The 288,358-nt window shown below is 32.7% G+C and overlaps 5 protein-coding genes, 1 long non-coding RNA gene and 1 pseudogene across 12 annotated transcripts; 3 read left to right on the top strand and 4 right to left on the bottom strand.

The window, feature by feature from the left end:
• The first annotated feature begins 31,513 nt into the window (after positions 1-31,513).
• On the top strand, positions 31,514-33,088 carry LOC126738362 (uncharacterized). The gene has a single exon (XM_050443663.1). It carries the CDS (start codon positions 32,063-32,065, stop codon positions 33,077-33,079), a length of 1,017 nt encoding a protein of 338 aa, XP_050299620.1. The 5' UTR covers positions 31,514-32,062; the 3' UTR covers positions 33,080-33,088.
• Positions 33,089-74,029: 40,941 nt separating this feature from the next.
• On the bottom strand, positions 74,030-185,399 carry LOC126738794 (uncharacterized). The gene is made up of 14 exons (XM_050444233.1): positions 185,376-185,399; positions 180,549-181,165; positions 164,148-164,177; positions 163,883-164,091; positions 150,296-150,505; positions 149,991-150,242; positions 149,772-149,934; positions 116,330-116,444; positions 105,524-106,140; positions 86,948-86,977; positions 74,940-75,148; positions 74,670-74,879; positions 74,362-74,613; positions 74,030-74,305 (listed from the first exon to the last, which is right to left on the bottom strand). Exons 1-14 carry the CDS (start codon positions 185,382-185,384, stop codon positions 74,142-74,144), a joined length of 3,087 nt encoding a protein of 1,028 aa, XP_050300190.1. The 5' UTR covers positions 185,385-185,399; the 3' UTR covers positions 74,030-74,141.
• On the bottom strand, positions 83,755-84,994 carry LOC126738365 (uncharacterized; annotated as a pseudogene).
• On the top strand, positions 171,248-173,793 carry LOC126738367 (uncharacterized). Its single transcript, XR_007661309.1, has 2 exons — positions 171,248-171,361; positions 171,700-173,793. It is a non-coding gene; the product is annotated as an uncharacterized LOC126738367 (long non-coding RNA).
• A 5,143-nt stretch (positions 185,400-190,542) lies between the features above and the next one.
• Positions 190,543-191,980, top strand: LOC126738364 (uncharacterized). The gene is made up of 2 exons (XM_050443667.1): positions 190,543-191,086; positions 191,141-191,980. The coding sequence occupies exons 1-2, from the start codon at positions 190,877-190,879 to the stop codon at positions 191,618-191,620; spliced, it is 690 nt and encodes a 229-aa protein (XP_050299624.1). The 5' UTR covers positions 190,543-190,876; the 3' UTR covers positions 191,621-191,980.
• A 27,769-nt stretch (positions 191,981-219,749) lies between these two features.
• On the bottom strand, positions 219,750-287,489 carry LOC126738361 (cytochrome P450 6j1-like). Of its 5 annotated transcripts, none has more exons than XM_050443661.1 (7): positions 287,482-287,489; positions 235,176-235,792; positions 231,849-231,878; positions 231,585-231,793; positions 220,477-220,686; positions 220,173-220,424; positions 219,750-220,116 (listed from the first exon to the last, which is right to left on the bottom strand). In XM_050443661.1, exons 2-7 carry the CDS (start codon positions 235,790-235,792, stop codon positions 219,953-219,955), a joined length of 1,482 nt encoding a protein of 493 aa, XP_050299618.1. In that variant the 5' UTR covers positions 287,482-287,489; the 3' UTR covers positions 219,750-219,952. The 5 variants fall into 5 exon arrangements, with proteins under 5 accessions (XP_050299618.1, XP_050299616.1, XP_050299617.1 ...); XM_050443659.1 differs by lacking the exon at positions 287,482-287,489 and adding an exon at positions 252,036-252,181; XM_050443660.1 differs by lacking the exon at positions 287,482-287,489 and adding an exon at positions 251,935-252,042.
• On the bottom strand, positions 256,340-259,370 carry LOC126738363 (uncharacterized). 3 transcript variants are annotated; one of them, XM_050443664.1, is made up of 4 exons: positions 259,156-259,370; positions 258,576-258,892; positions 258,384-258,515; positions 256,340-258,301 (listed from the first exon to the last, which is right to left on the bottom strand). In XM_050443664.1, the coding sequence occupies exon 4, from the start codon at positions 257,823-257,825 to the stop codon at positions 256,866-256,868; it is 960 nt and encodes a 319-aa protein (XP_050299621.1). In that variant the 5' UTR covers positions 257,826-258,301; positions 258,384-258,515; positions 258,576-258,892; positions 259,156-259,370; the 3' UTR covers positions 256,340-256,865. The 3 variants fall into 2 exon arrangements, with proteins under 3 accessions (XP_050299621.1, XP_050299623.1, XP_050299622.1); XM_050443665.1 differs by lacking the exon at positions 259,156-259,370 and having other exon boundaries at positions 258,576-258,895.
• Positions 287,490-288,358: the final 869 nt, after the last annotated feature.

The raw sequence follows: 288,358 nt of genomic DNA, 5'->3' as shown, positions 1-288,358 counted from the left end.
ATTAACTTCTTTTAATTAACTTACATGAATTATCTAAATCTGCCTCTGCACTATTGATTGCCATTTCTACTAACATCCTTCCACGGCTTGTCATTTTGTCTGCTAAATCACTGCCCCAAATGTAATTGTGTTTTTTTTTTAATGTCTCTGGTCTAAACAAAAGGCTTTTGTTAAATGCCATTTAAAATCAAAATAAGTAGACTTCAACCAATTAATTTACAACAATAGTCAAAAAAGCTAACTATTTACAAATTAATTTTATTGTTTTTTAATTGATTTACTAGAATACCGTCACAACTCAAACTAATACCATGTTTATTTATTATGCTTTACGACAATAACGGGATATCTCAAAATAATGCATTCTTTTACAAAAATAATTAAAAATATTATACTTACGTTGTTCAAGAATAATGGCACTATACGAATTAACACACTCTTCTAGAAAACTAACATTTTAAGTAAAATATATATTTTGTTCAACAGTGACACATTTCAAAATAATACTCTATTGCAGAAAAAAATTAACATCAAAACAGTCTTATGTCGAAATGTGACGTTCTCGCTGAAAAAATGCAGCTTATGTCTTAGCCTGCCACAACGCAACTAAAGATGAGTCAATATTATAGAAAATCGATTTTCCAAATGTCAAAAATAGAAGAACGTCACTAGCGCGATCTCGCGGCAACCATTGATAGTTTATTTGTGACACTCTACCACATAAAAAGTACATTGAATTTAAGAATAAGGTTACAAATATCTCAAAAAGTGGGATTTTTGACTTGTGTCACTCTTCTCGAAAACCGACGCGATAAATTCGATGCTTCGTTCATTAAATAAGAGTAATTTTTAAAAAAAGGGTTATGATTTATTAACGGATAAATTTGATAAGGCGCTTAACTGAGTCTCAGAGGATGGAGCATAATTTAATTATGCTTGGATGTGATGAGAAAACTAGAACACACAACGCAATTTGAATAATCTTCAAAAAAAAAATATCCAAATAGAAAATCTATAAGTCAGTCTACAAGGAGTATACATATACGTATGTATTAGTCTACATGAGTATATACGTATATACAGATCGTGTTATCGTGAGCTACGTATTACCCAAAATAATGACAACACCGCTTGGTTGCGGCTTGCAGGCGGCGGAATTTTTCGTTTTTTTTTTTTGAACCGGGAGTCAGCAGACCTCTCTTTGCTGTGTAACTGCACGTTGCATTAATAATTTTTGTGCGTTATTTTCGTGTTTTTTTCACTATGACTTTTTATACCCCTTCCGAAAGAGTTCAACTAATTAAATGGTTTTATGGAGGCAATTCGGCAGTACAATGTAAAGATTTTTTTTCAGTGACATTTGAGAATAAACCGATTCCTTGTGCAAAAACGGTTTTAAATGTGGTTATAAATTTTGAGACATTTTCTTGTCTCCAAGATTGTTGCAAAAATGCTACACAAAACGTCAAGAACCACCTGTTGAAGTGGTCCAGGATATAGAATGGCGGGAAGAAATGGTTTGCAGTACCCTAGAACTTGATTCGACACGGTCCACTAGAAGTGTTGGAGAGGAACTGGGAATGAGCAATAAAACTGTTGCTCATATCTGGAAAAAATATGGGTACAAATGTTTCAAGTATTCAAAAACTCAGGAAATATTTCCTGAAGACTAGTGGCAAAGAATGGAATTTTGTGAAACCATGATGAAAAAGGCAAATGAAAACGAATATTTCTTAAAAAATATTTTGTTTTGTGATGAATTTTCTTTTCCATTATATGACAAACACAATCCTTCCATTGTTCGTTATTGGTCTCAGGAAAACGAGCACAGAAGTTTTCAGTTTCGTACCCAGTATCCTCAGAAATTGAATGTTTGGGCAGGTATTTTGGGCGACAATGCTATAGGGCCATTTTTTATTGATGGCACTTTAAACGCCCTATTTACTAACGTGATATTTTATTTTTTATTAGAATAACGCTTTAATTTTCATTATGCAAAACACAGCATATTAAACATTTTAAGATTACAATTCTATGCGGGTTTTACACATTGTCATGTCTGTAAAACCCGCATTAGAATAAATATTTTAAAAATGCATGGATTTTCGCGTAATATTTTGGGACATTTTGTCGCCAAACGACGTAACTCCTACGAAAGTCAGATGTTTACTAATCCCGTCCTCGGGCCGGCCGGGGCGGTGCTCTGTCGCAGGCACTCGTACACGCGCGACGTTGCAAAATTTCGCCTCTATGCGGTTTCCTATAAGTACGAAAACACGATCTGTATAGGGGGTACAAACTGTTAATGATCTTAACAAGACAGGAAGGACTGGCATTCCTAATGATAAAAAATTGGATTTTCTGGTTTCATTACACGAAAATCAGAATTTGGCAAGTACTCATCTCGCTTTAGATAGCACGCTTCATAGAGCGACTGTAACTTATTAGAAGGGGAAAAGTGGCACCTTGATAGAACTTAATTACTTCAAGAGCTACTAGAAGATGATCCAGATCACAGAAACGAGTTTTGCCTGAAAGAACTGATAATAACCCTAGACTAGTGAAAGAGATATGCTTTTTGAAATAAAATTTAAAAAAATATGATTTTAAATGCAGGAAAGTACTAATATATTTCACCAATATTACAATGATGATACTATAATTATAGTGATGGCGGACTATTAGCTGAAAAGAGAAATTAAAACAATTAACATTGTTGAAGAATAAAACTTGGCTGATTCCTACCGTTATTAGTTTTAAAAATCGCACAACACAAGCTTGTTAATTCTATAGAAAGCCCTTCTCAGCAGAACCTTCTTTATTACATTAGAATAGCTTGGTAACGCCAAGGTTAATTTACATGTTTGGGCAGGTTGTAAAAGAGTGGAGAGTAATAGTTTAAGGACAAACAAATTCTCAGCAATCTCAAGCGGCCACCTCTAATATCACCACGTCCAGTGGTGTAGTTATGGTAATGATAATTTGCAGTTTATCGACCAACATTCAGACAAAGAGCAGACATTTGAATAAATACCTTGACGGCACTTTTATCACCTGAAGCTCAGCAAAACTGTTCCTAGCGTCCTTAAAGGGAAAACACGAGTCGACTAGCTGGAATGCTCCCATGCAAAAATGCCATCATACATTCATCACTCATTCTATCTACTGATAGAATGACCTGAAGCAAAGCAGAAAAAGGAAGAACCTCAACCAGGCCATGTAAAAGAAAACATTAACAGGGCAAATGCATAAAAGGAAAATTTAACGTGTAAAATAAAAAAAAACATTAATGTAAATAAAAATTAGGCCAGGCCCCAAAACTGACCTCTGAAAAACTCCACGTTCCACACCAACAATATATGATGGTTGTGTTGAGACCATTGTTGTCAAAATACCTGTATTGTTGATTTTTCATTATGTGCTCATAGATCTTCGCAAGAGTCTGAATTAATGAGATGAGCGCATAATTGCCCGGATCAAACCTTGAACCTTTCTTAAACAAAAATAGGCACAACTTTGGAAACGTTTAGACAAGATGCAAAGTGTTCTGTCGAGATAATTTTATTAATAAGTTTTGTCACAGGATGAATAGGCTGATTTTTTAGCTTTTTAGTTAAATTGATATCGTATACGTCTCTGCTGAGTTACATTTTTACAGTATCCACAAGTATCCGAAAAGTTAACGATAATACATAAAGGGATAATGGAAAGCTCACAAGCACGCAGAAAAACATAAACTGAGCTTAGTAAAAATTCGATCGATCTTTTACTAAGATCAGTTTACGTTTTTTTGGATGCCTATGTGTTACTCCATCAGCCTCTTCAGTATTATCGTTGACTTTCCGGACACCTTATATAGCATCCCTCACCTGTGTCCAACTTATTCATAAAAAACCTAAATTTAAGACCATCTGGAATATTCTGCCCCAGAAACTTCCTATGATTTAAATCTGGCGAACCACCTGGATATTCAGTTGACTAGCATTAACAGTTTCATTGCGATCTAGTTCGAATTTATGTCTCGAAAAAAATTTATAACCTTCCAGGAGAAATAAACCGGGTTATTTAAGTTTTAAATAAATTAAGTAAAAATTGCTTGCCTAGAAGTTTGTCGTTTTAATTTTTTAATTTGTAGTATTTTAACGCTGTCCATAGGACTTCAATTGAGCTCTTATTATAAAGTTTGTGCAGAAAGCGTCGGCTCTCTCTTATATTTTTGCACTTTTCACCAAACCACTTGACTCAAGCCGAATGTCCATTTAAATGCTTCTTATGATAGTTGGTGTGTTTGGTTATAATAATAAAATACAATTTTTAACGAAAATATATTTATTATATTTATTTCAGTGCATTATATAAAAATTAGCAAAAAAACTAATAAATTAGCATTTGGTATACGATTATTTTTTTTTATTTAGTATTTAACTGTATCTATTAAACTTTGTTTCAATATCTGATATTATTTTCTAGAAAAGTAGATAAAACCATTTTCTATAATTTTTAAGTCGTTGTCATCTAAAAACGAATTAAGTGTACATATACGTTTATATAGCCTTTTTTCTTAGAAAAAAAAAACAAATTTTTCTATAACCTATTAAATTTAAATTTAATAAATCTACAATGTCCTGCTACAAAACGTGCTACCTAGACCCTCTATACGCAAATCACAGCATGAAGCTGAAAATTCTCGAGAACAAAAAACGAATGAAAAAACTCACAACAAACTAGTTCTTATTTTAAGTCATTATATTATTAAAGCGATTGCTAATTACAAACTCACTATATATCTGTAATTATATTTAAATAATCAAAAAAATACACTAATTTTGAGAGTTACTGAGTTATCTTTTATTGTTTATTATTAGGATCTGCAAACAAGTAGGGTAAACTACCCAATGATTGGCACTTTAAGGTAGTGTTATTAATAAATGCGTTCCTAAAATTATAAATTTAATTTTAAGCCAATAATAGTTATTTTTATTAAATATCTAATAATTTAATACCTGTAATTTATTCATTTTGTTAATCGTTTTATATTCCTTGATCCAAATTTTATTTAATTCGTTCCAATTGAGAAAATTTCCGATTATTGGCACCCAGATGCCATTTATTGGCATCCCATATCTTCCAATTATTGGCAACAAATATTTTTAGCAAAATAGCAAGGTACCTAGGTATTACTCAATAAATATTCCCAACAAAAAGATCATTTTAGGTATAGTAACAATTATATTTCTTTTGTTTTGATTCAATAAAGCAAAAATGTTGAAACTTAGTCCAATACATAAAAAAAAATTCTAGTCATCATTGGGATTTTGTTTGCTTACCTATCCAGGTTTTACAAATAAAACTTTCTGTATAAATTTTATTTTTAGTTAAGCAACTAACATGATAAGTTCTGGTGCAGTTCTTGCATCTTATTCCTATGTTAGTCCTATATATATTATTTGTGCAAATAAAACATATTCCGCGGGGAACAACAATGTTGTTTTCTGGTAAAAATGAAATTGACGAACGATCGGGACTTTCAGGGAAAAGATCTTTTATGTGAGAAAGATTGGTTTTTAAACTTATAGCAAAAGTTTCTGGTTCTGGAGATTTATGAAAATACTGTCCGGTTGAGTATGGCAAGTCATAACCATTATTATTAATTATGGTACCAAAGCTTCTACTAGGGGTCGACCCATAATTGGATTTAAAATTAGACTTTGCTTGAGCTGTGTCAGATTTGTTAAAAAAATTGGCAACTTTTTTGCCTTTTTATTTGTTCTTCGCGTTTTTTATAGGTTGCTTCTTTTGAGTCTTTTCTTTTAAATTCTGTTTTTGTTTTTGCTTATTCTCCTCTCTCGTCTTTTCTTTTTCTTCTTTAACTTTTTCCTTTTCTTCCATTTGCTTTTTATTTATAATTAATTGATGTAAGCACAAATGATGATCTCTCAGTTTGTCTTTTACCTGTCCTTTCGGGAGTTTTTGGGAAAATTAAAAAATCTTTAATGGATGAGTCTTTCTTGTAACTGTTATTAATTGTAATAATTTGTGTATTGCCAACCTTTTCCTCTATTTTCTTAGCGTCGCTCTGGATAATATACTCTGCACTGTTTGGATCGCTGACAACTAGATCCTCACTGTCTCATACACTGTTTTGATATTTTATTTCCTGGTGAAAATTTAAAAATGTTTCAGGTTCGTCGGGTAGTTTAGGCTTGTCGGGTGTAAAAGAAGCTTGTGCTTGTGTAAGAACTTTATTTTCTAATATGACAATTTTGTTTCTACCAACGTTGTCATTATTTAAGGGTTCGTCACAAAACACAATAGGTATATTTTCTATATTATTTTTGTCCAAAAATATTTCGTCATTGTTATGAACCAGGCTGTCATTTGGGTCTTCTATCTGTATATCTATCACATGGTTATCTTCATTAATTTCAGGTTCAGATTTAAAATACGCTTTCAGTTTTTGTAGTAATAAAAAAATTTTCACAGCTTTCTTCACATCCAGTAAATGAACCACCAGAATCATCAAGTTCTAATAATTTAGTGGCCCCAATAAGCTCAATAAACTTTTGATATGTTAGGAACTTATTATTATCATCAGTCTTATTTATGTCAGTCTTTTCATTATTGGAACTTGTCATTTTGTGATACTGCTTACCTAAACATTTGCTATAGTCGATTGAATCTGGATTCCAGGGATATAAGCCACAAGCTTTAAATCCGCTACGGGCAACTTTAGGTTTTAAAAAAAGTACAGCTTCTTTCAGGATTTTCACAAAGTGATCCTTGCCAAACTTACAAAAAGGACTTCTTCGACGCCAATCTAAAAGCGACTTCTCCCACATTGCCTTAAGTGGTCTAAAGTTGGAGACATCTGCTGGCTGTAATATTCTTGTCGAGTTTGGGTAAAGGGCTATTAGAACAATGCCAAGTTCGGTATAAAGCGTACTAAGCTAATAGCTAAGGTGAATTGCATGTGCGTCGAAGAATAAAATAACTGGGAATTCTATGTTTTTGGTTTTTAAATATGGATGGAGTATCTATAAAAAGTTCGGTCTTCATCCAGCCGTTATCGCTTAATTCAATTCCCCATGAGTCTGGAACACTATTAACGACTGCTTTTGATAAACGTTTATTGGGGTAGATTATTAAGGGTGGAGTGGTATCGCCTTGTGCCGAAAGGTAGACATAACTGTTAGATTCTTCTTGGCCTCCCCTTGATCAACCTCATACACATTACGGGAACCTTTTGGTGCTAGTACTTTTCCCATTTTGGGACAGAACTGAAAACAAGTTTCATCCCCGTTATATATCCTGCTTGGGTCACTTAAAACGGAAAAAAGGTCTTTTTCTTTAAGGTAAGTTTCTATTTCAGAAAACCAGCCTCGTATGTTTTGCTCAGATACATTTGCTGAAGCCGCAGCTACTTCTTCGGGTGTTCGCTCTGTCAGAATTGGATGCCTCTTTAAAAATAGATTATACCAATGGTCACCAGGAATATTATTTTTAAATGGGGTGGTTCTGTTATCTGCATCCAAGAAGTTCTTTACAGATGCCTGAACATCTACTTTTTTTCGTGGAAAACCTTTTCTATGGCTATCTAGAATCTATTAAAACAGTTTATTTTCTTCGTCTTTTGTTAGATATGTATTTCGTCCAAGTTCTGGTTTTGAAAATTTGGGGTCTAAATGATATTGTAGCGTTTGCCTTGGTATGCCGTATTTTACAGCAACGGTTTTTTTGCTACACCATCCCTTACTTCTGCCAATGCCTTCTGAAGCATTTCTTCGGTGTATGATTTTGAATAATTTGTGTGTTTCTTTACTTTTGGCATCTGCAAGTAGAAATAAAAAGCAAGTTACATTAAACAGAATATAATTTTGAAGATACTTAAAAATATACAGAGATTATAATATACTTCTGATAATAAATTTTAAATATGTGAATATTTAATTACCCCTTAGTGCAAAAGGATCATATTGATTTAAATTTGTCTTTTATTTACTTAAATATAAAATAGTACAATTTAAAAACGTATACCTACCTACCTAACTTATTTATTAAGCAAAAAGTCTTAAAAATACCCTTAGGTGGGGATTATTTTTAACGGGTGCCAATATTAGGAACATTAAACTTCCGCCAAATCTATATTTTGGCACCCATGCCAATTATTAGATTTTGTCAAGTTATGGTTTCCAAATGTTGGCACCCTATAAACCGGTGTAAAATAATAGTTTTTATAGCTGAAAACATGGTAACAACAAACGTACGGGGTCTATAAAAGTGTATAACAATTTTTACAATATATATGAAGAGCCAAAATAGCTTACAGAGGATTTTAAAAAAGTAATTTTCTTACGAAAAAGCTAAAAGCCTACCTTGTTTAGTAACAGCGTCACTTCTAACACACAAAACATCCGCCATACTAGTTTTAAGATGCACGCGCAGTTGTCTAGTAGTAAGAGAAATGTTGCCAAATGTAAAAAGAAAAACGAGAATTTAGATATTTTGCATCGATTTCTTATTATTACACCTTTAATTTTAGAGTGCCAATCGATGGTCTGGTGCCAACATTTGGGTGGTTTACCCTATCTTATAATGCTAAACTCTAAAAAACTCACAATACTACACAAACTAGTCGATCCAAAATACTATAAATCACAAAACGATAAGAAAAATTATTCTTTTATATTTTGACGTCAATGGCCACATTCTTATGCGGTATTGTCAGATCAAGAACAGACGTGTCATGTCATGAACTCTCCTTTTTCATTAACTATACGAAAAACGAAAAAAAAAACTAATGGTATTTGATTTATTTAAAAGTGTATATATATTGGCAACGTTGATTTAGTTACAGTGGCTCCATATTTATTTACCTTCTATAATACTAAAAAAGGATGTTGGTATAAGAAAAAAGTTTTGTCGCTGGCTCAGTCACAATATTCCAAGGCCGGAAAGAGGTTTGTCATGCCAGACCTTATGACTGGATAGTGCAAAAGATATTTAGTTGACCTCCCTACTTTTCATATCAAAACCCGAATGTGAATGGCAGAATGGTTCGACAAGTATCAGAAACATTTCTTGTGTATTCAACTTTCCTATAAAAGTTTAAGAAAACAGTATCTATACAATTTATTACATTTGTTTTAGCAAATATACGTCTCTCTAGGTTATAGACTCTAAGCAAATTTGTGAAGACAAAAGAATGGTTAAATCTCCGTTTAAAATTAGGTACATAATAAGTTTTTTTTTGCTAAAAACTTCTATCTGCTTCAAATACACTTTTTTATTTTTTCTACATTTTTGAAAACAGAATAATTAAATGATATATTTTTTTTTTCAATGCTGAAAGTCGGCTAGGACTAGGTTTATATCTGTGAATCTATCAAAATCATAACGTGTTTAATGTTCTTGTAGCTGTTTGTGACACCTTACTACTATGTGTCTCTACAAAAGAGCTTATTTGTGTAACCCTGGAAGATTTACATGGGTCATGTGACACTGGCTGAGACAAAATTATTAATTGTCACACCTATTATAGGCCAAAGTGTTAAATTAATAATTTTGTTCTTGGAGTCCAGTCACCCCCAGCTTAAATCAACTCCAACGAAATATCCGAGGACTCCATATCTTTTCTCTGGTCTTTATTTTTTTGTATTGTAAGTCGTAATTTTGCAATTTAAGACAGTTAAGGATATTTTTATTTCCTATCGCACATGAAAATAATAGGATCATATTAGATAATTAGGATAATAATAGGTAATAATATTATAGGAAATCTCAATATATTGCATGAGCAAGGATCAATTCCCTAGGAAGGCGGAATTTCTGTAAAAACCCTTAATAGGGGTGTCTCGTCCTCACATATTTCCGAACTTCAGTTTTTTTTGCTTCAATGGACAAATAAATAAATAGGCATAAATTTAGGTACTAAGCACCTGAAAATTTAAACTGGTTTAGGAAAAGAAATTACTGAAATATAGAATTATTAAAAAGTGAATGCATGGGTAGAAATTATTACAGAACAATTGGATCATACCTCTTAAAATGAACAAACTTCTTTGACGAGACAGCGATATCATGAGGCTTTAGAAGTCGACTTGATTCACAAATATAAACATCACTCAGATATGCCAAACCAAGCGTTATGGCTTCAAGCGAATGAGACATCTTCTCACTTTGCTGCGCTTATTAAAAGATTCCTAGATAGATGTTTTTCCAGTGGATAGGCAGACATGAATGGGAGTGGCCACCTAGGTCACCCGATTTTAATCCATTGGACTATTTTCTTTGGTATTATGTAAAAAATTAAGTATACAAAGATAATCCATATCTGCTTAATATCGTCAAAGATTGCATTCGTTATGTAATTAGGTATATTTCTTCAGACACAGCTAAAAATGTACAGCAAGAATTTATCGATTGTCTGGGGTAGTGCAGAGCTTTTAATTGCAAACACTTTTAGCATTTGTTAAAATGAATACAAAAAAATCAGTATTGCTGCCTCTTCCTGTCCTACAACTACCCTGCAACGTCTTTGCTTACTTATAATCAGATGTTATAAATACCCTTCATAAATACCACTTCATTCTTCTGTAAGCGATTCAGAAAGCTGTACCAGGATTTCTGAAAGATTTAATGTGCTTCTAATAGTCCTTCCGAGTGCATCCCACATATGTTCTATTGGATTGGGGTCTGGCGACCTATAGCTACCCAATCCATTACATATCCGTATCTTGGTTTACTATGCGGGCTGTGTGTGGTCGACCATTATCATGCATGAATTTGAAGAAATTGTTACAAACAAATGAGGCAAAAAGGATAAGAATTCCTGCAAATTTTCTATAATATACTTTTTAGACCTTAAAGTATCTTGTTGAAAGATATGAAGATCAGGACGAGCACTTAAGTTTATTCCTCCCCAAACGATAACACCCCCTTCACCAAAAGCATCTAACTGACGGATATTGGTTTGTTGAAATCGATTTTCAGGTTTTCTATATACCCTTACTCGATCATGGATCGAGAGAGTAAATCTTGACTCGTCAGAGAATAGCACAGTCTTCCTGTTTAACGGTCCAGTTGTTACGTTCTCTGATGATTGCTAATCTTGCATTTACCAGAGAACGTAACAACGTAACGGACGGTATTGTCACTTCTTAGTCTTAAAATATTTTCTCTTAGTCTGTTACTTACTGTCGGATGACTAGTCCTTACCTGATGAGCTCGTGACAGCTAATTTTGTAACTTTCTAGCCGTCGTTGTACGATTTCCTTAAAGTTTGCAAATAAAAAAATCAAACCTGTGCTGCTGTTGTTGCTATTGAATAGCCTTGACTTGATACGATATCGATTTTTAAGGAGATTCGTAGTTAACAATTTTTTTTAAAACATACATACCTCATAGTAAAAAGTCCAAAGTTTCATAAGGACTTTTTTTTTTCCAAAAGTACTGATAAGTGTATTTACAGTAGTATTACCGCTTAATTTTCGTCTCAGAGATTGTTTTACTCTTTTTTATTTACTTGAAATGTATAAATGTATCCCCTTTTATTATGTTGGAATATTTAAAAAACAAGTGTCACCCATGACCACACACCCATTTAGTGGTCCGATTAATGACAATGTCAGAGTGGAAAAAAGGTGCGGGTGCAATTCAAATCGATTATAACAAATAACCATGATACGTACCATGGTAAACCATCAAACCGTCTTGAATGGACGGAACTAATGCGTCACGTCACGGATGGTTATACGCGATTTAAATACAATTCGAGCTGTCAACCGGTGGTAATTTGTGCGCCTTGTGTCGCCGCCGCACAACACCCCCTCTACGTTTAGTGTTCAACGGGTTATTAACGCAAGAGGCATATAGATAAATGGGTTTATTTATACTTACAGGATGTATTGGTAACTAGAATGTCGGTATTTTATTTAGGTACGTTAAATTGTATACCTTTTTTTATGGATACAACTGATATTTTAGAGGCGGCTATTGATATAGAATAGATGAATTTAAAAATAAAAATAGTATAAAAAATTAAGTAGTCCAAATTTTGCATTTTACTGTTTGTTGTGCTCCAATAAGATGCAAACCCTTATAAAAAGATTAATATTTCATCAAAGTGCTTGAGAGCACAGCAAACAGTAGAATGCAAAATTTGAGTATTTTATTTATTGAAAACCTTAATGTAAAGAGGCAAATCATTACGTCTACAAGAGAAACATCTCCCACATCTTGGTTGTCTTTGACTTTCGAACTAGAAAAATGTAACTGAACCTCATTCAATTAAAATTAATAATAAATCTAACTGAGATAATTTACGAACTTTGAAGATTTCCCTCTTAGACATTTAACATAGCTTCTTAATTTTTTGTTTAATACATAGATATACCAAATCATATCTGGTTTCACGGGCCACTTCCAATTACTCCCACACTTGAAATTAAAACTGCATGATCTGTTATTTCTTTTACTACACCTGGAAAGAGCTGATATTCGTACATAACTACTACATAGGCATTAGTACTAATTTCATTTTTCTGCACAATTATGCCAGGTATTTCAATTGCTACCATACCTATATCAGATTGCTCGCTCAATTGAGGTGAACAGGGACTTTTATCTCGTTCTGCATAAGAAACATGTCCTGTACTATCATTTTCGATATTGAGAAAGATTAGATAGCTGATGAATCTGTCCTGACGAAGTTAAAGAAGGTCGATGCAAGCTCAGCAGTTAAAAGCTGTAATACTTTTTCCAAGAGGAACGTTAAATTTTCTTCTATTTTTTATTTGTTCTTGTAAGTGTAATCATTTGCCTTTTTAAATTAAGGTTTTCAATAAAGTTTTCACCAATCAGTGCTTTTACCACAGGTAAGGCTTCAATAATACATATGCCTCAAAGGCTACTCACCTGGGGTAGCGGTTGGGGGCGGAGTAATAAAGGAAATGTTATTTTCATTGCAAAGAACTATCACTTTCACATTTATGTAAGAACTTTAGCCCGATAAGAACTTCTTTTTTGCAGTTTTTTCTAAATTGGGAATATTAGGCTTAAAAAGCATTGAAAGCCAAATCAACTTGACTTTAAGGCTGTTTGTGGTCCAACTTTCCCACATTTTTTCTGCTTTATAAACAACAAGAAATCTATTCAAAAAAATAGTCCATTTTTCTCAAAGAGACCTCTTGATAATAAAAATTCAGAGATTAGAGGGACACAAAGTCAATGGTCTCAAAAGATGTTTATTTTTAAAAAAATGATTACACGTGTTTCGCCCTAAGGCATCGTCAGATCGGTAAAGCTATAGGATTAACACCACAAACATTCAAGTTAAAACAAAAATAAATACATACAAAATAAAAATAATGTTGACGTTCACATTAATTTCGGTGTCTAAAAATAAACATCTTTTGAGACCAGTGACTTTGTGTCCCTCTAATCTCTGAATTTTTACAAGAAATCTATAACTGAATAAACTAATGACGTATGCGATGATAACTGATTCTTAGTGACTTAGAGACTTCTTTAGAGAAAACAGTCTGCCTTGTTGCCCAAGTCTGCCTGATTGAATTGGTGTCATTTCACAAATGTTTGTATGACAGTTTGGATAAGAAATAAAAGGTGTCCCAATAGGCACGCACGTTTTGAATTGCGCAGCATTCTTTTTTTATCGCAGTATGTCAAAAAAAAACTAAAAAGAATAATGTAAACAGTTTGCGATTAGTAACCATGGAACGATATACGGTCGAACAACGAATTATTATTGTTAAAACACACTACAAATATGGAGAATGTTTTGCCGAAACAGTTCGTAAATTGCGGGACATTTTTGGTCGACACGATGCACCAAATGATATGACCGTCCAAAGACTAATTGATAAATTTGAACAAAATGGTTCTATCGTGGATGTAAAAACAGCAGTGCGTCACCGTACTAGCCGTTCTGTTGAAAGTATTGCCGCAGTGCGTGAAAGTATTGGCGAGAATCCGGGAACATCTATCCGTCATCGTGCACAGCAGTTGCACATTTCGAAGAGCACTACCCACCGAATTCTAACAAAAGATCTTCATTTACATGCCTATAAGATTCAATTGACCCAAGAATTAAAGCCAGTGGACCATGCGACGCGCCGTACATTTTCTTCTTGGGTATTGCAAAAACAACAAATGGATATCGATATTTCGAAAAAAAATTTGTTTACCGATGAGGCACACTTTCACCTTAATGGCTTTGTTAATAAACAAAATTGCCGAATTTGGGGCGAAGAAAATCCTAGTAGTCATTCATGAGAAGAAAATGCATCCATTAAGAGTCACTGTTTGGTGCGGACTTTGGACAGGTGGAGTAATTGGACCGTATTTCTTCGAGAACGAGGCTGAAAATGCAGTTACCGTGAACAGCGAACGCTATCGTAATATGCTCACTGAGTTTTTATGGCCTCAATTGGATGGTATGGATACGGGCGGTATGTGGTATCAACAGGATGGTGCGACATGTCACACTACACGTGAAGCAATTCAGTTGTTGTAAAGAAAGTTTCCCGGTCGTGTCATTTCACGGAATGGAGACCAGAACTGGCCCGCAAGATCATGCGATTTAACGCCTTGTGACTTTTTTCTTTGGGGTTTTTTAAAATACCTCGTATACGCTAATAACCCAACCACAATTCCACAGTTGAAAAACGAAATTAGACGTATTATTAGCGAAATTGGGCCGCAATTATGTGAAAATGTAATTGAAAATTTCTCAAAACGAATAAGAGTCTGTCACGAAAATCGAGGCGGCCATTTGCCAGATATTATTTTTCACGTTTAATTGCAGTGTATTAGCTTTACATTAAAATATAAATAATACTGAGTTTAAAATAAATTATGACTTTTATTTACCAATTAAAACGTGCGCTCTTATTGGGACACCTTTTATAAAGATAATGTTGCCAAAGATAATGTGTGGCAAGAAATAGCATCTCGCATTGAGGGTAAAACAGGTATGTATTATAGACTTTTTTTTGCTAATAATAAAGCAGATTGAAATTTATTATATAGTGCATTATAATAAGTGAAGTAGAGGATTAATTCATTTAAAACTAAAGTATTTGTTTTTTCGAAAAAGGCTCGCACACGTCGATTCTTATTTTTAGTTTCGCATTTTTTTGATAAAATTTTTTTCATACAGGGTGTTTCAAATAAAAGATACAACCTCACTTTCAATATTTTAAAATAGGACACCCTATATATTTGTCTTTTAAATTATCGAGTTGAAGTTCAAAGAAACAAAATAAATTGTAACATTAAGTTCTTAAAACTTGATTATCCTGCCAAGGTATTCTTCCTTCGGTCATAAAAAAAATCTTTAAATTTGTCCCTTACGGTAAATCCTTCGGCATTGGCAAATCCACCACCTCTTATTAAAGGTACCATATTTCTTCTTTCTTGTCCGTCAGCTATATCTAGTGGCCCAAGCTCTACAATACGTTTTCTGGTGTCATTAAAATCTTCTCTCAGTAAATTATGGAGGCACACTGTTGCCATTATCAACAAATCTGCAGTGCTTGGCTTAACTGCAAGTGGCGTAAAAAAAACTCTGAACGTTTGGCATAACAATCCAAAAGCGTTTTCTGACACTCTTCTAGCTCTACTGAGCCTGTAATTAAAAACAGATTTATCATGACTTTCTCGGGCTTGAATTCTATTGTAGGGTTTTATTATATTTGGATGAAGTCAAAAGGCTTCATCTCCGACAATGACGTAAGGCAAATTAGTCTGTGTGCCCGGCACAACATTTTCCGGAGGAAAACAAAATCTATTGCTATATATCTGTTTGCCTATGGTAGATTTGGCTAATATTCCACTGTCACCCTCTTTGCCATAAGATCCAATGTCCACCGCTAAAAATTTATATCGAGCGTCAACCACAGTCAAGAGTACAATTGAAAAGAAGTTCTTATAGTTGAAATATAAAGATACACTATTTGCTGGACACGCTATATGAACATGCTTTCCGTCACAGTAGGAAAATTGCCATCTTTCCCAAAATTCTCTCGCCTTCTGCTTGCATACATTTTCGTTAAGGGAAGGTAATAAAACAGATACTAATCTTTTACATATCGACAAAAGAACAGCATTAACAATTCTGGAAATGTGGCAGTGTGAAATCCGGAACCCAAAAGCGGGGGACCTAAAGGATTCATCAGTAGCCAGGAATCTGAAATAAGTGAACAAAAAGTGGCCTCTGTTCGATTATCTTTCTTTTTTTGAAACGGTTTCAGAGGAAAGAAGGTAACAGTTACTGTTTTCTTTAAATAAAAATAATTTAAAGTTTCGATAAAAAACTTATTTTTTTTCAGTACGATATCCAACATAGATGAAGAGATACAGGAGAGCAATGATGAGGCATTTTTCGATTTAGACCATAATTTAGTAGAAGAGATATAAAGTACAACTGACTTAGAACATTCTTCTATTGCCTCGCCATCAACTTCTAGTGCGCCAAGTACCTACACCCCTTTAAGACTACCTAAGAGAAAAATGACTGATAACATTACAAAAATACTTGAAGAAAACAAAAAGGCCAGAGAGAAAATCGTCAAAACATTTGTGAATAAAACCAATGTTGCCCAAGAAGACGATGTAGATATGTTCTACAGAAGTATTGCTTTAAGTGTATAACAGCTTCCCCCGCATTTAATTGCAAAAGCAAAACTTCAACATTTACAAATTGTTAATGATTTATAATCGCTAGCATTTCAACAAAAGGATTTGCCTCAACAGCAAGAGAGATCTTCACTTAATCTTTCTACAGATTCGAGATATAATGTGAATAAGAATCAGCCAATACATTTACCTCAACAGCAAGACAGATGCTCATTAAGTATGGATAAAGATTTAATATGGCAAGGATCTGATAATGATCACCATGATCAAAACGATCAGTTACGCTATTATTTAAATTTATAAGTTAAATTGTATATATTATTTGTCATAATAATAAATATTTTTTGTTTACACGTAACACCTAGTTTTTCTTCAGCTGTTATCGGTCGTTGAATTATGTTGATGGGCGCTTTTTCAATGTCTGATTTAATGGCAGATAAAACAAAGTGAAACTATTCTTTCGTTAGTCTAAAGAACTGCTGAAACTTTTGTTCGTCGTTCACTAGGTATTTGCATATTAAATTTTTATACGTTCCTTCCGTAGTTCTTTACTGAAACATCATGTATTGTTGTCTTCTCTGAACATTGCTGATAGTTATACGCACAATAGCATCGTCTTCTTCTTCGTCTAACAAATAAAGAGCTGAGAATGCACCACGATTTATTATTTCAGCATGAAGGCTTTCAAAAGGAGCTGACTAGACTGGCTCGAGTCTGTTCTCAAGTTTTTAAAAACGCTTGCGTCTTGCGCTTCCACTGCTCAAGGTAAACCACTCCCTACTAAGCAGCCAAACACAGCAGCGGCTGCAAGCAGTACTTAGCAAGCATAACTTTACACTCTTCTAAAAATATTTGATTTTTAATTTGTTACCAAGTTCATTTCAGCGAATACTATATTTCATAGCAGCCCCACGAACAGATTTTTTTTTCTCTAATTTTAATCAAAATCTGTTTTAGTGTCTCTGGACGATAGTTTTCGTAATGCATTGTTTCTTGTTTTTTTATCGTATATTCCAACGTTGCCTAACTAATTTAGGGTGAAAATGTGCCACTGATTGGCGTTATCTAACTCCACAAATTTATGTTTTAATCTCAAAATTGTTACAATTCATAAACATAAAAAAGCATCCTATAGTTATCTTAGCATTATTAAGATAAATAAATAGGTCATCTAAATTACTAACCCGAATGACTCAAGTTCGACTACAAACTTATCCACAGAAAATAGATAGACTTTTCGGAAAACGAAAAAACATGCGTCATTAATCAACAAATACTGTGACACGTACTTCGGAATTGCGCCGTAAGATGACCAAACTAATATAGTCATTATTCTTAAGGCGGTTTTACATGTTAAGAGAATGAATACAATGATTATAAAGCCTTTCCAGCATTAATCAAGTGTTTTTTATTGGTGCAACCTATAAGTGTTATGTAAAAATACTGGAAATTCTATACATTATTATTCCATGATGAAGAAATTTCGGAAATTTATACAATAAGAAAGAAACACATCTAGAATCTCTAATTTCTTGAACTCAATAACATTTGTTTGTCTACTACTTTTGCAGATTTCTTTGGTAGCTTGTTCAACAACTCCACTCCATTGTACAGGGTGTTTCAGAACTATGAGATCAAACTTCTAGGGGTTATTCAGTGCAATAGTAGAATCCATTTGAGTATAGGAACCCATGTCAGGAAATGTGTCACTACGCCACTACGGCCCTAAGACGCGTTTAAATTTAGAAAAATATTAATTACCTAAATAGGATCTGATGCCTTTATTTTTACCTTTTGTATATGATACCATTACAACAATTGTTCAAAATGTCTTCCCCCAACCTCAATACATCGATTTAAACGCCGCACATGATTTCGGCGGACTACACTAAAAATTTGATCCTCGTTTTTAATGATTTCAAATGCTGCTATTATTCGTCCAAATAAGTATAGCTCTGATTCTGTGATGATGGTGTTTCATAGACTAAAGACTTTACATGTCCCAACAAGAACAAATCGAGCGACGTTAAATCGGGTGACCTAGGAGGCCAAGAAACTGCTCCACCTCTGGCAATCCAACGGTGCCCAAACCGCTGAGCCAAATACTCGCGTACTCGCGTACAGCAAAGTAAGCCGGCGCTCCATCATGCTGAAACCAGACTGAGTTCTGGGAGCACTTCCTCCAAGAAACGCAGATAAATAGGTCCTGTTAACCGTTCCGGTACAAGGTATTGCCCAATTAAATAATCATCAACAATGCCTGCCCATACGTATGACAGACCAACGATTCTGATATTTTCTTGGAAAAATTGCATAAGGATTTTCTTCGTCCCAAACATGGCTATTCCTACTATTAAAAATACCGTCTCTTGTGAAAGAGGCTTCATCGGTCAACAAAACATATCGTTAAAAATTTGGTTGTACAATGATATGATGCAGAAGCCGTCGACAAAATTGAACTGTAGGATGATAATCGGCTGCAGTCATACCTTGAACTTTCTGGAAGTGGTAAGGATGGAGTTGTTGCTCGTGTAGTACCCGACAGACAGAAGCGTTACTCGTATTCATATTCATAGCGACGTCACGTGTGCTATTTGATGGTTCATCGGCAACTCGCTGAAGCACCTCTTCTTCAAATTCGACTGTTCTTACGGTTCGAGCAACACCAGTATCATGCATCTTGGTCTTAAACATGCCTGTCTCAGCGAGCCGTTCATGATTACGTTCATGATACAACCGCGATGCTGCTCGTGCATTGCAGTTTGTTGCTCCGTATGCCAAATACATATCCGCCAATTCTTGATTGATAAAGTTTTCCATTAGCAATAAATATTTAAAATTTGTAAGCTATAAAATTTTTAAACATGACATTGAGAATTGACATTGATAAGCGTTGATTTTTAACAATTGTTGTTATGGGATCATGTACAAAATGTAAAAATAAATGCAGCAGATCCTATTTAGGGAATTAATGTGTTTTATAAATTTTAACGCGTCTTAGGGCCGTAGTGGCGTAGTGACGCATTTCCGGGCATGGGTTCCTATACTCAAATGGATTCTTCTGTTGCACTGAACAACCCCAAGAAGTTTGATCCTATAGTTCTAAAACACCCTGTATTATTCTCCAGATGCATTATCAATCTTAAAAAAACTAAAAAATAAGGACATGCAAAATTTGCCACTATTCCTTATTTTCTTCTTCGTGAGTGTGCTTCTGCTTTCACTGAATCTATATGTATACTTTTTAATTTGCTACTACTGTACAAAAATTTTTATCAACGTCTGGAAACATGCAAAACTTCTCCCTGTCTTTATGTCAAAGGAAGAAATATGGTGGAGAAATATCACCTCAACTTATTTTGCCCAACTTTTTTAATAACTTTCAGATCTGCATTTGTAACCTGTTTGACCAAATTAAAAATCCTATTTTTCCTAATCAGAATGGTTTTTTGTAGTATCGGTTAATAGTCACTAATTTAACATTATTTCTAAGCATATGAGGCTATAAATTACAAATATCAATTTGATCTAATTTACAAGGATTTCGCTAAGGCCTTTGATAGCTTGAACTTTATAAAATGGGCTTTCATCTAGTAGAAATTTTCATCTCTTACTTATTAGATACACCGCAATTTGTGAGATTAAATGGGTTCAGATTACCTACCTATATTTCTTCAAGTCCCACTTAACCTTTAGAAATGTAAAAATATGTCAGTTTATTTGCTCAAAGATAAAGTTGACTTTGGCTATATAATAAATGATACCACACTTTCAAATTATGACTCTGTTGGTGACCTGAAGCTCTGTGTTAATATAAGAAGCTTATTTAAATGCTTATATTGATACCATCATAAGATCTTCTTTAAAGACCCTAGACGTAAAGTCACTCCTACTGTGTGTATCTTTATTATGGTTTTTTGGTAATGCAGCGTATAATAATAGGCTCGAATCAGTTCAATGAAAATTCTGCAAATATGTTATTTTAGGATGGATGTCATATACCCTAAGAGGGTATAATATCAGGAAGCAGTTATTTCTTTCACGGCATAATGCAGCGTCTCTTTATCTATGTATTACAATGTGTTTAAATATCTATTACAATAAGGGAAACATACTCTTTTAAATTATGCCGAAAAATATGAAACCACTCCTTTATGACATTTGGAAATCTAATTTTCTTCTTACGCCTTGCCGTTATATTATTGATTATTCGTTTGACGTTGGCAATTTATATTTGAGATTTTAAAGAACATTTCCCGGATTTGTTTTACTGACTATTACGTCTGAATCTGGACAGTGTATATTTGGATACCTAGATTAAGTCCTAAAAGTGAACCATACTGTGTTTGGTGATAAGTGTGCTTATATAGCGATTGAACTTCCATTGCCTCTGCATTATCTATAGGTAAAACAAAATAATATTCTAGTTTGGAGAATGGTGTTCATGTTCTGGGATGTATTTTTTTATAGGTATTTGCCAGCAAACACAGTAGAAAATAAAGGTCTTATTTCACCAGACATTCCTTTATTATGACGACCGGTTTCGCGATTATAATGTCATCGCATCATCAGGTCGAGGACTAAAAGTAAAGACACAATTTATATAGATACTACGCTTATCAAAAATTGGTAAAATACTGAATAAAAACGAATTTTAAAGCGTACTTACAATGTTAAAAACGAGATTTGTCAGAACAAAACAAAAGCACATATAGAACGGTACAGTTAAAATTAAGCGAGTATATCTTATCATAAGATAACAAATAATACACTTAGGTTCAAAACAATAACATCTAAAAAGCACCGTTATAACACAATAGACAAAACGATCTAAAAACTATGATAACCGCCATTCAAACTAATCTGACTAACAGAGTCATCTATATCTAATTTTCATATTTAAGAAAGAACGTTACAAAGAAATCTATATTTTATATCATATAACCGAATGGGTACTAGATAGCGGTACCCACAGTAACCTTAAAATATTTTTAAAAAAACTGTTAAACAGATGTCTCTACGAGTTTATATTAAGAAAAGAACGGGGTTTTATTAAAATAAATTAACCGGGAAGGGAGGGAAGAGTTATTCAAATAAAATATTAATTAAATTAGTTTCAGGAATGTTAATCTGAATATTAAGAGATTTATTATATTCTTTTTTTTTTTTTGAGAGATCTTTTTATCTCGAGTAATTCAAGATTATTTAGATGTATGTTGTCCTGAACTCTATGTAAGATCTTATAATTATTTAGTAGATTCGATGGGTGAATTTATCTCGGTGAATTTACCTCCCTTCCCGGTTAATTTATTTTAATAAAACCCCGTTGTTTTCTTAATATAAACTCGTAGAGACATCTGTTTAACAGTTTTTTTAAAAATATTTTAAGGTTACTGTGGGTACCGCTATCTAGTACCCATTCGGTTATATGATATAAAATATAGATTTCTTTGTAACGTTCTTTCTTAAATATGAAAACTAGATATAGATGACTCTGTTAGTCAGATTAGTTTGAATGGCGGTTATCATAGTTTTTAGATCGTTTTGTCTATTGTGTTGTAACGGTGCTTTTTAGATGTTATTGTTTTGAACCTAAGTGTATTATTTGTTATCTTATGATAAGATTTACTCGCTTAATTTTAACTGTACCGTTCTATATGTGCTTTTGTTTTGTTCTGACAAATCTCGTTCTTAACAATGTAAGTACGCTTTAAAATTCGTTTTTATTCAGTATTTTACCAATTTTTGATAAGCGTAGTATCTATGTAAATTGTGTCTTTACTTTTAGTCCTCGACCTGAGGATGCGATGATATTGTAATCGCGAAACCGGTCGTCATAATAAAAGGAATTTCTGGTGAAATAAGACCTTTATTTTCTACTGTGTTTGCTAGCAAATACCTATAAAAATAATATTCCTATAATATATATCCCTATAATACCAAATATCAAGCAAAACATTACCGAAAGGCTGAAGAAACTATTTATTCAAAATGTCTTAAATATTCATACACTGCTGTAAGTAGTTTTGTTTATTTAAACAAGATTTTTTAGTAGTTTTTCGCAGTAAGTAGTGATAGTAGTACTAATATCTAAAATGATATATTACATACCCCAGTAGTAGCAGTATTAGTGGGTTTTATGGGGATTGTCTTGGAAATAATACTGATGTAAGTAAAACTAGTGATATTGATAATAGTAGCTTAAATCTTGATTTGACTTAGGTTTTGGGTATGGGACAGCAGGAGGCTGATTACAGGATTCAATACAATCAAGCTTTAATAGAAACTACATTATATAAACCTTGAGCAAGTTGGGCTGACAGAGTCAGAAGGCAGTTATTCCGTTCACGGTTAAATGCACTGTCTCTTTATAAATTTGTTTTTTTGCGAAACTTAACGGTTTTATTAAAAATATGCAACAATTAAGTCGATGCATCGGATCTCTTATTAGCTTTGAATTTTGCTAAGAACATATTTGGACTCTTTTTTACAAAACATGTACCTGGTTCAATGATGTTTACTTACGATTTAATGTCGAACGGTTTAGCATGACTTATATTAATATCAAATCTATTCTTTTAGATAAAATTAGATTGTTAGTTACTTAAGCACTTATTATACTACCTACTATTAGTTTTATATTATACCGATTAGTAAGTTTGATTTTTTTATTTGTTACATTACTGAATTTTTTATACGATCTGTTAGTAATATTTAATTTTTAGGACTGTTGGACAATAAAACTTTTAATAATTGAAAGTGCCATCACCTTGAAAATATTTTGGCTAAGTTACATACATATACTTTAGAACACTATCAAATTCTCGCATTTTTTCCACTAATCATAGTTTTTCCACAAATAATGAATGCAGTTCTGGGAGACTTACTATAATGAGTCTAGCTATATTTTGATTTTTGACGTGCAAGAAAAAACAAAAAAATCAATCAAATATACGTTGAAATGCCCTCCTTTATTGTGTGGTCAGTTAGGCAAATATCGATGACGATAAAAGAACATTTGACGTCGTTTAGGGCTTATTAGGACGGCCGCCACGGGAGACCTGTCCTGCATACAAAAAGGGAATAAAAAAGTTTCCCTTGAAAACCCGAACGGTGGCCGTGGGTATAATCATCCCATCCCTCATCCCCTATTTTACTTTTGAATTTGTTCTGGTGGATTTCTTTTCGGATGTGTGGGTTTTGATCGATATCTGGGGTAGTTCTGCTTTTTTACCGACTATACTTGGGAAACATATATTTTAATTTAATATCATTTACTGAAAACTAAATTTCCATTTATAAAAAAAATAAACAAAATATAACAACTTGACGTGATATTTACTAATTATGGCATTTAATAAAGGTCAAATAAACCAGTGCAGATTTATTATAATATTCCTTAAATTACCACAATAGCTGTAATTAATTAGGAAAAAATTATAAATCATCTTGTTTACCTGGCAATTTAGTTATTTACACCATTTTAACAGGCAACTGCATCGGTAATTAGGGAATGAAGTATTAGAAGTTGTAGACCCGCAACCATAATAAAAATGTAAAAGTACATTTACACTACATTTATTTTTGCCTCGCTACAACTTTGTAAGCTTCAATTTAGAAATGAGATAGGTAGATCGAAAAAGTCCTAAATATCTTATCTATCTGAAGAGTATGAATATGAACAACTAAAAATTCTTAGTCCTTTGACTAAATGACACCATTGGGGCGATTGTACACACACCGATAATTATTATCGGCTATTTCGATATTATAACACTCGACAAAAATTATCTCCAATATTTTGAATTATCGGATGGTCTGCTACGTCGGACTGACAAATTTTGCTAAGCTTGCACTTGAATACTTGTTTCATTATTTACATGAATTTATATGTGTTTATATTTTAAATGATTTTCAATAGTTGTAGCTTGTAGTTTTAAATTAGGTTTGGTACCTATAACTGAGAAAAAGTAATTATTTTACTATAATACTGTAACATTAATTAAAGTTGTGGAAAACAGAGACTATTTATAGGATAAATTTAGTGATTTGATGATGGTGGCAACAAAAATGAAGAAACGGTGATGATGTCTAAGAATACCCAATAAAACGTTTATTAATATTGTACATGGTGGAATTGTTAACTGGAGTAAATTCAAATATACTTTTTTTTTGTAAAATTGTTATTGCAACATATATATATATGTTAAATCACTATCACTGAATTTACTTTTTTAAAAAAAAACTTTAATTACATTATAAAATAATAAAAGTATACAATTATAACTTTTGAATTTTAAAACAATTAAGAGTTAAACAAAAGATATGATTATTACTACAATACAACAACAATAATAATAATAATAATGGAGACATGGTCAAGCTTAAATAGTTTCTGTGGTGCTGATGCTGCATTTTAGGTCACGTAGAGTCCTGGTGGCGTTGTGGATAAATAAATGGAATTATCGTCAACAAGCTTCTTGGGTTTCGTGGGAAACTACGCCTTATTTACTGTTTACTAGTTCTTCTACGATTGAAGTAATTAAAGATGTTTATGATTTAGAACAATAGTCCTTTGTTCTAGAAGTAATCTAATATCTGTGCGACTTGTTGATGTTTTGAAGATCTATTGCGTTGTAGGGATAACTTAGGTTATCCTATTAGACCACTGATATAACATATATATATAAATATATATATATATATATATATGTATGTATATATATAGGTTTTAGTTAGAGTGTTTGTTTCCAGTGCGATTTCTGTGCTTTTCTCACACAAGAGGGAGTTAAAAAGATTTTTTTTGCAAATGGAAAGTCTTATTTTCTTTGTGATATTTAAAATTTCCGTAGAATTTAAAATAATTTTCATATATCTCGTTTTCTATCTTTAATTGTTCCTATAAGATATTGGTAGTCAAAAAAGTTTGCACTGTTATATCTTAGTTTTTTTAAAACCACCTACCAATACAAAATTTTAAGTACTATAAATTGTCAATGATTTTTTGATAAATTTTGATGACAAAAATTTATATCGAAGCATTGCTTCATAGATTTCTTTGGCTGTTTTATAAATTAGATGCAAATTTTCGCATTTCAAATGTCAATAACAAGGAATATTTTAAGAAAAGCTCTTACCCAAATAACACAGGATCGTACTTTTTACAATATTGCGATACGCGAATTATGTTGTTTAATTGAATTATTTTATTTTTGTTGTTAGTGCAACAGAACTAAATTACGAGTAGAAAAAAGAAAGACGTTGGCAATTTGCATTTAAGATTGTAAACAACATTTTCAGGCTTTGTTTTACTGACTATTACTTCTGGATTTATTATTTAGCTATGGATAATGTGTATCTTGATACTTGCGTATCTAGATTAACTCTTAAAAGTGAATTATACCGTGTTAAGTGAAAAGTGTTCCCATATAGTGATTGAACTTCCATTGCCTCTGCATTACCTATAGATAAAACAAAATAATAGTTACTTATATAGCCAAAAATCTAAGGAAACTAACTCTAAAGAAACTATTAATTGAAAATATCCTAAACATTCGTATTAGTGGGCTTGATGGGAATAGGCTTGGAAATATTAGTGATGAATGTAAAACTAGTGATATTGATAATGAAGAAGAACAGCTAATATTCGCGGCATTACCAATATTGTTGCAATACGTTTATGTTGATTCAAATAGTTTTCTCTATATTTATGCTCTAAGCAAATTACGAGAAAGTGCAAATACTTCATCTTCTTTTGCTGGTATCTGCAACTCTTTATTTTAAAGTAGCTTATAAAAAACGTTTCTTTAAAAAAGCAAGAATCGCAGTCTTTGTCATAGGTTCCAGTATCAACATTAATAAATTTGTAATTTGCATCAACTACTACCATTAGAATTATTGACAGAAATGTTTATAATTAAGAATCATTGAACCATTTGTGGGAAATTTTTTTACACGAATCTGCTCGCAGTCCACAGCTCCAATATTAATTAGGAATAAAGCATGCTTTTCGAATCATATTTTTCTAAGTAATAATCTCTGAATATGTCCTATAGTTTGCAACAAATCGGTTTTACAATGTTATTTATAGGTTTTATACATAACCGAAAATAATATAACCCAAATGTGGAGCAAGACAAAGAAAGTTTATTACAATTATTATAATCAGTTACATTATAATTGTCATTACATTATTATAATTATATTTTATTATAAAATACATTATAATAAATTACAACAATTATAATACCAAAACATTTACTAACAACTACTTAAACAAAATAATAATAGATTACTCATTAAATTAAAATTAATCTATTCAAAAGATCTTTAAATCGGTTAAAATTGTTACACTCTTTGGCATTTGCAAATTGGTAAATTCTATCAAGCCTCTGTTAAGTATTATACTGAGTCTGACCCTGCACATTATTGCATGATTTTTTGTATATCACGATGATTTGGTACGGCCGTCTATTATATTTTTTAAGTAATTAATTTTTTTAAAATTTTTTTTTTCAAAAAGGAATAACTGTTAAAGGTTGATAGGAGCAAATATTTTTGAGATATTTGGATTTAAAAAAAATACGACGGATCAGATTTTATTATATTAAAAACAAACAGAACAAGGAAAATGAATAACTGAAGAATATGTATTTTAATTTTCCACAAAATTATTATTCTTTAATTATGTTTAACAAAATACAAGCTCGACTTTAAAATTTTTAAGAATTATTATTCTCGTATTACTCTCTGCATAGATTCGGGCGAACTTTTTAAGGTTTGTGCTGGATTTGTTTTCCAATTCAGTAATCCTTCTCTTGTATTAACTTTAGTGCAAAACGGACTCCAAAGGTAATAATTCAAAGGATTAAGGTATGGCGATCTAGATCTGATCACCCTGACCAATCCATGGGTTTGGATAGTTTAATTAAAAAAATCTCTTACATGTGAACTGTTGTGTGCAGGGGATTCCATCACGCTGCAAACAAATATTTCATATTATATTAAGGAGACATTTTCTAATAGATATCCTAAGTGATTTTCAACAAAATAAATATTTTTCCATAAAAGACTGCCGTCGATTTTAACTTAACTACTTAAATCCACAATACATATTAATGCTAAATTTCTGGTAATAATAATGTATTTTTTTAAAGCTTTTGAGGGTTTTGATAAGAGCACCGGTGTTCGTTGTAAATATTATTTATAGCACCATGCGTGAAACGTGCTTCATCAGTGAAGAAAACATACCTTATACAACCTTCGAATTTCATTAACTCAGTTACATAATCTAGTATTCTCAACTTAAAATCACCCTCCTCCAAATAACGAACCTATTGTAAATGAAATGTGTATAAACAATAGATGTTAAGATTTTTCTAAACAGATGATTGCGTATTTTGACAAGTATCTGCAATCCGTCTAGTACTTATGCTTGAATCATTTTCACTCGCACAGAGAATAGCCTCTTCTCATTCTTCTCTTTCAGATACAGATCTGACATGAAAACATCGAAGATTTTCTAGTAGTAACGAAAACTTAAAAAAAAATTCTTCTATCCAGAAAACGACGCTAGTACTCCCCAACTGTTTGAATTAAGACCCTATTGCAGAAGACATTAGTATCGAAGTGTTATCTGCATATGACCGATGTGAGAATTATGCATGCATAAAAACGTACTTAGATCTAAGGTTTATTAAATGATAAGATAATAAAAGTTAAGAACGGAATTTTACAGCAACAAAATTTGATCTTATTTATTACAACTCATTTATTTGTTACAAGTATCAACAGCTACAAGACCACTTACAGATACTAACTTAATATACCATAAACAGTACTCTAATAAATAATAAAACAAAATACAAAAATGAACAAATACGCAATGCCCATAATAACGCAGAAATTACCCACACTAATAAAATACGATAACAAATACCCAACACATCACTGATCAATTCAGTTTATTTAGTAATATTTTCATAAACTGATTCAGACTATTAAATCAATGTCAATATCAGAAGCATATTAGTTAAAATAGCACAAAGTTTATAAATAGGAAAATTTTTATAAATGTTGGGTCGTGGATAAGCCAGATAAAATCAACAGAATCTGACTGACTAAGAATCTCAGGACAATCTATTTTGTTATTCAGTATTTTAAAAAGAGTGCACAAAAATATTTTAGTTCTTCTTTTAATCAAAGACTTTAGTCTATCAAAAACCTTGATGCAACAAATGATCATTATTACAGCCTCTCTAGGGTATATACCAATTACAAGCAAAATTGAGGGGACCAAGAAAGACCCAGAAATTTTTTGGGCATTTTCTACTTTAGATAAGATGTGCTTAGAAAATGAAAAAGTCAGGTCAAAAACCACTCCTAAATCCCTCTTCGAAGTTGTCCACCAATAAAAGAGTAATTAGAAATTATGCAATTACTATTTAGCGTAAATAATATCAAAGCACACTTACTGAGATTTTATCTAAGGCTATTTAATTTGCACCAGCTTGCATCATCGCAAAATTCATCTTGCAAAGCCTGACAATCATTCGCAGGCTGAATCGGAATGAATCACTTGAAATCGTTGGCAAATAATAATTTCCGTGCATTTTTAATAGTGCAAGTCAGACCGTTGACAACAGCCAAAAATAAGAGTGGTCCAAGATTGGAGCCTTGTGGAACACCAGAAGTACTTTTAAAGATGCACGAGTTGGAACCCGTAATTTTCACATATTAAAACCTGCAACTAAGGTATGACTGAATTAGGCAAATAATAGAAAGAGACACATCTAGGTCAGATACAGATTTCAGTATTGTACAGTGTCTCACTCTATCAAATGCTTTCTTCATATCCGTATAGATAACATCAACCTGGGATTTTTCGTTAATAGCTTCATGGACGTATTGACGAAATGAGACAAGATTAGTGAAAGTTGATTTTTTAGACAAGAACCCAAGCTGACATCAAATAATGGGACTAGCTATTTTACTAAATAGGCGCTCAAAGATAGTTCAGTTCAAAGACTTTAGAAATAGAGCTCTTGAGCTCATTGGGCGATAGTTCTTAATTTCATCTCTCGACCCAGATTTGTATATAGGAATTATTTTAGTAATTTTCCACCTATCTGGATAAATTAAAGTTTGAAGAATAATATTAAAAAGCTATCCTAGCGGCTTTAATGAATAATCACGACATCCCTTTAATACAAAAGCTGGAATGCCATCTGGACCAATAGCCTTGTTTTATTTTGTTGATGGCCTTTATAATCTCATCTTCCGAGACCAATGGACCACAAAAAAAGGATATGGGCTTAAAAGGCAAGCATATTAAATTGTTATCATTAATATACACGGACTTAAAAAAAATCGCGAACTTATCTGCCACCTCTTGAGAACCTGAATAAATCCTGTTCCCAAATGTAAATTCCTCCATGATATTCGCCGAATCTCTCAAGGATTTGACAAAGGACCAAAATATTCTGGGATTAGTTCGTAACGCAGATTCCACGTGGTGAAGAGAGCTTTAATTTTAGATTTAACAGGAGCCCTAGTAGAATGGTATCTGGATTTCCAGTAAAAAGATCTGGAAGATTTTTTTGATTTAAGATAAAGTTTATACTTAAGCTTAATAAGTTTGATAATCTGAATAGTAAACCACAATGAGTATTTTCTATTTTTTTAACGTGACTTGGGTACTGATTTGTCAAGTGTAGAATAAAAAGCCTTAGTGACAATATTAACATCAGTAGATAACTCAAGATGTTCCCAATTCTGAGAGGCAAAGATATTATATATCAGTAAAAAGTTAGCCTTTCTAAAGTTGAATCTGGTAGTTGAGGTAACCTTGGAATGTCTAGACCGTTCTCTACCTTAAAGGAAAACACCTAAACACGTATGGTGAGAACCAACGGGAACCAAAGAATTCTCAACGCCATCATCAAAAGATGCATTAACAAGATCGTACACCATTACTGTGTCTGATGTACTGTGGTTTACATCATGTTGCTATGGCTAAGTAACAAGACGAAAAATAGTAACGCCAACCAATAGTTGTTCTAGCAGGCAAGGCACAATTTTTTTTTTATAATACAGGCATAGGCTAATAAATAGTTGCCAATTCATTGTATATCCCATGAGTTTAACCAGTTAAGAAATATTTACGATCTCACTATCTACATCAATTTATATATAAATTATCGGATAAACATTTTTTGCGAATAAATACGTAAGTAACTAATAACTTAGTTTAATTTAATTAGTTACCCAAAAAACTTGTCTACGGAATTCCCTCATAAGTCTAAAAAATAAGAAATGGTCACGGTGGCCAAAATTGCATATACATCGAACAGCCATGTGCGCACAAACTCCTCTATTCCTCTAACTTGTCATCGGGGTTAAAATTTTAACTTCTGAGGCTTTCCAGCAGTGGTCCAACATATGGTCGTCACCAGGTGATTATTCGGATCTTGAAAATTAAAAAAGTTATTAAAAGTTCCCTCTTTTCTGTGTCACCCGGTATATATATGTATATACAGGGTGTTTCGGGAGGAAAGGGTAATATTTTGAGTAACATATTCAGGTCAAAATAAGATAAATTTACCCATTTGTTTTAATCCGATTCTTAACCGTTTCTGAAATAATCGGCTCTTAATTTTTTTTGTACATTTTTAGAATAATTACGTTCTCTGTATTTCTAACTCACGTTGCAGGTAATTCATTATTGTTTGTTAATACTTATTCTAATTAACTGGTAGTTTTAATAAACATAGTTGTCAGTTTGATTGATTCTGAGCGTTTCAGTTTGAAAAGACAAAAGTTTCCATTACATAATGCCTCACACATTCACCCATATGGAGTATGCTGACATTATATTCGTGTATGGTTTCTGTAATAGCAGCGCATTACGTGCTGATGATAACAAAAGAATTTCGATGAGCATCACATGTGGACGTTTGGAAGACCCTTAGGAAAAACGGTTTTAAGCCTTTCCATATTCAACCGGTTCAACATCTTCAAGAGGGTGATTAAGGCCTAAGGGTTCAATTTTGCGAATGAATCCACAAAATCGAGGCCTACTTAAATACATTTTATTTAGCGATGAAGCTCATTTTACCCGCAATGGAATTAATAACCGACACAATGAACATATTCGGTGGTAAGATGAAAATCTTCGAATGAAAATTTGAACGAAACTTTTAACATCGATTCAGTGTTAACGTGTGGTGTGGAATGCTGAACGACCAGTTGTTTGGTCCTTTATTAGATGAGCGTCTTACTGGAGAAGGATATTTACGCTTTTTAGAAGACCATTTAATACACCAGTACGCGCTTAACTGCGGTAGAATACAGTCGACAAGGTCGTTCCGTGATTCTCGAGTGCGAACCGCAAAAAAAAAAAGTGCCAAGTATGCGATTAATCCGTGAGAACACTATTGTAGCGGATTTTAAAAACGTTCGAAAAAAGCCGTTTCAAATAGAAATTCATAAATGGATTAAAGAAACATTTAACTTTTCTGTTGACCAAGTGTGTGGCATACAATGTAACACTTTGTCAAAAAAAGTGTACATTAAACTTATATCCAACCTGTTAGTGAAAAATACACTAAAAAAGTTTGAAACCGAATCTCCGAAATTTATCGATAATGAAGGTATAAGGCATGAAATTCCTTTGGAAGAGGAGGGACAAGACGTTGTTTTAAGAATCTATGATCTACCATTAGAATTAAAAGACTGTAAAATTAAGGAATATTTGTCAATATATGGCAGTGTCAAAAGTGTAAGAAGGGAAAAATGCTCCGGCTCGGAATACTATGAAGTGGAGAATGGAATTCGATCGGTCCTTATAACCATGAAAAAGCCAATACCGTCTTATATTTCAATAGAAAGTTATACATCCCTGGTGGTGTATAAAAACCAAATAAGGACCTGCGTGTTATGCAACAAACCTGGGCATGAAAGGCGTGACTGCCCTGATCGTATCGTAGCTCGTATTCAGGAAATTCGTAGGCCACAGGCACCTGTGCCTACTGAAGAGGATCAACAAATAAGGAAGCTATACTCCGAGATAATAATCAAAAATAAATACAATAATGACAATGGCCACAACTCAGAACAACCCCTATCGGAATCGGAATCCAATAGTACACAAACTCAAGACGAAATCATCAGTATTAAAGAGGCACAGCCTCCTTCTCCCGATATAATTGAAGCGACACCACAGGACCAAATCCATCATATGGAAGGCAATGGAGGATCAAAGCGATGTAGAGATGCTCTTACATCCAGCGAAGAAGAAGGATTTAAACCCCTTAAGACTAAATTTCGAAAGGATAAAAAAACCGGTCAATATGTCTTAGGTGAACAGTCTAGTGAGGTTGACAATGAAGAATGTGAAGTGGAGAAAACAAGTGATAATGAAAATTAAATTAAAAAAAAGGATATCTACTGTAAGTTAAAATATCTTGTTAATTTTTAGGATTAAGTTAATAATTTCTGTGGGGTATTTTTTTTCTCTATATCGCTATTAATGGCTCAATTAACAACAATATGTTCCATAAATATAAATGGTATTAGAAATAATATAAACCAGTCACTCTTATCAGATTTTATTAAAAAGTATGATATAGATATTTGCTTTCTACAAGAAGTTAATACCGATTGTATAAAAACCTTAAAAGGATATGATTTTTATACAAATCTAGGGCCAGATAATAGGGGAACAGGCTTTGTATATAGAACAGGTATTTCTGTACAAGATATTTTATGCTCACCAGATGGTAGGATTATCTCAGGGACATTTAATAGCATACGGTATGTTAATATATATGCACCTTCTGGTTCAAACAAGAATAAAGAAAGAAATCTGTTTTTTCAAAATAATATGTCAATTCATTTAAACTTCGATGGGCCAGTAACTCTTTTAGGCGATTTTAATTGTATAATTAAAAAGAAAGACTCAAAAAATCCGACAACAATAAATAAAATACTAGAAAAAATTGTACAAAATTTAAAACTTATTGACATATGGGAACTTAAGTACAAAAATAGGGTAAACTTTACATTTTTCAGATCTCAAGCTGCCTCTCGCATAGATAGGGCTTATATAAGCAAGGAACATAAATATTTGGTACATAAATGTGATACATATGCTGTCCCTTTCTCAGACCATCATGCTTTAATTTTCTTATTAAAAAATGACCATACAGTTAAAACAATTAAGTATGGATATGGATATTGGACGCTAAAAAAATCTACTTTGCTCGAAAATATAGACAACTTTAAACCAGAAATAGCTCAAATTAAAAGACATCCCCTGTATGAAAAAAATTTTTTAGATTGGTGGTTTAGAATTTTCAAAAAAAGAACATTAAATTTTTTCAAAAATATTGATATTAATATCGCAGTAGATAGACGAGACACTTTAAATTTTTATTATTCGGCCTTACATCAAGCGAAAGAAAAATTAAATCTTGGAGAAAATTATTTTAAAGAATATACCGAAATTAAAAATACCATATTCTACATAAGAAAAATACGTCATGCAAAACTTTAATAATAAAAGTCAGGACCTAGTAAATGATAAATTTAGCCTTTATGATATTATGAGAAAAAGAAAACAATCCAATTCCGCGATAACAAATTTAAAAACAGAACAGGGACAAGACCTAACTACCACAAATAGCATTCTCAAGTACTCTAAAAATTATTTTAAAGACAAGTTTAAAAATCGAGAGACCATAGACAAAGATACAAAATGCTTACTTGCGCATATTAAGAAAAAAATTTCAGATATAGATAATCATTACATAACACAAAAAATAACAAAACAAGAAATCTTAGGAGTCCTAAATTTATCTCAAAATAAAAAAATGCCTGGCCTTGATGGACTTAGCTATGAATTTTATAAAACTTTCTTTTCTGAGATAGGTGATGAATTGGAAAAGTTGTATAATAGTTTCCTAATTGATCTAGTTAGACCACCAGAAAATTTCTGTGATGGAGTAATTATATTAATTCCAAAGGAAGAAAATGCAAATTTTTTAAGTGCATTTCGGCCTATAACGCTTCTTAATTGTGACTATAAAATCTTTACAAAAATTTTGACCAATCGTCTTAAAATCTACTCAGAAAAAATAATAAGCAAAGAACAATCATGTGGGGCAAACTACTCAATATTTAACAACTTACTGCTAATAAGAGACTTAGTAATCCATTCGGAAAATAACTCTCAAATATCGGGAGGGATATTAAGCTTAGATTTTCATCAGGCTTTTGATAGAGTTAATCATAATTATCTCTGGCAAGTTATGCAGAAATTTGGATTTGATATGAAAATAATAAATGTAATTAAAAACCTATACAATAACTCATTCTCAAAAATTTTAATAAATGGCTGCATCTCGGATTCATTTCAGATTCTTAGCTCTGTAAGACAAGGTTGTCCCTTATCTATGCTTCTTTTTGCTTTAAGCCTAGAACCCTTTTTGTACCTGGTCAAATTTGTGATAGAGGGAATTAATATTAATAATCAAAATTTTAAAATTGCAGCCTTTGCTGATGATGTAAATATATTTTTAAAAAACAAAAATGACTTAGATCAAATTCAAAACATAATTAATATATTTACCAAGGGAACCAACGCAAAAATAAATTACAATAAATCTGAAATTTTATTATTAGGTAATTGGAAGTCTGATCGTTCTCACCTAAATAATTTTATTGTAAAAAAAAATATAAAAATTCTAGGAATGCAAGTATACAACAATTTTAAAGAAATGGTTAATGAAAATTGGATTAATATTATAAAAAATATACAAAACTTTTTAATAAAAAATCAGCTGCGAAATTTGGATATAATAAGAAGAAATTGGGTAATTAATATTTATGCTTTAGCAAAATTATGGTACATTGCACAGATAATTCCTATGACTCACCAAATCAGTCAAAAAATTGTTTGCATTACAGGAAAATATATCTGGGCAGGAAGACTATATAGAGTTAAAAGACAACAATTAGAACTGCCGATCCAAAATGGCGGTTTAAATTTAATAAATATTGAAACAAAGACCCTTGCACTTCTTTTAAAAACTCAATTTTATTCATGGACAAATCAACCCTCAAAAATTTGGTATAAATCATATTGTAACAGTGTTTTTGACCCCCAGAATAATAACTTAAATAATAAATTTTGTAAAGATATTAGGTCTAAAATAGAAAAATTTCAACTTATTTTTGACCCAGATAGATTAATTCATACAAAAGATATATACATCTCAATAATGTTAAAACAAAATATAAAACCCGAATTTGAATTAAAAAATCCCCAGACAAACTGGAAAATCATTTGGTCAATAATACGGAACAGAAATATACCGACTAAATGGCGGAGTTCTGTATACCTAGCTATAAACAATGCAGTTCCAATATTGGAGAAAATTTTTAAACATGGGATGTCCAATAGTCCAGATTGTCAAAATTGTTTCACAATCGAAACATTATGGCACAAAATTAAAAACTGTATTAAATCCATCACGGTCTGGAATTGGGTCAGCAACCTTGTATTAATAAAATTTGGAAAAAATATTAATAGTCATAGCACAATACTAAAATTATTAGAAACAAAAATTAATAACGTAAAGGACAGAAATGTCTGGCAGTTTTTCATATGTGCTTTAATATTTTATAATTTAGAAAAGCAAGATGGAAACCTTGAAAATTTTGTTCAAATATTGAGAATAGAAAGATTTAAAAAGGTTAAAACAGGGACCATACAATATATGTCAAAAAAAATATTTAGTTTTTAGGTTTTAAGTTGAATTTAGTATATAACATATTAATATACAAATTGCGGATAAGAATCACAATACACTTATTTTGTAATATTTATTTATCTTTTGTTTTTGTTTTGTTTGTATATATGTATATATATACATTTCTTTTTCTCTCATGCTATTAATACTTAGATAAAGTATTTAGGCTCGTATTTAGGTATGCTCCTTTTATTTTTATAGAATAACTGTTAATTTTGTGATAACTAGTTATAATTTTAAATTGTAACAATATTTTGATAATAAAGGTTTTATAAAAAAAAAAATACACATGTTGGATGATGTTCCGGTAAGTGTTCGACACCCAATGTATTTTTAACACGATGGAGCTCGGCCTCATTTTAGTCGCCAAGTGCGTAATTTCTTAGATCGTTGGATTGACAGAGGATGACCTTAAGTTTGGCCACCGAGATCACCAGACTTAAGTCCACTGGATTATTGCCTCTGGGGGTGGATGAAAGCTGTAGTGTACGAAACACCACCAGTAGAAACCGTAGGACTCCAGAACCAAACTTTAAATGCTTCAAATATTCTTAAAAACAATTCCCAAGCAATTAAATGTGCAACACGAGCGCTTAACAAACATGCTGCAGCTTGCCTTGAAGTTGGTGAGGGTATTTTCGAAAACATTTTAATTAGTGGAATTTTGTTTTTTTACTAGTATTTGTTTGTGTTACTTTTAAAATAAAAAATCCTACAAAAAAACTTTAGAACAGATTATTTCAGAAACGGTTGAGAGTCGGATTAAAAAATATGGGTTAATTTATCCTATTTTGACCTTCTGAACATGTTCCCAAAATATTTCCCTTTCTTCCCAAAACACCCTGTATATATATGTTTATATATATAATCTTTAAAAGTAAATTTTATTGTAGATTATTGAAAATGAGTAGGTCTATTATTAAAGACGTTTTTTCACTCTAGTGGAAATTCTTCCGGATTGACCGAAATACACGGCTGAGCACTCACATGCACAATTCAGGGAGTATAAAAAAAAATGTATATAGTGACAGGGTGAACAATCTATATAACGCGGTGTTAAAAAAAGCAAACTTCTGTTTATGTGACTAGCTCGAAGAAAATTGTATGATATTATTAGTGGTGGATGATTGGAAATATTAAATTCGATCTCGTTGTTAACTCTCTTTAACAAATAGATGTAGAACAATGTAGATGATATACTAGGAAAAACAGATTCTTAACATCTAAAGAAATTTGAATATTGTGTGAATGTTACCTGGTGATATTATTACTGTGATTTTAAGTTGTTAGCGAATTTTTGGTAGATAAATAGCTCATAAAAGCCCGTGACCTCTTTCAAAACTCCATTCAACCATGAGGAAAGCTTATAGCAAGAGAAATCCACAAAGGACGCCACCGGTCTGATTGGTCGTCCTTCTTTATGAACCTTTGGAAACCCAGGGAGTAGAAAAGTCCTAGGGTTCAGAGGGTAAAGAAATTTTTAATTTTTTTTAAATTAGGATTCCTGATAGAGGTGATGAATTTAATGTGAAAGAGAAGGGGTAGAGAAGGCGTGACCGTAAACTTTGTTTACACATTACCTTGTTACCTAAAATCCAGTTTTTGTACTGTTGAATACAATAAAGCCATCTGTATGGTCGTAGCAATCATATTAGCTAAGATATGGTCTTCCTGGAGTAAAGCGGCATTTTTTCGAATTCTCAAAGTAAGCCTATTTCACATATCCTATAGCTAATATCCCATTAAAGCTTTAGAGTCGTCCTCATAGAAACTCTCTGTATGATCTGCTAATTGGTACATTTGCATGCACAATTTTTAAAGAATGTTTCTTGTTGATCTAAATAATTATGTATCTGAGTCGTGAGCTGATGTTGTGAGTTTTGAATTCCACAATATGTCCTTTAAGTGTTTTATTACTTATGAAAGCAGTATCTCATGTCCGAAACAAGAATCTACTTTGTATCTTATTTAATATTTTTATTACTTCAGCGATGTAATTTTTTTTGGTATTTGAAATAAAAAATGTTCTTCAGCAATAAAAATGCTTATCAAAGATTTCTGTAATTTTTTTGTTTAAATTTAGTTAAAAAATAAGGAATTGTTCATTTGTAAATTTCACTAATACTTTTATTTAGATATAAGCAATAATTTCGGCGATTATAGCAGCGAATTGCGTGTTTACATGCCTAGCGAAGCAACAAATTTATTATTAAATATAAGGAACGTTATCTAGGTTCACGATAAAACCTATAATTATATATTGACTTATTAATGTATTTTTTCTTGCCTTAAAAAAAAACACTTTAATTATCTAAGAAAAATGCCATTTTCCTTTAAATAATTTATACCGATCCAACTTAAAGTTAGTATTTGAATAATGCAAAATTATCGTGTCCGTTCATACGCTTTCCTAACTTTTTCTGCAATTATTAATCATAAAAGTTTTAAGTTGCCGCGACACGGGCTGTCGATGATATATATTTTTACTTTTAGAGTCATAAACTTTCCGGTGGCAGAGTTTACAAGTGAAAATATAGCCGCGGGGGACATGCAACTTTAAATTCAAATGCACCATCTACTTTGTTGTTTGATAGTACTTGGTGTATTTAAAGAATTAGAGCGTGGTTTTTGGTTGTTTGATACAGATCCTTTCTTGAGGTAGAATATAAAGTAAATATCCCTCTACTACCCACAAATGTTAGGTAAATAGGGTTAACTCCTAATTGTTGGCACCTTAAGGAGGAGGCTATATGTTTTTTTCCGTAAGAAGAAAAATATCTAAAATTTTGGTCAATTTGTGACGAACAAAAATCTCTGTAAACAATACAAAAAAAAACATGTGGTATTTATCAAAAATCAGTTAAAACTGCAAGAATTCTCAAATTTTGCAAATTTCCAATAGTTGGTACCCTATTTCCACCTGAAATATTAAAAGCACAACAAGTTTTAAAAGAAACATTTATTGACAACTATAGGTATAAATTGAATAAAAATTAATAAGCGATATGGTAAATTTAGGCTAATTAAATTATTAGTCATCGAGTTTATAAATATAGTACAGAACAAAATTAATAATAGTAAAAAATGAATTTAAACTTAAATAGAGCAATAACAATAACATGCAGTAAACTTATAAAGTTTTATTTTTAAATCCACAGCTTTTACAAGTAAAGTTATCATGATTTATCTCACGTTGCATTAAACATTTATAATGATAATTTCTCAAACAAGTTAAACATTTTACATCAAAATTAATTATACTAATATTGTACGTACGTATAAAGCATAATCTATTTTTTTGTTATGGTATTTTGACTCAAATCGACTCGTTTAATGTTACAGTTTCTTCTTGTTCCTTGTGGCCCACTCACGAGCGAGCATGTTTGTTAACATGCTCGTCAACGTGGTTGGTAACAACAAATTTGTTGGTGTATGGCTAAGTTGCGCAACATGCTGCCAAGTTGCCGGTTTTTGGGAAATATCGAAAGGCCGCAACGAGAGCCGAGCATGTTGCAACGTGTGTGCCGCTGTGTCAGGTTGCCGACGTCAGCGTGGTTAGTCGTACCCAGTATTGCGAAGAGGACACATTAAAAAAATGTCTTTCAGCGACAAAAAAGAGTTCTGGAAAGAGTTTATAGAACTTTATGAATCCCTGCCTTGCTTGTGAACTATAAAAGACAAGCAATATTCAAACAAACATCTGAAAGAGGAGGGAATGCAGACAATGGTAGAAAAATGCAAGTCTATTTTTCCTGATGCGGATAAAGAATTCTCAAATAAAAAAATAAAATGTTTACGGGCCTCGTTTCGAAGAGAAGTCAGAAAAGTAATCAAGTCAAAAGAAACGGGGACCTCACCTGATGATGTATATGAACCTTCTCTTTGGTATTAAGAGCTTCTTTTATTTACGGCTGATTGTGAAACTGTAAGAAAAGGAAAGTAAGAATTCACAGATAAGGAAGATATAATATATATTTTCACAAAGTAGATGTATTTTAAGTCACAAAGCAGATGTATTTTATAGATAAGATCATAGGTACTTACACTAAAAAAAATAGTTAAAAAAACACCTCTAAAGAACATTACAAGATTTAATTGTTACCCGCTGCTTAATTCAATGACGATTAATCATTCTTTCTTGGAAAGGTATACTTCCATAATGACTAATGTAATAATCCTTCATACAAATCCCTTATTTTGCTTTCTCTCAATTTTGTTGGCTGTCTCCCTCTTACTTGTTCTAGACCAATAAGCTGATTTACTTTTTCACGCCAATCTGCCTTTGTAATTTCACCAGTGTCAGCGTTTTCAACATCTACAGAGGCTTGCAAATAATTCTTGCTGTGGCGTGTTAAAAAATTGTGCAGGGCACAACAAGCAAGTATAACTGCATCTACATTTTCTAATTTAATAGCAAAACTTCTTTGAAAAACCCCAAAACGTGAACTTAAAATGCCAAAGGCGTTTTCAACAACTCTGCTTCCTCTGCTAAGCCTATAATTAAAAATTTATTCGTCATGTGTAATATTTTTTTGTACATAAGGCTTCATTATGTTTTCTTCTAAAGGAAATGCTGAGTCTCCAACAAAAACATATGACAATGCAACATTTCTTCCCGGCAGTTCTCTGGGCAATGGTAGATTTAATGTGTTGTTACGTACACCATCATAGAAGTCAGTTTCTTGCAAAATCCCCCCATCTGAAGTTCTGCCATTGCTTCCAGTGTAAACATAGAGAAATTTGTATTTGGCATTTATTACCGCTAAAAGGACTACACTAAAAAATCCTTTATAATTGTAATAATATGATCCACTGTTGCAAGGTTTTTTAATTGCCACATGTTTACCATCAATACTTCCGAGACAATGTTCTATTTGCCACATGGTCTTGAAATCTTGAGCAATTGCAGTCCATTCACACGATGTTGACGGCATCTGAAAGAAAAAACATCTAGATTATTAGGCAACTGATTTCCCTGTTCATTTGCTTATTTTATTTCATTTATTTAAGGTCGAAAATTTGCTGTCTCCGGCAACCCCGTTAACCGAATCTACAACATCGCGCAGTTCAGCTACACCACGCAAGCCTAAAGTACGTAAGACATCTTCAGAGAAAAAGAAACTGGAATTTCTAGATGTAGCTACAACTTTTTTGAAAGGTGATGATTCCCAGAGAAGAGAACTGAGTATTTATTGGCAAAGTATCGACTTACAACTAAGGGATATGGATGCAAAGCAAAGAATAATAGCCGAAAAACTAATTGCAGATGTAATTTTTCATGGCAAACTAGGAAATCTCACAGAACAATCTGCTGTGGCAGCAAAGCCTTTGCAACAAATGCATTACCCCTAACCTATAGGATCAGGGGTTTCATATGCCGGGCAATATTCTCCGCAGTATTTGCACAATAATTATCAATATCCTTCCGTACATCAATACCCCAATTATTCGACAACCCAATAACACTCATACTGAATCTGCCACCTTCAATTTTGACCAGCAACCGTTGTCGCAAATACAACGCAGTGGTTATTGCGGGTACTCCAATTCAGCTTCAAACTCTGTCTCAGCCTTTCATTCGCTAATGCCAGACACACAAGTGCAATCTGAGAACTACGGGCCCGAGACAGAACTAGGCGAATTTCTTACTCTACACAGCAACAAAGGCAATTCGAGCTAAACGTGAAGTTGCCAGTTTATAATTTATAATTTGTTTTAGTTACAGATGTTATAAATAAAAATAATGCAAATAAATACCTACATACCTTTAAGTAGTTTTTCCTTAGCACGTCGTAGATCTGTTGACAAGTTTCTGGAATGAGCTGTCCCAACAGTTGTGGTGAAATTATAGTACTAAACTTCAGGTCTTCATAACTCCTTCCCGTAGCCAAAAAACGTAATGTAGCTACCAATCTCTCTTTTGCGCTAACTGATTCTCTCATTACAGTGTTTTTTTTTCTATGTTGGGTCTCACAAGATTTAGCAGTATTGTAAATGCAGTCTCATCCATTCTTAAGTAGTTTCGAAAATCTGTTGGTTCCGATGATTTAAGTTCTTGCAACAAATTCATGTGCGAGTACTTTGTCCGGTTTAAAAGCCACCTTTTGGTCCATACTCTTCTCTTATTTTTCTTTTTCTCAGATATTATTGTGAGCCCTATTGCAATTGCCAGCTTCTATCGCTTCGATAACAATTCCATGCTATCCGAACATGCTCGCTCGATGCTCGCTCGTGAGTGGGCCGCTTTACTTTCACTCTCATACATTTTTGATAAAGAGTTTCTTTTTTTTTTGCAACCTGCATATTATTTATTTGAGAGTAACTAAAAATGTTTAAGCTTTTACACCTTCGTCCTCTTCTTTTGTTATATTATTTTTTGCTTGTAGTTCTTTCTCTCTTTTTTGTTGGTTTTCCTCATTTTTAATTTATTTTCTTTTTTTTCTCCTTTTCAATTTTTATTTCTTCTTTTTCTTGAAAACTTTTTTGTAGTCAGAAGAAATTAAAACAAATAATAACCAATACTCTTTATATTTTTACTCTCGACACGTGTTTCGCTAACGATGTAAGCATCTTCGGGAGAAGACTAAAACTAAACAAAAACTACTTAAAAATCTCCTTATATACCAATGATGTAACCAATAGAGAGGAAAAAGCAATGAAGCATAGCCAAACAAATCTTAAGCACTAACTAAACTATATATTTGACTATAAGGGATTGGACCGTTATCCCTGTTAAGAAGGTTTTTTTGATTTTTGAATATTTACAAACTTTCGTATATATCTTATTTTCTGTTGTTATTAACTGTTTTAAGTCATTTTAGGTTGTGTATTCCTACGAAGTGACCAGTAGTTAAAACATGTTCAGCCACACTTGACTTTTCAACTCTTCCATATTTCACATGAGCTACATGTTCTTTAAATCTGACATTAATTGATCTTCTGGTTTGTCCTATGTACTTTTTGTTACAATCGTTGCAATTAATCTTATAGATCCTAGACTTTACATTGATCTTTATTTTATCTTTTGGGTTTCCTAAAAGATTTCGTAACTTGACTGAACTTTGATAGACCATTCTTAGACTTAGTCTTTGAAAATCCTATCAAAACCTTTCATCAAGATAGGACCGTAGAGTATTGCAACAAACGTTTGCTTATTTGCATCTTTTTGAAATGTGGCAGATTTTTTAAGAATAACTTTAAACCTATATCTTTTAATCAGCTTATCAATAATCTTATCGTCATAATCATTGACTCCAGCAATTGTTTTAATTGTTGGTTTTGCTTTATCAAAGCTGCTCTTACTTGGAGAAAATGAGACCAAACGATGTACGAAGAAATGCATGCTAGCCATTTTATGTTGGAAACAATGGTTAGAGTCACTAGTTGTATCCAAAAGCATTTCTTTTTTTTCTATGAATATGAAATTCTAACTTATTATTATTTTAGATGACAAGAGTATCTAAGAATGGAATTTGGTTATTGGTTTCTTGTTTGAAGTATATTTAATAGATGGAAAACAGTTATTGTGTAAGCAAATGCAATATTGATAATTGTGTAGGTGTTCTACAAAATTATCAATATTGCATTTGCTTTTGTCGAACACGGAAAACACATCATCAGCATATCTTAACCAAACTCGTGGAAAGTATTGGAATGGATTTTTTGCATTTAACTCAAAACGGTTCATAAAGAGTTCTGCTAGGAAGAGAGTAAAGCAATTACCCATGGCTGTACCTTCTAGTTGTTCGTAGTATAAGTTGTTATATTGAAAATATTTTGTGACATACAAAGTTTTGTTAACTTCATTATTTCTTGGATATTATCAAAACCATTACTTTCCAGAAGTTTAATCAGATATTCTAAAGTTTCTGGTATAGGAATGCTTGAAAACAAAGAAGATACATCGAAAGAAACAAGAATTTAATTTTTACTTAGAATTAAATTAGTGAATTTTGAAATAAACTATTTGACTAAAGAATATTCATAAGGAAAATTTTTATGTCTTAAACTGCTTTATTTATGGATGTCTTTTGTCCAGTTCTATATTTAATTCGTAAGGCGCAGAGTCGACATTATTGTCACTTTTATGTGCCTCAAGCACGCAGGCACTTGCACTTTTTAATATGATATTTTGAGGTATGCAATTTGATTTCTTCTTATCAGATGTGTAAGTGAAAGAAACATCTTCATGATTTCAGATTCTGATTTTTTAAGATTTTTGGTTTCAATATATTCCAAAGCAGAATTTTTTGTCGATTGTCCACATTGATGTTCTAATATTTTATCACTCTCAGGAAATTCATTAGTATTATTCATCTGAGCAGTTTCATAAACCACGCGTATGCTTAGTATTTTCTACTACAGAAGATATAGATATTTGAAGCGCTGGATGGTTTAAGCCTAAAGTAAATATTTTTTAAATATCAAAATGTTTACAATATTTATGATTTTCTACAGCTTTTTCGGTTTGAAGCTCTTGAACAGATCTGTATTTAGCTTTTGTGCAAAATAAATCATTGTCGATTTTTTATCGGTTTAAATTTCTTCTAGATGATCAATTTTTTTTTTTTCTTACGGAGGCATTTAGAATAATTAATACCCTCTGGATTCCACGAAAACAAACCAGAACTTTTAAAACCGTTGAATATATAGCCTCGCGCTTTAAATTTTGTAGTATTATATTCAATATGGGAGTAAAGTGATGCTTTCCTATTTGGCAATATGTATTTTTTTTAAATAAGATCTCATAAAAATATATTGTTTCCTTAACTTTTTAAGATCTATTTAACATTTGTTGTCACTTGCTTTTTTTCCTAAATTTGTCAAAAAATTTGATAGGTTTGATGGACAAAAATTTACGCTATTAAATAAACCATAAAAAATTAAGATAAGAACGATAAATAGATACATTTTATCATGTCAATCTTAATATTTTATATTTATGAGATCTCATTAAAAAAAAATGATATTACTCGAAATATAAAAGTAATATGCTATATATAATACTGGAAATAACATCCCTTACCACCCTTTTAATATACATTATATTCTGGTACATACGTTGATATAAATTTGTAAAGGAATAAGAAAAAGATTTTTTATTATCTTATTTTTAAAGGGATTTTGACGAATATTTTGACAAAATCTTACTTTCACTTTTACTGATATTTGTTAATCATTTTTTTCTAATCTAAGCGAGAGAATCTAGGCTACGAGGAGCTTTTCCTCGTTTTCAGTCAGGTAAGTATTTGGACCAGGTCTAGCTTTTTAAAATAAAGCTCCCAATCGAAATTGTAGTGTAGATCTAGGGATTTTGTACTTCTTGGGTAGTTCTTTTAGCTTCTTTTAGGAAAAAAAATTGGGAAAGTTTTTTTCTAAAGCTAAAGCTAAAGAAATACTTCTTTAAGAAGTATTTCTTTAGCTTTTTTTATAGTATTTCTTAAGCTTTAGCTTTTTTGCACTTCTTTTAGCTTCTACTAGGAAAAAAAATTGGGAAAGTTAATAGAGAAAAACACAAAGTCGGAGTTACAGTACATATAATATTCGAGTGCAGTATTAAATGGTAGAAATGTTTTGCCCTGGATAGGCAAAACATTTTCTATCATCATCATCTAATATGTTGATGCCTTAAAAAGAGTGAAAAATGTGTAATTACTTATATTACTTATATAAGTACCTAGCGTAATTTACTTAAAATATCTAATAATTTTCCTATCTTGAAAAATAATTAATTGTCGTGCCCAATAATTGACATTTTATTAGGTTAGAATGGGTAAAACCAGTTTTTAGCTTTAATTGCTGCTTTGTCCAACAAATCAAATATCAACTACAGTCAATTCCTCTGTTCGAAGTACCAAAATATAACATAATTGTTAAACAGATTACCTTTACGCCCATTTTTAACAGAATTCAGAACATCGAACTACTTCTACCGGCTAAAGCCATAAACAGACTGACAATCACAAAACACAAATGTATAGAGAAATGGTGGTTGCATACAAACTAATTCTTCTGGCAAATCTGCTAGCATCCTTTCGCTTGGCAAGGGAAACTATTGTAACTAATTTGACAGTTTAACGTACCTAATTGGACTAATCAGAATGGTAGAGAGGCGTGGCCAAATTAAGGCGCGAAAATTAAAATTTCATTTAATAAGAAATCTAATAGTTTTATTATTTAATCGCAATATCCAAAACAAACACACCTATTCAAAAAGGTTAGTTTTTGATTAGGTGAAAAGTAAAGTAAAAGTTAGGTATTTTAGATATCTAAATGACTTAATGTACTGCAATAATCAGTTAACAATAGTGCACAATGGAAATAAAACAATGTTTTTCTTTAATGCATTTATTAGTTAATTTTCCGGAAAAATAATGACCTAAACTTGTATACATAATATACAAAAAGTTAGTTTAACAGATATTATTCAAATTACAATTAATCTAAAAATGTTGAAAAGAATTTTGTTAGCACTGCACTATATCAACCCAATCAGATTCGAAATTATTGTGACGATTTTTGTATTATTTTCTTATCATGCATGTTAAGACATTACCATTATGTTAATAATATCCCTATTTTATTAACAAGAACAGATTCTATAGAGGATAATAATATATTAACAATAAATGTTTTAATTTACAAAAATATAATACATAAAATATTTATAACTGAAATATAAAACTATATACAAGGTGGTCCATTGAACTTGAGACATCGCAATATCTCGTAAATTAAACATGTATCCAGAAAATGTTTCATGTGAAGTTTGAATGGTTTACAGAGGGCTATAAGATGACGTCATTGGTTTGACCTTGAGTGGACGTCTTCAAGGTCAAATGAAGGTCAACTTCACTTTTTTGCCAATAAACCTCTATTTTTTAATAGTATCTGATTTAGCGTTAAAAAATAAGTAACTTTCATCTGACACTTTTTTACATGCAACTTCTCCTTTTCAAGATATTAATTCTTAATTCTTTTACGAATTTTTCCCTTGACAATGACATTAGCAATAGGAATAGCTTTGGTTCAGCAATTCTTCAATATTGTTGTGACAAGGCATTGTTGATCAATGATCAATGCAAGTTGTTATGATGCGAAATTTTTCTATAGTGAACAGATCTCATGTGTTTATCCCAGGTATTTCAGGCGATTGTAAACAAATACTGATGAATAAAGTAAATGAGAGATTATTTTGGTTTACAGTATTCGTTCAGTTATCAAGTATTTGACTATTTAGTTGAGTGACTATGGAATGCCTAACAATAAATAAAAAAGTTGAAATGGTCCTTATTTATGGTGAATCTGAACGGAATATTAATAGAGCCATTTAACTGTATACCATGCCGCATCCTCAACGGCCACTTCCTTCGCGAGCATCATTTTATCGTGTAGTGAACCACTTAATAGAAGTTTAATCACTTTATAGACGATGGAAGTGTGAGGACAATAAATCGATCACGAAAGAGAAGCATTACCAGCCAAAATAATGAAATTGCCATCTTAGCTGCAGCTGCCCATAATTCTGGAGTCAGCTGACGATCAATTTCTTCTGCTTCTGGAATCTCCAGAACAAGTGTCCTGAAAATTTTGAAACGCCAAGTTTCATCCGTATCACTTGTCGTTACATCAAGAGCTTCACGGGAATGATTTCCAAAATCGAGTGTTGTTTTGTGAATGGGCCCAAAATCAGTTGCATGAAAATAACAATTTCTTTCTGCGCGTTTTATTCACCGATGAAGCTTCATTTACAAACTATGGTGTAGTTAATCGTCATAACATGCATTATTGGGCAGTTGAAAATTTCAGGTGGTTTCGAGCGATAGAACATCAGCGGCCATGGTCTGTGAATGTCTGGTGTGGCATCATCATGGAAGTCATAGGACCTTATTTTATTGATGGTGTCCTTATAGGCCAAAAATACCGTAATTTTTTGCTGGAGATTCTAACAGTATTTTTGGAAGATGTGTGTTTTGAAGTGAGACTAAATATGTGGTACCAGCATGATGGTTGTCCTGCACATTATTCACACGTTGCGCGCCAAGTGTTAGATCGTGACTTCAATGGACGTTGGATAGGTCTCGGTGAAGCAGTCCACTGGCCGCCACGGTCACCTGATTTGACGCCCTTAGATTTTTTTCTATGGGGTTATTTGAAGGAGATCGTATATCGCGATCCACCAAGGACGTTTGCGGGCAGATAACCCCACAGATACTGCACTCTGTTCATCGATCGTTTAGAAAGCGAGTCGAGAAATGTATAGAAAGGTCAACACTTTGAATTGATTATTGAAATAATTTTCTGTCTTTGTTTGTTTTATTTTCTTTTATTTGAACTTTGTACATTTTATTTTCAGGTATTCGATTCTGTTGATAATAAAATTCTATCATAATATACTTTCACTCCTTTTGATAGATCATCAGATACTACCTACCAGATACTACCAGAAGGGCAAATGTCATTTTCAAGGAAAAAATTCGTAAAAGAATCAAGAATTAATATCTTGAAAAGGAGAGCTCGCATGTAAAAAAGTGTTAGATAAAAGTTACTTATTTTTTAACGCTAAATCAGATACTATTCAAAAAATAGAGGTTTCTATGCAAAAAAGTGAAATTGACCTTCATTTGACCTTGAAGGACCACTCAAGGTCAAACCAATGACGTCATTTTATGGCCCCCTGGAAACCATATAAACTTCACATAAAACATTTTCTGGATACATGTTTAGTTTTCGAGGTATTGCGATGTCTCAAGTTAAATGGACCACCCTGTATATGCAAATAAAAGGCTGACAAATTCGAAGTTCTGCAGTCCAGATTCTAGTCTTCAACATTCTATATTCTAATTAAGCTAATGTTTTCGGATGATACTTAAGACTAACGGCATAAGTACTAACATCCATGCACTAAACCTACACAAGTTAAAAGAATACATAATCTATATTACTAAAAATCATTTAAAAACGAAACATGCCTGACCCAGAAATAAAGAGCAAATAAAATACCTACATAAAATATAACTACACCTAAGTTTAATATTCTATATAAATTTATAATAATTTTTTTTGTAAAAAAATCTAATTTTCACTGATAAATGAATTCTTTTTTTTTAATATATAATTCTTTTTGGTTCCTAAAGAAAAATTTAAGATATTTCAAAAACGCAATGTAATTTGGAACTATATTGAAATATATAAAAAAAAACTTAATTGAAATACAAATGCCTACAGAAAATAAAAATAAACTTACAAGTTATAACAAAAACACTCACTCTAATCCATTTTAGGTGCTCAGATGTGGAAACTAGTTTGTATTAATAGGTTAAATTGAGTTCAATATTTATAACAACATATTTTGTGAAAATTGTATAGTAAATGAACCTCTCCATTTAGTGAACCATAACCAACAATAATACACTATATAAGTTTCTTATGTAAATTTAAAAAAAAATTATTTTCGCATATCCATTATTTTTTAGCAGTGTGTTTCCCATCAAAAAAATATCCACATTTCTACGGATTTAAATCCACTTAAAAGGTTTTTGATTTAGAACCTGAGATTTAAAGAAACTTACATTATTGTTTTTGTTTCTTTTTATTATGACGTCCTCTATAAACAAGACTTATTTTGATTTGTTGTCAGCATAACGGTTTATTTTATACAAGAGAAGCAGCTTTTACACTACAGCAACTATGCTACTAAAGATAATAAATTAATATTTATCACCCAAACAAAATATTCACAAAAAAATTAAATTATCTTTTGAAGTACACCTGTCGAAAACATTAGTAGATATCAGCTCAAAGCAATGATGCAAAGCAGACAGATAGTGACTGTCAGCTCGCGACTTTGGCACAATTCAGGTTCACCTAGACCGGTGCGACGGTGTCGCCATGTTATTGTGGGGTACATAAGGGACATTTTCGTCCATAAGGTTGCGCATCTTTCCAAATATTCAATCAACGTCTTTACCGTTAATTTTCTCGAAAACCTTCGCTCTTTGCGATGTGCATCAGTAGTTCCTTTTTTGTAAAAAAAAGTATAACATAGACACCTTATATAATGTTCTCTCCAAAATCAGCAAGTGTGATTTCAAAACCTTGCAAAATATGGGAAAAGACGACAGAGACTTAATTTTTAATGGCAGATGATTGTATATTTTTTTACATTGTACATTATAAAGTTTTTAACTAACTCCGACCGTGGTGTTTGAATGTAAAGATCATGCTTCATGCATCCCCGTTTCTAAATGGGTTTTAGAAATATTAAGACACAGAAGTGAATAAGGTACCCCACATTCTATCGACTTACAAAGAAGACGTAGTCTGATCAACTCATACAAGCGGACATCTGTTATTTATGAATATGACCTTAACCATTCGAGAGGTGTTCCTTTGAACCCGTAGTACTGCTGCAACTTAATAATTAGAATATACAGTCAAAAGTTTTAGAGAAATCGAAGGAAATTGTTGCCGTCGAGTGGTCCTTTGTTTAAAGAGAAGAATACTCTACTAAAAAGCGAAAGCATATCATCGTTGGTGCATTTATTATTCAAGAATCGTAAGTGATGGGAAGTAAATATTATTTAACCACTCTTTCGTAAATTAATAATTACATTATTTTTTTTTAAATAGATTTTTAGTTGAGTATTAAGAGAAAAAAAATTTAGACAAAAGGTCAAAATTAAGATAAATAAATGATCTCAAAGAACCGAAACGTTGAAACTAAAAACAGATGCCACATTTTTTCTAAAAAATAAGCCAGGGAACGAAAAAAAACAATTTTCACTTCTTCTTGTATATCTTTAGTTTTTACACCATCACTGAATCAGTTTACTTGAATTTCTGAGCGTATTCAAAGTTTAATACTATCCTGAAGATGAATGATTACCGAAACACCCATAGAATTTTAAATAAAAAGTTTTATTGAAGTAGCACAACTTTTTTTATTTTATGCCGCTTTTTATAATATGCGTATATTACTATACGTAGCGGCCTCTAGCCAACAACAACTGAAGCGAGCGTCGCGTTGAAGCTCGCATAAGAAAATTGATCGACTCGAATTGCAGTTTACTGTTGTATAAATTCTTATGAAACCGAAGGTTTCTGTAAGGTAAAAAAATAAATTTGCAATAAGGCCTGGAATTTATGTATACACAGGGTGGTCGAAACTAAATAGACTCATTAGGTATACAGGTAAAACTATAAGAGATAGAAAATTGGTTAAATGGGAAAGTTGTAGGGAATTTAATTGTTAATCCAATGCCATTTTGAGAACCATAATAAGGAGCTAGACGGTTGAAGTGAATGACTGGAATTTTATCCTTCAGCGGCTTGTGTATTTTGAATTATATTATTGATAGCTTCCAGCACGTTATAGAGCCCATCACAGGATGTTTGAAGTTTCGGTGACAGACCCATAGAGCCTAACCAATAGTCACCGTTGTTGTTCCTCTGGTCTTTGACATTGACATCATATGTGTCTTTTATCCGATCGCTGGCATTTTGAATGGAAGGGCACACTTGATTATGATTGAGATCCACTCTCCTACGCAGTTCACTGACGTAGTTTGCCCTTTCTTTGGTGGCTAGAGATTATTTTGGTCAAATAACGATTTATGGTCTTAAAAATCTAGACAAGAAACAACAACTCGGTTATTTATTTATGTACTGTGAAGTGTGTGGATGGCTTTTAAAGGCCTGATAATGGTCTGACCAGAGCGAAACACGTGTAGCCTGTGATTATATGTTGTGAGACCATAACTTTATGAAAGAAAGAAAGAAAGAAAGAAAATGTGCTATATTACGTAAGAATAATCTTGTGTACAAGCATCCTACAAGCTAAAAAAACAAAACAAAAATACAATTTCAAAAATTGACAAAACAATGAACAAATTTAAACACAAAAAGACAAAACTTTTTGAACATACTTGAATTAAAGATAACTAAATAAAACAATCAATTACTAAATAAAGGTAAACTTGTTGACAAAACTAGAGAAGAAAAAAGGAAAAAAAAAACTTTCCAACATGTCCAAGGTTAAAACCTATCATTAAAAAAGTCATCCAGGTTATAATATGCCTTGGCCAATAAAAGCGACTTTAATTCTCTTTTAAATTTCTTAACATCCGATATATGTCTAACACATAGAGGAACGTGATTGTAAATTTTTAACTTATGTAAATTAATGAGTTTTTGGTAAGGGAAGACGTAGGAATAGGTAGGGGAACATCATTTACACGACGAGTCAAATGGCCAGTGTCAGAGGGTAGTTTGGAAATTTTGTGAATAAGACCAGCTGTTTCTAAAATAAAGAGTGAAAAAAAGAGTTAGGATTTTTTCAGAAATGAAGAGGGGTTTGCAAGAATCTCTTAACTTAGCAGAACACAGGTATCTAACTGCTTTGTTTTGAATAACAAAGACAATGTTAAGTAGCTCCTTATTGGTTAAACCCCAAAAAGGCAAGCCATACCGAATATAAGATTCAATAAGTGAAAAGTACACTGAACGTGTAACCACCTCTCCCAGCTCTTGTTTTGCCATTCTTACTGCAAAACATCCAGAAGATAATTTCCCAGCTAAATGTAAAATATGATCTTCACATCGAAGGCGACCATCAATGGTAATTCCTAGGAACTTGCAGCACTCTTTATTCTGCAAGAGGGAATTTTCGTCAAACATCAGACCCTGAACATTGCACTTAAACCCCATAATAGACGTCTTTCTTAAATTAAACACGAGCCTGTTGGAAGCACACCACCCTGATAAAATCTGAAGGTCTTCAAGGAAGTCTTAATATAATCAGAATTTTTATGGCTCCATAGTATGGTGGTATCATCAGCAAACTGAACCACCTTGCCCCGCAGTATCAATGAACTAAAGTCATCCACATACAGTAAAAATAACAGTGGTCCCAACACTGAACCCTGGGGAACGCCGCATTTTAGGGATCTAGAAGCAGAAAAACGTCCAGACACTGTAACCTTCTGAGTACGATTTGATAGATAGGACTCAAGCCATCGCAACGCTACGCCCCTAAAACCATATTTATCGAGCTTAGATAACAGTATTCCATGATCCACACAGTCAAATGCTTTGGAGAGATCACAAAACACTACCGTCGATGACTCTCCAGAATTCAAGGACACATAGACGCTCTCCAAAATGCTAAAAACAGCATCATGAGTCCCTTTACCGGCTTGAAATCCAAACTGATTTGCAGACAAAATGCCATTATGATGTAAAAAGGACAAAATTCTGCTTTTTGCAAGTTTCTCAACTATCTTAGAGAGGGTAGACAAAATAGAAATGGGACGAAAATTACAAGGCTGATCCAAATCTCCACCCTAATGAAGAGGGATAACCACCGCCTCTTTTAAACATGAAGGAAAAATGCCAATATGTAAAGAATTGTTTGAAAAGAGTTACAACCTCGAAGATATCCCATCAGTTCCAGATGATTTATGGTTTTCTAGGCATTTGATTTCATTTTTTACTTCGGTAAGATCGACAGGATGAAAGAAAAATGAATGCTCAACCGACACTTGTTGAAGATAGTGTTAGGGATCAATGTTACTACGAATGCCCTTGACTAAGATATTAGGTATATCACAATAATAGCCGTTTAAAATGTCAGATACTTTTCTATGGCAATGTAAAATCATTAATAATCGAATAACACTCTCTTTGCCTATCTGATGACATATTTAAGCGATCCCTATAATAATTAGATTTTGCTGCTTTAATTGTCTTTCTGTACAGACTACGGTATTTCTGATAATATACAAGGATATTTTAATTTGTGGTATATTTGCACAATTTAGTCAAAAAACGGAGGTTTTTAGCTGAAATTCTAAGGCCTCTTGTAACCCATGGTTTTCGTTTATTAGTTTTAAGCCTCATTTTAGAAAAGCACTGATTGATCTTATCACAAAGAACTTGAAAAAATATAGTAAGTAAGTCAGAAGCCGTTTCAAGTGCATTCCAATCTACGAAGCTGTAGCAACAGAAAAAGCATTGAAATTTCTCCTGTTGAAAATTCTTTCCATATAACGAGATGAAGATGATACAGTATTATAGGGCATTTTAGCAAGAATAGCTTCATGGTCGGAAATACCAGATGGGAGTACTATGCATAAAACGTCATCAAAATTTGTACAGAAATAGTCAATTGTAGTTGCAGATGAAGAAGTTATTCGCGTGGGAGAAAGAACGTGCATTTTCAAGTCGTAAGAATTTAAAACACTTAAAAGAGAAGTACGTGGCAAGGTTTCATCAGTGTAGTTGATATTAAAGTCACCAGCCAATATAACCTTAGAGTGTAGGGACAACAGGGATAAAAGAGAATCAAGTTTGTCTAAAAACATAGCAATATCTTCTGTAGGTGGCCTATAAACACAAAGAATATATAAATCAAAACGCTTACAAAAAGAAAGAGAGAATTCAAAAACATTCTCTAACAGAAGATTATTATACTTATCAATATTACAAAAAATCGTTTCAATTGTTTGCCTAGCCCAGATCATGGTTCCTTCATGTATAGATTGTTGACGACAAAAATTTGATATAGGAACATAATTAGATATTAAAAAAACATTCACTAGGCCTCAACCAGTGCTGTCAGAAGTACAATATCAGGAAAATTACATGTGTCCAGCAAAAGATGAAGCTCATCCATCTTGTTTCTTAGGGATTGTATATTAAGAATAAAGATACTTAAGCTTTTCGCAGAGCTAATTTCAATCTTACTAGTAGAATATGAACATGAATGAGATTCAACCTTCGTGGACATGTCTATAAAAAAGAAGAATTCAATTCACGATTAGTAATCAGTTCAGACTCATTAATTTGATGATTCAAAGACAATTTATTCGATGAAATATTAATTTTAAAATATTTGAAAATATATGCATTTAATAATGATGCCAAGTCTGAACCAAAGTTACTGGCGTGATTCGACTCTAAAATCCCATACAGATTAATATTATTTGCATGAAAAGTACGATAAAGGGCCTTATTACTATTATAGATAACATTATGGTTTAAATAAGTATAAGGGCTTATCATCACTAAAGTGTTTGTATCGACATGATTTTGAGTTAAATTTTTTAAAACATCAGATGAAGAACAAATTACATTTAACATTACTATTAAAAAATCGTCTTTCGTAAAGACCTTAACTAAATTTGATGCTGTCCTAATTACTTCACTGCTTGAACTGCCCGGCTTCAGGAAACACTGGACCTTGTAGTAAGCTTTAAACGTAAATGTTTTAGGAACACTCTGCTACAATTTCCACCAACAAAGAGAAGCCGAGGTCGACTATCGTCAGGTGTATTTGGCCTAGTTGGTAGCTGTGTTGGAGAATTAATAACAACAGATTTAGATATCTGTAACTGTTCCTTCAATGCACAAATGTGGGAATAAAAGGTATCTTTTTCAACCTCCAACACCTTTACGGAGTCTAACATCTTCTTATTTAAGTTAGTTAAGTCGTTTACGTCTTTTTGTAGCAAGTTTATTTCAGCCTTATAGGTTGAAGACTCATTTTCTAATGTTTTTATCGTTATTAGTAAATTTTTATTTAGGATATTTGGCTCGCTAATTTGTGAATTGAACTTAAGACTTGCCATTTCACTCACTTTCAATAATGCCAACAATTCACCTTCTTTAATTTTTAAGTTTTTCAATTCAACTTTAAGTTCTTCATTCCGTTTATGCAGATTTTCCAGGGATGAGGAAAACTTCTTTTTGGCCTCCGACGCTTCATCTTTAAAAACCATGTTTTTTCTTCTCATTCTCTCTATATGTCTATCCTTCTCTTTCAATTCTGTCAACAAATCATAAATCTTTTGCTCATTAATTTTTCCTTCCTGATCTCTTTCATTAAAATCATCTTGACATCTTTGTGAGCATAAAATCCTGTAGCCTCCCAGTTTTATGGCATCAGAATTTCTTTCCAGACAACTTGGGTGGATCATTAAAATACAAGAGATGCAGCAATAATTTAGAAAATCCCTCTTTTGACAACATTTGAAACTGCGGTTCATTTTAGATTATAAGGAAATATTATTAAATTGAAATAAATATTAATGGTAAAAACAGGAACTGCAAGTAAACAGTAACTTGAACTTAAACCCAACGCAGGAAACAAACGTACAACAAAACACACAATTACACGTCCTACGGTTAATGTTCAATTATTTCAAGTTAAGGTCAATGGTAGCGAGATAATTTTAAATTTAGTCAAAACAGGAACTGTTTATAAAACAAATTTACTGATGCAGGAACTTAATTAGTTTTTTAGGAAACACTTGTATCGCGAAAATATAGCACGTTAATGTAAACACGCAACACTAGATCAAAACAATTTAAATTAAATCAAAACGAATCAAAACAAGACAAAACTGAGCACCGGGTCTCCTACGAGTATAGACGTCTACTCTGTACGACTGCTAAACCGATACTGAATATGTTATTCTTTATGATATGTTTTTCTTTGTTTTCGTCAATTTTGTATGTTGGTCTTTTGGAGAATAATGGATGAGATTTTTATATTAAGTTCCATTAGTTAGCTTCTGGAATAATGTTATATCTAGATTTTCCTCTTTATTAAAGACTATTGGCATTTTAGATATACCGGGTGATGCGTCGCCGAGCGGAACATAGGACATCCCATGTAAATTTTAAGGGGGTCAATTATTGGCTTCCCTGTAGATTTTACAGAAAAAACGTATGATAACTTTTTGAAGAGACCAATCTAGCAAACCCTCGTGCAAAGTTTCAAAAAATTTTAATAAGCGAATCTTGAATTATTCAATTAAATGTAATTGCAAAATTACCAAATTTTCGGTTCAGGTAAAACCAGACACCAGCCATCAGCAAACAATTTGATATAAGGCTTGTCAAATCTGACGTACAGCCAAATACAAAAAAATTTTTTTTTTTCGTTTTATCAATCTCACAACCATACATTCAAAGTATGACACGTTAACATTTCTTTTTTATCTAAACTTTTATTTAATAGAACGATGAAGTTAAACCAATAACAATTATTATTATTAAAAAAATAATTTTATCATACTTTTTAGAATTTAATTAAACCAATAGCAGTATTTGAAATATTTTCAATTTATTTTCCCATCAAGCCTATCTGGTCCATTTCAACCATTAAACCTATTGTTAGTAAATTCGAGTCCAAAGACATTGCAATAAATTGTAATGTTTAACTCAGAAGATCGAAAATAGATCCGAAAAAAGAGAGAACAGAACTCTTAATATTTTACTAAGTGTGAAAAAATAAAATAGAATAAAATATAATACATTAACTTTTTTTAAAATAATACAGAATTACATAAAAACATCAATTAATCAAATGTTCAAACCACCCCCCATTAACAGCTAAACAATATCCTAACCGATCATAAAATTCATTTCTAACGTTACTAAGTTGATATTGAGAAATTGTATTACATTCTAACGAAATATCGTTTTGTACCTGGTTTAGATTCTCAAATTTTACACTTTTTAAATGACCCCACAAAAAGAAGTCATTTGGTGAATGATCAGGTGACCTGGCTGGCCAAAGTATCCGGTACCGTGGACCGTTATATTGCCGTTAGAAGCATTTTCCAAGCACTCTCTAACCATATGGTTATTATGGGCCGGGCAACCATCCATTTGGTACCAGATTATTTAATCTTCCTAAACAACTTCTTCCAAGGCGGCTCCAATTTGATTTTGAAATATGTCCAAATAGGTTTCAGCTATTAGGTTATAGTCCATAAAAAAGGGTTCAATGATATGGTGTCCTATAATTCCCACGAATACATTTGTTTTTTGGGGATATTGTGTCCGAGTATGAACAAGGCCATGTTCATTTTCTTGGCTCGGAAATGGACGGAAATGGACGGAATGGGCTTGGTGGAGAAATAAACTGAAAAGATTTCAGATACTGCTCTAAAACTGTTTCCCACATAATGCCACTTAATTATGGCTATTTTATCGTCGATTGAATAATTCATACTTGTTTTCAAATATCGACTGTCACTGATTTATTGACACTTTTCCTCACGTCAGAGACAATATTCATTTTACTGGTGCCCGTTTGGTTTTACCTGAACCGAAAATTTGCTAATTTTGCAATTACATTTAATTGAATAATTCAAGATTCGCTTATTAAAATTTTTTGAAATTTTGCACAAGGGTTTGCCAGATTGGTTTCTTCAAAAAGTTATCTTACATTTTTTCTATAAAATGTACAGGGAAGCCAATAATTGATCCCCTTAAAATTTACATGGGTTTTCCTATGTTCCGCTCGGCGACGCACCACCCGGTATGTGACCTGTTGACCAAATCAACGACCTGTTGTACCGGATTCAGTGACGTCTGATGACAAAGATAAAAATTGTAAACATCGTCCAGCTAGCGCTTATTATAGCTCAGGTAGCCCTGGAGATGTTGAGTGATCAGGATGATCAAACTTAATTATTCTCATAGTTTTTGTCTGTTTAGGGTTCTACTTCGTTTTTTATTTTTATCCATGTAAGACGTGAATTTATTTTACTTATTATATTTTATCTGATTTTTGTCGATCATCAAAAATTAATAGAAAAAGGCAACGATAACCGATAGGAATATTAAGGGCTGACATGTAAAGATAAGGACGATCTGTGAGAATCTTTAAGTTTTATGATTTTAAGAGGTTTTTCGGAGATAACAAAAAAAACAGAAATAGCACTTACTAGTACTTATGCGGGTAAAAAGGTCATTTCGGAGAAACTTATAATGTATGGGAATATTGGTATTTACAAGTTCTTAAAAACATAGGCGATGATAGATGTTTACCAGGAATCAGAATTCTTTTAAGGGATATTTCTAATATGATCCTTTTTAGAATTCAGTTCAACGGTAAGTTCAGTCTGTTTTCGAGTAAAATAAGAGACAAGTGCCCACTTGTTCTCCCGTAACTTTTCTCTAGTGTTGTGGTTAGTGCCTTTATTGAACTATCAAACCTGTCAAATAAAGGTAATAGTTTTCACTGAGCAATGTTTTACCTTATGTTTTTCTTATTATTTTAATCATTATCAGTATAAAGAAAGTAATATTTAAATGCGCATCCTTCCGTACTAAATGTAGTGAACTAAAATAAACTTTGGTACGTAAAGCAACGCTAGCTAGTGTAAGTAGGTGCTTGGCACTAGTGCAACCCAGAGTGTTTTGGCACCTGGGATTATTTTGTAGACTGTGTATTTGGCCATTACATCAGTGTGTTGTTTTGTGGAGTGCTTGCCTAGCACTATCCCATCAACTCGATTTCTAATGCTGGACAGCAGGTTTTGTTCTGCCTAGATTGGAGAACAACTCTTTAAGAAGGTCTACTGATGTCTATAATTTAAAGGATGTTAGTCTTATTGATCGTTTTATGGTATTGTGTACAGGTGCTATAAACCTGAAATGGCCTTGTGTAAACGTATTTTACTTTATTTAACAATCACAATAACTAGGGTAAAATATTTGCTCACAGGTACCTTTTACTTTTTAGGTATGTAGTATCGTATCATTTCATATCAATGATCTCGAATCCTGACGTAAGCAATACATCTATCATTCTGTCTTCTTACACGTTCCAAATATACCCACAAGTTACTGTACGTACATTTATCGTTTCGCTACTGTTTAAAAGTTTACTGTTTACAAGTTTATTGTTGTGATACATCCTGATAAGATGTTGTACATATATTAAAATCAAATAAAAATAACTGGTATTATATTTAAGTATTATGTTTAAGTATTATGTTTAAGTATTATATTACGCCCTCTCAAGAATTTAGGCCCTGACATCTATAGTATCTAGATTTTAAGCAGTTCATCTTGTTTAAGGGACTCAATTTAGATTTTAATATTGTAAATCCCTGTATTTTATATTTTCTAGAATTTGTATGCTTGCTTTCTTTGACGAAATTGTTCCATGGATTTTTAAAAGGGACCGCATTTTGTGATCATTTTAATTACGAGTAGTTTTATTGCTTACCTTCGAAACAGTTTAACGACAACCAATGCTAGTCAGGGTAGAGTTTTTTTTATGTTGGCAATAAAGGCGTGTTCTTGAGATAAAATAATATTGCTAGAGTAAATGTGTTCCAGAAGGAGTACGTTTCTGAATTTCATTACAAAATTATATAGCGATGTTTAAGTATGATTTTATGTGGAGATTAGTTCAAGAGTAATATAGATGAAACAAAATAAAAAGCCTTTAATAAGTCTAAGAGTGTAGCATATAGCGTTTTAAGGTTCACGTTTTCATAAACCATACAATTTAAAATCGCTCCAGGTATTTTTCCTTAATAAAAAGAAGTATAAGCACTACAATGGCTACTTTGATAATTTTTAAAGAATGTGTAAATTTTTAATATCAAATTAAAATGCTTTAAAAATTTCTTAGTAATGCAAAGTTTGTGGCCATGCATAACAAGTTTGTAGTATAATTCTTATACAAAACTTGTAAGTGACAAATAGTACAAAATAATAATAGAATTTGGTACAAATTAAAAAATTATACTTTAAAACGCGTGGCCTGAGGCCTCACAGCACCAGGCAAGTTATCACAATTTTTCCATTCATCTTTCCGTCTTTTAGTTTAGACTTCAAAAAATTCTTAGTGATGCGAGTTCTTCAACCACGCATAGGATACAAAACTCGGTAATAAATATTACGACATAGTAGTCAAATTTTGCATAATTTAATAATTTTTAATAAAAGGCTTCCACCTATTTAAATATTATAGTTCAGTTTAGACATTTCTTAGTATCTATTATATCTTAGTATTTATTATATTACCTGCATAAGGAAAATTCAATATGATTTCTACCGATATACTGGCATATTTCTTTAGTGTACGCCATAGCTGAACGTGTAGACATTATTTTCATTTATGGATCCCAGGATAAATATTTCTTAAGGATAGCTTAACGTTTGAACGAAAGGCATCCAGGTCAAAATGCAAGCTTCGAGTATGTTGACCAACTAGTAGCCAAATTTAAAGAAACGAATAAAAAGAGAAATCAATCGAGTTTAATCCACGAAACAGCTTAAATTGAAATTCTGGGTCACTGCAAATGAATTCAAACTTTATCAGCTTTCATAAATTTATTCTTTATAAACTGCAAATACTGCAAGAACTTGGTGACGATGACCCGAACAGTTTTGTGAAATAATGAAAGATTGAATTACGGCAGAACCTCGACTAGTGAAAAACATTTACTTCAGTGATGAGTGTACCTTTTATTTGAATGGGCATGTTAATAAGCAAAACTGTCGTTTCTGAAATTATGAGAACCCCACGTATTTAGATAAAGTCATTCCCAGTACCCCCAGAAAATTAATGTTTGGACTAGTATAGATGATATTATCGGCCCAATATTTATACCAGGAGATTTAAATGGCGACATGAATGCTGAAACGCTACAGAGGTCTATCGAACCACTAATAATGCGAGAATTAGAAAATCCTAAATAAATACATGGACATTTATTTTTAGAAGAACGCTTACTACCATTTCAATGGGATGGAGCACCTCTTCATTATGTAGTTCCCGTTGTGCAGTGACCGAATAATCATTGTCTTAACCAGTAGATTCAAAGAAGGCGTCTTATTGAATAACCAGCCCGACAAACAGCTCTTGACTTCTTTTTGTGCGGTCACCTAAAATCTAAAGTTTTGAAAACGTAACCTGAGTCACCAGAGCAACTTCAACATAAAATAATTCAGGAATGCCGCCCTATATCTAGAGAAACATTTTTAAATGTACGTAAAGATTTTGAAAGTAGGCCTTATTATTGTCTTTAAAATAGCGAAACAAATTTTAACTCAATTTCAACTAAATAAGAACAAAATGTTTAAATAGTGTTTTTATTTGTTGTTCTTCTTGATAAATAGAGAACATTTCCTGAAATGTGGTTTCCTATGGTATCATTTGAACGCATTTTTTAAGAGCCTTAAGATGATGTATATCACTCGACCTACCTTCCTATTTAAGATTTTATATGTTTGTCTCAACCCTGTCCAAAGGGTTGCAAATAAGAGTGGGATTTTTCGTTTTATAGAAACCATTCTTAGGGTTTTTTTAATTCAGTTTTTCGTTCCTAATATATGGCTATTTCATATTTTTAAATTGTCACCCTGTATATAAGTAGATGCGAAAAAATTCAGGGGCTGATTCTTGTGTAAATTTTAAGAAAAAAACTTTATTTGAACGTATGTCCTAAAAGTCCTAACTTTGGAGATACCGGGTGGTGAAGATTGAAGAAAAATATATGTTTTTTACAATATCTGTGAAACCCCTGTAGATATTTTAGTAATATTTGGTATGCTTTTTTTGAGTCTCACTATTTTTTTTTATTTGTATCAGTGACGTTCGTGCAAGGTTTAAAGTAAATATATAGACTACGAGAAACTGGAACTTTTCAACCACGAAAGCATGATTGTGGTCGCCAACGCGATATTAGAAGACCGGAATTGGAAGAAGCGGTACTTAATTTAATTGATGAACAACCTAACACCAGTATTAGAAAGTCTGCAGCTACATGTTAATCATATAATGGTATGGACTATTTTAAAGGATCAATTATTATACCTATATCACGTGGAACGAGTCCAGGCTCTATTACCACGAGATTTTCCTAGGCGTCTTGAATTTTCGTGTTGGATGTTAGAAGTCATGGAGCAACACCCTCAGTTTTTAAGGCAGATTCTGATTAACGTCGAAGCAAATTTTTCCAGAGAGGCAATCACTAACTACCATTATAACCACATTTGGACAGATGGAAATCCCCACGTCATAGTTAAAGCTTATTACCAACAACAATTTTTTTTAAATGCATGAGTTGGAATCATTGGAGACCACCTTATTGGCCAATATTTTCTAGTACAGAGATTGAATGAGGAAACATACACTCGTTTTCTCCAAGACATACTTCCAAAACTTCTAGGTGTTAGAAGAGTAATAAGGTTTATGCACGATGGGCAACTGCTCATTTTAGTTTATTAGAACGTCGTTATTTAAACAAAACATAACATATCCAAATCGATAGACCGAGGCAGTCCTCAGTTTTGTCCACCTCGGTCACCAGATATAAATCTACAAGATTATACCACATGGGGTCATTTAAAAATTTTGGTGTACAGGATTCCGGTACTGGGTATTGATGACTTGTGTCGTAATTTAAAATTCTCCTGCAATTTTTTTTCGAATTCGTCGACAAATGTGGCGACGTATAATAGACTCTTGCATAATGGCAGAGGGTGGTAATTTTCAACATTTTTAATAATTATTTAATTTCTTTTTCTTTCATTTGGTTTAAAACAAAAATTAGAATCACATCTAGACTTTAATAATAAACGTAATACATTTAGCAAGATAAATTTTATTTTTTTAATCGAATACGCAACCTCGGACAAAAGAATGTTAAGAGATCAAATTTGCTCAGAAATAAATAAAAATTACAAAAAACAGGGGTGTACCATAAAAAAATTCAAATTCATGAAAAAATTCAAGTTGTTATTTAGTTTTTTCTAACGGGCAACATTTTGAATACTTATTAAAATAAAAACTGATATTTTCATGTTTTTGTTTTCAATCTGAACAAATTAAGATAAACACAGATTTTTATAATTTTCTCGAAAACGAGTCGACCGATTTCAAAAAATCAAAGGTCAAAATAAAAGATTTTGAAAGATCTTTTAAACAAGCTATTACTCGATACCCCTTGCCATTTAAAATTTTTAAGGGGATGACCCTGGGGGGCAGAGGGTGAAAGGGGGTGAAGTAATTTTAGATTAGAAATTGGTCCCCCTTGACAAACCTTTTGACGTATTTCGGCGTTTTTTTAAAACAGTGGTTTTTCGATAAATCCGTGGTGGGAAGTTTTCAAATGAACACCCTGTATATATAATCGTTCGTAATTAGAAAATTCAAGTTAGTTGTATAATAATTGTTTTTTTTATTAACCCTCCTGAACACAGGCGTCTTTAAGTGAAACCAATTTAACTCTGACCTTTATGAAACTAATCTTATAAATAATTGGAGCATCCTAGGCATGAACCACTTTAGAAAGGATAATTAAATTTAGTCAAATAGACGTCGCATCAATTTTAATCATACAAATCACTGGGCCCAAATGGAAGCTACACAATAATTCACAAGAAGTTCAAGCAACCCTAGACCATACCTATGTCAAACTGCCTTACTAGATAGCAAAGAGCATTTTTGGTGTACCTGCCAAACATATGGAAATTTCATAAGATTCCTAAACTCGGAAAAAAAATCGCTGATAGATGTATACAGTCATAACACAATACCTACATAGTGAGTGCCAATATGTAATCATGGAGAAAAATCTGCAGAAGCCACTGATACTATTCTTACACATAGAAGGAGCATACTGAAATTTGTCATTCCTTAATGCAGTTATTGGAAAGAAAATTCTGGCCACTCTCTGCAACTAATAAATAAGAGTAGCATAAAAAAAATGATAATCGGTTTAACCTCAAGCGGTGTTCTATCGCTATGGTCAGTTACTGTAGAAGATTTACTACATTGACTAAGTTTCCCGGACAACTAAGTCATACTAGTCAAAGCTAAACCAAAAACAAATACTGTTCTCGAAAGAAGAAATTTTTAGACCTAAACATATTCTGGAGATCACACATTTAATTTGATTACAAAACCAGTATGTTATTTTTATAGTTTAATTTTAGCATTTTTTGAAACTTTTTCCAGTACAACATTCGAATACATGCCTCAAATACATATATTAGAATTAATCAAATTAATTTTTTTTGGGAAGTTTTTAAATGAGCATCAAATATTATGGATGTACAGGGTGACCCAATAAGACTGTTCCTCGGCCATATCTCGGGAACTGTTCATAAAAAAAATTAAAATAAAAAAAATTATTAGGTAAATCGGTCATGAAAAATCGTTGGAAAATATTTTCAAGTTTTAAAAATTACCATCAGAGGGCGTAATTGCCATCTTAAATTTTAAAATTGCATTTTTCTTTAAATTTCGCATAACAACCAATTTTTTTTTTTACATTTTTAAAGAGAACCAGGTTATCTATGATTTTCGTGAAATAAAAAAATCAGCCATTTCAAAAACAAAGATGGTGGAGCGCGTTCAGTTGTTTTTGCAATAACTTGCTTTAACTTCTTAACGGTTTGACCGATTTTAACAAATTTGGTATCGTTGAAAAGAGCATTCCTTGGGCAATAAGAATCAACCAAAATATAGTTGATTTAGTTGAATCCTTTTCCGCCTGGGGGCTAGCTTTGACACCATCACCCAAAATCCTAAAAAAATCAAAAAATTCAAATGGAATGATATAACTTTTTCTTTATGAAAAAGTAGCCAAATAACATCCAAAGAGGCCACTGAAAACCGTTTGTCAAAATGTCTTTCCTAACCGCAAATATTGGGAAAATAAGGAATAAAAAAACGCATCCCGAACGTAATAAGTCACTTTAATATTATAGGTAGGCCTTGGAAAATGAAACAAATGAAACATGATGCATTATAAAATAATAACAGCTGTCATTTGCTGTGTTGTTGTCATTGTTATTGTCATTATTCTGCTGTGTTACATTCAGAAAGTGTAGTTATTTGAATTTTGAATCTTTTCTGCAATGCCGATTTCTAACCAAGAAGCATTTAATATGCTGGCGATATATTTTGAGTGTTTGCAAAATGCGACCATCGCTGCCCGCGCCTTCTATTTGCGCTATCCGAATCGACCACGATACCATCGCCGCGTGTTTGTGCGTTTGGCCCAGCGCCTGTTAACAACAGGTAGCATCCATTTACCTGCCATGATTAGAAATAGGCAAAATAACGAACAAAATGTAATTAATGTCCTGGCATCTGTAGAAATCAATCCCCAAATTAGTACTAGAGAGATTTCTCAATACTTGGGTATTCCTCAAAGTACGGTTCACCGCATTCTTCGAACCCATAGGTATGTAACCTGCTAAATATCATATCTTAGGGTTTTTTTTTTACATTTCTTGCTATTTTAGGCTACATCCCTACCATATCAACTTACACCAAGCCCTTTCTCCTCCGGATTTCGACCAAAGGCTAGATTTTTGCCACTGGCTATTAAGCATGATAGCAGAAAATCCTCAATTTTTTTCAACTGTGTTGTGGACTAACGAAGCCACCTTCAATAGCAATGGGCACTTAAACTTACATAATATGCACTTTTGGGCCCGAAATAATCCGCGCTGGCTTGGACAAGTTCAGCATCAAGGGAGATATAGTGTAAATGTTTGGTGTGGGATAATTGGAGGGCGGGTTGTTGGTCCATATATTTTGGACGGCGCATTAAATGGTCTAACATACCTACATTTCTTAGAAAATGTTCTTCCAATTTTAATGGAAGATATTGCGCTGAACGTCCGCCAAAAAATGTTTTTCCAGCATGATGGTTGCCCCGCCCATTATGCCCTTGCTGTTCGCCAGTATTTAGATGCCACCTTCCCTGACCGTTGGATCGGAAGAGGAAGCCTATTCCCTTGGGCGCCAAGGCAAGTATTTAACACAAGAATCTTTAGACGTTGCCTATTTGGAATGATTCTGTTTATAATTGCACACGTATTAAAACTTAATGAATATTTCTAGGTCTCCCGATTTAACCTGCCTTGATTTTTATCTCTGGGGAAGGATTAAGGATATAGTCTATGCAATAAGGCCAACTTCCCGCGAGGATATGATTGCAAGAATTAGGAATGCCATCTTAAATATCCCAATAGCTGAAATTGAAACTGCTGTTTCTTCAACTCATCAGCGTCTTCAGATGTGCGTCCAAAATGACGGAGGCCATTTTGAACACCTGGGTCGCCATTAGATCACTTTCTTGTTCCTTTCATGTTTCATTTGTTTCATTTTCCAAGGCCTACCTATAATATTAAAGTGACTTATTACGTTCGGGATGCGTTTTTTTTTCCTTATTTTCCCAATATTTGCGGTTAGGAAAGACATTTTGACAAACGGTTTTCAGTGGCCTCTTTGGATGTTATTTGGCTACTTTTTCATAAAGAAAAAGTCATATCATTCCATTTGGTGTCAAAGCTAGCCCCCAGGCGGAAAAGGATTCAACTAAATCAACTATATTTTGGTTGATTCTTATTGCCCAAGGAATGCTCTTTTCAACGATACCAAATTTGTTAAAATCGGTCAAACCGTTAAGAAGTTAAAGCGAGTTATTGCAAAAACAACTGAACGCGCTCCACCATCTTTGTTTTTGAAATGGCTGATTTTTTTATTTTACGAAAATCATAGATAACCTGGTTCTCTTTAAAAATGTAAAAAAAAAAAATTTGGTTGTTATGCGAAATTTAAAGAAAAATGCAATTTTAAAGTTTAAGATGGCAATTACGCCCTCTGGTGGTAATTTTTAGAACTTGAAAATATTTTCCAACGATTTTTCATGACCGATTTACCTAATAATTTTTTTTTTTTAATTTTTTTTACGAACAGTTCCCGAGATATGGCCGAGGAACAGTCTTATTGGGTCACCCTATACAACAAAATGTGGTAACTATTTTAACTAACATGGCAACTTTTATATTTCTGTATATCAAATAAATTTATCGGTGAACAAACTTAAGGCATCATTATATTTTTAATCTGCCAACAAAAGCAGGCACCAAGAAATACACAAAGCTTACAAAAAATTTAAATGAGCTTCTAATTTTCAAAACCAGTTTACCAAAATACCAACTAAACTTCAAAAACTCTAAATTAGCATCTAATTTTCAAATTCATTTCAACTAAAATATTAGATAATCATCAATTTTTTTTCTTAAAAGTTTTTATTTTGCATTCGGCAACAGCTTTTGTTAATGAATTACAAAAAAATCCAGCAACGTGCGTTTATACTGGAGCGTCAGTTAACTGCGTTTGGGATTCCCATATACGTTTATTGGTTATGGTGTATATATTATTTCAATAGTATAAACAGTTGTTTTATGCACCGTTTTATTCGTTTTAAACATTAAATAATCATCGAACTCGATACTGTTTTACCCGGGAATAGTTCTGATGACAATATTCAAATGGAGAATGAAATAGAAATTCCTTCATATCGTTCGGACACTGATTCGGAGATTGAAGAATTAGAAACAGAAAAAAGCGTGGCGAGAGTAAGTAGTGGCTCTTTGTAAGAAAATTTGCATGTGTTAAAGAAGCGGAGGAAGTTGTTCGAAAAGAAAATACTTGGTCTATTTTAATAACACATATGACCGAAGAAGGAAAAAAAAGGTTTTATCGCTGTAACAAAGTAAAACGTCATGACCCTCAGTGTGCGGCACAAATTTATTTACTATTTGAAGCTACATCAAATGCTGTTTTGCTCTATCGTGTAGAGGCTGCCCATAACCACGAGTCGATTGGAATTCGTTCTAATTACGGAATAAGTCAGAAAGTTAAGACAGAAATAAACAAACTATTTGATTTACATTTAAAGCCTAAAGCTATTTTAAAAAGTCTTAGTAAGATGGAGGGAGTAAAATTACCATCAATGAAACAATTGAACAATTATCTATCAAGTCGTAGACGTGTTAAATACGGTTTCTCAACTATAAGCCTAGGAGAACTGAAGCGATGGATATTAAATCATACAGCAGTTCCCGAGGACATACACCAAGTGTTTGTACTTTCTTATTATATATTCGAGGATAAACCAATGTCCTTTCGCTTTGCATTGTCTACAAAACATTTACTGGCGTTAGCAGAACGTCATGCAAATATTATCCATGCTGATGCGACATACAAGTTGATTTGGCAAGGGTTCCTGGTATTAGTTGTAGGAACTACAGATAAACATAGAAAATTTCATTCGATATATCTAGGAGTTTCGACAAACGAGCGTCAGGAAGATTTTACCATGTTATTTAATAGATTAAAAGAACAGGTTTTGTTTGTATACGGACATTCTCTACAACCGTCGGTATTAGTTTGTGATGCCGCAAAGAGCATCCAAAATGCTTACAGAAGTCTTTGGTCCTGAACCCATTGTGAGAATGTGTTGGGCACATGCAAAAACAAAAATGCAAACCAGGGTTGAACAAACTTGCTCAGACAAAAACGCCCGAAAGAAAATATTACAAGACATTTATGCTTACAGTCCGTTACTTCTCCTGAACATTTTACTAGCGCATCACAGCTTTTTATGAGGAAATGGAAAACCCAAACTAATTTTATTAAATACTTCAAAGAAGAGTGGTTAACTCAAAATCGCAATTGGTACCTAGGTGCTGCCCCAGGATCAACAGCCACAAACAACGCACTGGAATCGTTTAATAGAACCATAAAAGATAAACATTATACGAAAGATTTCCTTTGTCTCGTTTTCTGGTTATCGCATCGGAGATGGTTAACGAATGGTCCTTTTCAATTACTCCGCTTATTAAACTTCCTGATTGGACAAAAGCATATCAATGGGCAAAATTAGACAAAAAAATAAAGGTGTTAGATGCTGACACGAAGAACAATGTCTATATAGTACTAGGAGGTCAAGTATTGGATGTTCAGGCTGAAAAACCTTGGGAAACTTTTGATGAATACAAAGAATTTTTTTTCCACTTAGAGAGTAACAATTCCCAAAGAAAAAGATGATTGGATGAATGGTACCTGCAATTGTCCACAGTTTTTTTAAATGTATATGTGCAAACATCTTCTAGGCCTAGCAATTAGATTAAAATATACAGTTCCGCCTGTAGAGGCAAAAAATATCCATATTGGACAAAAAAGAAAGCGTGGACGTCCATCAAAATCCAAACCTGCCTTTGTAATTCAGTGATGTTTTTAATTTATTGAAGTCTTATTAATAATTTGTTTAATGTTCACTCTTTTTTGTTTTGTGATTCAAATACTGTTTTAAAAATGGCATTTTTTGTTCTTTTTGTTTTATAAATAGAAGATAATAAAGTAAATTTGTGATGCCTATTTTTGTTTTATTTTATGCTCACTAGATTTTGTCATATTATAAAGTATGAAGTTCAAACAGTTTTTAGAAGCTTTATTATTTAAATAGCTATTCAGATTAGTATAAAACAGTTGATAATATTAACTTTATTAGATGCTAAAGATTAGATGCTCAATAAGTATTTTTGTTGCTCCACCCAGTTTTTAAATGTGCTAAAAAGTATAAAAACTGATGTTTTTTTTTACCACTTTACCAGTCTGCAGTGTAAAATGTAGGACATATGGTCGTAGGTACTTTTTTGCTTGATTTCGCCCAAGGAACATGCCCCTAAATTTTGTCACAATATTAAAAACTGATGATAGTATTTGTTAGTGCCTATTTCATTACTTTATACTTTGTGCCTCAGTATTGGCTTTACTTTCTTGAAACTGAAAATTTGTTTTTCACTTTTATTTAATATAACATCATCGTTATTAAATAAAAGTTTAGATAAAATAGTCATGTTAACGTGTTTTACTTTAAATGTATGGTTGTGAGATTGATAAAACGAAAAATAAAACATTTCCTGTATTCGGCTGTACGTCAGATTTGACAAAGCCTTATAACAAATTGTTTGCTGGTGGCTGGTGTCTGGTTTTACCTGAACCGAAAATTTGGTAATTTTGCAATTACATTTAATTGAATAATTCAAGATTCGGTTATTAACACGTTCACTGCCGTATAAACTTCAAAAAACTTTTTGAAAGGCCAGTATATTTTTTTTCAAAATCAATGAAGAAAAGGTGTTTTTTGGCTTCTCTTATCTATTATATTTGTTTTTTGGATGTCTTAAGGGTTAAAACTACCCTGACTCAAGGGTGGAGTCATCGGCCTTTCAGATACGTTTCTACGACTAAAGGCCGCGTGACTCGACGTTCGAGTCATGTAATAAATTCAACAAATTTTTTTTAAATAAAAAAATTACAACAAACAAATAAATAAAAGTAATAAAAACCACGGCAATGTAAGAATTGGAACTTTGTATTTTGAAAAGAGAACAAAAAAAAAATCAAACAAAAAAATACCTAAGTTGTAGAAATTAATAACTAAACTAAATGCAAATTAAATCTAAAAAAAAACAAATACTAAGTATAAACTGAGTAAAAATCCATTTAAAATATAAACATAAACAAACAAAACTTTATTTCTCAACAAAAACATAATATTACACAAACTTAAAAGTAAAAAAGTAAGTTCGCACTTACTTGTAAGTATGATATATTTGAAAACAGTTTTCAAGACACAACCCCGGCTTATCTAAGCAAGCTGGACAAAAAAACGGAGTATTTTTGCGCAATTTATTCTGATAACACACTCTACATCTTTTTCTCATTTGTCGCCCTGCAGCATCTAACTGGTATTTATCAGGAAAATGGCTAGATTTTTCTTTGGGAACTTTCTTTTCTTGGAATGGATCGACTTCAGGTTTTTCTTCTTTTTCAGCCAATAGGCTTTCTATAATGTTATGCCGAAAGTCATAATAGTTTAATTTCTTCTTGGTTGAATATTGGTTATACAGATGATAGCTGTTGAGAAGCATTATTGATATTATATGTATTATATACCCATCTTTTTGTACCACCTAATTGTTTTCCATTCACTTGCATAATACGCAAGCATTTGGTCTTGCCTATCTATTCCGGACATGTACTTATTGTACATAATAATCGCTTTCGGTTTTTGTTTTTCTTCTCCTCGTCTATTTTGCACCTGTACTATTTCATTATCAAATTTGGTAGAAATGAATAGAACTTCTCTCTTATCTCACCACTTTCCAACTGTAACTCTGAATATTTGATAAGACTCTCACCTTTAGCCAATTTCTTAGAAGTAATTTCTTCTGGGTTACCCTTCCTGCTCGCTCTTAGTGTTCCAGTCACGTAAGTTCTTTTCAAAAGTAGTTCGTTAGCTAAACGACTACTATTGTAATAATTATCTATATACAATGAGTGCCCTCTTTCAAGATAATTTTTTACTAGATAAAATACAACATTTGCAGAATGCCCCAACTCTCCTTGCATGTCCTCTTCATCTCCAGTATATATCCTCATCTTCAACACGAGGCCATTAGGTTCCGATAAAACATATAATTTTACGCCAAATTTATGCTTTTTATTTTGAATATATTGCCGGAAAAGCAATCTACCCCTCCACAAGACCATCGGCTCATCTAAAGATAATTATTGTTTATTTGGGTAATAAATCTCATCTATTTTTTCGTTAAAAAAATCTTGTAGCCATCTAATCCTCGACAAACGATCATCGTATCCTGGCTCTCCTCGTTCCGGAATTTTGGCAAAATGTAAGCATCTTAGGATCGTCAAAAAACGATTCCTGCTCATATGGATTCTAAAACATTGGATATTGTACAACGTGTGAGTTTTCCAATAATCCTGCAGCCGATTTATTTGTATATTGCCCATATGAAGCCATAACCCTATAAAAACTTTTAGAGTTGGAACTGTCAAAGGCTTCCAGTTCGTTATTCTTGAATTTTCTCTTGTTTTTTCACTTAAGAACAATTGCTCGGCGTATCTGTTTGTCTCAACTACGATATTTTAAAAAAATTTATCCGTAAGAAACAAAATGAAAAAGTTTAATGTCAGATACTAAATTTACTTTTAGTCCAGGGTTGCCGGAAAATGGAAAATCTTTTATATTTGAGTTGTCAGTCCACATTAGAGCCTCAGGCTGTTCGTCGTTGCCGTATTGGGTGGTTTCAGCGGAATCAATAGGGTCTTCTACGCCAGACATACCTTGCCCTCGAATTTCTCGTCTTCGCTTGAACTCGTAGAATCAGGCTCATACTCGCTGCCACTGTCTATAAAAGGATCTTCGTCACTTTCGGAACAGTTTAATATTGCATCTAACTCCGAATCACTCAAAAAAGTCCCTTTTTTATAATCCGCAAGCTTTCTTTTCAGTCTAGATGGCCCTGCCATTCATTGTACTAAAAACAAAAACTTAACCTCACAACCAATCACGCAAAAACACGTGTTTATATAGTTCGGTAAAAGGCCGGCGTAATATCGTATTACCCGTCCAAAGGCCAAAGCTGTACTGACTGGTAAAACAACGCATTGCGCTTGACTCAACTGTCGAGTCATCGGCCTCTTTCGGGAAGTCGCCGTGACTCAATAGTTGGGTCATCGGCAGTGAACGTGTTAAAATTTTTTGAAACTTTGCACGAGAGTTTGCCAGATTGGTCTGTTCAAAAATTTATTTTACATTTTTTCTGTAAAATGTACAGGGAAGCCAATAATTGACCCCCTTAAAATTTACATGGGATTTCCTATGTTCCGCTCGGTGACGCACCACCCGGTATAATATCTGTATATGACGAAGTACGCTAAATAGCTTCAATAACCAATTTTAGTTTTTTTTTGTGTTTTAAAACATTAATTTTTAATTTTAAAGCTTAGACCACTTGCCCAAGCGTTGGTCTTATAACCCTACAAAATCAAAGCATTTAACACTTTTGAACTATAGTTTTAACATTTTCATCTAATATCTGGTGGAAAACTACCATTTAAAAAAAAATCAAAATATTTTTAGAATATTTAATTAGTTGGAATATTTAAAATTACAAAAAATCACTTGTTTTACAGTCATCATTGTTTTACAGTCAACACGTTGATACATAACATTCATAAGATTATTACAAATATTTGAATGTAATTGGAATACCTACAGTCGACTGCAGCACAAAACTTTCGGGAGCGTACACTATAGGTTCTGGAGTCTGATCGCTCTTCACCAATTCGTATTTAGATAAGATCGCAGCTATTGCAGTTTTTACGCCAATTAGACCAAATCTGTTCCCTGTAAAATAATTTAAAGGGCATATATTGCAATAGAAAGCACAACAATTGATTTACCAATACATATCCTTGGTCCTTCACCAAAAGGCATATAGTAGAGCATATTATCAGCGTTAATCAATGATTTATCTGCAAATCTTTCTGGATCAAACTTATAAGGGTCAGGGAATAGCTCCTTATTATAATGCATTGCTAAAAGAGGAACAAAGATCTTCGTTCCTTTTTCAATTGTGATTTTATCTGATATTTTATAATCAGCGTTGCATACCCTATCAAGAAAGGGTAAAGTAGGATATTTCCTTAAACCCTCTAAAAAATAATTATATTATTAGGTTTTTCAATAGGTTGCAAAGTAGATTACGAACCTGATACACACATGTCTAAATATTTCATGTTATTAAGGGACTCATAAGTTAATCCATCCTCATCAGTATGCTCCAGAATTTCTTTTCTTAACCGTCGCTGTATATCTGGATGGATGGCCAGTTCGTACAACATAAAACTTAACACGTTACTAACTGTTTCAAATCCAGCGACAAAAAATTGAAGAGCTGAGCCTACCATTATATTCTCAGCTAAAAATGTTAATATTTTTGTTTCACTGTACTGTAACTTAAAAAAGATGTACTACTTACTCATTTCCATGCCTTTTTTCTTGGATTCTAACATAACATCTATTAAATCACTCGGCATATTCTCGTTGGTGTTCATTCTTGTATGTAAGACTTCTTTAAAAATTTCTGTCAATCTTCTTATATGTTTTTCTTCGAGGATTGTAATCTTAAATAGCTTTACTAACGTCGGCGAGAACCAGCATAGGGATTGTCTAATAGCAGTTGATATTCTAAAAAGAAATAAAAAAAAGCCGCATATATATATATTATAATAATTCCATATATAGAGTTCATAAATTAAGTGCCGATAATACAGTGTGCGAAACCTCTAGTCATTTTGAGGAGAAAAGTTTATCATAACATATGTCTTAAATCTCTTAGTTTTTGCGCTACAGGATCTTAAAATTTTAACAAAGTTAGTTTTTATCATAATTATTAGTAGTAGTAATTATGATTTATTATTATTAATAAAAGTATTACTCCTTTCTAATAATAAGGAGCACTTTTGATTTAAAAGATTTTTGAAAATTCGCCACTGAGTTTTATAAAAATTAAAATTATTTTAAAAATCGCTTTATATTTTAGAGCAAATTTGGTCTCTACACTTTTTTTACGAAATATTTTATTTAAAATTAAAACCGACAAAATATTCTTCTTCAGTTTATTGCGACTGTTTTTGGTATTTTGTTAAAATTTAGTAGACACCCACTACGACTAAAAATACATTTCTTTTTAAGACAAAAATATTTGTTAATTTTTACCAGTGATGTTCACGTGGGCCTAATATTGAATGTTTTTATTAAAAAATCAGCTTTTGATTTTTTGTCGCAATTGAATAGTGATTTATTTAGTAAAATAATTAATTTAAGATCTTAAATTAACAATAATAATAATAATTAATAAAAGTTAATCATAATAATACTTATTTTAGAATTATTTTGATACATAAATTAAAATAGTGTGATATAAAAAGAACATCATAAAGATACACAGTGCGAGTCTGTAACGTCAGAATGAATTCAGTACTTCATATACTAGTTCACCTACTTCATATACTTAAATACAGTATTTTTAGGTGCGCTGTATTTTGTTGAAAACAAAGTTATACAGTGTGTCTCAAAAATAAGATACATATGACGTCATCGTTAATTTTTCTTAACAGCAATCCTAATTTTTAATTATTGCGTTCAAATCAAAATATAAGTAGCTGCAAAATGTCAAATTTATGTGATTAACCATTTTTAAAATACCGTAAAACGGGGTTACTTTGCACTGAGCAGAAAAACTTTGCACCGAACATGAAATATTATATTTTCTGTAATCCTCCTCATAATTTTATTCAGATATTTCTGCTACCTCTAGAACACATAGGCAACATCGCAATACGTCACCAACACGCGCGCGAATATCCTCCTGGTCGCTAGTTGTTTATCAGCAACCGTCCGAATATTAACCTAGAAATTCTATGATTTGCTGGCTACATCAAACTAACAAATCATACTGTGCAGAAAGTCCCAGAGTACAAAAATTAGTAAATACACGTCTAAAGGCTTATACTATAACCGATTACGATTTGTAGTTGTTAAAATAACGGGTTTAAACAAGGATAGCAATAAAAAAAAAACATTGTTTACATGTGCACTTATCACGTGGAATTGGGTATACTTTGCCCCGCTCAAGTGGTGCAAAGTATCCCCAACTTGCAAGTGGTGCAAAGTATCCCCTACTTGTCACGTCCAAACGATTTTCATTCGCAAGAGTAAAAGTTAAATAGGTAAATGGTTTTCAGAAAATGCCCAGACGTTTATAAAAGGAAACTGGGATCTCGCAGATATGCAGACTACTCAGAAGAAGATTTGAAGGCATGTTTGTCAGCAATACAAGATGGCATGAGCACAAGAGTTGCCGCTGAATCCTTTAACATTCCTAGGGGAACTATTTTTTACAAATTAAAAGAAACACACGCTAGAAAACCTGGATACCCATCAATATTCTCTTATGAAGAGGAAACATGTTTCGTATTATGCATTCATAGCCTTAGTGATTCTGGTTTTCCTGTTACTGGAATGAAATTGCGACAAATAATCAAGAGCTATTTAAATCGCAAAGGAAAAAAAATAACTCGTTTTAGAGATAATACTCCAGGTATCGATTGGGTCAAATCATTTTTAACTCGTCATAAGGACCTTACTGCAAGGATAGCCTCTAACATAAAAGGAAGTAGAGCAGCACTCAATGCAAACCAAATGACTGAATACATAGAAAATCTAAAACAAACATTAACTGATGTAGAGCCGCATGCTATTTTTAATTATGATGAGACAAACTTAACCGATGACCCCGGTCAAAAAAATATATTAACTAAACGTGGTGTTAAGTATCCCGAACGAATTTGTAATTCCTCAAAGAGTAGCATTTCTCTTATGATTTGTGGAAATGCAGCTGGTGAGCTTCTACCTCCTTATGTGGTGTGTAAATCCAAGCATTTGTGGGACACACGGACTGAGAATGGTCCCCCTGGTACGCGTTATGCAAATACTGCATCTGGTTGGTTCGAATCACAGACCTTTGCAAATTGGTTGAGCACTCTCCTATTGACCAGGCTTAAAAAAATTCAGGGAAAGAAGGTCGTTTTAGGAGACAATTTGTCTTCTCATATTATTGATGAAGTCCTCGATTTATGTCGAAGACACGACATTGATTTTGTATGTTTGCCTTCGAACAGCACCCACGTTACAGAACCGCTATTTGCCCCCATGAAAAGAGCCTGTAGAGACATTTTATCTTAATATAAGGAAACTCATGTAGGGAGTAGATCAAATGTACTTGAGAAACAGTATTTTCCAATGCTTTTGCGATTATTAATGGAAAAAAATTCAAAAGAATAGCGCAGAGTTAATATCTCTAGTCGGGATTTAGGAAATGCGGTATCGTCCCTTGGGATGTAACAACAACTAAGCAATCTAATATAACAACTGCTAACGATACAAATAAATCAAGTTTGTCGGATATCGAAAACACTTTCATTAAGTATTTAGAAGATAAAAGACAGTAGTGGAGTAAAAACAAGAAAAGAAGTTTCTTCCTTGATTATAATTTTTTTTAAGATATAACCACATGAAACCTTTACAGGATTATTAGTTAGGTCCTTGTGCATGTAAAATAACTAGTTACGACATATTTTGAGGAGTCAGACATTTTTTATCCCGAAAAATGTCAATAAATTGTCAAATTGTTATATTTTTTTTTTACACATACCACGCGATAACTTCGAAACTAAAAAACATATACACATGAGGTTTTTTTTAATCAATTGAAAATATATATAGACGGTCATAATAGTGCTAATTCAAGTCCCCTGATTAGCGCATTTTTTTCTTGGAGAATGGAGTAAACCCGAAATTTTACTTTTATTGCTGCATGAATTTCGGTAAGTGAGAAACTTTTTTGTTTCCAGGAATTTTACCATAGTATCTGCGTATGAATTAAAGAAGAGATACTAGAAAAGTTTTTTTAAAATAAAAACCAACCGTCTGAGACACACAGTTTTCAAGATATCGGCATTTAAAATTGTAATTATTCGCGCGCCCGTGTAGTGCACTTTTTGGCCGTTACGTATGCGTTGCTAATATAAGTGGGTTACGTGGAATACTGTTGTTTTGCGTGTAATAGAATGATTCTATGATACTATTGATTCTTTCTATGATTTTTCTGTTGGTTCATGCGTTCAGTTCATTACGCGCCTCAAGTTCTTTACATTGTGTTTAATTTATTGAATATTTGAATAATTGTACATTGTTTAATTTGTGGAGAAACTGTAAGCGACAGTGACAAACTGGTAGTTCAAAATCCTACAATCCAGGGCTTAAAAACATTAATAAGTGCTGCAGAAAAAAGACAAGACAATTGTGCAAAGAATATATTGGGCGAAAAGGATGATATTTTAACAAAGAAAAAACTTGTTAAATATCATCTACTTTGTAGAAAATCTTACACTAGCCTACAAAATCTTGAGCATGCGTCTCAAATTGTCGAAAATGAAGGCAACGAAGCTAATAATTTGGGAGAAGAAGTTTGTAAAAAATTATTAAGTATTCATTGTTAAACTGGATGTGATACTACTTGTGCACTATTTAAAATAGGTAAAAAATCAGCATTCGACATTTTATACAAAAACATCAATAATTTAAAGGGACTCGAAAATCTGCCATTTTTGCTTGAAGATGAAGCAATAAATTTGGGCCAAATGTATTTATTGTATCTATATAAAAATAAAAACACATCTATTAAAACTCTTAATGAACTAAGGGTGCATTTGACAAAAGAGTCAAATCGATCAGCCTCAGAATTGCCTCCTACAAATGATGCGTTTAAGCAACATTTAAGAAGGTACTAAACGATAGAATGAATTACATATGTTAGATATTAATGATCCATTTTTTTAGATGTATATACCAGTTAAAAATATGGTATAATTCTCATGTCAAAGAAATAATTTTGGAAGATCTTCGTAAATACGGTTGGAAAAATGATGAAACTTACTGGAGACCAATATCAGCAATACAAGATCCGATCCCCAATGAAATAAGAAAAGCATTGTCAATTTGGTGTTCCGACAAAAATTGCAACAATAATAGGTGCACGTGTTTAGCTCAAGGATTAAAATGTTGTGACGAATGTAAATATGCAATATGTAGTAACAGACCACAAGATGAAGAACTAAACTCGTCAGATTCAGAGTCTGAAGAAATCTAAATCTTTTCAATTTATGTTCTTTTTTTGTTTTTGCAATTTCTGTTTTAACTTAATTAATATTAAAAATATAAGTGTAATCCCAGTGCAGTCTGCGTTCCTAATAGAAAAAATTATCGAATCGCCAAATTAGTCAGGAGATTACGCAAACGGGCCTTCAAAACACATCGAGAGCGCGGTACCGTGCAACATTTTGTGGGCATCTCCAAGTAAGTATATTGCGCATCGCCGCGCGTCCCTGTGTTAATATTTTAAGTGACGATAGCTCTAAAAGTATTTGTCACAGAAGGTTGGTTTTTACTTTAAAAACTTTTTCAATATCTCTTATTTAATTTATATGTAGATACTATGGTAAAATTCCTTAAAACAAAAAAGTTTCCCGCTTACCGAAAATCATGCAGCAACAAAAGTAAAATTTTGAGTTTACTCTATTATCCAAGAAAAAATAAGCTCACCAGGGGACACGAATTAGTACTGTTGGAACCGTCTGTATGTTTCCAATCGATTAAAAAAAATATCATGTTTATAAGCTAATTAGTTTCGAAGTTATCGCGTGGTATGTGTAAAAAAACATAAATAGAACATTTTGACAATTTATTGACATTTTTCGGGATAAAAAAATTCTGACCCCACAAAATATGTCGTAATTGGTTATTTCTTATGCACAGTGCCCCAGTCAATGATTCTATATAGGTTTCATGTGGTTATACCTTTAAAAAAAAATTTTTACATTTTTCCACCGTTTTTACTCCACTACAGGAAGTCACACAGTTTAAGCCACGTAGGAAGAAGAAAATAACGGTTTCAGAAGGATACAGTATTGCCCATTCTGAAATTAGTTTAACAGATCTAACTGGAGCATCTACATCCACACTTCTTCAAGCTGTTGAACCAGAAATCGTAGAAGATTCAGAGGAGGACATTGTTTTGGACGACCACTTTCCACTAGGCAGGGATTTATCAGATGATGAAATAAATGAGATGCAAGAAATGGAAGAAGAAAAAGAATTTAATGAAAAACTCGTCTCTGGTTCTCTTGGAACAAATATTGTCGAGAAAGCCAAAAATCTGGATTAGATGATGTTAAAAAAGTTGTTTTGGTGAGTACATTTTATTTTCCTATAAAGATCATGTTTATCCTGGAGTGATAACAGCAATAGAAAACGATGGAGCAATGATCAATGCTATGGCCAGATCGATAACGTTTTGGAAATGGCCAGAAAGACGTGACGAAATATGGTATTCGTGGGACAACGTAATTGGCGCCATTAGCCCTCCCAAGAAAATGTCCAAACGAGGATTGTACATTGTCCCAGAATGCGACAAATTGTGGTGGGATTAGTTTCAAACGTTGTATTTTTACTATTATAATGTTATAATAAAGTTTGTTCATTTAAATTGTAGCAATTTTCTTTACTTTTATGCTTTTTTCATAAATCTATGTAGGTAGGTAGATTTAAATTCACAAAACTTGGCTCTGAACATTTTTTTGCATTTAATTGATGCAAAGTTTGAAATAATAAGGGTTTTCTATGCACCAGTAAGCATTTATTAGCCAAATATTAATAAAATATTGAGTAGTGCAAAGTATGACTTTTTTGGGGTATACTTTGCACCACTAATAAAACTAGGTTGTTCTCTTGATTAGGCAATATACGTAACAAATAATTATATTCAGAGTTATATTACAACCTGCTCAATTGATATTTATAATAAAAAGTTCAGATCTTCTTTCGAGTGACGTTACATCCTAACTAATGAAATAAAACTAAAAAAATGGTGAAAGTAACCTCGTTTTACGGTAACTAAAATAAAATTTTCTTATGTAATATAAATTATAAAATCTGTCTTATTCAAGAAGTTCTTCAACAAATGGTAAAAATGTAGTTCATTTGCTACTTATTATTATCCTAAACGTACTTGAAAATCATTTCATATATTTTTAGCGATTTATGTAAAAATTTATATACAAATTGAAAAACATATTATAATTTTATCGATGATTTATGTAAAAATGTCTTTTATTGATTGCAAATCGACTTGTATTACAAACTTTCAATTTTGCGACTTATAGTTTCCAAGATATATAATTTATTACTTTTTACTTAAAAATTTTAAACCACTTAGTTTTACTAAATAATACTGAAGAATACATGTGAATAGGTTGTAGACTCATATAATTTTAAGAGTATTGTTTTTTTGTAATTATTTTTTTTACCACAAAAATTGCTGTATAAATTTTTTTAGAGCTGTCGTATCCGCTCGCCTTCATCTAAAATTTCTTTACAAGTAGGATTTGTTTATATGCTACCTTTTCCTTTACACCTCTTGAGCGTCTACTTTCTGTAGTTTCTTTTAATGTTTAAAAAACAAAAACTGTATTATTATAAATTTGTATTCAGAAAAGTACTTATATTGGCCAGGTTAATAGTTTTTATTTTACCAGTTAAATGTTTTTTATTTATTATTCATTTTTTTAAAAAGGGCCTTGCCACACAGGCTTGCACCTGTGCTAGCGGTTCCATAATCGAAGCATGGTCCTCTTTATCATTAAGGGTTATTAATTAGGTTTGTGCCTTTAATGATAAATAAATTTAATTTTGAATTTGAATGTAAATGAAGCAAGATATTTGCAGTTTTTACAAAAAGTACTAATTCCATTTCTAGCTCCTCTGTTTTCTGAACAAATAGAAGTTATCAACTTCTATTTGCCAAATAGGAATATCTGGTTACAACAATCCTTCATATTTTGCACGTCCTGCTAGAAACTATCTGGATACTATATTTCCAGATAAATAGATTGGTAGAAGAGGACCTTTTGAATAGCCACCAAGTTTATGTGTGCAAGGCCGTAAATATTAAGAAATTGTAAAAGTCATGAGTATAAGATAATTTCTCCAGAAGTTATAAAAACGTTTAAAATGAATTTCAAGTACGTCTAGGGCATTTCCAAATCGTAAGTAGGCTACTTTTTGAACACTTATTATAAATTGGAAATTAGTTTAGCTTAGAATATTGAAGAATTAAGGCTAGAATTAGTAAACAACAACTTTGTTTGAGTTTGACAGGTGCACAGGGGCAAGGGGGATCATTTGTTTATAATCATCGATTCTCTGTTTTGTCAAATTTACATGCATTTTGAAAAACAGGAAATTTTCAGCTTTATATTACAACAAAAATAAAAAGTAAAAATAGATTTATGTTATTCTGAGCGAAAAAATAACATCTTCAAAGCAAAGAACAGATTATTAAAATTCTTATTTCTAAAACTGCTTCTAAAAAATTTGAAATGGCAACACCTCAAGCAAAAACTGATGTCATTTTGCGAAATGTCAAACGGCTTTATGTTTACATTCGGCAATCGTAAAATTCTGTGTTTTTTCTTTAGTTTTTGGTTAAAAAAGGAAAAAGGTTGAGACATTTCAGTGTTTTTGTGAACTGTTACGATAATAAAAACTTGTGCTGCTTGTGCCACACCATAAGAAAAAGGCGATTTAAGCCAATCTTTTCACAAATAAATACCGATATTGTCTATGTCATATCAAGGGACAACCGTCGTCATAAACGTAGAATAATAAAAACTTATTAATAAATCTATAATAATAATTATAAAATATTTATTTTTCATAAAAATGCTTTTTTTTGGAATTACCATTACTCTAGTGAAGTACGTTAGAAAAACGGATAAAGAGTTCATAAACGGTAATATTGTTTATAATTTAAAGCCTAATCTATTATAATAATGAATATTTATCATTTAAATATTTTTTGACGACGTTACTGTAAAGCGGAGAAAACACATACGCGATCGCGATGGCGATAGCGATAGCGATCCGATTTAACAAACGTAAACGGATACATCAGCACATACATGCTGCGACCTGTTCGCGTTTGTGCAGCGACCGATCGCAGTGTCCAACGCGATACAAGAACATTTGCGATCAAAACAGGTTACGTTAATCGTAGGTCGCACTGAGTTGAGGTTAGATAAAATGACTGATTTTACGGAATAATTGATTGAAAATGTAAAAACGTATCATGTTTTATTTGATTTATCTTATCCAGATTACAAAAATTATGCGTATAAAGAACAAAATATAAGACGAAATCGCAAAGAATATGGGATTAAAACACACAGGTAAGCATTTTGTTTATTATATAATTATTTAAGTAATGAAAAGTTTGATCAAATTATTATAAAGTACTAAAATAAGTAACAAATTTCTTACGTATGTCAAAAGCCAAATTTACTGCTCTTCTTCCATCAACCGGCAAGCTGGCCTCAATACTCTCTTGTAAGTATACAAACTGTTGATCAACATTTTTAACTCGTAGAAGGTTGTGCAATACGCAAGCTACTTTGACCAGTTTTTAATCTGTATCTACTCTTACTTCTAATGGCCTAAAAAATAGTCTCCATTTGTGTGCCAATATGCCAAATGCATTTTCGACAACCTGACGTGCTCTACACAAGCGATAATTAAATGTTTCTTTATTTCGATCAAATCGGGATTGTCTGTATGGAAATGGTCTCATTAAATAAGTACTTAATGTAAAAGCTTCATCGCCTATAAAACACACGGAATTTCATCATGATCTTCATCTGATATAGATCTGTTCAGTGGTACAATGAAAGTGCCATTTGCAAATTTTCTAGCCATAGCCGATACTTGAAATATACCTCCGTCACTGTTTTTACCATATCCACCTACATCTATGGTAATAAATTTGTACTCAGGATCAACAATCGCCATTAGAACAATTGAAAACTTTTTCAAATAAGAAAAGTAATTGGATCCACTGTTTAGTGGACACTTAATAGTTATATGCTTCCCGTCTATACAACGCAAACAATTAGGAAATTGCCATAAATTTTTATAGCTCAAAATTGATTTTTCCCATATTTCTACTGTAGGCTCTGGCATATAAATTGGTTGCAATCTCTTCCAAATTGCTACACAAACTTCTTTAAGAATTGAAGCAACTGTTGAGAATCCCATCCGAAAACTATGACCAATTGTTTTATATGAATCGCCTGTCACCAAAAATCTAAAATTAAAATATTTTAAAATAATGAATATAAAAAATAGCATGTTCTATAATAAAGTTTCTTTTGCTAAGAAATAAATGTCGCCAGTAGAAAACAAATGTAATTCTCTTGTATTTTTCTCCTGAAAATGGACATTGAGGACCACCAAAGTGTCACATATTACCATCAACGATTTCGCAGTAATCATAAACTATTCACCGTTTTCTGCAACTTTTTTTTCTGTAGGTATTATTAAAACATATTTTTTTATTTAGGTAACGATCTAAAAAAACGCTGGGAAAACCTAAGAGATTGTTACTCAAAATATTTCCGCACTGAAAAGACAAAACCTGGACAAGCTGCTAAATCTATCTGCCGCTACAAAACCTGGCCTTAGGCGCAATAGATGGAAGTTTTCAGACCTTTTTTACAATTTGCTCAGATTGATACTGATGTAACTGACGAAACAGAAATTCATGAGTTTGCAAGCGAAGAATGCGAAGAACGTAGTGATACAAACGAAGATTTACAAAGTGAAAGTATACTAAGAAGTGAAGCTTATCATCAAAAAATATCAAAAAAATCATTTAAACGAAATCAAGAAAAAAAGAGAAAATCAATGGAAGACTCGACATCCAACCCACAAGCTTCATCTGTTGATAAAGTTATCAAATTCCTAGATGAGAGAAACATTGCAAATCAGAAAACTAACATTACAGATGAAATTGATATAACATTTCAAGAGTACGCAGCAAGTGTAAAAAAGTTGTTGACAGAAGGACAGATAATGGTCAAATACAAAGTTGCCAAAATAATAATGGAACAAGAATTAAGTGAAATCCTGATGCAAAGACAAAACCAAAGAAGCAATAGTTCCTCTTTTAATTCCATGGAAGTATGAAACATGCCAAACTCCCCCCCACAACGTTCATATTTGACAAACAGTTGTACTGCTCAGGAAGTCTCTGAAGAAAGTTCTACAACAACCTGGTATGAGGAATTCTGTACGAAAAATATTGACTAATTAATTGTTTAGTATTTTTTATTACTATGTAATCTTGCTGTTGTAAAACACTTTAATAAAAAATAAGAATAAAATATAAATGCTCATTCAATTACCATAATGTAACTGCTAGCCGTTCTGTTGGTCCAAGAGGTTCCCTAAATGTAGTTTGATCTTTAGTAATATCTATTCTAATAAAATCTAGTATTTCATCAAAATTATTAAAATTCATTCTGAAATACCTATTGAACCGATTTTCATCCTTACGGAGTTCAGGATATAGGTTATGAAATTCTCCTTCTTCGTTCCGCTTTTTATTTATATCATGTACCCAAATATCCCTTCTCTTTTTTCTATAATTTAAATTATATTATTTAGCGTGTGACGTCTATTTTAAACGGTTATAAAATATGCACTACTTCAAAAAAAAAACAAATAAAAGATAAGGCTATGTACTGACTTTCTTGTTTCATTAGTACAATTTTCTTCCTCTAATAATATAGCAAGAATAAGTGCCTCTTTCTCTAAACACTTTTCACTTTTGGTATAAACTAGATCGCAATCGCAATATGTCTGTTCACTTATACCAGTGATCATGATTTGCATCGCTATCGCCATCGCGATCGTAGTCGCGATCGCCTATGTGTGTTCTCCGCTTTATAGATTACCTGTGTCATGTCGGTAGAATCAACAATGCAATCGAGCGGCGTTGCGATGTTGTTGCCTTTTTCTCTAATATACGCTATCTACATTCATTTATCTTTGAATGTTGACTTCTTCATAAAGTATCTTATCATAATTTATCAAAAAAAAAAAATCTTCATACTTCATTAAAGAGGAATAGTATTGTTTTGCGCCTGTCGAAACAAGTATAACTGTTAAATTTTTATGATTCTAGATTAACATTTACTTAATAATGTAACATTTATTGCCTATGTAAAAGAAATGTCAAAAATTATGATGTTTCTTTATTATCCAGTCTTATAATTATTTTTATTTCATTGGCTGGAAGCACTTAATGTGCTTATCGTTTCTTTTTCCAAATATTTAATATCATGTTTACCTAAACATCATGTTCATTGGAGTAAGAGTAAAAAATTTAGTTTTTATACCACAAAAAGTGTTACTTATGTTAATAAAAACTTTTCCTCTCAAAAATCAGCCAAGGATTCACACTGTATTACCTACTCTATTGCTACTAATGAAAGGTAATATAAAATTGATAAAAGTTTAAAACGCACTTACCTTACATCAAATATCATCTCTCCAATTTTCCTAAAAAAAAAAACAGTATATTATTATTAAATATATATGTAAAAGAAACGTTATGTAAATGATCTCAACACTTCATTTCAATTTTATTGACTATAAAGATAATGAAGCAAGCCTTTACGGCGTTGGAGCGTAATCTTTAGTCTTATTTGTTTTTTTTATTAATATGAAACTTGAAAGACGAAACGCATTGAAAAGTTGAGTAAATAAAAGAGTGTGCAATTCCAAGCCGTCGATTCGTTTCCACGTTCTATTAAAAATCTGTGTACGAAGTTATTGTCCGATCAAAACCGAACCAAATTAAATGGCTTAAACTGCCATATAGGTTAAAAAAAACTATTCTTATGGATGCCAAATGTATACAGGGCGTGGATTTTATCTGGCATACATTAGTTAAAAAATAAATCGACATGCGTTTAAAAAAACGCTCAAATCCGTTAATTGGTTATCAACTTTTATGAATATTATCAATTGGCCTACAGTTTTCACTAGCCAGGCTCTTGCTGCTTTCAATATTTAAACTTTTATATGTTTTAATTATTTTATTAATTTTTAATGACGAATTTCATAAAAAATACGGGGAAGGTAAAAAAATATCCCGTTTTTCCTTTTAAATAGATTACCGTGTATTATTATTATAGTATCAATTAATCAAACTACTTGAATCATATTAATTAATAGTAGTTAAGCCTAATTTTAATTATCGTAGTTAACCTTTACTAACGTTCAATATAATAACCCCACTCTACTTTTTTAGATTTATTATGTAACTTTATAATTAAATAATTGGATTTTAATCATTTCATCCTGTATTTACTCGCCTTGGGAATATAGGATATAATATTTGCACAGCATATAATTTATTTTATACGTATGTAAATGTCATCTTTAATTTGTGTTATATCCTCAATTAAAAATCACATATTTATGTGCTGTATATAATACATTCAAATTATAAAATCAAATCGATTTTTTTTTTTAATTTTTATTGGTTTACCAAAGGAGAACAAGAAATTAATGGAGCTGCTATTAAAGAAGTTCAGCGAGCAGCGAATAGAACAAGAAAAATAAGACAAAAGACATTAAGACCTGATTAAAACTTTGATACACGACCTGTAGAAAGAAAGTAAAGAGCGAGATAGAAAACAAGGAAACCTAATGAAGGTTATAAAAGAAGATTTGCTAAATGTCAAATTAGATCTTAAAAATGAGTCAGAAGAATATAATAAGAAAAACAGAAAAGACAAGAGGAACGGGACCGACAATATGAAAAACGAGATACACAACTTCAAGAAGACCTTAAAATGAAATAAAAAGTATTATAGAGCCCCGAAGTAACAGTTGAAGAATTTGGAGAACATAAAAAAATACGAGAATAAGAAATAGAAATAAAACGTGCCCCTGTTTAGTTCGGTCTTGGAATATAAATTAATAAAGTTAAGCCATTACGCAAAAAAGTATGAAGTACCTACTTGAAATAAAATAATATAAATTATGTGTTTAATAATTGAAGGGGTTTGAGATTCAGATACTAACCATGCTCTAAAAGTGGCTCACCTTAAAAGAATTTCGGAAGCTTTGGTCCATGAACTGAAGTATGAAGCAGCTTTTCAAGAAACTAGAAGGCAGACGTGGATAAGTAAAGTATAAGAGGTCATTTAAAATCCAAGCTGATGACATTCATTATTTTTGTTGCTTACACACCAGTAGTTTGATATCCTCAAAAACAAATTAACGAAATAAAATCATCAAAAAAACACAGCTATGTTCCATTTTTCACAGTCTAACAAAAAGCTTTGATTTTTTGCTGATTAACACCTGAAACAAGAGAAAACGTGTGGTGAATTGCAATGTCTTATTGAAGAAAATCAGAATGCATTTCCCTTGCACAATAATGAAAGTACTAGTTTGCATGATGCACTGACGTGCATCAAAGAATTAACACTGCAGAAAATGCGCCGATAAAATAAGTACCTCAAAGGATTCTGGTAGCTAAAAAAGGTAAAATTTGCTCAATGCTTCAAAAAATGAGAACACAAGGAGTGATAGACCACCTCAGAGTCCATGGAGCTTTCCAGTTGTACTGTAAAGAAAAAAGACGGATCTACCAGATTCGTCTGGTGGAGACTATCTGCGACTGAATGACATTACCAAGAAAGACAGTTATCCCCTAGCAAGAATTGATGACACCCTAGATACGTTATTAGCATTACAGTGGTTTTCGATGCTCAATCTGGAGAGTACATACTGGCAGATAAAAATGCACCCATAAAAAAAGGGAAAGACCGCATTCTAGACTGAGGCAAGATTTGGTAGTTTACAGTCATTCTCTTTGGACTCAGTTATCCTTTAGTCACCTTTGAAAGGTTCATGGAAACTGTGTTACGTGGAATGACTTGGGAATCATATTTAATTTATCTCGATGTCATCTTACTGGGATAAAACATTTAAAAAATATTTAAAGATTATTCATTATAACCGAATATTAAGTCCTAAAAAATGTTGCTTATTGCAAAAAGAAGTTTGAGACCTTGCTCATGTAATATTGGAAATTGGTGTCAAAACTGATCCAGATGAAGTAGAAGCAATCAAAAATTGGCCACGACACACACCAGTTAAGAAGCTTTCTAGGCCTTTGTACTTATTACAGAAGATATGTAAGAAATATCTTAAGCATACGGAGGACTAATTAATATCTAGTTACTCAGCAGACTGTGAAGAAGCATTTTAAGTGCTAAAAAGAGCACTGTGCACATTTTAAAATATTCAATTCCTGAATAAACTTCTATTTTGGATACAGACGCAAGCAATATTGAAATTGGAGCCGTCGTTTGACAAAAATATGAAGATGGCAAGCAAGTGATAGCTTATTTCAGTAAAACGCTATCAAAGCCAGGAATATACTATTGAATGACTAGATGAGAGCTATTAGCATTAGTTCAACACTTCATCCTTCAGACTGACCATGCTTCTCTGACATGGCTGTTTCAGTTTAAAAACTCTGACGGCCAAATAGCAAGGTGGCTTCAATGATTAAAAAAGTATCAGTTTACCATAAAACATAGGAAAGACGAATATCACTAAAACGTTGATGCTTTATCCAGAAGATCCTGCATTGAAACAAGTCAACAGTGTCTTGAAAAGGAATCGAAACAACATCCAGAGTTATTTGCTTGTCATCGTATTGGCTTTAACAGTGCTGAAAAATGAGACGCATCTAGTTTAATCCAGGATCAGTGTGATGACCCAGTATTAGGCCTTATTAATAGAGAAGTCTCGAGAAATTTGAAAGACAAATTGGAAAGATATTTTTGGTTTATCTCCAAAACTAAAAGCCTCCGGAAATCGAACTGCTTTTTTTGCTATTGATTACTTTACTGTGTAACCCGAGGTTAATCATATTCCAAACCAAGACACAACCATAATAGCTAAAGCGCTGTTCCAAAACTTAATATGGCAATTTCGTGTCCCCAGAGAGATACATTCTGTCGAAGGAAGAAACTTTGAGCCATGAAGATTCTAACGAGTATATATATATATATATATATATATATATCTGCTAGTTGCTGGGAATCAATATGGTTGGCACAACCTCCTTACACCTTCAGACTGATGAAATGGTTGCAAGATTTAATCGCAGATTTTAAACCTATTTAAGAATTGTGGGAAACTCTAACCAAATCAACTGGGGTGGATATATGCAACCATTTCTATTGGCACATTATTTTTTAATCAAGAAGTTTTCAACAAGTTTTCTGGTAAAAGAAAAGTTGTCTTCGGTGATGAACTTCGTTAACTTTTTTATTAGTACTGGAAGATCCAACAATCCTAGAATCCCTGAGGAGTACGTCGACCATCTACATTCACCTTGAAAGTAACAGAATGAAATCACGTTATGACTTAAAGCCAAATTCTAGTTTTAATCCTGGGGACTGAGTCTGGTTATACAATTCACGGAGGATAAACGGCAAGTCACCAAAGCAACAGAAGGATTGGGAAGGTCCATTTCATGTGGTCATCAGATCAACAACGTGGTGTACTGGATCCAGCGACGATGAAAATTGTAAACATAGTCTGGCTACCGCCTTATCATGAATCCATCTTTGACTTTGGAAGTGATGTTTGGACGGGACGATCAAACTACAGAGGATAGGAGTATTATGAACATGTAAATACGTTAATTTTTTCATAGTTTTTTTACTGTTCTGCTCATATTTTGTAGTTTAACTGAATTAGTTAAGGTTATTTAGAGTTTTACTTATATTAAAATTTGGTTTATTATTTTCACCTATAGTGTCTAGTTTTTAAGTAGTTCATCTTATTTGAGGGCTTCAATTTAGGTTATATTATTGTAAATCCCTCTATTTTAAATTTTCTAGAATTTGTAAATTTGTCTTTCAGTATTCTCTTAAAATTTTTGGTGTTCATCGGCGAAAAAAATGCAGAAAATTCTAAACATTTCAAAATTATTTCATAGGTCTTTAAAAGCGACCGCGCTTCATAACATTTTAATCAGTTTTGTTGTTTACCTTCTTAACAATTAAACGATAGTCAACGCGCAGTCAGGTTAGAGTTTCTGATGTTGTCAATAAAAGCCTGTTCCTGACATGAAAGAATATTCTTGGAGTAAGTGTATTTCAGGAAGGAGTACGTTCCTGAATGTCGTTACAATATTATTATTGAGTTTGGTTAAATGGTTTATTTTTGAATGAGATTATAAATTAATTATGTCGGTGATAGTAGTAGATCTTGTAATAAAGAAACTATTTTTGTCAATAAATGTAGTTATACTGGAATTATTAAAATAAATAAATTGTATCTCATATATAAGGTGACATGGTAAAAAATGAATACTTAAAGGCTTTTTTGTACTTTTCAAGATAAACAAGTAAAATTAAGTATATCGGTAGAATGGTTATAAGAGTATCTTTTGACATATTTAGTTATTTTGATAATAACGTTCTTAATTTAAATGGGACGCTTGGTCTATTACTACACATTTCGATAAGAAATAAAATTCTGAGAATAATGATACATCAGTGATAATGATAAAAAAAAAATCTATTTTAAATTTTTTTTTAAATGGTGTGCCATCAATGTTATTACGGAAAAATAGTCTTTATTATATTTTATTACTTAAATCGATTCCACGGCTATTTAAAATGTCTAAAGAAGTATTTTTTACTTTAACTTAACCCAGATACCCCTACCATCCGTTATAGCAATCACCTAATAGTTCGCTGCAGATTTGAAACTCGGTCACTCCGCGTTAGATGGCGTTGGGCTATTCGTTGTTAGAAACGCGTGTCTTAGCGAAATTTTGTTTTCTAACCTCTTAAAGGGAGAGTTCTGTATGCGAGAAAGTATTTGGAATAACAGGTGCTTAGTTTCTTGTAAACAATGGATAATTATAGGTAAATGTACTGATAAACTATTCATATTATTTTTCCATCTTGTGAATAAGTAATTTTGGAAAACATCAATCTTTATACTTGTAAACAAATAAGTTAAAAATTTTCAACTCACCGGCAAAAATATAACCTCAAATATCGATGTCCGTTTTAACGGACAGTAGGAAAATCCGGTATTATTCGATTTTTGTTCCTTATATTTGCAGTTATTGGAAGCGGCCCTTGAAACTTCATGAACTCATGGCAGAAATTGAAAACCTTGATGACGATGAGTTGATTCCTGATGGTATTGCCACAGCATAAAGAAACTTTATGCTGTGCTATTTCTATGCTGTGCTGTTTCTTTATGCTATTGCCGTTCTACCGCCAGTTAACGCAAATGAATATAACACTTATGAAGATTCCGGCGACGAAAATGAAGTGGATATAAACAACCTCCCTGGGAGTCAGCTGATGATTGAAGTTGAGGTAATATTTGAAAACAAACGATCTAACCAAACTACAGTTGAGAGTGATTTTGATAGCGACGATGACATACCTTTGTCTACTTTTCTTACGAAAAAACGACCAAAATTATCGACCTCAAAACCAAATTACTCTTGGAAAAAAGGTGACATCAACCAAGATTTTCCAGGATGGGTAAACGCAAGTGGTCCAAAAAATTCTTTATCTCCTTTAGAACTATTTTTTCAGTTTATAGATGATGAAATGATTGACTTGGTTGTAAAATATTATAATTTGTATGCTATTCAGCATAATCGCCAAGGTGATATACATTCCAGTGAAATAAAATGTTTCGTTGGTGTTTTACTGCTCTCTGGATACAACTCATTTCCTCGACGGTCAATGTATTGGGAAAATAACAGTGACGCAGGAAATAAGTTAGTCTATTCGGCGATTTCTCGAGATCGCTTTAGTTTTATAGTGCAGCATTTTGCACCTGAATGATAAGAACAATCTTGAAAATACCGATAAGTTTTCGAAACTGAGGCCTTTGCTTTCTTCTCTGAATGAGAAATTTCAGTCATTTGCACCCCTTGAAGAGTGCCATAGCGTAGACGAGTCGATGGTACCCTATTACGGCGGTCATGGATCAAAACAGTTCATCCGAGGAAAACCCATTCGTTGGGGTTATAAGGTATGGGTGGGAACAACTAAAGGGGTACATTGAATGGTTTGAGCCGTATCAAGGGTCCACAACTATTATTTCTGAAACATATCGTCCTCTTGGCTTAGGGGCTAGTGTTCTACTTCAGTTTGCTGATATTATTTAGTCTCAATGTGAAAAAGCTCCTTTCCATATCTTTTGTGACAATTTTTTTACGTCATTACGTCTGTTGGCTGAGCTGACCTCCAGGGAGCTCAAATGTACAGGCACTCTGCGAGAAAACAGATTGCCCTCTTGAAAAATCCAGTATGTTCAAGAAAAAATCCCGTGGTAGTTTTGGTTACCTTTTAGAGGAGAACCAAAGAATATTGTATGTAAATGGAATGACAATAGTGTTGTTACAATCGCCTCAAATGTAACACCTCCTTTTCCGACACAGCAAGTCAAACGGTTCTCTCAGAAAGAAAAGAAAATGATACATGTTGAGCAGCCATGTTTGATCAAAAAATACAACGGAAACATGGGCGGTGTTGATAGGGCTGACCAAAATATAAGCCTTTACCGCGTAGGAATCAGAGGAAAGAAGTTGTATTTTTGCTTGTTTTCACATGCTTTGGATATGGCAGAACAAAACGCATGGCAACATCATAAACATTCTGGCGGGAAAATGGACCATTAGCAGTTTAGGAGGTGTATTGCTGCGGGATTATTAGAAACATATAAGAAAGAAACAACACGGGGGCCATCTAAACCAGGCAAATACCTGCATTATGAGTCCAGATATGATCGGATGGATCATCTTGTGAATTATCAGGAAAAGCAAATCCGCTGCGCATTTTGCCACAAACAAGCAGCATTCAGATGCCAGAAGTGTGATGTTGCACTTCATCCAAAAATGTGTTTTTTAAGTTACCATACTAAAAACTAATCGATTATTATTGGTTAAAAAAAAATCTCGTTTCTAAATAAAGTTTTATGAGTTTATAAGAATAATTGAGTTTTAGTACCTTATATTGCTACCGTATGTTTAAACCGACGGCTTTTACAGAAAAACCTAAAAGCGGAACTAAAAAATTTTACTAGAAAAATATGTTTATTTTAACCCAATAAGTAGATTTACAAAAGTATATAACAAAAAACAAACGTTAAAAGTTTCAGGGGTATCTGGGTTAATTAACGAGTACATTATTGAGAACAACTATTTTAAAAATGCAGTTTTTTCCCGTTAATTTGATATAATGATTTTTTAAGTCGGTGAATAAAAAAGCCTAAAAGGAGAAAAAACTAAGTAACATCAATAATAACAATTTAATAATTTAATAATAAACTAAAGCTAATAAAAAAACATTAAAGGCTTTGATTTATAATGATACGAATGTTTTTTTTGCAAATAATATAACATATCATACTACTGTCAAACATGTCAAATGACATGCTACTATTAGAGAATGGAACATTTTTTTTAAATATTTTTAACAACATTTAATTTATTTATTCTAAAATAAAAAAACATTCTTTTAACATTTACCTTGCCTGACGTCTGTACACACAAACACAAACCGTTACCAAACAGGAAAAAAAAATTCTTCATGACAATTTGCTCGCGGTCTTTACCTAAAGAATGCTTAGTGCTTCAAAACTACACCTATTTAATTAATATAAGATTTAAAATATAGTTTACAATCCCTCACAATAAAACAACGTTGCTTAAAAAATCATTAATCACCAATTACCATGCCATATATTTAAACAATGACTTCCTGACCATTCAAAATCAAAATGTAGAATTATATTCAGGATCTATATATAGGGTAAAACACCCAATCGTTGGCACCCCGTCTAATTTTTTGCAGAAATTAAAATGAATCTGACAATATTATCATCAACTTATTATTTAAGGCAATTTTGGGAACATCGCCGAGACTAGTGAACCGCCAACGTGGTATTTTTCCTTAAGTTTAAGTAAAATTGCGAATCGAATTTGACGTGTCGTGCGTAAAACTGAAACAAGTTAGGAATTTATGATTTTGTTAAGGGTTTGGTACTCATAACTAACGTGAAAACTTTATGACTTTTTAATTAAATAGTTATTTTTCTTGTTAGTGATATTGTTATCTATCTTTGAAATAATTTTTCGTTTAAAAAAATACATATTTTTCAATGTGAATTAAAATTTGTAGGGTGGCAATGATAGGCAGAGAAAAATGTTATATCCTTCTGGGACCTAGCGTCCATTTAAATGGACATGCCAGTTTTATGTTTCCAGTTTCGTTAATTTATTATTTAAGCAGCTTAGACCTCGCATCCACTACGTTGGACACTTCGGTGCTGCCGTCCAGTCCGATTCGGTCGACTTTAATTGTGCACATGTGCTGGGAATCAGTTGTTTGTTTTCTGTTGTGATGGCGACTGCACGTGGTTCTCGTTATGATGATATGTAGCCTATTTTTTAACGTTTTGTAATGATTTTTGTGAAAGTTTTTATTTGCGAATGTTTAATAGACAAATTTAAATAACATTACAATAATAAAAAAATTAAATAAGTTTTGTATTACCCTAAGTTATTCGCGTCCATTTAAATGGACATTGGGTCTATCTCATGCACATTTTAAATTAACTCATAAAATTTATTTTAGGAATTTTTGGCAATCAAAGAGTGCTTCGGCCAGGAGAAGATGACGAAAAATTGGAGCAAATACTAAAAATCATTGGAAATGATGACTGACATTGAAATGTCTGATGATGAAGAAGAAATTCAAACTATGGATAATTTCATGGGGAGAGAAGAAGAAATAATTATTGAAGAACTAGTAAGCAGCAGTAAGGAGGAAGAAAAAGAAGATAGAATTCCTCTTAGTGTCCTGAGAGAAAACTTAAAAATGGCCAAGCAATATGTGGATCCTTTAAAGCGAAAGTCTTGAAGAAGAGATGATACTTTTGCACCTCCAAATTTTGAAGGCCCCTCTAGTGAATGCAGCGCAGAGCTCCGGTATGATTGGATTGCAAAATCGTATTTAGCCATGTACTTTGAAGATGAGTTATTCCAAAAAGTGTGTGATCGCACAAATGCAAGGTACGTTGAACTTAAAGGAGTATCTCTTAAATTGACTCTTAATGAGATTAAACATTTTTTTGATATAGTTTGTTTGATGTCCTGTCTAAAATATCCCAAAATCAGAATGTACTAGGCAAAAACCACTAAAGTTTCAGCTATTGCAGATACAATTACTCGAGATAGATTTTTTGCTATAAGAAGTAACCTTAAAATCGTCATTGATGGCAGCATCGCTGAAGAGGTACGCAGGTCTGACAAGCAGATAGGTAGAGGCAGCTCGGAACAAATTGTAAGACAAGATGGCGAAATAGTAGTTGTACAATGGTATGATCTAAAATCTGTACTTTTGGCATCTACTGCTCTAGGAATTGAACCTAGCGATGAGTGTAAAAGGTGGTCTAAGAAAGACTCTAAATACATTCAGGTTAAAAGACCTTACGTTGTTGATAAAGACTACGATTGTATGGGAGGAATAGACTTGATAGACCGAATGACTAGCTATTATAGAATTCGAGCCAGATCAAACAAATGGACTGTAAGGGTCATTTTCCATTTCTTTGATCTAGCAATGGCTAACTCATGGTTTTTTTATCGAAGAGATAAAAAAATATTTAAAATCCCTCCACGCAAAATACAACAATAATTAGATTTAAAATCGAAATTGCCACTTAACTTTTGACAAATACACCCAACCCCCAAAGTGAATCCCAAGAAAACATCCGAGGTGTAGGTACTAGAAGAAATCCTGAGAGAAATATCTTTATCGATTCACCGTCAAAATTCGGTTAGATGTAAAAATGACTCTTGTGCCGAAAAAAACAAGTTTTTTTGTAATACATGCAACACATTTTTGTGCATTACTAGCAACAGAAACTGTTTTATGGAGTTCCATAGCAAATAAATTTAAGTTTACATTTATTTTCTACGTTTTTATAGGTTTAGACTGAAATGTTATTGAAAAAAAATTATATATTAGGAATTTTTGTTTAGATTAAGACCCAATGTCCATTTTAATGGACGTCATGTATCTTTCAAAGTAAGAAAAAAAATAAAAAAAAGTTATGAGTAAACAATGTTTATTTATGTATTTTTTTATTATATTTAAAAGCCTCACAACCCTAACTTAACAAAAACATGTTCGGGTCCCAGGAGGATATTGCCAGTGGTTGGCACCTATGCCAATTATTGGATTATTGCTGCTAATAATATTCTCCCAATCATTGGCACCCTATTCTATTTTTTTATTTGCTCATCTTAAGCAATGAGTTTTGTCTTAACACTTTACATTTTATTTTATTAAATTCACCAGGTATCATTTTTAAAATTTTTTAAATATTATTTTTTAAATTTAAGGCTTACCATATACCATTCTTTTCTTTGAAGTCCCCCCCCCCATTTATTTTTTGAACGGGTCAAAAAAAATTTTTTAAACGTGACATAAGTAAATTGGTCTATAGATACTATTTTTCACTGTAAACTAGGTAGTTGTAAATTCCAAGATGGCGACTGGGCGACATCTTGAAAAAAAATTTTAAATAGAAAGGGAGGTCGTGTGGTACCTCATTTTAAAGGTCTCAATGACTACTTTATAACCCTGAAATATTAGACCCATATCTTAACTCGTTTCAAAATGGCGGCCTAATAAAAAAGTATTTTTTTTTATTTTAACGTTTTACATTTTTATGATTTTTGAATAGGTAAAAATCAGTGTACGAAAATAAATGCGTCACTATTTTATTTTGACATAAAAACGACAGTTCTAAATGTCAAAATAACACATAAGCGCCATCTTGAATAAATGCATTAAATAGAAATCTTGTGTTACCTCATTTAAAAGGTTTTATTGAGTACTTTTAATATTTATTACATGGACTCGGTGGACTCCGTTTTGACCTGTCTAAAAGTAAGAGCCAAAAAAATACACTGTTGCGATTTTATTAACGTTTTTAATAATAATATACAAATAATTTATAATTTTTGAATTTTGGACTTAAAGATTAACTTTTTGGTTTCTAAAGACTTACTGAACCGCCCTCGTATGTCACATTTCACGTTAAAGGTTATTGAACATTATTTAGACATTCCAAAAACCAAATAGCTATTAAAAAAACTCGAAAAAAAATTTTAAGATATTTTTCCTTAACCGGTAAATTATTCTTTTATCGGTCATTGTTAGATATTGTTTAGTGTGTTTGGCGGTTTAAATTTATTGTTTGTTTCAAAATGGTTAATTCTCGTCCATTGGAGGAAAAAGTAGAAGCAATTTTTATTTATGGAGCAACGCGTAATTTTCATGAGACTGAAAGGGTTTTCAACGAACGTTTTCCTGATCGTCCTATTTGCCGTAAATATTTAAGGGAACTTGTAAATAAATTTACAACTACTGGTACTGTCCAAGATAAAAAACGCCCAGGCCATATGTCTATTTCAGAAGAAAAGCAGGTCCAAATAATTGGCGAAATAATAGAAAATCCCCAACATTCTACTCCAACTGTTGTTGATATCTGTGAAGTTTCAACTTCGACGGCATGGAGAGTTTAAAAAAAAAATAAGTTTCACCCATACAAGATCCAAATGGTCCATCAACTGACTGAAGATGATCCTGACCGAAGAGTGCAATTCTGTGAAATTATGGCGGAGAGAGTAGAATGGCAACCTACGTACGTGCGCAACATTTGTTTTAGCGACGAATGTACTTTTTTTTTAAATGGTAATGTCCACAGACAAAATTGTCGATATTGGAGTGATACCAATCCACACATTTTTCGTGAAACCCGATCTCAGTATCCGCAAAAAATTAATGTATGGGCAGGAATATTAGGGAATCATATCGTAGGGCCGCTGTTTTTAGAAGAAAATTTAACAGGTGAATTGTACTTAAATATGCTGGAAAATGCTATCGATCCTCTCATAACAGAAATTGTTAAGGCTAATGTACATGAATTTGACATGGAAATTACATTTCAACAAGATGGTGCTCCTTTGCATTTTGCCAGGAATGTGAGAAATTATTTAAATGATAATTATTTTGGTCGTTGGATAGGTCGTCGGGGTCCTATTGAATGGCCAGCTCGGTCACCAGATTTAACGCCGCTAGACTTTTTTTTGTGGGGATACCTAAAGCAAAAGATATACGAAACAGAACCTGCCTCAATTTTTGAGCTACGACAAAGAATCACTAACATTTGTCAAAATATTGAGGCAAATGTATTCGAAAATGTTCGACGTGAATTTTCAGATAGGTTATTTATGTGTCAAGAGGTACAAGGAAATCATTTCCAGCATCTTTTAAATTAAATATTGTTTTTCTTTTGATAAATTGTTTATTTGCTAATTGTAAATTAGTATTTCATTGTATTCTATTAAAAACGTTAATAAAATCGCAACAGTGTATTTTTTTGGCTGTTACTTTTAGACAGGTCATTAAGACCTTTAAAATGAGGTACCACACGACCCCCCTTTCTATTTAAATTTTTTTCTCAAGATGTCGCCCAGCCGCCATCTTGGAATTTACAACTACCTAGTTTACAGTGAAAAATAGTATCTATAGACCAATTTACTTATGCCAAGTTTCAAAAATTTTTTTTGACCCGTTCAAAAAATAAATGGGGGGGGGACTTCAAAGAAAAGCACTGTATGTATGTTCCTATTTTTTTTATTCCTTTCCTTTTATTCTCAAAATCAAACACTCCCTGTATTATAGGCTCTCAATTATTAAACACCCTGTATATTTTTTAAACAGATAACAAGGGAACTCGTTTCATGTTACATCTGCGGTGTTTATAATTAAAAAAATATAGCATATAAAATATAGGGTGCTTCATCAAGAGAAAACTTACATACCTAAGTATAGAGGTTTTATAGATTCCTTTCTTTTTTAAGATGGCTCCAAAACGAAAACAGAATCGCTCCATTGGCTCCACCAGATATAGCGAGAAAATTGTTCAAAAAGCTCTTGAAGAAATTCGATCAGGAGAATCAAAAAAGGCAACATCTCGAAAGTATGGGATTCCAAGGGCAACCATACAGTTCAGACTTAGTAAAATATTCACAAAAATAAAAAAAAGGTCCGTCTACATACTTGATAGAGGTGGAGGAGATTCTTTTAAAAGAATGGATCATTGATAGTCAGTGCAAAAGTTTCCTAAGGCGTAAAATTGACATTCAAAAATCTGTTTAAACATTTTTAAAACAAAGTGATAGAAAAACACCATTCAAAAATAATTGACCAGGCGATAAATGGTTCAACCATTTTTTAAAGCGGCATCCTGAATTAGCAAATCGAACTGCAGAGGCGGTTACTTCAACTTCAGCAAATGTAGCGAAAAGCGATATTAGATATTAAAAAGTGGTTCACAAATATCGAATTTTATTTAAAAAAGAAGGACCTATTTGACGTCATGAAGGATCCCAGCAGAGTTTTTAATGGCGATGAAATAAACTTTTATTATGTGCCAAAACTTGGACAAGTCGTTACTCTAAAAGGCTCCAAGAACATTTACGAAGTAGATATGGGAGATGCGAAACAGAATCTCACTGTTATGTTCACCTTCTCAGCATCGGGTACAATAACACCGCCGATGATCATCTTCCCAAACAAGAGACTTCCATAATTGATAAAGGACAGTGTTCCAGAAGGATGGACATATGCGTAAACTGATAATGGCTGGATTAAATCCAAAACTTTTTTATTTTACCTTGAATTTGTCTTGCATCCCAGCCTTATCAAATCTGGAGTTATGTTTCTAGTAATAGTATTTGTTGATGAACACAAAACACATGTCACATACCAAGTAAGTACTTTATGCTCTAGGCTGGAGATAGTCCTAATAGCCCTATATCCCAACTCCACTCGAATTCTTCAACCTGCCGATGTGGCGAGTTTCAGACCCTTAAAAAATATTTGGCGTTAAGGGGTTTTGCACTGGAGAAGAAATCATCCATTTATGAAAGAAAGATTTTGCTCCTATTTTGTAAGCGGCAATGGAAAAACTTAGTGCAACAACTATATGAAACGGCTTTAAAGCATGTAGATTATTTGCTTGGGACTCCAATGCAATAGACTATACCAAGTGTCTAGGAAAAAATACCCATATTATTGATAGTGTAGGAGAACCAGAAGCAAATATTAGTAAAGGCCAATCAGAAAAACAACTAAGTTTGACTTTGTTCAAAAAGCTAATAGGTGAAAATTTATGGAACTGGGACAAGCGGGACTGACATCGGACGATGAGAATTTTGTAGCCTTAAAAAGATTATTTAACTACCTTAATGAAATAAGTGAAGAAGATCTTTTTTCAACATCCTTTAGGCAAATGGCAGAAGGCGATTTTGAAACAAATTATACAGAAGAGGAAATAGCAAATATGTCTATTGTTTTAGAAGGGGAAAATTATAATATCCTAAGACTTTCAGACCTAAATAAAGAACAGTTCACCATTGAATCCACAGTTATTGAGGTAATCGACACAAATAAAGAAGAAAAGCAGAAGAATAACGCCAATGAAAAGATGAATACTGATAGCGAAATTCTGACACCAGTTGATAATTTGTTGTCCATAGAATTATTTTTATCCAAACCACAAACACCTGAGAGGACGGGCAAAAGAACAGTAACCAAAATGCCTTATGTTATTTCGTCGTCGGCTTTCAAAAAGATTGTTGAGGAAAAAGAACAGCTTCAGAGGGAAGAGGAAGAGCAGAAGAATCAAAGAAAATAAGAGAGACTCAAGCAACAGGCTGCAAAAAAGACAGAAAAGAAAAGAAAGGGGAGACTCTAACTGAAAGGAAGGATGATCATCAAACCAATGTTTTTTAGTTCTCCGCCAAAAAAGCGTCTTTCCGTCTGCACATCTTTGACGGCATCCACTTCATCAATGGAGAATTTGTTACAAAATAAAGTTTGCTATGTTCGCGTGAAAAATATAAACAGGTCGAAACCAGGACTTAGGTGTAAAAATTGTATGAGAACATATCATGTAAAATGTTTGGAAAAGAAAGGTCTATATAAAAAATAATTTCTTTGTGCCTCTTGTTTGTCTAAAATCTAAGTCTTAGGCTGCTTTTTGTAAATATTTTTATTAGACATTATATTATTAATCCTACTTTTAAGTTTAACTATTCGTTTTGTAAGCCTTTGAATATTAGCTCGTTTTATTTATAAACAATATTATTTTCATATTGCTTTTAGTGCTATTACATATTATAATTAAGATCAATTGTTGTTTTTTTAGCAAACCGATATTATATTAATAATATCATAAAATTTTTAGTCATTAATATTTGAGGTGCGTAGTGGTCAATGTGCCAATAACTGGTGAGACAACTACTGGGGGGTGCCAATAAATGGGATAATTTCGGGTACTAATGACTGGGAAAGCATGCCAACAATTAAGCTTTAAACTTTTTTCTACTTTTTATTATTTTGCTATTATAATTTCAAAAAAAAAATCTTTTTTTTTATTTGAGAATAAATTAGAATCATCCAAGAACATAAATTAGTCACAAGCTGACTATAATATCAATTTTCTGAAAACTAATGGTTATGTGAAACCTGAGAAGTCCTTAAGTTGCCAATAACTGGGTGGTGTACCCTATGTACAATCTATATCATTATGCAATTATGATCAATATACAACTTTTGTCAACTCAAGGTTTGAGTGCGCAAATCAATTCACTGACTTGCAAAGAAAAAGAAGGATAGAAAGACATGTTAAATTTATTATTAAGGACGTAAGTAATATTTTATGCCTAGCTCATGTCCATGTTCAAAGAGTAACATTTATTTAAAATAGTTTCTCTGTTGCACCTATAAAATGTGACTTACATGTTGTTACTTTGTATTAATCAAGAAAGACCTGCAAACCATTAACAGAATCGACCAACAATATTATATTCGAAATATATCTTAATATACAGGTCTGGTACACTCAAAACTTGAGTGCGCAAATCAGTGTATTGACTAGAAGGAGAACGATTCACTAAATTTATTACTTGGGCCTAGGTAATATTTTATATCTGGTTAATGTTCATGTTTACTGTTATTTTTTCTTAATATATCCTGTGTCGCACCTTTAAAATATTATTAAACACTTTAATACGATAATTACATATGTATTTATTAATCAATTAATATACAAACATAAACATTAAAAAAACGTTGCGAAGAAAGCAGTCTAAGCAAAAACTTACTTATTTCCATACGAAAAAACCTCTAACTCTGCATCTCACATAAATTATTACAAGTATTATTACCCTTATTACCCGACAATAATAACTTAGATCTTTAAAAAAACTTCTAATGAAAGAAAAAATCTGCATAATAAAAACAAAAAATAAACGGACAATTTCTACAACCAGAAACATCCATGCAATACTAAAACCGGACCAATTTACTAAAACTTAAAAAAACTATACATACCTTTTATAGACAACACGAAATTTAACATTATAATTAGAGGACTGGATAATTTTTTTAGTTTAGGAGATATTCATGAAGACCTAAGAACTAAAGGTTTTGATCCGCATAAAAAAACGTTACACTCTATAAATGTGTTATAACGTCGGTAGCAAACTATAGCAAATATGAAAAAATCCCAACTTCAAATAAAAAACAAATATGTCAAAAATACCACCTGCAAACATAAACCAAACCAAAACCTATGCTTCGCAAATAACCTTCTCTTAACTCACTCCGCCATTTTTAGTTTCATAAGAAGTAGGGAATAAGTACATTATGGTATTTTATGATCGTGATAGACTACTTCAGCAAATCGGTTGAGGCATACCCTCTACCAAACCAGTAAGCCTCTAATATTGTCGACGTCTTAATAAGAGAATTGATCTACCGATTTGGTGTATGTTTGGAGCTACATTCAAATCACGGTCAAATTTTTAAATCTAGCTTGTTCCAGAACATCTATAAGACGCTTGAAATCGAGAAAACAAAAACTATTTATCAGTAAATAAACTATTAATCGTTAAACTACATTTATCAGTATTGTGTCATTCCGAAATGACACAAGTAGTACATGACACGACGTCTCGAAGTTAGCGGGAATTTTCCGAAATAGCGTTCTGTCGAGTATATAAGGAGCCGCAACGCCGATAGTTGTCAGTTCAGTGAAGTAAAGCTCGGAATATTGGCGCGAAATTTAAATAGTTGTAAATAAATACAGTAAAAATAAATTTCTCTAGTAATCGTGAGTTATTGTGTTTTTGTAGTCAAGTGTGTAAATAAGTTAGTTGACTTTTTTCGATTGTTTTAATTCACACCTACAGAACGGGAAAAACGATACACCCTATTTTAAACCTTTTTTGTAAAAAAAAAAATTAAAAGATGAGGAATCGATCTTCAAAGTATAAAAATGTGAACGAATTAAAATTATCATAAAATTACTATATCTCAAAAACCTAAACCTGTATTTCTGCACCCGCATTCGTAAGAAAACGATCATAAAATTCTATCCAGAAGACAAATCAGAATATAGTCCGAAACTAACCAGCCAGCCGGCATTTCACAGCTCAATAAGCCCTCACTGTTCTAGATTTCGCATTTTCACTCCAATTTTTGAAAGTACGTATGCTCGAGAAACGTTCAGAGTAGCAAAAGACGGTTTTGATTAAACCGAAAGTGACGGAAAACAACTAAATATATTAAAAGATGCTCTTATAACCATTCTAATGGTATAGCAAATTTCATCTGTTATACCATTTGTTTGTCTTAAAAAGTAAAAAGATATTTTGTATTCTTTTTTTTCCTGGGTCGCTATATTTAATATACACGGTATATTTAAAGTTTATTTAAATAAAAACATTCCTATTTTACATGTTCTTCTTACAATACTTAAGATAAATATAATTGGCATAATTTAAATGGTTATTATACTCATTTTTTATTTCTTATACCTGATAAAATATTTTTTGCTTTAAATAAATAATTAAAATGGCAATTAAATATTCGTTTTTTATCTTACCTAAATTCTGCATCTTCCCTTTCAAACGAATTCGCCTCAACGGCAAACGCACACCTGGCTATAACGTTAGTAGCATATCTAGCACATATTTCTTTGGCCTCAATGTTAGGTAGGTTTGCAAATTTCTTGATATAATTGGTCATCAGTTCGGATTCTTTTAAAATCAGTAAAAACATGTTTTTTAGCCTGCCAGAGGTAAAAACTGGTGTTGACTTGGAACGTACGTATTTCCAAGAGGGACCTTTTGCCAGAAACATAAAATTTTCCATAATCGGATGACCCTCAGCGCCCAATACAATCCTATCGGTAAAACTATTAAAATCTTTAACCAGGATTTTTTTAAGCAGCTTCGGTGACGTTACTATTAGAAAAGGCGTGTTAAATGCAAAGAATCCGAAGACATCAGTCTTGAGTGTTTCGCACAGTTCCAGAAGGAAAAATCCGATATTTTTCTTTAAAGCTAATACAGGACCCAGATTACCAACAAATGGAAGGGGTTTGACATATTTTATGTTTCGTTTCTTCCAATAGTTCAAGTTTCTGGTTCCATATAAGTATATTAGTATCAGCAATAGTCCAAAGAACAATAACTTTAGTGTAAGCGAGCTGAGATCCATCTAAAATAAAAATTTTAATGGAAAAGTTATATTGTACCTTATACTATATGGTATTTAAAGGAAAAAAGAAATAGTTTAATTATACAGGGTGATAAAAAATGAAAATGTGCATTTAAAAGTGCATAGCATCAAAGATACAAGGTGTTTACCTAAAAAATACATAATTTTCTTTGTAATTTTTACGCCTTATTGGTGATTTTTTTAAAATGTATTAATGGAATTGAGGGTTAATTAAATTATTAAATCCTGTGGCCATTAGGAGATACTTTATATTCTGAAAAGGTGTACGTTTAGATGTTTTTACAGTTTTTATTTTTTTGTGCCTTCAATAGCCATTAAATGTTAATCTAGTACGAAATGTCTAAAAGAAATACTAATATATCTTTAGCAACATTCTTGAAGGCCGCAAAATAAAAAGAAAAGGTTATATACACGTAGACGACATAGGTCTAAGGAAATCACGAGTATTGTTGTAAAGCTGAAGGTCATTTCTGAAAAAAAAATTTTCAGGGTCGAAATTGACCCAATAAGTCAGGATTTTAAGATATATTATGTTATTTATTTAATACAAAAATAATTCGTTAGAGTTGGCTTTTAAGGCTAATGTGGATTAGCCTAAATGTTTATTTTCACAAGCACCTGATCAAAGAGTTAAAAATAAAGGCATTTTTATTTTAACAATTACCTACTAATTCGACAGACGATGATCTAACATATCTACTTCATCTAACTAAAAATATTTCCATAAAATAATATTTCTAACTTAAAAAAAAATGATGAAAAAATAATACAAAAAAAATTAGTACAAGTTATAAGTTTTAACCGCATTATAGCTCAAGGATTTTGTAAATCGAGCAGTATGTGTATAGATGGTGGGAGCACAAGTTCTTAAAAAGATATGTGGGAGTTTTTGTTAATAAAGTTTTGTCAGTAAGAGTAGAGCAATGTCTTTCTTTCAAATATAATCATTTAACACGTTAACTGCCAGTCCCAATTAGAAAAAAAAATTACCGGGTCCTACGGGCCACGTAATTTTTTTATTAAAAACAGTGTCTGTGTGCATCAAAACGAACGCATGTGTAAAAATTTATGTAATTTTTGCTTTTTTTAGTTTAAAAAAGCTGTGTTCAAATATGGTACACATGGCACCTGATTGTACAGGTTTTATTTTTTGATGTCGTGTGTCATGTGTACCTTATCTGGACACGTACAAGGTCAATGTTGATTCGCCTGTAGAGATGGCAGCAGTTGTACGGTTTTCACTAGAAGCGCAAATACCACGTGCATTTTATGTTTGTTACCTTCTCCAGTCATTCTTTCTATAAAAATCGGTGTAAAAACGTGTTGTTTTGTGGGCTATAATTTGGAGGAACAATGGCGGCAAAGAAAAGAATTATTTCTGATACTGAGATGCAACAAGCAGTGGAGGCTGCAGCAGAAGAAATAGAGATTTATAGAGACCTCGACATGAGTGACGAGTTTTCAAATATCTCAGATTCTGATTTGGATCCGACATATTTGGCCGGCGAGATATCTTCAAGCAGTTCTGAAGAAGGCCGCCCTAAAAAGAAAAAGATGAAGTATGTACGTCAGTTAGGTACGTAGAAGGTTTGGCAGTTTTTTATATATAGTTTATTTTCTAAAATGTTATTAGAAAAAAACAGTGTTGCAAAAAGTTTCAATATACTAACTCGCGTACGAAACTAAGTGGAATAAGTGGAATAGATAATATCAAATTTAACGTCTAAAATTCATATTTTCTCTTCCTAGTAATGATTATCTTCTTAAACACTACCCTCCATTTTTTTACATACTTCCGAGCCTTCAACATCTGCTCAGTTAGATATAGACATAGATTCTTTAGGCAATGATGAAAGACCGGAGTGGAGACAAGTTTCAGGAAATTTTTCAACATTCACTTTACCAACGAATATTGGAATTTCACTAGCCTTGCAGACCCAAATGCGCGATAAGGATGAACTTCATTTTTTTGAATTACTTGTATCCGACGATGTTATTAATAAGATCGTTGTCGAAACAAATAGATACGCGGAACAGCAAATTATTCTTGCCATAACGAATGAAAATATTGGCCAATATTCTCGCCTAAATACATGGGTGGATACTAATTATAACGAAATACGAACATTTATTGCTATTTTAATTTGGAGGGGATTGGATAAAAAACCATCACTAAAAGATTATTGGCGCAAACATCCATTATATAAAAACGAAACATCAAAATATTTGCCGCGGAATAAATTTAAGCTGCTTTTACGTCTGTTTCATTTGGCAAATAATGAAGATTGTCCTCCCAATGACCGGCTTCATAAAATTCAATGTCTTGTTGATATGCTGAACAAGAATGCTTCTTTTTGCATTATTCCAGAAAAGTCTCTTTGCATCGATGAAACCATGATACCTTTCCGAGGTAAATTATCCTTTCGACAGTATATAAAAGGAAAACGACATAAGTTCGGCATTAAAGTTTATAAAGTATGTCTAGATGGAGGATTTACTTACAGCCTGAAAGTATATTGTGGTAAAGAGAAAATAAATGGACAATCGGTTGCGGAATCTATTGTTATGGAAATGTTGCAACCATTGCTTGATAGTGGCCGGACCCTTTTTGCAGACAATTGGTACACCTCTATTCCTCTTGCGGAAAACTTGCAAAATAGATCAACTCATCTAGTTGGAACGATTCGTAAAAACAGAAGAAAACTACCAAAGTCTGTAGACTGAAAAGTCCTAGGCTCAAACCTTCTGCAATAATCGACTATAATAAGGCCAAATCATTTGTTGATATGTCAGATCAAATGTCAGCTTATTCAAATTCTCTTAGAAAGTCAATTAAATGGTACAGAAAATTGGCCTTTGAATTTATCACAGGTACCTCAGTTGTAAATGCCTTAAATCTGTACAATAAAATTAACGAGAAAAAAATTCCAATAACGACTTTCAAAGAAAATCTTGCCATGCAACTTTTGGAAACGGCAGTACCGCCAATCCCAATGAATCCCTCAACAGAGCACAAAGTTTCCGAAAAGACAGATAACGAGAAAAAGCTAAAAAGAGGCAGGTGCAGATGTTGCTACGAAAAAAACTCACAAGAACAGGGGCGTAATTATGCTGTAAAAAATACCAAAAGAGTTTCCTACGTATGTCTAGGTTGTGACGAAAATATTTTTATTTGTATAGACTGTTTTTTCCAAAAACATGTTTTTAAAAATATAAAATAATCTTTTCATTTTGAAGTATTTTGTTTTTAAAATTAGTTTGTTTATTTTATAATTATAAATAACAATTTTACATGTTAAATTACTGCCCATTGAAAAAATAAACGTATCATTTAAAAACGTCAATATTTTGTGTCATATTATTTCGAAAAACAAAAATATTCCCGAGCCATTCTCAAACAAACTATTTACTACGCTAGACCAATCCATATATACATTTCAATCAACGCTTAATGTGGCCGCCCCATGTACACATGGCTTGGAAGGTAAGAAGTTCTGTGTCCACTGGTGGTACACATGGCGCTGAATAAAAATTGACTGTGTCCATATATGGTACACATGGCAGTTAACGTGTTAAGGGCTATGAATAAAGGTATTACATAATTAAATTTTCTACCATTGTAGCAAGACCAAAATTGTGAAACCTTTGCAAACTGAGTTGTTGCCTTTGATTAGACTTTTATGTAACTGAAACAAAAAATAAATAATGGTAATTCATAGACACGAAAAAAATAATTGCTATCGATAAGCTGAATTTTGGGGAGCCCCGCTGTGTGGTGAATCCCACCTAACACCCGTGACTTAAATAATATATAAAAAATCAAACATCAAAATGACAATGACCTCTCGAACCAATAAAATTCAAGCATTTTATGTGACATACAGTCCAAAGCTTTTGCGAGATCAAGAAACATTAATTAAATTTATTTGGCATAAGGAAAATTGCATCCTTTATTTTATTTTATTAACTACTTATTCTCAATTCTTGTCAAATTACAAGGAATTTGTGGAAGGGAAGTAGGCACCATCAATACTGACATATTTAATACGTTCCACAGCATGAATCATAAAATTCTGTTTGAAAAGTTGGGGATTGCGGTATTGGGCGTTGGTTTATGAAATGGCACCTATCTATCGGTATTGATAGTTAGACTCGATAAAACATCTGCTCAAAAGGCAGAGGGGATATTTTGTTGATAGATTTAATATTCCAGCCAAATAGCCAATAGTAGTTGCCAGCGATAATTCAATTTTAACAGAAGAAAATAGTGATATAATAAATTATTATAATTGGTAGAAACTGAATTACACTTTTTATATAAAGCAAAAGAAAGAGTGAAATTCGCATAATAACCAAAACTATTTTGTACTATATATTTATACTAATCACTAATAATTATTAATATTTTTAATTGGGATTCTTTAAATCGCCAACTTTCAACACAGAATGGCAACGCTGATAAATTTCGTCCAAAAATATTCTTTCCATAAAGGTATTTGTCAACTGCGCTCATTGCTTACGTTTGGATGGTGTACCTTTCGTATTATAGTATAAGTGTTCAAATTACATATCGTCGGTCCCAAGGCAAAACCATGAATGTGCAAAATTGGCAATTTTTACCTATCTACATTTTCAAGCACCTCTAAACCAGTTCTTGACAATGCCAAACCAACGAATCTACAAGCATCATAATTTTGCTGGGGGGTAGCTGTACTGCCTTTGACGTATCTTAGGCCGCCGTCCCACCAAAGATACGCGACGGCGACGCGAAGGCGATACGATTTCGCCTGGACACATTCAGACGACATGCAGTTGCTCCACCAAAGATACGCGTTTCGTGTTTCCTACGTTTAGTTGTTCAGTTTAGTTCAAAATGTCATCGAGTGAAGACGAGGATGTGGTTGCAATGTATTGGTATTTGCGGAATAGAAAAAAAAATAAAAAGGCAAAAAAAAGAAAATAGTGGGTGCATACTTTTATTGAGAAAAATTAAAAAAAAAAATGTTTGTTGCTGCTAAGAAGCTGCACAGACATCCATTAAAATCCAGTTCAGCATTTCGTTGTGCCATAATAAACAAAAAAAAAACTTCGATAAATGAAAAAAAAACGCCAACACACAGCTTGAATGTTGCTTCGCAACTGACACGTCCAGTCTCCCGGCAACACGAAGGCGACACGCATTTGGATGTGTCTTCGGCGCAGCGTTGGTGGGAACAAAATGATTTTAAAACATGGGTTCGACACGAAAGATACACGCTGGCGACATCGCGGAGATGTGGCGTCGCTGTCGTGTATCTTTGGTGGGACCACATGGATGAAACTTGTATGGTGAAAATCGGAATCGTATATCGGCCATCTTGCTTGGCAAAATTGACAGGGAGCTGACAGACAGTTGTTGACATTGACTGATAGAACATCATTTGTCATTGTCATACCATTTGAGTTTGTTTTTCATTTCAATGAATGCCAGCGTAGGTTGAGTTTGCTGTTTGTTTTAAGGATGTTATTTTAAATTCATGACTTTTTTTCTAAAAAGTTCTCTTTCAATATTGGGAGTAGTGTTTTAATTAATTTGCGGCAAGTAATTCCAGGTTTCTGGTAAGAAAATCTGATTTTATTTATTAATATTATGTTTTTGTATTGTCAATCTTTAGTCTTTAATAAAATCAAATTCAGTTGATTTCAATGAAGAAGTTTCACTTTTCAAGTATTTAATTTTTAACTTGATTATTATAAATACATATTACAAAATCTCTGGCCTCTCATTTTCTATTCAACAATTAAAAATTGATTGAAATTTTCCTGACCTTGATATAAGAGTATGTATATTTTAAATGTTTCTGAGAAACAGTAATAAAAGATTTTTTAATTTCCTTCAGTTCATATTACAAGAAAAACATGGAGAGGGATATGCAATGTAAATATTATTAAGACTTTGAGCTATAGAATTTCTTCTGATCAGTTCTCCACAAATTTTAATAATGCTGATACCCCTGGCTTTACACTACAATACATATTTATTTAAACATTTATTTTGTCTTTTTTTACATGAATCATTTAGTAAATTGATTTGTAAGGTTTGCACTGTCTATTTTTTTATTTTATTTCCTGCTTGTACCATACTACTTCCTGTGTTCACTGAGACAAGACATAGGTATAGCGGCTAAGAGACCTGAGCACCCGGAATGGATCAGAATTAATGTTTTTCTTACAACATGTTTTTTTAAGAGTTTCTTTTTATTTTCTGTAAACATCTGTCCTTAAATTAAGTTTTTAGTAATATTATAGTTCCAAGATATGTTGTTAGTATTATAAGAGACCAACAAATATATTCTATGTAAGTGATATATGTTTATACTAAAAAGTTGTTTTCATTTTGAAAGAGTTTATTTTGTTTTGTCGATGGATATATTGTTTCTTTCGATAATACTGTGTTATAGAATTAATTTTAAAAATTAATATGTATATTATAATTTAAATAATTTTAAAATCTGTTTAATTTTTCTTTAGGAAACAGACACAAGTACATATTAAATAAGAATAATTCATCCTCTATTGACTCTGTGTTAATATAATGAGGATATTATTAACCTAATGGGAATGCCTTTAGATGTATTATGAGAAAATAGCACAAAAATGTTGACCTTTTCTAATCTGTATAAAATTAGGGTAGTTCAGCGCTAACAAAATAATTTTAAACATTTTTAGATTAATTCTAATTTATATAATGTCTGTTATAATGAATTATTGAATATTATGTATATCATTTTAAGTATTTTTTTTTCCAGGAAAATTAAATAATAAATGTATTAAAGCAAAAAAACATTGTTTTATTTCCATTTGTCCAATTGGTGATGTGTCGTACACTATTATTAGTACACTTTTGTAGATTATTGCAGTAAATTAACCTATTTAAATATGTAAAATAAAGCTGAAAAGTTTTATTTTTGTTCAGATCAATATCTGATGCTAACACCTAAACAAAAAGGCTCTTTTCTCTATGAGTAACCTTTTTGATTAGGCGTTTGCTTTAGATATTACGATTAAATGATAAGATTGTCAGATTAAATAGAATGTGATTTCCCGCCTTAATTTGGCCACGCCTTTCTACCATTTCGATTGGTCCAATTAGACACGTCAAACTGTCAAGTTAGTTACAACAGTTTCCGCTGCCAAGCGAGAGGCCGCTAGCTGATTTGTCAGAAGAATTTCTTTCAGTTTGTATGCAACCACCACTTCTCTATATATTTGTGTTCTGTGGGTGGGACGACGGCCTTAGTTTGTATTCGACTGTCGCAACGCGCGTATCGTGAATGTGACACTTTCGTGGTTTTGGCCTTGCATTAAAAGTTTCAAGTCAGTGAATGTGGTACATTCGTTGTTTTGACATTGTAAGTGTATGGTATACTTTGTAACATTCGTGTATAGATTTTAAGTAGTAAAAAATCAATTATAAAATGAGAAACGTGACATCTAAAACACAAAAAATAATGGATAGCGTTAGGTCTAAACATGAAAGAGATAAGCAATGTATGGACCAAAATGGAACTAAGGTATAACGTGGGTTTTTTCAAGCCAAAGAAGGGCCAGTGCAAGATATGTTTGGCACAGAAAAATATGACTGGAGAAGAAAAAGAAGCGCAAGAACAAACGTTCCAGCAACACTTGAGAAGAAAGGAATTGGCACGCAAGGCTCGCAGTGCTGATAAACTGGAAGCAATAAATAATTCTACTATATCAGCATTCAATTTTGACCTTGAAGCTATATTTACAACTCCAAAAGGATCTGCAGGACAGATATTTTACTTGCGCAAGTTAGCTGTTTATAACTTGACAGTTTATAATATTGGAAATCAAGATGGCATTTGCTATCTATGGAATGAAACCCAGGGTAAAAGGGATTCAAATGAAATCGCTTCTTATATCTATGAATACGTATTATCTAATCCAGAAGTAACAGAAGTTAGCCAGCAAAAGAATTCAAATTTTGCTGCTATGTATATGCAGCTCATTTTTGGTCATCCTAGCTTGAAAATCATAGATCATAAGTTTTTCGAAAGCGGACATACTGAAACGGAATGCGATTCCATACATTCCAAAATTGAGCAGAAAGCTAATCATGTTCCTGTATACAATCCTGAAGGTTGGGCGCTAGTAATACGAGATGCTCGTATGATACCACGCCCATTTGAAGTGAGGAGCAAAAGCTTTGATGATGTTTATGGTTTTAAAGAATTTGCAGAGCAAAAATTTGAGATGAACAAAATACCATGGCGTAAGGTTTGCTGGATTCGTTATCTTAAATCGGACATGACGAAGGTGTTTTACAAAATGGATTTTGAACAAGAATTTCATGACATAAACTGCATGAAAAAATTTCGAAGTCGACCAAAAACAGCGGAGTTAAAAAAATCATATGAATGTGAGTTACCCATTGCGAAGCCAAAATATCAGGATTTACAAAAAATGTGTTCTGATTTAACAATCCCAAAAGTTCATCACAGTTTTTACAAGTCGCTAAAAATTAATAATAATATTAGGGATAGATTACCAGAACCAGATGACAGTAAAAATACTAACTCAGATGAAAATTAAACCATTTCACTTTTTACTCAAGCTCATTTAAGCATATAAATTTAGTTCCTTTTGTATTTTCAGTATTTTTTGAGAAAACCTTTTTCGTTTTTATAGTTTATTTTGCCAATGATTAAGAAGTTTAAGTAGTTTTGTTTTCTTAGATTTATAGATCCCGAGTTTATCCTAGTTTCCCAATGAAAATACACATGTTTATTGATATTTCAAATCAATAAAAATATTGAAAATCATTGTATCTTTAGGTTTTCTTACTGTACTGTAAGTGATTTGAAAGAAAATTTTGCCATGCCAAATCCACGAATGTGACGTTTTGGAAGGTGGGAGCTAATAAACAAAAAAAATAATAAGCAAGTCATAAACTATCAAAGTAGATCCTATGTCTCCCAAGAAATGAAATTATTCCGACAAAAATCTGAATTTTCACAGAGTATCAAAACCTTCAAACCCAAATATCTCCAAATCACGATTTTTCACATTCATGGTTTTGGCATTGGGCCGACGATATTATAAAAGACGACATATTTGTAAAGTATCCATTGAGTATTGGATATCAAAATTAGGCTTTTTCCCTTCAATAAAAATCACAATCTAAAATAATGATGATGGTATTGTCTAGAAAATATTATCTTTTATCACTCCATACTAAACTCAGTATATTACACGAACTGGTAATACTTCTCATATATCTTGCCTATTCCCTAACCCTTGGAAATTGGATGACGTGATTGCTATTCCTGTCGTTAATGATCTTACTGAGTCTTGCCATTACTGATCATTAGGTACTCAGATTTTTGAAAGAATTATATCTGATCAAATAAAATGGTATACTGAGTACATTGGTTTAATACTACTTAACTACTTAACGTAGGCAACTAGGTTTCTAAACTGGTTATAGCATCACCATTGTGACATTTTTGGAGTGAAAAAAAATTAGGCGTTTGAAAATCATGAGTTAGTTAGACAAAAGTCGCTAAAAAACAATAACATGTCAATAAAGTGATTCCAATTTTTTTTTAATTACAACTTTTGAAAAACGACTTCTGGAACTAAAATCAAACTTTGTCATTGTCTTAGTTGAATAAAACTATCTAAAAAGGAGCATTATGTCAATGAGATTATTAAAATATTTATTAAAATGGGAACACGACTATTGGAAACACGACTATTGGAAATAGAAATCTAACGTTATCATTCAGTTGGGTTGGGTTGATAGGTTTTATCAGAAAACGTACCTAAAAATGAGTACTACATAAAAATTAACAAATATTCCGCGAATATCTTACAATATTTGAACCTTCCAGGTACATTAAAAAAATTATATCCTCCGACAACTTAAATATTCCTATTTTGAAACAGCTATTTTTAAAGCTGCGCATGTAATTATCTGGATCAGCATATTCGTTTTGGAAATTGAAAAATATTCCAGCGGTAACCAAAGATGTTTACTGATTTCTTGGAAAAAGCAGATGGGTGCAAGCATTTTATAGCTATTTCTTCAAAGCCTTCTACCGCATGGCGATGCACAAACAATGCACGACAGGAAGGACTGAAATGGTATGGATTTTTTTCTCACAATATAGCGTTCCTTCTGGGGTACGTGAGTGAAACTTTCATCTCTACTTTCTCGGAGGGTATCAGCAATTTCCCAGACAAAATCTTCTAGGGTTTTCCTATCAGAAACATAAGTGCTGTAATATTTTATTGAATTCAAGTTCATGTACCATTTCTCTTACACCATCCCTTCTATCTGAATAGGCTTGACTGCAAAAATTCGGCAGCATTTCAGATTACCTGCACAAATCAAAGCATAGAAATTGGGCAAAATAAAGGTTATTAAGAAAGAGATTAAATTATTCTAGCTGCTAAATAATGATGCGAAATCAATTTTCCAATTTTTCATACAATGTATATTTTTCTTAGTTCACTGAATATTGGTTTAATGAGTTGTATTTTGTAACATGTAAGAAATATCATATTTAAAATTAGTTTTAATTTGCTAATTAATAATATACACTTTGAGACTAATCAATAAATATTTCAGGATAAAACAATATTCCTAACAAAAAAGTTAATTAAAAAAAAAGCAATTGGGTAACGTAGAATATTTTTACAATGCAATTATAAAAATCAAATTCGATGTATGTTGTCACTTTGTGTTTTTTTTTCTATGAATTTTTGCATATGTGTGAAGTTAGTGACCGATCGATATCCAGCATTTTATATATTCAGACATTTATTATATGTTATAGAAGAATGTTAGAGCCTTTTACATTTTTTTAACATTATTTGTGACTTTTTAATTTTTACAAAAAACCTTGGTTTGTAAAGGTTTGTAACCACCATAAATCGATTTATTTATTCAATGTTAATATCTGGATAAAAACTTATTAAAATTTCTTGGGAATTCTAATTAAATAATAATTGGGATTAAATAACAGTGGACGCGGACTATAAAGGGGTTTCTTCCAAACCACATCTTATTTATGGAGAACATATGCTGCGTTCTCGATTTGCTTGCGACATATTTTTGACAAACATGCACCAATTAAGACTAAAACTATTAAAAATAAACCTGGAAATTTACTCCCTGGATAACGAACAATATTAAATTGCTTATGAAGGTCCGAGATAAAGCAGTGCGAAAATATAAAAAAAATAAAACTGAGTTAAATTTAATTTATTATAAGCAATTGCGAAACTATACAAAACATGCTATTCAGCGGGAAAATATATCGTATTTTAACACACTTTCTACAAAAGAAAATCCCGATTTTTGGATAAATACTAATAAACTATATCTAACTAAATCAAAGAATACCGATTTTCCTTGTAATTTTAGTAATCCAGAAGCCCTAAATAATTATTTTACTCAATGCGTTAACCAAATTAACAATAATATATATCACAAACCAAATTATATTTTTACAATTAAAATAAATGGAATAATAGTATTCAAGAATTAAATTTAAGTCTTCTTGATGAAGAAAGGGTTAACAGTATAATTAAGACCATAAAATCAAATGCTATAGGAGCTGACGGACTTTGTATAAATGGTATCAAGCTTTGCCTACCTTTTTGTAAAAAACCACTTCTAAACATTTTAAATACTTGCATTCTTACAAATGTATATCCTGATATCTGGAAAAAAGCACTTATAAGACCCATTTCAAAAATCTCTAATCCAAAAGAACTAAAAGACATAAGGCCTATAAGTATTTTATTAGTGGTTTCTAAAATTGTAGAAAAGCATATTCACCAACAACTTTACAATGTTGTTAACTCATTTGGTATACTTCCAGATACGCAATCGGGATTTAGGAGGAATTATAGTACAACTACTAGTCTGGTGGGAATGTTAAATAATATATGACTTAACGAAGAACATAAACAAAGTACTTGCATGGCGGTGCTTGATTCTAGCAAAGCATTTGATACTATAAATCACTCAATGCTCCTTGCAAAGTTGGGATATTATGGTTGTTCCGAATCTACAGTTTCTTTTTTTGATTCCTAGCTTAAAAATAGATCACATTCGGTGTTGTTAAAAACCAACAATGGAAGTTTGGAGCACTCAAGGTATCTTGACTTAGAAGTTGGTGTTCCTCAGGGCTCCATATTGGGACCTCTTTTATTTTCGATTTATATTGCGGATATGCATAACTGTATTGAACATTGTAAGATACAACAATATGCTGATGATTCTCAGATATACATGCCATTAAATTTTTTAAATTTTAATATTTCTGAGCAAAAAATTAAATCGGATATACTAAACATAGTTAATTATTCCAATGATTAAAAATGAACCCTGCTAAATCTAAGATCATTTTATATGGCTGTAAGTCAGAAATTCTGAGACACTTATATGAAAGTATAAATATTGAGATTAATGGAGAAAAAATGCCAGTTGTCAATGAAGTGAAAATATTAGGATTGACTTTAGATTCTAACCTTTGTTTTGAGACACACATTAAGAACAAATTAAATATAGGCTATATGCGTCTTAGAAATCTGTATAGATTTAAAAATGTCTTAAAGAGTAAAACCAAATATTATCTCTGCAATAGCCTTATTCTCTCCTTACTCGACTACGGTGATATCGTATATTCTAATTCTATAACATCTGAGCTGTCTAGATCTATACAAAAATTGCAAAATAGCTGTATAAGATTTTCTTATAGCCTGTCGGGAGCATATCACACCTTATTTAAACATAAATTCTATTTTAAATATGTAAAGGAGAAGAAAATTACACATATATGCCTTTATATGTAAAATAATAAAGTCGGGTCAACCCCCTTATTTAAATAAGTTATTTACTACTCTCTCGTATTTACACAATACTCATTATGTTGGAAATTTTAGGATACCTCAACATAGAACAAGTAACTTCCTCAAGTCATTTTCGGTTGTCAAAGTTGCAATATGGAATAACTTGCCAAATAATATTAAAGATTTGTCACTTAATAAATTTTACACCAAGGTTAAGCAAATTCTTCTCGACTCCCAACGAGATGCCTAGTAGTATGACTAGTAGTAGTTACCCAGTAGTATAAACTGCAAAATCAACTAAGACCAAAGATAAGCTGGCCTGTTCAATCTTTCTTTTGTGGTTCTCTTTTGTCTATTCTTGTTGCCTTCCGTCGCATGTCAGCCAAATTGCTTTGCCATTTTTTGTTTCTGCCCTTTTTAGTTTAGTTTTGTTCTTTTTTAGGTTAATTAGGAATTTTTTTTTTGTATTTATTTATAATGTTTTCAAGGCCTGTTTCACGCAAATTGCGCTATCGGTTTTATATAATCGCTAAGCAGTTCCTTTTACCAAAAGTTGTCAATTTTTTTTTCTCATGTACCTAATTATATCTATAACTATTTTTTTGGTAATAAAATTTTTTGACTTTGACTTTGACATATCGAACGAACACTAGCTTAATTTTTGCAGAACTTATATTTTTGGATTGAGTTAGGTTGGATTGGGTTCCAATAAGCGACAAATTTACCAAATTATGACAATATACTCAATTACATAATTTATGATAATATTTTCCTAAAATATTATTATTGGTTAATAAGATATCGATGTTTTAGTCACCACAAAGAGAATTAATAACAGCAACTCAATTTTTAATCAAAATAAGAGTAAGTAAAAGAACTTACCATTAGTCCTTAAAGCAAACAGAAAAAAACAAAAGAGCACAAATTGTTGCCTCTCACACACATATATTTATGAGACCAGCATGAGTAATAAAATTTAACATTAAAGTAAATATTTAAAATAAAAATTCCATAAAATATTTATGAAATGTATTATATGTATTTATTATATAGAAATTATTATAACTAAATAAACACACTTCACTTAAATAACGCAGACCCAACTACTTAGTTACTACATACTAAAAATATTAGAATTTTTTAACTGGTTTATAGACTGGTTTTCATTGGCGTGTTTATGGAAAAAGCCATAATAACTCGTATTTTTGTTTTGTATGTATAGTTAATAGGATGCTATTATTATAATTAAATATACCTTTATGATGAGCGTATGTTTTGTTTAAACGTCAATTATTAGTGTATAATTCAAAAAAAATATTAAATATTTATCTTAATTAAGACCATTTTTAGCTTATCCATTTTTAGCGAATAAGATACAATTAATATCAGTTATATTATTATTATTATTGATAAATATAAATGTTTATACTAAAAATTATGGCTAATGGCTATAAAAATACGCATAAATTTAAATAATGGGTTTTTTAACATTTGGACATTATTATATATTTTTGACTTGAGATATTAAAAAGAGATAAGGACGAATAGAAGTAATAGGAACACCATGGAAATGGACCATAATGGAAACACCATGTTTTTCTTTTCCTTTTATTACTAATAATAATGGATGTTTCCGAACACCTCTGATAATTTTTCCCTATCTGTGCTGTCGTAAATTAATTCTCCTATAGTTCCTATAATTGTCCAATAATTAATATTTTAGTGCCTTGACATCCTTTTTCTGCCTTAGCCCCTTTTTTCCTCTAGTTTACCTTCTATTAATAGTTAAAGCAAATGAAACCTTTCAATGCGTAACATATGTCCCAAGTATGCTATTATTTTCGTATCATCCTAAAAATTTACTCTTTATTTTTTTTTGTTGTTCATGGGACTTCAAAATTTATAGATTTTTCAAATGCTTACAGCCTATAGATTGTGCTAACCTTTAATGAAGCTGCTCACTTAAACAATAACTCAACATCTTTTACAACGAAGAACAACAAGGCTTTAGGCAGGACAAATTATGGAGAAGTATATAGAATAGAACAAACCTATATTCCTGTGATTGGTGGTAAAGGACCGTATCATAAAGCAGGTTAAGAATGCAGGACAAGGTTACAGAATGGGACAAAGCGATTCCAAACATTATGATATGCAGACGATGCGGTTCTTCTAGGAGAAAATGAAGATAACCTGCAGCGAATGATATTTTAGCTGAACCAGGCCGTAAAGAAATATAATGTGAGCATCTCGATCCTGAAAATCAAATCTTTGAGCATAAGCAAGGAACCAATAGAGTGCAAGTTGGAACTAAACGATCAACCAATTGATAAAGTGAGCTTTAAGTACCTGGGATAATGGCTTCAGCAGCCGAAACACATAATTTGTCTTTTACGGTGCATGGAGGTTAAATAGACCAGTTATGTTATTATTTACAAAATACATTATCAGATATAAATGCATAAGATGTCAGTCAATAGTAAAAAGATCTTGTAAGAATTCTCGAAAATTATTTATTTATTTATTTATTTATTTTACAATACAAGCCTTACAGGTAAATAAATACCCATCTACAAGGCAGAAAAGACCTTCAAATACATAAATATAACTTATGCTAACTAAGAAAAATGTATATATAACTTGTTACAAAAATCTTCTAAACTAACTAAAACTAACTAAAAAATTGCATAAAAAGTAATAAGAGGCATAGAAAATAAGTAACAAAAACGATCAAAACCTAATGTGCTGACTATAAACCTCAATTTTTATTAACGGAAATGGCTATATTATTTACAAAAAATAGCTTAATACAAACTCAGGTTACTTGTGGCTTAGTGTTCAAGTGAGCGACATAAGGCTTCCTTTGTAATATTGAAAATGTCAAAATGAGCATCATTATTGTAAATACTACACATGGTATAAATTGGTGAAAATTTAAGTAGATTTGTTCTAGGAGTAGGGAGATGAAACGTGGTATGATGTCTATTATTGAGACGAGGCACAAAAAAATATAATTTTGACACTAATGGCGGACTATCGATTAGATAATTAAGTAATTTATGCAATGTCATAAGAGCAGAATAGGTTCGTCGAGTTTCTAGGGAACAAATATTAAAACGTTGAAGCAGATCATCATGTGGAAAACCCTGAGGTAAGTATACATTATCACACTTAAAACATAATACGTATTTTAAAAAGCGCCTTTGCACTTGCTCTAGATTGTTAATGTGTACTTTATAAGCCGGCGACCATATCACCGAAGCATATTCCAATCGCGATGGTACATATGCAAAATATAATGTTTTTATGGCATCTGGATTTCTGAAATCCTTAGTGCTTCTATAAATAAATCCATATGATTTTGACGCTTCTGAGACTACTGTGTCAATATGGTATGAGAAAGACAGTTTGGTATCAAAGTACACTCCCAAGTCTTTAAAAGAATTTGTGCGTATTAATGTAGTCGTATTTAAAGCATAGTTAAATAATAACGGTTTTAATTTGTTGCTATATGTCATAACATTACATTTAGAAACATTCAACTTTAGACCATTTTCTACACACCAAGCATTTACCAAGTCAAGATTATACTGCAATCTATGACAATCTGCGAGATTTCTTATTTTATTATATAACTTGATATCGTCTGCATAAAGTAAAAAATCGCAATCCAATTTATCACCAATATCGTTAATAAAATAGTTAAACAGTAGCGGTCCAAGCACAGATCCCTGCGGGACACCAGAAACTACATCATAGGAGCTTGACCTTTCGCCGTATAACTCCACGTACTGACTTCTACCACATAGATATGAGCGAAACAATTGAAGAGAGACAGCTGAAAATCCAAAATTACTAAGCTTATCAACAATTAAACTATGATTCAATTGATCGAAAGCCTTGCTAAAATCCAGGTATATAACATCCATCTGTTCCCCATTATCAACTGCCTCAGCAATATTCTGAGTTATAAGCAAAAGCAATTATAATTTAAATAATCTCTTTGTTCAATATGAGATGGATTGTTTAGCCTTAGAAAATTCCAGTTCAGTTACAACCAAAACGTATATATTTAAACTAAAAATAAAATTAAATAAAAAAAAAGTAAAGTCAGATGTAATGATAATGTCAATTAAACAAGTAGATGCATGTGTGATCCTTGTAGATCGCTTTACTAGTCGATAAAATTGCATTATTGGGTTAATTAAAGTCACCACCAAGAAAATTAATAACAGCAACTTAATTTTTAATCAAAATAAAAGGAAGTGAAAGAACTTACCATTGGTCCTTAAAAACAGAAAAAAAACAAAAGAGCACAAATTGTTGCCCCTCACACACTTATATTTGTGAGACCAGCATGAGTAATAAAATTTAACATTAAAGGTATTATATGTATTTGTTATATAGATATTATTGTAACTAAATAAACACACTATGAATAAAATATTTATATAGTTGAATTATTACAGATTCACTTAAATAAAATGAACGCAGGCCCAACATGTAGTAACTAGATATATCAGAATTTTTAACTGATTGTTAGGCTGGTTTTCATTGGCGTATTTATCGAAAAATCCCTAAGTAGTATAAATGATAGGATGCTATTAATATAATTATATATAAGTTTATGAGGAGTACGTGTTTTGTTTAAACGTATGTAATTAGTGTATAATTCAAAATATTTACCAAATATTTATCTTAATTAATACAATTTTTAGCTTATCCTAAAGTTTCGGTCACCATAAAAATTGTTTTTTTGAAATATCAGTTATAATAATAATATTGATAAGTATTATTATTGATATTAAAAAGTATGGCTAATTACGTCATTGTTATAACCTTTATAGTTAAAAATAATTAATTTCTTTTTTAATAATTCCAATGGCTATTTCTCCTATAGTTCCTATAGCTGTCCAATATTTGATATTTTGAAGCCACAACATCCTTTTTCTTCCTAAACCCCTTCTTCCTTCTATTTTACCTTTTAATAATAGTTGGAGCAAATCATACATACCTTTCATTGCGTAACATATATCCCAAGTACGCTGTTTTTTTGCTATCGTTCTCAAAAATTCCTCGTTAATTTTTCTTGTTGTTCATGGGACTTTCAAGATTTATCGATATTTTAAATGCTTACAGCCTATAGATTGCGCTAACCTTTAATGTCGAGCCTTCCATACCATACATTGTAATGTATCTGACTAAGTAGGATGGAAACACCATAAGAAGGAGATATGCTGATTAATATTATTGTCAGGAAGTGTTTTGTTTTAATTAACGCGAATCACCAGGAGAGTCACTCTGTGTCGATAGTCTTAATACTAGTATGTTTTGTTGAATTATAACTTTACTTTGAAATTTTGTGTAGAGTTTTAAGGACCAGTTAAGTCTTAGTCAAAACCTAATTGTATCTAGTTAGCTATTCTATGTGTGTATATAATAAATAAATAAATAAAATAACTAAATAAATAATGGCTTTATTTGTACTTTTCAATAGTGTACATAGGCGAAGTCTAGCCAAAGGCTAATCTACTTAACCTATTTAAAAAAAGTAAGCAAAATTATTTTAGATAGCACAACAGAAAGAAAAAAATTAACATTTGTAATGGTAACACTAAAAAAAAATTAATATAAAAATAAACAGATAACACCCATTGGTCCATAAAAATTAAAAAAATATAAAATAAGAAATACCTACTGACAATTTAGCTATTCTGTTTTGTTAAAAAATGCAGCTTTAGTTTTTTCTTGAAACCCGCTACTGATATTTCTTTTATAGGATTCGGAACAAGGTCATTGTAAATTGCCACAGCATTATACAGAAAACTACGACGAAAGAAGGCTGTTCAATATCTAGGAATTGACAACTTATTTATAAATCTCAGATTTGCATCATGTAAATTTTTCCGAAAAGTAAGTTTTTTGTGAAGGTAGGGAGGAGTAGACGACGCTAGCAGTCTATGCACAAAAACCGCCAATTGCAAAGAGAATAGATTTTCCACGCGCAGCCAACTAAGTTCACATAGCCTTGCAGAGACTCTATCATACTTTCTCAGTCCATAAATAAATCTGCAGCATTGATTTTGCAGCTTTTGCAAACGGTACGCAGTGATTTTGTCTAAACATGGAAAATAAAGAATATTGCAGTAATTCATAATAGGTAATACTAAAAACTCGCACAGTTTTTTCCTTACCTTAAAATTAATTATATTTCTGTTTGCATACAATGGCTTTAAAGAATAGTAATACTTTTTAATAACATTATAAATGTGTAACTTAAAGCGCAATTCATCATCCAAAAGCAATCCAAGATTTTTTGCACATTTAACCATACTTAGCTGATTACCTCCCATAAAAAGCTTTAAACCGTCCAATGCTATCCTTTTTTTGTTCTTAGAAGTAAAGCACATAACACAACGCTTTGAAGGATTGAGTTTTAAATTATTTTGCAAGGAAAAGAAGGAAATTCTAGAAAGATCGTCGTTTATTTTATTTGATGCCTCCAATACAGATTCAGCTTTAAAAGAATGATAAATTTGCATATCATCCGCGAACCCCTGGATCTGGCAGTATTTTACAACTTTAAACAAATCCGAAACATACATCAGAAATAAGAAAGGTCCCAAAACAGATCCCTGAGGTACTCCAGATGTTATATATTTGATATTTGAAAAAGTTTGATCTTCCAAGACCACCATTTGCCTTCTGTTAGATAAGTAGGATTTAAAAAACATTTGAGAAACATTATCAAAGCCATAATAAGCCAATTTTGTCAAAAGCAAATGATGATCCAAGGTGTCAAATGCTTTGGAAAAATCAAGCATTATAAGTGCTGTGGAGTCACCTTTATCCATTGCAAAAATTATCTCTTGGGTAACGTTTAGTAAGACAGATGTCGTGCTATGTTGTTTTCTAAACCCAGATTGCTTATGCGAAATAATATTATTGGAGGTGAGAAAGTCGTAAATTTGCGGCTGTATAAACTTTTCCAAAACTTTAGCGATGACCGGGATAATTGAAATTGGTCTAAGGTCGCTGAAATTAATTTTAGCCAAAGGTGTTAAGAGAGAAATTTTCCACATACCCGGGAAATACCCAGCTTCTAGGCAACAGTTTATAATATGCGTAATATGTGGAGATAGCTTTGGAATACAGTGTTGCAACATTAACACTGATATTGAATCACAACCGTGTGCATTTGATTTTAGGCTTAAGACTATTTTAGAAATTTCCTCAACTTTGGCTAATCGAAATGAAAAATTTAGATCATGTTTAAACTGTTTGTTCTGAAAATTAGCAACTTCTTTGGAGCAACTGCCTAACGGGCTATAAATTGAAGCAAAATAGTCATTAATTTTGTTTGGATCTCGGAGATTTAAAGGAATAGAATGATTAGAGACATTTTTTAGACTTAGATTATTAATAGCTCTCTATAACTGTTTACTAGCTCTGTTCTGATGAAATTGCAGATAATTTCTTTTTTCTCGCCTAATCATTCCCACCACAAGATTACGCATCTGTCTATAATATGCCCAATCAGTCAAATTTTTAGATTTTTTAAAACTTGACAATGCCTTATTTTTTTCTTTTATAAAAAGCTGCACATTTGCAGATATCCACGGGGTATAAGGCTTAGAAATTTTTTGATGTCGTAAAGGGTGCATGTCTATCAAATAATGAGCAAATATTACTAGTAAGATACTGAATTTTTTCGTATAGATTATTGATATGGTACACATTATCCTACACAATTTTATTCAGGTCCTTATAAAAATCATTTTTATTAAAATGTTTAAAATTACGATAGAGATTCGTTTTTATCTCCCTACTCCGTGCCGCAATTTCGATACTGCAGAATATAGCTTGATGGTCACTAGTTAGATCAGCGTTAAGTACTGCTGTACTTGTAACATTTGAGGGTTTAGTAAAATAGATAACATCAATGAATGTTTGTGCCGTATAAGTAAAATATTATTTGTAAAATGATTAACATTAACATCACCCAGGATGATAATATTCTCATACTGTAGACATGCATGTGATAATATATCATCAAAACATTCAACACAACGCCCTAAATCTGACCTTGGTGGTCTATAGACTGCTCCAACAAGAAAAATTGTTTTGCCTATATTTACTTTAATAAACAAACACTCTAAATCATCAGAAAAGTCAATGTCAGCAAAAACTAAAGAGCTTTCAAAAATCTGTCGTACATAGACAGCCACGCCCCCACCTCTACCACATTTATTCTTTACAAATAATTTGTAGTTCGGGATCAGAAAATTATCAGCCTCAGAATCGCTCAGCCAGCTTTCAAAAATACACATAATGTCAGTATTGGTTAACGTAATTAAATTTACAAAATGATCAAAGCCTGTAAACAGTGATCGGACATTTAGATGCCCACAATTAACATTTTTAACCGTATTAGCTTCCATATCAGGTTACCAAAAATACACAGCAGACCAACAAATTATAACAAAATAAAAGAAAAACAAATCAAATTAAAAAAAAGGAAAAAAAACTTCTAAATTAGGTTAAATGGGCACAAGTATGAAATCTAAGAAAAAATAAACAAAAAGAAGTTTATCATAGGTATAATATGAATGAAAAGACGTTATAACATTAAAGCTCAGATTACCATTGCTGTGCACTACTTTAAAACCATTATGTCCAAAAGCATTTTTGAATTACGGACTAAGAAGCTAAAAAAAACAAGAAGAAGAAGAAAAAGAGGAAGAAGAAGGTGAAGAAGAAAAAGAAGAGAATTAAGAAGACGAGGAAAAAGAAAATAAAAGTACGCACTTGAAACTTTTAATTTGAAAATTTATTTTGCTTAAAGAGACTCACTCCAGACCGAGATGTATCCTGACTAAATGGGTTAGATGGCTTGATTTAGTTTATTAGTAAGGAGTTTTTTTAACTTTTTTTTAAATTAACGTGGAGCTTTATCATGTTGCTCGTTTCAATTTTACCATTTTCTGTTAAGTCATAACTTGCTTCTGAATAATGCAACCACAAGAAGAAGAAAAAGGAGAAAAAGGAAAAAGTAATCCCTTGAAAGTAAGTTTTTGCCTTCCTGCACCAACAACTCTCCTTGCTCGTTTTTTCAATGTAAAAATTCCTTCTACTTGTAAAACATGCCCCGAAACCACCAGATTGCACCATGACTAAATGAAATGAAACATTATCAAATTAACTTTATTTTTATTTTAAGGATTTCGTTGAAATGTTCTTTAGCGTTTATTGGAAAATAAAGATTCTATGATTTTGAATTTTTTAAAACCATTTCCAAGAGAAAAGATAGTTTCAGGTAACTAATGTCATGAAATGTATATTTATGTATGGAGCATAATGTTTCTTCTTCTTCTCCTAGGAATACCAATATGTTACTGTCTACGAGTGTCTATCTAAAATATATAACATAATGCAAATTGTAATACCTTCAAAAGCTGTAATATTTTAGACTCCTGATGATGACCACATCGAGACCCAAACATCGACACAATATTAAGAAATGGCTGTCTGAGAAGGTTTTATAATTTTTCCTTTGGCTTAAATCCAAATCCAATTGGAGGTGCAGATAAAATATTAGGTCATACGAAAACTACTGAGATATTTCACTATGAATTCATATAAGGTACCTGCAGGTAATTAGGCCTGTCGGGTAATAAGGCCTATATTCAAAAAAACCGCTTTAAATTATTCGCAAATCGATTGCGTTGGCTCCGCATCTCCTATTGGTCCATTTACAAACGACATTCGAACGGGCTACCCGCGTTCCAGTGTTGCCAACACAGTAGATTTTCCACTAGATCTAGTGGTTTTGATAGTCATTTAGTGGAATGGCGTTATCAAAATCCACCATGATCGAAATTTTAGTGGAAATGAAATTTTTTAGCGGAATTTTTAGTGAAAATAAGATATTTTGCAAAATGATGGTACTTTTGTTATTTTCAAATTTTTTAGTAAAGCGCATCAGTTGGCAACATCATTTTAGGCAACCCGCTCGTCACTTGAGAAAGCGCCAATACGATCGCGTTCATCAGAATAAAGCGCTTACTAAAGCGATGCAATTTTTTCTGCTGAACTTCAAGGAAGCTTCTGCGCTTCGAGCGCTTCTGCATCGCTTTGTTCTGATGAACGCAGCCTAGATCAATTACTAATGTCAACGTCAACGCGTATTATATTGACCAATTCCAAGCGATCTATCGGCTTTAACCGCAGTTAAGCCCTTGGTTGAACTTGAACAGTCCCTTTATAACATAACCAATCGTGTCCGCTTAGACGTGTTTGGTTGAAGAAACAGCTGTCGCTGTCATCATTTTGTTTGTTTGTAAGTAATACCCCAGATGCCAGTAATGTTATAGGTAATTAGTTCTTAAACATAAATATCAAAAAAGAAAACTTATTAGCCATAATAAATTTTGTGTCATTTTTAAAAAGGAAATAATTTGTTGTTTGTTTTTATTTTTCCCGCACTTATTTCAATATCTGACATTTGACGTTTAGAAAATAGCCCCGGACGTGGGTAATTACTGTTCCAAATTGATGACGTATAAAGGGCTAATTGGTGAGGTCACGTATCTCAAGCGGTTATAGTTATAATTATAACCGCTTGGACGTATTTGGTTAATACCATTTAGGAACGGTAATTACCGATAGACCGCTTGGAATCGGTTTATATATTTTCCTGTAGATTTCTGCTGTACCTTAACATATGACATATGTACCTATATAAATACATTCGCCGACAGATGGGGCTGATTTTTAAAAATCGCAGAAAAGATGATAAATCATATTATCCTAATAATTAAATGATATTTTTCTCAAAAAAAAAATATGTATATATAGTGGTTTCACAGTGGTACATTCTAGTTCAATTTAATTATTTTTCAGCTGAATTCTAGTGGAATTTAATTTTTTCATTTAGTGGATTTCTAGTGAGATTTAATATAGTTTCTGGTGGAACGTATTGTAACAAAGTTGGCAACACTGCCGCGTTCCTCGCTTTCGGGCGGCAGTAAGTTCCAACAACTTGTGTCGACGGGTCGCCGCGTGTGATATTATAAGGATACAAAGAACAAAAACGTAAGTATTTTTAGTATTTATAATTGTATTTTTAATTTATAACTGCAGATATTTTGGTTAGACTTTATATTTTGTGATTTCAATAGTTTATTAGATTAAATTTAGCCAACATATTTTAAATAAATTTACATAATATTTCGTCATGGATAGGTAATAAGGCCTATAAAAATAAGCTATAGGCCTTATTACCCTCCATGTAGGCCTTATTATCCTCATGACAAATTAATGTTTTTATTAACATATTATTAAATTTCTAAACTATTCTCGTTTTATTTTCAGTGATTTTTAACATCATGCCTCCTAAAAGGGCACCTTGGTGCGAGGAGGATTTAATATCAGCAGTTCGATCTGTTCAACGCGGTACTCTGAGTACATATGGGGCTGCGGCAAGGTTTAATATTCCCAGAAGAACCATTCGAAATCATGTTCAGAATGGAATCCTAATAAAAAGACTAGGTCGTAAATCTATTTTAAAAGAAGAACATAAAGCTGATCTCGTTAAAAGAATAATAAGATTTAGTGAAATAGGTCTACCTGTGACTCCACGGATCCTTCGTCGATTGGTACTCAGATTCTGCGAAGATAATAAAATTGCTCATCAATTTAATACAACTTCAAAACTTGCTGGTAAAGACTGGCTAAAGGCTTTTATGAAGAGAAATCCTGTAATTTCTAAAAGAAAAGCACAGTTTATGAATCCAGCTAGGGCTCAAAAACTTAATATATTTATAGTTGATGATCATTTTTCAAAAATAGGGAAAATGTATGATGATCTTGATATAATTAATCACCCTGAAAGACTTATAATACTATATTATGGATGAAAAAGGATGCCGCTTGACTATTCACCACCAGCCAACCGTTTTAGCTAAGAAAGGGGTAAAACTTGTTCACTTTCAATCGTCAGAACATGCAGAGAGTGTGACAATTGCAGGATGTGTCAATGCCCTTGGAATACCAATACCTCCTATGATTATTTTTAAAGGAAAGAGGCTAAAACCAGAATTACATGATAATTTGCCACCAGAAACTCTAGTGGAAAAATTAAGTAAAGGCTACATGACTAACGAACTTTTTAAAGAATTCCTTAAGCACTTAGCCCGATACAAAAGTCCAGGAAGGTGCCTCTTAGTTTTTGATGGTGCAGCTTGTCATCTTGATTTGTCAATTGTTGATGTAGGAGACTCATTTGATATAGATCTCTACTGTTTGCCATCGAATACAACACATGAGCTTCAACCCCTCGACAAATCTGTATATCGTTCATTTGAGCATCATTGGGATAATGAGGTATTATTATTCTTGGATTAGAATCTTAACAAAAAGCTGACCAAATTACGTTTTAACATCATACTTTCAAATGTTTGGTCTAAATGCATGACACATAGTAACATTATAAACGGTTTTTAGGCTACTGGACTGTTTCCATTAAATCCCGAGGCAATTCCACAAACAGCATTTACTTCTTCAATTCTCTCAGACGTATTGGCACCGGATGATACCAACAAAGAAAATAGGCGTCCATCTGAATCTCCTTAACCTGGTCCGTCTGGAATTGCATCCAACAAGTCTGGCAAATTTTCCTATTCCAATGTTTACTCTTCTGACTCGGATTCGACTGATTAACATATCCCTCTTGCTGAATTAAAGAGACGAACAACAAAAGTCACTTCTTTTAATGAGCTTTTGCCCACACTAGTAAAAACTAATGAAAAACCTAAAAAAAATCGAAAAAAAGCTCTAACCTACAAAGGAACTCCAGTCACTAGAGATCTTTTTACCGAGGAGAACAAAAGTCGTGCCAAATTGAATAAAGATATTGGAAGCTCCAGGGAAAAGTTAAGTACCGAATGGTATTGCTATGGATGTGAGGAAGACAGGCAGGCCGATATGAGGCAGTGCAGCAAATGTCTTAAATGGTACCATGAGGAATTTGATGGCTTAACAGTCAATGACATGGATGATTTTGAGTGTCCCGATGGCTGCTAAACTTCGCTCAATTAACGAGTTATGCCATTTTTATGCATAGGCTTTATTAAACCTCCATCGGATAATAAGGCCGATTTGCGTTATTTTTCTTAATATTTATTCTTTGTTTTCTAGTTTTTTTAGAGATTATTTTTGAGATTATTTTAGAGATTATTTTAGAGATTAAGTTTGTTAAAATTAATATAACCTTATAAGCACTTTGGTGTATTAAACTAAATATTAACATTACAGTCTTTCACTTTATTCAATTTTTTTCTTAGCTAGGCCTTATTCCCCTCAATGTGTTTATTGAGATGTGTTTAATTTTTATTTTACAACTTTTTTTTATTTAGGTATTTAGCTTTACTTTTTAATAAAAAATAAAAAATCTGTCTATTAGATTTTTTTCACCTACATTTTGATCAAACCCAAACAGATTTAAATCTAAATGAAACTTGGCAATCTGACAATAATAATGATTTTTTTTTTATTTCGCTGATTTTAATAAATAATCTTTAATAGCTAAAACTTAATTAAATTTAGTTTATTTCATAATTATCTCACAGCCTTAAGGTATACCGTTTTTAGTGTTTATTCGTAAATAATAAATAGCAGAACTCATTTGAGTGATAGCAGGGAACCACCAATAAATTATTGGTGTACTCTAATTAGTTTGCATTAAACCATCTAATCCCTGTTATTTCTAAGTAATAATGTCGTCCGCAAAAAATACCACCTACACTCTATAGACTAAATAAAATAATGAGTTCATAATCTTATTTATTCTTATTTATGATAAAAGTCTACAGAGAACATTAAATTTAAATGACAACAACCAACATGTGGGCCGATAGTCCATACTAATATTTAACCTATTATTAGAAACCGTGATAAAGAGTCACTAAACAGGCATAAAAGCAGTTGTCAGGGTCAGACATATTTATATTAAAAATATACGTATATAATAATTTTAGCAAATTTTCCAAATAGCCAGTAAATAAATTTAAATCCGACAAGGATGGCGGATAAAGGTTACCAATTAAAATTTTTTATCATTATACGTAAATTTAATTAAAATTGTTTTAATTAAAATATCAGTGATGTTCTTAATGTATTTGATAATGTACAGTATCAAAAACTCATGAAGACGTTGACAGAGCCTAAAGTAGACGACCAAGATATCTGCGTAATAAGAAATATGTATGCAAATCACAAATTTGCTGTAAAGAGAAGAATCTAATTTCACTTCTATTATTCAACCCATATTCAAAAAAGTTATTATCATACGGTGTCTATCAATGACAAAATAATGAATAATTCCAGATATGAAAACAACACTGTGTTGGCTAACTACATTCGATATTCATTGTCGAAAAATAGTCAGAAGTGCTATACTTTTCAAAAATGTTTATCTAGCTGGCAATGATCTAATTTATTGGTCAATCTGTTCGTAAGAATGTTTGTATATAGTAATAGCTTGCATTAATTATGATATCTAAAGGTAATTCTCTGAATTTGTTTTATTTCTTTTTCTGTATAATAATATTACAATAGCATTGTTCAAGTTTTTGAGTATCTTTTTTTGTTCTATAAATGTATTGAACAGTATACCGCTACCCTAGATAAAGACGTTCGTATTATTTCTTGTTTCAAGTTTAAAATTACCAAGTATGAAACCTAATTGTAAAAAAAACTCATATTTTCGTAGTAAACAAAACAATGAATTCACGAATAGCGTTTTATACCAACAATATCAGATTACAACAAAAGGAGAAGTTTATACAGGATGTTTCATAAGAAAACGTTGATACTTCAGATGTGTATTCAGAGCCCAGAAATAAACATAAAAGTTTCTATGAATATGGGTCAGCAGGGATTTCGTTTCAGAAATACAGGGTGTTAAAGTATTTATTTATTTTTTCTATTTTTCAAATAAAAGCTATGAATGTAAATATTGTAGTAAAAATTTAATAATTATAATCTAATCTTAGTAGTAGTAGTAGTAGCTGCTACCCAAAGGACGTGTCCTATTACTATTTTGAACGATCACAACTTCTTGGTACGGCCCTGTATTAAATTTTTAAGTAAAATCACAGTATAAAGAACAAGAGTCTAGTTTATGTTCGGTGGTAAAATCAAGTTCAGAGATCTATTAGAATCTTTGATGTGTCGCAGATGCCGCACTAACTACTCCGTGCGCCTATGTCATATTTATTGTTGCATGATATATATGTTTAAATGGCAAAATTTTATATTGTCTATCTTTGAAATCATTTTAAATATACGTAAAACCCCATGTTTTATATTATTTTTTATTTTTCTTTCAAAAATGTCAATTTTTAGAAAGAAAATAATATCACAAGAAAATAATATCAAAAAATTGACCGCGGACAAAATATTTTAAACACTTCCAACACTCACAGACTTGTCACCTCTTTTTAGCCAGTCTATTAAGCAAAGATAAAATACCTGCGTTCTGACAATTCCTACTTTAGGCTGTGCAAGTGATTGTGTATCTCTCTCTATCCCACTGATTTTAAGAATTACGGGGCCGTACCCAAATAAATTTTTGGGCAGTTTTTATATTACTTTCGACGTGTTTTTAAAGAGATCTTTAAGGATGGGTCAATCTCCTTTAATAGTTGGGAGGGGGGCCATGTGAGGTTATTATTTGATGTATTTTGCCGTTTTTTGCGCGTATCTTTCGTCTAAATTTTTTGCAGTTTTTACTGTGAGGAAGTGTGTCTTTTTATTTGTGTTTGTAGATTTGTTTTGGTATACCTAAAGACCTTAAAATGTTTCGACCCTGGGAAAATAGGCAGGAAATTTGGCAAATGAAGAGGAAAGTGTTTGTGCGGGCTTATGGAGACCGTGGGTGTACAAGAAAGACAATAACATTTGTGATAAAAACAATAAGAGTGATCTGGACAGTGATTTAGACTTACATAGTTCTAATAGTTCATTTTCTAGTATTGAGGAAGCAAGGGAAGTAGAAGCTACAGACGAAATCAAGCAGTTTTAAAAAAACAAATTTATCTAAATATCTATAACAATCTAAGGAATGATCTTCAGTTCACAAATGATTGTAGTGCTTTGCAAAAAATAGTGTTTTTAACAGGGGTTCCCTATAGTACAATATGCCTGTAAAAAAAAGGATTAAAGACAGAATTAAAAGGAAAGATGCAGGACAATCAAAGGGACTTGACATGGATATTGCCAAATTGCTAAGGAAAGGTGTGTATTCTAAATACAAAAACAATGAGGTTCTGACCATAGAGACACCTTATTGGCAAGGGATAAACATTTCTCAGTCTCAACCTTGCGGAGATACCTGATAAAACTTGGATTTAAGCTTAAGATGGTTAACAAAAGAGCTGCTGTAATGGAATTGTCAGGTGGTGTCTAGAATATTTGACGAAAATTTAAAAAATTTGGGTTGAAGAATGATCCATATATTATTTAGCCGAAACATGATATGATACATTTATGATTGATGTATTATTTCCATTCTCTGGGAAAAAAGTCCCTTTTTTGCCATAGTAAGAAAACCATATTTTTATTAATAACACAAGTTTAAAATTCTGTTTTTTACAGCTTACTGCCCCTGTTTGTCCTTCAGTGACACAATAAAGACTGCTTCTTCCATCATTCTCTGGAAAATCTCTTTTTTGATATGGTAAAAACACTGTTTTTATTAAGAAACAAGTCTAAAATTTTGTGTTTTTACAGCTTACTGCCCCTGTTGTCCTTCAGTGATACAATAAAGACTGCTTCTTGCACCATTCTCTGAGAAAAACCCCTTTTTGCTATGGTAAGAAAAACACTGTTTTTAATAAGAAAACAAGTCTAAAATTTTGTTTTTTTACAGCTTACTACCCCTGTTGTCCTTCAGCGACACAATGAAGACTGCTTTTTCCTCCATTCTCTGGAAAAAAGTCCCTTTTTGGCCATAGTAAGAAAATCCTATTTTTATTAATTAAACAAGTTTAAAGTTTTGTTTTTTCAGCTTACTGCCCCTGTTTATCCTTCAGCAACACAATAAAGTATATATAATGTAATGCTTTAGTATCCATATGCTGATGTGCGAAATGAAGTTGGAATCCATGGCGGTAACAGAGAAACTGTTTCCTTCCTTAATGGAAGAAACTGCTAAACAACAATGGCAAAAAAACAGAATTTACAAAATTTGTATTAACTTTTTGGGCCAGATTCAAAAGAGTGGTTAAATTTATAAAAGTATTTAGTATCCTCACTGTAGTTTTAGGATCCAGTATACTTAAAATGTAGTGTTTTGTATAAGATTTTTAGTTTTTAGTATAAGCATTTATTTTTGTTAATTTTTATCTAATCTCTCTTAATATGCATAATAACTAAATACGAGGCAAACAAATTAATAAATATTACATTCAGGATGTAAAGTGTGTTTTTTTTATAAGTAAAACTTGTGTCTTTTAAAGGCATAAAGTATAGACAGCTAGATGATTTTTAATGTAAAAGTTTATTTTAAAAAATATACTTCCAATTTTCTGACTACATAATTACTTTTTATCAAAAGAAGTTGGTACTAAAAATAGAGATGGGGGGTTTTCATGAGTATATTATTATAATAATATATCATAATATGTATTAATTAAAAAAAAAAACTATAATAAAGGACATTGAATATGGCAGCCACAATCCCCATTAATAATCACCACCATGTAAAAATAAATCTCAATTCCCGAAAAAAGGAAATATATAAAATTTGAAGACAAACCAAAACATTTTACACTTTTGTGTCAAAAAGTAACTATTTAATACCTTAATCCACAGAATAAATGGGCCTAAGTAATTTGGCGCCTATTCTCTCATTAAACTCAAAAACGCTTTAGTGTCAATATAAACATAGAAGTTGTAGACAAAGCCAATAGACTGTACATTAAAGGAATAAAAACGAGAAACTAATTTAAAATAAAATAAAATTATATAAAACTTTGAAAAATACTTAAATGCTAATCATTAAAAATTCATCATAGTTTAGGTACGACATAGTTTAGTACGCTTTACTAGCAAGAAATATTTTCGTCCTTGTACGTAGGCTTTTTTCAGTCTTAAGTTGTCTTATTTCTAGTGGAAGTTTATTAAACAGCTTTCTACCTCCATATATGATAGAGCTACGGACAAGTTTAAAATGAGGAATGGGTAGCCTCAACAAATAGTTTTGTCACGTATTATAGTGGCTTCCTAAGTGGAGTTCCTGTTTATATTTTCTAAAAACTAAGAAAACTGTTTCCAAAATAAAAATACAACACAGGGTTAAAATATTATGACTTACAAAAAGCGGGCAACATGAATCACGAGGCTTGGCCCCACATAGATATCTAATGGCCCCTTTCTGGAGTACAAACACTGAACTAAAAAGTAAATTTGAATATGAACCCCAAAAGCAAATTCCATATCGAAGGTGCGACTCGATAATCGCGAAGTATGCAGATCTGGCGATGGAGAAATTAAGTCTGGTGGCAATAACCCTTAGGGCGTAGCAGCCTGATGAGACTTTTCTACATACATTCACAATATGGTCTTCAAATTTAAGGAACTTGTCTATAGAAAGACCCAAAAACTTACTGAATGGTGGCATGTTGATGGCTTAATTATTTAAACATATATCATTTGTATTACATTTAAAATTAAGGATATTTGTTTTGAAAACATTAAATGTCAAAAAATGTGCATCACATCGTCACTTTAACGAGCCGTTCCACTATCTTGGCTAAAGTAGGCAATAACGCTATAGGTCTAAAGTTAGAACGACAGTCGCGATCGCCACCCTTGTAAAGAGGAACAATCATTGCTCTTTTTAAGCACTCTGGGAAAACTCAGACATAAATGAAAAGTTAATTGACTCGGCCAAGACTTGCAAAGCAACAAGAGGTCAAACAGAAAATATTTTAAGAGAAAGCCCATCCCAACCTGATAAACTCTTATTCCTAATATTAACCATTAACTGTTTAAGCTCTTCTACACTTGTGGGGGCAAAAAAGAAAGATTCGGCTACTACCACATTGCTGAAATAGCTCCTGGGATCTATTTTTTGTGAGAGATTGGCTGCAAGGTTCCTAGCAATATCACAGTAGAAGGAATTGAGGACATTGGAATCTAAGGTACTTGGAATAACCAAGACATTATTTTTACCTCTAAGCTCATTTAAAATCTTCCAAGACTCTTTTGCTCTGTTGGAGGAATTATTTATCCTCCTTTGAAAGGATGTCCACTTAGCCATTCTGATTGAGCTTCTGTAAATCTTGCGGTATCTGTTATAATAATTTAAAAATGATGCATCATTTATAGCGTATTTCCTAATGTAAAAAAGGGAGCGCATATTTTTCCCAGATACTCGTAAACCCTTAGTATATCAAGGTTTTCTATTTCGTTTCTTACTATTGACAACAGGAAAAGCAGTGTTAAAATTGTTTAATACTATTTGATGAAAGCTATAAAGTGGGTTAACAGTAGTCAATACAATATTCCAACTTGACATATTGCAAAGCAAAGAGACTTGACTTGTTATAAGGGACTGATGGCGCTAAAAACTAAACTTATGAAATTAACATTTTTGGTTAAACTCATTTAACGTACTTAAATCTTATATTTAAATTAAATATTATTTTGCTATCAACTATCCTGAATTTCTAACTTAATAAAACTAAACCCAAAAATCCCGAATAATAAAGTTTTAAATACAAATAAATTTTAAGGCCGGACCTGTGCAACTTTTCACACTTGAGTGGATGTGACTAAGGTCAGGCGTTTAACAAAATAGTACGTGGGCACATGCAGTCACATTTTACGAATCAAATGTATAAATTCTTAAAAAAATGCTTAAAACATTTATTTATTTAATTAAATGATTAAATATCGCTTAGAATAATACTTTATGACTCTTTCCACATAAAATTTTGCGATTTAAACATGCATGTCATGTGACAATACAAGCAACACCGGCACACGGACTATTTGCGGTACATCAAAGATTCTAATAGATCTCTGAACTGAACTATACATTAGTTTTTTTCTTATCATTTTTATGTCAAAACCAAATACCTGTGAAAAGTTAATATGAACAACTGTTTTCGACGTATTTGGATTTAATAAAATTACGACGCATCTGATATTATTTGTAGCAAAATTTAAATAAAAAATTAAATGTGTAACTAAACAATATCTATTGTAATTTTTAATCATATTATTGTTTTTAAATTATGTTTAACAAAACATAAGCTAGGTTTTATAAAATTCAGAAATTCCGCCATTTACTTTTAAACACATGTCGCTGTGGTAAATAGTTCGGGTTGCTCTATGGATAGATTCGGGCGAGTTTGTGCTGCGTTTGTTATCCGGTCGAGTAAACATCATGTATGTAGTGGACTATACCAGTGATTTGAACGACCGCAAAGGCAATAATACAAAATATTATGGTCTGGCGATCTAGGTAATCAATTATACGGACTACCCAACAAAATCCATCGGTTTTAAAGTTTTCGTTTAAAAAATCTCTTACACGTAAACTGTAGTGCGCAGCGGCTCCATATGCTGTAAATAAAAGTTTTGTCTTACATCTGTTATAATTGTATTATCAGCATGTGTTATGTTAGCAGGGATATCGCTGACGCTTTTTCTCCGAATTTTTCTCGTATTGTTCAATCAGATCCCTCTGCGGCTACACCCTGGATTTTACTCCGGCGGTTCCTCTGACAAATGCGACTTTGTTTGTAAAGGGTATTATTGTCGAAGATATTAGGGTCGCCGTAAAAAAATTAAAACCTAAAAAATCGGTCGGGCCAGATAAGATACCACCCTATATCTTTAAAGCATGTATTGATTTTCTAATTGAGCCCTTATTAATAATATTTAACCTAATATTGGAAAAAAAATGTATCCAGATTTATGGAAAATAGCTCCTATACTTAAAAGTGGCGACAAGACTGATATTTCAAATTATAGACTTGTAGCATTAATTTGTTGTTCAAGCAAAATTTTTCAATCAAAATTATATAATAAAATTTATAATCATATATTCGGTGTTATTACTGAAAAACAGCACGGTTTTATGAATAAGAGGTCAACAGTCACAAATTTAACCACATTTTTGTAGAAGCTGAATGACGTGGTTGACTCTAACGGACAGGTAGATGTTATATACACAGATTTTTCTAAAGCGTTCGGTAGAGTCAACCCCGACATTTTGTTAAGAAAGCTAGATTGGTTTGGCTTATCGCACGTCGATCTTCTGCAGTTGCTTGCTTCATTCTTGCAATCAAGGATACAGTATGTAGTATATAGAGGGTGTACATCTCGAAGTTTTGTCGCTTCGTCAGGGGTGCTTCAGGGGTCTAACCTGCGACCATTGCTTTTTTTATGTCGTATCAACGATTTACCATTGTGCTTAAAATATTGTAATGGTGAAATATTTGCCAATGATTTTAAATTTTATAGAGCAATTAATAGTATTAAGGTTTTCGAACTCCTTCAGCATGACCTGAATAGAGTAATATACTTTGGGCAAAACAAAACAAATCATCTTTCAATGTTGAAAAGTGTATTACAGTAAATTTTACTAGAAAAAAAGTGTTAATTAATTACAATTATAAAATGGGTACTAATGTCTTAAAATGTAAAACAGAAATAAAAGATTTGGGAGCAGTTTTCGACAATAAGTTGCATTTCGATGCTCATATTAACCCAGTTGTTAATAAGGCATTTAAGATTTTAGGATTTATCTCATTGATTGTTATTTCATGTTATGAACAAACGTTAGCAAAGGGGGATTTTTACGACCGTATTGTATACAATTCATAACATTTGCATATCTAGGTATATTTTATTTGATAAAAATAAATATGTTGCCTTAACTCAGTGTTTTTAGTTTCTTTTGGTATAAACTTGTCCATCAAGAAAAGCATATCTTTGAAAGCGAACCAGCTAGATTTAAAAATGGTGTCGGTTTCTGAGCCAGTTTCAAAAGAGTTATCTTGTTTTTGTCTCTTACGTCGGAATGACGTCAATAAAGATTCCATTTTCTTTTTAAACTCCCCTGAATCACATTTCATAATTTTTCTGGATGTCGTCCGAGGCATCAGATTTTTTTACTTTATCTTTGTAATCTTGATGCACTGAATTCCATGAGACTTCCCGTTCTCAATATAAACCAATAAGTATTAAAGAAGATGAATTAGTCCATTCCATTATTACAAAAAAGAAACAAAAACAAAATAGCGACGACTCTCGACACTAACTGAGAAGTTTCTAGACTAGCGACCTCTCGCGAAAGCAAAAACATGCGTTTGCTACCATTTGTGGAGGCCTACACATTTACCGAAGGCGTTCGGTCGAAAGGCTTCGGCCACATGCATTCGCCAGATGTGTATGCGCCTTAAGACTACCGTCAATTATAAAAGGCCCAATTAAATGATCATTTAAGATTCCACACCACACTTTAATGCTAAATTTATTTTATTATGTTTTACCATTGCGTGGGAGCTTTCATAAGACCGCCGTTGTTCAATATGAAGATTATTTATAACATCACGCTTGAACTGGGCTTAACAGTGAACAAAACATACCTGCTAATTTATTTATTTTATCGAAATCTTTATAATCTATTTTATTGATCGAATTAGAGGATCGTATGCTAAACTCAAAATCACACTCCTGTAAGTGATGAACCCGTTGTAAATTAAATGAATATAAATACTTTAAAGCAGACGATTACATAACTTGATAAGAATCTATAGCCGACTAGTGCTTATGCTTGGTTTATTTTCGATGGCACTGAAAATAGCCTCTTCTAATTCAACGTCAGGTCCCGCTTCTCTTTCAGACATAATTTTCACACTTGGAATCCCAGCTTCTGCAGCAGTAGCGAAAACTTATTGAAAGGCTCTTCTATCTGGTACTTTTCTATCTGGAAAACGACGCGGGTACTCCGCGACTGCTTGAATTGATTGAATTGTGACCTTATTGCAGAAGCCATACCATGATGTAAGGATTTCGCAGGCATAACAACGTACTTAAATCTAATGTTTCTTAAAGAGAGTAACACCAACCAGCAATTATTCTGGCAGGTAAAGCACACTTCTAGTTCTTATATACATAAGCACTTGATATACGTTAGCCATATATGTAAAACGGAACACTATATATTTTAAACATTTTGATTCCCCGTATCATTTTGAGTCTTTTTTAGTCATACTATAGCTATTTTTCGATAAAAAAAATAATTTGCGTGTTTCTCGTAAAAATCTAGGAGATAACTAACTGTTTATTTCTTAGCCATTTTAAATCGTAAAAAGCATTAATTTTAATGTCACTTTAAGAGACCACTTTAGAGTTAACTTTTCATAGTTCCCACTAATTTAATCAGCATTATAAAGGGTCGTCGAAAATTAAAAATAGAGCCCCTTATATTTTATTTTTTATTCTAATAAACAGTTAAAATTCCTTTAGTTTATCTTAACATGTTTTTACACCTAAGTAGCCGCCTTTTAGAAATAAATAGTATTTTCTTGAAATTTGATAATTTTAAGTATTTTTGTTTAATGACCACCATTATTCTCTAAAGATTTATAAGATTGTTTTCTGGTAGATATATTCGTTGCTCTTCTATTTTCGCTTTCATCTACCTCTTTAAAACAGGTAATAACTCGCTGATGTAGTGATATCGCATACATCCTTTCCTATATATTACCCAACAAACAAAAATCAAAGTGTTTTAGATCTGGCGATTTTGTTGGCTAATGCCATAGCCCTATACGCTTAAACCATCTAACATCAAACATGTACAGTTCTCTTGTTACACTGTCTCCACAGTGAGGTGGGGCTCCGTCAAGTTAAAACCAATAAGTACGAATATCTTGCAATGGGAGATTTTCCAAAAAATTACTTCCAACGCTTCTTAAAATTTATTTTTTTTTGCAGAATTTAGTAGTTTATCACAATTTATAAATATACAGTGACCGCCTAAAGTTTCGCATAAATTCAATAAAAATTAAAAACATGATTTTTTGAGAAACCGCTCGGACCCGTCGATTTTTGTTTTAAGTTGCGCATTTTTATTCAGTTTTACATAAATTTTTGTATACAGGGTGGATCAAAAGAAAGATATGACGTCATCGGTTATTTTTTTAAATGGAATACTATATTTTTTATTGCATTTATGAAATATAGGCAAAATTCCAAGCAAGTTTCGTATAACACACCTTATCTCAAAACTCAAGTGTTTCAGAAATATTTACATTTAACCAACAAAAAAGCAAGTAAGCACCTCTATTTACAAATTAAGATAACATGGAGGATAAAATGTTATAAACTGTGAAAACTCTTATTAATGTATCAAGTGTTCGAACTGATCCCTATTTACTTCTTGGCAAAAAGCAAGACGGTTTATAAACTCATGTAAAACACTATCAATAATTCGGGTGATATACGTTTAATTTCATATCTAATTCTATTTTTCAAATCTTCTACGTTGTTTGGATTCTCCATATAAACTTTACTTTTCAGGTACCCCCATAGAAAATAGTCGCAGTGATTTAGGTCTGGTGACCTGGCCGGCCACTCTATTAGCCCTCTTCGTCCTATCCATCTTCCTGAGAATACTGTATCCGAGTAATTACGGACATCTCGAAAGAAATGTGGTGGTGCGCCGTCTTGCTGAAACCACAAATTATCTGTCGAGACAGCAGGGTGTTGTTCGTCTGGGTATAGGGCAGCCAAAGCAGGGATAAGATCTTCTTGAAGGAAATTTATTATCGTTGTCCTGTTAAGTTTTCTTCGAAAAAGTATGGCCCTATTAATTTATTTTTCACGATACCAGCCCAAACACTAATAGATTTACGGTACTGTGTATGAGCCTCAGTTGCCCAGTGTGGATTTGACACTGACCAGTACCGACAATTTTGCCGATTTACGACACCGTTTAAACAAAAAGTTGCTTCATCCGAAAACAAAACTCGTAACACAAACTGACGGTTATTAATACAAATGTTCATCATTTGCTCGCAAAATTGGTTTCTTCGATCAGGATGGTCCTCATTTAATTCGTGTATTAATCTAATTTTATAAGGGTGGTATTCATTCGCTTTTAAGATGCGTCTTACTGACGTTCCGGCTATATTATTATCAACTGAAATTCGTGAAGTTGTATTGTTGTTACATTGAAATTTCTTCGACGGAGAGCAGAACGTTTAATTTTATTTCTTCAGAAATTTTTGAACGACCTGATCTTGGCAAATCCCTAACATGACTTGAAGTTATGAATTTGTGCTCTATTCTACTAACTGTTGACTGAGAAATAGGATGGTTTGGGTATTTGGCATTAAACAGTTCACTTACTTCTTTTTGCGTGCGCACTCGATCCCCGTACCCTAGCATCATCAAAATTTCAATTCGTTGGGTTTCCGTTAAATTAGCCATAATTTATTCTGATAAAAACTATTAATTTTCGGACTGACAGTGACATTCGAAAATGGAGATTCGTTACAAGTGCAAGCATGGAAATAGAAACAATTGGTAGTGTTTATAACATTATTTTTATCCTCGATTTGACCTTAATTTGTAAATAGACGTACTTATTTGTTTTCTTGTTATTTAAATGTAAATATTTTGGAAATAAGGTGTGTTTTACGAAAGTTGCTTGGAATTTCGCCTGTAAACCTATATTTCATAAATGCAATAAAAATATAGCATTCTATTTAAAAAAATCACCGATGACGTCATATCATTTTAATTAATTTTCATTTACTTAATAATCTTTTAAAAGGCAAAATACATGCGTGGATTTAAATCGACCCAAAAATTATTTCTTCTATTAAAAATTCGCTCTCTGGAAAATTCTTAGAAAGTCAGCGTCTTCATCAATGTAGATCAGAATGTTTTCACCAAATTCTACTCTTCTGTGATAGTCTTGTGGCTTTAAAGCCTGAAATTTGGTGGAATTGTATGAATGCATTTTATGATTGGCTAATATTTTTTTAATTGACTAATGAGATTAATAAAAAAAGAAACCTAACTCATCCTTAGCGCTTCTAATTAAAGCTTGTCGATATGCAGTAAAATATATGCCAATACATTCACGATATTATCTTCTTCATTGGTAACTGACTTTAATTGATTTTATCAGATAATTTAGAGCCATAATTAACAAAATTATTTTGTAGCCTTACATGCTTTCGCCGATTCATTGATACATTCCTTTAAATTTTCTAGAATGCCATTATTTGATCACATTGTCCATGGAAAATAAATAACCCCATCAAAACCCCATTTGAGTTGTTAATACCTTCCATTTTAAACTTTTTAATTAAGTTCACATCATAAAACATAATGTGAATATTTTAACTTAATATGATATAAACTGTCATTTATTTAACTATTGTGACATTCTCATCGCTAACTAAGTAATTTACAAAATAAAAATGATTAAGATTATCAACTTTTATGAAACTAACAATTTATCTCTAAAACACGACTACTTAGGTACACAAATGTGTTATATAAAATTAAAGATATTTTAACTATTTTATATTTTAAAAAAAATTTCGCCATTTTAGTAAAAAAAAGATATTAATTTAATTTTCGACGACCCTGTATAATGCTGATTAAATCAGACTATAGGAATCAAGAGAGTCTCTTAAAGTGATGTTTAGAATTTGAGCATTTTAGGAACCTAAATAGCTGAGAAATAAACAATTAGTTATCCCTTGGCTTTTAACAAGAAACACACAAAACTATTTTGTTTCAAAAACAGCTAAAGATAGGTATAGATATAAGTATAAATATATAGATAATAAAAGTATAAATAAATAAGTCTCAAAATAAACCGGGGAATCAAAATATCTAAAAATATATAGCGTGTTCCATTTAAAAAATAAAAGTTGCTGCCATTTTTTTTACATAAGCGGTAACACCAGTGGCGAAGCGTACGAGTAGGCACTGTCTACCCAAAATTATCCAGTTATTTATCATTAATTTATTACGTAATTATTTCATGTAATTGTTGAATTAAAATTTAAAAAAAATAACACAGAACGTAGTGGCTCTCCTTACTATTTTTATATAGTATCTAAACGGCTATAATATCTATCTATCTATAATATCAATAAAATAAATTTCGAAGAAATTCGGGTTGAGAAAGAAAAATATTATGCTGAAACTATTGATTTACATAGAAAAAAAATCCAAAAGAACTGTGGAAAAATCTTAAGACTGTACTACCAGGAAAAAAGCAATTACTGCTACATAATATAAGATTTGTAGCCGAAATAATTACTGAAGAGGCAGATATAGCGGACAGATTTAATAAGTATTTTGTTAATAGTATTGAACATAATAATCCTAAATATACGACAGCCGTCAACATACCGCCCTTTAACAATGGAACCACAGTGACTAATAAGACACTATCCAAATTTGAAAAAATATTAATGAGTCGAATGAAAGAATTTCTTAAAAGTTTAAAAAATGTTGGAGGTCGGGACAGTGGTATTTCTAAACAGATTCTTTGTGACGTTACTTCTGCCATTGGAGATCGACTATTGGATATAATCAATTCGTCACTTGGATCAGGTGTATTCTCAGAGACGTGGAAATTGTCGACCGTAATTCCTGTTCCCAAAGTCCATAATACTAATCTTCACAATGAATTTAGACCAATAAATACAGTGCCGGTTTATGAAAAGCTATTAGAAATTTGTGGAAAAGAACAGCTACTTGAGTTCTGCGTTAGTAATAATGTCATTGTCCCAAATCAATCCGGTTTTCGCGAAGGGCACTCCTGCGAGTCTGTTGTTGGTACCTGTGATAGTTTCCTCAGAGCCGTTGACAATGGTAATTTTGTACTAGCCGTATTTTTAGATTTCAAACGAGCATTTGAAACAATTGATAGGACTATTTTATTGGAATAACTTTATAGTCTTGGAGTTAGAGGTAGTGTGTTGGACTGGTTTAGGTCATATTTATCTAATAATGTACAACGAGTTTTATTTAAGAATAGTATGTCTGAATTCATTAATGTTAAATATGGTGTGCCACAAGGAACAGTTTTGGGGCCATTATTGTTTCTACTATATATAAATGATATAGTTAGATTAGCTACCAAATGTAATATTGAGTTGTTTGCTGTTGATAATAATGCTTTATATTAAGGGAAATAACTTACAACAAATGCAAAATGAAATTAATAGTGATCTTAAAAACTTATTTAATTGGCTCTGTGTAAATAAATTATGTTTAAACATAAACAAATGTAAATTTTGTGTTTTCACAAAAAAAACTAAAATGGCACAGTTGGACATTCAGGGTTTGCATATTATGGTAAATGGGGAAAAAATCTTATACGATAAAGAAATAAAGTATTTGGGTACAATATTGGATTGTATTCTAAGTTTTTATGGGCATTTTGATTACATATTAAGAAAATTTGCTAAAAAAGTTGGATTTATTAGCCGAATAGGCAAAGAATTATCCATAAACACAAAATTGTCCCTGTATAATGCAATAGTACTACCCCATTTGCAGTTCTGCTCGACTTTATTGTCCAATTTGCCGAAATTTAAAATAAAACAATTGGAAGTAATACAAAACAGAGCTTTAAGAGTAATTTTGCGTTGTAATCATTATACCCCTATAGAAGCCATATTGACTATCCTAAATGTGTTGTCAGTTAAACAAAGAATCGCGTATAATGTTCATGTATTTGTATTTAAATCGAAACATAACATGCACCCAAAATATATCTGTGATAAAGTTAAAGTTTTGTTATATGTGATGTCCACACATATAACACCAGAAATCGTAATGATTTTATATTACTCGACAGATGCCAGACAGCCCAAATGTATAATTCGGTGTTACATAAGGGTATTATTGAATTTAACAAGTTACCAGTAAATATTAAAAACTGTGATAACATAAACCAATTCAAACGGCTCTGAATTGGTGCATGAATATTAAACACATCAGTCACATTTTGCTGAAAAAAAGGAAACCATTTCATCCACATCAGACAGATTAAAGATATCTTGCCAATTTATACTTAAAATGTCATTAAGAAAGTCCACAAAAACGAAATTGGAATAATCTCGATAGGTATGAAAGGATACGGGAGGGCGTGTTTTTTGCAACTTTAATTCGGTGTAAACCAAACAGTGATCATAAATGTCGTCCATATTGATTACTTGGACATCAGCCGACAGATCTGGATCTGAGGTAACAATAACTTCAATCAATTTAAGTGCAGTGGCAGAAAAACGAGTAAGAGTTATATGTATTTAATATTAAAATATTTCGGAGCGCCACGTTATATTTAGTTTTAAGAATTTGTAGCCACTTTTTATTATAGTCATTTTATTCTCACTTAAATGACGATAAAAACGATGAAAGTGTGCCGACGAAAAGGCCGATAGACCGGGACCAGTTCTAATCCTACTTTTTTACCCAGAATTATCTTGACATCGCGGTACACCGGCAGCATACTATGCCGCGGCGGATTTGCAAAGAGAGACCGGCCGATGCTAGTGTGCGTCGGCATCGGTCCTCAATAGCAGATCAATGCCCATGCGGCTGTAAAAAAATTATAATATTTTAATATTTAGATTATTTTAAAACAGTGGCGTAGGATTAGGTTATATCATGAATTAAATAGACATAATAATATAATATATTTAAATGAAACGTGGTTTTACGGATAACGTAAATAAATACCGTTGGCTTGGGTTGGATTATTATGATGATTAGCTATTATGAATTATATATTGAGACGTATTCAAAACACAATACCACTTACAGAAGGATTTCTTAAAAATGCGTTACTTTCGTCTGCTAAAAATATTTCTCAATCTTCAGCTGAAAGATATGGCTGCGGCACTATTTGAAAAATGGTCCTCTAATCAGCTATTACTAAACGTTTCTGCAAATTCAGTAATTGTTGTAAATAATGCATCTAACCATTCAAGAATTCTAAGTAAAATACCAAATACTACTTTTAAAAAACCAAATATCATAACTAATATAACTAATCCTATTAAAAAAGGGGTTGTTAAAGATAATTAAAGGTTATAACTTAAAAAATAAATTTGGTATTGAGCATATTGTCAAAAGTAATGGACATACTATTTTAAGATTGCCTCTATATTATTGTGTCTTTAATCCAACTAAATGATTTTTTTTTTTGAAAAACCTCAACACTTCAGCAACATTAAGTCTAATCAATGTGTCCAAAAAAATTAACAAAGAAAAAATATCAAAATTTTAAATGAATTTGTTCCTTTTATCGTGTATGTACTGTATAATTTAGTGTGTTGCAGTTCAATGTTTGAGTGCTTGGTCAACATCATGGGGAGGATTACATCCAACTTTTATCAGTTTTTCAACAGTTATTAATACGAAAAATAAAGAGCCATTAACATTTTTATGAATAATTATATATTTATCTATAAGGTGCTATCATAAAAATTAAATATTCATGAAGATAATTCACGTCCATTTAAAAAAAAAATGGCGTTATCATTTTTCTAATAATTTAAGGATATATTCCGTTCTTTTGTATATTTAAGTAGACTTATTTTATCTACATTAGTATTAATTGCAGATGAATATACAAATTTAGGTTTAGAAAAAAACGCCGTATTTTGTAGTAAAACTACTACAAATGTTTGAAGGTAATTGGAATTCCTATTTTTGACTGTAGCAAAACGCCTTCAGGAGCAAAGTCAATGAGTTCCGGAGTCCTATCGCTTTTAACGAGTTCGAATTTAGACAAAATTGCAACTATGGCGGTTTTTACTCCCATTAGACCAAATCTGTTCCCTGTAAAATAAATAAAAGCGTATAAATTGCAATATAAGTCAAAACAGTTAACTTACCAATACATATCCTTGGTCCTTCACCAAAAGGCATATAGTAGAGCATATTATCAGCATTAATCAATGATTTATCTGCAAATCTTTCGGGATCATACTTATAAGGGTCAGGGAATAATTCTTTATGATAATGCAGTCCGAAAAGAGGAACAAATATCTTAGTTCCTTTTTCAATTGTGATCTCATCGGTTAGCTTATAATCTGCATTGCATACCCTATCAATAAAGGGTAAAGTAGGATATTTCCTTAAAGCCTCTAAAAAAATATTAATAAGACTTTTCAAAATACTATTAAAATATATTACTAACCTGATAGACACATATCTAAATATTTCATATCATTAAGGGACTCATAAGTTAATCCGTTTTCATCAATATGTTTTAGAATTTCTTTTCTTAAGCGTCGCTGTATATCTGGATTAACAGTAAGTTCATATAACGTAAAACTTAATACGCTACTAACTGTTTCGAATCCAGCAGCGAAGAATTGAAAGGCTGACCCTACCATTACATCTTCAGCTAAAAATTTAGATATTTATACTTCCCAACAATAATCCCTTGGACAAAAAAAATAATTGTATAGAAATGGTCATAAAATGTTTAAGTAGTCTTTAGTGAGGACCAAAAAATGGAATATGTTGAGTACGAGTATGCCATTTGGATCTACTTCAATAAATTTTTTCATTTAATAATAAATCACAAATAATGTTTACTGTTTGTCGAAATGCTTTCCCTACTTTTTCATATCGCAATTACTGATATACGGCCGAGGTAAGAGATTAATCCACAATAACATAGCTTTTAATTAAAGGTACATTTCATATATACTCGTATATACACTATAAAAATTGGCTTTGTATTTTTTACTACAGTATTGCATCGCCCTTTTCTTTACAAATTGTAGTAAATTTTGTCTTATTTGTAGCAAGTAATCCTATGAGCATATGAAAGCAAATCCGACAGTATGATAAACTCGTTAAGTAGTAATTAATCCAATACTGAGACGTATATTTTGCTACAATGAAATTAGAAAATGTGTCAGTGATAGAGCTATTACTTTTCATATATTCAGTCTACTCTTAGTACTTGTTAAAAGTTAATTAATTATTTATAGAAAAATCTTCAAAAATAGTAATATTTTATGTTTAATCCTACAATTTTTACGAAACAGGTTGCGGGTGTAATTTAAAGTGTGTTAAAAACACATGATTTAAATTGGTCACCTATCCTTAAACCAACTTTCCACTCGCAAAATAATACCATCCATAAACTATTTACGATTTGCTTTGTTTGACTTTTTTTTTTGTTTCAAACAATCAATTTGTTTCAATCAAAATCTACAAACTGCTTAGCCAAAGCGCATTTCAACCCACGAGCAAAATCAAATGTACTAATTTATGGCGATTCTAGTGCTAGAGGTTTCTCTTCTCTTCTCTCAGGTATTCTGAGCTCGTCATACAACACCTGTGTTTATGTGTTTAGTAATGTAACAGCCCAGACCTTATGTAATTATGCATTTCCGCTAATTGTTAACTATACGAAGAATGATGTTGTTGTTGTTTTTCTTGATTTTTCTTGTACATTGCCATCTTTTTCCCAAATAAAATCCTTGCTATTAATGGGCAGGATAACTAATGTAATTGTTTGTATTAAATGCGATTTTAATAAGTGCTTAAAAAGCAGATGTTACAATACAATTCATTTTATGAATTCTTTCATCTGTAACCGTAACTTTTCTGTGAGAATAATTACTGATGTCAGACAAAATTTTAGGTACCGTCACTCTCCCAAATCTATGTGCAAACTTTTATCTTTATATGTTAAAAATACTTTTCTGTCATCCAAATTAGTATTAGCATCTTTAAGTATTAGCAATAGTGGGATAATCAGCGATACACCCTTGATCGAAGGTAGGTCTTCGGTGACGCCTCAACTAGGCCAACCTATAGACACCCTTGCTATTGGATCTTCTTTTTGAATAGAAACTCCCACCATAATCAAATTTTCCTAGCATTTCTTAATGTTCAATCTGTGCGTTCAGCAGTTAGCGAATTGGAACTATTTTTAGAATCGGTTAAGTTTCCTAGTGTTTTAATTCTTGTTGAACACTGGTTGAGGTCTGACGAGCCTATTGATATCCCTGGTTATGTACTAATTTCCAAATTTTCACGCAAGCAATATACACATGGTGGTACTCTTAATATGATAGAGAAAGCTTTTTTAACTAAATTTGTGTTTATTACTATTGACAGATTTGATCATCTATTGATTGAAAAGGTGTGCGAGTTTTCTATTTTATTTAGCAGTAAGTTAAATTTGTATATTTTACGATTGTATTGATCTCCATCTGGTAATTTAGATTTGTTTTTAGAAAAGTTGGAGATCCTCTTAAGTGAAATTTCGGTTAATGCGATGTTGATTCTGACTGGCGATCTTAATGTAAATGTTTTAGACAAATCTAATGGATCAAATCGAATGCTTTTTAATCTGTTAAACTCATTTAATTTTAAGATGCACGTAGATCAGCCAACCCGGATTTCAGCATTTTCTTCCTCACTGATAGATTACTTCTGTACGAATTTTAACCAATACGAAAATCAGTGTACAACAATCAATGCCGGTTTGTCTGACCATGAGGCAATAGTGGGATTAGTAAGGCTTAATAGTGCAGCTAATGAGAATAAGTTTGCATGCGATAGACTTTATACTAGAGCTAATTTCCGCAAATTCTACTTGCTTTGCAATATGTCAAGTTGGAATAATGTATTGACTACTGTTAACCCACTGCATAGCTTTCATCAAATAGTATTAAACAATTTTAACACTGCTTTTCCTGTTGTCAATATTAAGAAATGAAATAGAAAACCTTGGTATACTAAGGGTTTACGAGTATCTGGGAAAAATATGCGCTCTCTTTTTTACATTAGAAAATACGCTATGAACAATGCAAAATTTTTAAATTATTATAACAGATACCGCTAGATTTACAGAAACTCAATCAAAATGGCTAAGTGGACCTACTTTCAAAGGAGGATAAATAATTCCTCCAATAGAGCAAAAGAGTCTTGGAAGATTTTAAATAAGCTAAGGGGCAAAAATAATGTCTTGGTTACTCCAAGTACCTTAGATTCCAATGTCCTCAATTCCTTCTACTGTGATATTGCTAGTAACCTTGCAGCCAATCTCTCACAAAAAAATAGATCCCAGGAGCTATCTCAGCAATGTGGTAGTAGTCGAATCTTTCTTTTTTGCCCCCACAAGTGTAGAAGAGCTTAAACAGTTAATGGTTAATATTAAGAATAAGAGTTCATCAGGTTGCGATGGGCTTTCTCTTAAAATATTTTCTGCTTTACCTCTTGTTGCTTTGCAAGTCTTGGCCGAGTCAATTAACTTTTCATTTATGTATGGAGTTTTCCCAGAGTGCTTAAAAAGAGCAATGATTATTCCTCTTTACAAGGGTGGCGATCGCGACTGTCCTTCTAACTTTAGACCTATAGCGTTATTGCCTACTTTAGCCAAGATAAGGAAACGGCTCGTTAAGGTGAGGATGGTTTCATTTTTAAATAGGTTTGGCCTATTGAGTCTTCAGCAGTTTGGCTTTCGTGAGTCTGTGAGCACAAATGATACTATCTTTAGCTTTCTAGAGCACCTGTACAACCGACTGAAGGTTGACGAAGTTGTAGCAGCGGTATTCTATGACTTGTCCAAGGCATTTGACTGCGTGAGTCACAGAGTGCTGCTGATGAAACTGGAGCTCTATGGTTTCAGAGGAACTGCCCTTGAGTGGTTTCATTCCTACCTATCAAATCGTATCCAGGCTGTCAAATTTAATGGTGGTTTCTCTAAGGAACTTAATATAAATGTGGGTGTTCCGCAAGGATCAGTACTTGGTCCTTTACTTTTTCTGATTTATGTGAACGATCTGCCACAACTGCAGGTAACTGGCAAATTTACATTGTTTGCCGATGATACCACCATCCTCTGGCAGGACTCTGATGTTTCTCAAATGGAGGTCAATATACGTGCAGATTTGTTAAAAATAAAAGATTGGTGTGATGCAAATTTTTTGACATTTAATGTTTCCAAAACAAACATCCTTAATTTTAAATGTAATACAAATGATATATGTTTAAATAATGAAGCCATCACCATGCCACCGTTCAGTAAGTTTTTGGGTCTTTCCATAGACAAGTTCCTTAAATTTGAAGACCATATTGTGAATGTATGTAGAAAAGTCTCATCAGGCTGCTACGCCCTAAGGGTTATTGCCACCAGTCTTAATTTCTCCATCGCCAGATCTGCATACTTCGCGATTATCGAGTCGCACCTTCGATATGGAATTTGCTTTTGGGTTTCATGTTCAAATTCACTTTTTAGTTCAGTGTTTGTACTCCAGAAAAGGGCCATTAGCTATCTATGTGGGGCCAAGCCTCGTGACTCATGTCATCCGCTTTTTGTAAGTCATAATATTTTAACCCTGTGTTGTATCTTTATTATGGAAACAGTTTGCTTAGTTTTTAGAAAATATAAACAGCAACTCCACTTAGGAAGCCACTATAATACGCGACAAAATTATTTGTTGAGGCTACCCATTCCTCATTTTGAACTTGTCCGTAGCTCTATCATATATGGAGGTAGAAAGCTGTTTAATAAACTTCCACTAGAAATAAGACAACTTAGGACTGAAAAAAGCCTACGTACAAGGACGAAAATATTTCTTGCTAATAAAGCATACTATAGTTTAAGTGAATTTTTAATGATTAGCATTTAAGTATTTTTCAAAGTTTTATATAATTTTATTTTATTTTAAATTAGTTTCTTGTTTTTATTCCTTTAATGTACAGTCTATTGGCTTTATCTACAACTTTTTTAAAAATCTTATAGTAATAATCAATGCGTTACATTTAAGATAAGTTTTTTACTATAGCAAACAAGCGGAAAAAACTAAATATTTCTCTATTTGTACATATTATTCGATACATACATCCGATCATTCCATGATCCTATTCCATTTTAATACGGCAATGTAGCACCTCATACCACCGTCTATAGATTACAACAATTACAGTAATCTATAGACGGTGCTCATACCTTATCACGTGTCATCAAATGTGTATACATTTTCTTTACAATTTTGAATTATTTAATCACAATATCTGAAAACTTCTATAATAAAAAATTTTACTTGGAAAACTTATTTTTTATCAGAAACCTTTTTAATTGGTAGTTTTCTTTAGATGTTAATTAAATTATCGATTAAATAAGACTGATGAGATTTCTTTTCTATTCGAATCATTATTTATGAACTATTACGTAGGTATCATCATGCAAAAAAAATATAATTGTAATGTCTTTATATTCGATAATAAATATTTATTGTTTCCTCTAGCATTTGTATAAGAAAAAACTGAAAGTTATAAATACCAGTAGTGTTTCTTAATTTTTTTTATTAACGCTGAATTACAATAAAAGAAATTAGGTTATAAGAATAAAATTTAAAGGATTGAAACAAAAAAAAAATAAACAGAAACCATAAGGCCACGTTAACAAAAACCGAAAAATTAAAGAAGAAAAAATATAATAAATAGATTAGGATCCCTTATTCAAATACTTGTATTGCTTATTAAATTTCCTATTCTTATGATTGTCTATCAGCCTTTACACTTCCAGCAGCTGAACATAATTTATCTTATAGTAATTTGCATTGTTATTGATATACACAGGTTATTTTTGAAAATGAGGTTGATAAAGAAAGTCTGGAAAATATTAACATGGAATTCTTGAAAGAATTCAACATTTGGTGAATATTGGTCCTAGGGTGAAGATTTAGACATCATGCGTCAGTATGCTTTGTAATATTATTGATTTATCAGTCAGCAAAAATAATGTAGTAAGTAAGTGCAGTATTGTAGTATAAGTGTTTTAAGACTCATGCATAACACTCTGTTAGGGATAAGTAAGAAAAGATGTTTATATAGGAATCTCCAATTTTAGACCTTGAGCAATAGTTATGTTAGTCATATTAATGGAATTGTGAAAGGTAGAGACTAAAAGACTTACTCAAAGTTCTAATTCAAAAACTCGAAGTAAGTAAATAAGAAATATAATATTTTTTTATCAGGACCATATAATCCTTGACTAATTCAACTGAAAAAAAATTGATCAATGGCACAAAACTGAAATCTGGAAAATGATCTGGCAAGGAAAAGGAGTTCCTTCGAAACAAATTAGTGCAATTAGCATTCAGAAAATCATGATATTTTTTAACATGACAGTCCAGAGATTTTTTTATAGCAAATAAACAATCTCTGAATTGTGATTCTGTTAATAAATCTAGGAAGTTTTATAGCACGTACCTATTATCAGTTTGATTCATTTCGCCAGTTTATAAAAAAATAGTTGAATTTCAAGCAATTTGTAAGTTTTATATGCATTAAAATATTTTTTCTACACAGTGATGACTATGATGAGAGTGAATTTGTCTTGTGGCTCTCGAATAATAAACTGGAATAATAATGATGAATGAGAAAAATAATATCTTAAAAATAGTAAACTTTCCTCTCATAAAATGTGGCATCAAACTTTGCAATATTATTTGAAATTTTTCTACTTCAGTTCTTTTCAACAGTATCTCGTACTTTTAATATATCCGATTTCCCGATACATTGTATAAAATTTGTTACCAAATTGTAACACTTTAAATCACTATTTTAAGCATATTTAAATTATAATTTTATAGAAATTGCTTTAATAATTTATTACCGTCCCTATTTGTACTTTTTTTTATGAGGAAAATTCCTCCAACTATAGCATTTATTCTTACACTTTTTTAAGTATTCAGTTTCTATATAATATATTGTAAGCGGATTTCTTAAAAAAACATCTCCAGATCGCCAGAGAGCTGATCCAGCAAAATTGCCGAACACGGCAAGAGGCGGGAAATGCGACGCGGTACTTGTCAGTCCCCGGCCTGACGTGCTCGCGAGAATAAAATAAGTTGAATTGTCAAGTTGGCAAATTAAAAGTTGGTTTTGTGAATTTAATGACTTTTATTTAAGGGTATCAACCCCAAAATATTACTACTGTTTACATCAGAAGTGGGATAAAAGAACGGATTAATTACTGTGTACAGTTTAGTGTTAAATAAATTAAATACATTATAAAAGACAATAAAAACTAAGGTGTGGCGCGAAGTATAAAATGGCGGAAGGCAGCGAATCTGCGTCCTTTCGGCAAAATGAATGTGATAGTTCTGAGGAGGAGTCATCTGCAGGTCCTTCTGCACCCCCAAGAAAACGTATGAAGGTACAATGGCAAGAGACCTTAATTAGTTTAATGGCTGCCCAACAGCAACAACTTGCCGAGTTGGCACGTCAATCCAAGTTGGCAACGTCGACACAGCCAACGCCCAGTGTTTCGGACAGACGCACCAACACGCACGCTCCTGCCGTCATATATATATCGTCATTTCGGGTTTCAAACTTTGACTCAGATAAAAGTGCCTACCCGATTAAAGAATGGTTGGACGAGTGTACGAAGTTAAAAGAAGAACTGCATATAAGTGATTTATTAATGATCACGAAAGCCGGAGATGCCTTGCGTCATCATGGGTATCGCTATTATTGCGATTGGCGACCATTTTGCAGAACATGGCAAAAATTTAGTGAAGCACGTGCTGCTATTCGCATTCAAAAACCAAATTGCGAACGTGAGGTTCTACAGCTGTTTGGAGAGTTTGATGCACGTCGTGAAAAACGACCAAATAACGCAGGCCCTTCTAGTTCTCACAAAATTGAACGTTATGCAAGAGAACCACCTGTACGCGAAGTCAAAAATCGACACTCTCAGACAGCAGAAGAATTTAAGGGCAAGTGTTTTCAATGTGGACAACATGGACATCAACAAAACAACTGTACCGGCTTTAAGCAGAATGAACGAGCTGCAGCATCCAAATTTAAAACTGTTTCCGTACTAACGTGTGACCACTGCAAGAAAATGGGCAACACCGAAGCCAATTGCTGGTACAAAAATGGAAAACCTCAGAAGGCATTAGGAATCAAAAAATGACGCCAGCTTGTTACAACACCCTTAGCCACCACCTTGTGCAAGAATCAAGCTCCAGAATTCACGTATTGTATTGACAGCGGCGCCGATGTATCCATCATAAAGCATTCAATAGTCTAAACATTAGGCGCAGTGATCATGCCGAACGATAAAAGTCGTGTCTTTGTCGGATTCGGTAACCAAGTTGTTTACGCTATTGGTGTTTGTGATATTATTACAGTCTTGCCGACGTTAACATACGACATTAATTTTGTTGTTATCAATCGAGTTTTTCCCAGTGGCATCAATATTTTAATTGGTTTGGATATTATCCTTCAACCCTTTGTATCTGTTAAAAAGGGTGGTACTGGAATTGAGTCATACTATCAGCCACCAGACATTTCGAAAGTAATAACTCTACAGCATTCTAATCATGTTAAAATTAATCAACCAGACCTACCAGAAAATTTAAAATTGCAAATTGAATCATTGTTATCAAAATATAAGAGCAAAACACCTGATCGCATCACCACCGGCAGGATGACTATTAGACTAAAAGACAATGTACCCGTAGTGTATCACCCTTGTCGTTTAGCTTATGAAGAGCGTGTCCAAGTTGCTGACATAATAATTGAATTATTAAGGGACGGTATTATTCGCGAGAGTCAGTTCTAGTATGCCAGCCCTATAGTTTTAGTAAGAAAGAAAAATGGCCAACTAAGGATGTGTGTGGACTACCGTGATGTAAATAAAAAAGTGGTATGCGAAAGGTATGCATTACCTGTCATCCAAGACCAAGTTGATACATTATGTAATGCTAAGTTCTTCATCAAACTTGATATGAAATCTGGATTTTACTAAATGGAAATAGAAGAGGACTGTAGGCACATTACTGCTTTTGTAACACTAGATGGGCATTATGAGTTCAACCGGATGCCGTTTGGATATACTAACGCTCCTGCAATTTATCAGCGTGCAATTAATAAAGCCCTTAATTCTCTTAAAAACAAAAAAGCATTGGTGTACATTTATGATGTTTTAGTGCCCTGTGTATCGATTGAGGAAGGCTTAAAAAACTGGGAAGAAGTTTTAAGTGCTTTATCTGTGGCTGGATTTTCGTTAAATTGCAAAAAGTATGTGTTTTTTGCCAAACAAACTGAATACTTGGGTGTTATATTAAGTGAAGGAACAATACGTCCTAGTGAGAAGAAAGTGCGCCTATGTTAAAGAAAAATTGTATGTTTGAATGGTCTGATCAATGTGAAGCAACTAGACAATTAATTATAAGTAAATTAACTGATTCTCCTGTTTTGCGGATTTATAATCCAAACTTACCCTGTGAAGTGCATACTAAAAAAGAACCTTCATCTTCGTATAGTGCGATGGTGGGTTAAACTACAGGATTACGATTTTTCGATTGAGTACCGACCGAGTAGCAAAATGATACACGTGGACTATTTAAGCCGAAACCCCATTACCAGTGACAACCGTGAATTAAAAGTGTGTGCCCTAAAAAAAATTAACCCAAATAAACTGTATGATAAACAAACATTACGGGAATTCCAAAACAACGACGCGTTTTGCCAAGAAGTGCTTAGTAACCCAAATACCGATCCAGTCTATAAAGTTGTTGACAATATGATTGTAACCAAAACAAATCCTCCTAAGTGCTTCGTGCCCGTGGCCGCGCGTTTGCTTACGATGCGTTTATACCATGACCCATCCTCTCATATTGGTTGGGACAAGTGTTTAAAGAAAATACGAGAACATTTGTTTTGGCCTAGGATGGGCAAGTGTTTAAAAAAATATATTAGGAATTGTAGAGCATGCGTACTGGGGAAATCACACACTGGCCTCTGACATAGACTTTGGCAGCATACGGAAAAACCAAATGATATACTAGAATCATAGCATATTGATCATGCTGGCGTTAATTCAAATGGTTGCATACAAATCCTAGTCTTAATAGATGCATTTTCAAAGTTATGTCGATTACAACCAATTCCTAAGAAAACATCAGAGTATTCAATACGTACCTTACTGCCAGTTTTTGAAGAATTAGGAAAACCTCAACGCATTATTGCTGACAGAGCTGCTTTTACCTCAACAATTTTCAAACATTTCTTAAATGACCAAAAAATTGAACTTCACCACATTGCAACCGGCGTACCTAGAGGAAATGGCCAAGTAGAGCGTGTTATGAGAACAGTGTTTAATTTATTAAGAGCCAGTCTTACCAATAAAAATGATAACGCTTGGACTACTGCAATAGCAGCAATAGAGGATAATTTAAATGCAACAGTCCATACAGTGACAGGCTACGCTCCTTGCGTTCTTCATTTTGGTTAAAATCCTCGATTAATGTCAACACAGCAACTTTTAAAAGATATTCCCATGTGATGATTTTGTCGACGCAGACAAGGCTGTTTCCGAGACCAGGCTTCGGATGCGAGAAAATGTACGTAAACAAGCCCTGCATTTTAATGCGTCTCGATACTCTGCCAGATTATTTACTGTGGGAGATGTTGTGGCTATTGAAGATTCACAGCTGGCTGGCGGAGGAAAGTTAAAACCGAAATTTAAGGGTCCTTTTGCAGTCAAAAAGGTACCACCCATTGAAAGATATGTCCTGCGGAGAAATGGCCAGCAGACCACTATAGCTGCGCAAGATCAATTGAGACCATAGCCTTCAGAGAATTAAAATTAAAATGTGAGTATTTTAGAAAAATTATATTTTAAAATGTTTCAATAACTAAATTGTTTTTGTGGATCTACAAAAAAAAAAAGAGAGAATCTGGAGGTAGTGGCAACTCCACTATGCTCGAAAGATCGCAACTCCGCCTGTGGTAAAAACAAAATTGAGGTAGTGACAACTCCACTATGCTCGAAAGGTGGCAACTCCATCTGTGGTAAAAACAAAATTGAGGTAGTGGCAACTCCACTATGCTCGAAAGGTGGCAACTCCACTATGCTCGAAAGGTGGCAACTCCGCCTGTGGTAAAAACAAAATTGAGGTAGTGGCAACTCCACTAGGCTTGAGACGTGGCAACTCCGCCTGTGGTAAAAGAAAAAAAAATGGTGCTTAGGTTCTAGTGCAGCTCAAATATAGGCTTCATTTGGAGATCGACAGGCTCTATATTAGAGGCGCTTGTTTTCAATGCATTTATAAATAGTATTCCAGAATAGCCTAATGCCTCTTAATGCTGCTAAATGTAAAGTTGTTACTTATTCTTTAAAGAAAAACCTAATAATTTTTAACTGTACTATAGAAAATAAGACTATAACGAGAGCAACGGAATTCATAGATTTTGAGGTGTCATTCGACAGCGTCCTTTCTTTAAGCCTGGAATTTTTTCTGTGGAGTAGGGTAAATTAAATAGAATAATAGTGAAGAAATAGTCCATACTTGCAGTGGGGTCGTCGGTTAAGGTAAAATGAAAATCCTTTAGTCTCCCTCCACTTATTTATTAAACATTTAGTTAGCTTAAAATTCCCTACATGTTTCGGACACAGTGGTGTCCATCATCAGGGGGTACTAAAAGAAAATAGTTCCGAACAAGAAACAGACACAGAAAAAACTTAAAAAATTAATATAAGGTACACTTACAAAGGTTTAAAATTGATAACAAGCACACGCCCCAGGGTTTTATTACATATCTATGGGAAAGTGCCATGGTACCTGATGGTGTGTTACTACAATTTTTTAAATTTATTTATTTTTTTTTTGGTAAAAGCAAGAGGAAAACAGAAGATTCATAGAGGACATATTAGATGGCGCAGTTAACATAATGATTCGGACGCTGTTGAGAAGGACAGCAATATATAAAAGAGAGTATAACGCATAAGTACTATATAAAAGAAATTGTAAAGGGTAAGAATGATGTATTAAGAGACTGAAGAGTTAAGAGACAGTGAGTTGAAAAAGTGAGTACAAGAATGATGTACTTGATCATTAACACAGTAATGAGGGTTGTTTTATGTAGCTGTATTTATTTGGAGTATTTCCAACAGATCAAGTTTGTTGTTTTTCCGGCAGAAATGTAAAAACTTTAAGTCAGTAGCTGGATTAAAACTGTGGTTGTTAGTATAAATATGTCTTGCAAAGTTAGATTTGATGCTTGTAGGGCAAATATTTCGGTTCTTACTCTTCTCAATCTCCCTACAATGTTTATTGATACGTGTATAAAACCTTCTACTGCTCTGTCCAATGTAAAATGCATTGCAATTCTCACTCCAGCACCCTATCCGATAGACTCCTGATTTTTGTCCTGGCGGGATTTTGTCCTTACAGTTGATAACAAAGGATCTTAATGAATGTTTAGTTTGAAAGCTAGTATTGATATTATGTGAATTAAATATATTTTTGATTTGCTATGAAACCGTACCCCAAAAGGGGATTGGATAATATTTTTGATCGTCTGATTGTTTGATTATCAGATTTTTATTTAAATGTTTGAAATTAATTTTATTGATTAATTTTAAGGAAAAATGGTTGTTGGGAGCTATTAGTTTTATAACATTTAACTCTATGTTGAAGTCAGCTTTATCTAGAAGAATTGAGAAAAGTCTAGAAAAGTAGGAATGGAAAGCTGCGGCTATTAGGGTGATTTGAGTTTTAAGGGATGGTACTGTCAGTGGATGTAGGCTTACGGAATATTGAAAAGTTGATCTTATTGTTTATACCTGTTAGCTTAATATTTAAAAATGTTAAAGATTCGTTGGTTTTAATTTCAAAAGTAAAATTAATGCATGAGTGTAAAAAGTTTAAGAACGTAATAAAATGTTGAAGGTTAGAGGGGCTATCCTTAAAAATGGCAAAAATATCATCCACATATCGTTTGATAAAGAAAATGAGTTGAACAAACAAAATTTGTTGTAAAAGTAAGTCAACCAGAACACAATGTTTGTCAATATGGACTTTCTCAAGATCAGTATTTTTTTTAAGTAAGTCTGCAACTAAAGATAAACAATCCTTAGGAGGAATGCTAGGGAAGAGATTAGAAACATCAAAAGATACTAGAAAGGATGACTCGGGTATAATGCTATCTTTTAACTCTTGAGCTAATTGAGTGGAATTTCTTATAGAAAATGAACTTAGTGGGATAAAGTAAGGTGTCGTTGAGCCAAGAACCTCAGTTTGTCACATGGAGAGCCACAATAAGAAACAACTGGACGAATAGGCATATCATGCTTGTGGATCTTGGTCAAGTCGTACAACAAAGGGATGGACGAATTGAAAGGTATGAGTTTAAATTTATTTGTGTTAAAATATTCTAAAGTTGTATTTACTTGTTTTAATGTATTTTTTAATTTAGCCAAAAATTTGTCAGAAGGACAGAGGTTGACAACAAAAAACTTGTAGGGAATTTTAAACTAAATGCTTAATAAATAAGTGGAGGGAGACTCAAGGATTTTCATTTTACCTTAAATAGAATTAAATAAACAAAACTAAGAAAAAATGGGCCGGCTATGTAGCTAAAATGACTGATGGACACTGGACGAGAAAAAAAATAGAGTAAAGACCACAAGCTGACAAAAAGGGGTAGAGGCAGAGTAACTACATGGATAGAGAATGTTTATGAATGATAGATGAATGACAAGAGGCTCAGAGTCGAAACAATTGAATTAATTTAGAGGAGACATATGCTCAGTTTTACTCTACTAATATTTGTTTCTAATTTTTGATTAATCATTGCTAAAGAATATATAAGTACTTTCTAAAGAATATATTAAATAAAATTGGTGCAGTATCATGTTCTTAGGAAATTCTTGGTAATTAATTTAAATTAAATATTTTTTGCTCCGATTTGCTTCCCGAACTCTAAAATCGACGAAATGTAATGTACTACTTACATAATTCCGTTCCTTTTTTCTTGGACTCTAATAGTACATCTATTAAATCACTCGACATGTTTTCGTTGGAATTCATTCTTGTATGTAAGACTTCTTTAAAAATTTCCGATAACCTTGTAATACATTTATCTTCGAAAAATGAAATACCAAATGTATTAACTAGCATTGGCGAGAACCAGCATAGTGTTTGTCTTATGGCTGTTGAAAGTCTACAAAAAATAGCCTGGAAATAAATATAATAATAAATGTTTTGAAAAGCGCTTACCTCGTATCAAACATTAGACGTCCAATTTTTCTAAAAAATTATAAAAGTTTATTGAGCATTTTTTGGGTAAAAAAGAGAATGCTTGAATGCAATAATTTTTTTTTCTAATATTTCTAAGTTTATTTTTTCCTATATTTCTAAGTTTCTTGCTAGGTCACGTTTTTAGTTTAAATATTACCGATGTTTCGGCCTATATTAATACCATCTGTAGAGCGGTAAAAAATGGTCATTATGGTTCTTAAATATTAATTAAATCACTTGTTGGTCAACTTATGTTTAGGAACTTGAATAACTGATAATTAAACACTGTAGTTGTGCCAACCGAGATACCCAATCCATCCGATTTCGTTCTTAGGAAGAGTTGATTGTAGATGCTAACTTAAGCCAGCCTATCAGCCTACCTCAGCACAAATGATAGAATCGCTTTTAGAACCAACACACATATCTCAAGAAATCAGCAAAAATAACAGAATAATAGCAAATTCAAAATATTCTATTAGATATATACATATTATTGGAAATCTAATACACGGAAATTTAAATGACACATACCGAACATATCTTAAATAAATTAGACTAATACATTAGTAATCCTAAAGTTAAACCGGAGGAGTTTAACAACAAATTAGAAGCTTTATTAAACACCATATCTCGACAAAATAAATCCTAGCCGAAGACTTTAACACTAGGATTGGCAATAGATTGGCAATAAGGTCATCGACGGAATTTGCAGTCAATTAGAACTACGTGTACGAATAAATAACACACTCTATTCTTAAAAGATTCAACACAAGATAACATAGAAGAGCTATAAAGATCAACAGTCTAACTACACCATAAATGATAGAAACATCCACACAACGCAGATCCTGGATGTACGATTGCTTGCCTCTCCAGATATAGAAAGTGGACACAGACTGCTATGTAATATACGGCCCTTGATCCAAAATTAAAATTAATATCATATTAGCGGCAGACGAAACGAAAAGAAAGATGAACGAAAAATCCAACAAACAAACCATGGTTCACTGCAGAAATAAAAGTCGCTGCTGCAGCGAAATGCAGCCTACATCAAGTACCTCAGTAACAAAACAATTGAGCAATAAGGACAATGAAGAATATGGAATCTCATTAAATCGCGGAAGAAACCAATTAGCCAATAAATCGCAGTCAATATAAGTCAATACTGAGACTACCACCTCGGGAGTCTCTACAATACCAAGAACCGCTGGATTAAGTACAGTAGGCATCACCAAAGATTAAGAAAGCTTTTTAGATAGATCAACAATCCACACCTTTATACCGCGACAATTATCGAGAAGTCCATAAAATTTAACAAACCTATGTTCCTTCCCTTTAATGGCATAACTTAAGCATTTGATAAATTGCAGCTGAAGGATATGATATAGATCCTGCAAAAACGAGGAGCCAACAACAATAAAATTTAGTAATAAAACAAGGCAATAGCGTTACAAAAATACAAACATGTATAGGGTGCCCCATTTTGGGTACTTTTGCGGGATATCTCCGTTATCTTTAGAAATAAAGAGTTGCGGTTTTCGCGACACTGTGCTACTTTTTCGTAAAATTAAAGATGCTGTTAACAAAATTTTTATAGCTCATTTATTTTTTGAAATATAGGGTATTTTTGAATTTTTTGTATTTTGGGACCCCCCTCGGATCTCTGTTATTTTTAAAATTTTTGTAAAAGTAAAAACTCATTCTTATACATTTTTTTCCGTTGAATCTAATGGTATAGATAAATTTTTTTTGATTAATAGTTTTTGAGTTATAACCCAAACTTACGTTTTTTTAAACGGAACACCCTATATATTTATAGTTCATAAAATTGGCCTTTTTTTACCTTTTCAAAAGTATATAACAGTATGGACTCGTTTTCAAAAATAAGCAAATAACTAACAATTTTCTAACTTAAATGCATAATTTAATAGTAGACCATGAATAACAATAATAGACAAATAAAAAGTTAGAAATTAGTAATGACGAATGGAGAATTGCATCATTCTTATTGTTTTTTTGTAATAAAAGAACATAAAAAACAAATATATAGATTTAGTAAATACTATAAGAAAACAACCATATAACAAAACAACATTTTTACAAGAGATGTTCAAAATTACCACCATATTCTTTAATTCAAAATTGGGACATCTTTATAATTTGTAATCTAATAATTTGTCTTCTTCTCAGATTTTGAAATGCTAAATAAATTGCGTCTTAAAATTCTATTAGATTTTTGTATTGTCTTTTATACAATTGGTCTTTTATATACCTCCATAAAACAAAAAATCTAAAATCAAGAGATCGGGGGACCATATCTTTGAGCAAAGTTATTTTCAAGAAATGCCCTCACTAGCCCAGAGTTATGACTTGGGCCACCATCTTGTTGCAGGTAGACAGTGTTAAATTGGGCTTGAGGGATATTTTCCACAACTTCTGGAATAACTTTCTCAAGTATGTCTAGGTACCTACGTGCTGTAAGACATCCTTCAAAGATTCGGTATTCTATTTGTTTTCCCAAAATAAACCAAGACATTCCCACTCCAAAGCGTCCTTGTTGTGCCCTTTCAATTATTAAATGTCTATTTTCTGCATGCCAGTTTCGAGTATTATGTCGGTTAGAAATGCCCGCACTTGAAAAAAAGCATTCATCAGACAACGAGTTTGCCAAATAAGTTGTTGGCATTAATTTGCTGCAAATACTATTGGCAAGATAGCGTCCGGAATCTATAAAACGTCATAAAACATCTATTTCTTTTTCTTCCCTATTTTCTTTATTGTATGCATTAGGACGTGGCTGACCCAAAGATCTGTACACAAGTAAATTGTCCTTTAAACGAGCAAATATACCAAAAATCGGTTGCCTTCTCTCTGGATATCTAACAAACATAAAATTACAACATTAGAAATTGGTAGGTAGTCATATAACGGCTTCTAACTTATCTATCGAAATATAGTTTCGCAGCTTCTTCAATATTTTCATTGCTTTCTATAAAGCATACAAGCATATCATATTTTAAATAATTTTCAAATGCTTGTATTTTTTGGCAAAATTCACAAATAAAGAAAATAAATGGGTTTTTGGAGCATAAACTCAATCAAAAACAGAGAAATGTCAATCAAAACCCGAAGGTAGTTGAAATTTATTTATTTATTTGTCATATTTTTGTTTTTTGCTGTAAATAGCCATGGCCTCCCATTAAATTATGAATTTGGTCATTTAAATTTAGAAAATTGTGATTCATTTGCTTACTTTTGAAAATAAGTTCATACTATTATATGTTTTTAAAAAGGTCAAAAATGCCAATATTATAAACTATAAATATACAGGATATTCCGTATAAAAAAACATAAGTTTGGGACGCCGTCTCAATGCGGGGCCCTATGATGAGAGCCCTGCGTATGGTGGACATATGGTGCCTCTCGAAGGGTCTCAGGATTAACCCCAAAAAAGCAGAGCTCCTACTATTCACGAGGAGACGTAACTTTTGCACGCCCCCTGTTATATCTCTAGGTGGCGTGCAGCTGCATTACTTCAGGACAGTTCGATTTCTAGAAATCAAGTTAGATCCCAAACTCTCCTGGTACGGTCATGCACCAGAATGAAGAAGGCTACCTGCGCGCTATGGGCCTGCAGGCGGGCTTACGGCAATACCTGGGGTCTGTCTCCTAAGATCCTCCACTGGATCTACTCGCGCATTGTGAGACCCCTTTTCACATACGGGGCTATCGTTTGGTGGCCATGTATGGAGAAAGCGAAAATTCGTGCTCAAATGGACAGAGTCCAACGTCTTGCATGTCTCAGCATAACGGGTTCCATGCGAACGGCGCCAAATAGAGCGCTTGAGACTCTGCTGAGCCTTCCGCCTCCGGACCTCGTTGTGCAATTCGAGGCAATGAGGACTGCGTACAGGCTATACGTCCTCGACGAACTACGTGCTGGCGAGGCCGGTCACGCAAAAATTTGGTCACGGCCATTCAGGAATGCCCTCTTCTTCTGATGAGCAGTGACTGCATTGCTCCAGTGACTGTGGACTGCGAGGGATTCGTGATGCACATTGCAGGCAGAAAGGAGTGGCAGCATTCCAACAGATCTGCATTGCTAAATAGGGGGACCATCTGGAGCACAGATGGCTCCAGAATAAATAACAGAGCAGAATCAGGGCTTTGTGGTGAGATCCCTCATACCAGTAGGGCATAATCGCTGGGGGAGCATGCCACTGTCTTTCAGGCCGAAGTATTCGCTGTATTAAAATGCGGACAGAAAATCCTGAGCTGCGGACACCGCAATACAGTCGTTTCAATATGCTCGGACAGCAGAGCTGCCATTAAGGCTATTACGGCCGCAAAGGTAAGCTCCAAGCTTGTCCTAGAGTGCATAAAAGTCCTGAAAAAACTGGTGCAGGTTGGCTGCAGGGTCTAGCTCGTCTGGATACCTGGCCACGCAGGCCTTGCAGATAATGAGGAAGCGGACTCTCTTGCCAGACTGGGATCCGCGAACGTGCCGATGTGGCTGGAACCCATAATTAATATCGCCAAATGCGTAGCGGTCGCGTCAATGAAGGGTCTGCTGGACAAGTGGATCCACCGAAGATGGACTGAGTCACCTGGTATGAGACAGGCCAAAGCGCACATTGGTGGGCCCTCTGCCTGTCTCACCAAAAATCTACTACGCCTAAAAAGACGCGAAATTCGGCTAGTGACAGGTCTTTTAACCGGTCACTGGCACTTAAGAAGCCATCTCCATACCATCGGTATTGCGGACAACCCGGAATGCCGATGGTGTTGCGAGGAGGATGAAACCGCTGACCATGTAGTCGGAGAGTGCCCAGCACTCACGCGCGCCAGGTTCAAATACTTAGGTAACACTTTCAGTGTACCGAGTGAATTTAAGTCCTTCAGACCAGAGAGCCTTATCGGTTTCTCTAAGGCCGTTGGGCTGTGGTAACCTCCCGGTGGGGCATGACCGGTCCATCAGGAGACCTATATGCACAACTGCCTTGGCAGCCCACTGTTTCGATAATTTCAATTTCAATTTCAAGGACAACGTTCAGCAAATAATATTTGAGCTAAATCAGATAGCAAAAAAATATGACATAAGCATCTCAATACCGCGTAACATAATCTTTAACCGCAAGCAAGAAACCGATATGATGCAAGTTGGCACTAAATCACCAACCAATCGAACAAGTGATGAGCTTTGAATACGTGGGGATAATAGCTTCAATTAGATGAAATATACAGGGTGTTACAGAATAAAATGCTGATACTTAAGGATGTTAATCCTCAAGTAGTTTTTAGAAAAAAAGATCAAATAAAGGTATGTCTTGAACCCCCTAACTTTTAAGCTACAAACTATTGAAATTTGTCACCCTTAGGACCATATTTAGGAGACCCTGTATGAATTTTTTTTCAATTATTTTTTAATAATTTTAATATTTAATTACCGCTAAACTTCTAGAATTAAAGCTAATATACTACAATGGTAAGATATATTTATGATTTTACATGTTTATGTCAGTAAAAAAAAATTATTAATAATAAATTGACTATGCATAAACATGTTTTTATTTTTTGGTCTTCAGCATCTTATTCTGTAATACCCTATATATGACGAGGTCCAAATACAAGTACATAAAGCAGCAAGAGTATCTGGCTATCTACATAATATTATTTGAAAAAGCAAACACATGTCGATAACCAGCAAGACTAGGATCTATAGAATCATAGTGAGGTCCATCCTGACCTATGCACCGGAAACTGACACCAACCGGATGAAGAGAGCACTAGGATTAGAACAACCGAAATGATGACCCTATGAGCGATTGCAGCGATGACATGGAGATAGCGAAGCCATGAGATTCCGAGGTGATGCGATATGTTGCCAGATGTTGTTAGATCGAATAAAAAGTTGGAAAAATTTCTTTTATAAAAAGAAAGAAAAAGAAGTTGCAGCAATATTATGTAACTTCTCTTAAACTTTCGATTAAATAAATACTGCAAATAAGGACCTATAGTTTTCGAAGTTTTAGGAAATTAGGTTTTCATACACTAAAATTCAAGTTTAGAAATCATTGGTTCTAATAATAGAACCAATGATGTCGTCGGAAAATAAATTTATTATTTATAAAAAAATTAAGTTATATGCTTTTATGTTGAAATGAACCAAGTAAAATATCGTAACTAAAAAAAAATGCAAAAACTGCAGAATAAAAATATTTGCATAATTTAAATATATAGATAATTATTTTTAAATTTTTTTTATTATTAAATATTTTTCAACAACATAATTTTTTGCAAATTCCAAGAAATAGTCCATCTTTTCTCAAAGAGTTTGGCTTACATTAAATAGTAATGAAATAAATAATAATGTATATTTATTTAGCAAAAATGTACTACATATATAAGTAAAATATGATATTGTCCAAAAATACATTATATAATTAAATTGTTATTTATTGCGTTCCATTTCATTTTCGAAATATCAACAATCGATGTTACTGTTGATATTGCATCACAAGGTCGGCTCGTACTTATTTTCGAGCATGTGTTTTCTAGGTTGACCCATGCTAAACAGGGCATCTTGGTTTCCTGGCAGACATCAGATATCGTTCCGGTGATCCATGAACAATCACCGCCTCCGGTTTTCCGAAACACCCCGCCAAGTAATCAGGTTCAAAGGAAGAGCAATTCGAATAACAATAAATGACAATAATTATAATACCCCACATAAAATTAAGAAATAATATCACACAAAACCTTAAAAAACTTACTACACTTATTAATTAGATAAAAACTTTCTCAAGAGTCCTTTAAACGGATTGAAATTGTCACAGTTTTTATTATTTGTAGGCAAATTATTATATTCAATCAAGCCTCTATTAAAAATTGAGTTGAGCATTTGAACTGTATTACATCTGTTGACCAGGATAAAGTCTGTACGATTTCTTGTATAATAATTATGTAGGGGAGACTGGGGTCAATTGTAACACGGGTCAATTGAAACAGTAATCAAAACTTTCCGCTACAAGATAAAAACAAATTGCGCGCGTAATATAAACCATAATATCGGCAACCATTTTCTGGCAGTACGCCGCGGGTACAGAAAACAGACCAAGGATCCTCTTTGCGTTCTGTGGCGGCGGGCCACAAAGTTTACCTAGTGCGAGATTTTATGTTTTCACGTATCCAAAGTAAGTATTTGCTATATTTCTTATGCATGTGTAAATGAGTCTGTATGAGTATTTGGTTAGTTTGTCGGTTTTCATTAGTTAGGCCATTAACTTAGCTTTATTTTACTTTGGTTTAAATTAGACATTCATTTTGTTTGTAGTAAATATGGTGTCATTTATTTAAAAAAGTCGTTTGGGGTCAGTTGTAACAGCGACGTTTGTAACGTTTCAACTGACCCCGCCGTTCATTTCTAAAATGAAATAAATTGTAATTGAGTCTGTAGTGTGTTTAGTTTGTTTATCAGCTTTCATTAGTTAGAACATTAATCTAGTAAATTAATTAGTTTATTTCATTTCAGATGCCCCGTAAAAGAGTCCCAAAAACTGATTGTTCAAGTCGAGATATATCTTTATATAAATCTGCATATGCAGAGCTCAAAAATTGAAGTTCTCTACGCTTAGCTGCCGACCAATTTGGAATCTCTCATGTGTCTTTGTTGAGATACAAGCGAAAGAAAGTAGCTGCGGGGAATACTGAAGGTCAACCACCTGTTACAATGGGCTATAAACCTGCAAATAAAGTTTTTAATGAACTTCAAGAAACCGAAATGGTAAAGTACATAAAAAAAGCTGCAGACATTTATCAAGGTCTGTCAACTAAAGATATTCGGAGACTTGCGTTAGAATTAACCATTAAATATGATATAGATAAACCGGATATAGACACTTGGATTAAAAACGGCATGGCTGGAGAAGACTGGTTTTCCGGTCTTATGTCAAGACACCGTGACTTATCAATAAGAGCACCATAAGCAACCAGCTTAGCCAGAGCAACCAGCTTGCAAACAATTGTGCAAATGTTTCTGTATTTGTTAATAATCTTGCCAAAGTTTTGGATCGAGACACATTTGAAGCAAAGGATATTTACAACGTAGACGAAACTGGTGTGACAACAGTCCAGAAACCAAATCGAATTGTAGCAAAAAGAGGCATGGAACAAGTGGGTGCAATTACCTCACAAGAACGTGGTACACTCGTCAACAGTTACGGTGGCAATAAACGCACTAGGCAATTCGATTCCGCCCATGTTTATTTTTCCTCAACTGCGGTTTCAGGATCATTTTATTTGTGATGGTCCACCAGGGTGTATTGGGGCTGGAAACGGGTCAGGATGGATGCAAGAAAAAGAGTTCGTCTTGTTCTTAAAACACTTTCAAAAGCACACAAATTCTTCACAAGCTCATAAGGTTCTACTCACACTGGATAGCCACTCATCCCATATTAGTATAGAAGCTGTAGACTATTGTAAAACTCATGGAATAGTAATGCTTTCTTTCTCACCCCACTGCTCACATAAATGTCAGCCCCTCGATAGAACAGTTTTTGGTCCTCCTAAGAAAGCAATAAACTCCGCTTGTGATGGTTGGATTCGTAGTCACCCTGGTAAACCGATGTCTATATATGATTTACCCGGAATTGTCGCAACATCATTGCCCTTAGCTCTTACACAAAGCAATATCCAAGCCGGATTTAAGTGTACAGGGATATATCCTTTTAACAGAGATATTTTTACGGAAACAGATTTCTCGCCTCCAATCGAACCTTCAGTTTCACCTGCTTTAGATCCAGGCAACAATCTGAATCTGACAGATCCTACTTTGGAAGATACATTTGATAATCCTACCTCATCTACATCTGTTACCAATAGGTTGCCTTCAACCGAACCTCCAAATGATAATCCTAGTTCAAATCCAGGAAACAATCTGACTGTATCAACCTTAGAAGATGAGTTTCAAAACCCAACGCCATCAACTTCTCGGGGCCTAAAAAATTGTGAAATTTCATGAAACGAAAATTCGAAAACACCCAAAATAACACGTTTTCACCAGAAGTTGCTAGGCCTTTCGGAAAAGCTTCACCAAGAAAAATAAACGGAAGAGGAAAGACAAAGAGGAAGTCAACCGTGTACACCGATACACCGGAAAAGGAGGAAATAGAGAGAGAAGCTAATAAGAAAACACAAAAGGTCAAACGGAATCTGGAAACCGAAAAGAAAATCCAAAAAAAAGCACCCGTGAGAACAAGAAAGAAGTTATCTGAAAATTTTACCGACGACGAAAGTGAATGTGATTGGTGTGTGTTGAACCATTTAATAAAAGTAAGCCAGGTAAACAGTGGATCTGATGTACTAACTGCAAAATGTGGTCGCACGAAGCATGCACACCACAAGAGCTCACATATAATGTTTGCCATAATTGCCAAAGGGACTGACCAAAAATTGAAAGTTAAGTGTTACACATCTATATTATAAGAACTACCAGTTGTTGTTTTTTGTTTTTAAACTTTTTTCTAAGTTTTATTTTATGTTCCTACGTTTCTGTTTAATGTTAATTTTTTACAGTTTCTATATGATTTTGAGTCTTTTTTGAATAATAAAAGAAAATAAAAAGAAATGTGTTTTTTATTAAATCTATATTGCTTTTGTTACAACTATCCCCATAATGTGTTTCAATTGACCCTTGATCGGGGTCGTTTGAAATATGTTAAAAAAATTATGCTCCACCACTTATTTTTATTTGCATATTTTTTTTCGCTTATCTATAGTCAAATTTAACTACTAGGTCAAGTATGTCAAGTTCCCAGCTATATGTTACCTATTTTTTGATTATATTATACTGTTTATCTAGCCAGAAAAAAAATATTTGTACAAAATGGTTCAATTGACCCTAGTCTCCCCTACAGCTAAAAAAGTTTTCAAATCTTTACATACGTATTCCGGTACCTTTTGATGTTTCAATTTAAAAATAAACAGATAGACATTATACTTGATTTCTTAGCTTACAGACTAATTTTAATATGTAGTAACTAGTCTCTTTCCGAATTTACCAATTTGAACCTAATTTCTATACTTGACTTGTATCATGTAGTGGATCTGATGGGCAAAACACGTGTAATTCTCTGACCCTAATTTAATAAATTTGAGACCTGTGACTGAGTTTAATTCATTACTATTTAATAAATTTTTGCATTTGGACTCCAAAGTGTTAACAATGGTGCCGTGTTTAATTTTTTAGACAAGTGGCAATGTTCTATGACTTTTTAAAGCATTTGACATTGAAACTGAATGACAATGAAGTGCAAATGAAGACCTCTACTTTACAAAAACCATTAAGGTAATTATAACTACGGTAAATAAAAATCAATTGAGAAAAGTCTTCCACCACTGCATATCTTAACCCTAAAAAAAATTGTTTTCAAGTCACTAGTATCAACTATTTGAAGAGCTTGTTACTCCTTCTTCAATAATCGAAAATATTTACTTTTATGCCGATGATACTTAAATTCTTTGGTTGGGAAATGGTTGAGACAGTTTATTGATAGTAGTTTGGCTGGCATTTGTATATTGCAAAGGTAACAAAATAGTTGCCTAATAATACTTTAATTGAATATTAGATTAGAGTACATATAGTAAGTCACTTGCTGGTTACAGTCAATTAACGTTGTAGATATACAGAGTGGCCCTTTGAAAACGTACCGCAAGGCATTACAGGGTGGAAAAAAACTTTTCGGCAAGTTCCAAAAATACGTAAGTATGTTTCTCAGGGGGACAACTTTTGACATAAAAACCATTTTAAAAAACTCAACTCCCTAAGCGGGGGTGACATCCCCTAATTTTTTTCAAATAAGACGGGGGAGTCATGTGATACCTCCTTAAAAAGGTCTTTCCCTATACAACGCTGCTTAGTTTTTAAAAATCAAGTCACTCCTTCAACAAATAATGGGCCTTAAAGGTTGAACAATAATATGTTACGATATCATTAAAATTTATTAAGAGAGTGAACATAGAACATATATATAAGTCGAAACACTAATTTAATCATTTCAAGTGAACAAACAATAAAATTGCAAGAAACTATTTTTTGTCTTTTGAATGAACATGTCATTTTTGCGGCAAATTCTTTAGGCACATTAGACAGGTTAAGTTCATAACAAAAAGAGAAAATAAAATATTGAAAACGCAGGGTTTCATGAAGCTATGGAAATTGCAGTATTAAGGGAAGTTGCAATGAATAGTACGCTAAGTACAAGACAATTGGCCATTGCAATGAGTGTGTCTCGAATAAGTGTCCAAAGGGTATTAAAGAAATACCCTTTAAGTTCCATCCCTATAAAATGCTTAGTGCAAGAATTGAATGAAGACGACTTTGATCGTCGCTTTCAATTTTGCAAGTTATGAGTGAGCGAGCGTTAAACTATAATAACTTCATATTTAATGTGTGTTTTTCGGATGAGTTTCTTTCTTCCTAAATGGTTTAGTTAATCGCCACAATTGCCGTTATTGGGCTGACAGCTATTCAAGGACTTTCCACGAAACACACACAACACTCCCAGAAGTTAAATGTGTGGGCTGGTATTTTTGGGAATTCCATTGTGGGCTCTTTTTTTTCCCGGAAATTTAACAGACGATATCGCCCCCTCAATGTTAAAACTAGATGACTTGATTTTGGGCTATTTTGAGTTATCTATAATTTCCCATTAAATATTTTGTCTTCTTTTCAATGCTACAATTAGATATCTCCTAGAATGACTAAAAGGTATTTAAATAAAGTTGCCAAAAGTAGTTAACTTCGACATTCCTATCTTTTTTCGTTCTATAGTGGGATATTTCAAATTGCCTAGTTGTTGCATTAAAATAATAAAATCATTTAACAAGGCCAATAGAGATAACTTAAGTTATCTAGTTCTTGCGTTATTTTTTAAATCTACTTGGATGTCCTCTTCTCTGGTTAGTTGAGATATCCAGTTACCAGTTGTCAGCTGTAACTCGTGGCGATTAGTGATGAGAGTATGTTTTCTTGTTTTTTTCTTGTGAAACGAGTTTATTTAAATATAAAATATGACTTCTAGAGGTAAAAAAATTCTGGAGGCATTAAAGCATATTAAAGGTAAGTAATCTTATAAGCTCTGCACCCTAATTCTTTTTTCTAGAAGCTGAAGTAAATGAATCAACGGAGTTATTTCCATTTAGACAGCAGCCCTAATCACCCTTAACGAATACCGGAAGTAAGTTGCTTTTATAGTTTAAGGGCCTATTTTACAAGTGCCGTTTAACCTCAAACCGAAGTTAAACCTACACATGATTGCATTGCAATTTGCAGTTTAAACTTCGGTTTAAAGTATAAACGACACTTGTAAAATAGAACAATATTTAACAACTAATTATGATTTTTATCGCAGCCGATAATGTGTTACCAAGAGCAAAAGACATTTCTTATTTCGCAACGATAGAATGCCGGCCTGCACCCAGTACTACATCCATTATTAGTGATGCCCAAGGTATAAAAATAATTTACTAAAAGCTGTTCCTAAATTAAAACGGTTGTTATTTTTTCTAGATGGTAACAATGGTTTCGCAGAAAGGGTACATATGGCTATTATGCAACCTGGACCAAGGGGTTTTTGCATTGAATCAGATGTTGAGCCCTTTTCGCCGAAACATTCTGATTTTATTCTATCAAGCTCTTTAAGCGATTCGGACATGGAATTAAAAACAATTTCAAAGAAAGCTCCTCCTAGGAAAAAGAAAACTACGTATAAGAAATCCGCAACATTTAAGCGAGGACAATTATTGAAGAAGTAGATTTTGCCGAACCTCAAAAAGAATTAGAAGGTATGGAGGAATTTCCAACTAGAACTAGCAAGCCTAGGAAAAGAAAAAAGAATAATAACAATTGGAACCGAAATGTATAAAAAAAAGAAGACTGCACGGAGAGGCCTATGTTTCATCAAAAGGAAAATTTGTACCTGGAAAATCTTTAAAAGATCCTTGTCTACCAACTTGTAGACGTAAGTGCAGCAATAAGGTTTCCTATGAAGAAAGGCTTAAAGTATTTCAGAATTACTACAAGTTGGATTCTTATGAAAAGCAAAGGGACTTTATTAATAGCAACACGAAAAAAATCAAGAAAAAATGGACCACTACACAAAATTCAAGACGGGATAGCACAATTTTATTTTTTTTACCTCGAACTGATAACAAATTTCAAGTTTGGAAAAAAATGTTTATTAATACTCTTGGCGTACACAAAGGTGTCGTGGGCATAGCTTTAAATAAAAGAATTGACGGCAATTTAAGTACAAGTGACAACAGAGGAAAACACGTAAAAAAATCAACATCTCCTGAAATAATTCGAGCAATTAGAAGTCACATTGCGAAATTTCTAGTAATGGCTTTCCATTATTGCCGTGAAAAGATGCAAAGAAAATACCTATATCCAGACTTAAACATAACAATAATGTACGGTATGTATAAAAAAGATTGTGAAGAGTGAAATATTGAATTTGGAACTGCAGCTATTTACAGAAAGGTATTTTGCAATGACTACAATTTGGGCTTTTTTCGTGCACGAAAAGATCAGTGTAGAATATGCATGACCTATAATACCCCTGGAAGTGATCAGAGTGGTTTAGAGTCTAAATATCAAGCACACATAAGTGCCAAAAATAGAGCCCGTGAGAAGAAAAAATCTGACAAAGAAAAGCAGCCGAGTCTGAGGGAAATGTTGTTTGCTGCAACTTTGATTTGCAGCAAGTTCTTTTGGTTCCGAGTAATAAAACTAATAATGCACTATTTTATAAGCAAATACTTAAAACCTACAATTTTACAATCTATGACACCGTTTCTCATCAAGGTGATTGTTTTATGTGGAGCGAAATTGAAGGAAAAAGAGGCAGCTGCGAAATTGCTAGTTGGCTCTATTCTTAATTTAGATGTTTGCCAGAAGCAGTTAACCATATCGTTTGCTACAGCAACAGATGTGGAGGTCAAAACTTAAATAAGTATGTAGCAGGTATGTGCTTGAAAGCAGCTCAAGAAATTCTTCACTTGCAAACTATAGATTTGAAGTTCTTGGTAAAAGGCCACAGCGAAATGAAATACGACTCAATGCATGCTGCCATACCTGCCGAATTTAAAAGAGTCGGCAAGGTAAATATTCCTTCTAACTGGAGAACAATCACGAGATGTGCTCGGAGAAAGGGGGGGAGGGACAAACCATACATAATTCATAACGTCACACACAAAGATATTTTTGACTGGAAGAAGTATTTTGAGCGGGCTTATATTTTTCGAAAAGAAGACAGCAATAGAAAACCCGTAGGTTGGCAAAAAATATCGAAGATGAATTTTTCTAAATAATTTACCTGATACGTTACGTTTTAAAGAAGATTTTGATGACGAATTTAGATACTATAATTGCCAAAGGAAGACACGCACTACATCCATTGTCCTGGAACCACTATATATGGGACAGCTAGGTTTCAAAAAAGAGAAATATAATGATCTTAACTCTTTATTTACGATTAAACCTCTGGGTCTTCCTGAAGAATTTCGGTCGTTTTATCAAAAACTGCCTTGTCAGGATCGTTTAGCTAATAGAGGAGTTGAAGCTTCTTCTGATACTGAAGAACAATTTTAATACCCTTTTTTCAACAAAAACAAACACTAGAATAATTTAATTTAGTTTATACATTTCAACCCGATAACTTTTGTTTTTTATTAAAAAATGTATGCTATAAATAGATATATTGCAAATTTGTGCTAAAAGTAGACATCTCGTTTCAAACTTTTGTTAATAGTAATTTGTATAATCTTTTTCAATGGCAATGCTTAAAACTTCCAAAAAGGCTAGTTTCTTAGAATAAAATTTAAGTTTCTAGAAATATTTGTTGTTTTTTTTTTGGTTCTCAAACTTGAAATCAACTTTCTGCAAAACGGATTTTTTAAAGTTATCTAGTTTTAGCATTAAAGGTACTTAGATTTGTTACAAAATGCCATCGACCCAGCTCTAACAAATATCATAGAAGAGGACCGCGCATACAATGAATAGGAAAGGATTTTCCAACAAGACGGAGCTCCTCCACATTTTTCACTAAATTTACGCAACTATTTAAATGACAGATTTCCAGGACACTGGATAGGATGCAGGGGCGCAATTGAGTGGCCACCTCGGTCACCCGACTTAAGTCCTTTACATTTTTTCTTGTGGGGACCCATAAAATCCGTAGTTTACAAAACTCCACCTGCTACATTAGAAGAGTTGCGAAGAAGAATTATTAACGTATATCGCGAAGTGACACCACAAATGCTTCTAAACGTTCGGCAACAGTTTAAAGATAATTTGTATCACTGTATGAACGTTGGCGGGTAGCACTTCGAGCATTTACTTGAATAACATGCCAAGCATTAAATCGCTTTTTGCATTTTTTGTCACTCATTATTGTTTAACTATTAAGCGCGTCCAGATCTGTACCACGTCGCGTACCACGATGCGAGCAGAAAAGTCACGTTCACGTACGCCGCACCGAACAACGCTTCGCACCTCGCATTGCAACCGTTTGTGCGATCCATTTTACTGATATTTTAATTTTTGTCAGTAGTTAATTTAGCGTTCAGAATGGATGTTGCTGCTGCTGCGTATATTTATATTCATTACGCTTTATCCATAAACATTCATGATGCCTATAGAACGCAATTAAAAGAGATATACGCTCGTCAGTCCACTTCATGACAGCTGCCGATAGCCAAAATAATACTAAAATAAAGAAACAAATCGTGTCGTACGGTCTCGTCGTTCGCTTCCCGCCCAGACTTGATTGGCGTCGTCGCGTACCAATCCTTTGATGTTCTCAAAAAACCGACTCGCCCTGGATCGCGACGAGTGCCGAGCTGCAACACTTTTTAAGTTCGCGACGGCGTTCGTTTCGACGTCCAAATTGGTTCGCGACGTGGTACAGATCTGGACGCGGCTGAGCCTATATTTCTTGAACGAGTGAATCGATTTTTAGAAACTAAGCAGCATTATATAGGAAATGACAAGGCCTTTTTAAAGAGATACAACTTGACCCACCGTCCCATTTGAAAAAATTAGGGGATCTCATCCCCGCTTAGGGAGTCGAGTTATTTGAAATGGTCATTTGTCACATGTCAAAAGTTGTCCCTTTGACAAACATACTTGACGTTTTTTGGGATTTTGCCGAAAAGATTGCCTTGCAGTACGTTTTCGATGGGCCACCCTGTATTTTTACACAAGTACGTAAAAAGTAGTTTGACGTTTACTTGACATATTATTTATAATTAGTTGAAGAAAATCCCATTCATAAAAAAGTTCATTTTACATACCTGCATAAATATATATTTTCATCTTACCTAAATTCCGCATCTTCACTTTTAAACGAATTTGCTTCCACTGCAAATGCACATCTGGCTATAACGTTAGTAGAATATTTAGCACATATCTCTTTGGCCTCAACGTTAGGTAGATCGGCAAAGTTCTCAATGTAGTCTGTGAGTAGTTTACATTCTTTTAAGATCAGTAGAAACATGCCCTTTAGTTTGCCAGAGGTAAATGCTGGAGTTGATTTGGAGCGAACGTGTTTCCAAGATGGACCTTTTGCCAAAAACATTGCATTTTGCAAAATTGGATGATTTTTAGGAGTCGATATTATTCTATCGTTAAAAATGGAAAAATCCTTTACTAGTATGTTTTTAAGTAATTTCGGTGACGTTACTACCAAAAAAGGCGTGTCAAAAGCAAAGAATCCGAAGACATCACTTTTAAGTGTTTCACACATATCCAAAAGGAAAAATCCGATATTTGTCTTTAAAGCTATTACAGGACCTAAATTACCAATAAATGGAACAGGTTCTACATATTTTATGTTTCGTTTCTTCCAATAGTTGAAGTTTCTGGTCGCGTATAAGTATAGTAATATCAGGAATATTCCAAAAATTGATAACTTTAGAATGAGCGAAACGAGATCCATCTAAAAAAAAATGTAATTATTAATTTAATAATTATATTTATATTATAATTGTACGTTAAAAATAGTAATGATGGCTATTTAAATTTTAAATATTACAAGTTACTTATAACAATAATAATTTCAATTTAATACTGAATTTTATATACCAAAAAAAATTTTTTTTTAAATGCTTTAGAAAATCAGAAATGGGTGTGAATTTGTAATATTAGAAGTAGCAATATAAATATTTAATAAAAGCTTTTATCTAAAAAACATAGATCTCTTGAAACATTAAATCCAAAACATTCAATTGAGGTTAGACACTCTCCTGAATTCATCATGGTATAATAAAAATTATTTTAAAGATATGTAAAAATAGGCAAAAAAAGATATTATAAAAGTTTCAAAACAAGTAGAATAAAAAAATTAAGAGAACTGAATGTAGAAATTAAAAAATAAAAAGGAAAGAATGCAGTATATCTATCACGAAACTGACGGAAAACCAAAAATTAAAACAAAAAAATTGAAATAGATTTAACCAATTTTGGTTTGGATGTGCACAAAAGTATTATGCCGAATTTACCTAAATCCTTAAATAAGAATCCTTCAGAATGCCCTATATAATACAATGATATATATATTTTACTCCTCTAATGCGAAAAGAAGTTTGTGACTTGAAACATGCTTTTTCCTCATACAGTTCTTTCATTTCAAAACGATCCACCCTTAATAACTTTCTTTAAAAAAAAAAAAAAAAAACACGTCAAATTAGATATATAGGGGGACGTTTAATTATGCATTTACTGAAGTTCTGTCAATCACCTCCTCACCTCCAGCTAACCTCACTTTAATATGTCAAATGGGAGGCCCCATCGTGTGATACATCATAGTAAGCAGCGTAAAATTCTCTATTCAACGGTATGAAAAAAAATGAAATCAGTAAATGTCTAAGCAAATAGTTAGCGAAAATGTCTAGAAATAATAAATATTTTATTTACGCCAAACTTTGGTATTTTAAATGAATACTTTTAGTGTGGTACCTACATCATTTTAAAACTCTTACATGTTTTATAATAGATCATCAAAAAAAAAAAAAAAAAATACAAGCAATTTAGAAGTTAAAATGTGTGGTAACAAACAGTACATTTAGTTCAAGCAAATTATTTATTTTTTTAAGTAAAGAATGTGTACCGTTATTTGCGAGAAAAAAGAGTGTCTTCAAATTTTTTGCAAAAATCTTTGCAGTCTTATAACTTTGTATGTGTATTTATTTCACTTATATTTTTTGCGAAACCTACCTAATAGGTACAAAAAAGCACTGCAATACCTTAGATTTTGAAGGCGTTTAAAAAGCAGGCGATTTATTATTGTTAAAACTGTCAGTTTGATGCGTGCAATTTTTCAATTTTAGTTAAAACAGTGAATTAATAAAATGGTGTATACGCTAGCCGAAAAAATAGAAATAATTTTCCTTTATGGAGCTCAAGATCGGTATGCTCGCAGAACCGTGAGAGCATTTAATGAAAGGTATCAAGATAAAAACGTGAGCCATAAATACGTATTAGAATTGATACGAAAATTTGAAGAGACGGGATCGATTTGCAATAATAAAAATATGAAAATAGAGTTGTCGATGAAGCATGCCAAGTTGAAGTACTAGGACAATTTGTTATGAATTCAACTTTGTCTATACCAAAGGCCGCAAAACTGACAAATATTTCCACTGGTTTCGTACATAAAATTAAAAAAAAAATAAATTCTTTCCTTATAAAATTCATATTCTTCATGAACTCGGATGATTTTGATAGGAGAATTCAATTTTGTGAAGTGATGTGCCAGCGAATTGACGACGATCCCCATTTACTGAAGAACATTTGCTTCAGTGACGCATCAACTTTTTTTTAAATGGCCTGGTGAACAGACATAACTGTAGATACTGGGATAATGCAAATCCGCATGTTTTTCGGGAAGGCCATACCCAATATCCCCAAAAAATTAATGTTCGGGCAGGAATTTATGGGAATTAAATAATCGGGCCATTTTTTTTGGAAGAAAATTTGACTAGCGAAATTTATTTAAACCTTTTAGAAAATGCAATATACTCTTCCATCATCCAATCTATGGAAAATCAAGTAGATCAACATCAACATGGTGCTATATTATTGAATGTAAATAATATACATTTTCAGCAGGATGGAGCTCGCGCGCACTACACTTTGGTAGTTCGAGAGTGGCTTGATGAAAATTTTCGAGAAAAGTGGATTGGCAGACGTAGTGCAATCGAATGGCCTGCGCGGTCTCCGGACCTAACCCCACTAGACTTTTTTCTTTGGGGCTACTTAAAAAGCAAAGTTTATAAAGTTTATAAAAAATAGAATATTTCAAGAATGCAGGGAAATTAGCGGGCAGACCCTTGCCAATGTTCGTAAGGAGTTTGAAAATAGGCTTTTTTATTATCTTGCTAATAACGGCGCGCATTTTGAACATTTATTAAAATAAATTTGTTAAACTAATTAAATTTGTTTTTCTACCCTACCGATTTACACTTTAATTGCTTCTTGGTCAATCAATTTTATTTTATTTTTACAACCATTGGTAGCATAATGAATGCCCTTTAAAATAATGTATCACACCATGGGGTAGCCATTTGACATACCAAAGTTTGGCGTAAATAAAATATTCATTATTTCTAGACATTTTCGCTAACTATTTGCTTACACATTTACCGATTTCATTTTTTTTTGGTACCGTTGAATAGAGAATTTTACGCTCCTTACTATGATGTATCACACGATGGGGGTTCCCATTTGACATATTAAAGTGAGGTTAGCTGGAGGTGATTGACAGAACTTCAGTAAATGCATAATTTAACGCCCCCCTGTATATCTAATTTGACGTGTTTTTTTTTTTTTTTTTTTTAAGAAATTTATTAAGCGTGGATCGTTTTGAAATGAAAGCACATGTATAATGCTGGGGCTTGGTTCTAAAAGGGCCAAAGTCATAAATCGCAATTTTTGACAAATTGACTTTAAAGGTAATGAGGTCGCATTGGTTTGGTTTTTACAACATAGATAGGTTTCTATATTTTTCTTAAGCTTGATTTGGGTATAGAGGATATTGGTTTAAAAAAAAAATCTTAAAAATGTATAAAATAAATTTATTTTTCAAAAAAAATTGACATTGGCCTTTTTTAAATAAATAATAAATTAAACTAATAACACTTTGGCCCAACTTAAAAAAATCACAATGAAACTAAAAACACAAGAAAAAACTTCGCAAAAGTCGTTGCACATACATTTTGATAAAAATATAGACACCTAAAGCGAATCTTCATCATCTTCACATTCACCAAGATTATCAATTGCAGTCTCAGAAGAAGTTAGTCCATTAAGAAACTGCAGATAGTATGGCTGACTATTTTTATCAATAAATGGTAATAAGTCCTTCAAATGTTGTACTTTATTTTTTGGAATGCCTAACGTTTTTTTATTAATAGGGAAAAGTTTTATTGCATTTTTGGAATTACGGGTTGATTTTCTTAATAAATTTAAAGTTTAATATGGCTCGTCTTCAGCAAAATTGGTTTTGTATTTCAGCAGACCAGGATTTTCGGTAGAATAGTGAATGACTCTTATTTTAGCCCAAACAACAGGGTTTCCCAAAGTATTAACTTTTTTGTGCTGAAACTTTCTCGAAAAGAGTGACTTAAAATTTAAGAATTCTTCCTGAGCCATCTCATGCACAAAAATTGGGGGTTTCCTAGGCACTAAACGAATTAAATTGGCCCAGTCTCTAGGAATTTCTATTTTTAAATTCCCGCCTATACGTGAACGTGAGGGCGCCTCAAAAGAGGTGACATGCATTTTGCAAAATAGCATAATCTTTGATATGGTCGTCTAAATTACTAGTTTGAATCTCCTTATTTGATAATACTTTCACAGATTTTGGTAATTCAGATAATCCAGTAAAGACTTAGTCACTCAGTAAACTTAATAATAAAAAAAAACGTATGACTAATTTTTATACGACAAAATTATTAGCTATAAAAATAGTCTCATTAGCTTTCAACTTGCATACGTGAATATAAAAAGTATTTTAATTATTTATTTTAGTTACTATTAATACTATTTCTATTTTAAAAACATTATAATAACTCACTTATTGATATTGAATTTTAATATGTACCCAAGGCAATTTTGGAATGAAAATTATGATATATTTAAGTCTTTACCTGAATCATTGTAACCAGTTTTAGAACTTGAACACAAATTTACCAACTTTTGGCCACGGGATAATATTATAAATAAGAGTAAAATTAAACAAAAAAACTAGTATTTCTCCTTTCTAATGCATAAAATAACAAATCAACACTTATTTCCCACCAACACGTTGTTATTCAGAGCAACAGTCAAAACAAACTGAGAAGCAGAAAGAAAAACAAATGCCTAATTCAGGGCCATTGTCGCAACAGATCAAAACCATTTATAGTTGAATAGAAGTCCATATTTTGTAGGAGAATGCGTATATAAAGATAACAAATAGGGGAAGTCTTTATCTCCAAGAAAAATGCATGTGGGACACTTAGGTAAATGTATTATGCATTTCGGCTGTGTAAACAGCCATCATCAGATACTACATTAAAATAAAATACAGGTAATTCAGGACAATTTTAAAAAAGAGCTTATTCGCTATAACAATATAGATTTAGAACTTACTAGAACATTACAAAAAACATATACGTTCACCAAATAAACCAAAAAATTACCCGTTATCGGGAAAAAACAACAATAAATAAAAGAATTAAAATTAAAAACATAGTACAATAAGGACATCTACGATTTAAAATATAAAATTTATACTAAGGACGATACAGATTTCTACATATTAAAAGAAGGTACTATAAGGAACTATTGTATATTAGCGTTGCGTTAAAGAAAATATTTTAAATTTTGACTAATACAAATATTATAAGATAAGATGAAAGAGTAAGAAAAATGCAAGTGTCCCACATGCATTTTTCTTGGAGATAAAGACTTCCCCTATTTGTTATCTTTAAAACCATTTATTTCTAAAAAGGCCAATGTCGATATTGGCCTTATAAAAAGTTATATAATATTGGATTTCTGAGGCCTATGTTCACATTGGCCCTTTTATTGAAAAAGGAGTATAAAATTGAAATGCTGACATTGGCCTTTAGCGGATTTGTAATTTTTTTCCTGTGAAAGATAGACTTTGGCCCTTATTACACATAATGATCTGGTCTGTGCCGATTTTAAAAATGCACTTAAGCCCAAATCTAAAAAAAATGACTTTGGCCTTTTTAGAACCAAGGCCCAGAATGAATAATTAATAGTATCAGACACGGCATTTTTTTCTAACATTTTAAAAATGTCACTTATTTAACTCTTATGTAAAAAAGTGACCCCGTCTTTTTGATTCTTATAGGGTCATAAGTTTTCTACCAGCTTTTGCTAGAATATTTGAACTTGGTATATGTAAACGGATGAATAAGAATCAAAGTAACTTTTTCAATAAAAATCAAAATGCCTATTTAAAAGTTAATTCTACAATTACGGTTTTGTAGGGTTTTATTACAACAGCACTCTAATACTTTGAAAATGATGAAACAGTACTTCATATTATACTAGACCTATGTATAACCTAAGACTATCTGCAGAGATAGTTTTTAATCAAAAAATCGAATAGATACAGTATCAGGGAAAATGCACTTCAATAGTTGTTTTCGTATTTGAGCAACAGAGCACTGATGGTAAGTGTAATAAAAAAGGTGGTATATAATAGTAGGCACAAAAATATTGATAAACTAAAAGAAGAAAGTAATGATCTTTCACAAAGAGTATAGAGATTTATAAAAATTCATCTGGTGCTAAAAGAAAATTATTGTGTTGTTCGAGACGAGGCAATTTTTTAATTGGCCTCCTTCGGATAGTACGTATGTAAGTATATGAATAAACAAACAATAATAATTATATTCAGTACTATATCCTGTGGCAGAGACAGCATGATTGAAAATGCTTTTGTAACGCAAAAGCGTTTAATTCAAGTGATTTAAAAAAATGTGACACATCACGCAGCGTTGCTGGAACTGGGTACGTAACGAATCATATACGAATATAAACTTGCGTGCATAGAAATCGGCCCACTGTAAACTTTTGATTTTAAATATATTTTTAAAAAAAATTATACATCAGGTCAAAAAAAGAAATGTGCTGTTTAAAAGACAATTTAATATCCTTTAATGTGAGTAGAAATTTGAGAAGGCTTATCGTTTATATGCGTAGCAACCGGTAAACAAATGAACCGTGTTGATGTGGTGATTGTAACAAATATAACAAATTTGTCAAATAATAAAATTGTTGCGTTTGCAACTGAAATTTGCATATTATTCATTTTTCATAACCTCAATAGTGTTCAAGTGTGTTAATTTAATGCATACTACACCACAAAAAGCCGCCCAAGTTATTGCTTTAATCGAAAATGGACCTGGAGTCAGCTATCAATTATTGGATATGACTCGCGCAGCGGTTCGAAGAGTGTGCCAACGTTATGAGGAGAATGGATCCTTTCATAGGCGGCCTGGAACAGGTAGAAAGCGATTTACAACCGCTCGTGATGCTTTATTGTGTCAACAATATTAAGAAATCGTCACCTTAATGCCGTTCAAGTGCAACGACAGCTCCGTGAGGTGCGAGGAGTGCCTATTAGTCAGTGGACAGTGAGACGATGACTGCAGGAAAATAACCTGAGTCCTAAAACACCTGCGATTGGTCCAAAACTTACTCCAGCTCATCGGCAAGCACGCCTGCGTTTTGCAAGGGATCATCTGAATTGGACGTTGGAATAATGGGGATCTGTTCTGTTCTCAGATGAGTCCAGAATATGCCTCCATGGTAGCGACCGAAGAAGGAAAGTGTACCGTAGACCAAGAGAGCGATTTGCGGATTGCTGCTTTAAAGAGCGAAGTGCTTATGGAGGTGTAACCAACCTTATTTATGTTAATAATAAAAAAACCTAATTTTCTTAATGCATTAATTTCACTATGTTAAAGATAGGATGTTCAAATAAGTTTTTATAAATTTATACTCATATTAAAGGATATTAAATTATCTTTTAAACGGCATATTTCTTTTTTTGATCTGATGTATAATTTTTTAAAAAATATATTTAAAGTCAAAACTTTACAGTGAGCCAATTTCTATGCACGCAAGTGTACTTTGTTATTGAATATACGTTGCATGTGTATAAAGTTATTTAAAAACCTTGGAATAGTATATAATTAAATTTGGGTTAGATATTTAATGATAGATTAGTAAAAAGGTAGATATTTAATGATATTATAATATTTCGAAAATTTTGTTAGTGGTTGTCTGTTTCAACTTTTTTTGTTATTTTTTGGAACAATATATATTTGCTTTATTACTATTATTATTAATATTATTATTATTATTATTATTAATATTATTATTATTATTATTATTTAAGTAAAAAAAGTAGAAAAATTTATTTATTTTGCCTTTTATAATTTTATATTTTTTTTCAGTTTTTAATAAGTGATTGTACTTTTTAATTTATTATTTCTGAAATATTTATTACTAAGGTTCTGTTCATTATGTTAATAAGAAAGGTATATTCTGCATACTATTCAAAGCTCTTTACCTTTAAAGTTATACTGCAATATTAACACAGTTAGTAGCATAATTTAAATGGCTCTGATTCTCCGTTTTTTTTTCTACGAAATAATTCTTATTAATTTTAGCCTAACATTGAAAAATCCATTTTTAAGACCTTTTAATATCTTGGAAAACTATAAAACAATAACAACAAAGAACAATTTTTGCATCACGTAGCATTTACAAATACAAGTACAATTCAAATTTTATTTGCAAAAGAAAAAATAAGGAATCTTATAAATAGCCTACATAAAAGGTGATACATACATACATGACATACACAAAAAAACACTTATATGTAGCCTGGATAAGAATCAAATCCAAGATTGCTAGTAGGTTTTAAGCTTTAGCCATCTACTTTTTTAATTTATAAAATATATTTTATTAAAAGGGTTAGGTTTTAATTGTTTTCGTTTATCTTAAGCTAATTGAAGCTGGATAGACTTGAACTGAAGGCAATAAAGAATACTTTCTTTTTTAATTTACAGGTAGTTTTTTAAACAAAAATATGCATGGTGATTTCTAAGTTAATAATTATTTTTTAACTGTATATAGAACTCATTAAAAACAAATTTTTGAAAAAAAATGCAAAATAAAATTTCAAAAAAGTCACACGGACTTTTTTGAAAACGAAAACGAACGGGTATGGCAACCTTGGTAGCGATGGTAGTACATGGCTTGCTTGCTTTGAGCGATCCACCTATTTCGGAAAATAATATCTAAAAACTTGCATGCATTTGCCGACTAAAATGGGCTGGTATCCAAAACAGACTAGGCAAGTCTTAATACACAAGTCCAGAACTACTTTTTTCATTCAGTATCTAGCTTAATTCTCAGCTTTCTAAAAATAGTTATTTAAAAGCTGTTCATTTTAACGAATTCTATACACTGTTAAAATAAAAATTTCAACTTTCAAATAAATAAATTACCTTGTTGTTAAATCATCAATGTAACTACATATAGCGTTTTCCAAGAAACGTATAATTAATTTATGCACGATATAAAACCTGTAACAAAACCACACTCACTAAAAATTGTTAACTGGGAAATAAGCAAAATATGCGTCTTATTTTATAATATATCGTACCGCAAAAATGTTTCTACATAGTGGACGGGTTTAATTAATCAATAGTCATTATCAACGACAGAATAAAATAGTTTATGATATTATTATAATTTTTTTTAGATAATATTTAGTGATATATACAGGGACAGTGGTTATTATAATATTGTAAAAAATTTAAAAAATAACTTTTTTTTTTAATGAAGCTGCCCAATTATTAATATTAATAATAATTATAATTAATAAAAATACAGTTTATTTACGAATCCACAGGAAATAAATAAACATCAAACATCAAGTATTTAAAAATAAAGATAAATGAAAATAAACTAAACAATGGTCACAGTAGCAACAGGATACTGCCTATACGTGATGATTTCAGAACATAAAACCACACACAAGTTTGTAGACCATATCATAAAATATAGTCTACAAACTTGTTTGTCTTTTCTATTGTCCACAATTCTCTTCTCAAAAGGCCAAAATCATCTGGTATCGCTTTAGATAGCCTATTATGTCTTTGAGATTTAATACTCGAATTATGTTCAACCTGTAGATTTTCTTATTTTCCTTTCATAGATCGTGTAGCATAAGTTCATATGCTCTACCTAAATCATAATAAGCTGAAGCAATATAACTGCCTTCAAGTGAAGAACCTTAAAAAGTTGATTTGTTGAGTATAATTAATTTTTGACAAGAATCATTTTTTAGATTGACTTTTGCAAAACTTCTAGAGATGTAAGACGACAGTCCTTAACTCCTCTTCAAACCCCAATTCAGTATACATAATGGTGTAAGTTTGTGGTCACGGGCCATACAGGAATATCCTCTTCTTCTGATGGGCAGTGACTGCATGGCTCCAGTGACTCTGGACTACGAGGGATTCGTGACGCACATTGCAGGTAGAGAGGAGTGGCAGCATTGCAACAGACCTGCATTGCAAAATGGGGGACCGTCCAGTACACAGATGGCTCCAGAATGAATAACAGAGCTGGATCAGGGCTTTGTGGTGGGATCCCACATACCAGTAGGGCATACTCGCTGGGGGAGCACGCCACTGTCTTCCAGGCCGAAGTATGCGCTGTATTAAAATGCGGACAGAAAATCCTAAGCTGCGGACACCACAATACAGTCGTATCAATATGCTCGGAGAGCAGAGCTGCAATTAAAGTTATCACGGCCGCAAAGGTAAGCTCCAAGCTTGTACTAGAGTGCATAAACGTCCTGAAAAAACTGGTGCAGGTTGGCTGCAGGGTCCAGCTCGTCTGGATATCTGGCCACGCAGGCCATGCAGGTAATGAGGAAGCGGACTCTCTTGCCAGACTGGGATCCGCGAAGGGTCTGCTGGACAAGTGGACCCACCGAAGATGGACTGAGTCCCCTGGTATGAGACAGGCCAAAGCGCACAAAGGTGGGCCCTCTGCCTGTCTCACCAAAAATCTACTACGCCTAAAAAGACGCGAAATTCGGCTAGTGACAGGTCTTTTAACTTATCACTGGCACTTAAGAAGCCATCTCCATACTATCGGTATTGCGGACAACCCGGAATGCCGATGGTGCTGTAAGGAGGATGAAACCGTTGACCATGTAGTCGGGGAGTGCCCAGCACTCACGCGCGCCAGGTTCAAATACTTGGCAAACACTTTCAATGTACCGAGCGACTTTAAGCCCTTCATACCAGAGAGCCTTATCGGTTTCTCTAAGGCCGTTGGGCTCTGGTAACCCCCGGTGGGGCATGACGCAATTAGTTGATGACGAAACTAAGTTCTTCCAGTATTTTAGAAGGTCAAAAGAGCGATTCGAAATGTTGCTTTCAATAATTGGTGGTAACCTTAAGAAACAGGATATTAAATTTCGGGCGGCAATCTTACCAAGAAAGAAACTAGTAGTTTGTTTAAGGTAAGTAGATATATTTTTCAATTTTTTTAATAAAAAAAAATAGGTTTTAATATTTAAAGCAGAAATATTTTGTAAATTCAATACTTGGCCATTTTCAATTTAAACCTTCCATTATTTAAATGAAAAATAAGCATGACCGTATTTTCAGTAGAAAATGTCCTTTATTTTTAATATTTTAACAAAAGCCTGTTCCAGTTGTTGTATTTTGTACCTGAATACTATGAGAGCCATGCTTAGGTAAAGAGTGCCGAGATTGTGGCATTGGCATCAAATAATTGGCCTCCATCTGCGATACTGCATTTGGCCCCTTATTTGATGCTGATCTATAAGAGAGAAGGTTTTCACAGTTTTCAATTTAAAAAAGAGATCCAAGGAATCCTTTTGTGGCGTTTTGTCCGCACTTTCTTTTTATTCAATTAAATATTTCATTACGGTTGAGGAAGCTGTCTCTTGTGGGTTTTTAGATCTAATAAATCTTGGTTTAGATTGTCTGTGGTCCAAAGATTGCTTGAAAGATCCAGGTATTGGTTGAGATTCCATACTTTAAGCTGATTGTTTTACCAGTTCTCCCTTTTGAGTACTGTCTGTCTCTTCTTCATCAACGTTTTTCTCTTGTTCCTCCAAATCTACTGATGTTAATCGCTCTTTGTCCTTCATGTAGGGCTCTAAAATATCTAAATCATCTTCAAATTTCCATTTTCGATACTTCACAGCTGCTTGGCCACTTACAGTATCTCTGCTTGCATTCATCGGCTAAAAAAAAGAGTTCAATAGAGATTAAAATGCCGAATACGGCTGTAAAACTTTTGAATTTTTAATGTTTTAAGCTCTTTAAATATTACACGGGTTACTTAGAAAAATAAAATATGTTTTTATTTCCAGGTTTTTGGCCAGTGGTGATTCATTCAGTACAATAGCGTTCAGTTATCGCCTGGGAACTTCTACAGTACAACAAATAGTTCATGAAGTTTGCGATGTTATTATAAAAATGATGATGAAGGAGGTTACGTCAATACCAACCAAACAAGAATGGGAAAAAATTGCCCAAGAATTTTGGCAACAATGGCAGTTTCCCAATTGTATAGGAGCTTTGGATGGCAAACATGTTATCGAAGCTCCCCACAATTCGGGTTCCCTTTACTTCAATTATAAGAAGTTCTTTTCAATAGTTTTATTGGCACTTGTTGATGCGAATTATAGATTTATCGTTGTCGAGGTCGGATCTTATGGACGAAGTAGTTATGGAGGGATCTTCGCAAATTCAAATCTCGGAAACCGCTTAAAAAGAAATACACTTGATATTCCGGATGATGCAAACCTACCAGGGACTCAGCAACTTGCCCCATACGTTATCGTTGGAGATCCGGCTTTTCCCTTAAAAAAGTTTTTAATGAGACCTTTTCCTGGAACTCATATTAAAAATCAAATTGAAAAATGTATTTTTTACTACCAATTATCTCGCGCCCGCAGGGTAGTTAAAAATACATTTGGAATTCTCACCCAAAAATACAGATTTTATGGCAGAAGATTGAAATTAGCGCCTAAATATGCCGAAAAAATGATTTTAACAACGTGTGTACACAACTTCATTCGTCATGGAACGGTTTCGACCATTTCAAACACTGATGAAGTTATAGAAAATAACTTAAGACATTTATCTAGACAGGAAGGAAACTCAGCAGCCATAGTTTTTCAAACAAGAAAAATATTTACAAGATTTTTTATCTCAGAGGAAGGCGAAACGTAACATCTAACTTAATATCTTAAAATTGTTTATACATTTATTTTTAGATTAATAAAATAAATATTTAGTATTTACCTGTTCTGTTTAATGCCTTCCCTATTTCTGACCATATATTTTTTTTGTGGACATTATCACTGTATAATTTGTTCGATTGATCATAAAGCTCGGGTTTATTACGAATAATTTCTATTAATTTCTCGTCCACGTTGTCCATTTTTGGTAAAAACACTAGCGATCAAGTCTTGACACGATAAAATCCAACGCTCAAAATATCCTCGGCAAAAGATCGCGACGCTCTAATGAATGCGCGTGAGCTTGGTGTCAGTGGTAATGTGAACATGCCTATTTGATTTCATTATATCAATTTTGAGCGTACCTGGAGCACCGTATGAGTGGAGCGTGAGTGTCCCCTTGGTGCGAAACATCCTTAAGGATTTAGAGCAGAAAAATGGCTAAGAAATACTGTAATAAATTTTATTTGAGTTATTATTTCTGAGTCTCCTTTCTGTTCTTTGTACTATGGGGATGCAGCAAATCGTCTACCAGTTCACAGTTCATTCGTCAGTGCTGAGCTCATTCGAAAATGTTAAAAATTGAGGTTTATCATTATTGCTGTATGTATCATTATTTGCTAATGATGCATGCATTCTATGCTACATCAAGACACAATGAACAACTGGTCGTAAACCTGCAAACTCACCTTGATAGGTCACTATTATTATAAACTCAAAAATGTATAATAAAATTAAACAGCGATAAAAATGAAGCCATAATAGTCGCCAAAAAAGGAATTTGCACAATCTGCCGTTAAAAAGGACAACAAGATCTTGGTACCTATTTCTATAGCAGAAATAATTTTTCATTTTATGCAACATGTTAAGCAATGTAACGGGTTATTGGCATAAAATGGCGGGTAGTGGCACTATATTTTTAAAATTAGGTGACTTATTTGTCCAATATAAAAGTTGCATAAAAGTGAGTTACTTTACAGTAAGTCAAATGCCGTTTTTACTAAAAATATTCAAAATACGACTGTTTACAAAATCTTCTGTTTGTTAGTCCTGTGATTGGTTAGTCCTGATGTCCACCTATTAAATCCAAGAATTTTCAATGCGCTCTTCAAGTTCTTCCGGAGTATTTACTGCTCCATCATGATACACTAATTCTTTCAAATAGTCCTACCAAAAAAATCGCAAGGCGTTAAAGTGGGGAGATAAGAAATGAGTCCGTCGATCTTTTTGGATACTCATTTTTAGATTTCACTAGATTTGCACAATCTGGTCATTAACAATAACGTAATCTTAAGAAAGAACGAAGAACTTGGCACCTATTTTTATAGCAGCAATTATTTTTCATTTCATGCAACAAATTAGGCAATGTAACGGGCTAATGGCATGTAATGGCACTATATCTGTATTAACGGTATATTCAAATTTAAGTGACTTATCTGTCCTATATACATGTTGCATAAAAGTGAGTTACTTTACATTAAGTCAAATGCCGTTTTTACAAAAAATATTCAAAATTGTTCCCATTTGTTCAATTATCACAGAATCTCCTCGGCGAATCCACGACTGTTTAAAAAATCCTCTGTTTTTTAGTCCTGTGATTGGTTAGTCCTGATGTCCATCTATTAAATCACAAGAATTTTCAATGCGCTTTTAAAGTTGTTCCGAAGTATTTACTGCTCCATCATGATACACCAATTCTTTCAAACAGTTCCACAGAAAAAATCGATCTTTTTGGATACTCATTACTTAGATGTTCATGATCTTCTTATCTAAAAGGGAGTGGAGCCCTATCACGTAGGAAACACTTATTCTACCCTATATATAGAAGAACATCTTCTGATAATTGTGGCAGATTGTGTCAAAGAAAATCTAAATAAATTTCACGAAAAAGAAAGGCATTTACGATGCCAGCCCAAATATTTAATAAAAATCTATGTTGAACATTTAATCTTTCTAGAGTATTCTGACGTTCCACAGCTTAAACAGGATATTTTGGTATTCAACTTTGGATATTTGGCACTCTATCTCGCGTAAATCTACCTCGTGTGTACAAAAATGAATTTCTTCAAATCTTCATTTCTGCCGAATTGTTCTAAAAGGCACTGGCAAAATTCAACTCTTCTAGAATAATCTTCTGGTTGTGACAAGCGTTACCAATCAGAAGATTGAAGAAGAACTGTTAGTACTTATTCTAGTACTCATTGTTGGATCGTCTTCGACTATTTCTAAAATGTCTTCCCCTAATTTGTAACATTTCAGCATTGGTTGAGCAGCTCATCCAGCGTGATCTTGTTATTTTTTTAAATATCCTATGTGGTGAAGTCTAATAACTAAATTTACAAACATTCGTGGGGTCGGATGAGTTCTTAAAGGAAACCTTTGCGCATATAACCTACATGCACTGGCCGCATTTTGTTAGAACTCTGCATTGATAATGTATAGTTGAAATGTTGAATTTGAAAAGTTTTATGTATAATTGAAATAAAATTCAAGATGTTCACTATTCTAATTTAACGAGTAATGGGTAATAGGACCTTATAAATATCTATTTTAGCTAAACCAAACAAAAACTTAAAATAAGGTTTGCAGTAAGACCTTTTTCTAAATAATAACTTATTTCTTCAATCTTCTGGTTGTAACGCTTGTTACAAGCAAAAGATTATCCTAGAAGAGTTTAATTTTGCCAGTGTCTTTTAGAACAGTTCAGCAGAAATGAATATTTTAAGGAATTCATTTTTTGTACACACGAGGTACATTTACGCGAGATGGAGTGCCAAATATCCACAGCAATCATGTTTGAGCCGTGGAAAGTCAGCATATTCTAAAAAGATCTATGTTCAACATACATTTTTATGAAATATTTGGGATGTCTTTCTTATTCATGAAATTAATTTAGATTTTCTTGGACACAATCTGCCACAATTATGTTGTTCTTCTAAATGTGGGATAGAATAAGTGGTTCCTACGTGATAAAACTCCACTACATTTTAGACACGAAGATCATGAACATCTAAATAATGAGTATCCAAGAAGATCGATTTTTTTTAAGGGACTATTTGAAAGAATTGGTGTATAATGATGGAGCAGTAAATACTTCGGAGCAACTTGAAGTGCGCATTGAAAATTCTTGTGAAAAAACAGAGGATTTTGTAAACAGTCGTCGCCGAGGAGATTCTGTGATAATTGAAGAAATGAGAACAATTTTAAATATTTTTTATAAAAACGGCATTTGACTTACTATAAAGTAACTCACTTTTATGCAACTTTTATATAGGACAAATAAGTCACTTAACTTAATGAATATACCGTAAATATAGATATGGTGCCATTACCCGCCATTTTATGCCATTAACCCGTTACATTGCTTAATTTATTGCATAAAATGAAAAATAATTTCTGCTTTAAAAATAGATACCAAGTTCTTCGTTATTCCTTAAGATAACGTTATTGTTAATAACCAGATTGTGCAAATATCTGTTCCTTTTTTAGCCACTATTATGGCATTGTTTTTATCGCTGCTTAATTTAAGTTTACATTTTTGAGTTCATAATAATAGCGAGCTATCAACTTGAGTTTACGACGTTAGTTGTCTTGATGTGGCAAAAATGCATATATTATCCTTGCTAACTGACGTTGTATCAAGAGGCCTCTTCTGAATCCACATTATTTTTCTAAAAGTAATTTTTTATCATTTAGTTAGTTGTGATATTATCTATAGAAGACGAGTTTTTCAAAAATTTTACCTGCATTAGTAGTAGAATAATTGGTTATGGGTTTTTTGGAGGTTTTTTTCCTATTTGTGGGATTAATAAAATCAATATTTTTTTTTATATTTCGGGATAATAACAGTAAACTGACAATAATTAAGTATAGTTTTAGGCATTTTATTAACAATAATAACTTTTTTCAATTTGGTATATATAGTTTCTTATTTCTTCTATTGTATTTGGGTCATCCGGAAATTGGTTTAGGTCAAAAAATTGTTTTTTTCTACCTTTTCCCTATCTGAGTATACTAAACTGTTTTTATCCTTATACCTGCCGTACATAGGTAGGAACACTATTTTAGTTTTTGCTCTCAATACTTTTGAGATGTGCTAAAACTTCTATTATTTTCATCCTTATTATCGATTTAATGTGAAAAATTCTTCTGTTGTTTATTTCTGGATGCAAAAATTTTATCTAGGCTGGTTTTTATTGTTTTCACATTGCGATCTAGAGACCCAGATATAAAAACTAGAGTAACTATATAAGTATAACAAAACAACCAGTTAAGACTTGATAAATAAATAATAAGCAAGAAAAAACATATTGATAACTATAGACATAAAACCATTAATACTTTATACATAATTTTATCAGCTTGTTTGTTATCCAAAAATAAACTGTTACACACTGTAAGTAAAACAATTAAATTTAATATGTTATTATTTTTGTTGTTAAATTTTAGGCAATCAGTCAAATTATAGTGTAAGATATGCTATTTCTATACATCAACATACATACCAATTTTTTCTTTTAACTTGCATGCATGCTAGTCGTATGTTTTAAAATTATTTATAGTCAGACGTAATATGTTGAAGTAATTAGTAACCATATATATTTACATTTTCGACTTGCCTTTATTTTAAGATAACACTTTAGTTCATTGTCTTTTAATCTAATTATTAACTTAATATAATATTAATTTTTTTCGCGTATTTATATATATGTAAATGGTCTCTCTCTGAATTCGCATCAAAAGCAAAATCTCTGTGCATTAATCGACTTCATTGGCAAATTTAACCAAAAAAAAAATGGTTTATGAGTAGATTCAAATGACCCTTAATATATTGTATGATTGAGGATAGGAGGAACAGGAGGACCAGAGAGACCTCACATTAAGGGAGATGGATCCTGGAAAATGAGTGCATAGCACAGTTTCCTAAATATCCTACTTATTAGTGGTAAAGCCGTTAGTTGGAAGAAGTAACAATTAGTAACAGTTATTAAGTTATGAGAAAATATAAAAACATCTATAAAATTTGATTATCAATTCCAATGATAATATATTAATACATCATCGTCTTAAGAATCAATAGAAATACAATGTTATTAAACTGATATATAAGCGAACGCGAGATAATATGTTTTCATGTTTAGATAATTTAATTGCATATGTTATGTTATTTGTATAGCTGCAAACATCAAATCTTTATACATATAACAGAGGCATCTCATGCATTCTGTTAATCGATATGTTTAATAATCACTTTTGAGCATTTTCGCATTTTTGAAACCATTCGACTTTGATTCGCATATGAAATTAGAGGATTTCGCACGAAAAATCGATATTCGTAGTTTTGACCGCTTTGTATGTGAACTTTTTCGCATGCGGTGTCTCGAATGGGTATATACCATTTAAATTTCAAAGTTCGTGTGCGATTTTCAATTTGATTCTGCCACTTATCTTGTTTTGATTTTAAACTAGCTTTTTTTTTTTATTTGTGTGAGTTGGTTAAGTATTTTCGTAGTGTTTTTTTTGTTGTTTATTGAAAAAAAAATACAATTATCAAATGGCAAGATTAAACAGTCTTGCGCAAAGAAACGTCATCGATGCATTGGAAGAGACTGAAACTCTGGCAGGTAGAAGGAATATGATGTTCTTCATTTCTTGACCCATTTGAAATGTATTTAGATGCTCAATTTATTAAATTATATAGTTTAAGCAAGCCTATTACGATCAAGTTAATGTGCTCTTTATGTGCTCCAGAGACTGCGTAATCTGTCCGCTACTTTTATCCACAAGGCTTGTGCAATTTTAGCTGAAAAATCTTGGGTGAATTTGATCGACTTTAAATCCGGGTGCTCTTCCCTAAATGAAATTAGTTTTTTCTTTTGCTCACTCGACACAATACCGCAATATTTTTTAAATCCATCTTAAAAAAAGGTAAATTCCAAAAACCCCAGAAACGCCATGAAAAAAAACCTCAAAATTTTCCAATGTCAATCTTTGGCCTCTTCATCCCGTTTGACATGGCCTCTAATAGCACTTGACTTTGCTACGTTGCCACTACATTTAATGTTCGTAAGCGAATCAAATTTCGAATGCTGTTTAAAAAATGCCTTTTTTAATTCGTGTGCGAATTTTGCCGCTCGACTTTGTTCTCATTCGAAGATTCTCTCATGGTTTCGAAAATACGGCCACTGATCACATTTATATAAAGTAAAGGCGCATCTGCCATGCTGTATTCAGATTTATTTAATTTGCACCAGTTTTTCCTTAGTAAGTCGAAGCTCGGTGGAAAATTGGAAAAGCATGGCACCTCACTCTTTTGTGTCATTCTTGATAACAAGCTTCGTTGATGCTTTATTCATCTTTTATTACTAGCGCCATATTGGTTGGTGGTATTTTGGATCGAAGGCAGTTGTGGTTAGAGTCTTCGAAGTCGAGTAGACAAGGCATAGGGCTAATGAGCGTGGAATAGAAGCTTTAATAATAATAATAATAATAATAATAAAGGAGTCTTTTGCAGCCCTTGTCTAAGGACTGCAAAAATACTCAAGATCCGGCTATATATCGGCCAATAATATGCTTACCAATACTCTATAAACTCATTACATCTTGCATTACAGAACGTATTTATAGACATTACCACAATAGACATGACCAAAATAGTATCATAGCGACTCAACAAACAGGATGTACCAGAGGTGCCATGGGGTGTAAAGAATAGCTATTAATCGACTGCGTAGTTTGTAATTAGGCATTTAACAACAAGAGAAACCTTTTCGCAGCATACATTGACTACCGAAAAGCTTTTGATGTAGTTCCACATAAATGGCTTATTAATGTACTTAAATTGTACAGAATAGATAACCATATAATTTCCTTTTTAGAATTTGCCATGGCATCTTGGCGAACATCAATGAAACTTCAGGTGCCTAATGGTAACTGCATTGGAACTAATATGATTCCTATTTATAGGAGTATATTCCAGGATGATTCCCTAAGTCCACTGTAACGAAGTTACTAAATTTTCTACTCGGTGCTTTTTCCAACTTATAATAATAATAATTTTCAAGATTTATATTGACAACTAAGATTTGCCCAGTAAAGTTAGGAAAGTTTCTATTTTGTTAATAAACGCACGACCGCGTTAATTTTTAATTTATCACCGCGTTTACCAAGTACCGCGCATGTCCGTGCTCTATATAACGCGATGCACTGACCGGCAGCAGGCAGTCCGCTGAGTCCGCTGTCCGTTGAGTGGCAGTCCGACCGAGAAGACCGACCGAGGTAAGCCCCACAGTACCGTACATCGCTCCGCCGCTGTTGTCAGCATGTAAGTATAATAGGTAAGAAGGTAGGCAAATTCCTTTTTCCTATTCCTAGTGTCTACAGGATACACGGGGTTGCGTGCCGGACCGTTACGGGGTAACACTGTGTATTCCTTAAAAAGTGCTAGGGGGCTACGTGTCGAACCGTTACGAGGTAGCACGCTGCATTGGACATTATCCCATTATTCCTAGTGTCCGCAGGATACACGGGGTTGCGTGCCGGACCATTATGGGGTAACACTGTGTATTCCTTAAAAAAGTGCTAGAGGGCTCTGTGTCGGACCGTTACGAGGTATCACCCTACATTGGATATTATCCCATTATTCCCAACCTGACAACCTTGCCATCTTCTACCTACATAATTAAGACCGCGCCTACCGACATTTTAAACAGAGTTGGCCAAGTTTACGAGCGACTGCATTTATATTAGACCCCTTAATTATCCTGTGGGTGACTTACCGCTTACCATTCCGATTAATACCGACCGTTTTATACTTTATTTTCTCTGGGCTGTATCTGATCCGTTCATTCACTGCCATAAATTACCGTACCGCTTTTACATTTTGCTTACCGACATGGGTTCTCTTCATCGGACTCCTCCTCTTCCCGCACCATACTGTATTGAATTTGGCCGTATGTAAGGCTTATTGAGAAGTGTTAGCAAAGAGATGACATGTTAGGTTTTGGGGATGAATAAATGTGATTTTGTTATAATGTTGCCTATTGTTTTACTCACACAGAAGACCCGGATTACTTTCTCCACTGTCAAAAGGCTACCCGATAGGCCGTGGTCCCTCATCCACATTAAACCTGAGGGTGGCGCCCGAGATAATGGTTGGATAACCAACTACAAACTTTATAAATAACCCAGAAGATCGAGAGGGGATAGAAAAAAATTAGTAAGCGCCAGTAAACAGCATTACACCACTTTGGTTCTGCCTTGCCATGAACCCGCTATCTAGCCAACTCAATTCAACTAGGTACGGATTTCGGCTAAAAAAGAGAGATCTAACAAGAATCTACTTTATATGGATGACCTAAAAATTCTTGCAGCAATACGAAATCAACTATCAGATGCTTATAAAGCCGGCGTAAAGATTAGACCTTAGAACTATAAAGAATGAGCTGACTACTAAGTTCACTACAAGAATGCGACGACTTCTTAAAATGAGTCTTAATAGCAGAAACTTATTTAAAGCTATTAATACATATGGAGTCAGTTCATTAACCTACTCTTTTGGTATTATAGGATGGAGTAAAACCGACATCGAAAATTTGTAAAGAAAGGCTAGAACACTCCTAACGAAAGCCAATAAGCATCATCCGCGAAGTGCCGTAGAACAAACTACACTTCCTCGACATATGGGAGGAAGAGGAATGACCGACATAGAGAAGCAGCTAACTCAGAAAAAATAGTAACTTGCGTTCCTTTTTCTTAAGAAAGGCTGAAAAATCACATATTCATCGTGCCGTATGTGAAGCAGACGACTCAACACCACCTAAACTACAGGAGCTTGAGCTACCCATACACCGTCGCACTGAGCAAGAAAAAATACAAGATTGGATGGGAAAATCACTACATGGAAGGCAAAGACAGCTTTACCCCGAAACTGAAGGGTTTCTTGTGGCTATCCAAGATCAAGTAATACCAACAAGAAATTATTTAAAGTTTGTCGTAGGTGACCCGACGGTACAAAGACAGATGTAGGTATGGATGTGAGACAACGGAGTCTATTCAGCATAGCATGTCACTGGTGGATGTCAAACTTTTGCACCAACGGAATATAAAGAACGGCATGATCTAGTTGCAAGGATACTGCATCAAGAGCTCGCAAAAAAAACTAAACCTAAACCTCTTATCGGCAGCCAAGGTACCATATTATAATTATAAGCCGGAACCAATTCTTAAAAATGACCAACACAAATTATATTGGGACCGCACTATACTCACAGACCAACGAGTAAGTAACAATAGGCCTGACCTAAATCCTAATCGATAAAATTTCAAGAAAGACAAACCTTATTGATGTAGCTATTCCCAATAATGACAACTTAAGAGCAAAACATAATGAAAAGATTGTTAAGTACAGGGATCTAGAACACCAGATACGAAGACAATGGGAAATGAGAGAAGTGCGGACAGTTCCAATTATTGTGTCAACAACAGGAGTAAGACCAAAGAGCCTGATCGAAAACATGAAAGTGCTCAACCTTAAGAAAAGCATCTATAAGCTGATGCAGAAGTCGACGCTATTATCCACATCTTGAATCGTCAGAAAGTTCATTGGAAGTGCAGATAACATCAACTAGTTTAAAAAACTTGAAATGATGCACTTTTAGTCTAAGTTTATTTTTTGTAAATAAAGTTAAAAAAACTGAGTCCCATAACATGGAAAGGACTCCACCAGAGCTTCATCCTTCTGATATCTGAGACATCTGGGATAAGTGAACGATCGTCCCTTTCCCAGGGGGGAGTGCGGTGTACAGTGCTTCGCATTCATAATCAACCAGTTTACCCGTTTAGGAATGAGTGCAGTGGTAATAATATTAACTAAAGTTTAAAACCTTGGTGGCAGCGATGATAATATTCGGGGAGAACTAGATCGACCCAGCGAGTTCCATAAGGACCCAAAACAGAACGTATCTACACATATTGTGACCAGAATAACATCATAGCGGCTCAATAGATAGGATATACCAGAGGTGCCATGGGGTGTAAAAGACATCTAATTATTGACTCCGTAGTTTGCAATCAGGCATTTCCCAACAAAAAAATTTTTTTGCAGCGCACATTGACTACCGAAAAGCTTTTGATGCAGTTCCACATAAATGTCTTATTAATGTACTTAAATTGTACAAGATAGATAAGCACATAATTTCCTATTTTAGAATTCACTGTGGCATCTTGGCGAATATCAATAAAACTTCAACAAACTGTATAGATACCATTCATAACGGCAACATGGCGAGCGAGATTGAATGTTCGCTAAGTAAAAAAGTGCAGATGATTTGTTTTTACTGTGACAAGAAAGTAGTTTCTAGTGTAAAGTGCAAAAAGTGTGTGAAGTTGTGACATCCAGCATGTTTGCAACAATCCCGCCGTGCTAATAAGGCTATTTGCACCATATTCCATGTGATGAACCTGCTAACAGTACTTACCTTAAAGGTCAAGATGTTAAAGATCTTTTAGAAATCCAAAAGGTGTTGTTTAGAAGGGTGCCATTGATTAGAAAAAGGGTTCTAATCAATCGAGGCCCTATAGACTGTAAAATTTATAGGTTGCGATGGTTCATGTACCTTTGGACGGTTTTATACCACAGCCTGCTGACTTAGCACGAAAAATATAAAAGTGATTGAATTAAATTAACAGTAAAAAGACTTACCTAGGGGTCAGTCAGGATCAGGATAACACAAGAGGTTTTTGCGGAAGGCCGCGCGAATACTGGCCGTAAAATGGTTATTAACAGTAAGACGATCTAGTACCGAGTGTTTTCACCTCGATTCCCCGCGTTAGTCTTTTCGGTACTTGCGTGTGACGTATTATTTGGGTATGTACCAGGTTTATAGTAAAAGTAAAGAATAGCAAGTAAGGAAATATTATAGGGAGAGGCGAGGAAACAAGGCAAATCTCGACATTCATTATGTAAAACAAAAAAAATATTAGCGGCAAGAAGCGATACTTTGAATGCACTTAAGAATATAACTTATAGAACTAAACTAAATCAAACTAAGTATAAAACTAATCAATAAAGTGAAATTGAGATGACTACAAGAACAGAACAGGTGTATTAGGAACTGTCTGAAAAATATGTGTTTTTGGAATCCAATTACCGATCGATGAGGGAGAAGCTTGAAAAAAATAAAAAAGCCTTGAAAGGACATAATACATATAAAGTGCGCTCATTCCAATAACTATCCAGGCTTCAAGGATTTCTACAAGGAAATCTGTACACGTTAAAGATCACGTACGTCGGAGGCTGATTCAGTGATCGCTAATGTCGAACCCACATGCCAGTTCCGTAACGGAATCGACGAAAACGCACAAATTTAACGGAAAATACCATCCTGTCCGCGGCGTACGTCAACGAGTACTTCTGATATACTGTCGGATCTGTCAGAAGTGGCTAAGAGAGCTGGATTAGAGGAGAAGGGAAAGGAAAACCAAAACAAAGAGGGTAAGGAGGCTGTTTCTGTAAATTATCTGGAACATCCAGCTCCAATGCATGCCAGTGGCGGTCAGCCTGTGCTCATTAAAACAAAAACAGTCAAACGATTCTTCATTAAAAACTACTTCCAACTCTGATATTTTATTTTCAATGCTTTGAATGTTTGCATGTAATATTGACAAGAAGTTGTTTGACTTAACCTCACTCACCTCCTTCAAGTGCCTCCTTCGGGGGAAGAGATAGAGGAAAAAAAATAATTCTGCTCTTTTTTACTCAGCGAACATTCATACTCGCTCGCCATGTTGCCGTTATAAATGGTATCTATACAGTTTGTTGGAGTTTTATTGATGTTCGCCAAAATGTCACAATGACTTCTAAAATAGGAAATTATGTGCTTATCGATATACAATTACAATTTAAGTACATTAATAAGCCATTTATGTGGAACTGCATCAAAAGCTTTTCGGTAGTCAATATATGCTGCAAAAATGTTTCTTTTGTTGGTAAATGCCTGATTGCAAACTACGGAGTCGATAATTAGATGTCTCATACACCCCATGGCACCTCTGGTACATCCTGTCTATTGAGCCGCTATGATGCTATTCTGATCACAATGTCTGTAAATACGTTCTGTTATGCCAGATGTAATTAGTTTATATATTGTTATGCATGTTATTGGCCGATATTTAGCCAGATCTTGAATGTTTTGGCAGTCCTTGGGCAAGAGGTAAATGGTATCTGTTAAAAAATTGAGCATATTCTAAGGATTCGAAAATATGTGGTTTCAAAAGTCGGTCAGTAGTTGGTGTGTTGACCATAATAAATGTGACTTCAAAGCGCATTATGTCACCTAAATCCAGTTTCTTAATAATGAGCAAAAACGATTTACAGCTAAATTAAAATGGTTTAGAGTAAAATAATGTGTAAAATCGAGAGTTACACATCCGAAAATATAAAAAATTACGTTGTTTAAATGAAAAATAGCAGATATTTTTTTAAAAAAGGAATAAAATTCTAGAACAAAATGCGTTTTGATTCATCATATAGGACAAAATGCCTTTTGATAAGTCACTCCTCTAAATATGGAATTTGAAATAATAACCTATTTTTTAGTTTTTTAGTAAGAATTTATTATTTTACGTTTTTTTTTTCATTAGTATTTTAACAACAAATAAAAATATAAAACCTATTTAGGGGTTTTTAATAAAATTCAATGCAGGAGAAAGATTTATTTATTAAAAAAAACAAAAGGTTTTATTCTTATATTTTAGATATGCTTTAGTTGTAAGAAAGTAGACTCGTCTCAGGTTTAGAATTGACTATATTGATCAGATAGAAAATACATATACATTTCGTTAACAATAATATTAATTGGTCTTGATCTATTAACCTACATCAGTGTTGCGACCTAGATTTGACATTGGGTTATATTTGTTGATACTAAATAGTTTACATAAAGGTAGCACCACATCTTTCCCCTTTTAAAAGAATGGCTTTTATTTTGGGCAAAGATAAAAGACATTCGTTTTAAATAAAATATTTGCCCGTATTTTGAGAAAGCTGTGTTGCTTTGTGAAATACCGTTTCCCTTTTCACTTTTCCTTTTTCACTTTTCACTGTTCAATTTACCCCACTTGTACTTATAACTACAAAAGGGCCGTTAAACCAAGGATCAAACTTCGTCCGATTTTCTTTTTTAATGACTACAAAGTCACCTGGGTGCAGACTAAGGCTTTGAGAAGTTCTATCGTACTCTAACTTGCGCTTATCTTTCGCTCTGATTACAAAATCTCTCGCTCGCTGTAAAGAAATTTGAAGTTTATGACGAACTTCTTGATAAAAGGCATCAATATTGTAAATTGGGTCAATATTGTTTGTCAAGTCAGAAGTAAACTCAGGATTTCTTCCAAAAACTAGCTCAAAAGGCGTATAATCATGCAAAACTCCTGGGGTTGTATTAAAGCAAAATGAATAATATTTAATATACTTGTCCCAATCTGTCCAAGAATCATTAATGTACGACCTTAAATAGTCATTTAAAATTCTATGATTTCGCTCACAACCTCCGATGCTTTGGTGGTGGTAGGCTGTCGAAAATTTGTGATTTATTTGTAGTAGATTGGTCACTTTTTCTAAAACCTCATTCTTAAATTCAGTCCCTAGGTCAGTACGAATCTCTTTCATCGGTCCATATACCAAAATAAAGTTATCTACTATTGCCTTGGCTACTGTTAATGCTTCTTTATTTTGTATAGGCGCGATGATAAGATATTTCGTTAATTCGCATTGCATGGTTACGGCATAAACATTATTGTTATCGCTTTTTGTAAACGGGCCAATAGTGTCTATGCATACAATATCGAAAGCTCGTTGCGGTGTTGGCCTAATGACCATGGGTTCCTGATGATTAATTTTGCTTTTGTTTACCTGGTATTTTTTACAAGTTTTTACATAGTTTGCAACATCACGTGACATCTTTTTCCAACGAAATTTGGTTCTTAGTTTTTTCAAAAGTCTCTTTTGACCGCAGTGACCGCCGCAAATTGGGTCATCATGATACTTCTGAATAAGTTTTTGTTTTTCATCCTTGTCTATTATAAGTTTTGGGTCGTGGTATAAAAATATTTTTAAATTGTGTAAATAGTCTTGTCCTAGTAATTTAAAATCTTCAAACGTGCACGTACTAAATATTTCATCATTTAATCTTAATTTTAATTTTTGCAAATTGTTTTCACTAGCCATTATTCGAAGCTGAGACAATATTTTCCTAATTATTCTAGATAACGCGTCAGCTACGACGTTATCCTTACCTTTTATGTATTCGATTTCAAAATCATATTCCTCTAAATCTAATCTCATGCGCATTAGCTTTGAAGAAGGATTTTTCATTGCAAAGAGATAAACTAGGGGTCTATGATCTGATTTAACTAAAAAATGTGTGCCATATAAATAAGGTCTAAAGTGATTAATGCCCCAATGTATGGCTGCTAATTCCTTTTCTATGACAGATTTATTAGTTTCTCCTTTTGTGAAACTTCTTGACGCATATGCTATAGGCAGATCTTGACCATTTGATTTTTGAGATAGAACTGCACCGCAAGCCTCTTTTGACGCGTCGGTTGTCAAGATAAAAGGCTTTGAAAAATCTGGGTGTTGTAATATTTGCGGATCAATAAGCATATGCTTCAGCCTGTTAAACGAATCTTGGCATTCTTTGGTCCATACAAATGGTGCATTTTTTTTTGTTAGCTTAGTTAGTGGTTTAGCAATTTCTGCGAAATTTCGTATAAACCTTCTATAATAATTACAGAAACTAGTAAACCGCCTAACATCATCGCCGTTTGTTGGAATTGGATATTTACGAATTGCCTCATATTTCGATTCGTCAGGTAAAATACCATCCGCGCGTATTTGATGACCAACGTAACAACAATTGTTTTGGAAAAATGCACATTTGTTTGGGTTTAATTTTAGATTAAATTTACGACAGGTACTAAACACACTTTTTAGATTTTCAAGGTGGTGACCTACTGAGCATCCAATAACAATTAGGTCATCCATATATAAAAATGCCTTTTCGGGGGTTATTCCCGCAAAAGCGATACTCATCATTCGCTGAAAACTATTTGGACTAACTTTCAAACCGAATGGCAGCCTAGTAAATCTATAAGAACCTTGATTTGTGCTAAAAGTTGTTATATCCCTGGAATTTTCTTTCAAGGGTATTTAATGAAATCCCGATTTAAGATCTAATGTAGAAAAATATTTGGCTCTTCCCAATTGATCTAAAATTTCAGAAATTGACTTAATCGGAAATTTATCAGCACAAAGTTTTCTGTTAATCTGGCGAAAATCGACTACCAGACGCCATTTTTTCTCACCGTCTTTGGATTTTTTAGGAACCAATAATATTGGGCTATTATATTCAGCATACGATGGGTCAATAATATTGTCTTTAAGCATTTTATTTACCTGCGCATTAACTTCGTCTGTCTGTGAGTACGGTGTCCTGTAATTTTTTATGTAAACTGGGGAGTCATCAGTAAGTCTTAGTTTTTGTTCGTAAAAATTATTAGTTGTCAGTAAATCTGATTCTAGTGCAAAAATATCACAGTACTCTTGGCATAAATTAATCACATCATTTTGTAAATATTCCGCTATACCTTGTGTATTTAATTCTCTTAATAATAGATCGTTTCTGTTTTGCTGAGTTGTAATATTTTTGTTTTGAACACAAAGAATGTTGTAGTTGGTTAAATCTGAATGACTTATTTTGGGGTTTTTTAAGGTTACACTATCAAAATTTGTATTTAAAATCCTTATAAATGGGCTCTGACTAGACACTATAGATCCGGCGACAAAAACTCCTGAAGTGATCTCTTTATTTACAATGACTGCGTCGGTTTTAAGATTTTTTAGCGAGTTTAGTTTTCTTACCACTTCGCACCTAGGTGGTATTATTAAAACATCTTCCTCCGGACTATTTAAAATTGGTATGAAAATATCGCGTCTTCTGCTTTTTACCATCATGGTCCAATTACTATAGTCCAGTAGACATTGGTATTTTGTGATAAAATCTCGCCCTAAAATTCCGTCGGCTGGAATTGGAAAATCGTGGCTTACAATATGAAACATTCTCTATTTTCGTTCTTTTGAAAATAGAAACGTCCGCTCCAGTATCAGCCAGCAAGGTAACTGTTTGATATCCTGTCATTGCTGTTTGGACTGCTACAAAATTTGATAGTGCTAGGTCCATACTATAAATTTTTAGGAGTGCCCCAAAGGACCTTGTTGGGGTTCCTGTGAGTTTTCCTGATGGTCACTCCCCGTATCCATCGCTCTAATATACCTATTTGGCCGTCTAAAGTAGCTGGGTCGACTATTGTAGCCGCTATTACCCCTTCGTTGGTTGTAATGTCTCTCATACTGACTGTGTTGGTATGTATTGGGGTCGTTTCGCATGGTATTCGGCCTGTGTGGGGGTCTTTGATCGTAGTGGCCTCTTCTAGGAAAATTATTCCTTGATCTACCCCTAAAGTTTTGTCTGTTTGTGTAAAATATGATGCGCCGGGGGATGCCGGGTTATCAGCGCTGCAATTCACAAATTTCGCCAGAGCTTCTTGCGTGGTTTGGAAGTTTCCGGCTTCCATGATAATTTTTACTTTTTCCGACGCTGCATTGGTGCTTAGAGCTTTGACCGTTGTATTGGTTGTATAAGTCTCTGCGACTTGCTCCGGAACTCCTTCGCCTATATACGCCCTTTTAAGCTTTTGAGCCAGTCCCTCTATTTCAGAGAGGTATTTCTCATCGTTATGGCGTTGCTTTAACCCTAAAAGTTTTGATGACACGGACTGCGAACTTTCCAGTTTTATAGAATTTTTTATTTTCGCATGAATTAGATCCAATGTGTCGCTGTCCCCTACCAAATCTCTTGCCTTACCAATCAGTTTGGTTTTGACATAAGCCACAGCATTTACCTCATGCGTTTCAACATTTGCTTTAAGCAGTGTTAACGCATCAAGAAATGAGGTTAGCTTATCTCCCGAACCGTCAAATTCGCCAGGCAAGATTTTGCTAGCGAGATTAAAAAACTCCATCGTGTTCATAGGCATTTTAGTGATCAAATTTTGTGTCTTGTTCGTCACTGTATCTGTTTGTTGATTGTTAATGTCAGTAATTTCGTCTGTTAGATCTATTTCAACTAGCTCGTCCTTTATTTGGGGGTCTATTACCTTTACTATCGATATAGGGACCTTGTAATCAACAGCGACAACTTGGTACGATCTAACAACTCTATCTCGGGAAGTGTTAAAAATAGGTTTAATAGAGTTATATTGATTTTCGTTTAAATTTGGATAGATTCCTGCTACTGTTTATTATTTACAAATTATATTTACAAATTCGTTATATAATGTTAATAAACTATCCCTGACCTGGTTTCTGACATTTTCTGATTTGGGCACCTGTGACTTTAATACTCTTTTTGATTCCTTTATAATATCATCTTTCAAGTTTGATAGCTTGGCATAAACGTCCTCAAAACTTAATTTTACGGTTGACATAGACATAATTTAATCTTAAATAATTCTGCTCTGTCTTATATTAAAAATTCATTCATTCGAATTAACCCATATGTTTAATTTAAATTAAATAAAAAACTATATTGTTTCGTTAACATTAGCCTAAAATATGTTAATTTAATTAGTTACTCTATACGAAAATAAATAGCTACCTATTATTTACCATATCACTAACACTACTCGGTAGTAATAAGATCCTATCCCATAAAATAAATAGTATATTATCTCTTTGATGTTAATTAAAAAAAATGCATATAAAATATGATCGTTTGACGCCTGTAACGAAATACTACTCTAATCTAATATGTGCCTGTCTAAGAAAAAAAAAACTGACCTCTGCTAAACTAAATAGTATACTTTAAAATGTTTTGCAATGTCATTTAAGTGAATGTCCTCATAGAATCTAACGTTTACACCTTTTTTGAAACTATTAAATTGTCCTTGTGTCAGCGACTTGGTAAAATACTACCGTTTATTATTCCTCGGAAGTAAATGGGAAACTGCGTGGAAACTGCCATAACAGTTTGTGCCCAGAAACCGAGATCCAAAAGGTTGACAAAACAAATATTGGTACATACCAGATATCGCCTGCTTATATATTTTTAAATTCTCGTTCTTACACATCTGGCTGTAAGCTTTAGGCGTCCTCCGTAGACGTCCTTTGTCCCTGTGGTGCCCTCAGATATATGCTTCTGCCTATATCTCGTTTCAGACTCCTTCGGTACATTTTTCGCACATTGAGGACAGTCAGTATTATTACGCACACGGCTATGATGTACAGTACGATGCGGATGTCGTTAGGGACGCTCATTTTATCTTCCTCAACGATAAAGTTCGAGTTAACCACTCCCGTACTTGTAACGTCACTTTCCTTCGAAACGGATTTTCCCATATTTACGAAGTTTAAAAAATAGGGATTCTCACTTTTCTACCGAAATAGCGCGTTACTTTTAGGTAAAGAAAAAAAATTAAATTTTTTTTCATTTTACGGGACTGGCAGGATCGCCATGTAAGAAAGTAGACTCGTCTCAGGTTTAGAATTGACTATATTGATCAGATAGAAAATACATATACATTTCGTTAACAATAATATTAATTGGTCTTGATCTATTAACCTACATCAGTGTTGCGACCTAGATTTGACGTTGGGTTATATTTGTTGATACTAAATAGTTTACATAAAGGTAGCACCACATAGTTCCTTTTTTTCCTAAAGACAAAGACACTCTTCTTCCGGATCGTCAGCATCGTCTAATACCTCCAAATTTTCTTGAAACACCTTATTGTAAAAACGGGAGGTGGATAGTGGAATAATTTCTTCCCAAATCAATCCAAATCTTTTTTCTAAAAGCAAACATATATCATTCTTCTTTTCCGGTTTTATATTATTAGTCAGGGGTCGAACGGAACGCACTTTTAAGTCTTTATTGAAGCTATAACCTCTCTGGCAAATTGATAAAAATTGTTTTGAGGTGTCGTCTTACCGACATGCTGGCTCAAGTTTAATTTAAATTTCTATCCCTTTATTAGTTCTTAATCTTTGGAGAAAGATCCTTTTCATTTCACTTACTCCTTCAACTTTTTTAAGAATTTTAGTTAAATCTTTATAATATTTTATATGCCAATCGGTTCCTAAAGTTTTGATATCTGCAACCTCTTTATAAATTCTGTGGTATCCACTAGGGTCAAGAATTTCTTCAACTCTTCGCATTTTCTTTTCAACTTGGCCAAAGACTCGATCCGGTGGTAAGTATGAGTGGCCGCGAACTGGAAAAAAAAACTATATTTTCTACGTATTGCGGAGACTCTTTAAGCAACCAATAGGCAAGAGCGTGCATGACATGTTGGTTCTTATGTTGACCACCACAACTATCTGCAAAGAGCCGAATGGTGTTAATAGTATCATCCAACTGAATATTCTCCATGAAGTTGGTTAAGGCTGAGCTTATTTCCTCAGATCCCCGACTAGCCTGTGTTTCGTCCCATATGATTTTTCATTTCGACATCTGTTACGCAAAAACAATTAAAAGATACCTGGCGTGCATTATTATAAACACTCTCCAATAGTAAGTTTGAGTAAAGGCTGGACTTGCTGTAAGTCAAACACATACGTGACACTGCCGTATGGTTTAGCCTTCGTCAGTTGCCTTATGAAAAGCCTTAGCCTTTACCTTGTGAATAGCCAAACAGGTAATTAAATGTTGCTTTTCTTGTCCATCTGCACAGGATTGTATCACAGATCTAGTTCTTAAACAGTAGCTACAAGTATCACAAGCCTGTGAATCGAAACCGAAGTTAAATTTTGTTGAGAAGATTTTTGAAAAAAATATCTTTTTAACCCTAAGGTGTTCCTCCACGCTATCATTGTATATTTTAAATAACTTATTAACACTAAGGGTAGAAGGCAAATAAAGTCTCTTACTTTTATTCCTAACATAATGGCTTTCACATGCTTTTAACTTAAAACGTAATAAGAACGAAATAAATTCCTTCACTTTTAATGACTTTTCAGAAAACATAATACTTTTGCGATCTCCCTCTCTCTTGTTTATCACACCTGTTCTAGTTCTTATACCTTGTGCAATCGTGCTTAATCTTTTTTGACCAATATTAAACAATTTTTGGAAAAACTTTGAACAAACAGTTTTTCATTTTCTGCAGATAATAAAAAGTACTTTACCGCAATAGTGTGACGCTGTTTTTTTCTTACTGGACCTCGAGGACGACTACGCAGAGGTATTTTCACATCCATCAAAAATGATAGTCTCTTGTCTTGCTCTCTTCTATCTAGTTTAAAAAATACAGTCCTTTTTGCTCTGGCCAGAACATTTCGCGGAATCCCAAGATACCCAAATCGGCCCTCCCTGTGTTGGCAAGGAGAATGAACATTTTATAGTAGTCGATCTTTGTCTTTATATCTGCAAAGAAAAAATTAAAAAAATTGGTTAAAAAAGTGTTAATGAAATGATAGGTCAATAACACAACTACTGTTTGTACACATCAGTAACATCCTTTTTTGTAATCCTATTAGCATAGAATATTGTAAAAACTAACTTTAATACACTTATACACCATCACACACATACAGATACACACTATACATATTCTTACTTACCTATTTTCATATTCTTGTTTTCTTTTATGTTTTCGTTTTAACCTTTTGCGTGAACGCTCACTATGCTCACCTACCGACACACCTTGATCAAGATTCATGTTTTATTTTGGTAATAAACAACAAAACAAACAACAACTATTATTATAGATTGACAATAATAATGCCAGCTGGTGGCGCTGCCAAGCAGTAAATAGACATAATGCGAAATGAAGCAGGTTTGATCCGTATGACAGATTTTGCCTTTAAATTATTATGGGACAAAATTGGATTTGCTACATTCTCTATATGGGTATGCCTGCATCGGGCCTTTATGAGTTCAGAACCACTTCAAACTCATTTTTGTCCTAGATTGGACAAAATGCGTTTTGATAAGTCACTCCTCATTATTACTTAATCTGGAAATTTTGGACGTCATCTTGTCTTGGAGATTTCCAGTCATGTTGCTTTCTTATGACGTTTTTTTTTATGGTAAACACAAGCACAAGAGGAAAGTCCTATGTCACTCTTGGAGTGGTGCTTGCTCGAAGATATTTGTGGGCATTTATCTTGAATCACTGTAGGTTGTATGCGTCGGGAAATATGTGAGGTGGAAGCCCGTTCCACAAAGAAGATGTTCTCTAGATGAATGAGTCCCGATACAGCGACGTCCTTGGGGTAGGGAGGTGACCTCGATGTTGATGAGCCGCAACTGCTTGACGCGTCCTTCTTGGCGGAACAGCCCTGGGTGGAATCAGGCCTGCCAGCTCACAGGAGCACTTACCGTGATAATAACGGTAGCATAAACAGAGATCAGCCACCTTTCTCCTGTGCTCCAGACTATCCAGACTCTTTGTCAGTTCTGGTTTGTCAATAAGACGAATAGGTCTCTTCTGTATAAAATCCAGCAGGTTTAAACTATGCTTGGGTGCAGAGCTCCAGACATGCGAGCAATACCCGAGGGAAGGGCATATTTGAGCCATATAAAGAGTCAGCAGCTGTTCTGGTGTATACACTTTTTTCGTTTTGAAAAGCACTACAAGTTTTTTGGAAGTCGCCCTGGCGACCTCGGCAACGTGGTCGTGCCAGGACACACTGTTGGTGACCTCGACTCCTAGAAGATGTAAAGATGATTTCATTGGCAATGTTTTCCCTGCCATAACCAGCTCCGAGCCAGCAAGGTTAGTCTTCATCGTAAATACTGCAGCCTGCGTTTTTTTAGCGTTAAAATTGACCAAATTGTTATCGCCCCACTCCAAGATTGCTCTAATATCGTTGTTGATTGAAGCTACTTGTTGCTGCCTAAGATTCTGAGAACTTGCGGCTGTCGTTGGTTTGGCGGACTTAAATGTGGAAATAAGTGTGCTATCGTCCGCAAAGCTGTAGATTGGATTGACAGTGGTTCTTAGCAAATCGTTGATATATACCAAGAAAAGGGTGGGGGATAGAATGCATCCTTGAGGGACTCCAGCGTTAATGTTGAATTTGTCGGAGAGGTATCCATCGACGGCTACTTGGATTGTTCGTTGTTCAAGAAAACTTTTGATCCAATTTAATAATGAGTTTTGTATGCCGATTGAGGAGAGCTTGGTTAGTAGTCCCTCATGCCACACTCAAACACACAGTCAAATGCCTTGGAAATGTCAAGAGCGACTGAGCGGGACTTGCCGTGCTTCTCCATGGCCTCCGTCCACAAGTGTGTGACGTAGACACGCTCGTTCTTCATCGAGCCATTCAGTATCCAGGTTGCATTTACTAAACTAAGTGTTGTTAATTAATTGTCATTAAAAACAGTATAAAGATTTTTATTATTTTTTTTTCAGTATAAACAAATTTTATTTTATTTTAACTATATTTGATTTGTTGACGTGTATACACATTTTTTATGTATTGATACCAACATATATTCCATTCGATCCGATTCGATTCGATTCGATCCGATCCGATCCGATCCGATCCAATCCAATCCAATCCGATCCGATCCGATCCGATCCGATCCGATCCGATCCGATTCGATTCGATTCGCCTCAATTTGATTCAATTTGATTTAATTTGATGTTTTGGAACTAATAAATTAATGATATAATGATATGATTAAAAAATTCTTGCGGCAACACGTGCAATCAACAGATGCTTAAGATAGTGAAAAAAGGATACGGATGAGTGCCAAACTGTAAACATGCATTAAATGACACGCGCAGTGACCTTTGCACGTCTTAAAATACTGCATGACTCTATAATAAAAACCTCTGATTTAGAAAATTCTTTCAAACAAATCTCCAATTCTCTTCAAAGATATAATTTACTCCTACTAATTGTAACTTTCACTATTGCCCAATATATCGACATAATCGGACTAGAAGTTTATCAGTCCAATACAAAAATAGTCTTTGTGTTAAAAATACCATTTGTTGAGCCCTCTCCCTATATCCTGTACCGCCTATACCCAATACCTATACCATACAATTTCAACAGTATATAAATACATTGCGCGCAATGATGATTCATTGTTTTTCATAACCTTCTAAGATAAAACTATTATAAAGTTATCGACAAGAAGACCAAAATTTAGTCCTATGGTTGGAAGCTTTGGTAGTGTGACGCTCAAATTACGAGACAGTTTTACCACTAACCAAAACTCTTCGATTTTACTCTCGACACGTGTTTCGCTAACGATGTTTGCATCTTCGGTAGAAGATTAAAACTCTTTTCAATCATCTTTAAAATTTTAATCTTCTCCCGAAGATGCTAGCATCATTAGCGAAAAACCTGTAGAGAGCAAAAATAAAGGGTTTTTGTTGTGGTAAAACTGTCTCGTAATTTAGACCCAAATTTACTACAATATACTCGGTACCCCATTAATAGCAACGCCATTTCTGTGGCGCAGCTCCTTAGCAACAAACAAAGCTACTTAAAACCTGTACAACTTTGATTTTCTACGCCGAAGGCTACCGTTCTTACAAAGACCTAAAATAAAATCCGTTCGACAGAAAATCTGCATTATCTTCAACAAAAGAACAGAAAATCCTAGAACCTTTTTATCTTTGTCCAGTCAGCAGTGATAGTCTATAGTTTGTGTATAAAAAGGTCTTTAATTTTACTATTAATATAGTATTAAGCCAGTAGTAAATAAGCACGTTACTATATTAGTTTTAATTTGTAATAAACAAAAAATGTTTTTAAAAAAGGATTTCATATATCCAGAAAGTAACATACAAGGTAGTACAAAATTTGGTACAAATATTTTATTTAAGAGCGTATTTTTAAAGTCAAAATAAGACCCAAGATGCCCTTCCTGAGAACTACACCCCTCGCAAATTTCTTGAAGAAAATTGATTAACTGGAACAGTGACTACAGTTATGCGTCAAATCTTTTGAAAACTTGTAAGTTCCCATGGTTTTGGGTGCTTTTCACATTTTCTGTCCCAAAAATGGTGTATATTCAATTTTAAGGAAAGATTCAGGAAGATTTACCCTTATCAAGGCGTATATGCTAATATCTTATGTTTCCAATAAAGAAATTTGAAAATCTAGAATACCATGTTAGCCATGAAAAAATCTAAAATTATCGTTTCTTCTCGATACGATTAATTTAATCTGTCAAAAATTAAAGCAGTCACGACCCACTTCGTTTTTTCTAATTTAATAGTTTAATAATAGTCCCGTTTACCAGCGATTTTCTCGAAAACGATTAATTGTATCGAAAAAGGGCAAAAGCAAAAAATTTTGATATTATTGTGGCTAATTTGCTAATTAGGTAGTTTTGCTAGATTTTTAAATGTCTTATTGTAAATATTAGTTAGGGACCATCAGAAGGATAAGTCTCTCTGAATTATCTCCTAAAATTAGACTTACACCATTTTCGGAATTGAAATAAAGACAACACCCAAAAAAGCTGAGATATATGAATTTTCAGGAGATTTGACGCATAACTGTAGTCACAGTTCCAAATAATCAATTTTCTATAAGCAATTTGCACGAGCTTTAGCTCTGAGAAAGGGCATTTTAGGATACATGTTTATAGGAAAAAAAATCTTATTTTGACAACAATACGCTCTTAAAATATTTGCGCCGGATTGTAACACCCTGTATATGTAGTTTAACGCATTTCTGATTTTGCTGTATGACTGCACGTTGCAGTATTGAATCTTAAAGCGGTATTTTTTTTTACTTTTTGTAGCTGTATATACTTCTTCAGAAATAGTTCAAATTGTTAAATAGATTTATAAAGGCAATTCGCAGTACAATATAGGCATTAGTTTTCAACTACCTTTAAAAATATACCGATTCCTTGCAAAAGGAGAATTGTGAGACAACCTTTAGGTTTTATCATAAATTTTACACTACAGTATAAGAACTTTCTATCGAATTTTAAAGTGGTAAATTTTTTTTTGCTTATTGTAGCTGTATAAACTTCTTCAGAAATAGTTCAAATTATTAAATTAATTTATAGAAGCAAATTCACAGTACAATATAGGCATTAGTTCTCAACTACTTTTAAAAATAGACCGATTTCTTGCGAAAAGAGAATTGTGAGACAACCTTTAGGTTTTATCATAAATTTTACACTACAGTGCAAAAACTTTCTATCGAATGAGTCTAGGAGTAAGAACGACTGGAAAAAATGGTTATTAGTTACCCTAAATTGGATTTAACAATATCAAGTAGAATTGTTGGAAAAGAACTGTGTATAGAGCATTAAATATTTCCAATATTTGGAAAAAACATGACTACAAATGTTTCGAATATTCCAAAATTCAGGGATATTTACCGAACACCTATTTTTAAGAATGGAATTGTGTTAAGCCTTGATAGAAAAAGTAAGATATTTTTTACAGAATGGTCTATTTTCAGATATATATTCTTTTTCGTTACCTAGAAAGCACAATCCTTCCCTTGTTCGATATTGGTCGCGGAAAAATAAGCACAGAAATTTGTAATTTCGCATTTAGTATCGTCAAAAATTGAATAGGCTGATATTTTAGGCAAAAAAATACCTTAAGTTACCTCAAGACCAAATTCCTCTTGTCATTTACATCCTCCCTGATTTAGACTTGAGATATTTAATAAAACGGCTTTGTCTCCCCCATAATGCTGTTTTAGTAAAAAAAAATACGAAATGACTTTTATTACAGGTTATCCCAAGCCGTGGTTTAACCCAAGAAGTAGGTCTGTTTAAGCCTTTTATTCCAAATATTATTTGAATTTTGTTATGTTTATTTTTAAGAGTTATAAGTTTAATTTTTCTACTCTCATCAAAGTTTATATTTATTTTTCTTAGAATAACGCTTTAATTTTCATTATACGACACGTAGCATGTGAATAGGAAAGCGCTCTAAATGCCTGCGTGCGCATTGCTCTATTTTAACTTTAAGCAGCTCTATATGCTTAACAATCGATTCCCCAACCTATATATATAATATATTAGATAGTGTAGTCTTGTTTAACGTTTGGGCCCATCGTCAACGTTATCGTCAGGATCACTTTATAGCCAAATCCACGTATTCCGGGTTATTTATTTGAAAAATAATAAGCCAATCAGAATTTTATAAACAATTATATATTTGTCTATAAGGTGCTAGCATACAAATTATATAGTCATTGAGGTAATTTGTCTATTTAAGAAATAAACTGTCATCATTGTTTACATAACTCAAAAGTACATTCCATTCTTTTATATTTAACTAGACTGATACTATCTAAGTATTTGTCACAAAATATGCGAGTATTTTGCAGTGACTCTTCTACAAATGCTTGAATGTAATTGGAATTCCTATTGTTGACTGCAGCACAATGCCTTTAGGATCAAAATTAATGTGTTCCGGAGTTTTATCGCTCTTTACCAAATCGAATTTAGATAAAATTGAAACAAGGGCGGTTTTTACTCCCATAAGACCAAATCTGTTTCCTGTTAAATATGTAAATGCGTATTATTTGCAATGAAAGTCAAAACAGTTAACTTACCAATACATATCCTTGGTCCTTCACCAAAAGGCATATAGTAGAGCATATTGTCAGCATTAATCACTGATTTATCTGCAAATCTTTCTGGATCATACTTATAGGGGTTAGGGAATAATTCTTTATTATAATGCAATCCGAAAAGAGGAACAAATATCTTAGTTCCTTTTTCAATTGTGATCTCGTCGGTAAGCTTATAATCTGCATTGCATACCCTATCAAGAAAGGGTAAAGTAGGGTATTTTCTTAAGGTCTCTAAAAAGTAATAATGAGAATTTTCAAAATTTTATAAATATAGATTACCAACCTGATACACACATATCTAAATATTTCATAGCATTAAGGGACTCATAAGTGAATCCGTTCTCATCAATATGTTTCAGAATTTCTTTTCTTAGACGTTGCTGTATATCTGGATTAACAGTAAGTTCGTATAACGTAAAACTTAATACGCTACTAACTGTTTCAAATCCAGCAGTGAAAAATTGAACGGCTGACCCTACCATGAAGTCTTCAGCTAAAAAATTAGATATTTATTTATTTTAGCAATAACTTGGATAAAAAATAAATTGTATAGGAATAGTGATACAATTTTTAATAAGTCTTTAGTGAGAACCAAAAAAAGTAATATGTTGAGTATGTAATAAGCAATCACTGATTGTTTTCGTTGATTTTTTGAGTATACATATATATTTTATTGTTGTGTAATATAATTATATTTGAGCGACGCATATTATCACGAGCTTCTATTTTACCATTTGGATTTACTTCGGTAAAAAATTTTGCCTGAATAATAAGTTAAAATTACTATTGTCCTAAACCTATAAAATAATTTTTATGATACTATATACGTATACATGATATGCATTCACGATAAAAGAAAAAGAATAAGAAAAAACGTCATTTAAAATTCAAGTATATTTTTCTTGTCTTATTTTTCAGACACATCATCAAGTAGAAACTTTAACGTCAACATTTATAAAACCCTACATATTATAACGAAGTATATCTTTTTAAGAGCAACAACGTTGGCATTTAAACGAAAATTGTATATATTTTTTCTAACAAATTATCAACTAATTTTTGATCCTTAACTTTACCTGATTATTATTATTAACGAGAATAATCTATAAGAATGTATATGAAGTTTTTAGTTTTGATAGAATCTTATTACTGATATTTTATTTCAAATTTGAATGGTTTAGAGATTGTGTTGAGTTTTTTTATTATAGTTGAGTTTTATATTCCATTTTTCAGAAAATTATATTTATTATCATTTTAATTGTATAAAATGGGTAAATTATTAAATTGAAAAATTATATATAAAAAGGTATTTTTTTTTTATTTAATAAGTTTATTTGCTATTTATGTATATTTTAAAGTTCTGAGGATGATCTTATAGAGATTGAAATATTGACAAAATATACAGGGTGTTCATTTGAAAACTTCCCACCACGGATTTATCGAAAACCACTGTTTAAAAAAAAACACCGAAATACGTCAAAAGGTTTGTCAAAGGGGACAATTTTCAGTTATAGCCATTGCCGAACGGGAAGAATATAGTGAGGAGGAGCGCCGTCTTGCTGGAAAAATATATCAGGCGACGATTTTATAGATAAATAGATAGGGCGAAGGGGGCCTAGAGAATGGCTTGCTAGATCTCCTGATATAACGCCGTTCGACTTTTTTCTATGGGGTCATTTGAAATCTATTGTGTTTACTCCTCAACCTGAAAGTTTGGATGAACTTCGTCAATGCATCATTGACAGCTGTCATGATATCCTACAACATGTTTTTGAAAATGTCCGTCAGGAATTTGAACATCGCCTATATCATTGTTTGGCCAAAAACGGGCAACATTTTGAACACTTATTGAAATAAAAACTGATATTTTCATGTTTTTGTTTTCTATCTGAACAAATTAAGATAAACAAAGATTTTTCTAACTTTTCCACCGATTTAAAAAAATCAAACGTCAAAATAAAAGACTTTGAAAGACCTTTTAAACAAGCGATTCCTCGATAGCCCTTACCATTTAAAATTTTTAAGAGGTGACCCTGGGGGGCAGAGGGTGAAAGCGGGTGAAGTAATTTTAGGTCAGAAAGTTGTCCCCCTTGACAAACCTTTTGACGTATTTCGGCGTTTTTTTTTTTTTAAACAGTGGTTTTCGATAAAACCGTGGTGGGAAATTTTCAAATGAACACCCTGTATAATTGATCGTCTGAACTAGTTTTTTTGACCTATAACTACCAAAAACAAAAATTGAACAATTATTATTAACAAAAAGCAAATCTTTAAAGATGTTCCAGTCTTACCAGTTTTTAACGGGTAGCGAGCCCAGACTGAAGATAGCTTCAATACAAATAGACATTCGAAAAAAGGGGTATCAAATGATTAAAACAGAATGCACGCTTACAGGTCTTGAAAATTTAGATACATTCCAAGAACACAAAACGTTATCTTTGAAAGGAAGCAAAACACAGACCAAAATGTTATTATATTGGTAGCTGCCGAGGAAAGCCAGAAAGCTTAATGCCAAAAGAAATCAACCCCTAGTCTGAGTCCTCAAATCTATCAAATGACAATTATCAAAAGTACAAAAATGAACAACAACAAAAATAACAAACAAATAATAATAATAATAATAATAATAGTCTCAAAGTTATAAGAAGAAAATGAAGTAATGCCAAAACAAGAAGTAGGGGAGAGTGGGGAAGTGAATCATAGGGGGCAAGTGTGTTTCGTGTTCATATGTCGAGCAACCGGCATCATAGCACGACAGTGATCAGTGTAGTGTATATTACTGTACATGTCTATTAGCGCGTATTGTGTCTTTAAGCATTGAGCTAAAAATTACTAAAATTAAGGTAAATATTAACATTTTTTAAAATTTGCGTGTTGTTTTATAATATTTTAAGCGAAATCAGTAAGGATTTTCCCCAATTTAAAGGCATTTTCTTTTATCCTTCTTCGAAGGATTGCATTTCAATTTGCTGAAGCCAATCAAATAAGTCATCCTTTTAATAAATATTGAAAACTTGCAGGAAAAGATTGGGTGAGCTCATTTTTAAATCGTCAGAAAATCCTCTCCATTCGAAGACCTGAAGCAACCAGCATTGCAAGAGTAACAGGATTTTCCAAATCTAGGGTTAATGATTTTTTTCAAAACCTAAAAAAGACCTTGGACAAGTTTAATGTTCCGCCCCATCGGATATTTAATTGTGATGAGACGAGGATTACCTGCGTTCAAAAACCGGGAAAAATTTTAGCTGAAAAAGGAAGAAAGCAAGTGGGAAGATTAACTTCTTTAGAGAAAGGAAAAAACACAACTTTATTAGATTGTGTCAGCACTACAGGTACGTTTATTCCACCATTTATGGTCTTCCCTCGTGTTCGAATGAATCCTGGTTTTTTGAGCGGTTCATTTCCTGGAGCAGTAGGATTTTCTGCTCCATCAGGCTGGATGGATGCTGACCTATTTATCAAATTTTTAAATTATTTTATAGGCTGCAGTAAAACAACAACAGATTGTCCAAGTCTACTGATACTAGATGGACATTCAAGTCATAAGTCCATTAATTTAGTAAACCTGGCTAGAAAATCAGGAGTTTCTATTATAACCTTACCTCCTCATACATCAAATAAGTTACGACCGCTGGACGTAAGCGTCTTTGGACCATTTAAAACCTATCTGGCAGGAGAAATGGATCACTGGCTTACAAATCATCCAGGCCTTAGGATCACAGAATATGATATGGCTCCTATTTTTAAAAATGCGCTTATTAAGGCTTTTACACCAATAAATATTATTAAAGGTTTTGAAAAACCAGGAATCTACCCATATAATCCAGATGTGTTTCAAGACAGTGACTTTGCGCCAGCAGAGAGAATAGATGATATCCAGAGTACTTCTAAAAAATTAGTAAACAAGTTTAAACAAGAGCAACCATCATGTAGTTATGTTTCAGTTTTAACTTTAAGCTCAGTTCTAAAACCCTCTCAAAAGAAAGAAAATGCCAAATCCAAATCTAGGCGCATAGATGAATCTAAAATAATAACCAGTTCTTCTTACAAAGATCAATTGGAAGAAAAATTAAAACCAGTGAAAGCTAAGCAAATAAAAAAGAAACTAGACGACAAAGCAGGGACAAGTACTAGTAATGGAAAAAAATTAAAAGAAGGAATTTCTAAGCAAAAAAAGCAAAGTGCCACGTCAAGAGCAGAAGAGAAACAACACAACATAAAAACGATGCCGAACGAAGAGAAAAACACATTATGCATTTACTGTCATGAGACCTACGAAGACCCTTGTTAAGAAGAATGGATAATGTGCATGCAATGTGGTGCCTGGTTTCATGAGGATTGTTCCGATAATGAGCCAGATACTAATAATTATGTTTGTAACAATTGTCGTTGATTAATTAGCATTTGGACTCACTTGCCCGATGTGGGTGACTCACTTACCCCTATAACTTGGGGCAAGAGAGTAATTTTTCATGTTTGATATTTTTCCGTTTTTTCATCGTTTGTAACTCGTGTTACAAACGATGAAAGTCTTTTTTATTTCTAAAACTTAGTAAGTTATACGCCGCAGAGCCTTAAGGTGTCTCACTTGCCCCATCCTCCCTTAATCAAATCAAAACACAAAAATGGATTTATGACCACTTACAGAGAAAACTTATTAAGGGTACTAGAAGAACTCTATACAGAATTCTATAAGAGTGGGCAAAACTTTGATGAGGAACACCACCTCGACGAGTTATTTACAAAAATAATAATAAATCAATTAGATCGAGAAGAAAATTGGACTTTTTCATCTAGAGAGCAGGCAGGACAACCCTTGGCACTTACGACCTTGTCCACTGTATAAAACGCCTTAAAGAAAAATCCATTAAATACAACTGACTCCTGTTACTGGCCTTCGTCGACCGAACGCATTTACAGCAACGCCACCACAACTATAATATCGAAAAAAAGGTACAAGATGTTAAAAAATTAAAACCTGCTGGTAACGAAATATTATTAGTTCAGAAATATAAATACTTCAATCAAGAAATCCAAATTTCCACTGAATTGCAAAGAGCTCTATCAGATATCTTTACAAGCAATATATAAAATCACCTGAAAAAGATCGATGAAAGAAATGATGCTGCTCCCTTACGGTGGTAAAACACTCCCTTAACTTAACCCAGGCTGCAGCAACCAAACTCAGAGTAGCCTAAAAAAGAATGGAAAGGTCGTATGGGGCTATATGAAGTCGCTCGTTTACAAAGAAATGGTGAATTCCAGAGAAGAACTATGGCAGAGAATTTTATATGCTGCACAAAAGCTACGAAACGAACAATTATTTTTTAAAATTAGGAGATCTTTTAGCAAAAGAACTGTTAAATGTATTGAAGTGAATGGTAGACATTTTGAACAGTTTTTGTCAAAAGCAGATCTATTTTTTTACTAAATCTCTTCACAGTTTCAAAATGGAAAAGTTATCAGTCGCATAGTTAAGTTTGTTTTCGTTAATGTTATTTTCTTTCAATAGATTTTCTAGTGTCATAGTTATTTTAAATAAAGTTAATTAAATGATAATCCAATTTTTGTCTGCATTATTCTCAATGACTTATACTAAAACATTATTTATGATGTAAAAAATGATTGGTAAAGAGTAACAAGACAATATTGCCTGCTTGAGCTGCTGTACTAAATAATTTGAAGGCAGATATTTCGAAAACGGCGACTCTGAGCGACCCAAAAGTAGTATACCTTTTTTACGTAAAAAATATGAAAAAAGTATTATTTTCAATAAAAACTTAAATACAGTTAAGCACAAAAAAGTTATGACCTTATGAAAGAGAAAAAGATGTCGCAGACAGCGCCCCCTACATTGTACACTCAATTTGTTAAAAAAATGAATTTCTCGGCCTAAAAAACCCCTAACTACAAATTTTTGTGAAAAAAGTTAACTTTTGTTAATGTTATTGGGGAAAAACAAAAAAAAAGTTTTAAGTTTAACACCCTGTATCTCAGTTAATATCAACTTTTGGATATAGGTAAATATAGTTAAATCGTAATATTTTTACATCAGGAATCTGTGGTTTTTCCATGTATTATTAATTAGCGGACACCCTGTATACTGAAACTCTAATTTAGATTTAATTCAGTATTCTATCGATGAAATAAGTCAGATAAGTGGCAAACAAATTACAAAACGCTCCGTATTATCAATAATTTGCCAAATTATTGACCCTTTAGGTTTATTACAACCCATTATCATTGTAGCTATATAAGCTATTCATGCAAGAGCTATGGAAATCAAATATTTCGTGGGACGAAGAATTGTCTAAAGAGTTAAAGTTTGAATGGATTAAATATAAAAATGGATTACCTGAAATTAATAAATTTAAAATTCCGCGCCAAGTTATTTCAGAATATATTTTTATTGAACTTCACGGCTTTTGTGATTCAAGCATGCGAGCCTACGGTACTTGTTTTTATATTCGGTGTAAAATATCCGAACATTATATTACTTCTCAACTGTTATGTGCGAAATCGCGAGTAGCACCTATAAAACAAATAAACTTACCCAGGCTGGAATTATGTAGCGCAGTTACCCTTGCGCACTTGGCAAAAAAGATTCGGGACTCGTTAAAAATAAAATTTGACAAAAAATATTACTGGACGGACTCGATGATCACTTTAAACTGGATTCCACTGAATCCCGCAGACTTAATAACACGGGGTGCAAATCCCTCGGCTATCCAAACCTCAGAACTCTGGTGGCAAGGTCCAGAATATTTTAAATTTGATAACTCGGAATGGAATTTACAAGAAATCGAAGTTCAAAACGAAATTCCCGAGCAAAAGGTTTTAAAACAAAAAACATTAGCGCACACAGCCACAAAACACATCATCTTTCATAAACGAGAATTTCTTAAAAAATTATTCGTCGATCGGTAAAATGACTAGAATTTTAAGTTGTCTTTCGATTTTACCAGAATTGTAAGTCAATGGTTAGGAAAAAATCCAAAATAAATACAGGTAAAATCTTGTCTACAGAAATTCAAGATTGTTTAGGTATCTTAGTAAATAATGTCCAACAAGATTGCTTTCAAAAGGAATATTTAGCGTTAGTTAATAAAAAAAACATTAAGCAATAAGAGCAAGTTGTTAAATTTGAATCCGTTTCTCCGTAATAATTTAATTCGCGTAGGGGGAAGGCTTCAGAATTCGTGTTATTCTTACGATAAGAAACATCCGATAGTTTTACCATCATCGCATAAACTGACTACTTTAATTCTAGAAGCGGAGCATCAGAGATTGATGTATTGCGGGGCCCAAATTGAAAATTTGTTAGCGTCCGTAAGGGAAAGATTTTGGCTAATTCATGGTAGAAATTCCATGAAAAAATTGTAAATTAGTAATTCGAATTCGAAAATGCATCACATGTTTTAAAGTTAAACCTTGTAACCAGCATTATTTGATGGGAAACTTACCTGATGTTAAAGTAACGGAGGTGTCAGTTTTTACCCACGTAGGGGTAGATTACGGCGGTCCTTTCTTGGTGCGAGACCGTTTAACGCCGCTCGGATCAAAAATGATCAAAGTTTATTTATGTTTATTTATAATTATGTCTATATACCAAAAATTTTCATTTAGAAATGGTTACAGAGTTGACCACTAAAGCATTTTTAGCAGCGTTAGATCGATTCACTTCGTGACGTGGAAAATCATTCATTATTTGTTCGGATAACGGGACAAACTTTCAAGGGGCCAACCGAGAATTACAAGACTTAGCAAAGTTTTTAATAAAAAATAATAATGAAATTGCGGAATCCTTATTAAAGGACATGATAACGTGGCTATTCATCCCTGCTCGTTCTCCCAGTTTTGGAGGAGTATGGGAGGCAGGTATCAAGAGTGCAAAATTCCATCTGAAACGGACAGTCAGGAATGCTCAATTAAATTTTGAACAATTTAACACGGTTATTATACAAATAGAAAGTATCCTTAATTCCCGTCCATTATTCCCATTATCCTCTGATCCTGAAGATCTGGCAGTGCTCACACCCGCTCATTTCCTGATTGGGCGATCCTTAACGTCGATACCGTATCTTGACATGACCAAATCTCCAGATAACCCATTTCCAAAGGTTGCAAAAACTATACTCTATTTCAGAAGTGTGTAGAGCAATAAAACCTCATTAGGTATGCAAAAGTGGTACCTGGTGATCCACCAATATTTTATGCCACTACCTTAGTTGGGTATTAGTTTCAATGTAAAATTCTTTCTTTTCGTTGATTGCAGGTAGTGCCACCCGGTTTTGGGTCAATTTATGAGTTTTGCCCACTGTTACCCACTGATAAATATTGAAAACGGTTCGCCAAAGGCGTGCAACTGGGACTTGTTTTTTACCTTATAATTAATGTACTTAAATGCTATTTTATTTTAGAAAGTTACTTTTGTTTAAATGGAATAATATATTTTTTCACAAATTTATTGAACATAATATGTAGAGTAAAACAGTTGAAAATGTCACTTTTGGATCTGGCACTTTTTGAACAGTGTATAACAATTTTAAATTATAATAGATTGTAGTCTTCTTCGTCATCTGACGAACTGTCATCACCTTTTGACATTATAATTAAAGGATCGACTGTCTGATCGATGAGGTTGTCAAGATCCCACATTTTGTCCTCTTGCTTAATTACATGCTGGACTGCTTTTCGCCAATTCTCTGGTGTCGCTTCCGTAATGGCTTGATCAAACAGTAGCTTAACATCTTTCATTTTAAAAGTCGTGTTTTGTCTTGCTACAAATCCTTTTACCTGCGCCCATATCAGTTCTATAGGATTTAGTTCGCAATGATATGGCGGTAAGCGCAGTACAGTTATATTATATTTTTCGGCTATATCTTCCACGGCGTATTTCATGAAACGAGTTTTGTGTAAGTTTGCTATTGCCAGCAGTTCTTTTTTTATCAAATTTGCTTCAAACGCAATACCTTTTGCAGTCAGCCAATCGATAATTTCTTGCTTTCTCCAACTTGAAGTTGGCATCTTCTCTATTCGCCGTGAATGATAGCTTGCGTTATCCATAACCACCACCGAATTAGCCGAAAGAAATTTTATCATTTCACCAAAATAGTCTTCGAAAACGTCTGAGTTCATGTCTTCATGGTAATCTCCTGTGCGAGTCGACTCAAAGGTTAGCAGACCTTCTTTTAAAAATCCCTCTTCGCTTCCAATATGTGTGATTATAAGTCTTTTTCCTTTTTCCGAAGGTACTTTAATACCCGTAGACAGGCCTTCTATGAAAGCTTGGCGAGCACTGGTTATATTTTTGTCTTGCCACATTTTTTGGACCATATAACCTTCGTTAATCCACGTCTCATCAAGATAAAAAACTTTCTCTTGCTCCCTGCGGTACTGCTTGATACTTCTCAAGTATTGTCGTCTCCAACAAACAATTTCGTCGCTCTCCAGTAAAAGTGCTTTGTGGCTATGCTTTTCCCAGGCAAAATCCATATTTTTTAAAGTTTTCCATAAAAGTTTTCTACTTATCAACGGAATACTGTCATCTCGGCCAAGCTCCATTAAAATTTTGTCTAGGGTGGGTATTTCTTTTTTAAAATAAAAAGAGTGAACTTTTCTTCGAATTATACATTTAGCATTTTCATCAAGGACTTTTGTAGGTCGTCCTGGCTTTTCCTTGGGAGATTCCACTTGACCTGCTACTTTTCTTTCCCGCAACAATTTGAAAATGGTGGACTTTCCAATTCCACTCATTCGAGAACATTTTTCAACAATTTCTTGCACAGTAAAACTAGGGTAATCGTGTTTTATGCAATCATGTACATTTAAAATATAACTTTTTCACTCAGCGATAGTGGAGAATTTTTAGTACATCTTTTCGTTGGACTGAATACCTCAATTTTTTAAATATTGGGATAATACTATTGTGATTACACTACAGCGTAGCAGTGACTACTAACGTTTAAAATATGATTTAAAAGTATTTATAGTCTGTATATATTACCTGACCCCATTTTGGCATGTTACAAAGCGTTAAAAGATAGGTACCTATACAAAAGGATTAAAAGTATTTATTTAGTATTTAATCTCTTTCAAAATAAAGGCATTTAATCCGTGAAAATTAAATTCATAAATATTATAAGTACCTGCGCCTATGAACTACCACGAAATGTAGCCAAACAGAACGGAATTCCCCAGTTTATTGCTCTATACACTTCTGAAATAGAGTATAGTACAAGATTTTTGGCAGCAGTGGAAAAAGCAATATATATTCGAACTACAAGTCCGAACAAAATGGAAGAAGAGTTCCACGAAATTACTTAAAATCGGTTCGTTGGTTTTGATCCAAGAGGACAACACTCCACCACTGTTATGGAAAATTTGACGTGTTGTAAAATTATTTCCTGGAAAGGATGGGATCAATAGGGTTGTAGATCTTCAAACAACGAATGGAGTATTCCGGAGAGGAGTAAACAAGTGTTGCGTCTTGCCTGTGGAGGAAAATGATAAGGTAGACTTTGGCAGTGGGACTCCTGAACAAGAGGCGGGTTCCGGTGAAGCTTAGTTGTTGAAGCTTGAAAAACTATGGACTTATATATATATATATATATATATATATATATATATACACTTTCCAGGAAATAATTTTACAACCCGTCAAATTTTCCATAATAGTGGTGGAGTGTTGTCCTCTTGGATCAAAACCAACGAACCGATTTTAAGTAATTTCGTGGAACTCTTCTTCCATTTTGTTCGGACTTGAAATATGACTAAAAAATGTTTTGAATATAAATTCATAAGTTAATATTGTAAAAGAGGTTGTAATGTGTTGATTGAAAGTGGATACTTTCAAGGCGGGAGTATATTAAGTCCCAAATTTTCTTAAAAAATTTTTAATAAACGTCGAACCGGCAACAGTGTCGCGAAAGGAGGCTCAACCCAAGATGGCGAAACCTATACGTTCTTTTTTGTATCCAACAAAAGTTAAAAGCTATTTTATGAGTTTGGTGTAAAATAAATATTATAAAAGTCGATACAGTCCATCATTGAAACCCACCAAACCAATACAGGTTATTTATTATTTTTAATCAGAAGTTAATAACGGGTTTTAATAACAGCGGTAGCCATACAGTAGATTATTAGATGAAGCTGTTAAAGCTCGTTAAGAATGTGCGAGACCTGCTATATGGCTGAGGAGCGGCGGACTACGAGTTGATAAAAGAAGTAGAGGCACATAATCAGAAAGGTAGTTGAAACCATATCCCAAACCAGCTCTCAATGGTAATTTTTTAAATATTTTTATTACATTATTAATATTGTTAATTAATTAGAATTAGATAATTCCGCTCGAAAATGCGCTTATGGAAATGTAAAATATATACGACTTACATAATTCCGATCCTTTTTTCTTGGACTCTAACAGTACATCTATTAAATCGTTCGATGTATTCTCGTTAGAATTCATTCTTGTATGTAAGACTTCTTTAAAAATTGCCGATAACCTTGTAACAGAACTTCCTTCGAAAACGGAAATTCCAAATAACTTAACTATCATTGGCGAGAACCAGCATATGGTTTGTCTTATGGCTGTTGACAGTCTAAAAAAATAGCAATAAAATAAATATAATAATAAATATTTTAAGGAACGCTTACTTCATATTGATTAGCCGGCTTCCAATTTTCCTAAAAAATTATAAAACTTTATTAAGCATATTTTTGGATAAAAAAAGGGCAAGCTTAAATGCAAGACACAATATTTTTGTATTATATTTTTACACGCACCATACTACGTCAATTAGATGTGGGGTCTAATAAAAACTCAGGTTTTAAATTTTTGAAATTACCGTCGTTTGAGCGTAAATTAGACCTTCTTTAGGGCGGTAAAAAATAATAAAAATCTGTTGTCCACAAGTTACAATTACAAATATACAAAAATCTTGTAAACCATATAAAATACATTAGAAGCCCAGATCATTCTCGTTCTTAAATATAAGTCAAACCAATAAATTAAATAATGCTTAAATCACTGTTTGGTTCAACTTATCTTTAAGAACTAAACATTACTTGCGGCAATCGAACTACTCGATTCAATCTACGCCTTCCTTAGGCAGAGTTGATTGTCGATTCCGACCTCAGCCGGTCCCAATCCTGGATAAAAGGAGTCAAGTTAGCCAACCTACCTCATGAAGAATGGAAAACGAAAATATTAAGAGTGAGAGTAAGATGTTTTAACATTAACTCTAAAATTCAAAAAACCAGAAAATCCTCGTGGAAGTACACAAACTTTAATTAGATACATGTGCATTATTTAAAATAAAAAAAGGGAGACGAAACAATAAAATACAATTACTTACTTATATATGTATATTGGACAAGAAAGAATCGAGAGAGACATATTTAGTCTGGGACTTTGAAATATCAATGGACTGAGCTCTTTGAAATACCAAACCCCATGAAAATAGGCCTATCCTAGCACGAAGACTTAAACGCTAGAATCGGCAATATGGTCATCGACAGGATTACACAAGAATTTAATAAAAACGCATCAAATGAAAATGGTAGACTCTTTCTAGGAACTTGCAGTTAATTAGAACTACGGATAAATAACACATTCGGTCTTTACAAAATATCGAAGTTTAACTCTAGATATCAACAGTCTACTACAGAATACGTTATAACCAAAAAAAACATTCACTCAACGCAGATCCTGGAGGTACAATCGCTTGTTTCTTTGGATATGGAAAGTGAACACAGAATGCTATGTAAAATAAATGCTTCTGTAAAAAATTACCAATTATCCATGAAGAATTCAACATAGAACTAATTTTTCTACAACAACAGCATCAAAGAATTAAATAAATCATAATTAAAGAAATGAATAGAAGTAATTCTAATAACAGCTGGGGATACAATCGATACGGCATCGTCCAAAATTAAAATAATTATCATAATTATTGCTGCAAAAGAGAAGTAAACGTAAATGCAATAGCTAGCAAATAAACCACAGAAATAAACTTTCTCGCTGCAGAGAAAAGAGCAGCCTGCATTAAGTTCATCAGTAGCAAAACAAATGAACAATGTTAGCAGACGTATTGCTGATATTATTCATTTGTTGTGCCGAAGAAACATAGCCAATACTAAAATAATACAAATCAAAAAAATTTTTTGAAAAAAGTTCACCACCGTCATGCAACTTGAGCTGTACCGAGGAGAGTGATAAAACAAACAAATCGTATTCAATAATTCCACTAAAAAATGGACATACCACCTCGATAGTCTGTACAATACCAAAGAACAAGTGGATTTATGAACCATGTCCAACAACATCGAGAACCACATTATAAATGAAACAGAGATCAAAGCAGTAACCAACAAATTGAAGAACAGAAAATTAATAGCTAAAATAATAAGCAAACTGATGCTAGAAATATTGCGTTTACGGTATGATTATATCAACAGAAGAAGTACTCTAGGAATGGACATCTAGCATTACAATCCCTTTCAGGAGAAAAGAAAGAATCAAAGGAACTATCGAGGTGTAAACATGTTCAATACCGCCAGGAAGCTGCTCACCAAAGTAATAAACCAATAACTATCAAGTACTGTAGGCAATCACTCTATGAACTTTACGCAGAATAGATAAAAAATCAACCTTCTTACCGCGCCAAAACATCGACAAGTCCGTAGAATCCAACAAACCTGCGTTCCTCTGGTTTATTGACCTAAGCAAAGCATTTCATAGAGTGCAACTGAAGGATGTGCTAAAGATCCTGCGAAAACAAGGAGCCAACAACAATAGAATATATTAAAGTCAATACCAACAAGAGTACAAACATGCAGTCAAGCGCCTCTACTAGAGAGGAAGTGTAGATATGGATATGCATCAGGTAACCCAGTCCGAAAATCACAGGAAGTCCGATACTCTTTAACCTACTAATAGACCACATCATAAACTTGACAAAAAATGTAGGACAAGGTTACAAAAAGGGACAAACTGAATTTAACATATTCTGCTGCAGATGATGCGATTCTCATAGCAGAAAATAAGGACAATGTTCAAAGAAATATAACATAAGCATCTCAATACCGAAAGCGAAATCTATGACCAAGCAAGGAACGAATATTATGCAAGCTGGTACTTAACGACACACCAATCGAACAAGTGATGAGTTTGAATGCCTGAGGATAAAAGCTTCAAGCAGCTGAAATAAATATGGTGAAATCAAAATATAAGTAAATGAAACAGAACGAGAGTCTGGATATCTACATAATATTATTTGGAAAAACAAATACTTATCGATTACCAACAAGAATAATATCTACAAAATAACAGTGAAGTCTATCCTCATCTATGCAGCGGAAACGAGAGTTGACACCAACCGGATAAAAAGAGCATTACGAATGACTAAAATGCGGACCCTACGAGCGATCGCAAGGATCACACTGAGAATGAAAGGCAGGTAGTGAAGCAATGAGATTCGGAAGTGATGTGATATAATGTCCGATATTGTTAAATGGTCACAAGAAAGAAGAGGAGAGTAAAAAGAGCATGTCGATAGGATGCGAAACAGTAGACTCACCAGGATTCCCATGCAAGGAGAAACCAAACACAACTGGACCTTTAGTTAACATTTCTAATAATAGAACTAATGATTTAGTGGCAATGACTATAATGACTAGTGGTAATATTCTGTGATTTTGAAGATACTACAAATAAAGACCTATGGCTTACAAAAACCATTAAGGTAAGTATAACTAAGGTTAATAAAGTATAATTAGAAAACATTTTCTACCACTGCATGCTTAACTCTAAAAAGAATTGTTCTTCCTCGTTTGAATTACATGAACATCCTTCTAGTCCCTCCTTAATGATAATCGAATATATTAAATGAATATTAAATTTAATGTTATATAGTCACTCACTTGTTAATAACTATTAATTAACATTGTAGATATATATTTATTATTTTCTTATCATACCTAAATTCGGCATCATCACTTTCAAACGAATTAGCTTCTACTGCAAATGCACATCTGGCTATAACGTTAGTAGAATATTTAGCACATATCTCTTTGGCCTCAACGTTAGGCATATCGACAAACTTGTCAATGTAGTCGGTAAGCAGTTTACATTCTTTTAATATCAGTAAAAACATGTTCTTTAGTTTGCCAGAGGTAAATGCTGGACTTGATTTGGAGCGTACGTTTTTCCAAGATTGGCCTTTTGCGAGAAACATTACATTTTCCAAAATTGGATGACCATTAGGAGAATATACTATTCTGTCGTTAAAAATAGAAAAATCCTTTACCAGGATGTTTTTAAGTAATTTCGGTGACGTTACTACCAAAAAAGGCGTGTCAAAAGCAAAAAATCCAAAGACATCACTTTTAAGTGTTTCGCACATATCCAAAAGGAAAAATCCGATATTTTTCTTTAAAGTTATCATAGGACCCAGGTTACCAATAAATGGAACAGGTTTTACATATTTTATGTTTCGCTTCTTCCAATAGTTGAAGTTTCTGGTTGCGTATAAGTATAGCAGTATCAGGAACAGTCCAAAGAATGATAACCTTAGGAGGAGCGAAGCAGGATCCATCTGAAAAAATACCGTTTTAAAGTTAATAATTTTAATTGTACTTTAAAGTTACGAATATTGGATATTTTAATTTTAAATATTTTGATTTATTATTAATATTAATAATTTTAATTTAATAGTAGGATTTTCTGAATTAAAAAAACAACTTTAATAAGCCGAAAATATTTAGAATCAAAACTAAACAGTTTTTACTATAAAATCAATCATATTTTAATTTATGATTTTAACGTATGCTAATCTTACATTCTATTCCATTACTTTGATTATTGATCAGTCTGTTATGGTTTTCGCCACCTTTATTTAGTTATAGGTGTGTAACTATTTCCTTTTCCTTTTGAAAAGTGATTCGCACTCAAGGAACATTTCTATACCTACACCTACTTTCCATACCTTAGGCCGACTTCTTTAGTATGATTATGTTTTTTTACTATAGAATTCACGCATTATTTGTTCTATTTGTAACCTATTACTTTCTTTTCAGAAAAACAGTGATCTTTTGATTTTCTTTTTGTATTTTCTAGGTGAAGGATATCATTTTGTTTTATATATTTTGACAGTTTTTTTTGCTTTTTTTGTTCTTTCGTTTGTTTTGCTTTATATCCCAAAAAAAATAATTGTAAACGCTTTAAAATTAGAATTGGCTGTCTTTATGTATTATTAGAAGTAGCAATGTAGATAGGTAGCCAGAATCTAAAATTTTTAAGCAGATCTAAAATATTTATGTAGACGGATGACTTAAATAGAATTTAAGATGGCTTAATAGGAATCAAAATACATTATGCAAAATGAAAATCAAAATGGCTATTTAAAAGCTAATTTTACACTTATGGCTTAGTACGGTTTTATTAAACAGTATATTTTGTTCACGGTATTTTTATAAACGTATCTATAGCGTTTGACTATGTGCATACCTAGTTTCTATTCCAAAATTGAACACATACAGTATCACTGGATACAGGATAGTTGTATTCGTATCTGAGCCACAGGACACAGTTGGTAAGTATTATAAAAATTGAGTTGGTTAGTCGTTTTTATCATCAAATACATGGGCATAGGGGGCATGATGACCTTTATTCCATAACAAGTAGGATAGAGTAGAGATGTTAGATTTCTACAATTTTGTTAGTAATTTTTTATTTGAAAATTTTTCTTTTTGTTTTTTTTTAGAACAATATATAGCCTTACTTCTATTATAATTATCATATTTTTTTTTATAAATATGTACGTAAAACATAAATAAAAAATTTATTATAATTTTACTTTGTTGCTTTTTAAAATTTTATGCTTTTTTTTGATTTTTAAGTTGTTCTACTTTTTTATTAACCCCTTCAGACCTGGTGCACATTGTTATGTACATGGACATCCTTATTTTTTTATTTACCTTATCTAATACACCTGCTGTACATCTTCATGTATACAACACCTTAAAAAATAATAATTCACATGGCTCCATCTAGTGACGTATTCAGCTAGTAACGTCTAGAATTCAATCGAACCACACGTATGAAGCTTGTATGGTGAAAATGGGAATCGTATGTCGACCATCTTGCTTAGCAAAATTGACAGGGAGCTGACAGACAGTTGTTGATATTGACTGATAGAACATCACTTGTCATTGTCATACCATTTGAGTTTGTTTTTCATTTTAATGAATGCAAGCGTGGGCTGAGTTTGCTATTTGTTTTAAGGATGTTATTTTAAATTCATGACTTTTTTTCTGTAAAGTTCTCTTTTAATATTGGGAGTAATGTTTTAATTGATTTGCAGCAAGCAATTCCAGGTTTCTGGTAAGAAAATCTAATTTTATTTATTACTATTATGGTTTTGTATTGTCAATCTTTAGTTGTTAATAAAATCAAATTCAGTTGATTTCAAAGAAGAAGTTTCACTTTTCAAGTATTTAATTCTTAACTTGATTATTATCAATATATATTACAAAATGTCTGGCCTCTCATTTTCTATTCAACAATTGATTTAAAATTTTCCTGAATATTTCCTTGATGTAAGAGTATGTATATTTTAAATGGTTCTGAGAAACATAGTAATAAAAGATTTTTTTAATTTCCTTCAGTTCCCATTACAAGAAAAACACGGAGAGCGATATGCAATGTAAATTTTATTAAGACTTTGAGCTATAGAATTTCTTCTGATCAGTTCTCTCCACAAATATTAATAATGCTGATACTGCTGGCTTTACACTACAATACATATTTCTTTAAACATTTATTTTGTCTTTTTTTGAATCATATAATGTTTGCACTGCCTATTTTTCTATTTTATTTCATGCTAGTATTATACCACTTACTGTGCTAACTGAGACGAGACACAGGTATAGAGATAAGAAATCTGAGTACTCGAATGGATCAGAATTAATGTTTTTCTTACAACTTTTTAGTGCTTTTTTAGGAGTTTTTTTTAATTTTATGTAAACATCTGTCCTTGAAATAAGTTTTTATTAATATTATGGTTCCGAGATATGTTGTAAGTATTAAAAGAGACCCACAAATATGTTTGAAAATGATATATATTATACATAGTATATATTTGTTGGTCTCTTATAATACTAACAACATATCTTGGAACTATAATTTAATAAAAACTTAATTCAAGGACAGATGTTTTCATTTTTAACTCTTTGAAAATGATAAACTTTTTAGTATAAAGAGTTTATTTTGTAGATGGATATATTGTTTCTTTCGATAATACTCTGCTATAGAATTTTTAATTAATTTTAAAAATTAATATTTAAATTGTAATTTAAATAATTTTAAAACCTGTTTAATTTTTCTTTAGGAAACAGATACAAGTGCATATTAAATAAGGATAATTCATCCTCTATTGATTATATATGTGTTAATAAAATGAGGATATTATTAACCTAATAAGAATGCCTTTAGATGTATGATGAGAAAATAGCACAAAAAATTTAACAACCTTTTCTAATATGTTTAAAATTAGGGTAGTTCAGCGCTAATAAAATACTTTTAAACATTATTAGATTAATTCTAATTTATATTATGTTTGTTATAATAAATTATTGTATATTATGTATATCATTTTAAGTAGTTTTTTCAGGAAAATTAAATAATAAATATAATAAAGAAAAACATTGTTTTATTTCCATTTGTCCAATTGGTGATATGTCGTACACTATTATTAGTAAACTGTTGTAGATTATTGCAGTAAATTAAGTATTCTAGCAATTAATCATTCCTTCAATAATGGCCAATTTTCCCAATTGTCTTAAAGTAGCCAGAATCATGCCTTTGTTTAAGGGGGGAACTTCAGAATCACCCTTTTCTTACAGACCAATAGCATTGCTTTCCACCCTCTCAAAAATCATCGAGAAATTGGTTAAAAAGCGACTTATGTCATATTTAGCTGAAAAGCAAATTATAATATTAGAGCAATTTGGGTTTCAAAGTGCCAAGGGAACATCAGATGCAATCTTTTTATTCTTTGAGTCCTTATTAAGTATTCAACTCATTTAGATATGTAAAATAAAGCTGAAAAGTTTTATTTTTGTTCAATCAAGATCAATATCTGATGTTAACACCTAATCAAAAGGGTCCTTTTCTCTATGAGTAACCTTTTTGAGTAGGCGTTTGCTTTAGCTATTACGATTAAATGATAAGATTGTCAGATTAAATGAAATTTGATTTCCCGCCTTAATTTGGCCACGCCTTTCACCATTTTGATTGGTCCAATTAGGCACGTCAAACTGTCAAATTAGTTACAACAGTTTCCGTTGCCAAGCGAGAGGATGCTAGCTGATTTGTCAGAAGAATTGCTATTAGTTTGTATGCAACCACCACTTCTCTATATATTTATGTTCTGTGATCGAAGGTTTCCTAAGTCGCAGCACGCGGGCAGCGATCAATATTTGGTATTTTTGGTGTGTTTTTTAATGTTTTACTTTGAGTCAGGTAGCTTTATTCTTTTTAGAAATGTACTAAAAATGTAATTTTCTAATTTTTTCTTAAAACTTGATATATTGACTTTTTTTGTATTTACGTGGTCTAAAACTAGCTTGTACATTCATATGTAGAAATGGTATCGGTTGCTGTATACGTACGTACACTCATATGTATATTTGGTACTAGTTGTTTTTATACTTAAAAACCTATAAATACCTTTTTTTTTAATAAGTGTTTTTACAGAAAGGGCAAAAAAGTGGATAAAAAAGAGACACGACACAACCTGAATGACCCCAGCCTCGTCCAAGAACTTATAGACATCATTGAAAATAGTGATCTCTCCGATTTGGAAGATACCTATGTTGAATCTGGGGATGAAACTTGGCCAGAGGACAAGGGTGACGAAATGGTAGAAGCTCCTTGTTTTTCCCAAACCTATTTACGCCCAGGCGGGAATGTGGTCAGACAAGCAGAAACCTTGGAGAATGAAGCAATACAACAGAGCGATGACAATGAAAGTAGTGAAGATGAGAACATACTCTTAACATGAACATTAGCTCTGGTTCGAAAGAATAAAAAAAGTCAGTTGTTTGGAAGCAAACAACTTACTTGAATATAAATCTTATAGTGGAAGATCTGGTAGAACCAGAATCACTTTGAATGCCATTTGTGCCTATTGAATACTTTGAACGCTACTTTTCTAAATTGGACTTACACAAATATTTATGCTGCGCAAAAAAATGCACTTTTACAAATGCTAGGGCATCGGAAATTCAAACTCTGTTTGGTGTTCATATAATTATTTGAAATTAACATGAATTCACAAAGTTCGCACCCAATGGGAGAGAGTTTTATGAATTGGAGTTTTTTTGGAGAATATGAGTAAAGATCCGATTTTTCCAGTTGAGATCCAATTTGCACCTTGTAAATAACTTGGATAAACCTATCGACTGCACTGATAAACTCTTCAAGATGCGCCCTATAATTGAAGCAGTAAGAAAAAGGTGTTTAGAATTAAAACTGGAAAAAGAGCTCTGTATTGATGAGCAAATAATTATTCAATTTACTGGAGAAATTCGGATTCAAGCAGTATCTAAAAGGAAAGCTTTTATATACTGCTTTGACTTTGTTTTTTATCAAGGTAAGAACTCAGATATAAATGAAGAAGACCAAAAGACATTTATGACAATTATTTCTCTTTGAACCTATTCCTAAAAGCATTAAAGGAAAAAAAATTCGCACCTGGAACTATTCACATAAATAGGTTTTTCAAACCACCTCTTTCATCAGATAAAGAAAAGAGGACGGGGAAATTCTGAGGAGATGATGGCTTAGTTCTAGTCAAATGGCTGGACAATAAGTCTGTATTTTTAGCCTCCAACTTTGTAGGAAAGGGTGAGGAAGACATTCTTAAAAGATGGGCTAAACAGACGTCCAAGTATATTAAAGTAAAAAGATCAGAAATTGTAAAACAGTACAATCATCGTATGGGTAGTGTAGATCTTTTAATAAGTCTTTATAGATTTTCATAAGGTCCTTGCATTAGCAGAAAGTTGGCTTAAATATAAGAAGGGTTGTGAACTGGCTAAAATTCCCAAAAAAGATATATATGATCCTTTAACTTTTAGAACGCATGTTGCTAAAAGTTTGATTTATTATTGCATACCAATTAGTGTTAGTAAAAGAGGGAGACCGTCTTCGTAATTTTCCCCCATTCTATCGCCCGTACCACATGCACGAGGTGAAAAACGATCTCTAACAGAAATTCAATTTGACAACGATGACCATCTTCCAGTGTTTGATGAATCTAAAGAAGCAACTAGATGCAAATTGGTTGGTTGCAAAGGAAAAACACATGCATTTTGTGAAAATTTTAAAGTGCATTTATGCCTTATGAAAGGAAAAACCTGTTTTACAAAATTTTTTATTAATCCTAGAAAATAAACCATTTTATTTGTATGCATATAAGTATTTTTTTAAGTTTTTTAGTTTTTACTTGGTGTTTTGGACCACATGTACACTCTAATGTCCACTAAATATTTTTAAAACAAAAAATAAAAATTTGAGTTTTTTATCAGTTTTTACATTTTTGTACCCTTCTAACTTTAAAACAACCAAAAAAATATTTTTTTGTTAGTGAAAAAAAATTAGGTCTGAAGGAGTTAAAATATTAGTTTTAGAATGTTTATTAATAAGGTTCTATCACAGAATAAACGATCTCACAGAAACGAAGGCTTGCGTCGGCTCCTTTGATATCCGTGAACCAGTTTTTTATAAGCCCAACTGACAGATGCACCCAGCGCAAATACACTGAAATATCTCGTAAAGTTGTAGTAAACGCATACACCGAACGAAGTGCTTTTATTTTTAAAATCGAAATGGTTATATTCATATAATACGGGAGCAAACTACAAAATTTAGTTACATTTCAAATAGGATTTTTTTTTGTTAAGGCTTATATTGGTCCTTGCTTTTTAGAATAATTATAATAATTATTATTTTTATAAAAATTGTTATTTGACAGTTTTGATACACGATAGAGGTGTAGGTTAGTATACTTTTAATTTGTTTTGGAATGGAATTTTTGTGTTTTTTTGTGGAAAGTTGTTTTATGATAATGGTAAATAATATTTGCCTTTAGTAAGGCACTAGCTGAGAAAAAGTCTGCTATTTGTGTGATGTTAATATGTTAACAATATACATATACACATGTACATAGGTAGGTATTTTTAAATTAAATTTTAGCTGGAAGGTTTATACGCAGGTATGTTTTCTCGTATGTTTTAAACACAACACATTTAAGAGTAGGTATCATCGGCTTTTATATATTTATATATAAAAAGATATATGTATGTATTATTATATACATATGTAGGTACCACTCATACGTCCATATTTTATAAAGGTATTATACGTTATATAGTCGCCGTCCATTATGATAGTCTGGAACAAAATATAAGATTCTTAAGGGTTTTACTACTACTATATTATGCACTTGCATGGGTAAACCAGTCCATAATAAGACAGATAATTGAAAATTAAAGTCATTATTCTTTATCACATAAAAATACTGTATACCTAAATCAACCTTAATATTTTTATCTATGTACAATGTTATGTACCTGCACGTATGTACGCATACATAGATACATATGGTTTAGGCATATACATATATGTTTATTAAATTAAATAATGTTTATTCTGTATTTATTTGCATGGCACGACAAATTAATAGGGAACATTCTGAACTTTTCAAAGCTTTTAAATAACCATAATAATAATGAATAATACATAATAATGTAACTTTTCTATACCTACTTCAATAAAAATAAAAAACGGCAAATTAAAAAATATCGCAAATATACACACTAACGCTCGTACTAATACACTAATTATGACCCGATACACCACGTGGGCGACGACAGTTGTACCCGTTAGAATGAAGGTAAATGGGAGGAGCCTAAACGATAAACCGGTTCGGTAAAAAGGGCTAGCCTTCGCTTCTGTGAGATCGTTTATTCTGTGGTTCTATTGATTAAATTAATTATTAAGTCGTACTGCAAATAAACACAGTTAATAGATTTCTCTACGAAATAATTCTTATTAATATTATGCTGGTATAGGAAGAATGAAGTTATTGAATATATAAGTATATCTTTTACATCACCTAATAATATCTTAGAAAACTGTAAAATAGTTAATAACAACAATAAACAAGTATCTTTAGCATAACATACTATTTACAGATATAAGCAAAATTCAAACTTTATTTGTAAAATAAAACATCACTTTCATGTAACACCACACTTATATATAGAAATACATTCTTAAAAAGAAGGAAAAAGAACATACAGATAAAAAAAACATTTATATACACGAAACAATACTTAAATGTAGCCTAGATAAGAACCCAATCTAAGATTCTTTGTGGGTCTTAAACTCCAGCTATCTAGTTTTTTTAATTTTTAAAATTAATATAATTTTTGTTTTATTTAAACTGAGAATACAAAATGTTTTGTTGAGAGGGTTAAATTTGCTTTCTTTTCAATTATCTCATTTATCTATAGCTGGGTAGACTTGAACTAGAGGCACTAAAGAACACTCTCTTTTCCAATCTACTGGTAGTTTAAAAAAATAAGCTTGATTATTTATAAATTAAAACTAAAACTCGTTAAGATAAACAACTTTTCAAAAAATTTAAAAAAAAATTCAAACATGTCACACGGACACGGATGTCATCGATCCACCTATTTCGGAAAAAAATATCTAAAAACTCAAGCATTTCCCGATTAAAATGGGCTGATATTCCAACATGCAGAAACCACATAGATTGCCTGATATTTAATATTACATCTTCTAACAGAACTATCTACTTCTAACAAGCCAATTATGTTGAAATTTCGCCGATCAAATGAACCCATTAACAGAAAACAGGTGTTGAAAATTGTTTCTCCGAATTGCATCGGGATTTCTCTCCAAACCAAACATACGTATTGCGAAATTCGTTAATTCCGTCTCGTGTAAATATTACCTTGCCACAGCTCAAATTTCTGCCAAAATAATTATGTGGATCATCTTTATGCTATTGTACAAACCATTGAAAAAATTTTACTCTGCAGGAAAGTCTTTAGGCTGTAGCTTAAGCATATTGGACGTGAATGTTGTCCAAACTTTTATTTTGGATTGCTCCGACTTCAAGTTAGTGCTAAATTAAAATAGTTTTACCACTAACAGAAACTGTTTATTTTATTATTAGCACGTGTTTCACCAACGATGTGAGCTTCTTTAGGAGAAGATTACAGCTGTTTTAATTTGAGTGTTACATCAACATTTTCAAACATAGAAATGTTGCTTCGCCTTGCTCTGCAGCAACTCGAGTGCTAAGTGACTACTGCACTAATTGATTGGGGTAAAGATTGATCGATAAGACAAAAATCTAGCAAAAAGCTGAACATAAACAGACTACGTACGTCTTAATAGACAAGCTCAGAATTACTTTTTCTTAGTCTGTATTTTGCTTATTTTTTAGTTTTTTAAAAAAGTTTTTAAAAGCTGCTTATTTTAACTCTATTTAAGGAGTTAATAAATAAATAATGAAGTTTCAAATTAGGAATTATCCTGTATATAAATAATCTTCTTATCATCAGCAAATCCGAGCACTGTCTTTCTTTCATTAAAAATACTTTTCTCGCTTAATTGTTATAAAAACAAGGGCCCCAGGAATGTTCAAAACTACATAAGCTCCCTTTTAATTTTAACATTTCATGGCGGTCAAAGATATTAAACGCCTCAGCTAAATCAATGAAAAAGCACATTACTAGTTTAGTAAGTTGTCTAAACCTTCATATATACAAGATGTTACTACACACTGGGAGTGCTCTCTCATATCTTTATGAACACTATAGCAAAATATTGCTGGAAAAGGCAGATATTTTTATGTACACTGATGGACAATAAAGGAACGAGGATACCTTTTCTATCTAATAGTACTACACTTTAGAGAATGCATAGTTGCAAACGCTACTGATAGAACTCAACCGGCCCTGTCTGTCAATACGTTACCTTGAATATTATCTTTTTTTTGTGATAATAATAAGAGTTCATATTTATAGATTTAGCTTTAGGTCGTAGACTTTGCATATATTAATCTTTGAAGCGTGTGTACATTCTCAAGATTATCCATCTTATTGATAAGAGAAAATTTTATCAGTTATTTGTAAAGATACTCATTGTCATGATATAATTAACTTATGTTTTATTTGATAAAGATGGTTCTATCGTATGTTATTTAAAAGCATTTTCTTTTTTATTTCGATTTATAGGTTTTGATAGATTTGATATTCCACGCAACCTTGTTAAAAATTTGCCTGCTACATCTGATCAATATATCTGTTCATATGTATACGCACATTTGCCTGTACTAAAAAGGTTACATTTTCAATTTCATAAAGTATCTTTCATTGAAGTCAGAGATTTAATTAAGCATATTAAAAATAAAACTAGCCGGGACTATTTTGGTTTAAACACGAAAATTCTAAGAAGCCTAACTAATCATAGTATATCCACTTACCAAATTACGAATTTATGTATTAGAGACTCAATTTTTCCATCAGTACTAAAGATATCTAGAGTAGTGCCTATAGACAGAAAGGGACCCACAGAGGTTATTGACAATTACAGACACATATCAATCGTTCCCATTGTATCTAAAGTTTTTGAAATAGCATTAAAGACAAGAATAAATAGCTACTTCGAATCAAATAGTTTATTTAATCCTAGTCAGTTTGGCTTCTCAATGTCAACCACAGTGACAATTAATAAGCTTATCGAAATTATAAATTCAGTCTTAAAAAATCGGGAATACATGGGTGCCTTATTTTGCGATCTGAGCAAGGCCTTTGACTGTATCTTCTTCAGATTGATTGTGGAAAAGTTCAAATTACATTACACATTATAAATTTGATGGGAACAGCAGAAATCTCATTAAATCGTGTCTAACTAATACAAAGCAAATAGTAGATATTAACAGTAAATTATCAACACTCGAATATTTTTTATGGTGTGCCTCAACTATCAGTGCTGGAACCACTGCTTTTCCTGATCTACATTAATGATCTTGGAATCTGTGACCCCAGTGCTGGTCTGGTTCTTTTTGCAGACGATACAAGTGCCACCAGAAAAAATTAGAAACTGAGTGATTTGGAAGCAATCATAAGGGAGATACAGTTAAAGGTTGCAGAATGGTTCATTGCTAATCAATTGACTCTTACACGAAACATACTGATGAACTGTGTGAAAAAATGGCTTCTCATGTGAATGCACTGAGCACTTTGGCTGACGTTGTTTCTAAATATGTACTTACAACTGCATGCATTGAATCGAGGCATGTATATGTTCTTCTAGCTTGAGGCTACTCACTAAATATTAAAAGAATTTTTAGTCTTTAAAAAAAGGACATAAGAACAATCGCAAATTCATTATAGAGCCGGCTGTCGACAATTTTTTATTAACCTAAATAACTTAACGGTCCCCTGTCTTTACATATTTCATTGCCTATGCTATGTAGAAATTAACCTCCATATGATACTCACAGAGATATCCATGCACCGATAACTTATGCACCGAATTGATAAAATTAAAACCGCCATAAGTTTTTATGCTCCAATATTTTTTTACTTGCTGCCGCCTTCCATAAAATTGTTAAATATAAATGAATTTAAATCTAGTATTAAAAAGTATTTAATTAAAAAACGTTTTTATTCACCAGATGAGTTCTTCAACAATAATTTCTCAGACATGGTGTAATTTTATTTTTGTGCTAACTTAAATTGTGTATCTACTTATTCCTTTATCTATCTATCTATGTATTTACTGATTTTTCATGTGTGTACCATTTCATCGATCACCAATAAAAATCCATTCTATTCTATTTTATCCTATCGAAAGTTCTTTTAAAATCTAGGAACTACCACTATAAATAGATATCTTCATTTATTTGGAGGCATCTTTGTGTTATATAAAATACCTTCACTCCACAGCTCTCTGGTTTGAATGTCAAATATTTCAGAGCCAAATTTGACCAATATTCAATTGTATTTTTTTTGTGGATTGTTATTTGATCCTCACGTTATGTTGAATAAAATGAAGGAATTAGCAGCAGAAGTTTTGGAGAAGTTGTAGGAAAAGATGATAGTACAGTATTGCGCACACTAACAAAATACCAATACCATTTCTTTAAATATCAACAACTTCAGGAGCTAAGGGAAGGCGATGAAATCCGAGAGCAGAGTTCTGTTTTGAAGCTATGGACATAGCCAATAACCCCATTTACCTCAAATAATAAGCGAAATGTTACTTAACTTACTTGCGAAATGTCTTACAAGGACTCAGTACCCTTAAAAGGTAAATGTTTGGGCGGGTATTTTTGATCATCGACGTTTCTTTTGGAAAAATATTTGAGGACGAGAGGCATTTTTGGAACTTTTACAAAATCAAATTGAAACAGCATTGAAAGACGTTGCACCTTAAAATGAGATTTGGTCTCAAATGAATGGCTGTCTTGCGCATAATTCACAGTGAGTTAGGGAATACTTTTAAAACGTATTTAATGGACGCATGAATTACACTATTAATTAGTCAGCCAGGTCTCCGGACCTTTCATCGCAGTCAATATTTAAAATGTTATCAAAATTCAGAAGAATTAAAGATGGAAATTTACACGGCATGTAATCAAATAAATGCATATCAGCTTAGTAATGTAAGAACCGAATTTTATAATTTAGAATTGTTTAAAAGCTTTACGAGCTTCGCTCGTACTTTGATCAGTTGGGACCAGTAGAAAAGCTTTTGGTCAGAGGAAACTAATTCAAAAAAGAATTAAATTTATTAGAGATTGTTTAACAGGTGCTGCCCCGGCAACGCGGTGAGTTAAACGACTATTTGTTTTTACGGTTTTTGGGGTATCATGCTTCCAAGAATCATGATGTGATAAGAGCTCCGCTCTACTCTTTTCATTCGGCCGTCTTCCTTCAAAGATTGGCGATATAAGTGACAAGCAACTCGTTAAACAGCTGCTCTGAAGATTTTGGATGAGCCATCTGTGTAGATTCTCGAGCAATGAGTTTTATATTTTCACTATTCACCTTTCCCCTGAATTCTTCCCTTGAAAACCAACCGATGTATTTCATATTAATCTCCTCTTATGCTATGTCCAATACACCTTAATTTACACTAATTGATTGCTATCATTAGGTTTATCTTTAGTTTTTCTGCATTCTATTGAGAGCTTTGGTGTTTCTTATTTTTTCGATTCAGGATATGCGTAGTGTTCCCTTATACATTTCGAAAGCTTTAATGCATTTTTCAAGGCAAAAATTGAGACTCAAATGCAGTCATACAGGAGGATGAAGGTTGGTGAAGACTTAGGTCTAGGTCACGCCTGATAAAGATGTTTTTTATGGCGATGAGAGTAAGTACGCTGAAATAAATAATAAGACTCTAGCACACACTTATGCATAATATATCAACCCTTTGTAAAAATTCAATAATTTTACCTAAATAAAACATAAATTTTTGGTAAATCATATTTCATAAAAGCCTGCATTGGAATATTTCAAACTGGTTTTGCCATATATTTTTTCTAATATCCTTTATTTTATATTGGCCTTTATATTAAGGCCAATATAATGATGCAAATGATTATCAGAAACGGAATAAGGAATACAATAAACCATTAACGGATTGAATCGGAGCTACAGAAGCCGAGATATTAATGAAACATTGGAAAAAACAAAAGAAAACTTGTTTTTTCCCACTATATCACTTTTTTGTCAATGTCAACCCAACAAAACAATAACATAATTCACCTTGAGAAATTATTATTATTTTTTAACTAATATTTATTGGAAAACTTTAACACAAATTATTTGCTAAATAACACTGATGAAAATCTCATAACTTCATTCAAGTTCATATATATTTTGCCTGTGTGGCCTTTGTTTTGTGTACCTAGAATGATTAAAAGGTATGATTTGTTTTCATCCTGGTCAACAATTTAACAGATATGGGACCCATTTGTTGTAGGAGAAGAATTGCATGTTTTAACTGCTGATTAGACTACACAACCAAAAATAAATAAGTTAAATGAAGTATGTTAGTATTCCCTAGAGATCAAGAAATGTGTTTGATAGGGCTCAGACCATGCACTTTAGGAGATCCGTCAAGAAATCATTGAGATTCTACCATATTGATGAAATTGGGAAACCAGGGAGAACTGCCTGTCTTTACTGTTGGTTAGAGTACACAGCCAGAAATAAATAAGCTACAGGATGTATGTTAGGATTCCTCAGAGATCATGAAATGTGTTTGAAGGGATATGAATCAGCTTTTTTGTTGTGAGTAAAACGGAGCAATATTTTAATAAAGTTTCACTTATTACTGGATTGTTTCACCAGAAGATGGATGCATTTACAATTTATATACTTTGTGTTGCCTCAATGAAATATGCATATGTAATTATATATACTTTATTTGTTTCAGATCTTGAATAGGCAAAAAGGTCTCTAGGCAAAAAGTCTCTATTTTTGGTTAGAAAATAAAACTTATTTAATGTTTATGTTCCATAATCTATTTATTGTTTTATTAACTTTTGTCATACAGTTATTTAGTTTTAATAATTAAAGAGAAAATTGATCTATAGTAGAAGTTATTGTCTTTTTTTTGAAGATTCCATTCCTTAAGGCATAAACCATATTTGCTCTATATATAAACCACATTATGCTCTTCTCTGCAGTTATTAGCATATAATTATTATCCATTTTATACAAATGTTTAATTTTCATATATCTAGATTATAAAATTATAAAAATCACTTCTTTACCCTAATTAGAAAAAAAGTTATAGGCACTTTTGTCCGCCGAGTCCCGAGGTCGTGCGAAAACTCCCCAAAAGTAGCGGCCCTCCATAAGAGCTACGCTCTTATAACAACGATTAAGGTAAATTAATGTCATAGTTTCTATATAGTTGCAGTTATCAATAAAATCACTTAATAAAAAGTAATGAAATTTGGTAAAATCCGTTAAGCAAACTGGCTCAGTTAACTTGACATTAAGTTTTTTGTAACTTTTTACTTCATATTCAGACCCTATTAATTAAAATAACAGAAAAAATCCTACATAATTGAATAAATTACCTTGTTTTTAAAGCATCAATTTAATTATAACTTTTTCCAATAAACGTTAAAATAATTAAATCACTAGAAACTGTTTACTGAAAAATTAACAAAACGTGCATCTTCTTTTATATTATATGACTCCGCAAAAATTATTCGATATGTTGGACAGGTTTAATTAATCTCTAATAATCATTATTATCTACTGTAAGATAAAATAATAATTGATGATATTAATTATATTTTTTTAGATAATGTTTAGACATATGTAAAGGAACAGTGGTTATTATGATAATGTAAATAAAATATTTTTTCCTTTTACTTGCTGAGCCCAGATTCACACTTAATAATATAAATAATTATTATTATTACTAATATCATTAATATCAAAAAGGAAAATAATAAAGTTTATTTACCAATTTACAGGAAACAAATAAACATCGAAGATCAAACATCAGCAGAGTATTTCTTATACGAGGTGGTTTCAATCCATGTACCTACATATAAAATAGACTAAAGTATAAAATATATATAATATTTAAAACCAATAGCTCAAATCTAAAGTAAAAATTGTAATCTTGTCACAGTTTGGTAGTCACAGTCGAGTATCGACTATGTATTTTTTTTGTATATAAGTAAACCGAGAAATTTCAAATTTTTTCCAAAATATAAATGTATAGTTTTTTCCTATTTTCTTTAGTACAAATAAAATTGTTGCCTTTATTATTATTTTTTTTAGTTTGAGGTTACTGCCAAGGTACAAGATAGAACATGTTCAACAGAAATTTGTTTAATATACTCCCAATTTCTATTCCACAAAATTGAATAGAAATTGAATAAGCCGTTTTACAAATCGCAAACAATATTTTATAATCCACAACTCAAGTTCGGATTCCCAAATCCCAATATCTAGTTTTTCCAAGGCAAATTAAAAACTTCATCAAAAACAAGAAACTGACTAAGAAACAAGCTAAATCATCCTGTATCCTATGCAGCTAAACAAATCAAAAAATTAAAATAGGCTTTGGAGTAAGGTTAAAACCTTCCTCTAACAAACAATTTATTTTACAACTTTATCTCCAATACCTAAACAAAAAAAAAATATCTCTGTTTCTCGTCCTCAGCTTCGGCTTAGTGACGCTCATGTAAAAAGAAACAGATTATAAGTTAAAAAACACCACAAACAAAAAAGTTGAGCCAGAACAACTAGTTAAGGCTTGATGAAAACAGTTTAAATACCTAAGAAATTAAGATTTTTTTACGAAAATTGCTTAAGTGAGAAAAAGGAAGAGAATAAGATGATATGCAAGAGAATTATCATAATTTTTTGTATAGAAATTCAGAAAGACTCTTTTAATGGCAACGTCCAAAACTCTAACCTTACTTGCGTTAACTGTCGTTTAACTGTTTCCAAGGTAAAAACTGATTAAACAATTGAAACTACATAACATATTACTAAATAAAAATAATATAAAATAAATAAATATTGGGGCTTAAATAGTGCCTTAAACAAGATGAACTGCTTAAAAACTAAACACTATAGATGAAAATATTACCTAAACGTAAGTAAAACCCTAAATAAACTTCACGAATCAACTTTAACTAGAAAATACGAACAAAATAGTATAAAAACTAGAAGAATAATAAACGTACTTACATTTTCATAATAATATTGATAACTAAAGACATTAAACCATTAATACTTGCATCAATTATTTTATCAGTTTGTTTGCTATCCAAAAATAACCTGTTACATAATGTAAGGAGAGCAAATAAATATTATTTGTTACTATGTTTTAGACTTTAGGTAATCTGTTTAATTATAGTGTAATATATATGTTATTTTCATAAATAATTTGCATGCATGCTTTTCGTTCGTTTTAAAATTATTTATAGTCATTAATTAAGTTAGACGTAATAAATTGAAGTAATAAATAAACATTAAGATTTTCGATTTTTGCCTCTATTCTGAAATGTCCCTCCAGTTTATTATCTTTTAATCTAGTTAATAACTTAAAATAATATTAAATTTTTTTCGTGCATTTGTATGGATGCTCCCTATAAATGCTGCCTGGTCTTTCTCTGAATTCATATTAAAATAAAAATCTGTGTGCAATAATCGGCTTAGCAACTTTACTGAAAAAAAATATTTTTGAGGACATTCAAATATATTGCAGGATTAAGGACAAGAGGGACAGGAGGACCAGAGCGAATTGATATCAAGGGACAGTTTTCGGAATGACCCTTCTTATCGGTCGTAACGTCGAAGTAGTAGAAATAAAAAGGCGAAATAAAAAAACATCTATAAAATTTGATGAGTAATTCCAATGCATATTATATAAATACATCGTCACGTCGTCTTAAAGGTCAATGGAAATAATGTTTTAAAACTGATATATAACCGCGCGCGAGACTTTTTTATGTTTAGATAATTTAATTGCATATTTTGTGATATTGTTATTTGTATACCGGCAAATTTAAAATCTTCATACATATAACAAGGGTATCTCATACAGGCTATTAATCGATATGTTTATTAATCACTTGTGAGTATTTCCGCTAATCATAATATTTGACGTCTTAGTTGCGCGTATTATCATCAGGCAGATTTGTTTTTGATGCTTTATTTATTACGCGTACAGTATATATTTAAAAGTTTTTTTTTTTTTTATAATTTTTAATAATTTTTTTAGTGATAAATTAGTATTTCATCATCAATTAAAACAATATTGATGATTCCGGGAGTTGTTGGTGCATGTTAGGTATAAAGTGTTTTTTATTGACTTCGTTCTTCTATCTTATATGCTTTCGATTTTCGATTTATTAGTCAAGATAAAAAGCTCGTTAGTACTCGTCTAAATTAAAAGTTACTTGATATGTCACCTTCATATAACAAATCATTAACACCTTTTTAACTTAACATCATAAACTCTTTCGATTCCGTAAAGTTTATACATAGTACCTCTCTTCCAGAGGGTTATGTTCTTGTTTCTTTGGACGTAGTATCTTTGTTTACTAATATACCAAATTGATAATATTTGATATTTTAAATTTATATGGTTTTATATGCCTATAATACCATGGTATGCGAAATATTCTGTGAATAATTGAAATTTTATTTGAAACTAGTTATTTCTAATTTACTAGTAAGTTTAACCTTTAACTTGATGGCTTAGCGAAAGAAAATCCAACTAGTCCAGTACTGCCCAACATTGTGATGGATCAACTTATAACCCATCTCTGCCATTTTGATTGGGATTTATACAGTTCTACGTGGATGACACGATTTAAGCCTGTCCCCAAAACACATTCATAGTACCACTGATATAATTTCTACCAAGTGATATAACAAACCTTATTAAGAATTTATTCTAGCAAAACAGTACTTCCTTTGTGAATGTTTTGGTGCATCAAAAAGTGACATTCTGAAAGTGTAAGAAATATTATCTTGAAAAAACCCAATATTAAACTTGCATTTAATAATACAAAATGAATAGGCTATATTTATTTTCACTTATTTAAGGGCCTAAAGAACTATCTTCTAACTTAATTTACAAGTTTCCCTGTTGTAACTGTGATAAGAGAGTTGTCTTAAGCGCCCCTCGCACGATCAGTATTACTGATAGTATTTTGAAATATAGTCAGTAATACTGATCGTGTGAGGGCAAATACTGATAGACTGTCAGTCATGAATGAATGACTGAAGTGATTTTCGGGATCCTGAAAATCACGTCAGTCATTGGGGGCGGAGCTAAAAGATTGATCAAAATACTGACCGTGTGAGGGCGAGACTGTCAATCATTCCAACAGTCGTCAGTCTGAATTGCATCGTGCACCGTGCAGAGACAGAGGCAGAGGCAGAGGTAAGTTGAGTACCATACACAATGGAAGAAACCCAGGAAACGACCGCTCTGAGCTCCATAGCTTCACCTGATTTGTGTGAAGCAGAAGAAAAAGGAAAAAAAATATGTTTTAACTCAATTTATAGACCTATATAGGTCTATGCCCGAATTGTGGAATTCAAGTATATCTGAATATTGTGACAGAGATAAGAAAAGAAGAGGATATGAAGCTCTGCTTAAAATGTTTGTGCAGTACAAACCGAATGCGACCACTGACGATGTAAAAAAACAAATCAATACGCTAAGAAGCAATTTTAGGCGAGAGTTAAAAAAATTTAGGATTCCAAACGGACTGGAAGTGCAACATACGATGTGTATGAACCAAGCGCGTGGACGTTTTATGCTCTTCAATTTTTATCTGACGTGGAAATACTAGATAAAAGAAAAATGAATCGAACCAAGGTATGTAAAAAAAGTTTAAAAGTTGTTTATATCCTTTAAGCGTCTCAGGTATTGAATTGCAAGTCTCCATGATAATTTCACTTATAGTAGTGGGAGAAATTACAGCAGAATATTTTAAATCCTTAATGATCTTCCAGTTGCCAGAAAACGCAAAGTTACTGCTCATCGTTCATTTGCTGATATAGGATCCCTCATGTTTGTTGGTTGTTTCATAATATAAGGCTTAACCACGTCCAAAAGTTCCTTGTAGACTACACTTGTCATTCGGAATAATTTTTGTAATCCTCGGGGTCTGTGTCTTTAATAAAATTTAATAAATTCAGATGAGTATATTTTTCACGTTGACTAATCCATTGCTTAATCCAGCGTCTCTTTTGCTTATTACGTTTAGCACTTGTTAAATGTAAAATAACTAACAGATAAATGACGCGAACGCTTGAACTGCTTCAAGCAGCAGAGGATTCGAGCAAGTCAGCAGACTGGTGACTGAACACATTTCAAGAGGCGATTCGAGCAGACTGATGACTGGTAGAAAATACTGATCGTGTGAGGGGCGCTTAAGACAAACTAGACAATACATCAAAAGCAGAATGAATCAACACAAATACTATTGCAATATCGCACAACATAATTTTTCGGTGGATCATAATTTCGATTTTTCCAAAGTTAAGATCTTGAATAGAAAAATAAATGTTTTAGAGCAAAATGTCTCTGAAATTGATTGATTCATTCATATTAGCTCAACAATAAATTGTAAAACTGACACCTAAAACCTCAGTACCCAATACAATTAGTTGCTGTTAAAGGGTGTCCAAATTTGGTCACTATTGTAGATTATTTCACTTGCTATAGGAGATAGAGCCTTACGGTTTTCGCATTAATATGCTATTTTTTTATAAAGCGAAATATGGTATTGTCAGAAATTTGACTGTTATATGTTTTCATTGATAAAGTGATTTTGAAATTTTTGAATTTAGAGACCCCTCTCGTGTTTCTGTTATTAGCTTTGTTCCTTGGTCCAATTCCGAACCGGTTCAGGAACTCAATTCTGAACTTTTAGTAATAGTTCAACGTTCGCGGATGACATCGGATTGATTCGTTACTGATTCAGAATCAGTTCTCGTAGTCTTCGGATTTTTAATGGTATTAAAAGTTCGGTTCTGCTGTTCGTGCACAATACGCAACATTCTTATCAGCTGTTTGTATAAGTCGATCCATACCAACCTGATACTAAACTGTTTTTCTTGATTCTTACTTCTTAGTTTAATTCATTTTGATTTCGAAGTATAAAGAAGAAATATACTGCCGTCCTCAATTAAAACGCGGTATGTGCAGCCAACATGAATTCGAGAAATCGGCCATCAAAGTTTTTCCTCTGAACTCCATATGCCTTTTTACCTTTTTGATAAAAAAAATGTATAATGATAGTTGGACTTATACTGGAAATATAACCTTCCAAAAAAACACGTTTTTATCTTTATTATAGGTTAAAAGTCAGATACCGCGTTTTTATTGTGCAGCGAATATTTTATTGGAACAGGAATATTGCCGTATCTGCATTTTAATTTACGAATAGGATATTTTACAAGTAACTACAGTCTCCAAAAAAAGAAAATAAATAATTTATATTTTTGTATAAATTTTTATAATTAAAATATACGAATGTGCACATTACAAAATGATATACAGTGTGTTTAGAGATAAGAATAAACTGCTTTCTGATATGGATAAAGCGATTCCTCAGAGACGTAACGTCCGATTACAAATTTAACAAAAAAAATTATATCCGACGTTTCGTTTCTGAGAAATCGCTTCTTCTGGATCAGAAAGCAGACCGTTCTTATCATGGACACATTCTACAAAAAAAAAACACTTTAACTAATAAAGCTAATTATTAAAAACACATAATTATGTTTCTTCTTCCTCATCGCTACCGTCATCATTTTTCTTGTCAGGCAAATTTTCCCAAAACAGTTTTCTATTATCTGGGAACATAGTACCTAATTGCTTGAGAATGTTATCTCGTTTTTCTTTTGGGAATCCTCGGGGTTGTTGTAAAGATGGTGTAGGCTTATGAAGTTCTTTTTTCTCATAGCTTTATTCATTAGGAAATCCAAAACATAAAACTCTCCGGTAAAACTTTTTTTATATTTTAAAGTGTACTGGCCGCGCTCAACCACAACCTAAACCATATCTGAAAGGTATGGTCGGTTTTCTAAATCTTTTTTTAACTTAGTTTGTGATGTCACATCCTTCCAAACACAAAAGTCATTAAAATTCATCGCTTTTACATCCACATTGCCCTTGCAACTGCTACCAACTGCATCAAGAAAGTCGCTGAAATCATATATTTTTTGTTTCCTCTTCATAGATAGTTCGATTTGGTGATGAAAACTATCAGCGGATATAAAAGTCTGTCCCGGTTCAAAGTAGTTAAAAGTTATTATGTTGGCTTGTATTTCGTTAGAGTTCATCATTTCAACTAAGAAAGTAAACAATGTCCAGTTTTTATTCTGACTGGCACAACTGTTCATCCATATTATTATATTATTGGCGTCTCTATTAAACTTTAAAAAGGCGTGAAAGGTACTAATAATATCTTCTTTGGAACGTTTACTAATTTCTTCATGCCAGACAACGGCAAACGACTTATTATTTTTCGACAGCTTGCCCAGAGGGACAAAGGTTTCATTAAACGCTATTAACCTTTGCAAAAAAAATAATCTTTTTAAACATATCCATTCTGTGAAGCATGGTGACTTTTTGTAGATCGCAAGAAACGCATTTTGTTTTAGAATCAAAGGTAGTTTCAGATTATTTCCTATAAAATTGGCGCGATTCTTTGGCACGATTAATATGATTTTTCCAGAAAACGCATTTCTTACATGATTCTTGGAGGTTTTCTTTGGTATGTCCATGAACATATCGCATTCTTCGTGTCCAAGCTTGATGAACGAGATATTTTTGGCTGCTTTTCGTCTGTAACTCTCATATGAAACATTTATAGCAGGAAACTTTTTCTGAAAATCTCTATGCATGAGGGCGATTGACACATCACTACCAAGGTTTCGAGTGTTCGGCGCATGTTCTCTGCGATAATGGAAAACCTCTGGGTGAAATATGAGCATTAATATCAGCGTCATCTATTTTTTTCATCGAGCGTTATCCTATGCGTCCATGTTGAACAGGAGTAAACTGTCCTTTAGGTGTCTTTGATAATGTGTCATGTAATATGCGGTCATTATTAGGTTTTGTATCCTAATGTAGGTAAATAAAAGGTTTTGCATACATTTACAGACTCACCTTACTCATTATCTAGATAATACTTAAACGTGTTAGTTTTTCTTGCAACATATTCTCCCGTTCTTCGTTTTACTGTTAATCGCTTACAGCTATTTAGAATGAAACATTTTCTGTCCCTTTTTGAACTTTCCAAAATTTACAGTTTATTTTGCGCCTTGTCTCTCCGCTTATAATAGAAGAACAACTTTTTTTGCAGTTAGTTTTACATCCAGACAGCACCGGATGTTTTTCAGCCATTAATTTTACTTTATTTAATTTCCTGGTCTTCAAGTCAATGCAGACTTTTCTTTTTTTTTCATGTTTTCTTCTGGGTCTACTAAAATAAAAACAATTAACTTTATTTAACGATACCTGAAAATTAAGAAAACATTTGCAAATAACCATTATAAAACATTTACCATCTTTCTGACTTTGCGGTGATACTTTTAATTTCTTAGCAAGTTGAGCTAAACACAACTCCTCGATCTCGTCATCTTCATCAGTATCATCTTCTGAATTTACAGACTCTTTGTGACTTGCTTGATCGCCACCTGTTACAATACAAATATGTTAAAAAAATTATAAAATGGCATTTCCAAATGCTACATTACCTAACATTTGTAAAGGTGCATCCGGTGTTGTTGGCCTAATAGATTCCGTTGTTGCCAGTATGATGTCACTTGAGTCCTTTTGTACTGAATTAATGTTGTCAAAAGGTTCAATAATAACGTCGTCAATATTAATAATTTCTAGCGAAATCGAAACCTTGTTATTTGAAATAGAGCAGGATGCCTCAATCTTAAGAAAATCTTGATTAACATTTTCTGCTGATAAATAATGGGATATAGGCTGTAATTCCTGCAACACGTAGTCTGAAGAGTTACTTCCCTGATCGACGGTATTTATAGCAATGGGTTCCAACGTAGCACTAAAAAATAACATTTTACTGTATTTCTATAAATATTTAAAGTTTAAAAAAACTAACTTTCTTATTTCAGTAAATTTATCAATTATAGTTTTATTAGCATCTTATTTTGACGATATAAACAGCTAAAACACAAAAATTAAGATTTTCCAAAAAAATATTTTTTTATTAAAATTAAGTACTAAATTAAATTAATTTACTTGAAAAAATCTAGCTAGACTTCAGGATTAGAATAACAAATCTTTTGGATTTATACATTTACTTACAGATTGGCATCAATCGTATCCTTTTGTAAAGAGAGGTCTTCATTTTTCCCTGAAGCCATAGATAACATATACCTCGTTCGGTCGTGAGCAATCTTTTAAGCTACTCCCACTACACTTAAAAGGCAACAACTTTTATTAAAACTATTACAAATTATCACAAAAAAAGCGCCAAATTGAAATCAAATCTTAAGAATCCACCCGTTCCCAAACGTACTGCAAACCCCACAACCTTCTTTATCATGAGTAAAGATGGCTGTGCAAACGCGAATGAGCGAATTTGCCACGCGAGCCTCAGTAAAAACGCGGTAAATGCGTCAAGTACATGTACATGACACGTGCATGCACATACCGCTTTTTAATTGAGCATACTGCAGTTACCGCTTTTTGACTGAGCTCATCTATTGCCGTTTCTCACATACGACATATTAAAATTATTTTATTTTAGGAGTAAAAAACCAGATACGGCTTTAAGACGTTGTTGGTAAATAAATAAACCTACAAGGAGCCCACATATAGAAAAAAGTCGATTTTTGATTTTTTTGCAGATACCGCTTTTTAATTGAGGACGGTAGTATAGGTGATTATAAATCGATAGAATTGGTTGTACCACAGTTTAGTGATGTCCAATATACAGTGTGTCCCAAAATGAGCGAATTTTTACGTAAAAATTACAAAATTTTTGGGGTTAAAATTTGACCGTTTGGCATTCAGCCCTGCTTGATTAAAAAATAAAATTTAGCATATTTCTATTTTTTTAAATCAAGCTTTTTTTAAATTTTATGAGTAGGTAAACTAGTATTTCTAGGCAAGATATAAAAAAATGTTATAGGAAAAAGTGGTTTGAAATGCAAATACATCGCTATACGACAGTAGAAATGCGACGGCGATGTAGGGCATGTATAAGAGCCGGGAAGTGCAGTTTCAACAAAATTTGTAATTTTGAAATAAATACATAAAATAAAAAAAAAAATTTTTTTACTTTATTTTCTTTTAAAGTCATGAATTGTGGCAAGTTAGTCGGCTTTGTGTTACACATCGTATATCATTAAAAAGAGTATTAACTGGAGATGTTTTTAAAACTACCTGAACATCTTGATAGATTTTTTTTTTTTTTTTGCGTCAAGTTAAAATTACCTTTCGTAACTTATTTTGCTACTTGTATTAACTTTTTGAGCTCAAAACGAATTATTTCGGTATTATTTGTACTTGATATTGATTTTTTAGATTCAGGATACATTACAGACTAAATACAAATGTAAGAAAAAAACGTGAAAAATATGCTGAAAAAATTTAAAGATGTCAAAAGGCATAATTTTTTGAAAATCCTGAAAATAACACAAAATCAATGATATAAAAAAACCCAAGACTTTTAGAACACACGTTTATTAAGAAAATATCTTTTATCTGAGCCTATCTATATGCCCACCAAGTTTGGCTAACCCTCCGCCAAACACCCTGTATATAACACCAAAAACCAGAAAAATACAACCAAAGTAATAAGCCTTATCGTATCGAAAGGTTCGAAAATCGGAGAAAAAAAAAGACGTCTTAATATAAGAGCTTACCTTTCTGCAAGTTGTCTTCACTTATATTTTTTTAACGAACAAACAGTTGCTTACAGGTTGCACTATCATATATAGGTATGTGAAAGGTCAATATTAAAACCCGTATCAAATAAAACAACTGACATTTAGGTGGGCAGGTCTATAGAGATAATATATAGACAGGTATAAATATGGCAGGTATAGATCCAAAATTCAAAATTTCCGTTCACTTTTACATTCACCCAAATTTATTCGAGATAGCTCCGCTGCTCTGGTGTTTTTAAAATTTTAAATTTAAGAGAAGTATGTATATATAAGGCTACCCCACCACCGCAAGCATCTCTATCCTTTAGCCTTGTCTCAATTAATGATACCACTTGAAATCTCTCCTCCGCAACAAAATCCTGAACATCATAAAATCCAGAACATAAAGATCTTATATTAAAAATAATATATATAAATTGTAAAATAATAAGTATATTTAAATTAATAAGAATATGCAACAAAGGTAGAGAAGTGCTTAATATTTCATCTCTTCGTTATGTAAATAGCCAACTTGCAGAAGTACTTCCAAAGCGGCTACTTTGGCGGACGAGAGATATACCCCATAAAATCTAAAGGCAGCTAACGTTACACCAATTAGTAAAGAATGTAGACCAAATTTAACAGCAAATTAATACCTGTAAACAAAAAGCCCTGCATGGAAAACAACCTCATTTCAACTCCAATATGCCAAAAATGTAGATATAGTTGCATCAAACTACTGGCTGACTTATGAGGATCTATTTTTGGAAACTGACAAATTTACGTGCCCACTTCAAGATCAGATATAAGCCACTAAAAATTGCCTTAAATATATTGTTCGAGATCCTGCGTTAGTGGAAGATAGATATCGTAAATATCTCCGTTCGCCGGAAACAATACAGCACATTACAGCAGATTGTTCATCCCTTGCCCACAAATACCATCTCCATTGTCATACCTGTGTAGGCAAGATAATCTACCAGCAACTTGCTTAGAAGTTTCGGCTCGCACTATGCTGGCTATTAAGCCTAATTTACACGAGCAAGTAAAATTATCGCAAGTTGCATAATGTAAACAGTGTCCGAGAGTGCTCTCCCAGCAAGTAGCAAAGCTTACGGTCAAGTAGTTGCATCATAAATTATTGCAGGTCTAAACAAATCAGGACAGTTCTTTAGCAAGTTATAATTTCTTTTCCGTTTTGTTGAAAGTTGGGTGCAAGTTAAATAGTACAAGAAAAGCAAAATGGAGGGCAAACGTGTATGGTCCAAAGAAGATACGTGCGAATTAATAAGTATTTTTGAAGGGTTTCCGGAGCTGTGGGAAATAAAATCAAAAATATATGGAGATAGAAGTAAAAAGCAGCAGGCAGTAAAATTTATAGCAGAAAAACTGATGCTGAAATTCAACGAAAACTTCATAATCTCCACACTCAAGCAAAGATATAGACAAGAGAATAAGAGTTCCTGGGAATACTTCGATTTCATTAAGTTTATATTTGATCAAAACATAACATTAGGGACCGAGGATAATTTATTGGTAAAAAAAAGTACTATAGTTTTAAATTATGTATGTTTATTGAAGTTTTACCATTATTTTAAATATGTTTAGATTGCCAAGAAACTTCACCTTCCGCCGAAACAAAGTAATCACGAAATTCTTCACGGATTTCTTTAGCTATTACTGAGTAATCGTGAACATTGTCGTTTTGAACATATTGTCTCTAGGTTTCATTGCGCCAATTTCCCATTTCTTCATTGTCACCATCAAAAGTACCAGTCGGCGCATATTCATTTATAGAGGTGTTACGTGACATAAGAAAATTATGGAGGACACATATTGTTTTTGTAATTGTTATAACTTTTTCCGGTGCTAGCAGAATGGGTTTTAGTTGCTATCATGCCAAATACATTCTCCACGATTCGTCTGGCCCTCGAGGGACGATAATTGTAAATACGATTAATACCAGGTTGATTGCTAAATGGATATGGTTTCATTAAATATGGCTTAAGCGCAAAGGCATCATCGGCAACGACTAAATAATATGGTACTTGCTTTGTACGCCCAGGTAATGGCTCTGGGGGAGGCAAATTTATTGTATTTTCTTGCAAGGCTGTTGCTAATCCACTATTATTAAAAAATCATCCATCAGATACTCTCCCATTCGCTCCAATATTGACATATGTAATTCTATAATTAGCATCGGCAAGTGCCATGAGAACAATACTATTTGTCCCTTTATTATTATAGTAAAAACTTCCACTGCCAGGAGGTGAAATTGCTGAAAGTTTTTTTATGAGAGTTATCAATTAATCAATTGCTTTATTGTCAAAAAATTTTACGATTGGTAGACAAAGCTGATAACTAAAGTAAACATAAAAACAAACAAAACATACAAAAATAAAATAAAACTAGTAAAACAAATATACAAATTTATACAAATCAATAATTGTATGTGGTCAAAAGTATGAATAAATAAATAAAACACAATTAAAAATTAAAAATTAAAAAATATGCAATTGCATGTATACAATGTCAAAAAAAGAAGAAAAAAAAGGGAAACCTAAGAAAGCAAAAAAGTATTTATATAAAAATATACAAAAGTCTTCATTAAAAAAGTATAAAAGAAAAGTAAGATATAGATATAGCCTACATAAAACAGTACATATAAAAACAATAAATCAGTCTGTGTGTGTGAAGTTAAAATTAAGTATTAAAAAAATCATTTACCGAGTAAAAGGCTCTCTCCAGTAGGAATGATTTTAATGCCATACGGAAACTAAGAAAAGATATGATGGACTTGATGTTCAATGGCAAATGATTGTGCATTTTTTTGCTTTGTACAATATAGAGTTTTTTACCAATTCTGAATATGGAGTAGGCAGATATAAATCATACTCCGCGTTTCTGAGAGGATAATTATGGGATGGCCTATCTGAATTTGATGAAACGTGCTTGCGAATTAGACAAACGGACTCATATATAAGTAGTGACGGCAAAGTTAAGATATTAAATTTTTTAAAGAAATCCTGGCAATGAGCTCTATAATTAAGTCTCTATAATTAAGTGTATAACGCAAAGCTCTCTTTTGAAGTCTAAGAATTTTGTCAAATTGAGTGACACTACACACACCCAAAAAGGAAGGGCGTAACGAAGGTGTGATTCAAAGAGGGCAAAATACACTGTTATAGAGGTTGAGAGGCTAAGCTCCTTGGAAATTGATCTTAGCGCAAAACAATCGGAGCTTAATTTTCTTGTTAAAGGGTTAATGTGCATGTCTAATTTTAACGATTTCACTGACTCGGCTTCGTCAATGGTTGCGTTATCCAGTACAAAAGATTACCAATTATTTTTATAGGACAAAAATTTAGTTTTGGAGATATTAAGGCAGAGAAGATTAAAGTCCCACCATGCTTTGAAAGAAGTTAAGTCACTTGATATGATTTTATGAAGTTCGGCAATATCCGGATTACTCCAGGTAAAACTAGTATCATCCCCGAATAGGCAGGTTCTTCCTTTAATATTCAGACTAGCGATATCATTGATAAATATGAGAAACAAAATAGAGCCAAGCACGGAACCTTGAGGCATCCCACATTCTATTGGGTTGCAAGAAGACATCGTAGCATCAATCCTCACAAACTGACTCCTGTTATTGAGATATGACTTAAACCATTCAAGGGACATACCTCTAAACCCGTAGTGTTAGGAGAGGTAGAGATAGTATTGGACTTAGAAGGTTTATTTCTCAGATTATTAACAATCGACCATGATTCTTTAGCGATATTATCAGACTTTGCCAGTCTCCTGTTATAGTAATTGTCTTTTGCCGCTTTTAGAGTCCTTTCATAAATTTTCTTATATAGTCTTACATAGTCATGAAAGAAAGCGCTGTCCGAGAATTTTCCAAGATTGCATAATGAACGCATGTTCTTAGCAGATGTACGTAAGCCTTGGGTAGACCAAGGTATATGTTTTTTAAGTTTGAGAGGCCTTAAAGGAAAGGATTTGTGAGACAGATTAGATAGTGCTTAAAATTTAGAAAATTTGGATCTAATAAAATACGGCCTAATTTGCGGGGAACATTTTTAGTTTTTGATATTATGGAAAACTTTGTTAACACTGCTTCATGATCTGGAAAGTTTGAGTTAAGGACAGTACAGTCAACGAAATCCGGATCAAAGGAAGATACGACATAGTCTATTGTACTCGAGCTGATTTTAGTTATTCTGGTTGGTGATTTAATGTGCATGATTAAGCCAAAAGAATTGAAAATTGACTGGAGAGATTCCTGAACCGCACACACACTGGAAAAATCAATATTTAGGTCGCCACATAAAATGATTTTGCTATTTAAAGGCAGAGACAACAAGCTTAGTAATTTTTGAAAGAATATATTTACATCAGCGTCAGGTGTTCTATATATACAAATTACATGAAGATCATGTTTATTACTATAGATAATGGAAATTTCAAATAGTTTTTCAGTTATTAAATTATCGAACTTGGTTTCTACTGAAAAGTCGTGGCTTTTAGACATTATCAAAGTACCTCCATGAGATACATTTGTTCTATTAAATCTGGCCACTATAGAGTAATTGTTAATAAGGACGGGCTCATAGATATTTAACCAATGTTCAGATATGGCAACGATATCAGGAAAATAAAGCTCTTTTAACAAAAAAAATAGATCATCAGTTTTGTGTCTTAGAGACTGAATATTTAGAGAGAAAATACTAAGCTTGCCATTGTCCAGTATTTTAGAGGGTACTTGATCCTCTTCTTGCGTCAAACTACCTAAAAATTTTTATTCTTAGTGGGAGACCCACTAAAATAGTAATTGCTCTGGCTTTCTTTAATCCTTTGGAGGCGTAGCAATTTCTCTGATGAGAAAAAGGATCCAAAGGTTGGCAGATCTGCTTCTACTTCAGCTGGACCAGTCAGACTGTCTGCCATGACCATCTGCCGCATCCGAGACTCTTGACAGTCTCACTAATGGTGGAGTCATCGGGCCTATACTTGATGTTTTATTCATCTCCCCATCTGTATCAATGATAAAATCAGCCTCCAACAATTTAGTCGCTAGAGACTTCGAAGTAGCTATCGCCTCCTTGTCTGAACCAATCTTCAAACATTTAACTTTCCTGGGTAGAGTGTCTAGTGTTGCTGCATCCGACCATTGCGACAGGTTATGACTATCTGGGGCGAAAGTCTTACAAGGTGGTAAGCCTGAAGTTGTATTAATTACCTTTGCTGGTGTTTTTTGAGGATGATAAACATGAATTGGAGATGAAAGTGCCTGGAGGCCACATGCCAATATCCTTCAGCCGTTTTAAGTAATTAATATTTTGCACATCAATTTTGTAGTCGGAATCTGCATTTTCTTTGTTTTTTAGCATTGGGAAGCATCTGATAAAGTCCGTGGTTCCCAGTTTTTCTTTGACAAAGTACGCAAGCTGATTTCCGGTGAACTGAGGTGGGATATTTGACACAACCACATAATGTCATTCATCTTTATTCAACGAGTTGATATTAGGTGTTGTAAGCACCTCTGAGCCTCGTTTTTCTGTCTGATCTGTCTGGCAAGCAATCGTTTTTTTAGCAACAGATTGTCTAATTTTTACATTAGATTTTTCTTTAACTAATTGATCTAAGGTGCGCGTCAATTGGTTTACATTTTTCCGCAAGCTCTCAATTTCCTGTATTTACTCTTGTTTGGATGGGTCATGGACCTGGATCTTAACAGTGTCATCATGATTGTCCATAAGAATAGATGACAGATTAAATATTTGCTGTTTCATATCTCTAATTGAATGGAACAGAGATTCTTGTCCATTTTTAGAAACAGTATGGAGGCGATGGATATCTTCTATATTTTCATATAGATTTTTCCATTTTGTATCATGGAAACTTAAAATGTCATAAAATAAACTGGAAAAAGCTCATTATTCTTCTTTAGACAGGTTCCCAGAGCATTGGCATTTTCCAAGGATATCTGAGAGTTTTGCAGTTGCGAAACTTTGCCATGAAGATATTTTAAAGTTGGTGAGTTGCAAACACTGCAGAAAAATCTAATGTTATGGAAGTTTTATTGTTGTATCACCTTTGTCGTTGCTTTATCCAATCCAGTGCAGGTCATACAAAAATTTCGACGGCATTCCCCACTGCAACGAAGTTTATATTTGTCCTTTTCTGAAACAGTTTTTTGGCAGGAATCGCATCTAAACTCAGCCATTATAAGGTAGACGGATGTTGTAATTTTGTTAAATAGGAGCTAATGGTATACGGGAACTGTTTATTAACTGAGATCACACGCACAGCAAATAATGTTCAATAGAGTGCGGAGAAAAATAAAAAGTCAATGGTGTAGCTATACAAGGTCACGTTTAGCTAAACAGGAACAGTTTGTACGATCGGAACATAAACAGTAAAACAGAACTAGAATATATATCCGGACACGTACGTTAAGCGGAGAACTAAGACGCGGCTAACTTAAAATTTATAAACAAAACAAAACAAATCAAAACAAATATTCAATACTAGCAGAGCCAACGAACGAAAAACACGACCGTCTCGTACGACTGACTGAAGTAGAATCCCTCCGCTAATGTAAGTTGACTTTGTTTTCACAATTGTAACAAGCTAGATTTACAAATTATTGTATATCTTAACATATTATCTATTGTGATATCTATAAATTCATATCCGAAAGGTCACCCTATTAGTATAACATAGTTTAACATATTTTTAAGACTTAAAAGTTTTCGTTCTTTTTTGAGTATTTCTTTGACACTTTTAGTTTAAATAAGCTTGTTACATATTATTGTCTTTTTATATATCTAATTATCCTTCCCTAAACAAATAGTCATAGTTTTAATAAAATTTATGTCAATATTCATATACAGTTTGGCACAAATTGGGTGTACATGTATGGGTATCTTGGAAACTATAAGAGCTAGAAAATTGGTTAAATGGGGAAAGTTGTAGGGCATTTGGTTACCAATTTAGTGCCGCTTTCAGAACGATTTTATCTTTTTCCGATTTTGAAATATTTGGAAAAAATAAAAAAGTTGTATTTTTAAAAAAGGGCTGTATTTTTTTTATTTCAACGTATTTTTAAAATCTGTAAAAACATTATTAGGACAACTTTTTAAGGACAACGCATACCTGAATTCAGTTTTTGTTTTCGACGTTTCGGTTCTGAGTTTCCATCCTCAACTCCTTTTTTTCTTATGGCGGCCATTTTGTTTTTTTGCTGAATTAAAAAGATCTTTTTCTTCCCCTTCAAATGATGTATAACACTTTATGAAAATATTTTGTGTTTAAGTCAAAAAATTAGATAGTTTATTTTTCGCTGAGTTGGCCATGACTTTTATTGGCATTTTGTCATACATACAATTTTGATTAACTTACCAACTTGCTAACTTATACTTTTACGTAATTTCTAACTAAAACAATTAACTACTTGTAACAATAATATCAAATTAAACTATTTAAAATGACAGCCATTTTTGTTAAAACATTTTTCACATTTCTTTAAAACACTTCTAGTTACCTTGCGTAGGGTGTTTCTATTTATATTATTTAAGACATTCCGAACCCTATCCTCTAGTTGTTCGAGTGTCGCAGCAGGTTCAAATTCGTAAACTTCATTTTTAACATATCCCCAAAGATAAAAATCCAGGGGTGTAATATCTGGAGACCTAGCTGGCCAATTTACAAGCACCACGGTTCGCGATAAGTTTATTGTGTAAATGCTTGCGTTAACAAGTTTTGAACGTCCCGAGTATTATGTGCGGGACACCCGTCCTGTTGAATCCACACAAACCGTATTTGTTCTTCAGGTATTATAGTTCTCACGGCAGGTAATATCTGCTCTTCCAAAAGATTTAAATATCTTTGACCCGTCAGTGTTTGGTTATAAATAAAGGGCCCAATAAGGTGATTATCTAAAAACAATTATAGCATTTTACTTGAAAATTATTTTGTGGAGTGGGTAATTAACTTACCGCACATACCACACCATACATTAAATCCAAATCTTACTTGTAGTCTACGTTCAGCTACTTCATGAGGATTCTCAGTAGCCCAAAAGTGACGATTATGCCTGTTAAATACTCAGCAGTTGCTAAAAAACGTTTCGTCGGTCCAAATAATTTTCCTGCTGAAATTAGGTATTTCTTGACATTGCCTTACAAATCAGTTTGAAAATTCTAATCGTCTTGGGTAGTCTGTATCCCTTAAACCTTGAACAATAGTAGGCTTATATGGATGATATTTTTTTTTTAAGGACTCTTTGAATGGTTGTCCTTGGTATATTCATATCAGTTGCAGCTTTTCGGGTCGATGTTTTCGGGTTGGCATTAAAATGGTCTAAAATGTTTTCATCGCGAGCTTCGTTGCCCCTTTGATAATTTTCTGGCGTCGGTATTTCAAAACTTCCATGAGTTCTAAGGTTCATGACAAGCCTAGCGAATAGTCTTGGACCTGGCTGTTGTCTCTCAGGATACAGTTCCAAATATCTAGCGATTGCAAGATTTGCATTTCTATTGCATGTAATATAACATTCCAATATGTCAAATTTTTCTTCACTGGTATATCGCATGGCTATTTTCGGAAATTAAAAATTTAAACAAAACTCACTAAAGACAAACGAAGACAACTAGATACGAAAAAACTATTTAACACTAACAAGAACAAGAACAAAAAATTAACAAGATAAGAACTACTAAACAAGATAAAAAGTTAAATCAAATAAATAATACTTTGCAAAACTGTCAGTAAATGACGCTAAATCATTAAGCAATAATAATTGTTTATACGACAAATGGCCTCCGTAGTCATGGCCTCCGCATTCATGGCCAACTCCGCGAAAAATGAACTTTGTAACTTTTTGACATAAGAATGAAATATTTTCATAAAGTGTTATACATCATTTTAAAGGAAAAAAAAGATCTTTTTAATTTAGCAAAAAAACAAAATGGCCGCCATAAGAAAAAAACAAGTTGAGGATGGAATCTAAGAACCGAAACGTCGCAAACAAAATTCAGGTATGCGTCGCAAAAAAAAATTCAGGTATGCGTTGTCCTTAAAAAGTTGTCCTAATAATGTTTTTACAGATTTTAAAAATACGTTGAAATAAAAAAAATACAGCCCTTTTTCCATAATGCAACTTTTTGATTTTTTCCAAATATTTCAAAATCGGAAAAATATAAAATTGTTCTGAAAGCGGCACTAAATTGGTAACTAAATGCCCTACAACTTTCCCCATTTAACCAATTTTCTATCTCTCATAGTTTCCAAGATACCCATACATGTACACCCAATTTGGGCCACACTGTATAGTGATAAAGGAAAGATTTTTTTTCATGAAATATTTTGAAAAAAAATATCGACAGTATCACTAAATTAATAAAATCTATTCACAGACATACATTTAATAATTTATTAAAAAAAATACAAAAAATATATCTATAATGTGATAGTACACAGAGATATTACTCTTTATTTTTAAAGGACGATTTATAGCCTGCAATACCATTTAGAAAAAATTTCATGGAATTATTATTGATATTGAAGGTTATAAATTCTAATAATAAAGCAATTTTTTTTCTGATAATAATAAGCGATCTGATTATCACATTCAAAGTGTTTTGTTGTAATAATCTTTAAGTTCTTTATTGTGATAAAGGAGCAATTCGATTACTATGATCAAGTTTTTGTTAATGGTTAAAGCTACTTAAACAATAGTTATTAAAGTATTTTATTATAGTAAACAAAGTGTTCAATTGCCATAATCAAAGTTTTTGTTAAGGGTTATTAATCAATTTTATACCTACAATATATCTATTCGATTATAGTAATCCATTTACCTATTTTGTGATTAAAAAAATAGCTGTTAGCTCCAATTAGACCACTTTCATTGCGACAATCAGATTATTTCTTCGGCGCCTATTTACTCTAAGTTTTTGATTGGGTTGATCGATCATTCTTTAACCGTTAACGAAGTTTTTTCTCGGTGTACTAACAAGCAGGCAAAGTATACCGATCTCGTCAATGAGATAAGTGAACAGCAATGGAGACAATAAAATATTATTGTCGTTTCTACTGTACTCTTAACCACACGTGTAATTCATAAACCACTTTTCGTCTCTTGATCTTTTGCCAGATTTAAAGCTCGCTGCCTGGAGATTGCCAGAGCATGTGTGGAGCCGGTGCTGAATATGACAGCATGCGAACCATCGGTGGCAGGGTGCTGAGGAGGTGGGCTTCTGTCATACAAGAAGCTATAGCTCCACAACCCCAAGTTTCACATGGTCAACAAACACCAATCAGGACCTAACCTGCTGAATTGGGAATAAAAATAATAAATAACCAGCAAAGAATTACACGTAATGAAAGAGTGACACCGCCATGGGAAAGGAGACTACTAATAAAGATTGAAGATATTAGGAAAGACATTGGCCGTCAAAAGAAATACATCGGAGGTATCAGAACCAAAAAAATACAAGAAAGAGTAGAGAAAATAATGCGTCAGACCCAACAATATACACAACAGGACACCTAGAAAATTATACCTAGAAAAATATATCTATTTCTTTAAGGTCGCTTAAAAAGGTGTTCAGTAATAAAAGGAAACAAGATAATTTACTTTTTGAACGCCCAGAAAAGCAATTTTATCGAAAGCTTAATGATATTGCTCTAACAAATACTGCTATTATCATTTACCCCACGAATAAAACATCTAGGAGCTCTGGGGCACTCAATTAACAACAACTAGTGAATGCAACTTCAACACTGAATGGCTGGATAAAGAACGAGCAAAGTGTCAAACACATAATCAAATGGCATTTTTACCATTTTCAATTGACGAAGTTACTAACATCATAAAAAAAGCTACATAACTGGAAAGCTCTAGACCCAGATCACATCCAAAATTACTGGATTCAAAAATTGTGGTTAACACATCAACAACTCACCGTACTTCTAAACGACGTACTCACAAATCCGCAGAATATGCCAAATTTTTTAACAGAAGGTACTAAATACCTCTTATCCAAGGACTGCCAAAACACTCATGATCCGGCTAAATATCGGCCAATAACATGCTTACCCACACTCTATAAACTAATTACATCTTGCATTATAGAACGTATCTACAGACATTGTGTCCAGAATAACATCATAGCGGCTCAACAGACAGAATGTACCAGAGGTGCCATGAAGTGTAAAGAATAGCTAATTATCGACTCAGTTTAGACGTAGTTTACAATCAGGCATTTAACAACAAGAGAAACCTTTCAGTGTATATTGAAGTACAGTTCCACATAAATGGCTTATCGATGTACTTCAATTTTACAAAATATATAAGCACATAATTTTCTTTTTAGACCTTACTATGGCATCTTGGCGAACATCAATAAAACTCCAGGTGCCTAACGATAACTGAATTGGAACTAATATGATACCTATTCGTAGTGGTATATTTCAGAGAGATTTATGATGTCCACTTTGGTTCAACCTTGCCATAAACCCGCTCTCTAGCCAACTCAGTTCAACTAGGTACGGATATCGCCCAAAAAAGAATAATAGAGAACTAACAAGAGTAAACCATCTACTTTATATGGATGATTTAAAATTTCGAGGACGAGGAATGAGCGACATAGGGAAGCAGCTGACTCACAAAATTAATAACTTGCGATCCCTTTTCTTAAAAGAGGCTGAAACATCAGACATTCATCCTGCTGTATGTAAATCAGACGATTAAACACCACTTTAACTTTAGGAGCTTGAGAAACCCATACATCATAACAAGAACAAGGAAAAATGCAAGCGTGTATGGGAAAACCACTACATAGAAGGTATGTTCACGAGGTTCATCAAGAGTATGTCGACATAGCGGCGTCGAACTACTACTGGTTGACTTCGGAACAGCTTTTTTCCAAAACTGAAGGGTTTCTTGTGGCTATCCAAAATCAAATAATACCAAAAAGAAATGATTTAAAGTTTATCGTATGTGACTCGACGGCGCAAAGTGACAGATGTAGATATGGAGGTCAGACAACGAAATCTATTCAGCATATCACCGGTGGATGTCAAACTTTTGCACTAACGGAATATAATGAATGACATGATCTAGTTGCAAAGATACTGCATAAAGAGCTTGCAGAAAAACTAAACCTTTTATCAGGAGCCAAGATACCATATTATAACTATAAACCGGAACCGGTTCTTAAAAATACACAAATTATATCGCACTGTACTCACAGACCAACGAGTAAGTAACAATAGGCCTGACCTAAGACTAATCGATAAAATTACATAGCATCATATACGAAGACAATAGGAAATGGCAGAAGTGCGGATTAATGATGCAGATAACGTCAACATGTAGAAACATATAATGTAATTTTCAGTTTATCGCAGTGTAGGAAAGTGTATTATTCATTAATAAAGGTAAAAACAGAGTTCCATAACATGGAAAGGACTTGATCAGAGCTTGATCTTTTTGATATCTGGGATAAGTGATGACTCCATTCACCAGGGGGCCGTGCGATTGCCATTTGGCATAAAATCTATAATAATAATAATAATAATAACAATAATAATAAGAAAAACTAAATCTCTTATCGGCAGCCAAGGTACCATATTATAACTATAAGCCGGAACCAGTTCTTGAAAATGACTAACACAAATTTAATTGGGACCGCACTATACTCACAGACCAACGAGTAAGTAACAATAAGTCTGACCTAATCCTAATCGATAAAATTTCTAGGAAGACAATCCTTATTGATGTAGCTATTTCCAATAATAACAACCTAGGAACAAAACATAATAAAAAGATTGTTAAGTACAGGGATCTAAAACACCAGATACGAAGACAATGGGAAATGAGAAAAGTACGGACAGTTCCAATTATTGTGTCAACAACAGGAGTAATACCAAAGAGCCTGATCGAAAACATGAAACTGCTCAACCTTAAGAAAATCATCTATAAGCTGATGCAGAATTCGACGCTATTACCCACATCTAGAATCGTCAGAAAGATGTTCTGCGCAATTCTGTGTTAAATTTTTTCTTGTTTTTATATCTTCTGCTATTTTTAATAAGTGCTCCTTAAACAAAAGTGTTCTATCGAGTGTCACATCTAGGTACTTTATGTTTTTGTTATGTTTGAGAGTTGTTTTTTTAAACTGAGCTCCCTATTTGCGAGTTTGAGTTTACCCGTTATTTAGGTAAAAGCGGGTAACCTCTATTTTGCTAGCTCTTGGTTGGAGTTGACATCAGCCGTTAAAACTGGATGAGCCATATTTTATAATAAGTTCTCAATCGTCGGCATATTTATGTTTTTTTGACCTAGTTTCGGCCATGTCTGAGATGTAATAAATGAACTAGGGTGGCACGAGCACTTCTAATGACAAGACTTCTTGATGTAGACTGGCCTTGAGTTGATGCAAGAAACCGGAGGAACTGGAACTGTGAAAGCGACCAGAAAGGGGATGCTAGAGTTTCGTAAGCCCATAAAAAAAGGAGAAGTTAAGAGTGCATCCACAGAAAACATGTTAGCCCTGAAGTGGCATGATAAGAAATGTGTACACATGTTAACTTCAGTATCAAAGCCATGCCTCAAGGAAACCGGAAAACTCAATCGTAAAACTGGTGATCGTGTTTTGAAACCTCAGTGCGTGTTAGAACATAATTTAAAGATGGGAGCAGTTGACAAAATAGACTTGCAAATTAGTTTTGTTGATTGTGCTAGAAAATCATTGAAGTGGTATAAGAAACTGTTTTTCCATTTAATGGACTTATGCTTGTATAATGAGTATATTTTATTTCAAGTCAAAACAGGAAATAAACCATCGTTTTCAGACTTTTGATTGCAAGTTGTGGCTCAAATATTCGAAAAATATCCCATTTCTACGAAGAAACGAAGCGCACCTGGTAGTGTTGATAATCCAGCTCGACTAATTGAAAGGCATTTTTCAAGCCCCGTTCCACCAACTGCAGCTCAAGGATCGAGAACACAAAGAAGATGCCATGTTTGTGCCACCACACAGCTTCGAAAGAAAAAACGCTTAGATACCCGCTTTATGTGTAAAGAATGCAATATTGCACTTTGTGTGCACCCTTGTTTTGAACAGTATCACACTCTTAAAAAGTTTTAGAAAACTATATTTGTTATTTGTATTTTCGTTCGTTTGTGTTTTTAGTTTGTTCTTTATATTTTCTATATAAGAAACTAACTTTTGTTTTTTGATACTTCCAGAATTAAAAAAATGTGAATTACAAATGCCTTTTACTTGCCCCTAAAAATAAAAAAATGCCGTACCTGTACATCAGTCGTCCTGCTACTATTTAGTTTTCTAACTGTCGTACCGGTACGGCAGCAGTCTTTCAAATAGGATATAACTGACGTACATCTACGGCATTCGGCCATCAATGTCCGCTTTAAAAAACGTACCCGTACATCAACCGTTCTGAATGGGTTAAAGAGTTTGTGTCAGATCATATTACGACTTGGACAATTTTGTCGTTCAGTATGCTATTAGGCCACCCGACTGTTTTTTTTACTTTTATAACCTTTGTTTCGGGCCTGTTTATAATATATGTTTAATTACTTAAATCAAGATTGAAATAACAATCTTAATTATTTATCAAGTTATCAAGGCCAGACTGTAAAAAAACAAGGACGCTGCTCCAGTCACACTGAAATAAGGTGATCCTTCTGTTTTCGACGCACACCCTTAGTGATTATGTAATGAGTGAAATAAAATAGAAACAAAATAAGAAGAGACACAATTTAACGTGAAAGGAAAACAAATGACTCGACTTATTCTATAGTAATAAATGAAGTAAAGGATGTTGATATAAGGAACACCCCAATCAGCTTTCATTAAATCGACAAAGACGTGATGCACTTCGGTATTACCTCGCATGAGATTTAGGTACCGATTCAATAATTGCCGTAGTATTACTGCTTTCCGGTATCGCACACCTATTCCGTATTTTAAGTTTTTGGCGGATGACCTCGGTCAAATAGCTTACTCCTCTCGCTCCGAGGGGTCCATAAGGTAAAGTAGGATAAAAGAGCAAGGCTTTATGGAAGGAACATTGGAGTAAGAGAGTAAGGAAAAGTAATATAGGTCGAGTTTAAATATTAAGAATTTACCAAGAAACGCGTGTGTTATACCGGGTGAACTTTTATATGCAAAATCAATGTAAATAAACCAAAATAAACAAAGTATTACTGAACTAATTATTAAATATCTTAAACTTTAAAGAAAACTTATGTTAACTAAAAATAATTAAAATTAGCAAAAAGTAACAAAAGGAGAGAGAACGAAACAACCTTAGACAGTATCTAATAGATTTCACAGAAATTAATAGGCCACGCCGTGTTGCAAACTACCGACAGGTGATTTTAATGCTATATTTGGAAAACAAATTGCTGCTATTTGATTGTAACACATAACACGTTTAATATTTATGTACTTTAGATGCTCTTTGACACTTCATGACATGCATAGCGTAATATCTACCTAAAATTAGTAAGTCTGTGGGATTGTTCTTAATCGTTCTTTTTCGACATGTATTATATGAATAAGTCCAATTAAAAGGCAAACAAACAAGCCAGATTAGTTCTAACAATTTATAAAGCTTATTTCTGAAGTGCCATACGTCTGCTGAGACTGAACAATGGAAAAACAAACTTGAGTCGTCATTCTCATTCAGAAAATCGAGACGATTTTGCTCATCCTATTGTTCATTGTTCAATTGTCCCCGTTTCATCGCATTTCTTTATTTTGCTTTACAAATAATATAATAGTTTTGGGTTTTGTACCAAATCTGTGATGATCCCCTAAAAGAGCTGAAAGATAATAGGGGCATTTAGAGAACTTACTGGCATTTAAAGTGGTTTCGACAATAGAAACGATTTTCGGGCCGTTTTAAGCATCATGTTTAACTGGTTTCGTGGGTAGATCTTTAAAGAGGTACAGAAGTTATATTTTTTATGTTAATTTACGGTTTGTAATATATAGTAATTTTAATTGAATTACAATTAGTCTAGGCATAAATGTTGTGCAAGTACTTTCGTTAAAGGTGAATTGCATGCATTTATTCTCGTTTTATAATGAATGAAAGACCGCCATGCCAATGATTTATATATATATATATATATATATATATTTGAAGCTCCCCTTTTAATCCGCTATCTCCCCCTGACGATCTATACAACAACCAAAGGATATCCGTCGTGTACCTTGCCAAAACCAAAAACGCTTTTTAATTTGATTAAAGGCACTAATCAGGGTCCAAATTGGCCCTTTGTGCGCCTTCAAAAGAGCCTCTTTGCCAAGATTTTTGACTTCATTGGCAGTTCTGAGTGCGGTGCCACGAGTAAACGGGAAATGCTCCGAACTTTTAATTGGTTTGTTTTGTATATTGAATTTTAATATTGTTTTGTCGGCGGAGTGAATTCGCCACGGTAAAATGGGGATTTCCGATTTTACAGTCTAGTGGAGAAAAGTAATGACGCTTGTTGATTATTTTTATTAAGGGCTTAAATACAAAAACAAGGTAAATAAAAGATTGTTGAATTGATTACTTAGTTTTTTATTCTTTGTTTGTTCTTAGGTTATTCATGCAGAAAAGTAAAAATGTAGGAAAAATAACAAGAGATATTTAAACTTTTATTCTATAATACAAGCTATCGAATTTAAATAAAATATTGCAATATTTTCAACCACAAACACAGAGACTTACGCCCATAAGAGGAACCACGATTGGGAAAACGTACACTTGCAATTAGAAGTTGTAAGTATAACAAACAAAATCCAAGAAATAAATACTTGGTAAATTACTAAGAAACTAATATAATTTACATAATAAGGAATTACATTAATTTAATTTAATTTAATTTATTTCTTGAAAAATAATACTGAGGAAGGAATGAAAAAAAGATTTTTTTTCCTCGATGTTTAATTTTTAATACAATGCTTTAACATTTTAAGTTCAAGTGTTGCTCGTTATAGGAATTTACCCTATAAAATTAAATATTTGTTAATAAACAGAGCACATATATTCAAGTGTTCCTTGACCTACAGTTTTTTTAACTCTAGGCTTAACCGACACTAGTTGAGCTTTATTTCCAAGTCCAATATGCATGTTCTGCGGTATATTATAAAAGAAAATTTTATATGGAATTTCTGTTGAAAGTAAAGTTGTCTTAAATTAAAAATTTTATTTCGTTTATTCGTCAAATTTTTAGTTAATGGATAAAGCCTTAGTTATTAAAGTAAGTCATTTTCAAAAATTTGTTTAAAAAGATACTGATGCCAAAAATTAGCGTCCCATACATGATCGAAATATCTGTCATATATGATGGGGCAAACCAAATTCCTAAAGATATTGCAAATTTAGTTCGTTCGAATCCGATATGCCTAATTAGATCTTTGCATATCTATTCTGTACGGATAATCCGCTCGTGCATGTGGCGCTATTAGGTTTGTTCTCAAAGCAATAAGAAACAAGTTTTCGACAAATAAACATGCGCAATAGAGTAAAATGCGTTCGCACAGAATTTTCTGATCGGTTTCGAATCAAAAGTTTAGTGTTCTTACACAAATTTCTGATAGTCAGACTTGTTTTTGGATTTATTTCAAGCAAAGTATCAGAGAATTATCTTCTGAATATTAGCATACCTTCTAAACGTTTGTTTATGTTTTGTCGTTTTGTATAATCCCTATAATATTTATTTTAAAATTGTATTTTAAATTGTTGGAATAGTCTTAAAATACACATTAAGGTAATGAGTGAATTTGAATCGGAAGAACGAGTTATTAGAATTTTCAGATTCCGACACAGATTTTTTGAAGATTTACTTGAAACTGTGTCCTAATTTAGTAGTTAGCAAACAATTACACAACTTTAAACTCTATTAATAATATACACCTAATTTAAGGCTGTATTTTAAATTCGTTTTTGTTTTACTCATTTTCCCATTAGCATAAAAAGGTGAGGTTATATCTCTTGTTTTTCTTCTTCTAAATTGAACTCCATTCAAGCCGTGTTTGATGTTCGCACAGACGGTTTCAAATTAATAAGAAGTTGTAATATCATACGCATGCTCATCAAGAATGGCTTGCAAATAGTTTGAAACTTGTTTGAAATTTGCAGTGAGTACAAACCTATTGACAGATGTTGGTATTTAATTATTTAATATAAATACAAAAAGATTTTATTTGTCAGTTCTATACTCAAGTTACAATTTTGTGTTCACTTATTTTATTACGACAAAGGAGTATCTCTTGATTAAAACAACCGTTTGCCTGCACCATGAGTAAACTGTAGTACAAGTGAGATAACCCTTTTAAAGACCTTAAACAACTATTTACATTCCTGTTGCAATACATTTTCAATATTTATGAGCCAAAAATTAAAAGAACCTATATTTAAATAGGGCTGTAAAAACATAAAAAAATCAAGAAAAACCACTAAGAAAAAAATATTAATTAAAAAAAGACATACACACACATAAAGTTATATACCCTCGTAGTATAGGTACCTCCCAAAGTATCGGGAATGCCGAATGGGGATACCAACTTACCCGAACCATACGCGGTCAAATTTATTTGCAAATATGTTTTGCAAATGTGCAAACTGTGGCAAATTAAAAGCGACATATACAAAAATAAATTAACGAAAAACAAAGCATGGGAAATCCTGTTATTGGAATATAAGGAAATCGATTCTAAAAGTACTGTAGAAAAATTAAAAGGCAAAATAAATAGCATTCGAAATACCTATAGACGGGAATTGAAAAAAATTAATGATTCTGTAAAATCCGGAGCAGGCGAAGACGATGTATATGTACCATCCATTTGGTATATTTCTTGCTTGGATTTCTTGAAGGACCAAGATGTACAGTCCCCAGGAGTTGACATCACCGACATCAACATCAAATGCGTGTTTAAGTTCTAGAACCTCAACACCTCATTCATTCCCTCCTCCTTCTCCAATACCTTCAAATGAACTAATATTTCGGCAATTATCCAGTCACCCACCGGCATTAACGGGATTTAATCAACAACAAATGCAACAAACAGAACCCGTTGAATATGACAGCGTAGCAGCCCTGTTCAGCGACCAAAGTTATCAATGAAACCTTATTAATACTGTTGAAGTATGTATAGTTTAGTTATAATTGAACAATTATACTGTTACTTGTACTTCTTTGTATGTTTAGTCGGAAATGTATGTGTTTCTTTGCAAATTAAACTTAGTTAACTGATTACATTTAGTTTATTGGTTAGTATTGTTATAATTGATTGCAGTACAAAAGGCATCCCTTGTTCTTTTTGCTAAGGTAGTCGGATTTCTAGCATGTGATGGCTCAAGAGGTAACATGTTATGCCCATCTTCAGATGGTCCATTACTTCCGGTAACATTTACTCAATGTGGTGTATCCTGTTGCCGCAAAAAATTATGTAAATAACAACAAGCTAGCACAATAGTCGTTGCTTTTTCGGGACATAAATTTATAGGTTTTAATAGGATTTAAAAACGATTGGCCAATATTCCAAATACATTTTCCACTTTAACACGAGCTGAACTGAGTTTTGCATTAAAATGTTCTTGCTCTCTATTTATCCGACATCCTGTATACGGCTTTAAAATGTTTTCTTTTAACGGAAAAGCATCATCTGCTACAAACACAAATGGTAGCAGATGATGTTTTTTTTCTCCAGGTACCACTACTCTTGGTGGTGGAATTTGAAGATTATCTTCCGATAATAATTTGGCAAACGTTGTATTCGAAAACACACCTCCATCTGACACTCTACCATTTTGCCCAACATCTACCATTAAAAATTGCAGATTATCATTCAATTAGCCATCAAAACAATACTGAATGTCTTTTTATAGTTAAAGTAAAGATCCTGAGTGTGTTGGTTTTTTTATTGCCACATGTTTCCCATCTATAATATTCCAAATTCCCGATGCAATTTGGAAAACCAGATACTTTTTCAAATAGCTCAGCTTCTTTTCGCCATTCATCAGATGTTTTAGGTAACTAAAATAAAATAAACAACATAGGTTTGTACTTCATTTGCTTTAAAATTAAAATATATATACCTGTATACAGCCTTTCAATACGTGGATAAGTGCCTGACATGTTTCAATTACAATTTTTCCTATAGCTTGTGGAGATACTCCATAAAAAACTTCAAGTCTTCAAAATCATTTCCCTTTGCTAGAAATCGGAGAGTAATATTTAATCATGTTTCTGCGGAAATTGCTTCCCTCATCAAAGTATTCTGTTTCGTTATAAAAGGTGCAATGTTGTAGAGAAGTTCGTCAAACGTTGCAGACGTCATTCGGAACTAATTTTTATAATCTATCGGTTCACTTCTTTTCAGGTGCATCAACAGTCTCCCATTTGAAAATTTTTCATTTTGTAAAAGCCACTCTTTCACCCATGTTCTTGGCTTCCGAGTTTTACTTTTTATCTCATCTTCATCACACACCTCAGAAATTATTATTAAAGCCAATATGTCTTCCTTACTACACATTTTCTTGCAACACACATAAACAAACGACACGCTCTTTGATTAACACACTAAATAAATAAATGTTGCAATTTTGTTTGATTATTTGTTTGAACGTGTGTAGAAAAAGGATCAAACTTATTTACAAACATATTTGCAAATACATTTACCGTGTATGGTTCGGGTTAGCTAGAAAGCGAGAAGGGGGACCGACATGCAGAGAAATGCATATGAACGGGCGAAACTAGTCGGAGACACGTAAAACTGTTTTTTTTTGCAAGTACATATAAGAATAAAGAAAATCAATAATTATTTTGAACTAAAAGTATTTTTACTTTGACTTGCTTATAAAAGCTTTGGAGAGATAATTCCTTTAGTTTTTGGAGAGACTGTTATGTATCTGAACAGCAACAAATTTAAAAGAACGCCTAAAAGCTGCTGATCTGTGGATAGGTACAATAAAATCGTTATTTCGAGTTGCATGAAAATAGACAAATTCTTGAAGCTGGTGTCTTAAATATGCCGGCTGTCCTCTTTTTATGACTTTGTATAAAAACATGTGTTAGGTGATGTCTAAATGGAATGTTATATGCCAATCTCATGGAGGAATTTTGAACTTTTTGAATAGCCTTTTTGGTACTTACAGAGAAGGAATCTCTATAAATTACGTCCCCATAATCAAACAAAGATAAAATCAGACTTTCGCAAAGTTGATATTTTGGGGTGAGAAATGTTTTTAGTTTATAAAGCTGCCTTAATCTTAGATATGCCGCTTTAATTTTGTTTTTAACATGAGATTCGATACCCATGGATTGATCGAAAATTATACCAAAGTTTTTTGCTTCTGATACTATTGGGATTTGTCTATCATTTATTTGAATAGAAATGGTATTTTTTTATTTTTTCCCTTAATATATTATTTGTCGACATTATTTATTTGTGATTTAGTGACATTTAACTTAAGGGTATGATTCTCTGCCCAAGCATTTAGGTTTCATAAGTCTAAATTAAGTTTTTCTTGCACTGCATATTGTTGTAATCTCGAGTACTTTATTGTTTCCTGCATATCTGACACATATATTGAAAAAAGCAAAGGTGAGAGTATCGACCTCTGGAGTACTCCTCGATTACATGGCATAAACTCTGTCGATTATGTAGATATATAATACTATAAAAAATTGATACCCTCAAGTGAAAATCAAAAAATTGTAATTTTGCTTAAAAAAATTCGTGATTTATGGTATCGAAGGCTTTACCGAAGTCCAGTAATGCCATACAAGTAGAACGATTTTGTTCCTCGTTAATTCTTATGTCGTAAACATATTAAAGCTTAGCAGAGCCGTCGAAGTGCTAAAATTTTTCCTAAACCCAGATTGGCAAACCGGAATTATAATAAAAGATTCGGCGAAACTAAATATCTGATTATAAATATGTTGACCTAATAAAATAAATATGATGTATGTGTCTTAATGACCTTAGATATAGCTGCCAGTAAACTTATTGGTCATAAATCTGACATTTCTTTTGGCTTCACTATCTTAGCTATAGGTTTGACGATTAGCTTTTTCCACATTCATGGATATTTTTGTCGTAAAAATATTCGTTAAAAATATTGACCAATGGATTTAAGCAAAACGGTAGACATAATTTTATATCTTTAATCGACAACCGGTCTATTCCTTTTGTGCACACTAACTGTTCGTTATTAAAATTATTATTTTTATTATATTCGATGATGCCTTGGTTAGTTGTATTTGATAAATTGCTAACGTTCTGGAAGTAGTTTTGAATGTTATCGGGATTACATAAATCAATTGGGAGGTCAGCATATGTTTTTTTTTTCTTTAGTTAAGTTAAGTTATTCAGCAACGGTCCAAAATTCTTTATCTTTTTTGTTAATTATTTGATTAAAAAGTGTGTTTTTTTCACGAAGTCGATAATATTGGATATCTGGGTTTGATTTTGGTTTTTGAAATTTTTCATGTGCACGGTCTCTGAATTTTATTAAAAGTTTAATATTTTCGGTGATCCATGGGTAGAATGGCTTATTTGACCTTATTTTAGTTTTAACAGGAATATGCTCTTAGAGCATGGTTATGTTTTTATTGAAAAACTTGATTTTATCGTCTATATTTCTTAAATAATAAATACGTTCCCATGGAATAGCTAATCCATCCGTGATAGAATTGTTGTAGTTTAAATTATTGTAATCTCGAAACATTATATGTGGTTCTTGATTTCTAACGTTCTCATATTCAAAAATAGAAAAAAATTAATTATGATCGGATATTGTCTCTGAAATTAGAATAGATTGGATATTAATTATTTACTAGATATTATGAAATCAATAAGACTACCATTACCTGTATTTAAGTCTATTCTGTTAGGTTCTACAATATTTTGTGTCAAATTAAAACCTTCCAAAATAAATTTTAATCTGAAACTATACAAATTTATTTTTAAAAAGTCGATATTAAAATCACCCACCAGTATTATATAGTCATAGTTTATAACCAAGGATTGAAGCATGTTTTCCAAATCATTTAAAAACTTTGGTATGCTCCTTGATGGAGGGCGATAAATTGAAACAAGTGCGTGCGAATGATTGATGTTTTTTTAATTTTAAATGCTATTCCAAGGCTCTCAAATGAGTCTACTTCAGGATTTATTTTGACAATGTTAATTTTTTTTTCAAATACAAAGCAATTCCTCCTCCGCGCCCCTGTCTATCTCGTCTTAAGAGTCGATATCCAGGCAGATTAAAGCGATTTGTTTCTGTGTTGCCATCTAACCACGTCTCGGTAATAGTAAAAAAATCGAAAGGACATTGAGATGGATAGTAAGAAAATTCTTCGAAACCTGTATTTAAGAATTTTGTGTTTAAATTGCCTACTATTAAATGATTCAAAGGATCTCAAAAAAATGTTATTGTTATCCGACCTTCGCCGACTATACAAATCTCTAGCCATTATCGATCAATAGTTTACCTATGTTCTCCAGTTCAGGACTCCCAAGACGCCCACCTCGCACTGCACTGCCGCCAGCACTCCAGATATAATAAAAAATACAAGCTTCAAGGTGCTAACCAAAAACAAAAATTCACCTATACAGGGTGGTCCGGTTTCGATGGCGGAAAATTAAATGGCCGACGGAGAACGAAAAAATAATAAGTTTGCTATTATAAATAATATTCGAAAAATGATTCGTTAAAAAATTACAGGGTGTCAAAATTCTAATTAAAAAAATCATTTTTTTTTATTTTTCTTAAACCACTTTAGATATTTTAATGAAATTTGGTACGTTTAGACAGTTAATCAAGACGCATCTTCTTGTGCAAAAATTATTAATTTTATTCACCAGTGGCGTGTGTGCGGGCCGACCTTCATACAATTTTAATTAATTTTAATTAAAAAAATGATGCGCCACTGCTTCTTTTTAAATTTGTTTTTCTTATGAAATCCTTGTTTAATTTAAAATAAAAAACATTTTTTTAATTTTTGTCGTACGACACACTGTTTGTGAGTAAAAAAATAAATTTTTATAACTGCTGATTTTTTTTTATTAAACAAAAAATATGAAAATACTAAATTTAATTAAAGACTAAATTATTCTGTTGGGTTCTAAAAAAGACACAAGAATCTGGATTTTGAAATTCAAATAAATAATGAATATAATAATGCCGGCAAGAAGGCAATGCATGCATAAAACAAAATACGGTTTGTTTGTATTTTATTATGACAGTTAATTATTTAAGTAAGTCAAATTATTGCGTTGGTTAACTTATTAACTTTGCTATTGTTAACAGTATTGTGAAAAATGCGTTTTTCAAGTAATGAATACGCTGATATTCATTTTTGTTATGGATTTTGTGATGGAAATGCGGAAGCGGCAGTTCGTGAATATCGAAGACGGTATCCAAATAGAAGAATTCCAGATTCTCGCGTGTTCATTGGAACACATCAAAATTTTCTAATTCTCTCAAAAATTCTAAATCTCAAATATTGCGAACCCTATACGCTGACCACAGGCATGCATATCACCTACAGCCTGTTCAGGGTTTACACCCTGGTGATGCTGAAAAGAGAGTAAGGTTTTGTCAGTGGCTTTTAAACTCAACAGAGGAAAATCCCGACTTCTTACACAAGATACTTTGGACGGATGAGTCTTGCTTTACAAGACGCGGAGTGATAAATTTTCATAACATTCATGTTTGGGCACAACAGAATCCTCATGCAATTCGGCCAAGATCGTTTCAAAATAAATTTTCCGTTAATGTTTGGTTGGGCGTTATTCGTGATAATGTTTGTTGTCCGCATTTTCTACCTCCAAGGCTAAACTCACAACTATTTCTGGAGTTTTTAAATAATAGTCTGCCGGACTACATTGAGGATTTACCCATTAATTTGAGACATTAAAGTTGGATACAACTGGATGGAGCCCCCCCACATTTTGGAATAGGTGTAAGAAACTGGTTTAATAATAATTACCCTCGAAGGTGGATTGGCCGGCTAGGGAGGAATGATATTAATGATCAAAATGGTATTGGACCAATACCCTGGCCACCCAGGTCACCGGATCTTAATCCACTAGATTTTTACGTTTGGGGAAACATTAAGGATAAAGTTTACGCTAATCCCGTATTTAACAGAGAGGAATTAATCTTAAGAATTCAGGAAGCATGTAATGACATGCAAAATCAAAATTTTGTGGTACTGGCTGCAATAAACTCCTTAATAACTCGGTGTAGAAAATGTATTGAGGTCGGTGGGCTGCATTTTGAACAACTTCTTTAATTATTATTTGTTTTTATTTTGTTATTGTTTTTAAACGAATTAAATGTGTTATCTTCTTATGTGTTTTTATAAATCAGCATTTTTACTCGCAAACGGTGTGTCGTACGACAAAAAGTAAAGAGATGTTTTTTATTTTAAATTAAACAAGGATTTCATAAAAAAAAGAAATTTAAAAAAAAAACAGTGGCGCATAATTTTTTTAATTAAAATTGTATGAAGATCGGCCCGCACACACGCCACTGGTAAATAAAATTAATAATTTTTCCACAGAAAGATGCGTCTTGATTAACTGTCTAAACGTGCCAAATTTCATGAAAATATCTAAAGTGGTTTAAGAAAAATAAAAAAAATTGATTTTTTTAAATAGAATTTTGACACCCTGTAATTTTGTAACGAATCATTTTTCGAATATTATTTATAATAGCAAACTTATTATTTTTTGGTTCTCCGTCGGCCATTTAATTTTCCGCCATCGAGACCGGACCACCCTATATATTCACCCTAACATATAAATTTAGGCCTGTCTAAGGAATAAGCCGCTAAAAAAATTATAATTTTTTTCTCTTTTTAATAGATTTTATATAATTTAGTAAGGTACCTACATACATTTAAATCACACCCATATATATACATATATAATTTATATCTTGGCATATAATAAATAATATATTTACAAATAAAATCCTACAAAATACCTACACCTCAGATCTCATTTTAGTAGGAAATGACTATGAAAACACAAAAAAATTTATACCCTTAAAGTGCGTTGGGGCAAGTGCGGCCACTTTTTGTATTAGTAACACTTAAAAAACCAATATTTTTTTTTTTAATATTTTAAATAGGGCAGATAGTTTTTTTTGTATATTTTTTTGAATGTTTGTAATCAAACTAACAAATATTAAATAAAAACCAAAAATTTTTTTTAAATGCAATTTTTTCATTGTCGTGTCCAAAATCGCTCTTGCCCCCTAAAAACGGGGCAAGTGCGTTTTTACATGCTGCCGACATATCTAATGCTGTGGAACCTTTGTTGGGGGAAGAGCGCTTTTCTGCACACCGTAAGTTTTCATGTGGTTTTTACTGCTTAATTTTATCTTTTACTGTTACCATTTTACAAACTTTTAAAAATTAAACTAATTTTTTTTTTACAAAATTAACAATTTTATTTCTAAATTCACAAAACTTCAGGAACTAACAAAAATAATTAAGGAACGTACAAATTATTTCTAAAAATATATGTTTTTTTAAACTATCAGTAAATGGTTAATTTATTGAATATTGTAACTGTCAAACGAAATAGCAAAACTTACTTCACCCCTTCGACCAAATACTGGAGCAGGCAAAATCGAAATAATATCAGCCGTGCCGTTTTGCTATTAACAGTACAAAAACGATGAGAATAACAAACGTTTTTACATTTTCATAATAATTTGTTAAATCATATACCCACATATTAGAAAGTCAACTAACTGCTTACTTGGCAAATTTTTTATTAAACATTATCTATACTATTAAGCACAAGTCATGAATCAGTACTAATATTTAAATACACAAGTCCAAAATATGTTTTAATTCACAATTTTCCGGATTTGGTTAGGTTGCATGAAAAAAAAGGGAAAGTTCCTAAAGGATGCCTCTGAAAATCATACTTTTGCATCAAGCTACCAAAATTCACACAAAAACATTTTCTGGGACAGCCCTGTCTACCTATCTCTCTGCTTTTACGATCTAAAAAGTTTTATGCCTTGCAAACGATCTTCAAAAATAAAATAACAAAAACAAAGCTTCTCTGCTTAGCAACCCGAATAAATCTTACCCACAGGGTAAAAGTAATAATATCCTTTATTAGCCGGATTTGTATACTCAACACATAATGCCGCGTGTGGGCTAATACAATATACCGGCCCTTTTGAAATAGATATCTCGAGGCGTATCTTTCTTTCCGCTTGTATTTCTTTCTTTGAATGAATTTAGACAGATAAAAAGATATTATTTGGGCTTTTATTTAAAGGTATGTACATCTGCAGTAATTTTTGATTAGGGTCGATTTTTCAACGCGTATAATTTTAGGGCTTTTTGTTATTTACTTTGTTGCGCAATGAAGTTCGCGAATATACGGTTAGTTATTTTAAAATTGAGGTATTGTTAGTTTATGGCTGTTAGTGATACGGTAGTAAGCTTAAGTGTAAATGTAAACATGGATAATTAGTTAGTGAATAACAAGCATAATCTACTAGTTTGGGATAGTGTTGAATGTAGTATCGTTTCTCGAACTATTTATGACTTTAATGGA

Source organism: Anthonomus grandis, chromosome 7 (assembly GCF_022605725.1).
Source record: "Anthonomus grandis grandis chromosome 7, icAntGran1.3, whole genome shotgun sequence".
NCBI classification, from domain to species: domain Eukaryota; kingdom Metazoa; phylum Arthropoda; class Insecta; order Coleoptera; family Curculionidae; genus Anthonomus; species Anthonomus grandis.
Note: the sequence above shows the minus strand (reverse complement) of the source record. Positions and strands in the feature narration are given on the sequence as shown.

What these genes read in the sequence shown, in the direction of transcription:
- LOC126738361 (XM_050443657.1), bottom strand. Translation starts at nt 250,833, where the DNA reads ATGTTTGATCTTCGATGTTTATTTGTTTCCTGTAAATTG. An exon ending in TATTTGTTTCCTGTAAATTG is followed by an intron (nt 235,793 to 250,794) that starts GTAAATAAACTT and finishes GTATTTTTTCAG; the next exon opens with ATGGATCCTGCTTCGCTCCT. An exon ending in GAAAAAAGGATCGGAATTAT is followed by an intron (nt 220,687 to 231,584) that starts GTAAGTCGTATA and finishes CTAATTTTTTAG; the next exon opens with CTGAAGACTTCATGGTAGGG.
- LOC126738794 (XM_050444233.1), bottom strand. An exon ending in CGTCTAATGTTTGATACGAG is followed by an intron (nt 164,092 to 164,147) that starts GTAAGCGCTTTT and finishes TATTTTTTGTAG; the next exon opens with ACTTTCAACAGCCATAAGAC. An exon ending in AGGGAAGATGCAGAATTTAG is followed by an intron (nt 86,978 to 105,523) that starts GTAAGATAAAAA and finishes TTTTTTTTTTAG; the next exon opens with GAAAATTGGAGAGATGATAT.
- LOC126738363 (XM_050443664.1), bottom strand. Translation starts at nt 257,825, where the DNA reads ATGACGCTGATATTAATGCTCATATTTCACCCAGAGGTTTTCCATTAT.
- LOC126738364 (XM_050443667.1), top strand. Translation starts at nt 190,877, where the DNA reads ATGAATAACAGAGCTGGATCAGGGCTTTGTGGTGGGATCCCACATACC. An exon ending in AAGTTATCACGGCCGCAAAG is followed by an intron (nt 191,087 to 191,140) that starts GTAAGCTCCAAG and finishes AAACTGGTGCAG; the next exon opens with GTTGGCTGCAGGGTCCAGCT.
- LOC126738362 (XM_050443663.1), top strand. Translation starts at nt 32,063, where the DNA reads ATGCGATTAATCCGTGAGAACACTATTGTAGCGGATTTTAAAAACGTT.